The sequence below is a fragment of the Epinephelus lanceolatus genome, chromosome 5 (assembly GCF_041903045.1).
Source record: "Epinephelus lanceolatus isolate andai-2023 chromosome 5, ASM4190304v1, whole genome shotgun sequence".
Taxonomy (NCBI): Eukaryota; Metazoa; Chordata; class Actinopteri; order Perciformes; family Serranidae; genus Epinephelus; species Epinephelus lanceolatus.
In genome coordinates this window covers 48154542-48442899 of record NC_135738.1, presented here as the reverse complement: position 1 = coordinate 48442899, position 288358 = coordinate 48154542, and the positions used below count along the sequence as shown (strand labels likewise).

At 41.5% G+C, this 288358-nt stretch overlaps 7 protein-coding genes and 1 long non-coding RNA gene across 11 annotated transcripts in view; 3 read left to right on the top strand and 5 right to left on the bottom strand.

The window, feature by feature from the left end:
- Nucleotides 1–16888: 16888 nt before the first annotated feature.
- LOC144463594 (uncharacterized) lies at nt 16889–19760 on the top strand. The gene is made up of 4 exons (XM_078168358.1): nt 16889–16990; nt 17898–18053; nt 18407–18499; nt 18586–19760. The coding sequence occupies exons 1-4, from the start codon at nt 16889–16891 to the stop codon at nt 18901–18903; spliced, it is 669 nt and encodes a 222-aa protein (XP_078024484.1). The 3' UTR covers nt 18904–19760.
- Nucleotides 19761–62019: 42259 nt separating this feature from the next.
- Nucleotides 62020–62892, top strand: LOC144463631 (uncharacterized). Its single transcript, XM_078168394.1, has one exon. It carries the CDS (start codon nt 62020–62022, stop codon nt 62890–62892), a length of 873 nt encoding a protein of 290 aa, XP_078024520.1.
- Nucleotides 62893–67846: 4954 nt separating this feature from the next.
- LOC144463593 (uncharacterized) lies at nt 67847–105323 on the top strand. The gene is given in 14 exon segments (XM_078168357.1): nt 67847–68033; nt 93294–93349; nt 93522–93610; nt 93697–93824; nt 93920–93971; nt 94170–94267; nt 94392–94532; nt 94616–94677; nt 95957–96016; nt 96122–96257; nt 104422–104595; nt 104674–104753; nt 104839–104916; nt 105300–105323. Coding segments are annotated over 14 exon segments (1365 nt in total).
- A 10934-nt stretch (nt 105324–116257) lies between these two features.
- LOC117253096 (uncharacterized) lies at nt 116258–173013 on the bottom strand. 3 transcript variants are annotated; one of them, XM_078168295.1, is made up of 33 exons: nt 172963–173013; nt 159180–159225; nt 159039–159091; nt 157130–157175; nt 156976–157028; nt 156066–156111; nt 155895–155947; nt 149270–149741; nt 149096–149148; nt 147470–147515; nt 147313–147365; nt 146637–146682; nt 146474–146535; nt 145563–145608; nt 145390–145442; nt 142186–142345; nt 141993–142045; nt 137493–137538; nt 137332–137384; nt 136312–136357; nt 136158–136210; nt 135102–135153; nt 134910–134962; nt 130738–130974; nt 130536–130581; nt 130397–130449; nt 124475–124520; nt 124265–124317; nt 117754–117799; nt 117563–117615; nt 116977–117022; nt 116808–116860; nt 116258–116603 (listed from the first exon to the last, which is right to left on the bottom strand). In XM_078168295.1, the coding sequence occupies exons 1-33, from the start codon at nt 172992–172994 to the stop codon at nt 116570–116572; spliced, it is 2343 nt and encodes a 780-aa protein (XP_078024421.1). In that variant the 5' UTR covers nt 172995–173013; the 3' UTR covers nt 116258–116569. The 3 variants fall into 3 exon arrangements, with proteins under 3 accessions (XP_078024421.1, XP_078024419.1, XP_078024420.1); XM_078168293.1 differs by lacking the exon at nt 172963–173013 and having other exon boundaries at nt 141993–142039; nt 159180–159279; XM_078168294.1 differs by lacking the exon at nt 172963–173013 and having other exon boundaries at nt 146483–146535; nt 159180–159278.
- Nucleotides 173014–173519: 506 nt separating this feature from the next.
- On the bottom strand, nt 173520–176354 carry LOC144463557 (uncharacterized). The gene is made up of 2 exons (XM_078168296.1): nt 176243–176354; nt 173520–176061 (listed from the first exon to the last, which is right to left on the bottom strand). The coding sequence occupies exon 2, from the start codon at nt 174698–174700 to the stop codon at nt 174362–174364; it is 339 nt and encodes a 112-aa protein (XP_078024422.1). The 5' UTR covers nt 174701–176061; nt 176243–176354; the 3' UTR covers nt 173520–174361.
- A 2429-nt stretch (nt 176355–178783) lies between these two features.
- On the bottom strand, nt 178784–181276 carry LOC144463630 (uncharacterized). Its single transcript, XR_013491684.1, has 3 exons — nt 181226–181276; nt 181060–181112; nt 178784–178829 (listed from the first exon to the last, which is right to left on the bottom strand). It is a non-coding gene; the product is annotated as an uncharacterized LOC144463630 (long non-coding RNA).
- Nucleotides 181277–183220: 1944 nt separating this feature from the next.
- Nucleotides 183221–191533, bottom strand: LOC117253095 (uncharacterized). The gene is made up of 4 exons (XM_033620442.2): nt 191478–191533; nt 190604–190807; nt 183414–183459; nt 183221–183299 (listed from the first exon to the last, which is right to left on the bottom strand). Exons 1-4 carry the CDS (start codon nt 191507–191509, stop codon nt 183234–183236), a joined length of 348 nt encoding a protein of 115 aa, XP_033476333.2. The 5' UTR covers nt 191510–191533; the 3' UTR covers nt 183221–183233.
- A 73142-nt stretch (nt 191534–264675) lies between these two features.
- The window catches only part of agbl1 (AGBL carboxypeptidase 1), a 746393-nt gene continuing 722710 nt past the window's right edge, over nt 264676–288358 (bottom strand). For both annotated transcript variants that reach the window (XM_078168290.1, XM_078168291.1), the window contains exon 27: nt 264676–265918. In XM_078168290.1, the coding sequence (XP_078024416.1) occupies nt 265618–265918 (301 nt within the window). In that variant the 3' untranslated portion in view covers nt 264676–265617. The remainder of the gene's footprint in view (nt 265919–288358) is intronic.

The window sequence follows — 288358 nt, the reverse complement described above, 5'->3', positions numbered from 1 at the left end:
TTAAGCCACATATAGATGAAAAGGTTTGGCATAGTTAGGAGTCCCCAACGCTGGGGCTGATTGCATGTCTATTTTTAGGGCTTGAAATGCTCCTTCTGCTTCCTCTGTCCATACCAACTGTGCTGTGTTATTGGTTTGTCCTGCTGCCCTTATCAGAGCCCTGAGCGGAGCGGTTTTTATGACATAGTCACAAATCCACAGCCTGCTGTAGCCTGTCATGCCCAAAAAAGATAGCATCTGGCCCACCGTTTGCGGTTGAGGAGCCTTGATCACCACTTCTAATTGAGACGGCGCAATACATCTTTTGTCCCCACACAACCTTCTCCCCAAGTATTCTACCAACTGTTGGCAGAACTGCAGTTTGTTTTTACTAACCTTGTGCCTTCCTTCTGCTAAAGCTGTAAGCACAGCAATGGAGTCTTTTTCACATTGTGCTTGTGTTGGACTACAGATAAGCAGATCGTCTACATACTACGTGTGTGGGTCTGGAACGTATGGTACTTCTACCGCATTAACTGGTCTCAGATCGTGGACTAAACGGTTGTCTGTTGAATTTGGTTTTCTGATGGGAAAAATGGGTGTGTTGCAAGGGCTTTTAATTTTAACCAAGACCCCTGCTTCCACCAAACCCTTAATCGTTGGCCTGATACCATCAATCGCATGCTGTTTGAGGGGATACTGTTTCTGATATGGTAGATTAATGTGTGGTTGTAGCTTAATGTGAACTGGTTGGGCTGATTTTATCAATCCTACGTCAGTCCTATAAGCTGTACACAACTGGGGTGGAATTTGGTTTAGCATTTCATCATGCTCTGCAGTGACTACCATGTGTGTGGGTGTGCTTCCATCTACCATTACCTTACCTGCCACTGCCTCATCACCTACTTTGACTGAGACCCTGATAAACTGCCTATCTTTTGGGATGTGAATGTAATTATTCTTTGTGGGTATCCACTCTTGCACCTGCAGGGCACGCTTGACCATAGGACCAAGATGATGAGACTCATAACCTTCTGCCACTAACAGTGTGACGTGTGGCGTAGAATTTGGCACCTGAAACCACCCAGACAATTCTTCCGGAGGGTGGACAGCCGCTGCCATGCCTTCTGGTCCCAGAAACATGTCTTCATTCGTGATTAGACATGGTTTCTTGTTAATTACTGCATCCCAGCATTCTTGGTAATCTACATGACTCAGATCTTTGTCATACATGAGCGTGCAGTGCAGTGGCAGAGTGGGGGTATGTGCTTTGTCATAGTGAAGTCGAATCCACACCTCCCATTCAGTCCATGCCTGCTTGAGGTGTGACTCTTCTGGTGTCAGCTGGAGCCAATAGGCAAGTGTTTGTTGTTTTTCTGTCGTGTCCAGGGGAAGCTGTGACATCATGTTTTGTGGGGGATCGTCAGGGAAGTCCAAATATAGTCCATCTTGGGTGCACATGATCTTCGCCTTTAATGGGCATAAAATGTCTCTTCCTAACAGGTTTACTGGGGTATGAGCTGAATATAACAGGGGTGCACATATGGTTTTGCCTGCAGCGAGCATTGGAACGGGCTCCGTCAGTGGTATAACTTGTGATTTCCCAGAGAAGCCTATTGTTTTTATAGATGACATGGAGAGGGGGAACCTGGAACCTTCTTTTCCAGTGCATGAATATGTAGCTCCTGTGTCTACCATAAAAGGGTATTCACGTTCATGGATGAAAACAGTTATGACTGGTTCATCTTGTGACTGCAGTGATATTGCTGGTGACATTAGTTCCCCCTCAGGCTCCTCTGGGCACCCCTACCAGGGGTGTCCTTGCTCCGTGTTGGGCCAGTTTTGTGCTGGACCCTCCCATGGATTACTAGAACATTGACTCCGTATATGGCCTGGTTGACCACACCCCCAGCACAGGTTATGAGGTGGAGCCGGATTGGCTCCTGGATAACCTGTGCCCATGTCTGGTGGGCCTGGGTGCTGGTTGGGCACGGCTTGTTGGTACACGTGCTGGTTCCCTGATATGTAGTTTCGGCTTCGCTTCCATCATCCCCGAAACGTTGTATCTCCTCTGGGTCCACCTCGGCCCCGACCCCCACCGGTAGGTCACCTACTGTTTTCCCGTTCCTTAGTTTCATGTCAACTCAGTCTTGGCTTCTTCTATCTGTTATCTGTTCTTTGTCAGTGGCCTGTGCTTCTTCTGACCGTGCTCTATTGGTCTCCATAGTACCTTGGAGTGTCAGAGTAATATGCTCCGTTGTGGGGCTAGCTCGAGGTTCCCTCTGTCTCTGCTGAGAAGCCCTATGCTCCTCCAGCTGCTCTTCTAATTTCTCCAACTCCTGAGCCATGCGTAACACTCTATCTTCAGCTCTGTGGGCAACTCCTTCCAATTGCTGGAGTAGCTGTTGGGTCTTGGGTGCCGGCCGATGATGCTTCCCTTGGAGCACCTTCCCCAAGACTGTGGCCGCCCCTATCGGATGGTTCGTCTTTCATCTTCTGGCCTGGATAAGTTGTGGGGTCGATGGTGGCCGTCCCCTGACGCTCTTCCTCCTGGCGCCTTCGAAGGCGCTCCACCTCCCATTCCAGCCATTCTTGCAACTGTCGTTCATCCAGGGCACTCAGGGGTCTGGACTGTGATACCAGCCCCGCCTCCTTTTTCCTTCGTGATACTGCCGTGGGGGACCTGGACTCCTCCAAGGGGAAGCTGGAGCAGCTTAAATGGTGGGCAGACTTTTTCATAGGGAGGCTCGAGTAACTTGAATGGAGGTACTTGTATCCGTCTTCCCTTAATCGCCTTGGCTTCCCATTTCCTTTGTGTGCCAGGGGTGGGGCTCACCTTCCTTTAGGGGGAGTGCCCTCTGCACTGGCGAACCCTGCTGTCTCCGGGTCAGTTGGTTGCTCAGCATCCCTTCCCCTCTTGCCATTAAGTTCCTTTGTATATAATTCAAAGTCGGTGGTTTCTGTGTCCCCGTCGTCGTCCGATGATCCGTCAGTACTGTCTGTCTCTGAGGGAGGCGCCGTTTCCAGTGGTAGCTTTCTCCGTGGTCCCAGTTTCTTCTTCTTGGTCTCTTGCTTAGTATTCTTGGTCAAGGTCACTATGAATTTCCCCTGCAATTGCCCTCCATTTCCATGGCTTTTGAATCTCTTAGTAGATATTGTCCTATTATTGGCTGTGCTGGCTCCTGTAGGTATGGGGGTGGTGGTGGTGTGGGTAGGGGTGGTGCTGTAGGCATCACTTCTTCCTGATCCTGGTGTTCTTTTTTCTTTTCCTCCAGCTGCACCATCTGTTTTCTTCCCCCTGCTTGTCTGAACCATCCCAACACTTCCCTCTCCTTAGCTCTCTTGTTTTTTATCTTATAACTAGCTTTGGTGTCTCTGGCTTCAATGTGTCTTAATTCTGACTCTACCTCATCACAGCATGCAAGATTGAAAGTACCTTCCATAGGCTAGCAATTTTTCCTTGATGTTCTTTTTTGCCATTTGCTCACACATCGTTTAATGCATTTCACTCGATTTGGGTGTTGCCGCATTACTACCTCCACTGGGGTTAAGACCCCTTTTTCCATCTTTCCCTGTTTGGCTCCCATGAAGCCTTGTTTGGCTTCACTGGTTCTTGGGATCTCTGGCTGTTCGTCTGTTTCTTTTGTGCGTATCAGTACTATGATCTTCCCTACTGTTATGGCAGTTTTATATTTCTTTTCTCTATACGGGTTGTACTCTAATTTGTGTGACCCGTCCCCTTGGGAGACTTGGGTTAGACACCCAAATTTCCCTGTCTCCCACTCAACTTTTCTGGGCATGACACCAATTTGCAGCCGTGGAGCGTATCCTACCCCACCTGCTTGGCCTTGTATTCTTATCTGGTGCAGAGGAAGTGAAGCTACTGGTCCGTTCTTATAATTATCACACAAGCTCTGTAATAGTGGGTTTAGTGAATAAGGAACCCATAGTCTACGCAAAATCACTTCCCACGGGGCACCTGGAAACTCTTCTTTTACCTTTTTCAAATTAGTGAATTTAGTGATTTGCCAGAGTTTTTGTTTAATCTCTTGCTCGTCCTGCCAATGCTCTGCCCCCTCGTTATCTAAGTAGGTGCGCTCCAGCCAAAAGTGTGTGCGTATTCCCCTGTATTCTACAGGACCCTCTGTACTACAGTGTTCTTCTTCCCAAATTCCATCTCCACTGTCCTCTTCCTCTTCCATCTATTTTAGGTGTCGGTTATTTAGTCTCTGATTTTACCCCTCTAAATATTATTATGATGGTAAAATTTATGTACTTAATTTATTAGTCAGATCTTTCCTACTGTCTCTATTTCTCAGCCCCCTCCTTATGTCTGTTAGGTCAGTCGTCTAGTAGTTTATCAGTCTTTTTACACTCACATTTTCATTCAACATTTTACTGTATTTACAACAACTTTATATGTTACACTTAGATATGTTAACTCACTGTACAATTTTACACTTTGATCGATCTGCTGACTGTTCTCTTTTATCTCTTAACTCTTTGGCATTCTGTCCATGCAGTCCTGTCCTCCCGACGCAACACTCTCGCCCTTACAAGCTTAAAGCAATGTTGGCAAGGTAGACAGCGGTATCCACAGATATGCTTTTTATGTACTTAACTTTTATCTTCTCTTTTATCTTCTTGGCATTCCGCCTGTGCAGACCTGCCGTCCGACACAACACCCCGCCCCTACAGGCTTAAAGGGGTGCTGGTAAGATGGGCAGCGGTAACTACGGATATGCCTTTGTATATCTCTTCTCTTTTTCTTACTCTTTTTCTTTTTCTTTTACCGGTTATTTTTCTCTTCCCTGTATAACTCTTACAGGTTTCTTCTTCTCTTGTGCACTTCTTATTCTTATTTGTCTTCTTAACACTTTAAATACTTTAACTATCTCTTGTTACTTTTGTTACCATACATTCAACACACAGACATTCACTCTTTCCACTCCAAGATCACACTTATTGTACCAGACTCAACCGTCTCCAGTGATGTTAGTTGTATCTCAGTGACGTCCTTAATTATCAATCAGCACATCATAATTAGGTTCTTAGGGGAGGGAAATTTGCCAAATACCTTTGACCTGGGCGGCCCCAGCACTGCACCCCAGACACACCCGGTTTAGGCAGAAAAAAAGCTCTGCTTACCTTATTTGGTGGCCACCTGTATGTCTGGCGTGCAGCCCAGTGCTCCGGTCTCCGGCTCTGACTTCCCCTCCCTCCTGGCTCGGCTCGCCGAAGCGAAAATCGGTGCCTGGAATTGGGCCAGATGGCTCCCGACCTCGTCTTCACCTTCTCTTCAAGATCGTCTTCTGTGCCGATTTAGTACTCTAGGTTCAGTTGGCTGACACTTAGAGAAACACTGGAGACAAATAGAATCTGGTACAATCGAGTTTAATGTGTTCACAAGCTTCAACACATACAACTCATGAGTCAGGCTCCGGAGCAAGACTGAAGTTTTGCTTTCTGAGCTCTCCTTTTTATGCTGGTGAAGATTCGAGAGAATCTCCACCCTTTTCCTTTAGCCCTTCCTTCCTGAGTCCAAACCTATTGGTGGCAGGCCTTTTTGCTTTTGTCCAGATCATGCCTGGACATGTCTTAATGGCGTAATCTTTTAACCTCATCCTGGAAATCCCCAAACTCTCCCACCATTAGGTTTGAACTCAGTTTCACCTTATTTTTTAAAAAACATATGGAACTTGGGGACTGTTTCTATAAGGTCCCCTGTGCCTTCATGCTCATGCATGTGTGTGCATTATTACACTTCCAGACAGTATGGTGTGGTATGTGCGTGTGTTCTCAATATATATGAATACATAAACTTGTGTAACAGTGTTCTGACACACATGGATACATAAAAACATTATTATATGAACTTCAACCTTAATCAACTTATGTAATATGAGCATTTAACTGATTAATGATTAAATCTTACACTACACCCCCCATCCCAAGAACATGTTGGACACCAATCCAGTAAAAAATGATAATTGAATGTAATACAAAAATAAATGAATACAATAAAAAAATATGCATTTATATATATAACAAATAGAGCATATACCTAGGCTTGCCAACACTGAAGCTGTGCACTAAACAAGACATGGTTCACATGGATTCAATCACAGTCACAAATACAAATGCAAGATGGCTGCTAAGCGGTAATTAAGTGGGCATAGTTTTAAGTTTACCTAAGTGCATCAACACCGGATCCCAGACAGAGAAGAATTTGTCTCTGGACCCCCTGAGAGTATATTTTATTTTCTCTAATTGTATGAACTGTGTCAGGTCACTAAACCACAAAGACACTTTGGGTGGATTTTTTGATTTCCAATGCAATAATATTCTTCTGCGTGCAAGCAGCGTCGTAAATGCAATTATGTTTTTATAACTTTTCCTTAATGTTGTATGTCTGTGGTACCAAATATAGCCATGGCTATGCTGGGTTCAAGATCAATATTCAATGCTTCTGACAACGTTTTAAAGATGGTAGACCAATAGGTTGCCAGGGCTGGACATGACCAAAACATATGTGTTAAATCAGCAGGAGTATTTTGACACCTGTCGCAGCTTGCATCTGTGTTGGGATATATTTTAGCCAGTCTTGTTTTGGAGTAGTGGATGCGATGTAGGATCTTGAATTGTATAATGTTTAGTTTGGCACAAGAAGTGCTGTCGTTTACTCTTAGTAGAGCGCTCTCCCAAATGTCCTCTTCTACATTCTCCCCCAACTCATCCACCCAGTCTGCTCTGATCTTTGCCAGTGTTGTGTTTTTAAAAGAGGTTATACAATCACTGTTTCTTGAGACAAGTCTTTTAGAATTGAATGGAGATTTTAACAGATCATCTAAACCGGAATGTGATGTTATGTATGGAAAATTGGGATCATGATGTTTAAGGAAGTGGCGGACTTGGAAATATCAAAGTAAGCTAGACTGAGGGAGGCCAAATTTGATGTCCTCAAAGCTTGCAAAAGTACAGTTTATGTACATGTCCTTAAAATTATAAATTATAAATGCCTTGTCTCTGCCAGAGAGTAAATTCAGAGTCTAACCTAGCTGGGGGAAAAAGGTGATTATTGTGTATGGGACTTAGATGGAGAAGGTTTTTAAACCCAAAGTTCCGTCTAAGTTGAACCCATATTTTGAGGGTTTTTATGACTATAGGATTGTTAGTGTATTGTAAGAAAGAGAGGGGGAGGTTGGAAGTGACCAGGGCTCTAAGAGAGGTGGAGGTGCAAGATGCAGCTTCGAAGTGGCACCAGTCAGTGTTGGGAGTATGGAGCCAATACATGATTTTTCGAACATTTGAGGCCCAATAATAATGACAAAAATTTGGGAGAGTTAAGCCACCTTGGTTCTTAGGCCTCTGTAGCAGTTCTAACCATATTCTAGGCTTCTTCCCATCCCATATAAATGAAATTAAAGCCTTATCAATAGATTTAAAAAAGGATTTAGGGAGATGAAGTAGGATACATGTAGAAACAGGTAGAGAAACCTGGGGAGGACGTTCATTTTGATACAGTTCACTTTCCCTGCTAAGGATAGGTGAAGTAGTTTCCATTTCTTCAAGTCTAATTTGACTTTCTCAAATAGCAGACAGAAGTTTTCTTGGTAAAGATTCTACATGTCCCTTGTAATATTAATGCCCAAGTATTTAAAGCCATTTTTAGACATATGGAACGATAGAGCACTGTCCTGTATTTGAAGAGCCAAGTCATTAACAGGATAACATTCACTTTTACTGAAGTTCAATCTGTACCCAGAAAAAGCACCAAATCTCCTCAGGGTGTGGGTAATATGAGGAGCACAAGAAACAGGGTCAGATACATACATTAACAAATCATCTGCGTAAAGAGATACTCTATGCTCTCTCCGCCCCCCTATGAATCCCAGTAATTGTTGGTAATGTTTTGAGTGTAATAGACAAGGGCTCTATGGCCAAGGCAAACAGCAATGGACTGATTGGGCAGCCCTGACAGGTGCCCCTTGACAGCTGGAAATACCGTAAGCATTTACCATTTGTGATTACAGAGGCTTTGGGAGAGGTATACAAAAGTTTAATCCACGAAATAAAATTAGGGCCATATCCGAATTTCTTTAAACATGCAAATAAATATCCCCATTCTACCCTATCAAAAGCTTTCTCTGAGTCCAGCGCGATAACCACCTCAGGTACCGCGCTGGACACAGGAGAGTGGATAACATTTAGGAGCTGACGGATATTTGTGAATGAATGACGGCCTCAAATAAAACCAGTTTGGTCAGCAGATATCACATTGTGCATTGTGGTTTCGAGGCGTAGGGCAAGGGCTTTGGCCAAAATCTTCACATCACAGTTTAGGAGGGAGATGGTGCTCGACCTCACTCTTGACCGCACGGCTCATCAAGTTATGGAAGTTCTTTGCCTACTTTTTAGCAGTGGGGATCAAAGGCGAAGTTCCTCTTGGGGCCCCAGACTGTTGCTTCACAGCTCCCGGACTTTCCAGCAGTATGAAGTCGGCTGTCTCACAGCAGTGTGGGAGCGGTTTAGTCTGCAATGTCTCGTGGGTGCCCCAGGTTGGTTGCCTTACGCTGCAGAAAACCTTTGGGCTTGGCATGAAAACCACTGTGGCAAGTGGCTGGCAGCCGCTGGTTCTGATGAATCTGGGGCGAAGAGGTCTACTTCGTTCTGATTACTCGCTCATAATAATAGTGAAAACAATATCGTTGGCTGTTCGATACTGTTGTCAAAGTTATTATTAACACGCAAAAATGTTGAAAACACTGGAGATTAAAAAAAAATGGATCAGCAAAATTTAAAGTTTAAAATAACTTTGATAGTGAGCACAAAAGAGTTACACAGAAGCAATAAAGTAAAAACGAAGGAGCTTACGCAAACATAAAAGCAAGAGACTAAAAATGAAGAAGAGCACAACATGAGATTACAAAAGGACAAGAGAAAGAAGCAAGAGAGTAACAAAGGTAACAAGAGGAATTAAAGCTGCAAGCAGCGTTTGGCGGGACCTCACACTCGCGCCCGTTTCGGGCCCCAGCTTATGTCGTCACTGTGAATTATTTAGAAATATCAAACATGTTGCCACAAACATCAGAAAATCCTTACAGAGCTGAACGTTCTGATGTTTGAATGCTTTCTGTAGCTGTACGTATGGATAAGTGATGTCACGATATGCAAATTAGATGAGTGAATTTATTCCCATCAGATTCCTCGTCCTTTATTTTGAGGAAGAGACAACAAAAACAACACAAAACAAAATAAATTTACTGTGTAAATATGTTCAAAATGTTGTTTTACTGAGATGTATGAAATCCAATATGGCTGCCACCTAGTGACACCACAATATGCAAATTAGATAAGTTAATTTACTCCCATGACAAACTTTGGGTCATGATGAATAGTTTTCTCATTTACAGTATGCCTTTATCTCTCACCACTTTCAAGCCACAGCCTTTTGAAATGTTGAAATGAAAATGGAATATTTTCCTCAATAAACTCTGACACCTGAAGGGTTAAAATGGAGATTGTGCCCATGTCATGTCTGCATGTAAGATGTAGACACGCACAGACATCATGTTTCTGTGAGTTTGTGTGTGACAGCAGTTGCCATGGTAATCAAGTAGGTGCACCTGGCAGAAGAGCAGAGAGAGACAGACAGAACACAGAGAGACCTGTTTTAGTGGAGATTTAACTCCTCGAAGAAGTTCTTCCCATTCCCAAACCGCTCGTCCAATCATCAAAATAATGTGATCATGAGAGAGATAAAGTTATACAGAAGATCTGTTTAGCAGCAGTTGAACTGGTATGTGTGCGTCTTTAAAGCCGATACAATAAACGGTGTAGGAGGAGATGTGTTTTTTTTTAAGAGCACGTTTGAGGGGAAATCTTACTTTGAAAGGGCAAATAGCTCACTTCCTGTTGGATTTAGGTCATGGGTGTTAGCGTGTTATTTGCAGGTCGAACACTCCAGTTTTGGTTTGATCTTGATACGACATTCCTACGGGCTGCAGTGGCCAGTTTAGTGCACCTATGTGGCGCTAGAGAGCCCATTTTGGCACTGTAGGGGTTAATAATGCATGTGTTCTGTTTCAAATGAAGTTTCTGCTGCTGTAATCTGTCCTTTAAAGATTGTGAGACACACAGACCAGAGAGCCCTGTGGCTGTGTCTGTGTGTGCAGCCGTTGTCATGGCGATTAATGACTTGCCCGCACCTGTGGCAGACACAGACACGTCAGGAGAGCAGATCACCAAAGGCTGTTTATAAAGGGATTTAACTCCTCGAACAAATGCTTCGCATACCCAAACCGTTGGTCCAAGCAAGAAAATAAAGGGATTTTGAGAGACAGCCACATCTCGTGAACGCGCGTGTCACGTTTTATATTTCTCGAGTCAAAAATGTGGTCAGGAGAGCGAGTTTAAAATGTGTTGCACCCCAGCTGTTTCCAGAAATTTCTCCTCTGAGTTTACATGGGAGTGAATGAGAAAAAAATCAGCGCTCCCTTCGCTTTGGAGCCACTCAGCAAAAATGTGTATGTGTGAGAGATTCCATGTCAACATATCTGTGAGCTGGACAAATTTTCCTACATTTTGTGGTATAAATTGTGTGTGTACAGTGAAAATTGTGGCCATGGCAGCGAGTTAAAGACAAAAGTTTTAGATGATTTTTAGAGCCCTCTCCACTCTAGCTCACAGCTTTCCGTGCAATACACACCCATTGTAAACTGAGAATTTCTCCACTTTTGCTCATGGTATTTTGAGAGGCACAGATGAAAAATGGTAAAAGATATGAAAAAGATGAAAACATGAGTGAATAGATGAGACCTGTGGCAACATTTGAGAGTTGGAATGGAGTCTGTAGCACAAAGTATGGAGACACTGTAAATGCTAGAAAAAGCCCTAAGATTGGTCTCTTTCTCCCCCCTGCTGCCATTCATTTCCTATGGGACAGCTTTCGAGGATCGCCAGGACGTTTTTCTGACATCTCACCTTATGGAGCCCATAAAATCCAAACTAAGCGAGTAATGAAAAAGTTACGAATAGCTTTTGATTAGAACGAGTTGATCTGTCATCTGTGCAAGTTTGAAGCCGATTGGATAAGCGGTGTATGAGAAGAAGATTTTTTAGGAAAGGCAGTTTTAAGGCAAAATCTTACTTTGAAAGGGCAAATATCTCACTTCCTGTTGGATTTAGGTCAGGGGTGTCAGCACGTGATTTTTAGGCCTTCATGAGACGAACACGCCACTTTTGGTTTCATGTTTCTACGACATTCCTACAGGCCGTGGCGGCCATTTTTGTGTGCCTAGGTGGCACTAGAGAGCCCATTTTGGCACTTTAGGGGTTAATGTCATGATTTTCTAAAATTTTTCACCGGTTCTGATGTGCGTGCCAATTTTGGTGAGTTTTTGAGCATGTTTAGGGGGTCAAATTCCAGTTCAAAGAGGTGGCGGGAGAAAGAATAAAGAATAATAATAATAAACGGAGCAAAAACAATAGGGTCCTCGTCTTTGGCGAGGACTGCTCTGTGAGCAGTCCTCTGCCTTAGGGCTCGGTCCGTAATAATAATAATAATAATAAACGCAGCAAAAACAATAGTGTCCTCGCCTTTGGCGAGGACTGGTCTGTGAGAATAAACGCAGCAAAAAGTATAGGGGGGGTCCTCGCCTTTGGCGAGGACTGGTCTGTGAAAAGTCCACTACTGTTGGAGTCGGTCCACAATAAACGCATGCAGCAAAAACAAGAGGGTCCTCGCCTTCGGTGAGGACTGCTCCTTGAGCAGTCCTCTGCCTCTAGGCTCGGTCCCTAATAATAATAAACGCAGCAAAAACAATAGTGTCCTCGCCTTCGGCGAGGACTGGTCTGTGAGAATGAACGCAGCAAAAAGTATAGGGAGGGTCCTTGAGCAGTCCTCTGCCTCTAGGCTCGGTCCCTCAATAAATACAAGAGAACCAGTTCCACTGGCAGCCATACATGGCCATGACATAACAGTACCTCCACCATGCTTCACTGATGAGGTGGTGTGCTTTGGATCATGAGCAGTTCCTTCCCTTCTTCCTTCTCTTGTCTTCCCATCATTCTGGTAGTTGATCGTTGTTTTATCTGTCCATAGTATGCTGTTCCACAACTGTACAGGCTTTTTAGATGGTTTTTGACAAACTCTAATCTGGTCTTCCATTTTTAAGGCTAACCAATGGTTTGCATCTTGTGATAAACCCTCTGTATTTATTCTAGTGAAGTCTTGTCTTGCTTACAAGAGCAGCAGGATGAAAGCTGAGGTGTTTGGGGCTACATTATCGGCTCAGATTCAACCAAATGCTTCAAAACTCATTGGACGATGCTTCACAGTGCAGTTGGACAATTACCTGAAGCATACTCCAAAAGCAACCAAAGACATTTTTAAGGCAAAGAAGTGGAATGTTCTGCAATGGCCAAGTCATATTATCTGACCTGAATCCAATTGAGCATGCGTTTCTCTTGCTGAAGCCAAAACTGAGGGCAAAACACCCAAAACACAAGCAGGAAGTGCAGACGGCTGCAGTAAAGGGCTGGCAGAGCATCACCAGGGAAGAAACCCAGCATCTGATGATGCCTATGTGTCCAACACTTCAGGCAGTCATTGACTGTAAAGGATTTGCAAAGTATTAAAACTGACTGTTTAATTGATGATTATGTTAGTTTGTCCAAATACTTATGAGCCCTTAAAGTCGGGGGACTGTGTGAAGAAATGGTTGTCATTCCTACACGGTTCATACTACATTTTTGAAAAAAGCCTTAAATGAAAGCTGAGAGTCTGCACTTTAAGCAGGTATTCATTGTTTCATTTAAAACCCATTGTGGTGGTGTACAGAGCCAAAATGACAACAACTGTATCATTGTCCAAATAATTATGGACCTGACTGTATTTATTAATCATATTTTGTATTGATAATCTGAATCTGCAAAGTAACTTGAACTAAAGCAATACTTTCTACTAAGATACAGTAGAGTAGAAGTATAAAGTAGCAGACAGTAAGTATATAAATACATACAAGTACCTCAAATTTGTATTTAAGTACAATACTAGAGTAAATGTACTTCACTCGCTAGCTTGTTCTACAGCAGGCAAGCCGAACTATGTCCAGACTATGACGGCCTTAGAATATTTTTAATGTAGTAAATGTAAGAACTTAATGTTAACTTAAGATCATATTAAGACAGTTACACAAACACACACACACACATCCCTATTTCTCATCCTGGTTGGAAACTAACCTTGTAATATTTTTCCATTACTTCCAGGTACAACATCATAGGGCCAAATCAATAAAGTAGCTCATGTCTTGTATGGAGCAACCTCTCAATTTAGATGAGTACATGTCGTAGCATTGATTAGGTCTATATTGACTAAGCCATCGTTTCCTGCAAAGATATTAGGTACATTTTGACCATGTTCTTCTTTTTTTCTTTTCTAGGTGGAAAATATGAATGAGCGTTTGGGAATGTAAGGTGTGTGGAAAATCAGTATTAACTAGGTATGAATTGCTTAAACATTGCAAGCTAAAACATGGCCATTATGGGAACAGCTTCAGGCATCCATGCCCCTACACTAATTGTGCTTGCACATTTAGATTATGGAACAGTCTTTTGAGTCATATATACTGTACTCACAAAACCCAATCATCTTCAAAGTGATCTGAGATATCTACATTTTCATGTCAGTCGTGTACATGTCATGAGCTTTCAAATGAACGAGATTACTTCAGTCATGTTAACGAACATTTACGCCGACATAAAACTGTAACATGCATGTTTAAAAGTTGTGTGTTTAAAACCAACATCTACAATACATTTCATGGCCATAAAAACAGGAATCACATCCCCATACTTTAAATGATTTTAAAGATGAGATTGTCACTGTAGTTGCAGGATTACAAGAATCAGACAGCTCTGTTGGTGATGATATTGCTACTTGTGCTGCAGACACAGATGAAGAATCTGAAACTGATTTAGATGCACATAGTTATTCCAGTATTTAAGATCTTCCCAATGTTATTGAGCAGAACATCGCCTCAGTTATATTGAAATTGGAACATATTTTGTTTGTGCCGGCAACAGCTATTGATGAATTACTGCATGAATTACACTATTTGTTAAGCTCCCCATCTGTTCCAATCACCTTTAACAGCCTGTCTAACATTCTTAAAAACCATAGTGTTCAAGTTGATGAGTCAATTGTCAAAGAGCTTGCTAAAGTAGTGTGCAAGACCAATCCTTTGGCCAAAGCTTTCGCAAAAGATGCCCCCCTGGCTACAGCTTATAAAAGGAAACAGTATTATGAAGAACATTTCAATGTGGTGAACCCAGTTGAGTACATCCTTGATCCTAAGACCAATAGGACATTTCAGTATATTCCTATTTTGCATTCTCTGCAGCATCTGTTAAGTAACAGTGACATTTTAGAAAATGTAATCCATACCCACAAGACACAGAAAAATACCTCATGTGTAGTGCAGTACAAATCGATTAGAGATGGGATTTACGTTAAAGAAAATAGTTTTTTCACTGGGGATGATTTAAATTATCGATATCGCTGTATGTTGATGACTTTGAGGTTTGCAACCCCTTAGGCACGTCCAGAAAAGTGTACTGGAGTGTACTGGATTTTAAATAATTTACCACCACCTCATTCAACTCTTTCTTCCATTTATTTGGCTGTATTATGCAAGACTACTGATGTAAAGGTGTATGGGTATGAACAAATTTTGGAACCCCTTTTACAGGATTTGGTTATTTTAGAGAAGCACAGTGTTTTTATTTCAGGTCTTGGGGAGTTTGTGAAAGGCACAGTTCAGTCGGTCATTGCAGATAATTTAGGAGCCCACGGGATAGCAAGCTTTGTTGAAAGCTTTTCTGGTGTCTACTTCTGCAGGTTTTGTACAGGTAAGAGATCAGACATTCAGGCTAAGGCTGTTCAGTTAGGTCATTTTAACCTTTCGAACAAAAGACATTCATGAGACACACATTGTATTTGCAATAGAGAACTCAACCATCTGTTGTGGAGTGAAGAGAGAGTGTGTGTTCACTAAGAATTTATCTTTTTTTCATGTTACTCAGGGTTACCCTCCTGACATTGTTCATGACTTATTTGAGGGTGTTATTCCAGTTGAGATTGCCCTCTGCATTGGTGAATTCATTTCCAAAAAGTATCTGACTCTTAACACTCTTAACAAACAAATCCTGAAATTTCCATATAAGTTGGGGGATAGAACTAATAAACCACATATCATACCACGCACTTATGACTCTAACAGGACCATTGGAGGCAACGCCCATGAAAATTGGAATTTATTGAGGTTGCTTCCATTTATAATTGGAGACTTGATACCTGAAGCAGAGCCTGCTTGGCTTGTGTTGCTTGATTTAAAAGAAATAGTTGAACTCGCTGTTGCCCCTCTTCATAATAAAGAAACCATTGCCTACCTGGACTGCAAAATCACAGAACACAGAGATAGATTCTTGGAACTTTTTCCAGCACGACTCTTGCCAAAACATCACTATCTTGAACATTACCCTAAAATGATTGAATGTTTTGGGCCTTTAGTAGGGCAATGGACTATGAGGTTTGAGGCGAAGCATAGCTTCTTTCAGCAAGTTGCTCATCATACAAATTGTTTCAAGAATATACCACATTGCATTGTAAAAAATAGTTTGAGCTTTGTTATAAGAATATTGTGTGCGTGGTATCATGAGCACTTCAGAGCTTATGAGTTGACCATATCTCCTAATAGAGAGGTTGCCCTGGTTGATCTTGAGGACCTGGCCGATGCTTATCCACTCTGTGACTACACTGTAGGTGTGAGACAAATGGTTACCTTGAAAAGGCATATTATTGTTTAAGGTAGGTCTGTAATATGACTTCTTTCTCAGTTGTGAATCCTCAGATTAGCTAAAAATAACCGTTACAGTAGTTGAAGTTGTTTGAAGTTGAAGTGTCAAGTCCCGTCCATCTGAGAGTTGTTTTTGATGGAGATGATGCCAGAAAGCTTACCCTCATGCCAGGGATACCAGCATCTGTGGATCAACTTATCCTTGAGATAAAGACTGTTTTTGGACTTAAACAGCAGTTCAGGCTCCAATACAAGGATGCAGACTTTGGAAATGAATATATCAATCAACCAGTGAAATTAGAGACAGGGATACTCTGAAAGTGATATTTTTTCATGTGAAGAAACTAGCTCCAACATTCCAGGGATTCCACCACCTTGCAGCACCAACACACCAATAACTACACCCACAACATCCCACAGCTCTGTGACCCCTGGATGGAGACACTTTGTCTTCTGATCACTCATTTGGCAGTGCAGACACTCTAATTTTAGATCCAGTTCCAGAGTCAAGAACCTGTTCTTGGCCTCCAATCTTCTTGGTTCCGCGCTTTTCATATTTTGCTGAAATTCAGCTCCAAAGAGCAAACGCAGAATTCAAAGCAAATGGTACTCTTCTTACCCCCCCACCAAAGCTAAGAATGGATATCCTTGAAGGCATGGCTAAAGAAATCTTCAAATACACAGCATATCCTAGTGATTCCCAAACTGAAGAGGCCGCTGAGGTCTTGGTGCATGCCCATCCATGCTTGAGGGAAAGAGGAACTCGTGCCGGCCATGAGGGATGGAAACAGTATCTAAAGACAAAGGTTGCCAATTTTCGCACAAAACTTAACAAGATTGGACACCCTGAGGTCAGTGTAAACTCTCTCAAGAACAAGCGCAAAGGTCAAGAAAAAGCAGCTGCAAACATCAAAAAACCAAGAAAATCAGAGGTCAACTTCCTACCATCCCTCCCTATCAGTGAAACAAGAGAGAGTCTTGAAGATGAAAGGGTAGCTCTCTTGACAGAGGTGAAAAAGAGAAACAACGAGGCTGTAGTCAAGGAGAAAATGCAGAAGACCTTCTCCTACAGACGTCAGGAGGTTGTCCAGGACGCACCTGTGATATCTGAATTTGTAAACAGATGGCCTGCCTTGTTTACAGTAAGAGAAGTGAGTATTGATGATATTGATATTTTCCACACTGCTCTGCTGATGTAGAACGGCATGCCTCAATTACTGATCCTATTTACAGACTACCTTACATGTCTGTCCGTCTAAAAAGGGCTGTGCACTGTCACTCTTACAATGGAACATTTTGAAATACTAAAAGTGGTGGCACATCTGCACAACTTCGTTATTGATGAATTGTACAAGTAGGGGGCAACAGCCCAACGACAATGAAGACAAGTGTTGGCATGCTCAACACCGCAGAATTGATACAGGTAAAAATCAAGTCTATTTTGTGTTTTTAAAACAAGCTCCATAGCTCGACTATATACCTATATACATGTGTTCTATATACATGAACTGGAGTGGGCAGCCATGTGCCATGGAGGGCCAAGTCTGCAGGTTTTCTTTCCAACCAGAATGTGCACCTGGTGATTTCACTGATTCCTCCCTCTGAAAGCGAGGTAATCAATGAAATCAGCTGCTGTATTTAGTTGAAATGAAAACCTGTACACTATTGGCCCTCCATTATAGTTTCTCCAGTTTACATTTTCTATGGCAACAACGCAGACTGCTGCAAATTACAAAATTGTGCAATACTGGTGGCCCACATTTTATGACTCCATGTTGTCTATAGTTTGATAGAGTCCCTAATCATGGAAAGCAAATGATAATACATACATCAGAACATTCGATACCAACTTGCCATTCATGATGATAGGGCTCTACTTTGGCTGGTTGCGATTCAACTGCCCATGGGCGTTCTGAAAGATGGTGCCTGAGTGCCAAGTTTCCTTTTATAGTGTCTGTCATTTTTTTCAGCTCAGAAAATAATTCCTCTTCAAGCATTAAAGTTTTCATCACTTGTTTAGATCTCCCATATATATCTCTCTTTTGTTTTCTCTCATAGATAAATGAAGAATTCATGCGTATAACAACTTTGCCACTTCAAGCCAAGTTCCTGGCACAACTTGATAAATATACAGCTAACTTACTTAAGGTCTTCAGCAACAGAGGTGGAGCTGCTGGAAGGAAGATCAGATTACTCATGGCTCCGACAGCTAAGGCAGGTGCATTAAACTGTTGCATTATTTAGCCCAAGTAAAATCTTTTTTTCTATGTAACACTTTAACAGGCTTCTGACATTGCTGACAACTGAAACTAATCATTTTTTTTAGTTGCATGTCTTTTCACTATGTCTTTTGTTGCAATGCTTCCATTGGTATGACTGCGTAATACCAATTTCTGCTGCAGATTTCGCAAATCTGATAGCTCAAACAGAAGGATACCTTGTGCATCAACATGCTGTGTCTTTAGTGAAGTGTCAATAAAGTAACTACAGGGGTGAAAATAAGAGGGCAATGTCCTGGAAAATGTTTTGAGAAGTGGAGACTTGTAATATTATGCCTTCTTTTGCAGAGTGAGGACATTGACCTCAAGAGAGACTATATCCTTAGAGGTCTGTGTGTCTACCTCAATGAAGACAGCGACACTCTCATTAAAGAGTACTTGGTTAGTAATGGCATTTGACTGTGAGCTTTCAGTAATTAACTTGTAATGTTTTCAATTTCAAAATGGACTATGTTTTTCACCATTAGAATGCCAATCATGAGGAAGCTGAGAGAGGGATCGCACAGACCACCATGGGGCTTTATGTGATTCGCAAAAATGGTGCTGATGCAGTGGACAAGCCAGAGGATGTTGGAGTGGTCATCGAGGGTGTGGAACTGCTACACAACCTGCAAAGTGTCTCTTTTGGATGGGCCATGCTTTTTGGCCTGATCTACACACTCAATCTGTGCTATCCGCAGGAACTCAAATTCACATTTGAGTTCTTCCAGAAAGTGTTGATGAACATGGATAGCAAGAAACTGTCCCCAAAGGTCCAAACACTTAAAATTAGGATGCTTCAGTGAGCTCATCAGTACAGTGCCGGACAGTTGAGCACATTTTGGCTTGGTGTCCTTTACTATTCACTATTCATGTGGTTTGAGAAGAAAACCCAACACACAAACACTGGAAATGGATTTTCTATTTTTTGGCGTTGTCTATTGCCACTTTAGTTATGTGTGAACTTGCTGATTCTTCTTAAGATCTGCTGTTGGAGGGATGGAGCATTTGGTGGAGGAAACTGCTCTTGGACCTTGTGGCAATTTTTTTGCATTAAAATTGCATAACATTATCTTTGTTACATATGTCAGTGGAGAGAACTGAGCAAAACCATTCATATAACAGCTTTCATGAACTGAGTGGTAACAGATAAATCACTGTTTTGTTCCACAGTGACAGGAAGTAGCGACGGGGACTGTCATTTCTATGAAAATGTTTTTGCATTTAATGCTACTGACTATTCTGATACCTCAGCGAAAGTCTGTTTTGAAACTGAAGGATCTTACCTGATGATGCTATTAAGAGTGCCTCCTTGGAATTACGACTCATTAGTTAATTTACCCGAGAATAATTTCTAGGTTTACTACTGGCAAAAGGGCTAGTTTTCTTATTAGGTTTGACCTTTTTCCAATAAGTTTTGTGGAGGATAGAGCAACCCCTATAACTGATGATGGGATATATTTTTTGGTTGAATCCTTCATGTAATTATGCAGGTTTTTTTCTCATCTGTGGTATTAATACCCTGGGAAGCCTTGTCTTTACGTATGATGTTTTTGCTAGAGTACATAACTGAGCGTTGTGCCTTTTTAGGTATTGTCAGGTATATTGTACTAGAAAGCCTTTTGAATATTTCCCAATTGTAACTAATGTTCCTAAAAGTTGTAAGGTGTTTTTATTTTAGAGATTTGCATTTTTCATTGTTAAAATATTTCTCAGATAAAAATACAAATCCATTTTAAGTTACTGTATTGTGGAAAGCCTTACTACTTTTGTTCTACCTAAGTACTGTTAGTTTTACCGTACAGTGGAAAACCTCGTGCACTGTGTTTTAATTTTACCATTGAAGGAAAGAATCACCAAAAGATCCACACACTCTTAATAGCTCCGAGCAATATAAATTGAGCAATGTTTCGATCTAACAGATCTTCGTCAGGCATTGTGAAATTTGACTCTGGGTTTGACAATGCCTGACGAAGATCTGTTGGATGGAAACGTTACTCAGTTAAAATTGCATGGGAGCTATTAATGGCGTGTGAATCTTTGGCCTTGTCTTACCCTTTTCATTTATTTTTTGATGCAACAAGTGTTTTTTTTGGGATGTGTGCACCCTGTTGGAATTGTTAATGGAACAATTGCATTTAAAGTGTTCATAATTTTGGACTTACTGTTGGCATTTCATTGTTTGTGATGCATTTGAATGGAATCTGGCAATAAAGTTTTCAGAACTGTGCTTGTATGTGTAGAATAACCAATTTGGAATACATTACTTTTATGTAGAAGTTCCCCTTAACTTTAACTGAATAAACACATAAGGTTTATGTGTAAGTTTGCATTAATATAATTTAATCAAATCTCACTAAGTTATTTAATTTATTCACATTAACTCAATGTGATATAAAAACATTGCATTTAATGCAACCCTTTACACTGAACGTATGTAATAAAATTAGATGGAAAATTTACATGTAATTAAAATACATAAAGTCAGCGTTTTAGGCTTGATTATTTTTTTGAGTGTACGATGGCCCGAGAATGTGTGGCATTTGCTTCTCCAGAGTGTATTTACAGGTAAAGCTCAGGATGCATACGCATCTTTGTCAGATAAATGGAGCTTTGATTATGATAAAGTCAAAAGCGCTGTGCTGCGGGCATATGAGCTGGTGCCTGAGGCATATCAACAAAAATTTTTTGACTGTCAGACGTATGTTGAATTTGGTTGTGAAAAGGAAGCACTGTTTGATCGCTGGTGTCACTCTCAAGATGTAAAGGACTTTGACAAACTATGCGATTTAGTGTTACTACAGGAGTTCAGAAATTGTTTGCTGGATAAGATCGCTATTTACATAAATGAGCAGAAGGTATCCAAGGTGTCTGATGCGGCTCTTTCAGCTGACAAATATATCCTTACACACAGGGACAAATTTGAGAAATTTCAGTCCTCCTCAGAACTTAGTCCTCCAGTGAGAAATTTTGTGTTTCCGATTAGGCCATTTTCTGATGTTGAGCTGAAGCCTTCTGGTAGTGAGAGAGTTGGGAGCCAAAGAAAAGCCAGTTTGCTTTTATTGCAAGAAGTCTGGACATACAATTAATAACTGCTTTGCTTTGGATAAGAAAAACATGTCTCCCAAAGCAGTTAGTCTGTTGAAAACAGACCATTTGCCAAAGCAACAACCTGTGCACAGTCAGTCTATAACTGTTAAACCTAACCTCGACATGTTCACTCCTTTTATTATGAAAGGTTGTGTTTCTCTGACAGGTGACGATACGAGAGTTCCCATTGTCATTCTGAGGGACACCGCAGCCTCACAGTCAGGTATTTTGGAAGGTGTGCTACCGTTGTCAGAGAAGTCGTCTGTTAATTCTGATGTGCCTGTTTTGGGATTTGGTATAGGCTATGTGGGGGTACCTCTACATACAATATTCTTGGATACAGATCTGGTTAAGGAACAAGTGCTGGTGGGAGTTAGCTCGCAGATCCCCATTGATGGTGTTTCTTTCATCCTGGGGAATGATTTGGCAGGGCGGAAAGTGTTAGTAAATCCTGGGGTAACCACCGTAAATCCTCCTGAATACCCGGATGATTTGGCACAGAAACGTCCGGAGGTGTTGTCAGTTTGTGCCGTCACTCACGCAATGTCTGAGAAGCATGAGGAGCAGTTCTCTGCTGAAGAGGGAGGGGTTGATTTGGTTGACAGTTTCATGTCTAATGATGATTTTCTAATCCCTCCACCTGTTTCCCCCCCAGCTCCGACTGTTGGCTCCACTCCCATAAAAGAGTTAAATGCTGAGGTGTGTATGTCGCGGGAGCAGCTTATTGTCGAGCAAAAATGTGATGAGTCTTTAACGTCCTTTTTGGATGCTGTCGTTTCTGATGATGCGGTGGAGGAAATGTCTACTGGGTTTTTCCTGAAGGACTTGCTTTTCACATGTAAATGGAAGCCTCTGCAGGTCTCCGCGCTGGAGTGTAGTTGAACAGATTGTTGTTCCAAGAAAACACCACCATGAAATTCTCAAGTTGGCGCATGATAATCCACTTGCTGGTCATTTAGGGGTCAATAAAACTTATGACCGTATCTTGCGGTGTTTTTTCTGGTTGGGGCTTAAGGGGGATGTGCGGCAGCATTGTAAAACATGTCACGTCTGCCAGGTTTCTGGTAAACCAAATCAGACCATCTCTCCGTATCCACTTTATCCAATTCCTGTTGTCGGGGAACCGTTTAAGTGGGTAATTGTGGATTGTGTGGGCCCTCTTCCTCGTACGAAAAGTGGTAACAAGTTCCTGTTGATAATTATGTGCTCTGCCACTAGGTTTCCCGAAGCCATTCCCATGCGTAAAATCACAGCTCCTGCTGTTGTGAAGGCACTAGTGAAGTTTTTTTTTCATAGTTCGGGTTGCCGAGGGAACTACAGACCGATCAGGGGTCTAATTTCATGTCGAGAGTGTTTGCACAGGTTATGAAACAGCTTAACATCACTCATTTCTGCTCCAGTGCCTACCATCCAGAGAGTCAGGGTGCGAATGAACGTTTTCATTAAACTTTAAAATCCATGCTTCAAACTTATTGCCTGGAGTTCAATAAAGACTGGGATGAGGGTGTCGATCAGCTCCTCTTTGCCGCTCAGGAAGTAGTTCAGGAGTCTCTGGGGTTTAGCCCAGCAGAGCTGGTGTTTGCACATATATAGTGCAGGGCCTGCTGAAGTTGTTGCAGGAGAAGTGGCTGGGTGGCAGCAAACCACAAAACTCAATCATGTTTGTAAGTTTCGCTTTAAACTGCTTTGTGCTTGTGAGCTGGCAAAGCAAAACTTGTCTGTTGCTCAAGTAAAAATGAAGACGTGGTTCGATAAGGATCCAAAAAGCAGAAGTTTCAATCCAGGTGATAAGGTGCTGGTGTTGCTGCCTATTCCTGGCTCCGCTCTGCAGGCATGTTACAGCGGCCCCTACGTGATTCAGAAGAAAGTTAATGACCGAGTCTACATAGTTGCCACTCCAGAACGTAAGTGGCGAAGTAGATTATGTCATATTAACATGCTAAAACCTTACCTGGATAGGGAGTCTGGTCCGCTGTTTCCTGGTGAAGGGGAGGACGAGCCTGTGGTGGTGCTGTTCGGTGCTGAATCCGCTGGAGTGACCTCTGCAGTTTTGGCACTGTCCAGTGCTGAACCCACAGAGACACTGATTGAGTTGGCAGTGTCTGATGAACATGTTGATGACATTGTAGGTCCATCAAACGCTGTGGATCAGGGACGGTTAAAAAACTCGGAAATGTTGACTAAACTTGATGAATGTTTTCCACATTTGAATAAGGACCAGCATGAAGATGTGGTCATGTTAATTAAATCACACATGTCTCTGTTTTCAGACGTGCCGACACAAACCCATGTCCTGCAGCACGACATTGATGTGGGGGATTCCACACCGATCAAACAGCACCCATACAGAGTGAATCCTGATAAGCGTCTCCGGTTGCAAAAACAGGTGAGCTACATGATGGAAAACGGTATTGTGGAGCCAAGCTCAAGTTCAGGGGAGTTTTCCATGCCTGCTGGCAGATAAATCTGATGGCTCAGACCATTTTTGCACTGATTTCAGAAAGGTGAATGGGGCCACTAAACCAGACTGTTATCCTCTTCCTCGAGTTGAAGACTGTGTTGATCATGTTGACAGCGCTAACTTTGTAACAAAACTTGACCTGTTAAAAGGATATTGGCAGGTGCTGCTGACTGCTCGGGCAAAAGAGATCTCTACGTTTGTGACCCCTGACGCTTTTCTGCAATATACTGACATTGTGGTTTATTCAGAATCGTGGGAGGAACACATTAAAAACTCCACACAGCCTTCAGTAGGTTGAGCAATGCTAACCTCATGCTTGATTTATTTGGGTAAAGTTGTGGGCCGTGGCCAAGTTAAACCTGTGAGCTCCAAAGTTAAGGCCATCCTGTCCTTCCCTGCTCCTGGTTCTCAACGCGAGTTGTGCCGTTTCCTGGGGATGGCAGGATCTTACAGAAGCTTCTGTAAAAAACTTTTCGGCTATTGCGGCTCCACTCACTGACTTGATAAGTCCCAAATCACCTTTTCACTGGTCTCTGAGTTGCCAGCGCGCATTTGAGTGTATAAAATCTTTGTTAATGAGCGCTACGGTTCTTGCTGCACCCGTTTGATCAACCGTTTAAAATGTTTGTTGATACGAGTGATGCGGGGTCAGGTGCTGTCCTGCTGCAGGATGGAGATGATGGAATAAAGCATCCGGTCTCCTATTTCTGTAAGAAATTTACCCACCATCAACGAGTCTACTCCACGATTGAGAAGGAGGCACTGGCGCTGATTCTGGCTTTTTGAGACATTTTCAGGTCTATGTCGGGTCCGCTAGTACGCCTACAGTTGTTTGTACTGATCACAACCCGTTAGTGTTTATTAATCAGATGCAAAAAACTAACCAGAGACTCATGTGTTGGGCCCTGTTTTTACAGGGGTTCAGTGTAGAAATCAAGCATGTAAAAGGGCGAGAGGATGTTGTAGCTGACACCATGTCACGATGTTAGTGTGTGACTGTTGGTACTCCCGTTATTCAACATCTCAGGGTGGGGGTGTTACTTGTCAGTCTGTGTCTCTCTCTCTCTGTCTCTCTCTCCGTCTCTCTGTCTCTCTCTCTCTTCCTCCTGTGCTGTCATCCGACTTTCCTGACAGGTGGAGCCTATGAGACTGACGAGGATGGGAGGAGTTGATAAAAGCTCCCGAGAGAGTGAGAAGGGGTCTCTCACACACACACACACACACACACACACACACACACACACACACATTCGCCAGGCAGCTTGGAGAGCTGTCTTTTGTTGCCTTTCTTTTGGTTTAGCGGAGGTTGCATGGATTAGTATGCAACCTCCTTTCTTATTTTAGTTTGGGTTGGAGGTCTCCGGTAGCTCAGTTTTCATTGTTTGTGTTTTGCTTAGATTAGATGTTTAATTTAGGTAGTTAGTGTGGAAGCTGCTGGGTGCGACGACCCACTGCGTGGTTGGCCCAGCAGCCCCCACTTTTTGTGTGGAGCACATAGGGCTTCTACTTCTCCTCCTTGCCCTCCCTACCCCCTGCCTTCTCCTCTACCAATGATTTACTTGACAGTCCTAAACAACAATACTGTTCAAAATGATTGATTCAGTATCACCATTATATGTTGCTAAAATCAACACACTAGCTTTCAATTTAATATATATTTATATAATTATATAATATAAATGCTGCAAAAGTTACACGATAATCAGTAGACCACAAAGCTTGTCCATACTCTACAAGTCAGAAGTGTAGGGTATCTAGTACAAGCTTAAATTACATAATTTATGCTATGTATGTATATATATATATATATATATATATATATATATATATATATATATACATTTGTGTGTAAATAAATCCCAGAAATTTTTTTTTAATCCTTTACCATGTTCACAGAAAATATTATATTCACACATTTAGAGGTTATAGGTGGATTTGTCAACTCTCACAGCTTACATGTGGAGTTAACATGTGACAGAGTTGACAAAAGGGAATGTATTTTCCTGCCAAAACGTGTTGTACACTGCAGCTGGCTGGGTCTTCCTTGGTTGGTAGCTGCCTCAATAATCTCGCTAAAATGCCTAAATTTGAATAACTACTGTTTAGAAAAAATCATCATAATGGAGAGACGGTGTTGACATATTCCAGCCGTGAGCGTATTTTCCAGCCAAAACATGTGTTGTCTTCCTTGGTTGCTAGCTGCCTCAATAACCTCGCTAAAATGCCTAAATTCGATTAACAACTGTTTTGAAAAAATCATCATAACGGAGAGATGATGATAAAATATTGAAAAATGTAAAACTTACCAGAGCATATTTGGTAGTGCTGCATTCTGCACAGTCAGAAGGATGAAGATGAATAGGGGTCCTCAAAGATTTTGCTAACCATGCTATTGCCTGTGTAGTGTAAAAGTCAAAACCCTCATCAGATATTAGACCATATAAGTTGGATGAGATACAAATAGCTATATAACTATGTTAGTATGTAGACGTTTGCAAAAAACTAATCCTGCATTCATGTGTAATATGCAATATAACAGTGTGAACTCTTAGTGACATCTCAGCTGTGAACTCTTATTGACACACATAACCTATCACGCGCTGTGTAATGATATAATGCATTAACCTACACTCACATGATGTTGTGAACTTATAGTGACACTCATACAAGTTACCACGTGCTGTGTGAAGAAGATAGCACACTCACTTGATTGTACTGCTTAATGCACTTAGGAGTTTATATAAAGGTCACACATACATTCAAATGATTGTGTCACGAGGAGCTGTAGCATGTGAGTCACCAGGGATCACATGTTTTTCTAAAAATAAGAGCACGAGGGACTGTAGCATGTGAGTCCCCACAGATCACATGGGTTTTTAAAAAATAGAGTGAGGGTGGCCCCGGAAATACTGGTGGCAGATTCCAGCTTGAGCAGGAATAAAGGCAAAAGTCTGCTACCAGTAAAAACGGGTCAAAATGGGAAGGGCTACAGAAATGGGTGGAGATCTCCTCGACCTCCACCAGCATATAAGCCAGAGCGCTGAGAGCAGTTTTTCAGTCGTCCTCCGGAGGCTGACTCGTGAGTTTGTCTGTGTTGTTGCCTGTGAACACAATAAACTCGATTGCACCAGATTCTGCCTATCTCCAGTGTTTTTCTAAGTATCTGCCAGCCGAACCTAAGATACTGAATTGACAACAAAAGACATTTCAGAAGAAACAAGGAGGACGGGGTCGGGAGCCATCAGGCCCAATTCCAGGCACCGATTTCAGTCACCTCAAGTGGCGCAGCCAGCCAGGAGGCAAGGAAGGTTGAAGCCAGAGATCGGGAGCACTGGGCTGTACGTCAGACACACAGGTGGCGCCACCAAATAAGGTAAGCAGAGCCTTTTTCTGTTTAAAACCGGGTGTGTCTGGGGTGCAGTGCTGGGAACCGCCCAGGTCAAAGGTATTTGACAAATTCCTCTCCTAAAGAACCTAGTTATATAATATACTGATTAAAGAGATATCACTGGAAAAGCAACTAACATCACTGGAGACGGGTAACTCTGCTGCAATAAGGTGTGATCGTGGAGCGGAAAGAGTGAATGTGTGTGTTGGATGAATAATAACTAATGAGGTACAGGCAATAAGGTAGTAAGAGTATTTAAAGTATTTAAAGAGACAAAAGTGCACAATAAGAGAAGAAAAGAGTCAGAGATACTCAAAAGCATATACGTGGTTACCACTGCCGAAACTTGCCAACACTCCCTTTAGCCTGTAGGGGCGGGGGTGTTGAAGCCAGCCGGCAGGTTTGCGCGGGCAGAATGCTAAGCAAATCCGCGGATACTGCTGTTGGCTTGCCTAGCACACCTTTAAGCCTATAAAAGGAGGGTGTGTCTAGGGGAGACATCAGGACTGCATGGGCGGTTTGCTATAAAGAATAAATGAATAAAGGCCTAAAAAGCTTCTGTGGATACCGCTGTTTTGAGGAAAGTGACCTCCCAGCCAAGAAGGAGGGGAGGTCACCGTAGACAGAACGGGACTGAACGGGCAGAAAGCTAAAAAAGTGTTAAAAAGCTCCTGTGGATACCGCTGTTTAGGGGAGACCTCTTAGCCAAGAGGGCAGGGGAACTACCTCAGAAAACAGGTCTGAATGGGCAGGTAGCTAAGGAAAAGGAAAAAGAAAAAGAAAAAATTAACTGATCGATCTAAGTGTAAAAACTGTAAATACATCTAAAAGTAATCTGTAAAATAGTATAAACATAATCCTTGACGTCGTTATGCATGTCAAATACATAGTGTTGTAAATATAGTAAGCTATAGAGGAAATTGTAAAATTGTGGATGTAGAAAAGTGTTGACAACAGAGATCTAATTAAGTTGTCGAATAAACCAACTAAACAGGCTGCATGGTTGCAATATTGTGTTAAAGGGAAATTAATAGGGCAAACACATAGAGTTACTACTAATAGTCAAAAGGTGAGGGCAAACATAATTCACAGCTGCACCTAAAAATAGATGGAAGAAGGGGAAATCATTGAGGACGAAATTTGGGGAGAAGAACATTGTCTAACAGAGGGCCCTGCAGAATATAGCGGGGTGCGCACACACTTTTGGTTAGAACGAAGCTACATAGATAGTGAAGGGGCTGAGCATTGGCAAGACGAACAAGAAATCCAACAAAAACTCTGGCAAATCACTAAATTTGTTAATTTAAAGAGAGTAAAGGAAGAGTATCCAGGGGCCCCGTGGGAAGCGATTTTGCGAAGGCTGTGGGTTCCTTATTCACTAAATCCGCTACTACAGAGTCTGTGTGACAATTATCAGAACGCACCAGTAGCCACACTTCCTCTGCACCAAATACGCATACAAAGCCCAGCAGGAGGGGAAATATACAACCCGCGGCTGCAAATTGTCATCGTGCCCAGAAAAGTTGAGTGGGAAACAGGTAAATTTGGGTGTCTAAGTAAACGGAAACTCCAAGAAGACGGGTCCTGTGACTTAGAGTACAACCCTTATAGAGAAAAGAAATACAAAACTGCCATAACAGTAGGGAAGATAGTGGTGTTAATACGCACAACAGAAACAGACGAACAGCCAGAAATCCCAAGAGCTAGTGCAGTAAAACAAGGCTTCATGGGAGCCAACCAGGGAAAAATGAAAGAAGGGGTTCTGACCCCGATAGAAATGGTAATAAAACAACACCCAAGTCGAGCCAAGCACATTCAGCGCTGTGTGGCCAAATGGCACAAAAGAACCTCCGGGAAGAATCGCTGGCCTATGGATGGTACCTTCAATTTGGCATGCTGTGATGAAGTAGAGTCAGAATTAAGACATATTGAAGCTCGAGACACCAAGGCAAGCTACAAACTAAAAAACAAGAGAGCCAAAGAAAGAGAAGTGCTAGGATGGTTCAGACAAACTGGAACAAGAATAATGGTGCAGCTGGAGGAAAGAGACAAAGAACACCAGATATAGGAAGAAGTAACGCCCACAGCACCACCCCCACCCATACCGCCACCACCCCCATACCCACAGGAGCAAACACAGCCAGCAATGGGACAGTACGCACTAAGAGGCTCCAAAGTTACGGAAATGGAGGGCCAATTAGAAGGGAGATTCACAGTGACCCTGACAAAAAATAATGACAAGAAACCCAATAGGAGGGGACTACAGGGGCCGAGGAAGAAGTTAAAACTGGAAACAGAACCGTCCTCAGAAACGGAGAGCACCGATGGGTCAACAAGTGACGAGGAGGATGGAGAGTTCACTGAGAGTGAAACTGGACAGCCTCCAATGATATACAAACATCGTAGTATAAGGAGCAGTGACTGCACCGGAACTACTGCTAGAGAGACGACAAACAGCGCCAGTGATGAAGGCTCTCGCTCCACTGAAGGGCAAGTACCAACTGCGGGGCGCAAAGACAGAGGGAGACAGAAGCAGGTGAAAAACGGAAGCAAAGCTCACCATAAAAGTTGTTCGAGCCTCCCCACAGAGAGATCTGGCTCCCCTACAATAGAATTGCGTAAGAAAAAAGGAAAGATTGAGGCCTATGAGTACCTTTGGGTACGAGCACTGGCAACAGATGTTGGAATGGGAGGTAAAGAACCGCCAGATGCGCGAGGAAGAAGATCGCCAGAGGCCAGCTACCAGCCTCAAGCTAGCCCCACCACAGAGCACGTCACCTTGACTCTCCAAGGTACAATGAAATCGAACAAAACACAGCCCAAAGAGGTACGGGACACCAACAGACGACCAACAACAGACAACAGAGCTCAAAGTCAAGGAGGCATGAGATTGAAAGGAGGAAAAGTCCTCGGAGAGACTGAGGATCTCATATATCTGTATGATGAGGAAGGTAACAGAACCACCATGTGTCCCCTTATAACACAACCTAATGGACAAAGGCAGTACGAGCCCTGGCCTTTCATGGACATGATGGCCTAGCTGAGCGCCTACCGGCACTCACCGACGGCACAGATAAATGGATAATGGCTCTAGAAGAAACAACAGCTGGAATACAGCTAGCCTTGGGAGATGTCAAAGCTTTGCTCACCTATGTGGCTGGGAAGCAAACCACCCAGGAAATATTCACAGAAGCCAATGTGGGAGCGGCAATTGGAAACAATTACAGCGACGATGTGGACTTTGGGCATTACCGCTCCAAGGTGTGGCGCCAATTGAGAAAACACTACCCGGCAAAGAGAGACCCATCCAAGTTGGAAGGGGAAACGCTGGGAGAAGACGAATGTCCCTCTAAGTTCCTACACACCTTCCAAAAGAAATGGAAAGAAGAAACAGGAGAAGCATGGAATGCCAATAAAACCACTCAAAGCCTATTCAAAATGATGGTTAAGAAGGCCATGCCAGAGAGTGTACAGCGACGTTTGGAAGATGTGGTGGGACTAATGAAAATGGACTGGCCACTGTTCTCAGAACACATCGTCCACCATGTTGAGCTCTACAGAAAAGACAGAAAGAAAAAGGATGAAGAAGACAAACAACTAGTCAACAAATTGACCCAGCTGCAACTGGGAGAACTGAGCAAGCTGGTAAAAAAGGAAAAGGAGAAATCTAAAATCCAAGCTCCCGTGGTGGCAGCGACCCAAGCAGCTCCTCCAACCATCCAGCCCCAAGCACCTCTGCAGCCACCCCCCACTGACTCCAACGCAACAGGGAAAGACACCCCTACCAACGCCACACATCACCATTATTATTACCAGCAAATACCAAGAGGTGGTGGCAATCAGCGAACCCCCAGAGGGCGGGGCCGTGGGGGACCTGGAGGAAATGCTCAGTCTACAAACTTCAGGGAAGGATGGAAAGGAGGCAGAAATTACATACCAGGGAACCACCATGTCTTCCAGGATGCACCCAACCAGCCACCAGGCCCACCAAACGTAGGAGCAGGCTATCCAGCAGCTAACCCAGCTCCACCTGACAATCAATGCTGGGGGTGTGGTCAACCAGGCCATATACGGACCCAATGTCCTAGCAACCCATGGGAAGGTCCAGCACAGAACTGGCCCAGCATGGAACAGCCACAACCCTGGTAGGGGTGCCCAGAGTAGCCTGAGGGGGAACTAATGTTACCAGCTATATCGCTACAGTCACATGAGGAACCCATCGTACCTGTTGTCATCCATGACCGTGAATATCCTTTTATGGTTGACACAGGAGCCACATACTCATGCATTGGAAAAGAAGGCTCCGGGTTCCCCCTCTCTAAGTCATCCATAAAGACCATAGGCTTCTCTGGGAAATCACAGATCATACCGCTAATGGAGTCCGTTCCAATGCTCATTGCAGGCAAGGTCATATGTGCACCTTTGCTATACTCAGCCCATACCCCAGTAAACTTGCTAGGAAGAGATATTCTATGCCCATTAAAAGCAAAAATCATGTGTCCCCAAGATGGACTGTACCTGGACTTCCCAGATGAACCCCCACAAAGCATGATGTCACAACTACCCCAAGGTACCACAGACAAACAACAAGCCCTGGCCTACTGGCTTCAGCTGACACCAGAAGACTCACACCTTAAACAGAAATGGACTGAGTGGGAGAGGTGGATTCGCATGCACTATGACACCGCACATACCCCCACTCTGCCGCTGCATTGCACGCTCATGTATGACAGAGATCAGACTCATGTAGATTACCAGGAGTGTTGGGATGCAGGGATCAATAAAAAACCATATCTCATCACCAGTGAAGACATGTTTTTGGGATCGGAGGGCGTGGCAGCGGCTGTCCGCCTACCGGAAGGATTATCTGGATGGTTTCAAGTACCAAAGTCTACGCCGCACATCACGCTTTTAGTGGCCAAAGATTATGAGTCCCATCATCTCGGTCCTATGGTCAGGCGTGCCCTGCAGGTGCAAGAGTGGGTGCCCACAAACAACAGGTACATTCACATTTCTAAAGATAAGCAGTTCATCAGGATCTCAGTCAAAGTGGGTGATGAGGTTTAAGCAGACAAAGTGGTAGTAGATGGAGGCACACCCACACAAATGGCAGTCACCGCAGAACATGAGGAGATGCTAAGCAAAGTTCCATCTCAGTTATGGACAGCACACAAGACTGATGTAGGTTTGATAAAATCAGCGCAACCAGTTCACATTAAGCTAAAGCCACACGTTAACTTACCATATCAGCAACAGTACCCTCTCAAACAGCATGCAATTGACGGTATCAGACCAACAATCCAAGGCTTGATTGCAGCAGGAGTTTTGGTAAAAACTAGAAGCCCCTGTAACACCCATTTTTCCCATCAAGAAACCAAATTCACCAGACTACCGTTTAGTCCATGATCTGCGAGCTGTTAACGTGGTAGTAGAGGGAGAAGTACCACTTGTGCCAGACCCACACATGTTGCTTTCTTACATCCCACCAGACACCCAGTGGTACACAGTCATTGATTTGTGTTCAGCTTTCTTCAGCGTACCACTACATCCAGATTCTCAGTATTTGTTCGCCTTTACGTATGAGAATCAACAATATACCTATACCAGGTTGGCTCAAGGGTATTTGGATTCCCCATCCATCTTTAATCGGGTGTTGACACAAGACCTCACCAGTTTGAACGTGCAAAGCACAGTATTGCAATATGTAGATGATCTGCTCATTTGCAGTCCTACAAAAGAACAATGTGAAAAAGACTCTATTGCAGTGCTCACGGCCTTAGCAGAAGGCGGACACAAAGTCAGTAAAACTAAACTACAGTTCTGCCAACAGTCAGTAGAGTACTTGGGGAGAAGACTCTGTGGGGACAAAAGATGTATTGCACCATCCCAGTTAGAGGCAGTGATTAAGGCCCCTCAACCGCAAACGGTGGGCCAAATGTTATCTTTTCTGGGCATGACAGGCTACAGCAGACCTTGGATCTGTGACTATGCTATAAAAACTGCTCCCCTCAGGGCTCTGATAAGAGCAGCAGGACAAACAAATAACACAGCACAGTTAACATGGACAGAGGAAGCGGAAGGTGCGTTCCAAGCCCTGAAAATAGACATGCGGTCCGCTCCCGCTTTAGGGACGCCAAACTATGCTAAACCTTTTCATCTCTATGTTGCAGAAAAATCAGGCTTTGCCTGTGCCGTCCTGATGCAAGACACACCCACAGGTAAACAGCCATTGGCGTATTATAGTACTAAACTGGACAACATCGAGGCTGGCCTGCCACCCTGCTATCAGGGGCTGGCAGCCGCTGTCTTTGCCTTCCAGAAAGCTTCATCGCTGACCATGGGACATCCTGTGACGCTGTATACTTCCCACCAAATTCATGCACTACTGACTAGTCCACGATTCGTCTTGACACAAGCCAGACGCACGGGCTATGAGGTAATCCTGTCAGCCCCTGAACTCAATATTCAGTGCTGCACCGTCATTAACCCCGCCACTAAACTGATTTTGCCAACAGAAGGTACTCCACATGACTGCATTCACGATACAGACAAGTTTATGCGGGCTAGAGAGGACCTGCATAATCAGCCAATTCCTGCCGACCTCACATTGTTCATGGATGGCTCATGTTTTCGTGATGCCACTGGTAGCCATGCAGGCTACGGGATTATTCAGCTCAAAAATGACGACCAAACCTTCGCCACACTACAGGCACGTAAGCTTGCTCAGCCCTGCTCAGCCCAACTCGCAGAGATAAAAGCGTTGACAAAAGCATGTAAATTAGCTGCAGGAAAATCGCTAAACGTCTACACGGACTCTGCGTATGCCTATGGCGTGTGCCATGTTCACGCGAACATTTGGAAACAAAGGGGATTTCGCAGAGCTGATGGCACCCCTGTAACTCATGGAGCTGCCATCCTCGATCTGTTAGAAGCCATGTCGCTTCCCACAGCCCTAGCTGTCATTAAATGTCCACCCCACCAAAAGACCAACACACTGATAGCTACAGGCAATAATCTTGCAGATGAGGCAGCCAAACAAGCAGCAATAGGGGCAGTAATGGCGCCCATATTAACCATACAAGATTGCGAACCTCTCACATCCTTGCCCTCCCTTATAGCCGCTCAAGATAGAGTAGAAGAGGCTGAGAAATGCTTATGGGTAAAAAGGGGAGCTATTAAGAATACGCAAACGGGCCCAACACGGGGTCCACTGCATGGAGTTTGGCTGGATGCCCATGGCCGCTTTGTACTACCAACTTTACTACTAAGACATGCAATAATTTGAGCGCATGGTAGTGACCATTGCGCAAGGGGGGAGATCCTAAGGAAACTGCAAGCAGTATGGTGGTCGCCATTCATGGCAGCCACGGTGGACAGAGTACTAAATGAATGTGACGTTTGCGCAGAATACAACATCAGGAAAGTTTTTTCGGCCCCATTGGCACATATACCACCCCCAGACGGACCATTCAGACATCTCATGATGGACTATATAGACATGGGACCACAGTCAAGAGTAAGGGGACTGAGATACGTTTTAGTGGTCATATGTAGATATAGTAGGTGGGTGGAGGCAAAAGCCACTGCAAAATCAGATCACAAAACAGTCGCAAAATTTTTGTGTCAGGAAGTTTTCCCGAGATTTGGAATGCCAGACACCATATCATCAGACAACGGCAGCCACTTCGTGTCCAATGTCATACAAGAGACACTAAAGCAATTGGGAATCAAACAAAAATTTGGCTGCGTTTACCATCCCCAATCGCAGGGAGCGGTAGAAAGGGCAAATGGCATCTTGAAAACAAAAATAGCCAAGATAGTGGCAGACAGCAGAAATAAGCTTAACTGGGTGGATGCTTTACCACTTGCACTAATGTCTATGCGCTCACAAGCCAGCCGAGTCACGCATCTAAGACCGCATAAAATGCTTACGGGCCGGCCCATGCCGCTACCATACTTAAGAGGTCCCCATGAGGGACCGTCCCTGGAACAGTTGCAAGGTGAAATGTTTGAATACTTACGAAGTCTAACTCGTATCCACAGGGCTGTGTTCCAGCAGGTGAAAGGAGCCACAGAGGACAGAGGGGTCGACATCCCTGCAGACCTCCAGAGAATACGGCCAGGAGAACAGGTGTATGTCAAGGTGTTCAAAAGAAAGTGGGACCAACCACGAAGGGAAGGTCCATACAAGGTCATATTAGCCACACCAACTGCCTTGAAATTCAAAGGTAAGGACGTTTGGTTCCATCTTAACCACTGCTGCAGAGCTAACACCCCAGAGAGACCACCTGTTCCCCGACCTAGAGCCAGACAGAGAGCAGTAACTCCAGAGCCACAAGGGGACGGCGAAGCCGCCCCAAGGGCAATAAGGGACCAACCAGAAGGGGATGGCGACGCCTCCCCACAGGAACAGGGGACAAGAAGGTCTACGCGCGTGGCACAGAGACGCAGGGCACAGAGAGCCCAGAGTGACAGCAGCGGTTCAGCCCAGAGTGAGAGCAGTGGGTCCTTACCAGAGAGGGTATCAACAGGAGCAGAGAGCTCTTCAGAGGGAGGCTCCTCATCCCCCGGGACTGACAGCCAACCTCAGTCTCATGAGTCATCACCTGCTAGTGATAGGACAAATCATGAGGGGACAAGTGCAGAAAGAGAGGTGGCAGCAGAGGCAGAAGGATCGGAGGGAGTGGGAGCAGAGACAGAAGGAGAAGAAAGAGAGGAAAGCCTTAGCCCAGAAACAGGCGAAGCTAGAGACCCAGAGAGGTCAAACTCAAGCTCAGACTCAGACTCAAGCTCAAGCTCAGACTCAGACTCAAACTCAAGAGACACAGACACAAGAGACTCAGACCCCGGAGAGGGACCAGCCCCCCGGCAGACTTAAGGGTTCAGTTAGCATGCAACGAGGAGCTAAAGTAGGCACAGTAGCTGTAATAATACTAACCCTATTGCTCATCGCAACGAGAGTACACCAGAGTGAGGGAACAGCACAGGGTAAAGGAGACCAGAAAGAGAAAGGCGAGTGCTTGCTGGCGCTAGGAGCTTTGGCTGCAAAACAGGGAAAGCTACCTTACAGGGAAACAATACGACTAACCTACTATAAATCACATGCTTACAATGATGTATTGGTGGAGGGCCCAGGAGACATTAGACTGCATGGACGATCCACAGGATCGCGCTGTAGCGTGGAAGGAATGGTGACAGCAAGAGTTTGGTGTAGTATGAGAGGTTGTACTACTATGGAAGTAGGGTTCACTATATCCCTAAAAGTGGCACGACAATGGCTTCAATTAGGCCCCAGATCCCCAAGGAAGCCAAGAGATGTGCCAGTGCAACGGGTGGAATTAGTAAGAACTGCCACTTGGAAGTCCAATGCCTTCTATCAATGGCTGGAATACTCTGCTAAACAGGTAACCAATATTACGTGTGTAGCATGCCACAGAAGGAGGGGCCTACCTAGAGTGAGGCCTCTCCCTGACATAGATAATTGCTGGAAGCAGGATAAATGTTTTGCTGCATGTGTCATGTGGATGGCGGCGGGTAGAGAGAGATGGACCAACACAACGGCAATCTGTCCAGAAAATCTTAAAAATGCCTCTGATCAGTTCCAACAAGAATTCCAGGTACCTCCAGTAGTACATTTGACACCAGACCTCATATTCCCATTTTGCGTAGCACGAGGAAACAAGATAGAACATTGGCTGAGCAATGCCACCCACACTAACACTTCCCAGGAGGCGGAGAGGCTGATTCAATGTAGGTATGTAAAGATCAGAGGAAATGTGTCCTCGTCAGCAGATACACTGCAGCTCTCAGAGGCACAGAAGGTATGTAATACAACTCGGGAAGCCAAAATCCAATGCCACCAGGTGGTCAACGGGGGTGATGATTCTATAGTTCTAGGCCAAAATTATAATGATACCACCTGGATTTGGGTACTAAACTTGACCAATGGTACCACTCCGTTGGCGGACATATTTTGGATATGTGAAAATGACCTTCAGGTAAAAGCAGTGCTGCCAGCCAATTGGACGGGACTCTGCACCCCAGCAATGTTAACAGGACCAATTACGATACTCAGTTTAACTAACAGCACCCCAGCGAGACGCCGTAGGTCATCTGAACCTCAGGGACGTTCCTGGGAGGAGGATGCCAGTGTATACATTACATGGGACCAGATACCACAAGGAGTCCCTAGGGACCAACAGGCTATAGCAGATGAATGGATAGGGACAGGCAGGGTATTGGGCTCATGGCCAATTTGGGGAACTGTAGTGAACGCTCAATATATAGCCCGCAATAGCCGTTGGGTAAACTATTTGTGGTATAACCAACAAAGATTTGTGAATTGGACCATAAGGGCCCTTGAAGGAGTGAACGAGCAATTACATGCCACATCCCTAATGACGGTACAGAACACTTGTCATTGAGACTCTGCTAGCCCATGATCAAGGCGTCTGTGACATAATAGGGGAACACTGTTGTACTGTCATTCCAGTGCACACGGGGGAGGGTGGCAATTTGACCAAAGCTTTGGAAGGCATGCGCACCTTACGAGATCAGCATGTACAACACTCAAACTGGAACACCAGGATCCCCTCAATGTGGGACTGGTTATCAACATTATCCCCTGAGAAAATATTAAAAATGATGGGAATGTTATTGGGAATTGTTGTGTTGGCCCTTCTCACGATAGCCTGCTGTGTTCTTCCCCTGGTGCGGATTGTAATCAAGCGAACAATGACAAGTGTTACAGGACAATTTGTCGTAATAGACCAAGGGCTGCGGCCCACCGGCGCTGAGTCTTATGAAGACATGACTGGTTCCCAAGGACAGCTTATTAAAAATCAAGAGCAGGGCTCAGGCGGAAAATGTAGAAACCAGTATGAGATGATGCTACAAGACAGAGCATTGGGAACTGCTCAATATGGTCAGAGAACTAAGTCAGCAGAAGAAGTGTATGACGAAATTGCATAAGAAGACCCTGGTACCTTTGCTGTCACCAGACCAATACTATTACTCACAAATACTTAAGCTTCATTATCATTAACATACTAATCCTCCTTGCATGGCTTATGTGTAGCGTAAACCTAAGAGTAACTAGGGAGGAGTAAAAACTATTATAGGGAGAATGCACTAAAATGTCCTCTACACCCTTAAGATAAAGCAGAACATGGCTGGGTCTTGGAGAACACCACATCCAGACCAGCAGAACCAGGGAAACCAGTCTGTGTTCTGGTACCAGCAGCAGGGACCACGTGCGATGAGACCCCCTCACCCTCAAACCTACCCCGGGACCGGCCTTCCACCGCCAGCCCATCCCCCTGAGTTGCCACTGGATGAGCTCTACAGTCAACTCCACACCCCACAGCCAGCAATCCAGACACTGAAACACCCTCCATCGACCAACCTGATCCGCTATCTACTGTCCCGCCCTAACCCAGAACCAGTTGCAGGCCCCAGCTACATGGGAACCTGCCCAGAATCACTCAACCCAATTGCCAATACCTCCAGTCAGGGAGGTCAAACCCAGATGGGTCCAGGGCAAGGAGTAGATTGGCCTGTTCTTACTCCAGATTGGACTATTGCCACTCCAGGCCCGCGTTACCCCCCCCCCCCCCCCCCCCGTACCAGTCACCGGACCCAGTACAGCCCCAGGCACCCTCCACCTCACAAGCACCATCCCAAGATGGACCCCCTCAACCCGATGATCGTAAAGACATATTGCCAGCATGCTCCGCTGCCTCATCCGCCACAACAGAGGACAGTGCTGATTATTCATATAGCTATTCACCAACCACCCCACCACATGTTAAGCCACGTCGGGCAAGTCCACCACCTCGAAATACGGGTCACCTGAGCGTGCACAAGCTAACACCGACAACCTGCACCCTCCTAGAGAGGGAGTACAATGTGGATCCAGACGCAGTAGAAATCAGCCTCGATGTCTGCCAGATGGAACACCAGTAACAGCCCAACATCTGAGACTGACAGCCGAGCTGCGTAACCAGCTTCATCTTGTTCCCGCGTTGGCTTATCGCCAGCTGGTGCGCAGTCTTCCCCTAAACCTGCGAAAGAGGCTTCGCAGAGTCCGTCACGGTACCTACGCAATCAGGAAGGGAGAGAACAAGTAGATGCACAGGGCGCAATTGCGTCGACTCGAGCAGCAGGTGCTGGAGCTGCGTGGCCAAGTCTGCGAACTGACTCAGGCCAGGGATGCCTTACAGCAGCAACTTAATGCTTATGAGGCCACACAAGAAGAGGTCGACGCACTAAAGAGTCAGCTGGCAAACTACCGTCGTTTGCGAATGCCAGCCTACGGGTTCGAGGGACTGTAAAGGGACAATGTTAACAACCACGGTAGCTATAAATCTTGCCAAACTGTAACCACCATATGTGAAAACTATCAGGTATCCTTTGTAGCACATGTTAGTACTGACTGTAGTCACAATCACTGTATATGAATGTCATTCTACACCCTTATGCCACAAAGATGACATTATCAAGCTAGCGCTCACTCTCTGTGACTTATGTGTGATATATGTGTGATATCTACTACTGATTTACGGATATAATCACTGGAAAATGACATTATGTGTGGTGCTAACAGATCTTAAGCTAATGTTATGGGACTATATAGTCCCAAAGGGGGGATATATATATTTTCACCCCTTCTTCTGTGATTTAAAAGGTGTCGTGTGGGACTATGGAGCCCCAAAGGGGGGAATGTAGTGTAAAAGTCAAAACCCTCATCAGATATTAGACCATATAAGTTGGATGAGATACAAATAGCTATATAACTATGTTAGTATGTAGACGTTTGCAAAAAACTAATCCTGCATTCATGTGTAATATGCAATATAACAGTGTGACCTCTTAGTGACATCTCAGCTGTGAACTCTTATTGACACACATAACCTATCACGCGCTGTGTAATGATATAATGCATTAACCTACACTCACATGATGTTGTGAACTTATAGTGACACTCATACAAGTTACCACGTGCTGTGTGAAGAAGATAGCACACTCACTTGATTGTACTGCTTAATGCACTTAGGAGTTTATATAAAGGTCACACATACATTCAAATGATTGTGTCACGAGGAGCTGTAGCATGTGAGTCACCAGGGATCACATGTTTTTCTAAAAATAAGAGCACGAGGGACTGTAGCATGTGAGTCCCCACAGATCACATGGGTTTTTAAAAAATAGAGTGAGGGCGGCCCCCGGAAATACTGGTGGCAGATTCCAGCTTGAGCAGGAATAAAGGCAAAAGTCTGCTACCAGTAAAAATGGGTCGAAATGGGAAGGGCTACAGAAAATGGTGGAGATCTCCTCGACCTCCACCAGCATATAAGCCAGAGCGCTGAGAGCAGTTTTTCAGTCGTCCTCCGGAGGCTGACTCGTGAGTTTGTCTGTGTTGTTGCCTGCGAACACAATAAACTCGATTGCACCAGATTCTGCCTATCTCCAGTGTTTTTCTAAGTATCTGCCAGCCGAACCTAAGATACTGAATTGACAACAAAAGACATTTCAGAAGAAACAAGGAGGACGGGGTCGGGAGCCGTCAGGCCCAATTCCAGGCACCGATTTCAGTCACCTCACCTGATTTAGTAAGAATTATAACAAAAATCTGACGGAGTTGACAGAAACTGAGGACACAACTTTGATAGGCAGCTTTTTAAGGAAAATATTGTTTCATGTTTCCTTTAGGCATTGTTTTATAACTATAGAACCATTCTACTTTATTTAATATATATATTTGCACAATGGTATATTTTTTTTAAAGTTTTTTTGAGTCGGTCAATATTGTAACCTCTTGTTATTGATAAAGCCAGAAGAAATGGATCAATTAACTAAACTTCAAAAATGCCTTAAAGACATAAAAACCTGGATGAGCTCCAATTTCCTTATGTTAAATTCAGACAAAACTCAAGTTAATGTTCTTGGCCCCAAACACCTCAGAAATTCTTTATCTGATGATATAGTTTCTTTGGATGGCATTACCCTAGCCTCTAGCACTACCGTAAGAAACCTCGGAGTAATATTTGATCAAGATTTGTCTTTTAACTCCCATTTAAAACAAACCTCACAGACTGCATTTTTTCATCTGCGTAATATTGCAAAAAGTAGGTCTATCCTGCCCCAAAAAGTCCACGCTTTTCTTACCTCTAGGCTGGATTACTGTAATTCCCTATTATCAGGCAGCTCTAATAAGGCTTTAAAAACTCTCCAGCTAATTCAGAATGCAGCGGCACTTGTGCTGACAGGAACTAAGAAACCAGATCACATTTCTCCTGTTTTAGCTTCTTTGCACTGGCTCCCTGTAAAATCCAGAATTGAATTTAAAATCCTACTCCTAACTTACAAAGCTTTAAATGGTCTGGCTCCGTCATATCTTAGAGAGCTCATAGTGCCATATTGTCCCACCAGAACCCTGCGGTCTGAGAATGCAGGGTTACTCGTGGTCCCTAAGGTCTCCAAAAGTAGAATAGGAGCCAGAGCCTTCAGCTATCAGGCTCCTCTTCTGTGGAATCATCTACCTGTTTCGGTCCGGGAGGCAGACACCGTCTCCACATTTAAGACTTGACTTAAGACTTTCCTTTTTGATAAAGCTTATAGTTAGGGCTGGCTCAGGCTTGCCTTGGACCAGCCCCTAGTTAGGCTGACATCGGCCTAGTCTGCCGGGGGACCTCCTATAATACACTGGGCACCTTCTCTCCTTCTCTCTCTCTCTCCATTGCTAACACTCATGCCTTGTTACTGCATCTTGCTAACTCGGCTCTACTGCATGCCACTAACTTCCTCTCCGGAGCCTTTGTGCTCCACTATCTCGCAGGTTAACTCATATCGCAGCAGTGCCTTGATGGTGTGATGTGTGTGGTTGTGCTGCTGCTGTGGTCCTGCCTGATGTCTCCTACTGCTGCTGTTATCATTAGTCATATTTCTACTGTCATTATACACATATGATTATTGTCACATGCATATACTATCTTATACTGATATATAACTACAACATATTGTACCACAATAGCCGTAATTATTATTGTAAAATTATTACTTAAATTAATGCTTTTGTAAGCTATTATCATTACTGTCTGTCCTGCATATCTCTCTCTCTGTCTCTCATTTTGTCATACGGATTACTGTTGATTTATGTTGTTGATCTGTCCTGTACGACATCTACTGCACGTCTGTCTGTCCTGGAAGGGGGATCCCTCCTCAGTTGCTCTTCCTGAGGTTCCTACCATTTTTTTCCCCCAATAAAGGGTTTTGTTGGGGGGAGTTTTTCTTAATCCACTGTCACGGTCTAAACGACAGAGGGATGTCGTATGCTATAAAGCCCTCTGAGGCAAATTGTGATTTGTGATATTGGACTTTATAAATAAAATTGATTGATTGATTGATTGATTGATTGATTGCTGAGGAAAATACAATAACATGGACCCACAGACCAGACAAAAACAAATTCACCAAAAAACAGTTAAAAGTGGGTGATAAAATTGACATTGGTATACGCAGTTCCTTCAGATTTAACTTTTGAAAGCATGTAAATCATTATGAATTTATTTATTTTTCATTTAAATTAGACTTTTTTATGTGGGACATGTTTTGTCCCATCTCTCAAGAATCAGTGAATTAATTGCTCAAGGATCTTTAAGAGAAAGGCCAGATTGAATAAAGGTCCACAGTTAGCTAAATTTCCTGGATTAAGACAAGATTTAATTGCAGTTTATTCAATTACTAGCCTGTTAATAAAGACATATTGCTCATATCTGGTAATGAACTTGTAACTGTGGGTAAAACTGCTTTAAGTAGCCTTTTACCAGACAGGAGTGACAATTACCAACTCCGGTACCTCACAACTCGACTTCCAACTACTGTTACAACCAACAAACAGTTTAGAAGCTGTCAAACAGCCCAGTCCTTTAACTGTGAGTGAGCGTCGGTCTACTTAATCACCCAACACAACCTAAAGGAGTGGGGACAGCAGAACCTAGGGAGATAAACAGGGGAAAAAAGAAAAAAGGGGCACACATGCACTACTTCACCCGTGACGAATATAATCATAATCTTGTTATGAAAACACTCCTAATACATTTACAATAGTTGTTTAGCAACACCAAAATCCCAGTAGATATGTATGCTAAAGCACAGGTTACACATTCACTGTGTCAACTAGCAGATGACCTTTGATGCAGAAAATATCTTCTTTAACCGTTGCAGAAATGACTTCACACAAGAATACTATTGTATTTAGGAAGAAAAAAATGTTTGTTTGCACAGTACAAATGCATTTTGAACAAATGTCTGACACATGCAGTCAACAAAGTCTATTTTTTTCATGGCAGTGCAGTACCAATGTGCATGCACACTAAATTTTAGGTATAATAGACATATGGGAATATTTTTTGAAAGATGCCCCAGTTAGAGTGGCACCAAGTCTGAGTAGCTCCTGTTTTTGAGTCATTGTTTACGTGTGTTTTTTCCTTTTTTAATGATTGTTAATTTTTCCAATGTGATGAGTAAAGTTGTGTACACAAGGGACGATCTTCTGGCTCTGAGGAGAACCTGAGTGTGAACCTACCTGGCTTCTCTACTGTGCAAGCGGACAGGGACACGAAGGCGAGCGGCAAAAACAGAGGAAGGGGATTGATCCTGCTTGTGAACAATAAATGGTGTCATCCTGGACATGTCACGCTGAAGGACAAGATCTGCTGTCAGGATATTGAACTGCTGGCAGTCGGTCTTAAGGCCAATTTCCACTAGATGCGTGTTGGTTGCGTCTCCGCTCCGGCACGGCAGTGGAGCCAATAGGATTCCATTCTAGTCAATGTGTGTGTTTCCACCGGCTGCGGCTGTGCTGCGTTCCGGCTCCGTCTCAGATCCGGCACTCCGGAGCCCTGCGGAACAGATATGCAGGACTTCTATTTTTGCCGGACGCCGGAGCACAACGCAGCAATTCAGCACAGAGCAGCTCATGCGGGGCAGGAAGTTGTGCACAGAAACACGATAAAACATCCGGTTAATTTTCAAAATAAAATACACAGTGTTCACGGCGGATCATATTTCCCTGCACTACACCTTTAAAAACTACATAATGGGCAGAGGCAGGCCTGAAGTCAACAGGTCAGAGGTTTTCAGACGTCATTTCACCCCGTGAACACCATGGACGAGGAGATATTAATCATGGCAGTGCACTGAGATGTCTTCTGGCGGAGCTGCACCACACCGCACAGCAAACGCAGCCGGTGGGTATTGACGGACGGCGGAGCACGCAGCGGATAACCAGTGCTGCCGTTCCACAACGGACACGCATCCAGTGGAAATCCGGCGTTAGACTGTATTATGTAGCACAGGAGTTTTCACACATTGTCGCCATTATCATTTACATTCCAAGACGGGCAGCAACGGCATGTGATGTCATCCATGAAACTGCTAGAATTCAGACCCAGCACCCTAGTGCATTCATTGCAATATTGGGGAACCTTAACAACACTGCCCTCTCCTCCCATCTGACTGGGTTTGTTCAGTATGTGGACTGTCCCAGGGGGGACAATAAGACACTGGATTTGTTTTATGGAAATTTCAAGTTCAAATTTAGCTCCTAACTGGTCAAATGAGGGCAAACCTCTAGACGCAATGGAATTGTAAGCCCTAACTTTATGACTCCTAAGTTTTTGGAAATTCAAAAAAAAGAAAACTAAATTCAACCCTACCTCTGCTGCACTGATTTTACTGCTTTTGTTTGCTGTTTCTTAGACATAACAATGGCTAATAAAGACATTATAGCCATTCATTGACTTTTCAAAAGAAGCATTCAGTCCTCTACATAATTTTGCTTAGATTGGCAGCTGGCATATCACTTTCACAACTAAGCGTGAGTCCTATGAGCATGGCTTTACTACATCAAAATGAGAAAAGTGGATTGCACAAGTTACGTAGAAGGCATCTTTGAGTGGGTGGAACCTTTAAAGGAACAGTCATTATTTTTACATACACAGTTAAGTGGAGCTACAGTTATAGCTTGACTAGGCCATTTAATTGGACTACTGTCCTTGTCTCAGTATATAAGTACAGGAGGGGAATCGATATATTGATCAAGGTATGTCTGACTCCGCTACAATAAGTGGGGATATGCTCCCTTTCAGCTTGTTGGTATTGGGCCTTTTTCTGGTTGACCTATTACGTCACAGACCAAACAGTTGACAAACAAGTTAGCTACAGTTAGCTACGGGTCAGGAGCAAAAACTGGTGGGAGAGAGTTGTTTTAAAAGAATCTTCCAATGGCGAATGGAGGGAGAGTATTCAGTTGATGCACAGGTCATTCGATAAGTAGTGTGGATTAATTAATTACTTTTGAGCACCCAGGATGTGACTGTTCAAGCACCATGAAGAGGTTTGTGTATTCCTTCCTCAAGGGTGACAGGGTGAAAGGGTGAAAATTACATTTCAACTGTAATACCATTTCTTTCTTTCTTTCTTTATTTCTTTCTTACTTTCAACAACAGACCATCACCAGCTAACAAGCAGCACGACAAAGAACTCTTCCATTGATGGACTGGGAAAGTAACAACTGGGCATGATATAAGTACAATTCCACAGGCTAAGCTTTGATGTTATTCAATGAGTTTGTTGCTGTTATCTTAGTTGTAAGAATGTATTGGGTAGTTGGCTTTGCCAAAGCTAAGTTAATGTTATGAGTGTTCGTGCAGTTGAACATCCTTTTTACTTTAGCACCTTCATACAACATAGGTCACATACACATCCTCTAATGACTTTTATTATAACTACACTCAAAGAGGAAACTCAACGGTCCCACTTCATTAGTTTCTATTGTTGACTGCAGTTGCTCAGAAGACCTTTTCTGTGGCCATCTTTGATTTGGCCATCCTCTCTGTTGTTATCTCTGTTGCCAGCCATTGTTTTTCTAGATGTTGTTTTTTACTGTGCCACTCCAAACTACACTGAACAAAAATATAAACGCAACACTTTTGTTTTTGCTCCCATTTTTCATGAGCTGAACTCAAAGATCTAAAACATTTTCTATACACACAAAAGACCATTTCCCTCAAATATTGTTCACAAATCTGTCTAAATCTGTGTTAGTGAGCACTTCTCCTTTGCTGAGATAATCCATCCCACCTCACAGGTGTGGCATATCTTTTTTTTTTTCTCTCTCTTTTTTTTCCTACTTGTCTGCATTGGTCTTCATAGCTTAGCGCCACTAAAGGGTGTAAGCTTCTTGTGAAGATTGATGCACTGTTAATCTTGCAGTCAAGTATTTTATAACCATAATGCGTGGTTGTGACCGTCACCCACCCTCCCTGGAGACTAGCCTAACAGCCTTTATTGGAAAAACTTCCTAATATGAGTCAGAGAGGGCCGTGATACACCAAAGTGTGTCAAGGGGAAAGTAAGGAAACAAGCGAGGGGGAGGGGGCAGGTGCTTAAGTCCTGAGTTATATAGTGACAGTGCATGCGGAGAAGAAGGAGGAAAAACAAACAGACAAATAAACAAACAAACAAAAAAAAAAGGGGGAGAAACAGTGTTGGGAATAGAATGATTTTATGTGTTTTACTATAAGTTGTGTTTCACTATATAAGTTTTAGATGTGTGAACAATGAGAATACTGAGATGATTTCAGCTGATCTGAATGTGTTTGCTTTGCAGAAGTGGAGAAGTACAGGAGAGGAAGAGACATGAAGTCTGAGGAGCACATACCGCAATGCTTAGATAATTAGTTTCATATATGGTAAAAAGAATAGAAAGTGATGTACAGATAGTAAGGTACAGCACGTGTAGGGAGTTGTGTTGTTCTCTTGTCTTTCAAAACAGGAACCACGCCCCCACCGCCAACGGGAAGGGGTCAGATTAACACGAGGTAGGGGCATGTTGTGGTGAAGGAGGAAGTGGAACTGCCAATGAGAAGAGGACAACGCCTTGCGTGCACAATGACACTCTGTTACGATTAAATATACTGGGTCAGGGGAAGGACAGGAGGTCAGACTTCGTGAACTGACACACCTTTGTTGTTCGTCAGGGACGTGAAGTTGAGACCCAGAGCTCTGTAATGTTATTCCTTTACTGCTTAATAAACTACATTAACTGAGACCGAATATCTTCTCCTATTGCTTCATTAAAGAACACGCAGGACTGAGCTCACACATAGCACATTAGAGAGTAGGATGAGACTCTTAGTCCAACAACATGCAGTGTAGCTGATGTATTGTGGCCTTGAGGTGGTTGTGCTCCATGCAGATTATCAAAAATAAACATATACATGTCTACTATACTGTACTGAAAAACAAAAACAAAAGAGAAGTCTATACTGAACACCAAAAATGTGAGAGTCTTGGTGGAGGGGGAAAGCCCGATTGCAGAGAAGAGTTGCCAGCGCGGTGTGGTAGGTTTGAGAAGCAAGTGGGCCCCTTTGGAGTGATCCCATCGGTTCTTTGCGATGCGTCACGGAGCTGAAGTATCGAACATGCATGCGTTTATTTGAACCCTCCCAATGTGTTTATGAAAACCATCACCAGGGTCCAGGGCCAGCCCTGCGGGGGAAGGGGGGCGGTATGGCACCCCAAGACCGCAGGAGCGCCCAGACCCCAAGACCAGGGAGCCGCAGAGGCCGCAGGACACCACGCAGGCCCAAGGACCCAGGGCGGCAATGGCCGGCACCCCCAGAGAGCCAGAGACACACCCCAGACAGGCGGGGCAGGAGGGCCCGCCCACCCACCGCCCGATGCGGACCGCCCCCACCCCCCCCAACCACCACCCGCACCCGCAATGGTCCCGACCTGGGCCACACCGCCCGCAGCAAATCAACCCCCAGCAGAAGGACGAGGCGCGCCACCAGGGTGCACGGACAACGGGCCCCACCCAGCCCCCCCGAACCCTGACGCGCAGGAGCACAGGCCAACCCGCAACCCCGCCAGTACCCCCCCAGACCGCCACAGACCCAAAGCCGGACCCCCAGCCCATCTGACCCGCCCCCTACCGCCGGCCGGCCACCAACGGGCAGGCCCACACTGCGCAGCACCAGAACACCCCCGCGGGCAGCACCCAGCCCCCACACCAGGCCCCCCAACCCGGGGCCGGGAGAGAGGAGCAGGGAGGGATGGGAAGAGGGGGGAGGGAGGAGGGAGGGGGAAGGGCAGGAGCGGAGCGAAGGGGGGGGGGGGGGAGGAGCCCACCCACCCCGCACCACCAGGGGTGGAAAAAGCCCCCCAGGGGGGACCGGCCACGCCGCCCCAGGCCCAGGGAGCACGAGGAGACCCCGCCCCCCCCGGCACACAGGGCGAGCAGTCCAGACGCACCCACCCCCAGGGGAATCCGCCCGGCCCCGCGATCCCCCACAGAGCCAGGGAGCAGGCCCGGATTCAAGGGGAAGAAGGTGCACCTAACACATGCTTAAGACCTTGAGTTCTGATGAACCGCTGTGGTATATTGTGGTGAGAGAGATAGAGGGATTAGGGGTTACATCATTAACAGAAACACGTTACATATTACACAACAGACTTTCTTGAGTTGTAATATTTATATGTACAGGTGGCATATGCTCACAGGCTGAGTGGCACTATACAGACACGTTTAGTGAGTGAATAAATGGTGACCATTTTTCTGTAAAGTATGTTAATTGGTTTCTGTGGCCAGCAGATATTTTCTCCAGCGAAATATGTTCTACAAGGAGATTCAGCCAATGGTTGATGTTGAGGGTCTGTTTATCTTTCCTGTTGATTGTTTTCTTGGCGATGGCGAGAGCTACAAGAAGAGAGTTGCAGTGGCTGTTTGGGAGGTCAATTGTCATCAGGTCACCAATTAAGCACAGGTTGGGAGATAATGGGATCCTGCAGTCCAAAATGGAGGAGAGTTTTTGAGTGACTGTTGACCAGAAGTGCTGGACGGGTGAACATAACCAGAGTGCATGAAAGTAGGTGTCTGCAGTGTTCTGAGTACACTGAGTGCATGTGTCAGATTGACTAAAACCCATTCTATTCATCTTTTGTTGGGTGATGTGTGTTCTGTGGAGTACTTTAAATTGGATAAGTTGTATATTAGTGTGTCTTGTCATCTTAAATGTATTTTTGCATATCTGAGTCCAGAAGTCAGGGTCCGGTGATACACCCAGCTCTTTTTCCCATTTTAAAATTGGTAAATGTATAGAACTGGTCTTTGACAGTAATTTATAAATCTTAGAAAGATTCTTCTTATTACTCGGAAAAAGCTTTGTAATATGTTTGGCAAATTCTGGTGGCTGCAAAGTGTCCTGAGGCGCTAGAATTCTCCTCTTGATTGTTTTTATCAATTGTAAATATTGTAGAAAATTGCCATTTCTTATTTCAAAAGTTTGAAATGTTTGTGTATGTCATAAGTATATTGTCTTGGAAAAGGTGATGGAGATGAGTTACTCCCTTCATCTCCCATGTGCTAAAATGGAGAGGTCTTTTGTTAATTTCAAAATCCGGGTTGTGCCAAATTGGAGAGAGCAAGCAAGGTTCTATTGGAGAGTTTGTGATTTCTAGTGTTTTCCACCAGGCTGATAAGGTGGAAGCAATCATTGGGTTCTTAAAACAGTTATGACATCTGAGTGTAGTGGTGATAAACAGGAGGTCAGAGAGTTTTATATTGTTGCAGTCCGCCTGTTCTAGTTCGAGCCAGGAGTTGTAGTCTTCATTAGAATATAACCATTTCAATAGGTATTGTAGCTGGTTAGCTAAATAGTAATGTTTAAAGTTAGGAGCGTCCAATCCCCCTTCCAATTTGTTTTCTGAAGGGTGCTTAGGCTAATTTTTGCTGTTTTGTTCTTTGAGTAGAATTTTATAATTGCAGAATCTAATGACAGGAACCATTTCGATGTGGGTGTGAATGGAATCATGGAAAAAAAATAGTTAATTTGGGGTAGAATTTTCATTTTAACTGTGGCTATTCGTCCCAGGAGGGAGATGGGAAGATTATTCCAGCGCTTCAGGTCACCACAGATCTTATCTAGCAGCGGGCTAAAGTTCAGGTGGACCAGGTCTGATAGTTTGGGTGAAATATTTATGCCAAGATATCTTATGTTGCCCACAGGGAGAGAAAATTTTTGGTCTGCAGGATTCCAAGAGTTCTCCGTTATTGGCATTATTGTCGATTTAGACCAGTTGATGGAGTAGTCCGAAAGTTTAGAAAAATGTGTTATGAGATTAAATACTTCATGTAAAGACGATTTTGGTTCTTGTAGATAAAGTAAAATGTCGTCGGCATATAGATTAATTTTATGCTCTGAATTGGCGGAATGGATGCCTATGATCTTGCTGTTCTGACGGACTGCCATAGCCAATGGTTCGATGAATATTGCAAACAGTAGACGTGAGAGTGGGCACCCTTGTCTGGTTCCTCTCTGCAAAATGAAGCTTTTAGATGTGATCCCATTGGTGGTGACTGTGGCCTTAGGGGAATTGTATAAGGCTGATACCCACTGGATAAATGACTCTCCAAAGCCAAATCCACTCAGGGTGGCAAATAGGAAGGACCAATTGACCTTGTCGAAGGCTTTTTCTGCATCAAGTGACAAAATAATTGCTTTTGTATTAACACGTTGTACTTTACTTATCAGATTAATAACTCTTCTGACATTATTACTTGAGTGTCTGCCATTAATGAAGCCCGTTTGATCATTATGAATTATTGATGTGATTATTTTCTCCAGTCTAGAAGCAAGTGCCTTTGATATAATTTTGATATCACTGTTGATTAGTGATAGAGGACGGTAGCTAGAAGGAAGTGTGGGGTCTTTGTCTGGCTTTAGTAATAATTTGATTGCTGCTGTATTCATGTGAGGTCTTATACCTCCGTTCTTTTTGATCTCTGTCACTGTCCTGATGAAAAGTGGTGCTAATATTGTCCAGAAATGTTTTATAAATTCGGCAGGAAAGCCGTCTGGACCTGGAGCCTTACCTGTTGGCATTTTGTCTAATGCGCTCTGCAGATCATTAATAGTCAGGGGGGCGTCTAACATATTTCTGTGTTCTGTGGATAACTGAGGTAAATTTAGGTTATCGAGAAAAGCCTGAATATCTTCTGGGTTTGGATTGTTTACTGTTGAATATAAGTTATGGTAGAAAGAATAGAAAATCTGATTGATCTCCTGAGGAGATTGTGTGTAATTTCCGGACGGCCCCTGGATTGCTGGTATCAGAGATTTTTCTTTATTGCGTTGGAGCTGATTAGCCAAAAATTTTCCTGATTTGTTACTGTGTTCAAAATTATTATATCTTAGTTGCTGTATGATAAATTCAGTTTTCTTTGATAGAATATTGTCCAGTTGTGATTTTGTACACTGTAATTGGGTCCATACTTGATCACTTGGATTGTTTGCATATTCCTGTGTTAGTTGTTTAATTTTTTCCTCAATGTTTTTTTCTGCTTGCAATTCCTTTTTCTTCTTGTAGGAGGAGTATGATATAATTTTTCCTCTGATTACTGCCTTCCCAGTTTCCCATATTAAAGATGGAGATAAAGTTGGAGAGTCATTGTCTTCAAGAGAGTTTGCCCACTCCCGTCTCACCATTTTGTCAAAGTCTGGGTCTTTAAGTAAAGAGATATTAAAGCACCATGTTGGGGGCCGTTTATGGATGGTTTCTATTTGCAGATTGAGTGATATTGGTGCAAGGTCGTTGATAATGATCGGGTGTATTTTTGTGGTAATTTTTTGTGAGATGGAGTTATTTAAGAGAAAAAAAGTCAATTCTTGAGAATGAGCGATGCACAGGAGAGAAGAAAGTATATTCCCTCTTCGATGGGTATTTGAGTCTCCAGCCATCGCCAAGCCCAAAATCATCCATGTATTCCTGTATTACCTTAGCCGATTGTGATTGCTTTGTGTGTACTGAGTTACTAGATCGGTCTAATGAAGCATTTAGGACTGTGTTAAAGTCTCCTCCAATTATAGTTGTCGAGCTGTCTGATAGGTTAGATAGTAAAGAGAAGACTGTGTGAAAGAAGGCTGGATCATCATTATTAGGGGCATACAGATTAACGATTGTATATAATTTGTTAAAGATTGTTGCCTGAATAATGATGTAGCGGCCTTCTGGGTCTGTTACCGTGCTGTTCAAAGTAAATGGTAATCTCTTGTGGACCATGATAGAGACACCTCTTTGTCTGTTGTTATAGCAGGATGAAAAAATTTGATTAAAATTTGGATCTTTAAGAGATTTTTCTTCTGACTTTAGCAAGTGGGTTTCTTGTAGGAGAAAAATATCTGTTTTCAATTTTGTGACAAAGTCCATCACTTTAATTTTTTTCACCTGTGAGCAGATGCCATGTACATTCCAGGAAACCAAGTTTAGGTGTGACATTGACAAAGTGGGGGTTTTATCATACTGTGTGTGGGTATGGAGAATGATCTGTGTGTGTTTCTATGTGAGTTTCTATCTGCGTGGATTTTGCATGAGTATATGTAATTGTTAAGTGTATGTATTACAGTCAACCGATGTGTCATGGTGAAGCATCGCAGGGTTATGGAGCAGAGCATTAGAATATATACAAGCATGTTCAACAACCAGAAGCGCCTGTGCCTTGAGGTATTCACAAACCTGAAAAACAAAGGGGTTACATGGAGTGTATTTGTGTGTGAGGTGAGGGAGGGGGAGTGAGTGAGAGGGATGGGGGGGGGGACATGAAGGAGGGAAAAAAATAGAGAAGGAAAGGGAGAATACTGGGTGGAGTATGTGAAGTGTACATTCACACCCTGTGAGATTTTTTTTTCCTTTTTTTCCTTTTCAATAAGTCAGTGTTGTGTTCATTATATATACATACATATACATATAACCACATGTACATACATATACATCTGCATATATACATACATACATATATACCAGGGCCACATGATTAATTGCATTGCAATCGCAGGAATGCTTAATTATCTGTTGCAGGAGAAATGTGTCAGAGTACCATTTTGAATGAATATACATACATATATTTATTTATTTATCTCAAGAATAGTGCAGCCCCAATATATATATATACATGCATACACACATCTTTTGGTCTTTTTTTTTTAATTCCTTTTATGATACAATTAAGCTATGGTTCTACTTTGTTTTGTGGTTTTAGGGGCACTTATCTCACTTAGAAGAGCCATGGGGTGGTGGTAGAGTGGCGGAACGGCTGCCCATCTATGTATAATTTGTCAACCACAAGAGAGGTCCTATTTCCCTTCTGCCTGTGCTCTTTTAAAATGGGATATAACACTTTCCGCCTCTTGTTGATTTCCCTGGGGAACTGATCGTTCATACCGAACGAAGTGCCTTTTAGCTCTCGTCGTTTACTCTTAACGAGCATTTTCTGCTTATAATGTTCGAATTTGGCGATGATAGGACGAGGACGCTGACCTCCTCGGGGTCCGAGCCTGTGGACACGGTGAAAGGTCATGTTGTTGACAGTCTCCGTCGGGATCTTGAGGGCCGTCACCACGAACTTTTTTACCTGGACTTCTGGGTTGTCTGGTGTGCTCTCCGGGATGCCAGAAATGATTAAATTGTCTCTCATACTTCTGGACTGCACGTCGAGGACAGTTTCCTTCAGGAGTTTATTTTCCTTTTTGAGGAGATCTACATCTGACGTGACCGCCGCTAAGGTGGAGCGGAGTTCAGCGTTGTTTTGCTGCAGGTCGCTAATCTGCTGGTAAGTGAACTCCAAGCTTACCTTCAGGTCTTTTATCTCCTGGTGAAGCATACCGAGCACTTCTAGCTTCTTGTTGATGGATTCCAAGACGCTAAATTTGGAGGATAATAAGTCTTGTGTATCGGTGGCTGAGTCGGTCTTCTTCCTCTTATTGGGGTTGTCGGCAGGACCCTCCATGACACACTCATAGTAGTAGTGATCGATAAACTCTTCTAGGTCCTCCACTCTGGCTGATGGTGCAGGCTGGAGTTGTCACCCATTAGGTAATTATATTTGTTTGGCTAGTTTGTTGATATCTAATCTAGCAGCTAGGCGCTGCCATGTTGAATCTCAAAATCCCACAGTGGTCTCGCGGTCTCACGCTGCCATCCGGTTTCACATCCAGGTGTGGCATATCAAGATGCTGATTAGACAGCATGATTATTGCACAGGTGTGCCTTAGGCTGGCCACAATAAAAGGCCACTCTAAAATGTTCAGTTTTATCACACGGCACAATGCCACAGATGTCGCAAGTTTTGAGGGAGCGTGCAATTGGCATGCTGACTGCAGGAATGTCCACCAGAGCTGTTGCCCGTGAATTGAATGTTCATTTCTCTACCATAAGCCATCTCCAAAGGCGTTTCAGACAATTTGGCAGTACATCCAACCGGCCTCACAACCGCAGACGACGTGTAACCATACCAGCCCAGGACCTCCATATCCAGCATGTTCACCTCCAAGATCGTCTGAGACCAGCCACCCGGACAGCTGCTGCAACAATCGGTTTGCATAACCAAAGAATTTCTGCACAAACTGCATGCTCGTCGTCCTCATCGGGGTCTTGACCTGACTGCAGTTCGTCGTCGTAACCGACTTGAGTGGGCAAATGCTCACATTCGATGGCATCTGGCACGTTGGAGAGGTGTTCTCTTCACGGATGAATCCCGGTTTTCACTGTTCAGGGCAGATGGCAGACAGCGTGTGTGATGTCATGTGGTTGAGTGGTTTGCTGATGTCAACGTTGTGGATTGAGTGGCCCATGGTGGCGGTGGGGTTATGGTATGGGCAGGCATATGTTATGGACAACGAACACAGGTGCATTTTATTGATGGCATTTTGAATGCACAGAGATACCGTGACGAGATCCTGAGGCCCATTGTTGTGCCATTCATCCACGACCATCACCTCATATTGCAGCACGATAATGCATGGCCCCATGTTGCAAGGATCTGTACACAATTCCTGGAAGCTGAAAACATCCCAGTTCTTGCATGGCCAGCATACTCACCGCACATGTCACCCATTGAGCATGTTTGGGATGCTCTGGATCGGCGTATACAACAGCGTGTTCCAGTTCCTGCCAATATCCAGCAACTTCGCACAGCCATTGAAGAGGAGTGGACCAACATTCCACAGGCCACAATCAACAACCTGATCAACTCTATGCGAAGGAGATGTGTTGCACTGCGTGAGGCAAATGGTGGTCACACCAGATACTGACTGGTTTTCTGACCCCCCCAGACCCCCCCAGTAAAGCAAAACTGCAGATTTCAGAGTGGCCTTTTATTGTGGCCAGCCTAAGGCACACCTGTGCAATATTCATGCTGTCTAATCAGCATCTTAATATGCCACACCTGTAAGGTGACTTCACTTCCTGTCTTTGTCTGATTCCTTCCAAAACCTCACCTGGGTCCCCTCCCCCATGTGCTTCACCTGTGTCTCATTGTCTAATCATCCCTCTGTGTATATAAGCACCCTCCCTCATGTGTCCCCTTGCCAGATCGTGTTGTGTCCCCTGTGTCCAGTGTTTCCAGCATTCTTTCCTGTGATCAGATCGTCCGTGTAAGACCTTTTTTTTGCCTTCCCGTGTTTGCCTCTAGCCTAGCCCTTTTGTACCTCTGCCAGATATTATTGTCTTACATGTACCAACCTTGCTTACCTGTTTTTTGACAGTGGATTTTGGACTTTGGCTTTGAAGTTATTTTTTAATAACATGCAGTTATAAGAACTAGAATGTGAACGCGACATCTTTATTGTTAAGAAAATGAAATTTTGATAACTAAATCAAGCCATTTAAGGAATATAACATTATTTGTAACCGTGAATGCAAAAAAGAAAAGTCTGCGCTTCTGACTCAGGGCCAAATTCACAAAAGGATTGCGTGGCTTTTGCGGCTGCTAAACCGGTAAAAATGGAGCAAACAGATTCCGTCTAATTCACAAAGCATGCGCAGAGGGTGAACTGCTCCACTAACTGCGCTGCCAAGCAGATTGTGTCTCGGTGCTCCGGTGTAATCTGTACGTATTTAAATGAGGTAATATGCATACATTTGGCGGAAAAATTGCCCCTTTCTATGCAAATGAGCCTCATTAATAAACAACATCTAACTAACACCAGCGCTAATAGCCACACGCAGTTTGAGTGAAGTAAATAACGTTTTTAGAAAGCTGGTGCAAACTGGGCGCTCCTCTGTGGAAGCCTCTCGCCCAGACTTTTCAGTGATCGTGGCAGCAGTGATCGTCTGTTAAATCAGTCTGTAAATAATATTTTGACATCATTATTATAATCATTATTACTTTAATGATACTGATGCGTTGAACAGGTGACAGTCTGCGGTCGTTCTCAAAATGCACTTCTGTCACGCACTTCAAAAGCAACTTTCACTAATTTATTTTACGAAACGGGGGAAACAAACGTGAACAAAAACGGTTCCATAATTCATATTAAATTCAAAAGATAATGAAAAAACAGCTACAAGTGAGAGGGAATAATGATAAAGTGGTCAAACTTGGTCAAATCCACAGCCTCAACCCATCCGACACTGTTAGACTGACTCACCAGCAGACATCACTACATGAGGGTATACAGTATTCAGTACTTTGCAAACAAAGTCTAATTAATACCAGCGCTAATAGCCACATGCAGTTAAGTGAAAAAAATAACTTTGCTATGTGTGGCTTATTGCAATCAGGGGCAACTCAGGGGCAAACTGCACTCAGCTGCTAAACAGCATGTTTGTGCTGGTATATCATTAGCGCAATATCCTTTGTGAATAGGACGTTAAGACGGAGCAAACTGCGGGTGCAAGTGAAGTGCAATTCAAGGTGCTATCAGCGGCCGCAGTTCATTCTTTGTGAATTCGGCCCTCAAAGCTTTCATGCATTTCCAAAAGTGGACCTTCTCTCAGTTGACCTACTGATGAAGATTTTAAGCAAGGTCGAAACATCGCTTTCATCCATAAGGTCACTGTGAGCGTTCATAATGGCCAAATGTGTTAGTCTCTCCTGCGTCATGGTGTTGTGCAGCCAGGTTTTCAGCCTGCGCAAGGCTGAGAAAGAGCGTTCGGATGCCGCGACAGACATGGGCAGGGCCAGACAGAGCTTAATGAGCTTCTCCACCTCCAACAGCATGGAGCGGGTTTGGGGCTGCAAGGTTTGCAGGATGGACACAACATCCTGGATGCCAAGGCTACTACTACTGTATGTAGTCAGGCAGGTGGCATATCACATCAAAAGCATAGATCTATGCATTAATGATATGAAAGAGATAAATGTAAGTCAGACAAATTGAGTTTAAATTCAGATTCTTTGTTTCTCCCATCCACACCCCCGCACCCCAGACTCCCTACCCACTACCCCTGCACCCCTAGTTCCGACGTCTATGGGCTCAGTTCCTTGACAGAAGGATACCGCTCTGATTTTGACACATCTTTATTTTTTACTCAAGTATGACTTTTGGGTACTTCTAACAACATTGATTAAAACAACATTGTTCTATTTTGTGTGTGTGGATCTTTTGCTTTATGTTGTCTTATTGAAAGAGATGTTTATTAATGTGTACTTAAACTGGTATTGTATAGAGATTCGAAATTTGAATAAGTGTCTTTTCAGCGCAGACTTGAAAGTGTCCAGAGATGGAATATGGCAAATCTCCATTGGGAGAGAGTTCCAGAGGGTGGGGGCTGCCACACTGAAGGCTCTATACCCACGGGGCCGCCTACTGGTGCGGAGGATGGAGACGAGGCCTGAGTCAGAGGACCTCAGGTTCCGTGATAGGGTATGCTGGTGGAGAAGGTCCGATAGGTATGGTGGAGCGAGGTTGTGGAGCAATTTGTAGGCAAGCAGAAGTAGTTTGTAGGTTCTCCGGAGCTTATCCGGAAGCCAGTGCAGGTGAATGAGGGTGGGGGTGATGTGCTGCCAAGGCTTAGTGTAAGCACCCTGGCAGCTGAGTTTTGCACATACTGGCCTGTTGAGGGCTTTACTAGGGACCCCGAACAGAACTCTGTTGCAATAATCCAGCCGGGATGTGATGAAGACATGGATCAGGGTCTCAGCCACAGAATCTGAGAGCGAAAAGCGGTGTCTGGAAATGTTTTTAAGGTGAAAAAAGACAGATTTGGTGACAGATTTGATGTGTGACTATGATAGAGTAGAGTCCCGGATGATGTCCAGAGCAGCCGTCCACATGGAGGAGAAGATCTCCAACCTTCCGGGGTAGTGCCTTGGGAGTCATGATCATGAGCTCTGTTTTTTTGCTGTTAAGTTCAAGGAGGTTAGTGCTCATCCAGGTTTTTATTTCTTGGAGGCATTTGACAAGGTACTGTGGAGGGAGCTGGGTGGATGGTGATGTGCTAAGGTACAGTTGGTTGTTGTCGGCATAACAGTGGACCATGGTGGTGGATGATTGAACCAAGGTGGAGCATGTAGATGGAGATGGTTAACTGGGGCAGGTTGGGAAGTGGATCCATTGATTGTGATAAACTGTTGTCGGTTGGATAGATATTACTAGAACCAGGAGAGAGCTGTGCCGAAGAAGTTTAGGTGGGTGGAGAGGCGGTTGAGGAGGATGGTGTGGGAGACTGTATCGAAAGCAGCAGAGAGGTCCAACAAAACTAAGATGCTGATGCTGCCAGAGTCTGCAGCGATGAGGAGATCGTTGGGGATCTTCATCAAGGCAATCTCTGTGCTGTGATGGGTTCTGAAGCCAGATTGAAGGGGCTCAAAGAGCTCATGGTCGCACAGGTGTTGTAGCTGTGCGGCAACTTCTCTTTCCAAGATTTTAGATAGGAAAGGAGGGTTGGAGATCGGCCAGTAGCTGCTGAGGGTGATAATGGGTACAATCATAGATAAAATTTGCCAGTTGTCTTGTCCCACACTCTTCCACAGAAACACTAAAATAATAATAAGAAAACTGAAGCGGATATTGAAAAGTAAATCAAAGTTTACTTTTCCTAGTAACTTTTATATGCAATAAATGGTGAAGTAATTAAATTAATTTTGAGAAAAGTAAAACAGTCACTGTAGCTAATTTTCAGTAGCTTACATACTACTTCTGTTGATATAGTACATTAGAAAGCATTATCTGTATATTCATAAAGTATTATGGTGATAATGTGTAATGCATTATAGATATGGTCTTCATAGAAAGTGTTACCAAATCAGTTAGTAAGTAAGCAGTATTAAGATCCAATCCAGTCAGTGTCTCTGCATAAGTGTGTTACTTGACAAATATAGGCCCAAATATCCAGAGCTCTGTTGTGTTCTGAGAACTATGTTGGTGACAATGTACAGTCAGGCTAGCTGAGCCACAGAAAGTATTAGATCTTTTTTCCCCCCTGTATTTATAGTTTTACAGTCTTCCCTGAAGAAGCTTCTTCACAGTCTGCTTGAATGTCAGATAAGTGGTTTTGAGAATACTTTAAGCTGTATTGTTGAGAACCCACTGAACACAAAAGCTTATCACCTTTACATATCAAATGTTTAAACCCTTCTATCTTGTCTTAAAACACATGCCAGTGTTCTGGGCTGTTCATTTAACTGCACAGTAAACATGCCAAGAGCTGTTTCAGCTCTCTTGTTACAATAGCAGTTAATTATGTTGGTCAGGAGGGAGCTCCATTGATCGGCTCAGTTAATTGGTCGTTTAACTGTCAGATCCCGTGGGCCTATTTACCAACACAGCTATTGTTTCAAGTTGTGTGTCTGCAAATGTGTCAGAGAGTAAGGATATGCACAAAAACCGCAGGACCCACAGTGCACTGGCTGCTCAGTCTGAAACCTTCAAGCTATAAATATTCTGCTTCACTACGGTGGGTGAAATCACATATGTGTGCCCTCTTTACAACATCATGGAAACTTTTTTTTTAGAGAAGTAAGGGAATGTCAATGGGTTAAAAAAAACAATAAAGAAAACATCCTCCTCCTCTCCGGACCATGAATATCCACAACATATTTTAGGGAAATATTTTATCATCTCAGGAGTTTATACAGAGTACTCAGTATAGACCTAAAGTTAAATCAATCACAATATGTTACGTATATATTATATTAAGCTACAAGTGCCCCTTACTTTTAAACTCAGCTCTTTGTTTCTGCTTACTGTAAAACTTCAATTAATACCTAGCCCAGGCACATATTTGCTTAAATCACTGAAATCAACAGGCTTATATTTGGGACAGACATCTATATGGGACAGGCCTTTAATTCCTCTGACACAAAAACGTTGCTCAGCAAAGACGAGAAATTCTTATTATTTAAACCAGTATGAATATTAAAATTTGGCTTCAGATAATATATCAATTATGAATCATTAATTTGATCTAGCTCTGACAGACATAGCATCATAGAGAGAGTTACAGCACTTGAGGATTATGGCACCCGACATACCGACACAACACCACTTTATCCTGTTAAAACAATATTCACAACTTGGATAAATTTTTATCAAAAACCCTTTAGATTGTTTTGATCACACTTTTGATCCCGTACAAACAAAAGTAATATGAATAACTTACAGGGTAACTGAGGAATGAACACATAATTTGAGGTAGCCAGCAACCCACTTTTATACATCCGAAGACCCTCTATAAAAAATTAACTGCTTGGCAACCAGACCAGGCATCTAACTGAGTCTGATGATTATTTGTCAAAATGTGTAGCCCCGCTGGGCTGGTAAAAGGGACTGGGCTTTTAATTGGGACTAGGCGTTTCATTGAAATTTTACGGTATTGATTTATTTCTCTTTCTTAAAATCTGACTTTAATTCTAATTAATCTTTATTATTGTTTAGCATGAGGGGAGACTGGTGAATATGAATTCCATTGTATGGTGTAAACTGCTGTGTTTTTACTGTGCATGACAATAAACTTCTTGAATTGAATCCTGACTCTAACTCGTTCTCTCACCAAAATTAAATGACAGATACACACCAACTTCCTCAAACTAAAGTGACCTTCTGCCTCACCATCCACAGCTCCACTCTGTCTCCCTGACCACCCACCATCAAACTGAATCAGGGGCGGGCTGGCCATAGGGAGGTTCGGGAGTATTCCCGGGGTCCATGTCATTGGTCTGACAGCCCATTGGTCCGACATCCCATTAGTCCAACATCCCGTTGTTCCAATATGTAATTATACTAGGCTATACTGTATTTGTGTACTATAGAGAATCAGCAAACGCAACAAAAGTAGGCTACTGGTCAAGATACAAGTGCCATAGAGAGAAGAGAGTGAAACACCATAACCTCCTGTTGTTAACTCTGGGGTTCAGGTTGTGTGGGGAGCTCTCCGTGGTGCTGAACAGCTCCTGGCGGATGTATTTCTGCCTTGATGGTGCGCAGCGACCGGCTCTAGGTCAGCTGAGAAAGGCTTGAGGCAAAGCAGGCTCACGACTTATGTGTTTGCCACTTTCTTTTGTCATTTTAACCCACACCATGATCTTTTCCTAACCCTAACCAAGTGGTTTTTGTGCCTAAACCTAACCAGACCTTAAGCACAGGGCATCACGATGATTTCGGAACGGACTTCGGAACAATGGGTTTAATATGGTCGGAACAATGGGATGTCGGACCAATGGGCAGTTCCCCAAAAATGCACACTCAACATTTCCTATGTTATCTGACAAATTAGCACCCCATGCATGACATTAACACACTTAACTTTAAGATATGTACTTAAGGTGAAGTTACATAGGGTAGGCTTAGACAAATACAGTTACTTTCATTAGGCTTAAGAAAACAAATGGGTAAGCGTCTCTAGTTTTAGGAAAAGTGAAATTAGGTATTGTCAGATTGGGATCTGACGTGCTGACGTATTGCGGTAAGCGAGTTGTGTCATTTCCGGTGTTTCTGTGACAGCGTCTCTGTACTGCTCTGGTGAATTCTGCTAGCCTGCTTTCTCACTTCAGTTGCTTTAACGTCTACTTCAAGTCTTAACCCACAGTGGTTCTGTTTAAGCACTTATAGCTCTCCTCCTTTCTACGACTTTCTTGCTAATCTCTTAACTGTTGTTTGCACGTTACTAGCCTTGGTAGCTACATTAGCTTTACAGTTAGCGATGGCTTCTCCTTCTGCTCTTTCTTGCTCGGTGTGCCAAATGTTCAGTTATGCCTCTGCCTCCTTTAGCGACAGTGGTTATTGTAATAAGTGTAGCTTATTTGCTGCGTTGGAGGCGAAGCTTAGTGAATTAGAAGCACGGCTCCACACCATGGAAAACCATTCAGTAGCTGCGGTAGTTAGCCAGCCCCCTGTAGCCGGTGTGGAGCCACATAGCATAGCCTTAGCCTCTGCTAACTGTCCTCCGGCAACTTCCGTGCAGCCGGGAGGCTGGGTAACTGTTCGTGAGAGGCGCAGCTCCAAGCCGAAGCCCACGGCTCACCACCAGCCTGTTCACGTTTCCAACCGCTTTTCCCCACTCAGCGACACACCCGCTGAGGATAAAACTCTGGTTATTGGCAGCTCTATTCTGAGGAACGTGAAGTTAGCAACACCAGCGGCCATAGTCAAATGTATCCCTGGGGCCAGGGCGGGTGACATTGAGTCAAATTTAAAACTGCTGGCTAAAGCTAAACGTAGATTCAATAAGATTGTTATTCACGTCGGCGGCAATGACACCCGGTTACGCCAATCGGAGGTCACTAAAATTAATATTGCCTCAGTGTGTGAATATGCAAAAACGATGTCGGACTCCGTAGTTTTCTCTGGACCCCTCCCAAATCTGACCAGTGATGACATGTTTAGCCGCATGTCATCATTTAATCGCTGGCTGTCCAGGTGGTGTCCAGCAAACGATGTGGGTTTCGTTAATAATTGGCAAACTTTCTGGGGAAAACCTGGTCTTATTAGGAGAGACGGCATTCATCCCACTTTGGATGGAGCTGCTCTCATGTCTAGGAACCTGGCAGACTTTATTAGTAAATCAAATCCCTGACAACCCAGAGTTGAGACCAGGACTCGGAGACGCAGTCCTATACGCCTCTCTGAGCTTCTAGTTCAGTTACCCAGCCATAGTATCCATAGTTTTATACAAACGGTGTCTGTCCCCCGACCACCTAAATTATTTAAATCTAAAATTAAACAAAGAGGAGTTGTGCATAACAACCTCATAAAAATGAAAACCTCTTCTGTGACAGAAAGACAAAACAGGAGAATTAAATGCGGACTGTTAAATATCAGGTCTCTATCGTCTAAAGCAGTGTTAGTAAACAAATTAATATCAGATAATCATATTGATTTACTCAGTCTCACTGAAACCTGGCTGTGTCAAGATGAATATGTCAGTCTCAATGAATCCACTCCTCCCAGTCATAATAATACCCACATTCCTCGAGGCAGCGGCCGAGGAGGGGGAGTTGCAGCCATTTTTAACTCTAGTCTGTTAATCAGCCCTAAACCTAAACTAGATTATAATTCATTTGAAAGCCTCGTTCTTAGTCTTTTACATCCGACCTGGAAAACCTCGCAGCCACTTCTATTTGTTATAGAGTACCGCGCTCCTGGCCCGTATTCTGAATTTGTATCTGAATTCTCAGAGTTTTTATCCAGTTTAGTTCTTAAATCAGATAAAGTTATTATTGTAGGCGATTTTAACATTCATGTCGACGTTGATAATGACTCCCTGGCTACCGCGTTTATCTCATTATTAGACTCCATTGGCTTCAGTCAGGGTGTACATGAACCCACTCATTGTTTTAACCATACCCTCGATCTAGTTCTGACGTATGGAATTGAAATTGATAACCTAAAAGTCTTTCCACAGAATCCCTCACTATCGGATCATTATCTGATTACTTTTGATTTCTTTTTACCCGATTACACGCCACTCAGCAACAGTTACTATACTAGATGTTTATCAGATAGTGCTGTCGCAAAATTAAAGGAAAAGATTACTCCGTCGTTAAATTCAATACCAAGTCCCTCAGTAACAGAGGTTTCCTGTACCAACTTTGATCATTTTGTCGATAGCGCCGTAGGCTCGCTGCGAACAACACTTGACTCTGTAGCTCCTCTTAAAAAGAAGTTAAAAAAGCAAAGAAAGTTCGCTCCTTGGTATAACTCTCAAACCCGTAAGTTAAAACAAATATCGCGAAAATTTGAAAGGAATTGGCGATTAACCAAACTGGAAGAATCTCGTTTAATCTGGACAGACAGTCTCAAAACTTATAAGAGGGGCCTCTGCAATGCCAGAGCAAACTATTACTCAGCATTAATAGAAGAAAACAAGAACAACCCCAGGTATCTTTTCAGCACTGTAGCCAGGCTGACTGAGAGTCAAAGCTCTATTGAGCCTTGTATTCCTTTAGCCCTTAGCATTAATGATTTTATGAGCTTTTTAATGACAAAATTCTAACTATTAGAGGCAAAATTCATGACCTCCTGTCCTCAGATAGTACCTATCTAACCTCAAACACAGCTGTAAGACCTAATATATATTTAGATTGCTTCTCCCCAATTTCTCTTCAAGAATTGACAGCAGTGATTTCTTCATCTAAATCATCAACGTGTCTCTTAGACCCCATCCCAACTAGGCTACTTAAGGAGGTCTTTCCTTTAGTTAACACTCATATATTAGATATGATCAATCTATCCTTATTAACAGGCTATGTACCACAGTCTTTTAAGGTAGCTGTAATTAAACCTCTACTAAAAAAGCCCGCCCTGGATCCAGAGGTGTTAGCCAACTATAGACCAATATCTAATCTTCCCTTTATGTCAAAGATCCTTGAGAAAGTAGTCGCAGACCAGCTGTGTGATTTTCTCCATGATAATAATTTATTTGAGGAATTTCAGTCAGGATTTAGAGTGCATCATAGCACTGAGACAGCACTAGTTAAAATTACAAATGACCTTCTGATTGCTTCAGACAAAGGACTTGTCTCTGTACTTGTTTTATTAGATCTTAGTGCGGCGTTTGACACAATTGACCATCAAATTGTACTGCAGAGACTGGATCACTTAATTGGCCTAAAAGGTTCTGCACTAAGCTGGTTTAAATCTTATTTATCTCATCGTTTTCAGTTTGTTGACGTTCATAATGAATCATCCTTACGTACCAAAGTTTGTTTTGGAGTTCGGCAAGGTTCTGTGCTCGGACCAATCCTATTTACTCTATATATGCTTCCTTTAGGTAACATCATTAGAAATCACTCTATAAATTTCCATTGTTATGCGGATGATACTCAGTTGTATTTATCGATAAAGCCAGAAGAAAGTAATCAATTAACTAAACTCCATAACTGCCTTAAAGACATAAAAACTTGGATGAGCACCAATTTCCTGATGTTAAATTCAGACAAAACTGAAGTTATTGTTCTTGGCCCCAAACAACTCAGAGACTCTTTATGTGATGACATAGTTTCTCTAGATGGCATTGCTCTGGCCTCTAGCACTACCGTAAGAAACCTCGGAGTAATATTTGATCAAGATTTGTCTTTTAATTCTCATTTAAAACAAACCTCACGGACTGCATTTTTTCATCTGCGTAATATTGCGAAAATTAGGCCTATCCTGACCTGAAAAGATGCAGAAAAATTGGTCCACGCTTTTGTTACCTCTAGGCTGGATTACTGTAACTCTCTATTATCAGGTAGCTCTAGTAAGTCCTTAAAAACTCTCCAGCTAATTCAGAATGCAGCAGCGCGTGTACTAACAGGAACTAAGAAACGAGATCATATTTCTCCTGTTTTAGCTTCTCTGTACTGGCTCCCTGTAAAATCCAGAATTGAATTTAAAATCCTACTGTTAACTTATAAAGCTCTAAATGGTCAAGCTCCATCATATCTTAGAGAGCTCATAGTGCCATATTATCCCACCAGAACACTGCGCTCTGAGAATGCAGGGTTACTCGTGGTCCCTAAAGTCTCCAAAAGTAGATCAGGAGCTAGAGCCTTCAGCTATCAGGCTCCTCTCCTGTGGAATCATCTTCCTGTTACGGTCCAGGAGGCAGACACCGTCTCCACATTTAAGACTAGACTTAAGACCTTCCTCTTTGATAAAGCTTATAGTTAGGGCTGGCTCAGGCTTGCCCTGTACCAGCCCCTAGTTAGGCTGACTTAGGCCTAGTCTGCCGGAGGACCCCCCCCCAGAATACACCGGGCACCTTCTCTCCTTCTCTCTCTCTCTCTTGTATTCTATTACTGCATCTTGCTAACTCGGCCATTCTGGATGTCACTAACTCGGCTTCTTCTCCGGAGCCTTTGTGCTCCACTGTCTCTCAGATTAACTCATATCGCAGCGGTGCCTGGACAGTGTGACGTGTGTGGTTGTGCTGCTGCCGTGGTCCTGCCAGATGCCTCCTGCTGCTGCTGCCATCATTAGTCATTAGTCATACTTCTACTGTTATTATACACATATGACTATTGTCACACATGTATACTGCCAGATATTAATACATACTTTCAACATATTGTACCACAGTAGCCAGAACTATAACTATAATATTATTACTTTCAATAATGTTGTTGTAACCTACTGTCATTACCTGCATCTCTCTCTCTGTCTCTCTCTCTGTCTCATTGTGTCATTGTGCGGATTACTGTTAATTTATTGTGCTGATCTGTTCTGTACGACATCTATTGCACGTCTGTCCGTCCTGGAAGAGGGATCCCTCCTCAGTTGCTCTTCCTGAAGTTTCTACCCTTTTTTTTCCCCGTTGAAGGGGTTTTTTGGGGAGTTTTTCCTTATCCGCTGCAAGGGTCATAAGGACAGAGGGATGTCGTATGCTATAAAGCCCTGTGAGGCAAATTGTGATTTGTGATATTGGGCTTTATAAATAAAATTGATTGATTGATTGAATTGAGGTATGTCAGGTTTATAAACATGATGATGACGTACCTTAAAATGACTGAATGTTTACTTGTTTTCACATGATTGCGAACAGCCCAAGTCCTGTGTTTTGTTACATACTTCATGTAATGTTACCCAGGTTAAGTTTAGGCAAGTACGGTTACGCAATATACATATAGTGGACACCATGCAAAGGTTTTTTTTTAGCAGTTGTGTCTAATAACTGTAATCATATGATCTGAAAAACATTTTCTTCCTCCCCTCTACAGTACTTTAAGTGATTCGGTGAAATAAAAACAGTTGGTTCAGACGGGAATATTGGTGAAATTAAAAAACTGATTGGCCAGATTAAAATAAATGATTGAGAGTTACTTCGCCCTCTCAAAGACTCTGGTCTGCAGAACTTGTGAATATCGCCACTGTAGGCAATGGTCATTCGCATGCATTGGCTCATATGTGCCCTAACTGTTTTTCCTTTTCGTCCTTTGTTATATTGTAAGCAGATTCTAGATGACAGTAGTGTCTGAGTTCAAAATAAAGGTATTTCAAAAGTAAAACTGCAGGATGTTTATTGAACATTGAACAATGAAAAACAAAATAAACTTCTCTCCAATTATAAAGTATACATAATAGCATAGGAGAGGATAGGACAAGTTAGGATTTTGTGCGCATGCGCCCGTGCGTGCAACCTGTTGCAGTCGCTCCTGCTTGTTTTCTCGGTTTTCTTACTTTTTTTTGCTTTATTAAGTTTGGTATTTGTGCTGGCTTTTTGTGATTGTCATTTTGAAACTGCGCCCTCTCAAAACATGCTGATTGAGAGAGTTGTACTCGTTTTCCTCACCCTGGAATTACTTATTTCATTCGGACCCGGCACCATTGCGCAACAACTTCATGGCCGCATTGTTTACTCCAGAGATCAGCTGATCGCGCTGAGGCCGGCCGGCTTGGTGGCTGAAACATCGGAGATACCAGCTGAACTGTGGAGGAAAACACACAGAGGATGCAGGGGAGGAAGTAAACAGCGGTGGAAAAAAGCAGGGTTGAGACAACGGAGGCTTATGGAGAAGAAAAGATATAAGCCGTGTCTCCCCTCTCTCATCATGGGCAACGTGAGGTCACTGGCAAATAAGATGGACGAGCTGACAGCGGTCGCCAAAAGTCAGAAGGAGTACCGGGAATGTAGTCTTATGTGCTTCACTGAGACATGGCTTCACCAGGACATTCCCGACAACGTCTCCATCAGCGGCTTCCAGACTGTTCGGGCCGACCGGGACTGCACCGAGAGCGGTAAGCGCAAAGGAGGGGGGCTTGCTGTTCTAGTAAATAACCGCTGGTGCAGTCCTGACCATATTTCCATTAAGGAACGTATCTGTTGCCCGGACATTGAACTGTTTGCTGTTGGACTCAGGCCGTATTATTTGCCCAGGGAGTTTTCACATGCAATTATTGTAACTGTTTACATCCTCCCCTCTGCCAACCCGACATCAGCATGTGACGTTATTCACTCCGCCATAGCCCGCCTGCAGACTAAACACCCGAGTGCCTTCATAGCTATCTCGGGTGACTTCAACCATGTCACCATGGCAACAACATTGCCCACATTCACACAGTATGTGAGATGCCCTACCAGAGAGGAGAGGACACTGGACTTGCTGTATGCAAACGCCAAAGATGCATACAGCTGCTCCCCCCTCCCCCCTCTGGGTACGTCAAACCACAACCTGGTGCACCTCAACCCCTGCTATGTACCACTTGTCAAGAGCCAGCCTGCGACCATGAGGACAGTGAGGAGATGGTCGGAGGAGACTTATGAGACACTGCAGGGCTGTTTTGGTGCAACAGACTGGCAGGCACTCTGTGAGCCACATGGGGAGGACATCGACGAGCTCACAGAATGCATCACGGACTACATCAGTTTCTGTGTGGACTCCACTGTCCCAGCCAGGACTGTCCATTGTTACCCGAATAACAAACCGTGGGTAACAAAGGACATCAAAGCCATCCTCAATGCAAAGAAGGGGACCAGCTCTGAAGGCCTCAGGGAGGCTAAGGAGAGGTACAGGAGGAAGCTGGAGAGGAAACTCCAGCAGAACAACATGAGAGAGGTCTGGAGTGGAATGAGGACCATCACTGGCTTCAGGACCAACTACCACAGAGGAGTTGAAGGCAGCATGGACAGGGCCAATGAACTGAATCTGTTTTTTAACAGATTTGACACTGCTGGACCTGCCCATCCCCCCCCTGACTCTTCTGCTGTCTGTCTTGGTCAACCATCTCCCACTCCGCCCTCCTCCCCCACTCCTCCCTCTCACACCTCAACACCCTCCTGCTTGACCCCCCCTCCTCCTCCTCCTCACACCTCATCCCCCCATGGTCAGACTGAGTGCTCTCTCCATCATGAGGACTACACCCCTCCCCCACGTGTCGTCACCTCCACAATGTGCTTCACTGCTGACCATGTGAGAAGACAGCTGATGAGACTCCACTCAAATAAGGCTGCAGGCCCTGATGGTGTCAGCCCCAGGGTGCTCAAAGCCTGTGCCCCCCAGCTATGTGGAGTACTTCAGCATGTCTTCAGCATGAGTCTGAGTCTCCAGAGGGTCCCCTTGCTGTGGAAGACACCCTGCCTCATTCCTGCGCCAAAGACGTTGCGTCCCAGTGGCTCCAAGGACTACAGACCCGTGGCATTGACCTCCCACATCATGAAGACCCTGGAGAGACTCGTCTTGGAGCAGCTCCGGCCCATGGCCAAGCCACTTTTGGACCCCCTCCAGTTCGTCTATCAGCCCCGACTTGGAGTTGAGGACGCCATCATCTACCTGCTCAACCGTGTCTACGCCCATTTGGATAAGCCGGCGAGCACTGTGAGGGTCATGTTTTTTGACTTCTCTAGTGCGTTCAACATCATCCGTCCAGCTCTACTGGGTGACAAGCTGACAGCAATGCAGGTGGATGCCCCCCTGGTGTCCTGGATTGTAGACTACTTGACTGGCAGACCACAGTATGTGCGCTTGCAACGCTGTGTGTCAGACAGAGTAGTCAGCAATACCGGGGCCCCAGGGGACTGTCCTCTCTCCCTTCCTCTTCACCCTCTACACCACGGACTTCAGCTATTGCACTGAGACCTGCCATCTTCACAAGTTTTCTGATGACTCTGCTATAGTTGGATGTATCAGCAAGGGTGATGAGGATGAGTACAGGGCAGTTGTGGAAAACTTTGTCACATGGTGTGAGCAGAACCATCTGCAGCTCAACGTGGCAAAGACAAAGGAACTGGCTGTGGATCTGAGGAGGACCAAGACACCGGTGACCCCTGTTTCCATCCAAGGGGTCAGTGTGGACATTGTAGAGGACTATAAGTACCTGGGGGTACACATTGACAATAAACTGGACTGGGTTAAGAACACTAACACTCTCTACAGGAAGGGCCAGAGCCGTCTCTATTTTCTTAGTCCGGCAGATGTTGAAGGACCTCAGTTGCCTATGCTCAGAATTTTCTATGAGTCTGTGGTGGCCAGTGCTATCCTCTATGCTGTTGTGTGCTGGGGCAGCAGGCTGAGGGTGGCAGACGCCAACAGACTCAACAAACTGATCCGCAAGGCCAGTGACGTTGTGGGAATGGAGTGTGACTCTCTGATGGTGGTGTCAGAGAGGAGGATGCTGTCTAAGCTACGAACTATCTTGGACAATGTCTCACACCCACTCCACCACATGCTGGTCAGGCACAAGAGTACTTTCAGTGGGAGACTCATACCACCAAGATGTACCACTGAGCGCCATAGGAAATCATTCCTGCCTGTGGCCATCAAACTGTACAACTCCTCCCTCTGAGTGGCCCTGAGACTTTTTCACACACTGCAATAATTTAATTTAACTTGTGCAATAACCCCATTCACCCTGACTGTATATATTCTGTTTGTGTAAATAATCTTGTTCAGTTTACAATATATATATATGTATATATATACAGTACAGGCCAAGAGTTTGGACACACCTTCTCATTCAATACGTTTTCTTTATTTTCATGACTATTTACATTGTAGATTCTCACTGAAGGCATCAAAACTATGAATGAACACATGTGGAGTTATGTACTTAACAAAAAAAGGTGAAATAACTGAAAACATGTTTTATATTCTAGTTTCTTCAAAATAGCCACCCTTTGCTCTGATTACTGCTTTGCACACTCTTGGCATTCTCTCGATGGGCTTCAAGAGGTAGTCACCTGAAATGGTTTTCCAACAGTCTTGAAAGAGTTCCCAGAGGTGTTTAGCACCTGTTGGCCCCTTTGCCTTCACTCTGCGGTCCAGCTCACCCCAAACCATCTCGATTGGGTTCAGGTCCGGTGACTGTGGAGGCCAGGTCATCTGCCGCAGCACTCCATCACTCTCCTTCTTGGTCAAATAGCCCTTACACAGCCTGGAGGTGTGTTTGGAGTCATTGTCCTGTTGAAAAATAAATGATCGTCCAACTAAACACAAACCGGATGGGATGGCATGTCGCTGCAGGATGCTGTGGTAGCCATGCTGGTTCAGTGTGCCTTCAATTTTGAATAAATCCCCAACAGTGTCACCAGCAAAACACCCCCACACCATCACAGCTCCTCCTCCATGCTTCACAGTGGGAACCAGGCATGTGGAATCCATCCGTTCACCTTTTCTGCGTCTCACAAAGACACAGCGGTTGGAACCAAAGATCTCAAATTTGGACTCATCAGACCAAAGCACAGATTTCCACTGGTCTAATGTCCATTCCTTGTGTTTCTTGGCCCAAACAAATCTCTTCTGCTTGTTGCCTCTCCTTAACAGTGGTTTCCTAGCAGCTATTTGACCATGAAGGCCTGATTCGCGCAGTCTCCTCTTAACAGTTGCTCTAGAGATGGGTCTGCTGCTAGAACTCTGTGTGGCATTCATCTGGTCTCTGATCTGAGCTGCTGTTAACTTGCGATTTCTGAGGCTGGTGACTCGGATGAACTTATCCTCAGAAGCAGAGGTGACTCTTGGTCTTCCTTTCCTGGGTCGGTCCTCATGTGTGCCAGTTTTGTTGTAGCGCTTGATGGTTTTTGCGACTCCACTTGACTCAAATGACTCAGGCCGGGTCGGGCCTCAGCCTTACTTTTTTCGGGCAGACAATTAGGCTAATGCTGGTGTGTCGGCTGCGTCGGGTCTGGGCTTAAATACCCGCAGGCCAGGTCGAAATGGGTTGTAATTTTCAGGCCCATTGAGAACTCTAGTTTGTGTTGTTGGATGTGTTCAGGGCACACAGAACATTAAAGGTAGCCTATCTGCAATGTTACACCATACATGCATAAATCATTAATCTACTTTATCAATTAAAAATAAAATCCATACTGGCTGACCAGAAAAACCCACAAATTTCTTTATTGCAAAAGAAAACATAGCCTATTTCAGGAGAGAATCTGTATTCAAAGTTAAAAAGATAATATTTGAATAGATAGGCTATACATCGTGTTCTCCTGTTCTGTTTCTAAATTAAAATATAGCCATTTTTACCAGCTCAAGAAAAATACATTAAAGTGAGTAATTCATTTACAGTGTGTGTGTGTGTGTGTGTGTGTGTGTGTGGGGGGGGGGGGGGGGTGGGGGGGCACTTTTGTTATGTTGATTTTTTTCAGGATTTGTCAAACCTGACAGCAATTTTGCAAATAGAAACTGCATCTATATATAACACGTGTCAAAGGGAGGTGCAAACGGTTTGTATGGGTAATTGCGCACACATGGCTGCGGTTATTCACTGGAAAAAGTATAACCTTGCTCAAATTAAAAAAAATGATGTCCAGATATCACATCTAAAATATTTGACTTCACAGAATCTAAATTGAGTCACTTGTTATGACCTGATTATTTTATGTTGATGTAAACAATAATACTGCACTTTACCCAACCTTAATCTTTGCCTTGATCCAAATGATTTTCTTAACATTTCAGTTGTTGAACCAAACTAATATATTGAAATTGAACCAACCTAATGTATGTACTTTTAACTACATTAACATGAATGCACTGACACCAGTTAATTCATTTACATATAACCAAACTATAATTTTCACATTTCATTTGACTTTACTTCAAAAATAATTTGCATTTCCCATTTTATAAACTCTATAAAAACAAAAAACACTTTGCCAACAGATTACTTTAAATGTATTTATTCGTCTTTAACATATGAACTATATGTAACATATTTAACATTAAAACAAATGAAGGCCAATTGCCTAATCTAAAAGAGGGCAGATATTGTCCAGTCAATATGTGAGTAACCCTGGACTATGAGATGCTGACTAAACTGATACACTGTATATCATCCCTACAGGCACTGCAAGGTGGCAAGGTGAGGAGAGAGGTGAGAATGGAGAGGAGGAGAATGGAAAGGAGGAGAAGGAGCAGATGAGAGGGGAGGAGATGGTGGAGAGAAGAGGAGAAAGGCTGGAGAGGGGGGGGAGAAGGGAGGGGAAAGGGTTGAGAGAAGATGAGAGGATGGAAAACAGACGTGGACAGGGGAGAAGATAGGGTGACTAACCAGAATCAGAAGGCCCTGGAGGTTTTCTGCCATTTTTCTCTGGAGTGTTTTCCCTCAAAGAACAGGGAAAGGAGCTCTGTTTCCCCACACACTCACAGAGGTTTGATATCAATGCCATTTTTAAGACTGTGGCCACAGGCAAGCAGCTGCACAGTCATTGTGACAGTGTGCTGCAGTAACAATGCTGCAGTATTTAGAGAGAAAGGTATTTTTGCTAAGGTTTAATTATAAATCCACCTAAGCACATTTTAACACTTTGATCACAAGGTTTCATTTTATTCATTTTTTTTCATTCATCATTTTATTCTGTTCTGATGGAATGTACCAGAAACTTATTTCATCTTCTAACCACTTCTTTTATCTGGAACTTCTTGATAAATGTTGCTAACCTCATGCTAATAAAAGTGGCTTCGTATCTCAGTAACATGACAGCGTGGGCATTCTCACTCTACAATGCTGACCAACAACATAAATAAGCTCCACCCTTTTTTTTTAGATTCCAGTGTGAGTCAAATGTTTACTCAGTGTGTAATGGCAGATAATGATGCTTTGTGTTTGTTTGGAAAGTCCTATCCCTTTGAAAGGATCATGTTCTCATGTTAATCAGCCAATTGCAACAGAGTTTCCCGTTTAAATAGATTCTAATCGTCCTCTGTAAGAACATGTGCTGCTGTGTGGATTCATGTGGAGCCAATTGAAACTAAAATAAAAAGAAAACACAGATGCTTCAAGAAAGGATGAGATCCCTGTTGATATTGTTATCGTTTCCCTGTAATGCCTGGGATCAAACATCCAGATGCAAAGGTTAGTCAGGTCAGGAGAAGATAGGATGGAGAGGGCAGTAGAGTGGAGAGGGGAACAAAGGAAAGGATGGAGAGGATGAGAGGTGGGAGAGGAGGATAGAGAGAGCAGGACATGGCCATGAGGGCAGGGGAGGATACTGTTGCGCACAAGAATAATAACAGTGAATTGTTTTTGAAAAATCAACATACCGATATACTGCTTTATCACCCTCTGGCGACTGGAATCTCCCTTTTAAATGGGCAGTCTTTATCAAGATGGCATCTGAACTTAGAATCTGCTGCAATATTTTCAGCACGGATACATACTGTAATGATTTTTTGTTCCTTTTATCAAGAATATATTCCACTGGTGACACTACACCAAATTCTCTTCTATAATATGATTTGCGCTTCCAAGAAGTAGACAATGGGCCTTGTTTTACTATTGCTTTTTGAATTGGATGTGAAGAACAAAGAACAGTGGCTAGCTCTTCAACAACAGATGCTTCCACATGACAATCGTTATCTCCCAAAACCTGATTAATTGTTTTTAGACTAAGTGGCACAGAGACAGTTCCAGTAAGATGTTGTAGTTCCTCAAGCAATTTGTTGACAGCTGTACTGGAGACTAAGTATGTATGTTCCAATTTTAGTAAAAGTGATGCAAATTTCAGTTCAAATTCCTTTTCAAAATCTCTGGACTCTTCAGTGGTTGGCTCATCCAGCTGTACTTCTTCATTCAGGTCAGAGTTCAATGAGTCAGAAGGATTGGAACTGAGTGATGATGTCACAATTATTCCACTTTTAAAGTCATTAACGGTGCATGACTGATGTTTTCTCCATTTATGGGTCCGGAAACTACTGTATATGTTTGTTTTGTATGAACAACCATCAAACATACAGGAGACTTGTTCATTTTTTTTCAAATGTTGATTGATATGAAGAAAAAAATCATATTCTGTGGAAAGCTGATTATTGTCACAAATGTAGCACTTGAATGAAGAGACGTTTTGTGTGGACTCCTGAGAAGGATGATTCCTAGTAAGATGTTTTTGTAGACCATTCCATGTCTTGGACGAACAGGGGCAATTTGCATGGATGCATGGGTAAGGACGGCGCCTACCGTGAAACCGATGGTCAATGCGGTAATGTTTTAGTAGCTCAGATCGTTCTGAAAATGACAGGCTACAGTCTTTGCATTTCCACATCCGATACCTGAGAAAACAAAGGAAGCAATAGTAAATTCCCTTACAGGTGATACACTGATCTGTGTTGGTTCAGTCAACAGAACTAAAAAAATAAAGTAGTCCATCTGCTGCTATGAAAATGTATAGATGAGGGAGGGTCTAATATTCAAGGGTGATTTGTGAAATGGTTAAAAAAGGCAATGTGCAGTGTAGATGCAAGATGTTACCTGTTCAGGTTGGATGAAGATATAGGCTACAGCCAGGGAACTGGTTCTGAAAGCATACAAAATAAAACAAACAATTACTAGTCTCTGAAGACCACATAATACAACACCAAGAAATAAACGTTTCTGGGTGGAGAGCGAGAGAGTCGGTGTTTTCTCTCCACCCAATGACAGAGTTCAGGTGAAGCTACGTGCAGCAGAGTACGTGGGTTACTAGCCCCACTAGCTGTCCCGGATGTTAGCGAGTGCTGGCATGTCTCTCTCTGTTTCTCTCTCTCTCTCAACAGCAGCACCGCAAAGAAAAAGAAATACAGTCCGAGCGAAGCTCCGGAGCCGCGGACCGATACCCGGCCATCACCGACAACTAAAGCCTCGACTGGTAACAAGTATGAGGGCCGTTGTGGTGAGCTAGCTCGATGCTAACTTCGACTAGCAGTAGCGGTTAGCATCCGCCGCTAACACCGGCTTCCCAGCTCACCACAACGGCTCTCCTGCTCGTTAAAACATAACACTGGAGGCTCCCGTTGCCGGTGACGGCCAGGTATCGGCCCACGGCTCCAGCGCTTCACTCGAACAAAACTTCAGACTGTACCTTCAAGCAATATTTGTTCAGCCCTGGATGTAGCCCAGTTGGACTAGCGAGGGCTTTTGGCTACCTTACGTTACCGATTCATTGTCATAACGTTACCGGTAAATGCGTTAACCAACTCAAACGTCAGCTAGCTAATATTAGCTTGCTAACTAGCCAGCTACGTTCCAGGCAACCCGTAACTCGAGTAGGAAGTTACGAGTTTGACTGCAGTTCCAGTGCACTTTCACGGGTAACGGAAAAACACGAGTTACAGGTTTCCTGGAACGCTACAAAGTCGTTAGTCGCGACTTGAAGTCGTAACTTATGGGTTGAAGAGTCTGCCTGGAACGCGGTATAGCCAGCTACCAGTAGCAATTTTGACAACACAAAATACTAAAACTTTGATTATCTGCAACTGCTTTGCTACTTACGTTTATTTTTGGACGAAATCCACCCAGGAAATAAAGACCGAAAGACAGCTCTCACGTTCAGGAACTTGGACTTGAACATGTGCTCCAACTGTGCAGTGTGCAATGCGCGTTCTTCTTCTTCTTCTTTTAGTTTGATTGGCGGCTGGCAACCAACTTAAAGGTGCAATACCCCCACCTACCAGACTGGAAGCAATGCGCATTCACATTCGACTCAAACGAAAAATATTACCTGCAGGTCATGAAAAAAATATATATATTTTGAGAGAAATCAAAAACTTTGTTTTGGGTCCTTTGGACGTCTATTTAGTTCAGTTTAAATCAAACTTGATGTGTCAAAATGCAAAAAGAATGAGTTACACAATCAAATCAATAATTTTATCCTGTTTCCAATGACAGTTATGAGTTTGAATGAACAACTGCATGTTACACTTTTTTCAGTGTTGTTGCAAGAAGGAGACATCGAAATGATGATAGAAAATGCAAAGAACGCATTTTTAACCCTCGTGTGAAGCAAGCAACACGGGCTGGAGCATAATGCCATGCCGGAGGAGAACATTGGAAGCGGTTCAGCCGCAGTCCCGCCGGCTGGCGCAGTCACTGTTGAGATTACATATGTTTTTTTTATTTTTAACAAAATGTTTTTTTATTGACCGTATGAATGGATTTGTTTTCAAATACATATTTGGAAATGAAAATGTATGCTTTGGTGTACTTTAGCAGAGTTTTGCAATATGTACAGCCTATCTGTATGTATCAAAATGTATAATTTCCAGCAGCGGTCTGTGTGACCGGTGCTGCGGTCGGAGGTATAAATGCTCAGAAGTCTAGTGTGTTTCATTTTTGTAACTTAAAGGCTTCAGAAAACATACAAGACACATTTTTAGGAAAAGTCATAGGACGAGAGGCTTATAGGTTTTATCTAAACAGAGTTATTTGCATTATAAAAACCCAAACGGTATGTCAGACCGTCGTGGCGGTCCTAGTGTTAAACATAATGCTGTAGATTAGAATACGAGTGCTATTGTGACCCAATAAACTGCAGAGCATTGCAAAGTTAAGCAAATCAACATTTACTGAAAAAACTTTCCACTTTCTAGATTCCAAACATTATTATCAAACAAAATACACAGTCTCATTAACGTCTAATTATGTTAAGCCACGCAAAATCATATTAAAAGACACATTGATTCAGTCACAAAATATATTATGTTATAGCTCTAACATTTATAGTGGCAAAAAAACAAAACTAAACAATTCTTTATTGTATAGCCTATTTTTCACAAAATGAATATTCATAGCCAATGTAAGATAACTTAAACGTGACAGTTGAGTATTATTTGTATTATTTGTGTTTCCTTTTACGTAGGTGGAACTTGCCCGCCATGCTCACCTCTCCTCCCTCTCCGGTCTCTGGCTGTTGGTCAGAGGCATCTCATCTACTGTGCCCCTACCTGTTTTATTTGCAGACGTTTTATTATACTCCAATTTTTCTTTTCTTCTGATGCCTTGATATCTTCTTTTCACTTCATCCAGTCTTCACATCGTTTTACCAACAGCATTTACTTTTTCACAAATTTCTTCCCATATAGCGTTACTTTGTGAGACAGTCAGGTTTCTTTGCTGTAGCTCATTTACGTGTTTATTGGCCTCATCTACCAACACCTCTAATTCCATGGGGTCGAATTTCACTTTGTGCTTTCTCTCCAAACTCACCATGCTGCAAACACGCAAAACCCTCATTTAAATAGGGTGTCACCAACACGTTTGCACCTCTTGTTATTTACGTAATCACTCTTAGTAAAACACCCGCAAACCGCGGTTCAGCCCCACATGAAAAATTCTAGATTGCGCATGCAAATTAGAACACGCAAATTGGGATCTTAGTAGATACAGCCCTAAGTGTATTCAACCATGTGGCTACAACTCTGGTCACTGATCACTTGTTAGCAAGCTAGTCAAAAACTACTTAAAAACTACTTGATGACTGTTTGATTAACACATATTCATCCATTCATTATCCTTAATTTCTGATTCTTTTCAGGGGTGCAGGGATGAACTCTTTTATCAAGTAAAAATACCTATCACGTGCTGTAATGTGTGGATTTACTGCTTTTTGTTTAATAGTTTGTCTTTGAAGTGATTCGCCCTGGATTTCAATTTAAACATATTCCTTTGAGCTCAGTTTATAAAGAAAATAATTAATTAATATTTGAAAGTTACTTCGTTGCAGCCCTCATCACATGTAAGATACAGCTTTGCAATGAAAATTGTGCAAACTATTATCTGTGTACACTGACAAATTACTCAGCAGTTCAACACAAAGCTTTCAACTGCAACATCATCACAATAAAGTGTCTGAACATTTGACCTTAATCTGGAGGAAGCATTTATCATGCGGTCAAAGTGTCAAGAGATCAGAGAAGTATCATACAGCATAGGAGGAGATGCTTCAGGGCAATTTATTCAGTATGACACAAAACCTGCAGGACAACATGCTGTACTACTCTGGGCATCACATTACCATGGCCAAAGAGTCTGCTGGGACAATGGAAAGGTGGGACAGGAGAACGACAGACAACAGAGAGAGGGATGGGGCAGACAGGGGGTGGGATGCAGCTCCTCAGAGGCCCAATATCACCTATATCAGGTTTTAACAAAACAGAATATGAAACTGGAGCATGTGGTATGAAATCTGTGTCTTGATTTGTGATTAGTGAATTATTAAGTAGTCAGAAAGCTCTTCTACCTACGGTAAGGCCTATTGCCCAGGGACATAGTGAGTCATGTACATGTAATACTGCCTAACCCCAGTGACAGAGACACCAACATGAAGGGGGCTATGAAGTCATACTAAGCGTGGTTATCGAGTCAATGCTTAGAATGACATTGAGATGCTCTGAGTTTTATTTGATTTTTTCTTCAGACCTGTCAACTTTTTGTGTTAATACAGGGGGACCAGATTAGTTAAAATGTGTATGTGTCTCAGTTGTGATCAGATTCATTCATTTCTCATGTAAGCACATCCTAATGAAGGCAAAGAACCTTCAAGCTTTACTGGAAGCATAACAGTAAGCAGCAACTGTGGCTGATCCGTGTATCAGTAAATTTGAAGTCACAGTGAAGAGATTATTTACTCTTCCACAAATATAACACAGTTCTTCACTGCAGGTGCACAAATCATACATTACGAAGTACAAATTATGAAATTAATACACTCACATATTTGCTACAGCTGCTGTAGTGAATATGGTGCAAAACACACACCCATATAAGAAAAATGTGAAGCCACTGACAAAATTTGCACATTAACATACTGTGAGAGGAACCAACCTGGTCCCACTCCGAAGTCATCAAACACCAGCACTTAGTCTGTGGTTTCTGGCGTTAGACATCAACAACAAAAGCTGTCCTTTCACGTCTCACGTTGTAGGGATTTAGATTCGGGCTTCACACGGAGGCATCAAATATGTAGTGATCAAAATATTTTAGGGCATCACACAGAGGCACCAGTTATGTTGGGATCAATTGGCTATTGAAAATAATAATTAATGTAATTAATAATTAATTAATAATTATTAATACATATTCTTAATTAATTAATAATAATTATTATTAATTAATTAATAATTATTAATAATAATTAATAATTGTTAAATAATGTGACTTAATTAACATTAAATCACCTTGTGGGGCACCATTCCCGTAAAGGGAAAAATGATAGCCAGCTTAAGATATCAGTCTCATAAAATACACTGAATTTGGAGTTTTGATTAATAATCAAATTAATGGCAAAAACCAAAATTAACAGTAAAGCCTGAAGGATTTCAGAGTTCTTGACGCAGCAGAGGTTGACTAGTCATTCACCCCTTGTGCAACATTATCCAACATTATTCCAACATGTGTGTGTGTGTGTGTGTGTGTGTGTGTGTGCGCGCGCGCGCGAGAGAGAGAGAGAGAGAGAGAGAGAGAGAGAGAGAGAGAGAGAGAGAGAGAGAGAAAGACAAAGGCGGGTGTGGTGATCAAAGAACCGTTTGGCCTACAAAACAAAATGGCTGACAACAGGGAACTACAAGATAGCAGAATCAAAGCTGGCCTCAGATTGGGGGAGGTGTTTGTCTGACCATGTGGTCAGGACAAAGATGAAGGAAAAGAAGTAGGAACTTTGAGATGCCTGTTTGGGTGTAGGTCTGTTGAAAGCCTATTTGTCAACCCTATGGGCCCGAATGACCCATAGTACATCCAAATTCACACCTGTTCTTCTCTATTGATTTTCTCCGCGACTGTGCGTCATAGCGAGAAACCATGCATATCACGTGAAACAGCGGAATTGTAGCTTTCCGACAAGACCAAGCACTAGTCCAGTGTTTTCACAGCGAAAAAAAATGATAAAGTTACACTAAAATGATGTATAACAGAGCTTTCATACAGTTCTGCACACACATTACTCTTGGATGGATTACTCGCGAATGCAGGGTCGCACAGAAATGCCACGCATATCACATGAAAGCGCAGGAGCAGACCTTCCCAATGATACCACACACATTGTGCTGTCATCCCATCATGCTATATATCCAGATTAATTGTCTACAAAGTAAAAACCTGACGAATTTCTTTACAACCCATTATACAGATCTTATTATCAGTCACTTCATATAGTGAGGAATATCGTATCTTACCACGTGTTAGGCTTGCATGTGTTTCTCCCTGTCTATCCATATTTGTAGTCCAGCTTTCAAGATGCAAATATCTCCATATTGTCCAGTTGACACTCGTCAAACTTTGTATGACAAGACCAGCGTACTTCACCTTTGCGCACCCAGACAACTGAGGCCTAATTATGCATGCCTGACAGGGCCGTAGTCACCATATACATTGAGGGGGACATGCCCCCCCCAATGCTCAAAATGCCCCCCCAGTATATAACTGAAACTGAAAAACAACAACAAACTTTGTTTACTGCAAACAAAGTGGCAAATATTGGAGGGATGTCTTGGAGGACATCATTGCACTTGGTTGACTATTTTTCTGTTATCTTAGATGTAAATATTGCATCTTTCTTTCAGATAAAACACATTTTTGACTTGTGAATGAGTCAATGGAATTTCTTGCAATAATGAAAAAATACTGGTAATCATGTCCGCCTGGCACAAACCACATGTTTTGGACAGCTGTGAAGTGACAGAATGTCCCACCATCATGGTTCATATGAATATATGAATATATGAATATATAATTTTCCAACTTGTTGTGGTGAGATACATGTAAAAATGTAAAAATTTAGTCACACAGATTTGTTTTTTTCATTGATATAAAACTTAATATAAAATACAGGCACATAGAAGGACATGGGATGATGGCAAATCTGGTTAGCCCACATTGTCCTGAAAAAAAACAAGACATTGCATGTCGATGTAGCCTTTATAATGACTGTGATATGAGCTTAAAAGTAAAGGCAGTAAAAATACCCCAAAAACGCCTAAGGCCCATAGGGTTAATGAGTCTATGTCAATGTGATTTGTGTTGCAAATAGTCTGGATTAGTGCAGAGATTGTTTAGTTGTGTGCAAAAATCTGTTTGTGAACAGTATTAGCAAATTAAACACTTAGCTTTGGCGAAGCCAACCAATGACCTAACTGCAAACAATCACAGCACTAACTCAATGACAGCATTAAATCACATACAAGTTAAACAGTCTTGCTTAGCCTGTAAAGCTGTGATAAAGCTATGCCCAGTTGTTATGTTAGCGATCCTGGATGAAAGAAAGAGTCACTTGGTGGTGTGCTGCTTTGTTAGCCGGCAGAGGAAGGTCGAAAAGAGCTGTGGTTCCAGATGCAGTCTTTGTTGTGTCCTTGTTCCAAAGGTTCTGATCCGATAAAGACAGTCACTCGGGGTCCATGCAGAGTTAGACGCTGGGTGCTAACTTGTTGCTGGAAAACTAGCTGCAAACCTTGTGCTTGCACCTCTAACTTTCTGGTTCAGGTTAGAGAGTCTGTGATCAATTGCCCCACCTTTGATGGTTCAGGGCAAGGAGCAAAGGTCTGAGCATCTGGGCTGTTCCAGGCCCAGCAGGAAAGAGGTGTGGGCTGCTCTGCAGATCCTGAATAAGAGAGAGATTTGTCTGAAGGGAGCAGACCTTCTACCGATGCCTGTGACATCAGAGTCACATGTCACTGTAAAAGTCCTGTCCAATCAAGTTTTGAGACTTGAATCTCACTGAGGTGTGAGATGACCTCCTGTCAAGATGAGTGACAAATTGCTCTCTTTGTTCGTAGACAAAGAGCATGCAGAGAGGAAAAGACTGTCCAGTTTAGATTTTAACAAATGACAAATCATCTGTGGTCCTGTGAATCCCAACGACGTCATTATCATTTAATGCCACCCTGTGACATCAAAGGAAAACGCGTCAGGACAACAACTAAAGGAGGCGGAAGTCCAACTACAGTAGCTGTGAGGGGTGGTGCATGTGTCCAACCACTACTGACATTCACCGGTGTTCACCTCCCATAAGATTGTAAGGTCAAACCCTGTTTTTTTTCCTAAGCCCAACCACATGCATGTCTAGGCCAAATGTAACCACGCTCATTTGTTGTTGAAGGAAAAAAACAATCAATTTGCAGTATAACACAATTTACGTATAAACAGAGATGGGCAAAAATACATCAAAATGTATTTTGAAAATACCCCTCAAATAAATGTATCAAAATAAAATACAAAATACTGGTGCCAGAAAATGCATCAGAATAAAATACATGTATTTTGTATTTTCAAATCAAGAAAATTCTCTTTCTCTTTTTCTTTTTAGCAGCGACCCGCAGCTCTATTGGTCACTCTGTCAGTCGGTTGGTTGGTTGGTCGGTCGGTCAGTCCACAAAGCTTTTTGTGAATAACTCAAAAAGTCCTTCACCAAAAATGCTCAAAATTTACATACTGCAACTAGAGACCATGAGTAACTATACCAGAGAGAATGCCCATGATTTGTCTATAGGTGGTGTTATACTAACTGATTCAAATCTTTTTGTGAATAACTCAAAATGTCCTTCACCAAAAATGCTCAGAATTTACATGCTGCAATTAGAGATCACAAGTAACTATGCCAGAAAGAACAACCATGATTCATCCATTAATAGATATTAGCAAATTTGGTGGCAGCTATTGCAAATTTGTGCTTGTTTTCTCACAATGTAGTATGACAATCTCCATCCACGTGAGCAGCATACCTGGCAAGTCTAGTCTAGCTGTGCTGTGAACTGTCCACCAACGGTATAGCTAAACAGCAGCAAGATACTGTAGCTACTGTAGCTAGTTAACTTTTTTGCTGTCTAACTTTGAACCTCCTGCTGCTGCTGTTATCATTAGTCATACTTCTACTGTCATTATACACATATGATTATTGTCACATATGTATACTATCAGATATTAATATATACTTTCAACATATTGTACCACAGTAGCCAGAACTATAATTATAATATTATTACTTTCATTAATGTTGTTGTAAGCTACTGTCATTACCGTCGGTCCTGCATCTCTCTCTGTCTCTGTCTCTCTGTCTCTCTCTCTCTCCCACAGTAACAATATAACCCGGTCAGCCTACTTTTATCTCCGCAACATCAACCGCCGATGCCCCTCCCTCACACCTCACACCGCTGCCATACTGGTTCAGTCTTGTCACTTCCTGGCTTGACTACTGCAACTCCCTCCTGTTTGGTCTTGCCCAGAAAATCCTCCATAAACTGCAGATGGTTCAGAATTCCACCGCCTGTATCATCACTAGGACCCCATCCACCTGTCATATCACATCCATCTTACAGCAGCTCCATTGGCTCCCCATCACCTACTGCATCCACTATAAGATTATACTTCTGAGCTACAAGGCCATCCACAACCTTGTTGTAAACTACTGTCATTACCGTCTGTCCTGCATCTCTCTCTGTCTCTCTCTCTTTCTGTCTCATTGTGTCATACGGATTACTGTTAATTTATTATGTTGATCCGTTCTGTAGGACATCTATTGCACATCTGTCCGTCCTGGAAGAGGGATCCCTCCTCAGTTGCTCTTCCTGAGGTTTCTACCGTTTTTTTTCCCCCGTTAAAGGTTTTTTTTTTGGGGGGTGGGGGGGGGGGTTCCTTATCCACTGTGAGGGTCCTAAGAACAGAGGGATGTCATGCTGTAAAGCCCTGTGAGGCAAATTGTGATTTGTGATATTGGGCTTTATAAATAAAATTGATTGACAACCTCGCCCTTCTGTACCTCTCTGACCTTCTTCCCATCACCATACCTGCTCGCACCCTCAGATCCTCCTCTTCTACTTACCTCACTGTCCCCTCCGTTTGCCTCACTACCATGGGGGGTAGAGTATTCAGCCTCTCTGCTACCCAACTCTGGAATGCACTCCCCCCCCCGACCTTCGAAATATAGATTCACTACCACACTTTAAATCCAGCCTGAAAACTCACCTGTTCAGGCTCTCCTTCTCTCTTTGAGTGGGTAGAGGTTTTGTTTATGTTTGTTTTGTTTGCTTTTTAAACTGATGTTTGTTTGTTTGTTGTAAAATTTTTAATTATCTTGTACTTGGTATTTTATTGTATTTTACTTTGTATTTTACACTGTAAGGTGACCTTGAGTGTCATGAAAGGTGCCCAGAAATAAAATGTATTGTATTTATTATTATTATAAGAATGTGTAGCCTATTATTTTTGTTCTTTGACTCGTGGAGAAAGTACTTTAAGTATTTTAAATACAAAATTACTCCACTCAAAAGTATTTTGTTACAAATTACATTTGCTTTTCGGCCTCATCAAATACAAATTACAAAATACTCAAATGTATTTTATATACAAGTTATAGAAATACTGCCCATCCCTGCGTATAAACATAGTGCGCTTATTTTTAAAGAGACTGTATGCAAACGGTAGGGACCGAGCCAAAGGCGAGGACGCTATTGTTTTTGCTCCGTTTATTATTATTATTCTTTATTAGGGACCAAGGCTACAGGCAGAGGACTGCTCACAGAGCAGTCCTCGCCAAAGGCGAGGACCCTATTGTTTTTGGTGCGTTTATTATTAGGGACCGAGCCTAGAGGCAAAGGACTGCTCATACACCGCTTATCCAATCGGCTTCAAACTTGCACAGATGACAGATCAACTCGTTCTAATCAAAAGTTATTCGTAACTTTTTCATTACTCGCTTAGTTTGGATTTTATGGGCTCCATAAGGTGAGATGTCAGAAAAACGTCCTGGCGATCTTCGAAAGCTGTCCCATAGGAAATGAATGGCAGCAGGGGGGAGAAAGACACCAATCTTAGGGCTTTTTCTAGCATTTACAGCGTTTCCATACTTTGTGCTACAGATTCCATTCCAACTCTCAAATGTTGCCACAGGTCTCATCTATTCACTCATGTTTTCATCTTTTTCATATCTTTTACCGTTTTTCATCTGTGCCTCTCAAAGTACCATGAGCAAAAGTGGAGAAATTCTCAGTTTACAATGGGTGTGTATTGCACGGAATGCTGTGAGCTAGAGTGGAGAGGGCTCTAAAAATCGTCTAAAACTTTTGTCTTTAACTCGCTGCCATGGCCACAATTTTCACTGTACAGACACAATTTATACCACAAAACGTAGGAAAATTTGTCCTGCTCACAGATATGTTGACATGGAATCTCTCACACGTACACATTTTTGCTGAGTGGCTCCAAAGCGAAGGGAGCGCTGATTTTTTTCTCATTCACTCCCATGTAAACTCTGAGGAGAAATTTCTGGAAACAGCTGGGGTGCAACACATTTTAAACTCGCTCCCCTGACCACATTTTTGACTCGAGAAATATAAAACGCGACACGTGCGTTCACGAGACGTGGCTGTCTCTCAAAATCACTTTATTTTCTTGCTCGGACCAACGGTTTGGGTATGCGAAGCATTTGTTCGAGGAGTTGAATCCCTTTATAAACAACCTTTGGTGATCTGCTTTCCTGACGTGTCTGTGTCTGCCACAGGTGCGGGCAAGTCATTAATCGCCATGACAACGGCTGCACACACAGACACAGCCACAGGGTTCTCTGGTCTGTGTGTCTCACAATCTTTAAAGGACAGATTACAGCAGCAGAAACTTCATTTGAAACAGAACACACACATTATTAACTCCTACAGTGCCAAAATGGGCTCTCTAGCGCCACATAGGTGCACTAAACTGGCCACTGCAGCCCGTAGGAATGTCGTATCAAGATCAAACCAAAACTGGAGTGTTCGACCTACAAATAACACGCTAACACCCATGACCTAAATCCAACAGGAAGTGAGCTATTTGCCCTTTCAAAGTAAGATTTCCCCTAAAACGTGCTCTTAAAAAAAAACACATCTCCTCCTACACCGTTTATTGTGTCGGCTTTAAAGACGCACACATACCAGTTCAACTGCTGCTAAACAGATCTTCTGTATAACTTTATCTCTCTCATGATCACATTATTTTGATGATTGGACCAGCGGTTTGGGAATGGGAAGAACTTCTTCAAGGAGTTAAATCTCCACTAAAACAGGTCTCTCTGTGTTCTGTCACTCTCTCTCTCTGCTCTTCTGCCAGGTGCACTTACTTGATCACCATGGCAACCGCTGTCACACACAAACTCACAGAAACATGATGTGTGTGTGTGTCTAAATCTTACATGCAGACATGACATGGGCACAATCTCCATTTTAACCCTTTAGGTGCCAGACTTTATTGAGGAAAATATTCCATTTTCATTTCAACATTTCAAAAGGCTGTGGCTTGAAGGTGGTGAGAGATAAAGGCATACTGTAAATGAGAAAAATATTCATCATGACCCAAAGTTTGTCATGGGATTAAATTAACTCATCTAATTTGCATATTGTGACGTCACTAGACGGTGGCCATATTGGATTTCATACATCTCAGTAAAACAACATTTTGAACATCAAAATAAAGGACGAGGAATCTGATGGGAATAAATTCACTCATCTAATTTGCATATCATGACATCACTTATCCATACCTACAGCTACAGAAAGCATTCAAACATCAAAACGTTCAGCTCTGTAAGGATTTTCTGATGTTTGTGGCAACATGTTTGATATTTCTAAATAATTCACAGTGACGACATAAGCTGGGCGCCGAAACGGGCGCGAGTGCGAGGTCCCACCAAACGCTGCTTGCAGCTTTAATTTGCATTACTATTTGTTTTTTCTTCAGATAAATCTGATAATTGTTGCTTGGTCTATTTACTCATTTATTTAGTATAGTGTCCACACACCTTCTAATTATACATATACATAGAGGTATGCTGGTGGCTTTACAGCCTACATTTTATTTTATCTCTGACCCCCACAGTCAGTTTGGTCGTTGCGACAGTGCAAGCAACACCGCTGACGCTAGATGGCACCAAGCTAAAAAAAACAAACAAAAACGAATCCTATCTGTTGCCTCTTTAAATTAACATCTGCATTAAACAGTGTTAGTGGATTATCCCCCACTACATTAGTAGATTTATGGAATGCTAACATAAGATAACAGGATTGGGCTAGAACACTGCAGATACTGTACATACATACACATAATGTTAACCTTGAGCAGCCTGTTAGTTTTAAATTGTCTTCTCTAAAACCATTTTATATAGCCTTGGGAAATTAGAGGAAAAAGTGCTTCCAGTCCTGATTTTTTGCGAGCCAACGTTAAACATTAAATCAGTTAAATATAACATTGCTGCCTGATTGTTAAATGGAGATGGTGAAATGAAACAAAAACACAGTTTATGGGTGTGTGTTATTTAGGCTTTTTGATTTTGTTGACTATAACTGTCTATAATATGTTACAGCTCAGCTGTTTTTACATTGATAGCAAAGGGAGAGGGACGTTTTAGGACTTGAATGAGATTTAAAAAAAAAAAGTAATTTTGATAAAGAAAACTTACCAGGCTAAATGGGGAAATATTCTAAGTACCAAACACACTATATTACTGTATTATACAAGTAATCATGCTAAACATATATTCTTTTACAGTATTAGATATGTAATCTCGTATATTTGTAACCTACTAAAGGAGGACTGGGGGGTGGAAGAGCAGTGATACTGTTGGACGACTGTGTGATAGAGGACACTGTAGATCAGTACTTAGTGGACCTTGGTGAAACTGAAAACTTTACAAGGTATGTTTCAAATAGTTCCAGAGATATGGAATCCTATTTAATATATATTAAACTGCATTTACATTAATTATATAATTGATTATATTGAACATGTAATCTATAATATACAGTGTTTGGCAAGTTATTTTCAAAATGTAATACATTGCATATTACTAGTTACTGGCATTACATTACAATATCAATAGGCATTATATAATGGAAGAGGGTCATCTTGTTTCATAGCACCTAATCAAAGCACAGATAGCTCAAGTTTATTACAGTTCATTAACTTACAAATTTAATAGTTGGTGATATTGTACAGGCTCTCCTTCAGAGTGCAGATCTGGCCAATTCACGCATTCACAGACAGTGGTTACCACTGTATTAAAATCCTCATCTTATATTAATAGTAGAGTGATGATATAAAACAATTAAATAGCCTAGACCTTTTTGAATTATACAAGATAGGGATAGATATTTGAGGGCCTATCATATGAAACACAGTAGGCAAATGCTGAAGTTAGCATAACAAAAGTGTATTGGCATGCCAGTCAGTCACTATGATAAGCCCAAATTAATACACCAGAGCTGGGAGACCCATTTGCTGGTTCCCAGTGTGCTGATCAGTTACAACAGCACCCAACACTGAAATATAAGTAAACATTTTAAGGAATTATACTGCAGTGATGCTACATGCCTCATGTCAGGAGTGTTGCAGGATGAGGACCATTAATGTTACAGTTAAACAATGGCAATAACAATTATGCTACAGGTCCAGGGGTGCATTGTGGTGCAGGGGCACTCTTCTTTTTGACCACAGTGTGATGCACAAAGACGGTTGGAATTGCATTCACTCTGAGCCTAGTCTTGCTGTTTTGGTCTTGGCAAACTGATCTGCATCAAAATGTGCCTGCAGTGACTGAGTTTACTTCCCACACACAACAACTCACTTTTGTCTACCCACATATCCCATAGTGGCTGAATTCATACAGTATTAGGGAACACTTTATACTTGCTGGACATATACACTCATTACATATCAAGAAGGGTCCATGTCATTGGTCCGACAGCCCATTGGTCCGACATCCCATTAGTCCAATGTCCCGTTGTTCCGATAGGTGATTATACTAGGCTATACTGTATTTGTGTACTATTGAGGATCAGTAAACACAACAAAAGTAGGCTACTGGTCAAGATACAAGTGTCATAGAGAGAAGAGAATGAAACACCATAACCTCCTGTTAGTAACTCTGGGGTCAGGGTTGTGTGGGGAGCTCTCTGTGGTGCTGAACGGCTCCCGGCAGGCGTATTTCTGCCTTGATTGTGCGCGTGACTGGCTCTGGGTCAGCTGGGAAAGGCTTGAGGCGAAGCAGGCTCACGGCTTATGTGTTTGCCACTTTCTTTTTCATTTTAACCCACACCATGATCTTTTCCTGACCCTAACCAAGTGGTTTTTGTGCCTAAACCTAACCAGACTTTAACCACAGGGCATGATGATGATTTCGGAACAACAGGACTTCAGAACAATGGGTTTAATATGGAAGGAACAATGGGATGTCGGACCAATGGGCAGTTCCCATCAAGAAGACAACCAAATACATGAGACAATTTCAAACAAATTTGATTCAAACTGATGCCACTTGTCATACTTTGTTAAACATTCACAACTAATGAAGTTCCTTAAGTTGGGGAACAAAGATCACATCTTGTCTCCCAAGGCAATTTCAGACCGAGGCCTTTATAGGTGTGCTTAACCCTTTTTCCTCTGTCTTTTTTCCCTCTCTCTTTCAGCACAAGAATGACAATGGAACAATAGGGGATGCAATGGACTGTGAACTCTCCCCGCAGTGAGACAGCACCCACACCCTGAGGCTAAACTCTGTGGGTATTGCAAGCATCTCCCTGTTCCTTATTTTTAATAAACCAAACTCTGAGTTTCCCAATGGTGTGATTTTTGTTAGTGGAAAGATTTGGCAATTTTTTTCATGGGCGCAACCCACATACTCAGCTCTGCTGCTCATCCCACAAATGCATGTTCCTTACAAATGTGGCAAAAGTGGAAAAACAACACGCACATCTTACCCTGTATGAGGGTGGGTGCTAGACCAAAAAAGTTAACATGTAAAAAACAAGTAAAAAAGCTCCAATCAAGTATGATTTATTTAAAGCATGACGTTTTGAGCCATGTTGGTTCTTCCTCAGATGCTTACATGAATGAATGTGTAGAGAGACGCCATCTTTAAAGGTCCCAAACCCTGGTCATGTGACCTGGCACACCAGACGTGCATTATCACCAATAAAACATATCAAAAATAGTTATCAGCCATAATAGTTATCACAGAAAATACACATGTATACATGTATACATACATCTAAACACGATTTTTTATATTCCCCAGAAGGACTCAGGCTGTAAAGGCCGTCATGTTCCATAAAAAACTATTAGAGGTGCCTCTTTTTAGTACTAAATAACAGTTACAGAGACAGTAATACTTGTGGAGAATACTCAAAATTATCAAAAGACCTAGAGATAACCAGATCTCCAATACCACAACGGAGATATATAATATTGATATACATACCATGACAAGATACATTGAAAAAAAACACAATGATAAACAAGTCATGACATGTGTGGCACCATTTAAAAGGGACATAAACAGGCTTTCCAATGGTATAACATTTATTGCCAAGAAGCATTGTTACAACAAAGAAATAATCTACCAAACAAATTTCCTTACTTTTTGTGTTTAGTTTACATGAGAGATAAGTGAAAATCGAAAAGAAGAGAAGTTGTTTCTAAACTTTGTTGCTATTTGGAGACCTGAAGGTTTGTACCCAAAGGTCTGTCTTATGCAAATAGCTTTATATCTGAGTGCACACAATCATGTTCATCCCATATCTGAGATTGGACTGAGTCTTATCTTGTATATAGTTCCACAGGCTTCATAAGGATTTTCTGGAATAAAACAAACAAAGATTTGTTTGGCCACAGTTAATAGGAATTACTTGAATTTGATTTTTACATATTGCATTATGAATATGCAAAGTGACTGCCCACTACGACCTGAAACCTGGCTACAGCAACTGAATTTTGGTATTGGCTGATCTGGGGGGTATTCCATCAAGGTAGCTAAGAATATCCAAACTAAGGCGTAATCTTGAAGTTTTACTAAACGCCAACTCCCAATCTAGCACCAACCCGTTCCTACGGCATACATTTTAGGACATCAGCGTCAGACCTTAGATGAAAAGACATAAGGTCTCAGGAAAACCTCTGTCAGACGTCACACTAAACGGCCTCAGAAACAAAGACGTCAGACTAAACGGCCTCAGAAAAAAAAGTCATCGGAACAAAAGGCATCAGAAAAAAAGACATCAGACTAAATGGGATCAGAAAAAAAGTCGTCAGACTAAACGGCATCAGAAAAAAAGTCATCAGACTAAACGGCCTCAGAAAAATCAGTCTCATATAACAACGGACTATTTTTATGTCTGCACACTATGGGTGCAGACTAGTAATTTATTTATCTATCTATCGCGGTAATAAATGACGTCATCAAAACAAGACAGCAGTAACGACCGCAACAACCGCTCCAAACAGCTACAGGACATGAATGTAAGTTTTATTAATTCTTTTTCTTTCTCTCACGACTCAAAACTGTCTATGAACATTAGCTATTTGATGTGAACCAAAGGGGAACTATGCAAGTCCGGTCGCTTTTGGCCTCGTCCTGGCCATGTGCATTTGTTTACAACAAAGCCGGCGAGAAATCAATCAATAGAGCGGTAGATAATGTTATATGTTGTTTTATACGTGAGTTGTGGTATCTATGAGCTAACGTTACAACATGAGGTAGTAATACCTTGTATGAAAGTGCACCATTTTATCTGTGGGGAGTAATAAAGTCAATATGGTAGCTTTGGGGTAAGTTGAGCCACCTGCCCCATACACTTAATGAGTGTATTTTGTCTGTAACGTTATGTGTCCTAATTATTAAATTATGATTCTGTATGTTTATGATTACAATAAGTATGTTCCCGAAAACAGGCAATGCTGGTTATGGTCAGCCAAGCTTTACTTTCAAAGAGAAAGATGAGGGATTCCTCCGAAGATGCAATGTAATCAAAAAATGATATGTTAGTTAGCAACAAAACTATAATTTTCTTGATGTAGTGATCCTGAATATGAAAAGTGGCTCATCTTACCCAACTCTCCCCTAACTGGCATGCAGTCCGTTTTATTTCAAAATGTAGCACTGGTTGAGCAATAACATTTTGCTTATTGTACATCTTTTTCAGACATTGATTCAAGATGTCAGCGAAGAACAAGAGAGAAAGAAGTTATCCACAATAATTAATTTATTCCAACTATAGCTGTATGAAGCTATCAATTATGCAGCTTAATTCATGTTAACAGTGTTGGTAAGCATTGCATAAAATGAAATAGCCTAAAGAATAATGGCAAAGCTTACTAATTACTAATAATGGCAAACTTGTTAAGTTCACTGTGCATGAGTATATTTTAGTTTTAGCAGAATACAGCTATATCTTCTGTTTTAAACTTTTAACAAACAAAATGTCCATAACTTCCCTGGTAAGCTATTAAGGATCAGTACAAGAGGTAGATGATGAGTAAGCCTATGGTTGTCACACTTAACTGTTAACTGTCTCCTAGGGTTGAGGCGGAGAGCCTGCCAGCAACCTCTCACTGAAATCCACAGAGCTGTGGAGGTAAGATTTAAAACCGGTACTGACAATAAAATAAATCTATTATATATTTTAGGCAGCAACTGTAATGCGGGCTACTTGCTTAAATAATAACACTTGTTAGTTGTGTAGGCAATGTTTGCTCTTATGATAATTAAAAGTGTGAAATATGCCACATAATGTCTGTGATTTCCAGAGTGAGATGAGACTGTGGTCACCTGACCAAGGCATCAGAGCCATGCTAAAACGGGTTCGGGATGTCAGAGGAGTGCAGCCTTGCTACAGGTTGGTTTCTATACTATGCTGTTAATGTCACCAAGTACTGTCTCATTTTAGTTCAGAGTTTAATTCATAACCACTTGTTATTGTAGAGATGATGTTGCTAGAATAATGAGGGAGCTGGATGCAAGTGGTCTTCAGAGAAGATCTCCTGGCAAGAAAAAAATCGTCCGTAAGAAGTATATCAGCCGTGGCCCAAATGACACCTGGCACATTGATGGTACTAATTTCATCTTTTTAACTGAAGAGATTCCCCTCTGAGATGGTAACGCTAGTAATACTCATTGCAAACACATACTCATTTTCCCCATTTAGGTAATGACAAAATTAAGTTCTTCAGTATGTGGATACATTTGGGGATTGATGGGTATGTATGATGAAAAAGACTTTAAAAAGCTTTTACCATATCATGATGTTAAACTAATCAATAATTTAATGTTATATGAAGAACAGTGTTTTGATATAGACTCCCTGTTGAAGTAAGGATATAACTACATATGTGCAACCAGAATGATTCAGTCATATATTTGTGTGGACTGTGCACCTTCTCCTTCTGGTGATTCAGATTTTCAAGAAAGGTTGTTTGGCTGAAGGTGGGCACCTCAAACCGCAAGCAGAGAGTTGTGGCTAGATACTTCTATGATGCTGTTCAGGAACAGGGTGGTATGCACTGCATTATTTGTAATTGGTTGGAATTCCTATTAAATAGGGAGAAAAAGGTTACATTTTGATAACAGATGTTTTTTGATGTAGTCACATACAAAAGATTTTCAATTTATTTTCTTAGGCTGTCCTTTGTTGATTCGAAGTGACAAAGGAAAGGAGAACCTTGTTGTTGGTCAAATGCAGATTGCATTTCACATGCGAGAGCTGGGAAACCAGGCACGGCAGTGCTTCAGAATGGGGACATCTGTCCACAACCAGGCAAGTTTTTAAACAAATATTTCTAGACCAGCACTGATGACATTCAAAAAAGTTATGCCTTTTTTTGGGTGTGTGTGGTTTAGACAGCTGAAAGCTTCAACAGCATTTTAAAGCGGACATGGATCAAGAAGTGGCTGACAACATTTGAGGTATCAAAGCTAATTAATTTGCAATTGAACATAAATAATACCCTTCAAAATTTTACAAAGTTCCTCAAAAAATTGTGCTTATGCTTTGTAAAGTGTAAATACCAAAATCCAATGCTTCTTATGTCCTTTCATGACCTTCATATTCACTTTAAAACGATACAAAAACAAGACATTTTATGTTCAAAGTAATGAACTCATCCAATCTGAATTTGATGACTGGAGCACATTTCAGAACAGTTGGGAAAGGGGCTAACCCTTGTTTAAGTAGTCGTGTACAGAGTCGTTCTGTGAGGAGTATTTTGTTAAACAGTAGTGAGTATTAGGAGTAAGTATCCCTCTTTTCTTTGAAACCCTGCTTTTTCTCTTGTTTCTAAGTCTGAATCTAGGTAAGCCGTCTGTCTTTTGTTTGCTTTGCTTTTCTGCGAAAATTTTTTGTTTGTTAGTTATGCAAGGGTAATTCTCTGTACTTCAGTTTTAAGTTGCTAATTCTCTGAAGAATTACAGACTATGTGATGAATCCGATCTCTTGAATTCATGCAGCATGGAGGGAAGACTCAGGCAGTGTTCTCTAAAGACTGTTAGAATGCCTTGACTTTTATACTCTTATACTCACATCTGGTGTTTTGCATCCAACAGTAATGATTATTTAAGATATTTACAATGACTTGTAAGATTCTACCCACTGCTATAAATCCTTTCTAGGCACAACCCTGATTCACCCTGTATCACCTCTTTATCTCATCGGATGTCCTCCTTTCCCTCTTGACCTCAGGGAACGGGCCACAGACACTTAGGCCAGTCAAAGATGTAGAAAAACTAAATAAGATATAATATAATAATCTAATTCCCACAGTTATTTTGGGACTTACTCTGAAGATTAATAAAAACTGTTTAACTGTTGTTTTCTGAAATTTGTGGTGCTGATATTGTCTGTGAGAACGATGAAGAGCTCATTTTATGTTGAATCTAAGTTTTGCCCTAGACCCTGGGTGTAGGAGACCTGGTGCTCCAATTGCTACTTGATTTGCAGGAATCCCCACCTGTTGCTTTTAGGAACATCCATGAATCACAGAGGAAGACCAGTTGTGGGACTTAACCTCTATGAAATATGACCTGCTTTGTATCCATGCTATGTATGAACTTGCACCGTTACGTTTCTCAAAGCAGTTGGTTACATTGTAATGCTTTAAATTAAAGTTCAATGATCATTTAGAATTAACATCTTACTGTTTTTATGCCATTACAAACAATTTGTCTTTTTCCAAAATCACATGTTTAGGCCATGATGGAGTCTGGCATCCTAGAACTGGACAACCCTATACACATCTAAGTTCTTTGAGTAATAGTTTAGGTAGCAGCATCAAAATAATGCTCAGATTGATTACATGCCACTAATATATTTAAATATAACATTAATTTATTTGTGTATAGAAACTGCTTGCAGTACACACACCTTCCACTGCTTCAGGAAGACCTGAAAACCGAGCAAACTCTCTGGAATACACACGACATCTGCAAGCAGCGCCATGCTCCAGGTCCTTTTGGGAAACCTGACATTCTCTACACCTCGCCACCTCGTGGTATGTCATTTGCAGTGCAGGTTAATTACATACATTTCCCTTAGCTTGAGAAAATGAAGAAGAGAAAATGTCATTTGGTAATGTCAAGAGAACACCATTGCTTCAAATTGGCATCTTAAGAAAAAAAGCGAATTATTCAATTGTTTGTTTGTTAGATGTTTTAGGTTCATGTTACTACATCCGTATACCACTTTAAAATATAAAACTACAATTAGATCTGCAGGCAGAAAAGACCTTATATCTTCACTTAAAGCATTGTAGGTCATAGAAGAGCTGCTTTATATGCACACTTGGGGAAAAAGCTTTGCAATTACTGGATTCCTTTTATCATTCTGAGGGAAAATGTTACAACTTTTTCTCCCACAATTCCAGGCTATGCTGACATGCTGTGCCCAGTTGATGCAGACCTCTTGGACCATGCAAAAAAACTCATCAGTGACAGAGAGGAAGCATTACAAGTGGCAAACCAGGAGTTTAGAGACATATGCCACACCATTTTGCTAAAAAGTTGCTTTCCAGGCACAGCAGATGGTTGTCTTGCTGCTTACCTCATGCTGGTCCGGGAATTCACCGCTGCCATGAACAGCAATGAAACTCCAACACCCCCAACATTTGAGGAAGCAAATGAAATATACAAAATATTACACAGAGAAGGGATGGAGGGGAATCAGTACGGTGTCTGACAAAGCCGCCATTTCAAAACGCGAAGGAGCCACAGAAGCTGCTGGAAATTTTGTACATTTTTTTTTTTTTATTTTTCTAAGCAAATTGGGAAATTACATTAGTTTTTGAATCTACCTCCCCTGCATCACCAACAGAAATGGACACAGAAGAAAAGATGACAGAAACTTTGAAAACTTCCATGTTCATGCTGCCCCCTGAAACTCCACACCACTTCCACCCCTGCGGCCCGAGAGGCTACCACAATGGACTTCTTTTAACAATGTAAAGGCATCCTTGCATTCTGTTAACTATGTTAAAGTTACTGTTGGTACTATAGGAGCCATTTTGAGACATTGTTGAGAAAAAATGCCGCTGTTCCCAAAAGGGGGAGCGGGAGTCTTTTCATTAAATGTCCTGTGGTTCTTGTTACAGTCACCCTGTGAGCCTTAACAAATGTTCCTGATTTTTAAGAATGAATTAAAAAAAAATGAGTTAAGAACTACAAATACATTTTAACATTGAACAATGTAACCTAAATGCACATACGACAACAACTTTCCAACCAACAATTTCATACTGTTTTTTTGCTTACACTGTAAATGTTTGAAACAAACACACAACGAAATCCTAAAAAACAACAAGGTAATGCACTTTTATGAGGGCAAGACAAGACAACATTGTAGGCCAACTACCACTTGTAGCCATATCGGCTTGCAAGATCAAAGATGGATTTCAGGATAGTTACCACCTCAGATGCGGTAGCCCTTGAGGAGGCATCATAACTTAAAAGGCCACCAAGAAAAGCAAACTTCGGCTCGAGCTGAGCAAGGGCATGTGGTGGGGTTTGGGCAGTCAGCAGCATTGCCAGCTCCCGCTGCTTACTGACTGACCATGGAGCAGACCCTATCAACACCTCCAGATATGTGGCTCCCAGGGACCACATGTCTGTCTGTCCAGAGGCTTCCATAAAGTGCAGAATGCATTCAGAGGCCATGTAAAGAGCAGTGCCACTAGCTGGCCCTACTGCTTGCGTTGATAGACGACTGCCTTGGCGGATACTGACAGTGTCCCTTATGTTAGCCATGCCCCAGTCTGTCAAGACTGCCCTCTTGGACAGCTGGTGAACCTGTAAGACAAAGTTCCCATGTTCAGGTTATCCAAAATATCATTAGATTTTATACAGTAAATTGTTAAAACCATGTGGCTGCACAGGATGATTCGTATTACTTTCATGATAATTAGAGCCCTCTATCATCCACAGTGCCCACTGATTAGACAAATTCCTCCAGAAAGATATCCCCCAGCCATGATTGCCAACTAAACAGCAAACTTAAATATATGGGCAACTTATTGTTGTTGTCTGTAGTCTTTTGACCCAGTTAATCTACTCTGGACACAACAGGCAAGCTAATGGAAATTTATAGAAAGTATGCTTGACAGATTGTATGATGACATGTTCATCTCTTGCATGTTATGATTTATACAAGAAAATAACATGTTTTGGGTGAGACTTTAACAGAGCCAATGTAAGACATTTGATCAACATGATAAAGCAATTCATATTTTAGGAGTAGCAAACAGTTGTACATAATCCCTTGCATGAATAAGTGAAAGCATTTTGAACTTGACAATTGGTTTATGATGTGGACAAATGACTTGATGAGGTTGAACTAAAACTAAAGAATTTAAAAACCATTCTGAGAAAATTACCAAAGAGAATGACAAAAAGTAAAAGACATGACAAATATGTTACCATGACATTTGCTGGCTTTATATCTTGGTGAATGATCCTTTGTGCATGGATGTACTCGACAGCCATTGCCAAGTCCAGAGATATGAAAGTAATTTTCCACGCTCCAACTTTTGCCTGCAGAGTGGAAATTGCTTCTTTTTCACATGAGCCCCTATGGCCTTTTTGGCTTGGCTGAAAGCCTCTGCAGCACCTGTAATATAGATGTACCTTTCAGCTGACCATCGCGCAAAGTGGTCCTGGGGACCCACTGCCCTGCATGTTTGAGATGTTTCCCTCTTCCAGCACATCTGATTCAAATTTAGTGGAGATCAGACTCAGCTGATCATTTGAATCAGGTGTGCTGGAAGAGGGAAACATCTAAAAAAATGCAGGGCCGTGGGTCCCCATGATCAGGATTGAGAAACACAGATCCAAACTTTCACAATCACATTGTTATCTTAAACATGATATAATTTTGGTGTTCCTTACTTAAAAATGCATTTGGTCTCCCAGAGTCATCTGCAACATAAACAGGGTAGAAATGTGATGGTAGATGGTAGAATTCCAATACTACCACAGACTGCTGTAAAATAAATCTGTCATGTCAAATGTCAAAATGTGTTTTCCCAGAATGGTAACCAGATCATTATATCAGAAGTGACAGTGTCGTACTTGTTTTGCAAAACTTTTAATAGTCAAGCCTACCTTGTTTGTCTGCAGCTAGGAGACTTTTTATACTAGCGTCGAAGCCTTTCTGAGTTATCAACCCTTGAAATGAAATCACAAGAGGTAGAGAATTCCATAAATCAAATCAAATTTTATTTATATAGCCTAAAATTACAAACTACATTTGTGTCAGGGGGCTTTACAATCTGTACATCACTCTCGCCAGGAGGACAGACATGACTTGTGGGATGCACCGAGAGCGGGCGGGATTTAAGCAATATTACCCGAGAGGGTGTGCTTGAACGTCATTTGAGCACGACAGTGACAGTGCTTGCGGACAGAAAGGATTTTCTAGTCCCAGATGAGTGAACTCTGAGCTGACGTTAATGTTTTATCGAGGTCTGCATAAGTTTTAAGTTAAAGTGCCGTGTCACCGACAGAGCTGATGTAGAAAGCCAAACATTTCAGTTACTCCAGAATATTTAAAGCCCAAACGTTGCAAAAAAGTCTCACCAACTTTGTACACACATATATACTAAAAAAAATGTTGATTTAATTGTTCTATAAATGTGACTTGGGCAGCTGACAGGAACACCCTACAGGAGGTCAATGTGGTTTGTGATTTATTTTCATGAGTAATAAATAACTTTTCTAAAAAAAAAAAAAATGTTGTGTACAATGGTTGCCATGGAGATGGATACAATGTTGCTTGGCGGAGTAATATTTTTAGTGATGAGTAAGCCCTGTTGTCATGCTCAACAATCCAGCAGGAGCGGGAAATCAAACACTGCCAAACAGGGCTCCAATGACATGCAATTTGACAATATCCCCGGTAAGTGGCTTTACAGCTCTGTAACAGCACGGTTTTGCTCTCGCTCAAATTCTCACGCTACAGCAAAAATGCACAAGTTAAATATTACAAATATCAGCATAAGCGACCTTAGCATGATAAAACAGTCCTTACCATTTTCAAGATCTTTTTTTAGCTTGTCGTACTCCTTGACTTTGTCCATTTCCTGAAATAATTTATGTTAAGAATCGATTATATGATTAACACATTTATATATATATATAAAAAACTCATTACTACAATTGAATTCTATGTATTGACTTAGCATTACGTTAAGCTAAGTTAACGTTACATCAACCTGAAGCTAACGTTACCATTTCAAAAATACACAATACAGCTAGCTCTCTTCCTACAGTTTAACATTATGTGCTTACAAATTCAACATGAAAGAATACATCCTGAAAGACGCAGAAGTAAGAGAAAAGAAAAAGAATGAATAAAACTTACGTTTGTGTCTTCTGCTTGTTGTGACGCGTCTTCTAGCTCGTTCATGACTCAGCCATAGACATATATACATAGATGCCGCATTGACTGCCACTGCATATTGGAGCCAACATCCTAGCCGGCCGCCATCTTGGATGGGTCTCGCTTTACCTCCACAGTGCATTCACTTCCATTGAGGAAGGAGCTGTAAATGCACAAGTAAAATAGAATAACTCACTGAATTTTCAACTGATTTTCACGCGGTTTGGTTTGTTACAAACGGCACACATGTAGTTATGATACAGGATGCTTTCGTACATTAAAAATGCGGGATTTCATGCTTTAATACTTTCTGCAGATAGCAAGAGCATGTTATTTAGGTCACAACACAGTTCTTTTATTCACCTCAACCCCAGTGGGATATACAGTACAGGCCAAAAGTTTGGACACACCTTCTCATTCAATGCGTTTTCTTTATTTTCATGACTATTTACATTGTAGATTCTCACTGAAGGCATCAAAACTATGAATGAACACATGTGGAGTTATGTACTTAACAAAAAAAGGTGAAATAACTGAAAACATGTTTTATATTCTAGTTTCTTCAAAATAGCCACCCTTTGCTCTGATTACTGCTTTGCACACTCTTGGCATTCTTTCGATGAGCTTCAAGAGGTAGTCACCTGAAATGGTTTTCCAACAGTCTTGAAGGAGTTCCCAGAGGTGTTTAGCACTTGTTGGCCCCTGCTCACCCCAAACCATCTCGACTGGGTTCAGGTCCGGTGACTGTGGAGGCCAGGTCATCTGCCGCAGCACTCTATCACTCTCCTTCTTGGTCAAATAGCCCTTACACAGCCTGGAGGTGTGTTTGGAGTCATTGTCCTGTTGAAAAATAAACGATCGTCCAACTAAACGCAAACCGGATGGGATGGCATGTCGCTGCAGGATGCTGTGGTACCCATGCTGGTTCAGTGTGCCTTCAATTTTGAATAAATCCCCAACAGTGTCACCAGCAAAACACCCCCACACCATCACACCTCCTCCTCCATGCTTCACAGTGGGAACCAGGCATGTGGAATCCATCCGTTCACCCTTTTCTGCGTCTCACAAAGACACGGCGGTTGGAACCAAAGATCTCAAATTTGGACTCATCAGACCAAAGCACAGATTTCCACTGGTCTTATGTCCATTCCTTGTGTTTCTTGGCCCAAACAAATCTCTTCTGCTTGTTGCCTCTCCTTAGCAGTGGTTTCCTAGCAGCTATTTGACCATGAAGGCCTGATTCGCGCAGTCTCCTCTTAACAGTTGTTCTAGAGATGGGTCTGCTGCTAGAACTCTGTGTGGCATTCATCTGGTCTCTGATCTGAGCTGCTGTTAACTTGTGATTTCTGAGGCTGGTGACTCGGATGAACTTAACCTCAGAAGCAGAGGTAACTCTTGGTCTTCCTTTCCTGGGTCGGTCCTCATGTGTGCCAGTTTCGTTGTAGCGCTTGATGGTTTTTGCGACTCCACTTGGGGACACATTTAAAGTTTTTGCAATTTTCCGGACTGACTGACCTTCATTTCTTAAAGTAATGATGGCCACTCGTTTTTCTTTAGTTAGCTGATTGGTTCTTGCCATAATATGAATTTTAACAGTTGTCCAATAGGGCTGTCGGCTGTGTATTAACCTGACTTCTGCACAACACAACTGATGGTCCCAACCCCATTGATAAAGCAAGAAATTCCACTAATTAACCCTGATAAGGCACACCTGTGAAGTGGAAACCATTTCAGGTGACTACCTCTTGAAGCTCATGGAGAGAATGCCAAGAGTGTGCAAAGCAGTAATCAGAGCAAGGGGTGGCTATTTTGAAGAAACTAGAATATAAAACATGTTTTCAGTTATTTCACCTTTTTTTTGTTAAGTACATAACTCCACATGTGTTCATTCATAGTTTTGATGCCTTCAGTGAGAATCTACAATGTAAATAGTCATGAAAATAAAGAAAACGCATTGAATGAGAAGGTGTGTCCAAACTTTTGGCCTGTACTGTATATATATATATATATATATATATATATATATATATATATATATATATATATACACACACACAGTATATATATACTGTATATACTGTATAAACATACTGTATAAACACAATATACACAAAACTCAGACACTGTTAGAAATGTAGCCTAGTATTTAGCCTAATAACATCATGCTACAGCAGTAATAACATCGGCTTTAGTCCAATGGCTCTAGCTCTCCTGGTAAATGTCATAAACTCTGGACACATTTTCCCTGTATGTTGACATGATAATGGTCGCGTTTCCCAGATCGCTCTTAGCTTAAGAAGATCTTTCACTAAGAAGGAGTTGTAAGATCGAGCTGACCCACTTTTAACACTCTTCTTAGCGCTCAAACGCTTACAGATCCAGCTGGGCTGGCACATTAATATTACACTAAGCAAGGAGATGTTACAACAGTGCGCACTGTATATGGAAGAAAAATGATAATAAGTATGTGCGTGACTTATGCGCTGAGGAAGCCTGAGGTCCGACCCGGCCCGAGTCATTTGCATATTTTTTCGGTCTGAACCGGGTTTGTTGGGCCGGCCCGACCCGTCTTGGATGATAGGACCATGTAGGCAGTGCTTGCTAACCGCTCGTATCCCCCCTTAATATGCAAAATATTAGACTGACCCAGTCTGATGTTCCACTCTGTGCCACTGCCACCTGCGGCTGTGAGGGCAGGCTGCTGCGGTCAACCGCGGCTGCGTTTTATGGGGTAAAAAACGTTCCAACCACCGGCCGGTTCGGCCTGGAACAGACCGGCCGGAATACTCCCGAACCTCCCTATGGCCAGCCCGCCCCTGACACCACCTGAGTGGCAGCTGGTTACAGTAGTTCCGACCCCCCTTCGTGGATGTGCAGTATGTGGTTCTGTGTGAAGCAGTGGCTAATGTGGCAACTTTCCTGATCTCATAATTACGAGGCATTTTCAGCAGCGGAGCAAACACTCCTTATGGAACTGTATGACAATTACAAAGATATAATTACAAAAAAAGGCAGTATGGCAACGACCAATAAAGCAAGGGAGGTGGCGTGGCAGAATATTGCCGGCAGACTAAATGCGTAAGTGACAAAGAAAATTCAGCATTTCAGCATAATATCATGTTATATAAATCCCGCATCAAAGGGACAAAATATATGTAGGTAAGAACACCAATTAAATATAACAATTTAAGTGTGCCTAATGAAATTCACTAAATGAGTAAATTAATTTTAGTGATAGACTATTTATCACATTTATCTACTGATTGCTATGTAAATTTCAGATGCTGCATTTAATCAAACTATTTTATGTGAATCATCGCATTTATCACATAATTGAGTGTAGATTATGACATTTCCGAAATGATCAGTTTATAGGAAATAATCACATGACATTTATCTATTGATTGTAGAAAATGACATTTAGCAAATCCATCAATTCAGTGGAGATGAGGAAATCTGTTAAGTGAATGCAAGTAATAGTGAATCAATTATCTATTTCTCATCGTCAGGTGTAAGTTCTATCCCTTATTATATCAAAATAAGGAAAACCCCCTTAAATGTATGGAATGTGCTATAGGATGAGGAACAGACAGACCACAATGGTGTGTGTCCCATCTTCATCCCTCACTGTTATGTCTCAACAGAAGCAATCTCAGTAGCCAGAGGAGGACTTGGCAGCAGGTGAAGATCAAATATAAGAATATCCTGTTGAATGGTAAGTGCTCCAAAATGAAATGTGAAATGTATCAGTCAATATAGGTGTAAAGCTGTGACTCTGTACCTTGCAGCTACCAGGAAAAAAACTGCTATGATGGCTACTGGTGGGGGACCCCCACCTGAGGAGTTTACTTCAGCAGAGACCCTGGCCCTCAGTCTCAATAAGGGGCCCAAGATCGATGGGATCCAGGGGCGGAGCTCCTCCAACCCTGTGGCCCCAGAGATCCGGGTCCCATATGTTGAAGGTATTGTCCATCAATGCCCCTCGGCTGGTGACAGCCCCTCAGTTGTTATAACTAACTCTACAGCTGTCTTTCTGTCAGTGGTAGGGGATCAAAGAAATCTTCTGGATCCTCCAGTCCTACCTGGGCCTGAGGAGGCAGTCGGGCCGGAAGACGATTCAGTAGGTCCCAACCTGTTGAAACACTGCACTACATGCAGTCAAACCCCTACCTCTGCTCCGATAACTGCTGTTCCTCTATTTGCAGGGAGAAGGCCCCAGCCATTCAAATGATGATGATGATGATGAGGAGACTGTTTCTGCCAGAGACAGCGAACTCCAAGATGTAAGCCTGATTATTAAATGTACATGTACTAGTTGTGTTTGCAATGACAAAATCACCTTAATAAGGAACCACACACCCTGCTGCAGGAGACTACCCCAGCTGGAAGGACTGCTACCACATCTGGCAGGAGTGAAGTGAGTAGCCGTTCCCTTTTACCCACCTTAACAACTGCATATTTGGCTGCACTGACACATTTCCTCATCATAGGACATCCGCACCATTTATAAGCAGTACTTAAGTTATGCCACAGAATACAAGACATTTAAAATAAAGAAGATTAAACTTGAAATCAAGAAGATGGAAAAAGATGTAAGTGTGAATTCAAATGCACAGTAAAAGGTAATTGTCTTTACTATATGTAATTGTCCATTCTGTCTCCACAGGCTGACCAGCGTGACCCATCATAAATTAAATGTTTTTTTCAGTCAACTTAGTCTACTGTGTCCTGTCTCTACAGTGTGAAAAAAAGATTAATTAGTTTAGAAACATAATTGCATGGCTCTATATAGAACCCAAAGCCCCTCAGTTCATGCCTAAAATTAATGGAAATTGGCACCCGCCACCAGCCAAATGCTGGTGGAAAATGGAAGAGACCGGTTGCTTTCAGACACAAACTATCAAACATTTACTATTGTTGAAGGTGAAACATTTATCTGTCAGTGACTTGTGATATATCCATTTTTTTTAACAATATCTACCCTAAAATTCTCTACATTCATAGGTTTCAGGTGTCATTCAAACAACCTAGGCACACATGTTCTAAATGGCACATTTATTTTTTCACAATTTAGAAATACATAAAATTATATTTGAACAGAAAGTAATTGGGGATTAGTTGAAATGTGTGTCCCTATACAGGTCCCTCACGATCCTCCCGTCTAGGGGTCCTGGGACCGGGTCGGGGTCCTCCCATCTCTCCTCTGGGACAACCTCAGGTGGCCTCTCCTTCCGGATTGTGGCAATATTGTGGAGGATGGCACAGGCAACTGTAATATCGCACGCCTGGTCAGGAGCAACCCTGAGGTATTTCAGGCACTGGAACCTGCAGGGATTGAAGTAAGAAGACATGCAAAACTGTAGGGCTGTCTGGGCAGTATTGTCTTGAAGGCTATAATATTGAATTTGAGGCTGCGCAATGTGGCCTGAGAACTGTTGAGTTCTGAACCTGTATTTTAGCTGGCCAAAAACCATTTCAATCCGTGCCCTGGTGGTGTTGAGGGTACGGTTGAAGGCCTCCTCTGGATCAGTCCCTGGCTCAGTGTAGGGGGTCAGCAGGTATGGGAGACATGGGTAGCTTCTGTTCCCAAGTAGGACTCCCTCAAATTCCCCTGCAGGGTGCAAAAGGAGTGAATGTGATGTACGTGACATTCTTTTGAGTTAGGTAAATCACAGACCCTCTCCACATTAGTGTTGAGACATAATGAAGGCTGATTTCTTAACATTCTCTTACTTTGTGCAAGCCTCTGTGCCAAAGGGGATGCCCTGAAGATTCTGGCATCATGGGCACCTCCAGGGCATTTTGCCTCAGTGCTGGTGATGAGGTAGTTTGCATCACAGGTCATCTGTCAGCATGTGGGGTGACAATCAATGACACTTGACACTACCAGTGTTGGGACATCTGGCTCCACTAGTAGGCTACATACCTGCACATTCAGGCTGTGGAGATTCCTCCGGTCCACATAGTCCCTCTCCACAGGTCTGGGTGGGGCCTGGATGCGGACATGGGTGCAATCAGTGCACCCAAGGACACTGGGGAAGCCTATGTGAGAGGATGAAAGTGTGACATACTGTATCAACCTGTCGGCCACTTTCTATTTTCCATCACATGCAATTGAATGTCACATACCTGCAATTGCATAGAATGCCTCCTTGATCCTCTGGGTATCATGATGTCCAGGGAAGTTGATAAAGATGTTAAGAAACTGTTTCAAGGCGAGGTAGACTGCTCTTACCTGTAATGTGTTTGCTTTGTGTCATGGTTAATTCATAAATATAAAAGATAACCATATGTTAATGTCATCATCTCAAAATCAAATCAAATCAAATCAAACTTTATTTGTATAGCACTTTTCATACATTAAAAATGCAGCACAAAGTGCTTCACAGAATAAAAACAAACAAAAATAATACATACATACATATTGAAAACCCGCCCCTCCCACCCCCACATATAAACATACACACACACACACAGTCAATATAGTCAATAATATGGCTGGGCACTGAGGAACCAGGTGAGGAAAGAACCACCTATGGGGAGCCATCCACACTGAGAGGCGCCAGAGCCGACAGCCACAGGGAACGCCGCTATAGAGACCACCCCGACCCAGACAGACTGGGGTGGACTCCACACATGGTGCAGAGCCCCCCAGTCCTCTGGGCCTGAGGGATCTCCAGGGCGACGTCCCCGCGGGCAGACCAGACACACCTCTCAGTGACTGTGTTTACAAGGTTTTTAGTATCCCAGTTTGAGGCTTATCCCGGCTTTGAGCTTATCTGGGATATGATGTTTACATGGAACACAGAGAAACCCGGTTATTCATATCCCTGTATACATGATAAATACCAGTAACGCGTTTTAAATAGTTTTGGGTACTTCAATCTAGAGTAAAGCTTGGATTTGTATAGTACAGTATTGTTGTCATGAGAGAATCATGTGTATCAAATAGTTCTTTTGAGCTTAAAAGGTAGGAAGATTCATTCAAGATAAGAAGATAAATGATTGTCACTAGACCTGAAGTGAATGAATAAGTGTAATCTTATCAGTGCTGCCTTATAGCTGTGAAGTAAAAAAGCATTTCTCTCTGAGATGAGCAGGGAAAGTATAAATTAACATTATGTTAAGTGCTAACATTAGCTAAATAACTCACCTGGGTATAAAGCACCTCCCTGTTGAGGCTCTGCTGCATTTGAGAAGCCGATGTCAACACCACTGCTGGCTGCTTTTGCCAGAGGACGGTGACCTAACATCTCGTCCAGTGTTTTGAAAAATTTGAAGGTTGCTGGATCAGAGCCACTTTTCTGGTTCTGACGCTTGGCTAAGTAGTAGTGCTTCTTCAAAATTTTCCACCTCAACCTAACTTGTTCAGCGGTGCGAGGTGGAAAACCAGCGTCACGTAGCTTGTCTGCAACAGACTTGAATAGGTCGGCATTTCTGTGTCTTCTGCCGTCTAAACATGTAGTTATGTTGAGTTCTTTCATCGTTTTCAGCCAAAATTCAGTCTCTTCGTCGCTCCAAAAATGGGAAGCTCTTGTTGCCGCCATGTTGCTTGTATATGTGGTGCGTCACTCTGGTGCCTGCGCACACGGCGGGCAGCCATCAGTGACCGGGATAAGGCGTATACATGCTCCAGTATCCCGGCTTCTATTGGAGTACTCCAGGTGGCAAAACCGGGTTTCTTGAAACCGGGAAAATAACCCAGTTTCTGAATTCGGGATATGGTGTTTACATGCACAAACACAAAAACGGGATACTTAAAAAACCCAATCAAAACCGGGATACTAAAGACCTCGTAAACACAGTCAGTGTGGAGGCCCCCCATGAGGAAACACTGGAGCTAAAAACTAAAAGACTAAAAGACTAAAAGGCAATATGATAAGATAAAACAAGTATGAGATAAAATAATGATAAAATGCATAAAAATGTAAGATTAGGAAAAATTAAAGACTAAAATAATATTAATAATAATAATAAATCAATAAATGAAGATTTAGAAACTAAAATGCATAAAGAATAAAAATAAATCATTTAAAAGCATTAGAAAGTAAAAATAACATATAATAGAAGAATTAAGAGTAAAAGAAATCAGTTAAAAGCTAAATTAAAAAGGTGAGTCTTGAGCCTCCTTTTAAAAACATCAACAGTCTCTGCAGTCCTGATGTTCTCTGGCAGGCTGTTCCATAAGTGAGGGCCATAATGGCTGAATGCAGCCTCCCCATGGATTTTTGTTCTAACTCTTGGAATGATTCAAAGGCTGGTGCCGGAGGACCTCAGGATCCTGTACTGTGGTTCATCCTAAAACCAGATTGATATTTTTCTAAAATACTGTTTCTTTTTAAAAAATCATTTACTTGGTTAAAAACCAGATTTTCTAAAATCTTACTTAAAAACAGTAAGTTGAATACAGGTTGGTAATTATTAAAAATGTTGGGATCTAAATTACTCTTCTTCAGAAGGGGATTCGCCACCGCTGTTTTGAAGGCAGCGGGGAAGACACCCGTCTGAAGAGAGTAATTTACTATGTTTAAAATCTGTTCCTCAAAGAATCCATAAAATGTTTTTAAAAGTGATGTGGGAATCGGATCTAAAAGGCAGGTTGTGGGCTTTACTTGGGAGAAAACTTGACCAAGTGTCCTTGCATCAACCAGGACAAAACTCTCCAGTGTTTCCTTAGGTAAAAGCAATGATCCAGGTGTGTTAAAAATTACATTCTGTTGGGATAAAAGACTAGACCTGATATCATTGATTTTACTTCTGAAGTGGTCTGCAAAGTCCTCACAGACGGCATCTGTTGATATGTTGGATGATTTATTAAAATTGGTGCTGGTTAAAAGATCGAAAGTGGAGAAAAGAAATTTGGGGTTGTTTTTATGATCGGAAATGAGTTTTGAAAAGTGGGATATTCTTGCCTGTTTGAGTGTTTTATTGTAGGATTTGAGTTGTTCACGTAATATTTCAAAATGAACTGTCAATTTGGTTTTTCTCCACCTCCTCTCTGCACTCCTGCATTTTCTTTTCAGTCTTTTGATATAATCATTTCTCCACAGGGGTGTAGGTTTTGTTTTTATGGTTTTGGTTAAAAGTGGAGCCACTGAGTCAAGTGTTGACTTTAATTTACTGTTAAAATTGTCCACAATAAAATCACAGGGTGCAGGTAAAATTTCAGCAGGAGTGCTCTGTAAAATCTGGATAAAATTTGCAGCCACTTCAGAAGTTAGGTAGCATTTCCTCACCGTTCTCACCGGGGCCTCCTGATGGCTGAAACTGGTGATGTTAAAATACACACAGTAGTGGTCAGACACAGCCAGGTCAACAACAGAGGACACACCAGTGGACAGGCCATAGGTTATGACCAGGTCCAGGATGTGTCCTCTGTTGTGAGTTGGCTGTGTGACGTGCTGTTTAAAATCCATGCAGCTTAAAAGGTTTAAAAATTCTCTGGACATTGTATCCGAGGTATTATCAACATGTAAATTAAAATCACCAGTTATTAAAATTCTGTTATAGGTGGTGTGTATGATTGTTAATAGTTCTGAAAAATCAGTGATAAAAGAGGTGGAATGGTGGGCTGGTCTGTAAACTGTGATGCAAAGAATAGGAGGACTGCTAAAAACAAAGGCATGATACTCAAATGATGAGTAGCTGTTAAAAGAAACTTCAGTAGAGTGCAGTGAATTTTTAGTGACTGAAGCAGTTCTGCCTCCTTTTTTACCCCCCCTAGTAGAAAATAAAAAATTAAAATTTGGTGGGCAGGCCTCGGTGAGAACAACAGGTGCGTCAGTGCCAAGCCATGTCTCTGTTAAAAGAATACTGTCCAACTTGTTATCTAAAATCAGGTCATTTATGATAAAAGTTTTATTTAAAAGAGAGCGCACGTTCAGCACGGCCAGGTTAATGTCTGTGCCGAACGTGCGCTCGTCATCACAATGTGGTGAGTGTGGAGCAGGTGTGAGGGGAACTATGTTTTTGGGGTTGCTATTGATCCATGGTGAAGTTGGTTTGTTAAATCTGTTTGAAATTCTGACTGGGATGGATATGGATGTGGGAGTGGGTTGGGGATGAACCAGAGAGGAAAGCAGGGGGGTGTGTGCTTCCAATGTACGTCAGTCACATGGGGCACACTGAACAGCGTGCTGAATGTTAGCCGCTAACATGCGGCTGCCCAGCCTGCTCGGGTGAAGCCCGTCAGCCCTGTAAAAAGAGGACCAGTTCCAAAATAGGTTTTTAATAGGTTCAATAAAAGTGAAACCGTAAGTGCTACAGGTAGCCTGGACCCATGAATTGAGGGAGAGGAGCCGACTGAAGTGTTCTGCCCCACGGGGCAGTGTTGGCAGGGGACAGCTGATAAAAACTGACATACCACAGTTTTTTAAAAGGTTAAAAAGAGCAACAACAACCATTTTGGAGGAAGGGAGTGAATGAAGCAGTTCTGGAAGTTTGTCAAGGATGACCGGACCTGTGGCTCCAGGAAAGCAGTGAGTTGTGGCCTTGAAAAAACAAATATTCCTGATGATGCTGTCTCCAAACAACACGGTGGAAGGAGGGAAAAGAGGACGAAGAGGAACACGATGGGGTTTGGGGGACCCACATGAGGCAGGTGGACGGTCCATGCTGCGTGACCGGGGAGGCAGGAGCTGCGGCGACTCAGCGGTCCCAGCCCCGGCAGGAGCAGCGCCATCACGGCTGTGGGAGAGGAGTCCCCCGGAGCATCTCCGTACAGCCTCCTTTAGGAGCTTCTGACGCGCCATGGAAGCTGATGCCTGCGATGGGAGTCGATGGTCGGTGTGCACTCCAGTCCACAACAGGTGCCAGCAAGGAAGACGCGGATCCATCCGTGCAGGGCACCGCAGGAGTACCACCGGCCGGTGGAGAGGGAGCCACAGCACGGTTAGACGCCGAGGCCGACTGATGAAATCTTTTTGTCTGCTTTTACAAGCTAGGGGTCCACATCGGCGTGCATAGATGTAGCCATAGATATCGGCTATCGGTGTGCTGTCAGCTGGCGGAAGTTTTCCCGCCTGTCAAGGAGGCCATGTCTGGCTGTTAAAACCCCTAATGCTTGGACATCCAGTGATTAAAATAATGTCCGATTAAAAGACATAAATAAAAACAAAAATAGAAACAACTGATGCCCAAGCAGATAGCTTAAAAGTCACTCCAAAGCTAAAATAAATCAGTTTAAAATCGCGGGTTAGGGAGAGCACAAACAGGCAACTACAGACGCCGACACATGTGCACATCCATCTCAAGCCCTATGCATGATGTATGGTGATGCTAGAAATAATCAAAATGAATAGAAAATACACCCTTTGTAGCTCTCTGCAAACAGTTGCCTTACTTAGCCTCTCAGCATCACCAACACTATACAATACAGACTGACTGCACAGTGGTCAGAGACTGGCTGTGGCGTGTGACCTTTATAATGTGTGGTTCCAACAAACTGCATAGATACACTATGCTTTGCCTGCTGAACCGGTACCTCTCCCACAGATAGGAGTCTGTCTGTATCAATGGGTTGGTCCTGTCCTGGAAGACCCTTCGGGCTGGTGGTTGGAAGGCCCTCTGGACAATTTGAGCCTCCTCATCCACAGGATCCTCAATGAAGAGGCATGCCATTATTTACTAATTTACTCTGAGATTTGCTTTCTGTCTGACTCTGTCTCTGTGTCTCTCTGGGTGTGTCCCTCTCCTTCTCTTGGATCCACTCCTTATATGGCTGGTGTCAGTTGACCTTAGTTGGCTGTAGATTTGCTAGCCAATTGGAAACAGAGTGGGGTGGGGATAGGAGGGCAATCACATATTCATGTGGTTTGGTGTACATATACAATTTTTTTTAATGCCTCAGTTTCATTTTATTATAGTTTTTTTTTATTAGTTTGATTTTGGCTTTATTGTTGTAAAAAAAGATCTTATTTTTATTACATTTTAATTTGTTTTTTAATAGTTAATGTTTTTTTTTATTAATTATATGATCTACATATTATTTTAGCATTACATGACAGTTGTGAGTGTGTAAAAGCACTGGCAGAACTGTCTTTTAGGTGTCTGTTATTGTCTATTGAACCTTTTTTGATCATAGATGGAGCTAATCCTCGACTTGACTGTCATGACATGTCAGCTTCATTAAAAGTATAGCTGCAAATTAAAAGCAACAATAGATGTAAAAACACACAGAGAAAATATAGTGTGCCAGTAAAACCGGAACTCCGTTAGCGCTTTTAGCACTTCTGGTTCTCTTGTCTAAAAGTCAATATGTTTTTTGAATGGGATTTTGGTAAAATGCCTCAAATAAGGTCTGTGGTTAACAAAAGCTTAAGCGAGTTTCAGGTTTTGTTCTGCGACATAAAACACATCAGTAAATACCCTATTTGTGAATTTTGAAGCTTTTATGTGTCGTAAAAAAGGCGGTTGCTAACAAGTTGCTCAATACGACTACAAACCCTGTTGGGGACATTAAACGTCGTCACCCCTGAACAGGCGAGAGTGCTGGCAGTCTGCCATTACAGCTTCTTATTTAGCTTAAACAATCCGATTTCCCCATTATACAATGTTTTTAAAATAAAGCTTAGTGGCGGTGACGTCAAGAATCAAGAATCATGACCGTGGAGTAGTCATGTAGTCTGTTAAAGCCTAACATTAGCTTTTTACTTCTGGCGATCGCATTTAAGCTTCAAATGCGGTATGAAAGGTATATGTGAAGATTATCTCGCTGAACAAAACCTGTAAGTATCATAAACTTGTGTTAGCCACAGAGTTTATTTTCTGACATAATCCAAAATGCAATGCAAAATCACATTCACTTTCTCTTCCGGGAACCAGCGCGATGCTAAACTTCCGGGTTTTGACGTCAGCCCTGGCACACTCTATACATCTGTGATCAGTCCCCTAATTTTTTTTTTTTTCAATCTTCTCCAATTTCTCGTTTTATTTTATGGAAGTGATCAATGTAAGTGCACCTGTCCTAGAGCCGCCACAATGGTTTTTATAATGCAAATAACTCTGTTTAGGTAAAACCTACAAGCTTCTCTTCCTATGACTTTTCCTAAAAATGTGTCTTGTATGTTTTCTGAAGCCTTTAAGTTACAAAAATGAAACACACTACACTGAGCATTTATACCTCCGACCGTGGCGAACGCTGCTGAAAGTTATACATTTTGATACATACAGGTAGGCTATATACATATTGCAAAACTCTGTAAAAGTACACCAAAGCATACATTTTCGAGTTATTTGCATTATAAAAACCGTCGTGGTGGCGCTAGGACAAGTGCACTTACATTGATCACTTCCATAAAATAAAACGAGAAAGATTGAGAAAAATTGTTGAAATTAAATTAGGGGACTGATCACAGATGTATTGTCTCTGTGTGTTTTTACATCTATTGTTGCTTTTAATTTGCAGCTATACTTTTAATGAAGCTGACATGTCATGACAGTCAAACACCCCCCCGGGATTCCGGGATTACGGCAGCCAATCAGCGTTGAGCTGCAAGCGACAGGACCCAGCGAAATACCGCTCCAGATGAGATTTCTCATCTCAAGCGACGAGCGAAAAATCGTTTTGTTGCTGTCGCTCGGAGCCCGAGCGATTTTTCTCCCGGGCGAATATACGCTCAATCGCCCGTTTGCATTGACTTTGTATGTAAACTCGTCACTAGCGAAAAAAAAAAACAGGTCCGGTGTGAACACACCTTAAGAAGTCACAAGCTGCAAGCCTGCACTGGTAGAGGTCTAATGAGATTCACTTTGCAACAAAACAATTGAAGAAGCAGAATGTGTTGGACCTCAGAGTAGTATAGAAGTGAAGATTTCTGCAGCATCTCATGCTCAAGGTGTCAAACGGGGAGGTCAGCGTGTGCATTGCAGGCATCTTATGCAGACACTGTAAGGAGGGGGATATCCCAGTGATGGTGCTTCATCTTTGGCAGGGCCTTTTTATGCTTACCAGGTGAACAACAGAGGTCAAAGTGATATGCATTGCATACCACAGTAATCATATGCAAACACTATAATCATATGCAAACACTGTAAGGGGGGGCATCCCAGTGGTGGTGCTTCAGCTGTGGCAAGATCTTCTCATGCTTACCAGGTAAACAACATAGGTCAAAGTGATACGCAATGTGTATTACAGGAATCTTATGCAGACATTGTAAGGAGAGACGTCCCAGTTATTGTGCTTCATCTTCATCTGTAGGAGGGCCCTCTCATGCTTATCAGGTATGTCACAGAGGTCAAATTGATGTGACGTGTACCACTGCTGTCTTATGCTTATATTGTAAAGAGGGGACACAGTGATGGTGCATATGTAGCATCTGCATATGTGTGCATAAACCTGTAAGATCTTCTATCAGTAATCAGTAAGACATGCCTGTGCATCCCACAGCCTGGCTTCTATTAGATACAGCAGATCCAGAAAGCAGTGTACAACAACATTTCTTGCATTCTTCATGAGAATGAAAACATTACCAAAACAGATCTTGACCTTGTGGGTCCAAAGGACAGAGGGATGTTGTATGCTGTAAAGCCCTGTGAGGCAAATTGTGATTTGTGATATTGGGCTTTCTAAATAAAATTGATTGATTGATTGATTGATATTTGTCTCAACGACCAGTAATCAATTTGGCTTTAAAAGAGACCATGCCACAGATATGTGTATTTATGCATTGAAAGAAATTATTGCAAGTTATGTGAGCAGAAATTCCTCTGTATTTCTTTGCTTTATTGACGCATCAAAAGCATTTGATAGAATTACCCATAGCAAAGCAAAACTGAAGATGAGATCTCCTTTATGTCACATTTACATCTCCTAGATATAAATGAGCACTAATCAAGACCAAATTGTTTTTCTCATTCTTCTCAAATGTCTCTCCTGAGAAATAAGTCTCACAGTGAGCACTGCACGAGCTCTCTCAATTCTCTCACAGCTGTCTCTTTTTGAATTGAATTGATTGATTGTTTTGGATAAGGGTAACGCTATAGAGGTCAGGAAGAGGGTCATTAATCACATATGTTTGACTACTGGTGAGCTCCCTGATGAAGTTCAGTGTTCTTATATTTGCAGGGAGATGGTGCCAGCATGTCTAAGGCTGTTGAGGAGACTATGTCTGCAGTCACAGAAATGCCAGGGGTAAGGCTAAGACCCAGTGTGAAATGTTTTGGATGTGACTGCATTCTACGAAAATGATTTATAAACATGCACCTCTTTTATGCATTCTCTCTGTCTCATGCTTCCTTCAGCCAATGGCTGTTTCTCATCAGCTTTGGCCTTTTATGTAAAGTGTAGTCTTTGTTAATTGACACTCAGGCCAACTTCTCGCGGGTTGTCCACCAACCAGGAGATCAGCAGTTTGATACCTGGCTCCTCCAGTCCGCATGTAGAGGTACAGAACCCCAAATTGCTCCCAATGGCTGTTCCATCAGTGTGTGAGAGCAGAGTGCTGATCAGCAGATGGCACCATGTACAGTAGCCTCATCCACCAGTGTGTAAAAGCTCTTTGATTGGTCAGAAGACTAGAAATGTGCTATACAAGTGCAGTCCATTTATCATTCAGAGACATCCTTCTTGAATACTGCTACTTATGCTTTGATAAATGAATAAGAAACTAGAACTTGTCCAGAGTCTGTAGATTTTTTCATGGCATTTATTACCAGAGAAAAAGACAGTAGAACAAAAGAGTAGAACTTCATCCATCCAGCAGTCAAACAGAGAAATGAACATCAGTCTAGTAACTACAGACTTTTTGGAACACAATTATTATTATTATCAGCTTGTAGAGGAGTAGAAGCAACCCGTCACCAAAACCATACTACATATATACATATATATATATATATATATATATATATATATATATATATATATATATTCAAGGTTGACACTTGATTGATTGGTCCATGTGTGATGATTGAACACGTGATTCGAAATCCTGGACATTAATTTTCTGCTGCTTCTTTGAGTTTCTCCATGCTGGACAGATGATTAGAGTGAAAAGAGAAAAGAAAACTCAAATTTAGTTTCTTTTTTTCTTTCAATATTAACATTTTTATCTCCTGGTATTGATTTCATTTTTTATTAGTTATATTCATATGTTTAAATTCAGAATACACAATATGTTTGGCTACTCAGAAATGCAATAAACTTTCATTAAGTTAATGCAATAAAGTTTCATACCTTCCTATAGAGTTTGTCAGTTTCTTGAACATGGCGTGGATGGACATCTGAAGCTGTAACCACATTTTTATTTTATATGACAAATTAATTTTGTTTGGATTTTTAGACAGTGTTGACAGAAATGATAAAGATGATGATGGTTAAAAACAAAACAAACAGCACTGATTACCTTTTCCAGTGTCTCCTTTGTCAAGTTCATCTTGGGTAAATTCAACCTATGACAGAAGACAGGTATAGGAAAAAGTTCAACTTCTGCAGCGTCTTTTTCACGATTTTGAAGTGAATTTTTGAAGATTTTATCTGGATAGCCATCAAAAATAATGACTTTCTTTGTTAAGTGTGTTGGTCACACTGCATGATATCAATATGTGTATCATGTCAGTGGGTTTACATTTTACTGAGTTATGAAGAACAGCAGAAGGGAGTGTGACTCAGACTAGTGCAAATACTCAGAAATGAATGTGCAACCTGAACCAATGTAAAGATCTGATCCAAGTTTGACACAGCAGGGTGATCCAAATCAGTCAGTAAACCTGAAACCTGTCTACTGTTAGTATGTGAGTGACAGCAGGAGCTTCCAATCATATGTTTGGATTTTTGGTGATGGGCAGGGTCATATTAACTACATAGAAATAAAGAGCAGTAACAGAATCAATATTTGCACTGTTAATAGACTTTGTCCCTCTCCTTCTTAAATCTGTGATGATCTTAAACATTCTCCTCCTCCTTCTCTTCCTCCTCTTCACATGTCATACCGTCCCAGATCCTTCAGCAGTTTCTTAAACGTCTTGTTGACTGACATCTGAAGCTGTAACCACATTTTTATTTAAAAAAAAAAAAATATATATATTATATAATATATTTTGTTTGGAAGTTCAGAGTGTTGACAGAAATTATGATAATGATGATGATGATGATGTTAAAAAAATCAAACAGTGTACATTACCTTTTCCATTCTCCCCTGTATCAACTTCATCTTATGTAAATTCAAACTACAGCAAAAGACACAGGATAATTTTCATATGTATAAGGTTGTATAAGGTTATTAGCAATTGTATGATACTATAACACCATTAAGAGGACTTATGAGCAGCATTTGATGAGCAGTATAAATAAAATCACAATAATTATCCAAGCAACACCAGTCATTATTTTTCAAAACATAACATTTGAATTCAAATTGGCACTCTCACACTGGCACTTTAGTACAAAACACAGTGGCCAGTGGTACAAGACGGGATAGTATTGAGCAAATTCCCAGGACGGGTACAAATGTGTAACAGAGAGTAAAGCAGGATGTTGCTGTAAGTGAGCATTTGACCTCAGCGAACCTACAGTGGGTGAATAAAGTTCAGATAAAATGAGCTGAAAAAATGTGTAATCCTAGTTAGGGCTTTTAGCCACTGGTGAGGAATCATTGCATTTAGGTACCAGGCTATCATCATATTTCCGAATGTTATTCAAACAGATGATCTATAAAATGAAATAATGTTTCCTGTCTGGCCCGTATTCCATCACAATCAGCCTTTCCATGTTTATACTATTTCACCTATCTTAGGCCTAGTTCACATGTAAAATGTGTTTTAAGGCCCCTGAAAATATATATTTTTGTTTACACATAAATGTACAGGTGCTCTTTCAAAATATTCAGTAATAGCTTTTGTTTGCATTCTAATTGGCCAGCATCTTCTTCTTTGTAAGGCTTTAATGTTAAGGCTATATCACTGCCTTTTGGTATTGCATGCTTTTGACAACGCTTCAGTTATGTTTTGCATTTTCATTTAGACAATTTGTTGAGATAAATTGTCTAAAAGGGCTGAAAGAAACAAACAAAAGCTTTGCAGTAATATCACTGCCATTATAGAAAATGATTAAAGTATGGAAGCTAAATCAGCATTCACACTATAACTAGAAAATGCTATTCTTGAAGAAAATGAATTGCAGCGGAATGAATTGCAATGCATAGGTGGAAATGCAGAAATTTGAAATGAAGTGCTTGAAAAATCATGGGGCCTAAATGCACTGCAGTAGGCTGGAATTGAACCACTGATATTGCAAGGTGTGTGGACATGTGCTCTAACCAATCTGTCTGTGTGCAGCACAGTCTGAGGTTATGAATGCTCCATTCTGTTGTGGAGTAACATCTGCTGCTGCCTTATTACGTTTATCTTTCTTGATCTTACTTATTTTTTGAAAGACAAATTGGACAATATTGGAACCTCCAATCATCAGTCCCACAGAGACTTATAACTCGCATGAGCTGCACCATGGGGTGGTCTCATATTTGATGAGAGAGATCCAAACTACTTGTAGTGGTACTGGTAGCAACAGTAGTAGTTGCATTAGAAGCAGCAGTAATATTTATAGGAGCAGCAGCAGATGGACTAAAGCTGAATAGAAGCACACGTCCTTGGAGAGCCGAACATTGTGATATTTGAAAAGGTTTCTGTAGCAGCTTTAGAAACCAGCTACAGTGTAGCTCAAAGCATGCAGGAGGAGAAACTGAGTGAAAATTGTATGGGAGAATGATAATAATAATAATAATAATAATAATAATAATAATAATTGGGCGGCACAGTGGTGTGGTGGTTAGCACTGTCGCCTCACAGCAAGAGGGTTCCCAGTTCGATCCCAGGTGTGGGAGCCCTTCTGTGCGGAGTTTGCATGTTCTCCCCATGTCAACGTGGGACTCCGGCTTCCTCCCAGAGTCCAAAGACATGCAGATTGGGGATTAGGTTAATTGATAACTCTAAATTGTCCGTAGGTGTGAATGTGAGTGTGAATGGTTGTCTGTCTCCATGTGTCAGTCCTGCGATAGTCTGGTGACCTGTCCAGGGTGGACCCTGCCTCTCGTCCAATGTCAGCTGGGACAGGCTCCAGCCCCCCCGCGACCCTCAAGAGGATGAAGTGGTTAGAAGATGGATGGATGGATGGATGGATGGATGGATAATAATAATTGAATAACAACAGTGTGAATGCTGGGTCAGCTTCCACACTAATAGAAAAGAATGGATCACAATAATGATATTAGAATTATTGATATTATTATTTGAAACAGGGTCATTCAAAAATACCACCAAATACAGTGATAATAACCTTTTTTATTTAGACAGTTTTTTTTATTACTGTGCTCATGTAGATGGGATTTTTTTTGAGAAAGAACGAGGGAAAAACCCTGTTTTCAAAAATACCCACATCCATGTGGACTGGGACTTAAATGAGGGCTCCCTATAGTCTAAAAAAACAACAAAGCTCTCCAAAGCCTATCATGTTAGGTAAACGTCCGTACAGGTTGTTGGTTTTTTTCCCAAAGTAAGTTAGGCAGTGTGACATTGCTGTCTGTGTAAAGTTGTCATCATAAATGTACTGAATCTGGGATTGAGCCAGAAAAATCCACTTTTGACCTTTAACCTTTCAACTTCAAAAACAAGCACGTAATAAATTAAAGACTGCACAAATGCACCAAAAATCTTTCAATTACACGTAGGCTGATTGATTTGGAATACTGACTGGGCAGGAAACATAGATTTTGTGTTATTGGTCGTCTGTTGAATGATAATCGGGAAATATGCTGTGGTAATCAGCTGTAGTGGTAGTAGTAGTAGTAGCAGTAGTAGTAGCGGTGGTGGCAACAGTTGTAATAGTATGAGAAGCAGCAGTAGCAGTTGCAGTTGTAGTAGCTGCATACGGGAAAGCAGGAGGTGACCATCAATTCCCCAACATACTTACTGACTTTGCATTGTAAAATTGCTTGAAAAGACCTCTGTACTTTTAAAAGTATTAACACTGGACATAAGCTGAATACAAGCACACATGTATGGAAGCAAATCGTGACTATTATTTAAATTAAAATGTATTTGCAGAAATGCTTTTTCATTTTAAGAATGTGGCTGCATTATTTGACTCATAAATAAAATTAATCATCAATCATCCTTTTTGCATTTTAATTTTCTTCTTCAAGACTGCTCACTCTTTTACTTAATTAAAATGAAAAGAAAAAGTCATTTGAGATTTAATTTTCAAAATATGCCCCAGCAAATAGATACCAAAATTCAATTTGAAATGTAAAAAGTGAAAATTAAAATGCATTTGCAGAAATGCTTTTTCATTTTAAGAATGTGGCTGCATTATTTCACTCATAAATACAATGAATAATCAATCAACCTATTTGCATTTGCATTTTCTTCTTCAAGACTGCACATTTTATGCCATAATCAAAAAGAAAACAAAGAAGATATTGCTATTTCATTTTCGTGGTCTGCCCTGCAAAATAGTGCCCATAATTTGAAAATGATTTGGCAATCTGAGCGGCTCAGGAGAGTGACGTCAGTAGCCACTCTTCTTCAGCTCCATGCTGACCATGGTGCTATCCATCTAATACGGTAGGGGGCGGTGTGCACATTTGATATATGGATGCATCACAGATCATGGCGCTCCCTGAGATTGTGCTTTCTAAACATTGTAATTTCCCAAAACTGAATAAAAACCACACATAGCAACACAAAACTGCTTTGCTAGCTCAATCATGTTGTAACTAAGATATCTGCTGGAAAAAAATCATTTTTTCATGGACTGTCCATTGAGTTACGGAGTTAATACGTCTGCTGACTTGACAGTCATTTAAGCTAGTAGCAGGTGCCATGTCTCTCAGTGTTGCAGCCAATTTAGATTTGTGTAAGTTTGTGTGTGTGAATGTGGGTGTGTTTATGGTAGGCACTATGGTTGCTATGGGTTACCTGCACAGCTGTGGGTGTAGGTGGTGATCAGTCACATGTAGGTTAGATAGGGGAGTCACAGCTGATCAGTGTCAGGGAATGAGAATCAGGGGAGGCCACACAGTTTTTCAACCATGTCGGCTTTTTGTAGGTGTTTTTAACGTTTTTGTAAGTCAATAAAGTGTTCAAAGCATACCATGGAGGACCTCGTTTTCGCACACCAACATGAGTTAAAAATGGCTTCGGATTCCCTCAACTGGCATTTTTTGTAGTTGGATTGCTGATACACTCAGCTTGAGCTTATACTTTGTAGACATCGTGATTTCCCAAAACTAAATAAATACCACACAGTCCAGCAACTTTTCCGGGGGAAACCCTGTGACATTGACACGTTAAATAATTTTCATACATACAAAGCTGCCTTGGTTTGATTCTAACCCATAAAATATGGTTGTCAAATACTGAATCTGCTGCATCGTGAAGTTAGTAAATTATGCACAGCTAAGATTAACCGATATGATATGGAGTACCTATTGACATCAGTGTGCAATAAGCCTGGAGGCCATAGCTAACAAGCTGCAGTCAACAAAGACCCTTGTAAACTTGTATACGTTTCGTAGATATATTTACACTACTGTTAATTCAGCATGATCTTGATCATGATAGAAATTAAATTGCATCATGCCATCTTGCTGTTCTGCATTAAATTTTTAAGCAAAAATATATCCATTGATCAAAGGAATTGTTGGACTGTATGTTTATCTATATTATCTATATATTTATCTTAATATTAGCACAATTTAATATCAAGTAATCTTAAATATTTAGTCTGATATAATTTAGAAATGTCCTGTAAAAGTGTGTGTATAGCACACTGAATGAGTGTTTTGTGCGAAGATGTTATTACCGCTTATCATAAGAAAACACAATGCGCTCACTTGTAAGGTCCTCTTCGCACCAAACACTCATTCAGTGCGCTATACACACTTTTATAGGGCAGATCTAAATTATATTAGGCAGCTTTGTATGTATGAAAATTATTTAACGTGTCAATACACAGGGTTTCCCCCGGAAAAGTTGCTGGACTGTGTGGTATTTATTCAGTTTTGGGAAATCACGATGTCTACAAAATATAAGCTATAAGTACAAGTATAAGCTGCTACTAGCTTAAATGACTGTCAAGTCAGCAGACGTATTAACTCTGTAACTCAATGGACAGTCCATGAAAAAATGATTTTTTTCCAGCAGATATCTTAGTTACAACATGATTGAACTAGCAAAGCAGTTTTGTGTTGCTACGTGTGGTTTTTATTCAGTTTTGGGAAATTACGATGTTTAGAAAGCACAATCTCAGGGAGCGCCATGATCTGTGATGCATCCATATATCAAATGTGCACACCGCCCCCTACCGTATTAGATGGGTAGCACCATGGTCAGCACGGAGCTGAAGAAGAGCGGCTACTGACGTCACTCTCCTGCGCCGCTCAGATTGCCAAATCATTTTCGAATTATGGGCACTATTTTGCAGGGCAGACCACGAAAATGAAATAGCAATATCTTCTTTGCTTTCTTTTTGATTATGGCATAAAATGTGCAGTCTTGAAGAAGAAAATGCAAATGCAAATAGGTTGGTTGATTATTCATTGTATTTATGAGTGAAATAATACAGCCACATTCTTAAAATGAAAAAGCATTTCTGCAAATGCATTTTAATTTCCAAATTTTACTTTTCAAATTGAATTTTGGTATCTATTTGCTGGGGCATATTTTGAAAATTAAATCTCAAATGACTTTTTCTTTTCATTTTAATTAAGTAAAAGAATGAGCAGTCTTGAAGAAGAAAATTAAAATGCTAATAGGATGATTGATTATTAATTTTATTAATGAGTCAAATACTGCAGCCACATTCTTAAAATGAAAAAGCATTTCCTCAAATGCATTTTAATTTTCAAATTTTACATTTGAAATTGAATTTTGGTATCTATTTGCTGGGGCATGTTTTGAAAATTAAATCTCAAATGACTTTTTTTTTTCATTTTAATTAAGTAAAAGAATGAGCAGTCTTGAAGAAGAAAACTAAAATGCAAATAGGATGATTGCATTGACATGACAGCATTTCTACAAATACATTTTAATTTAAATATTAGTCACGATTTGCTTCCATACACATGGCCCTGAAGAGCTGAACAACATGAAATTTAAAGTGGTTTCTGTAGTCCAAAGCATGCAGGAGGAAAAGCAAACCAAAAAAAGTATAGAACAGTAAAAATAAAGATTTCAATAACAATACTGTGTTATTCATACCGATTATTAAAAACCATTAGTATAACAAATAGAAAGAGAATAAAGGACTGACTGATATTTTTATGTGTCTGATGTCAGTGACAGTTACATTTGACTGAGTTATGAGGAACAGAAGGAGATAAAGTTTTGACTCAAACTGCAGCAGTCAGAAACAAACCTGGTCTGATGTAAAAAGACCTAATCCAGGTTAAATTCAGAAGGGCCATTCATATCACTTAGTAAACCTGAAACCTTTCCACTGTTAATGTGTGAGTGTTAAGCAGCAGCAACCAATCATGTGTTTGGATTTTTGGTGGTGGACAGAGCCCCATTAAATACCTATAAATAAAGCACAATAACAGAATCAATATTTTAACTGGTAATAGACTTAATCCTCTGCTTCCGCCTCATAGTCTTTATCATCCCAAACCTCCGACTCGTCCTTATCAAGGTTCATACCTGCTCAGATTCTTTGGCAGCTTCTGAAACATCTTGTCAATGAACCTCTGAAGCTGTAAACAGAATTTAATAAAATAATAAAATATAAAATTCTTTGGATGTTCAGAGTTAGCAAAGATCTTTATCATCATCACCATCCGGTGATGATGATAAAGATGATGATGATGATGATGTTGATATAAAAAAAAAAATACAAACATTATAGATTACCTTTTTCAGGTCCACCTTTATCAAGTTTATCCCAGGTAACTTTAACCTACAGCAGAAGAGGATTTTCAACAAACTGCACAGGTTTACTGACTTCACATAAATTCAGACTCAAAATTATCTGACTCAAGTCAAATCACTAGAAGTATTAATGAATCAAAAAATATATTTTCAAGAATAAAAATGAAATAGAAAAAAAACAAAGACATAAACAAAATGAAAAACCTTAATAGACAAAAAAGAATAAAGGTAAGACCAAATAATAAATTATTTAATTATATTCATATATATATATATATATATATATATATATGCATATACACTCAGCTTGTTGTTTTTTAGCTAGTTCTAGTACTTTGCCATAGCTAACACCATAGACATATATACATAGACGCCGCGTTGACTGCTGCTGCCGATTGGAGCGAAATGCCTACTCGGTGGCCATCTTGGTACAGTGCCGCTCGCACCTACAGCGCATTATGTCTATAGAGGAATGACGCGTTTGCACTATTAAAGTGATCATAAATTGTTCAATTGTCAACATATATTCACGCGGGTTGTTGGTTACAAACGTCAGACATGGAGGACAGACAGACAGACAGACAGATACAGACATAAACTTATCTTTATTTAGAAAATTGCTTGTAGGGTATATATTGCATTTGATTATTATCATTATCATTGTATTATTATTATTATTATTATTGTTATTGTTATTATTATCATCACTATCATTATAATTATATTGCTATTATCATTATCGTTTTAGTATTATTATCGTTATTATTATTATTATTATCATCACGCTCATTATAATTAATATTGCTATTATCATTACAATTAGGGACCTCGGCCGAAGGAGGAAGTGCTTTGGCCGGTGCGACCCGTACGAATGTCGTGGAGAAACAAAACCAAAACTGGCTTGTTCGTCTCATCAAGACCTACAAAGCATGCACTGATACCCCTGACCTAAATCCAACAGGAAGTGAGCTGTTTGCCCTTTCAAAGTTAGATGTCATTTTTCAAAAATTTCTCTTATTAAAAACATATTTCCTCCTACACCATTTATCGTATCGACTTCAAACATGCACACATGACAGACCAAGCCCTGCTAAACAATTCCTCTGAACAACTTTGTCATTACTCAAACGGTTTGGATTTTATGCCCTGTTAAAGGTGACATGTCACAAAACCTCTTGACAATTTTTGCACCATTTAGACACACTAAAATGGCTGCTGCACCCTGTAGGAATGATATAGAAAGATCAAACCAAAACTGGATTCTTTGTCTCCTCGAGACCTAAAAATCACTCATTTACACTACTGACCTAAATCCAGCAGGAAATGAGCTAGTGCGCTGAAATTAACTAGTGTCTGCCTGCTGTTACATCAGGAAAGTATACACATCTTTGAGGAAATGTTACCCTCCAAAATTACAAGCTCCTTTGTTTAATCACCACTTTAGTCTTTGTAAAAATTGTTTTCTTTTATGATTTACTCTCCTTTATAATTCATGTTTTGTCCATGTTAATATTTGTTATCCTGTTAAAATGTATATTATGTATTTACACATTCATGTACTTACATCACAATGTGTTACACAACAAAGCAGGAGTACTGTCACCACAGACCTTTGTTTTTTGCAGTACATGGGGAACACTTCAATTCTTAACAGTATGACAGACACACATGTTGCTGTTAACATTATATAATTACTTAATCATGACAGTGTATTTCATTTCAATGTGGATGTTTTGGACAAGACATTTTGTTTCCATAGCTGACATATCACAGTTACATTTTAGTTAATACATTGGTTGAAAATTAAATACATATTGTAATGTACTGTAATATAAAGTCCCTCTATTTCCCAAAAATGACCTTGCGTTCTCTTGACATTGCTTGTTTTATCGACATTTTGACTCTTACTAATAATTCGCACTGTCTATGTGAGCTGGAGGCCGAAAGTGAGAGCCCGAGGTCCCGTTCATCACTGCTTGCAGCTTTAATTTTATTATTATTATCGTTATTATTATTATTTTTATTATCACTCTCATTATTGTCATTATTATGGTGGCAATCTAGCTACAATTTCCAACTCGTGATGGTGTGTAAAAATGAGGTCTGCCATGGATGTGCGTTTAACACTTTATTAACATGCGAGTCTTAAAAACACCTACAAAAGGCTGGGTGCCGAATGACTTAAAACGAGCTTGTATACAATAGGACAAAAATATTAGATGGTTTAGACGGTCACACACACAGGCACGCTTGAAAAACTGTGTGGCTTCCCCAGATCCTAATCACCTGTGTCTCCCTTATCTAACCTCTGCCTGGCTGATTACTACCTATGCCCAGATGTGCAGGTAACCATAGCAACCATAGTGCCTCACCAAAGACACACACCCACATTCACACATAGAAACACATACACGCCGTACAAATCTAAATTGGCTTCAACAATTGTCAGTATTATTATTATTATTATTATTGTAGGTATAAAATATACACATCCAATATCTATCATTAATCTCCTAACTGGTCAATCACTGCAGTCTAAGGTCTGTTTCTTTTTTCAGACCAGAGGCAGTTTATAGATGAAATAACACTGCATTTTTTTTTTTTAAAGATATTTTTTGGGCATTTTTAACCTTTATTTGACAGGACAGACAAGCGGGAAGGGGGGAGAGAGAGAGGGAGTGACATGCAGCAAAGGGCCACAGGCTGGAGTCGAACCCGGGCCACTGTGGCAACAACCTTGTACATGGGGCGCCTGCTCTACCACTAAGCCACCGATGCCCCAATAATAACATTGCATTTTAACCAAAATTATGTCTCATATTAGTTATTTCACTAGTAAGCAGCTGTGTAATACGTGGGATAAACGTAAAGTGAGCTGGTTATATTATGGATAGAACCCGGATGCGGAGGGGAGGGCTTCTATCCATCCTGTCAGGGTTTATTTCACTATTTAACAACCTGCTTACTCGATATTTTCCCTTACGTACACCTTACCTGTGAAAAGTGATTCCACAGGATCTGGTTTGTAAATTCCGCTCATTTGAACATCCATAAGCGGCACAAAAGTCAGTCTTCTGACTGAAAAAGATGCCGGTCTGCTGAAAACATTAAGTAGAATTTGTATTTGGGTAGTAAAACCGGCATTTTTAAAATGTCCAAGCATCCTGTGTCATAGCTACACGTGACGTTTTTAACAAATCAAACCATTTGGAAATCGGTCGAAAATTCAGTGAATAATTCTACTTTCCGATTGTGGAGTACCTCTTTCCTTCATAGATGTACATGCACTACCGCCTCTGCTAGCCCTGTACCAAGATGGCGGTGCTTTAGGCACGCCCCTCCACAGTCAATGCAGCGTCTATGTATATATGTCTATAGCTAACACTAGCAACTCAGCTAATCATGTACATGATGGCCTTACAAAGTTATAAAATGTGACTGTGTGTTCTAAATTTTGATGTTTATGATAATGACGGTAACATTACAGTTAATCAGAAGAGGTGTACTTGGTTCATTCAGTCAGTAATAATTAGGCTAGCAACTTTAGCTACAGAGATGAAGGTCATACTTGAACTAGCAGCCAGTCATGTTTCTAAATTTCCTACAGGTAAGCTGAGTATAATGAACACCCAGATAACAGTAGTATGTGTTAGCAGAACCTTAGTGTGTAACTGTGACACTCAGAGACATTGACTTTGACTGTGATTAAGAGGGTGTGTGTGTGTGTGTGTGTGTGTGTGTGTGTCGTAGCTCGTGGAGGGTGCCCCTAGAAATAGCTTTGGTAGCTAACTGCGTCGCTAATGACATTCTGTGTGAGTTAAAGTGAGCGAAATGTGTGTGACGATGCATATGGTTGAGATACAAGAGTGACAGTAAATGTGTGAAGCAAGATGGGCAGAGTGAATGTGTTAGGAGCATCATGAGCTGTGTGTTATGTTGAGCAGGCAAATGGATATAGGCTGTGTCATGTTCATGCTACTGCTGATTTGCTAACGCCATAGCCTGACTTCATTCCTCTCCGTCAGTAAGGTTAAAGGAGCATTTCATACATTTTGGCAATTGAAGTTTGTATCAGGCTCAGTGTGTAAGTGTTTTGTTATCACTCTTGTAAAACAATTGTGAAAGTAATTCAGTACTAGGCTGTGGATTAAAAACAAGGGAAGTTAGATAAAATGTGTCTAGCTATGGGTTTAATTCTGAGCCTTTTCTTTCAGAGGGATGGGCTGACATTGCAGATGGTGTCAGATGGACTGCAGAAGACGACCCTGGCTCGTGTAGCCATGCAGGTAAATAAAATAAACTCCCTAGAGAGGAATTAACATGCTACAGTGTACGTTTAGCAATCGTGACAGTAAAAGTTTTTTTCTTCTGTATTTCAGACAGTTCCAGGTCAGCATCTGAAGCAGTTCCTGGATGAAGTGGGACCTTTTCCTGGAAACACTTTCTCTGGTGTAAAACTCTTCTTCTGAGACAACCTTACCACGCGGTTTGGCAGTCTTGATATGGGTGTCTTGAAGGCCGCTGCCACCATGTTTGACCTAAGCAACTGGCCTGAAGACATCACTGACCTGGCCACCATTGGCCGATGTTGAGACTTTTGTCACTCACTTTCAGAAAACTGATGGGTTACAGGGAGCTTTCACCACAGTTCACCGCCTCTCAGACAGTACCAATCTGCCATTAAATACAGGGACCTTAAACACAGCTGTAAGACCTGATATATATTTGGAGTGCTTCTCTGCGATTACCCTTCAACAACTAACCTCAGTTATTTCTTCATCTAAATCAGGCCTATTCAATTAGCGTCCCGCGGGCCAAATGCGGCCCAGAAGCAATGTCTGAGTGGCCCGGGCAGGAATGGGTACCGAGACTTGGTATTAAACAGTCCGAGGCAAATTTAATCAAGACCGTAATAACATAAGCTTCCACATTAATGGCTCATATCGTTACTTTTTAAAGTTTTGGTTTCATGTATCATCATGCTGCAGCCTCTCTCCTGCATGTCAGGGCTAACCTCCTCCTCACAACACACACACACACACACACACACACGCACACACACACACACACACACACACACACACACACACACAAACATAACAGAGTGAAGTCAGACAACAGCAGAGGGGGAGTATAACATAAAGATTACTCTAGTTGGCGACAACTATGCTTGTTACTATAAGTAAGTGCAATAAAACCTCTGCCAGTAAAAAGCCAATACTTTATCAGTACATGTGTTCAGCATGTAGAAAGTCATATTTCAATCTGTTCCGTACGCAGTCTCTTATTCACTGCTATTATGGTTTACAATTGCGGTTCACACAAGCACATCGCGCTAGTGGGGCTGACTAAAATGAAAGCTGTCTGTATGTAGTGTAACACTTTATCTGAAAATGTAGCTATTAATCAGTTGGGTATTGCCATTGTATGTGTAGTGTTTTTTTGTGTGTGTCACTGTAGAGTTCTCTTTTAATAGTGATAATAATAAATGTTTTTAATACAAAGTCATTGCCCTGGTTTTCTGTAACTTACTTTCAGCAACTCTATGTTTTTTTTGTTTGTTTTTTTAACTTGAGTATAAAATTAATCCTTGACCAAACAATGTAGCATTACCAATACTCTTGATTGATCACCAAGAGAAATGGTTCACTAGTGTTATTGTGTAATGACATCATTATAAGTTGATATTGTTGGGCAAATACAGTTTTACATATTGATTTTGATTAATGCTACATTTCCCCAGATTAAGCTAATTTTGCCTACGACAGAATCAATAGATGTACTTATATTAGATTTAGTCCCCTCCTCTTCATAATCTTCATCACCTTACTTGTTACCACTCAAACCTGCTCCTATTATTCTTCAGCATCTAAAACCTCCTCCACCTCCTACTATGTTTCATACCTTCCCAGATCCTTAGTCAGTTTCTTCAACACCTCGTCAATGGACATCTGAAACTGTAACCACAATTTTATTATTTTTGTTAGGGTGTTCAGAGAGTGTTGACAGAAATGATGATGAAAAATCAAACAGTGTAGATTACCTTTCCAAAATCCACATTTGTCACACGCATCACAGGTACATCCGAACTACAGCAGAAGACACAGGAAGAATTTGTCAGTTCAGCTGTAGACAATCACAAATCAGATGAAATCTCCGTCCAAAACAAGTAATCTCATCTAGTGCCAACTCCTCTGCTCCCTGCTAACCACTTCAGACCTACCATCAACTTCATTGTTACATACCTTACCAGACGCTCCCTTCTCCAATCAACTGGGATTTCTGTAATCTTCTCATGCTCAGATACCTCAGCCGAGTTATGTGGATGATGTGGATAATGGGGATGAGGGTGAGGATGAGTAGGATGGAGGTGAGGATGAGGATGAGGATGAGGATGATGAGGACGGTGATGTAAAATCAAATCCTGCTGACTGCCTCTTCCTTCTTCAGCTTCTGTTGAGTCCATCTCAGGTAAATTCAACCTATAACAGAAGAAACATCATCAGTTCAACAGGAGACAAACAGCTACACAAGTTTACTGACTTCACACAAACTCTGACTGAAAATGATCTGACTGAAATCAAGTCACTAAAAATATCAATAAAATATGACAAACTAAAGAGATAAAGACAATGAAAAACACATAAAGTGACAAAAATAAATAAATATGCGATAAAATAATTTATAAAAATAATGATTAGGGCTGTCAGTGTTAATGTGTTAATCGCATGCTGCCATTTTCGCCACTGACTGTTTTTTGAAGGCTACAGTTGGCTCAGTTTTAAAGCTAGAGTGATGATACTGGTATCACATTAAATTAAAAGAGCTAAGGAATCCAGTGGTACCAGTGGAAATCATGAAATCATGCTAGCCTCTCTGAAATTTTCACAGCAATCCCTTAATCTCTCAGCTTAAGATATCTCAATGAAAAAGGGTTCTGTGGGTACCCACGAGTCTCCCCTTTACAGTCATGTCCAATTTATGTTAGACCCATACTAGGGCCGTAATGGTACATGTATTTGTGTCGAACCGTTCGGTACGCGACTTTCGGTTCGGCATGACCCTGTACCGAATTATTGGGCGCAGGATAATATTTTATTTTATTTTGTTTTATTTGAATTCTGTTTTTGCGAGCCGAACCATTTAAAACATCTAGTTCCCTGACAGACATAATTGAGTGACGGACCGAGTCCCGTAAATCTCCACTTTCACTTTGTGCAGCACATTCTCGCATTTTGACAACATGGCAAGTGAGCCTGACGAACCTGAAGACCCACCCGCAAACTTTAAGTCCTCCGATCGGGAACACTTTGGTCTCAGGGTAAAATACGAAGATGGAAATAAACAAGTTGACAAGACAAAAGCAGTGTGCCGACACTGCAGAACAGCGGTCAGGTATGTACTTGGAAACATGTCTAACATGCTAATCGCATCTAAAGCGACACCACCCGAGTTTGAACGTTAACCGGCACGACAAGAAAAAGCAATCTGGTGCAAACTACGATATCGTCGTCGATTAAAAAGAGAGAGCGTTTCCCTGACCATCGCGTTAAAGAAATAACCAACGCCATTGGAGTTGAGTAAAATTGTTTAAGCTGCACTTTAGATATAAGCATGTTTTATTTACTGCACTTTAAAAGCTAAGTAAGTTCCTAGTAAAACTGAATCTGAGCAGGCTTTAAAGCTGACCAGCTGCACTATACTTTTTATTTTAATTGAGTAAAACTGTTTAAGCAGAAATTTATATTTATATTTTCATTCAAACAATGTGAAAAAGCAGGATTTTATATATATTTGTTTCATTCAAAAATTGTGTAAAAAGAGTTAACTGCTGTGGTGGTATGTTTTAATAAGGTTACTAATAAGTAAAAGATATTTAATAGTTGTCTATTTTTTTCATTACTGTACCGAAAAAAAACGAACCGTGACTTGTGTACCGAGGTACGTACTGAACCGAGATTTTTGTGTACCATTACACCCCTAACCCATACAGATTTGGGCACAAACTATGCACTTTTTGCATGCAATATTTAGTATTAAAAGATCCTGACAACAGCATAGACACAAAATGGAGAAACAATTTATTACTGGCGATACAAAAAAAGCATTGGCCAGGCTCAATATAGTGATGGGCAGAGAAGCTAGAAAATAATTCTGCCTACTCATTTAGTTACTAGGGCTGGGTAGCAGTGCTCGATGACTTTGAGGCATCAAACTAAATAACCCAGTGCCAAGTAGTACCACAAATAACTCCAGTCAAATGGCATCCGATCCCTTTTTCTCCAGGGGTCTGATCCAGGACCATCAGCAGACTTTCTGTTATAGCCATCTGCAGAGCCGCTATCCTCTTGGCAAACAGTCTGTTCAATGCCTGCCCAGTAACCTTAGGCACAAGCTACACAACTGCAGCAGCATCTAACATCTAATACCATGCTGTTAAATGGTCCCAGCAAATTCACACAGACACTGAAACGGCTCGACTATCTTTAAACCCATTGATGAAAAACTATGTTATGCTAACAGTTAGCCCTGTCACTGAATGTATGTAGCCGGGCAGACTCACACCTTTTTCCGGTGTGAAACTCATACTCAGCAGTAGCAGCAGCTTCAGCAGCAGTGACTAAAGCAAATAATTGAAGTTTTATGGTATATGTGCCGCTCCATTCACACTATAGGTATTAAATGAAGTACTCTACTGGCATCAGTATCACTCTAAAGGTATTGGTAGTGCTATTGTAATTTTTTAAAAGATACCCAGCCCTACTGATTACACTCTCCTTTGCCAATAAGCTACACCAGTTTTACAGTAGATTTTGAGACACTCATTTGGACACACTTGACAGTATGTAGCTTAGTCTAGGATCCTATCACACTTACTGAAAAACATAAGGTCACACAAAGCTCCAGGCCCAGATGGTCTCAAAGGGGGAGCCACTGTAGAGTACACTTCTCAATTCAAAGGTGTTTTTACAAGATTATTCTGGGATCTGCTTGATGAAAACTTTCATAGAAGACATCCACAATTATTCCAGTGCCTCACCTAATAAGCTCACACCCATTGCTCTTACCAGCAAGTGCATGGAAAGAGTTATGCTGGGGCGACTAACATCTCCCCATGGTCAGCTAGACAACCTCCAATTTACCTTAAAGCACAGAGAGGTACTGAAGATGATACATTAACACTACTGCACATGGTTACTAAACACACCCAGCACCCTGAGGCTCATGCTGGAGATTTATATTTTTTATAGATTTTTAGATTTTAGTTTAACTTGTAACACAATCAGGACAGACATTTTGTTAAATCTACGGACACCTTGCACAGTGAATTGGAAGTTCAAAGAATCTGACTGTCCCCAAATAGTATTTGTACAATTTTGATGAAGTATTTGATGAAGTAATTTTTAATTATTTGGTGTCCTAGTGCTGCGTTTTATCTCCTCCACTTTTTTCAATGTACATACGTGAAATGCAGATCTATGACAGCAACTTTTTTCTTTCTAAGAATGCAGATGCAAGGCAATATTGAGTTTAACATGTAAGGGCAATGATGAATTAGAGAGTCTTTACATTAATCATATCAACAATCTATTAACATTACGTCAATCAATCAATCAGTTTTTTTTACAAAGCCCAATATCACAAATCACAATTTGCCTCACAGGGCTTTATAGCATACAACATCCCTCTGTCCTTAGGACCCTCACAGCGGATAAGGAAAAACTCCCCCCAAAAAACCCTTTAATGGGGGGGGGGGGGCTTTATCCAGAATATTCTGGATAAAGCCACTGCCATCGTGCACTGGTAACATCCCTCCCACACACCTGTCTGACCAATCCTGAGCAGTGCCATTGATTGTAAGCACACCAACTAGCACACATAGTTGTCAATCATGACATTGTATCCCCTTTGTATAACATTAAATAACTAATTAAAAGCAATGTTATCAGAAAAAAACAAATATCAAATTGAACAAATATCAGCGTGATAAGAACTATCCAAAATTGCAGGAACTATCTTTGAGAAAAATGTATTTTGTGTGCACTTTGAGTTTTTTAGTGTATGAATGTCTGTGAAATGTTTTAGTGTATGCATATACTTGAAGCTTTTAGTTATGTGAAGCTGAAGACACATTGCCATGAGTGGACAATAAAGATCTCTATTCTATCCACTCAAGACAGAATTACCAAGCTTGAGATTTGTTGGTGTTTAGTTTAGTTTACCCAGCTAAAACAATGGCTGTAAGAAGAGACCTGGACACAGTGTTGGAGTTGGGGCTCCACTCATTCCTATAAAAATTGCTCAGTGGGGCATGAACCCAAAAAGTTCAACTGCCGCACATAAATTGATGAATTGAATTGACTCATGTGATTCATCATCATCTTAAAACCCTCCTTCTCCTCTTCACAGTCCATACCTTCTCAGAGCATTCATCAGTTCCATGAACATCTCATCAATGGACATCTGAATCTGTAACCACATTTTTTGTTTTAAAATAAATGAATTTAGTTTGGATGATCAGGGAGTCTTGACATAAATGACGATGATGATGATGATAATGATAAAATTAAAGAGAAATTTATTCAAATAAATCAAACAGTAAGATTACCTTTTCCACTTCCACCACTATCATGTCAATCTTGAATCCATGTGAATCCAAACTACAGCAGAAAACACAGGAAAGTTTTCATCAGTTCAGCAGGAGACAAACAGCTACACAGGTTTACTGATACAAACTCTGAATATAAAACTGAAAATGATTCTACTCATGTCAAATGACTAAAAATATGAATACAGAAAAACAACTAAAGAAAAAATAAAATGAAATATGACAAACTTGAAGAAATAAAAAAGAAACATAAACATAAAACAAATGAACATTAGACTACAAAAATATTACTTAATAACATCAATGAATAAATAACTAGAATTAAAAAATTAAAAAAGGGTTATTTCTATTATCTCAAAATCGATTTAGGGACGTTTATTCTGGATGGACATCAGACACACTGATACTCTGGGGGAAGTGCAAGTTACACTAAATGATATCAATATGTGTTTCATATCATAACAGGCTGGAAAACAGGTTAGTGAACAGTAGAAAGCATCATGAAGGCCAGTGAAAATGCTGTGGTGGTTACTATGTTTTTTTATATATTTATTATTATTTATGTTATTTATTTAGTGTCTCTTTCAAACTAAGTGCAGACTAGATTTCGAATGGTGTTCGAGTGCAGCTCAGATGGAGGCGGATGGTGTTTTGTGGTGGTGCTGGTAAAAGATTTAGCGTGTCCAGGTGGGTGTCATATTTTCATCACTGCTGATTAGAGCTGATCGAAGCTGAAACTGATATACCAGTGACTACTGCAGAATGATGTGTCCCTGGAGTGAATGTTGATTGTAACCTTTTTCATAAAATAAAAAAGTCAGATGTTAAGAGGTGTTAGTGGGTTTTTTTGTGGGTTTAATAAACCTGAAAGCTGTTAAGGTGTGGGTGACTGCAGCAGTGTCCAATCATGTGTTTGCTTTTTTGTAGCTGCAAGAGCCACATTAAATTCCTACTGATATTGCCTTTAAAGGGAAATAACAAAATCAATATTTTTGGCCTTCTCCTCATTTTCTTCATCATCTCAAACCTCCTCTTCCTCCTCCTCGCATTTCATACCTTTGCAGAACCTTCATCAGTTTCATGAATGTCATGTCAATGGACATTTGAAGCTGTAACCACATTTAAAAACAGAAATAACAATTTCATTTAGATGTTCAGAAATGAGGATGAAGATGATGATGAATTGAAAACATCAGACAGCTTAGATGACCTTTTCCAGCTCTGTCTGTGTCAAGTTCATTGTGGAAAATTTCACCCTACAGCAGAAGACATAGCAGGATTTTCATCAGTTAAAAAGGAGACAAACAGCAGCACAGGTTAACTGACTTCACACAAATTCAGACTGAAAATGGCCTGACTGAAGCAAAAATATGAATAAATCAAACATGTTTAAAAATAAAATATTGAAATTTAAAGAAATAAACAAAATGGAAAACACTGTTACATAAAAAGCAATAAAACTAGAATGAAATAAATGATTTAATAAAATAAAAATGAATATTACAAAAAAATGAAAGTAAAAAGGGAGGACAAAACTATGTAAAAATAAATAAAATACTAACATAATATATACCAAATTTAAAAAAAAAAAAAAAGAGAAATGTAGGTCACACTTATATCAAAGGTTGTTTCATATGTGTTTTCACATGTTACGTGTTATGAAGAACAGAAGGAGGGAAAATTTTGAATTTAAACTTTGGGAATCAGTCATAAATGAATATGAACGGGGTGTCCGTGCCTTAGTGGATAGAGCAGGCGCCCCATGTCCAAGGCTGTTGCTGCAGTGGCACAGGTTCAACTCCAGCCTGTGGCCCTTTGCTGCATGTCATTTCCTCTCTCTATCCCCCTTTCATGCTCAGCTTTCATATCGATTAAAGGCAAAAACGCCCCCAAAAATATCACAGCGGTGAGCAGTAACTGCCTGCAGGCCAGGTAACCGATTCAGCCAACATATTCTCATAGAACAGTTTGTATGACATCCCTGTGAATGTGCACCCTATGAAAAACGTTACCTTAACATACAGTTACATAATTAACATATGGTTACAGAGTCTAGGTGTAGGAAAGTTAAGTTTCTGTGGTTAGGTTTAGAAAAAAGGCATGTTGAAAACTTATGGATAAAGAACCATATAGGATCAATATTTGTACTGATAGTGGACTTAACCCTCCACCTCCGAACAGTTTTTATCATCTCAAACCTCCATGTTCTCCTCTTTCTCACACTTCATACCTTCCCATAGCCAATGTAAGCTTCTTAAACATCCCGTTGAGGGACATCTGAAGCTGTAACCACAAGTTATAAAAAGTTATGTTTGTTTGTGTTGAAATAGGTGATTATGATGATGACAATGATGATGATGATTAAAAAAAAAATCAGACAGAGTAGATTACCTTTTTCAGCTCCACCTTTATCAGTTTCGTCTCAGGTAAATTCAAACTACAGCAGAAGACACAGGAGGATTTTCATTAGTTCAACAGCAAACAGCTGCAGGTTTACTGACTTCACACACACTTATGAATGTCAAGAAAGTTAAAAACAATATTTAAAAATGAATTAGGACTAACACAAGAAATAAATAAATTAAAAAAAAACTTGATAGAAAATAGAAAAACTAAAGGCAGGATCAACTAATAAATTATCTAATAACATAAACAAATATAAATATTTATTAAATAAATAAAATATGAATAGAAAGAAAAAAATAAAATTCCAAACAATCTACATTAACTGTCCAATACTGTCCAAGTAAAGATTAAAACAGATCAAATCAAAGTAAAACTTCAACTTAAGACATGATTTTCGGGTAGATTCTGCAACCTCATTTTTCTATGATTTCTAAGTGAATTTATGGATGTTAATTCTGGGTGCACATCATGCATTCTCAGGATGTGTAAGTCAGACTGAATAATATTAATATGTATTGTACAGTTATTGTGTGAGTGTACTTAGCAGCGTCCAGTCATGTGTTTGGATTTTTTGTAGCGGGCAGGGCACACTTTAAAGGAAGCTATTGAGTAGTGGAAGACCAGACCTAAACCATGCCACCCCAAGCATTTCTAGCAATACCTACCTTACTCTCCTCCTTATTTGCTCTTGCATTTTGGGGCATATTATTGCCTTGAGCACACACAGAAAAGTGAGCTATTACGTGATCTAATGAGCAACATCATCCTTCCACTCACCATATCTTGAGTATGGACATTGTCTCATTATCCCCGTCTGACAACAATCTATTCAGACAAAATCAGGCTGACCATGTCCAAAGTTTTTATCAGCCCACATCAGCAGACCAAGCAACAGAAGCAGAAAACTGCTCTGCTGCCTCTGTGTCTGAGACTCTGCTTTCTGTAACCTAGAAAAAGTTGTCCAGGAAGCAAGAGAGTCCAGCGAGCTTCAAAACAGGCTCTTCCATGGTCCATATCCTGCTCGTTTGTTCTTTCCCAAACATACAAGACTACCATAATTCACCTCTTCCAGCTCATCTCCCTCATCAGAAAAGAGAGAACGTGGAAATTCATGGACAATGACTTTTCAGTTGCTGCAGTTCTTAAACTCCATTGTCTTGGAGGACAACTCCAACCTCCTGCTATCATCCAGACCACTCTGGCTTCACAACATGTAGCATTGTCAGCACTCATACCATCAAAACCTGCATCATCAGCCCCATCTGCCATTACCCCTGCATCCAACAGCATAAATAAAAAAGGCAGGTTTATGATGCACCAAATAGCCTGCACCATATGCAGTAACTGCAACAATGCTGGATGCATCATGTCTCAGTGACACTTCCTCCGCATCTGCTCCTTTGGCACTGGAGCCCAGGGCCTCACTGCGTGCCCTGACAACCTCACTTTCCTAACCTTGAGATTTAAAGAAGGATTTCCCCTCAACCACCCATCTCTGTTCAGTGCAAAAAAAATAAATAAAAATAATAATAAATCAGCCAGTCTTAAATCAACCAAAGTCAATGGATAGCATTAATAACTTGATTTGGAGTAGAAAGTTCTTCCTTTACTATGCCACCATCAGCCATGCAATTATCCTCATTAAACTCACAGAGAAATGACTGTGGCTTTTGAAAGTGGACATCACCAGAGCTTTTAAAGTTCTCCATATCCAGCCTGACTCTTGGCAACTTGGTCCCAAGAGCTCCCAAGTGATTGCTAGAAGTGGAGAAGTGTGGCCCTCTTGCAGACACCTACTCAACACTGGTTCCCACACACTTTGCACTGATGTTCAGTCTATAAATCGTGCCACAATATCCCTGATCACAGAGAAATGGTTGTGGCCTTTGAAAGCAGGCATTATCAGTGCTTCACAGTTTTCCATATGCAGCCTGACTTCTGACAACTGGGGTCTCCCAGCAAGATGCACATTATATGCTGCACCGAATGCATGTCTCTTTTCCCTCCTGGGCCACCTCAACTGCACCCTTTGCATCACTCTCCTAGAACAAGCCTTTATCTCTCACTGACGATCACTCACTTCTCCTGTGCCACCACTCTTGAATTCCATTTCCCAGGACAGTTCAAGCTATGCCAAAACCTGTCTTTTGCCAATCCGTGCCACCAACTGGAACAGGATCACCGCCCTCTATGACAAACAAATGACTTACCAACAGGACATCCATTTGTAAACCGATGTCATTCCTTCTGTGGGATTGTGGAGCTTCTACTACAGAAAATGGTTCAGAGCAGATGGGTCCTAAGAGCTCCTAAGTGATTGCTAAGGAGTGGAGAAGCATGGCCCTCTTGCAGACATCTACTCAACACTGGTTCTGTCATACTCTGCACTGATGTTTAACCTGTTAACCCTGCCACAGCACCCCTGATCGTTGACTCCCAGAACTCCATCACCAATAACCTACCACCCTCAACCCTATTGTCTTACTTGTCAGCTTGGAAGAGTTTCCGCTACTTTCACGACCAGTAAAACATAATTACCCCATGGACTGGAACCTGTTTTGTTACCTATGCCTATTCAGCAATGGTCATAAAAACACATAACATTAAAGTTTAGCTTAGTGGCATTGGCTTACTCTCCTAATGCAGAGCTAGGACATGGCCTTCAGACATCAGCCAGACTCAAAACCTTTCTAGATTTGAGTCTGGATTTCCAGGCTAACAGATAACTTCACTTCTCAGAGAACGTCTACACCAATAGCCACCCTCAACCCTCTTGTCTTACTTGTCAGCTTGGAAGAGTTTCCGCTACTTTCACAACCAGTAAAACATAATTACCCCATGGACTGGAACCTGTTTTGTTACCTATGCCTATTCAGCAATGGTCATAAAAACACATACCATTAAAGTTTAGCTTAGTGGCATTGGCTTACTCTCCTGATGCGGAGCTAGGACATGGCCTTCAGACATCAGCCAGACTCAAAACCTTTCTAGATTTGAGTCTGGATTTCCAGGCTAGTTGATAACTTCACTTCTCAGAGAACGTCTACACCAATAGCCAACAAAAAACTCTCACTTTATTACTTTTACCACAGACTTGCCATCGATCTGCATTCACACTTCATACAGAATTGTTATGTTGTGCCATGTTTTTGCTTGCTGTTTGAATTTCTCAGATTTTCCAAATTTACTCCCATAACCCATCACTTTGACTGAGCCAAAACACAGACTGTATCAGATCGTATTACTCTATTTTTTTAAAGTCAAATCTCTAATACATTCTTCAAGAGCCTTGCAAAGTACTTCCGATTTTGAAAATCCCAGAGCATGACACTGACAGATTCTCTCTATATCTCTGAGTCTGGATGTGTAACTTCTAGCTCCACCACCACTTCAGCCAAGTATCCTCCTTGTCTGGCATTAATGGTGTTCATTATTCTGGACTCTTCTTTAGGATCAGAGCCACTAGAGTGGCCTCCTGCAATGGCATCCTAGAACACTTAATATCAAACACCTAATATAAATCATTGGCCATTGATCCTCCTGTGCTTATAACTGTTACAATCAGTTAGGTCACACGATCTTAGATCCTTCCAATCTTGTCTTATGAACCTGGAGGTTTTGGGGGTCTGTCATTCCCAGGTGCTATGACCAGTTCTCGACCTAAGCCCCAGAACACAGACGGCAAGCAAAAGAACTATAAACGAGATTCAAGTATTGCACACCAGTCATTTTTATTTAGTAAATCCTTTAAATGTATCTTGCTAATGGTGTGGTTGTTGCTCATGAATTGCAGCTATCTGACAGAATTTTAGGAGCAGGACAACAGCTCTACCTGGCCACTTCCAGCACTACTATAAATGCCCACGTAACCCTCTCCAGCGCATTTGCCCTCATATTCTGCGCCTCTCCCTCCAACGCTATATCTCTTTTCCTGTATTTGTGATTCCTTCCTCTACTCTACTACTATGCCTGGCTGCTACATTAGAATCACTATTGAAGCCTCCCCACAAGGCAGACAGCCAGTGTAAGAACTAGAAGTGAGTTTTATGTCTTACACACCAATCTTTTTTCAGTAATATATTTTTTACATGCATCTTCTTTATGGTTTTTCCACTACCAATTACCACACCATCAATAGTGCCTTTAAAGAGCAATAACATCTATCCATCCATCCATCCATCCATCCTCTATAATTGTTTATCCTTTACAGTGTCAGGGGCATCTGGAATCAATCCCAGCTGTCATTGAGTGAGGGACGGGGTACACCCTGAAGGAGGTCGCCGACTATCACAGGACTTATGCATAGAAAGACAACAATCGGTGCAATTTTAAAGTAATGAGAAATAACACAAGATTAATATGTGCACTCATAATAGACTCAGTGCAACAGACTCATTATAATCTTAATCACCTCACTTGTTACCACTCAAGCCTCCTCCTCATATTCCTCATCATCTCAAACCTCCTTCTCCTCACATTTCATACCTTTGCAGATCATTCGTCAGTTTCCTCAACATCTTGTCAATGGATATCTGAAACTTAAACCACATTTTTTTTTAAACTACTTATTTTTATTTGGATGTTCAGAGAGTGTTGATAAAAATAATGATGATGATCATCTCATCATAATGATGATGGTGATGATGGTGATGTTGAAAAACCAAACAGCAGAAGTTACCTGTGTAAAGTCCATCTCAGGTATTTCCAGTGTATAGTCATGAGGATGATGTTGATGACCATGAGGATGATGAGGATGATGATGATGATGATGAGGACGAGGATGGTGGTGTCCTTTTCCTATTCCAGTTTCTGTTGAGTTCATCTCATGTAATCTTAAACTATAGCAGAAGACACAGGAATATTTTCATCAGTTCAACAGTCGACCAACAGCTGCACAGGTAACTGAAGTCAAATCACATAGACATAGTAAAATAAATAAAAAATCAATGAAAATAAAATACAAGAAAACATTTCAGAATTACAACAGAATTTAAGGGTGCCGTATCTAACATTCTGAAAATCTTTGCTGTTAATACACTGAACAAAAATATAAATGCAACACTTTTGTTTTTGCTCCCATTTTTCATGAGCTAAACTCAAAGATCTAAAACATTTTCTATACACACAAAAGACCATTTCTCACAAATATTGTTCACAAATCTGTCTAAATCTGTGTTAGTGAGCACTTCTTCTTTGCCAAGATAATCCATCCCACCTCACAGGTGTGGCATATCAAGATGCTGATTAGACATCATGATTATTGCACAGGTGTGCCTTAGGCTGGCCACAATAAAAGGCCACTCTAAAATGTTCAGTTTTATCACACAGCACAATGCCACAGATGTCGCAAGTTTTGAGGGAGCGTGCAATTGGCATGCTGACTGCAGGAATGTCCACCAGAGCTGTTGCCCGTGAACTGAATGTTCATTTCTCTACCATAAGCTGTCTCCAAAGGCATTTCAGACAATTTGGCAGTACACCCAACCGGCCTCACAACCGCAGACCATATGTAACCACACCAGCCCAGGACCTCCACATCCAGCATGTTCACCTCCAAGATCATCTGAGACCAGCCATCCGGACAGCTGCTGCAACAATCGGTTTGCATAACCAAAGAATTTCTGCACAAACTGTCAGAAACCGTCTCATGCTTGTCGTCCTCATCGGGGTCTCGACCTGACTGCAGTTTGTCGTCGTAACCGACTTGAGTGGGCAAATGCTCTAATTCCACGGCGTCTGGCACATTGGAGAGGTGTTCTCTTCACGGATGAATCACGGTTTTCACTGTTCAGGGCAGATGGCAGACAGCGTGTGGCATCGTGTGGGTGAGCGGTTTGCTGATCTCAACGTTGTGGATCGAGTGGCCCATGGTGGCGATGGGGTTATGGTATAGGCAGGCGTATGTTATGGACAACGAACACAGGGGCATTTTATTGATGGCATTTTGAATGCACAGAGATACCGTGATGAGATCCTGAGGCCCATTGTTGTGCCATTCATCCACGACCATCACCTCATGTTGCAGCATGATAATGCACGGCCCCATGTTGCAAGGATCTGTACACAATTCCTGGAAGCTGAAAACATCCCAGTTCTTGCATGGCCAGCATACTCACCGGACATGTCACCCATTGAGCATGTTTGGGATGCTCTGGATCAGTGTATACAACAGCGTGTTCCAGTTCCTACCAATATCCAGCAACTTCGCACAGCCATTGAAGAGGAGTGGACCAACATTCCACAGGCCACAATCAACCTGATCAACTCTATGCGAAGGAGATGTGCTGCACTGTGTGAGGCAAATGGTGGTCACACCAGATACTGACTGGTTTTCTGACCCCCCCCAGACCCCCCAATAAAGCAAAACTGCACATTTCAGAGTGGCCTTTCATTGTGGCCAGCCCAAGGCACACCTGTGCAATATTCATGCTGTCTAATCAGCATCTTGATATGCCACACTTGTGAGGTGGGATGGATTATTCTCAGCAAAGGAGAAGTGCTCACTAACAGATTTGTGAACAATATTTGTGAGAAATGGTCTTTTGTGTGTATAGAAAATGTTCTAGATCTTTGAGTTTAGCTCATGAAAAATGGGAGCAAAAACAAAAGTGTTGCGTTTATATTTTTGTTCAGTGTAATACAGGTAGTCCTTAACTAAACTACAATCAGCATCCTGTTGCCCACACCTGTATTCTGTAGCCACGAGTAAGCAACTGATGATGTGAAATACACGAGACTAAAGCGATTGGCTGGCATCGTGATGATAGAATGCGGAAAATAATAATAACATTACTATTTGTACTGTTCTTGTATGTCACTTGAACCACTGAGTGCTCCAGGGATGATGTTTTTCAGTAGTCTGGTGTGGATGTTAGCATCGCCATGGTTCCCTTGTCAAAAAGCCTATGGAATTTTTCCACTGAGTTCTGGATTATTGCAGAAAATAAAATCTGTGGCAAACAAACATGTATGTTATTTACAGTTTTTAGGAAGGATAACTGAAAGAACTGAACAACACTTCAATGATTTTTGAATCCTCAATACAATTGCCAGAAGTAAAAGGTTAACATTAGGCTATAAACTAACTACACCGAGCTGATGTTATCCACTCAAGACAGTATTCTGTTACATTAACTAGCTAGCAATTTGTTAACCTTAGCAAACACCCTGACATTAGCTAACTTTACCCATATAAAATTACAATATCACAATTTTTTTCATGTGTGTGTATTTCGGGCCTGTGTGGATATGTATATGACAACGGAGTGAAAAGATTGAATTTCCCCCTTGGGTATTAAGAAAGTATATAAAATTGAAATTTAAAATTAAAATTAAAATTTCACATCACAGCCTTTTCTCTGATGAAACAAAAAACAAATTAACATGAAGGGGGACTCAATTTGATATCAGGCAGTGACTTTTGATGAACTGTTTTTCAGACCGCAATGAGAAAAAACTTGAATGGATAACAGCGAAAACAAAATCTTCAAGGAGTGTAAGTCACTCTGAATGATATCACTTTGTATTTTATCACAAAGTGTGTCTGTGTGTTCACAATTCACTAAGTTATGAAGAACAGAAGGAGGGAGAACGCTGACTCAAAATGTGGCAATGGGTCAGAAATCAATAAACCTGGCCTGATGTTAAGACCTGATACAGGTTGGACTCAACAGCCTGAAACTTGTCAGCTGTTAATGTGTGACTAACAACAGCAGTGTCCATTTCTGTTGGGAGTTTTGAAGTTCTTGGGGCAGGCCCACACAAGAGTTGGTGCCTTCAAAGGGTAAAAACAGAATCTTTGTTTGCACTGATAACAGATTTTGCCATCATTCTCCTCATATTTCTTCATCAGCTCAAATCTCCTCTTTATCATGTTTCATACCTTCCCAGATTCATTGTCAGTTTCTTGAACATCTTGTTGATGGATATCTGAAGCTGTAAACACATTTTTAAGTTTTATAACAAATTAATGTTGTTTGGATGTTCAGGGAGTCTTGACAGAAATAGCGATGATGATGATGATGATGATGATAAAAAAATCTAATTGTAGATCACCTTTTCCAGCTCGACCTCTTTCAGGTTTACTTCAGGTAAGTTGAAACTGCAGCCGGAGACACAGAAGGGTTTTTTTAATAAGTTCAACAGGGGACAAGCAACGGCACAGGTATACTGGCTTCACAAAAACTCAGACTGAAATATATATATCGGTGATTTTGGGGTTCAAGCCAGCTTGGGCCATTTGACGTTGAGAGCTGTGACAGTTTATGACACCTGCAAAAAAGATAACTAACAAACAGTTATTCATTTAAAACAACTTTTGCACATGGCAGTTTTAAGGTAAATTTACACACGTGGTTCAACAGTTATGAAACAGATCCTGCAGGTTTTGTAATGACTGGACATACAATTTCTGATTTATAATATGAATTGTTGTATACTGCACTTTAAGTATGACTACAATAATACATAGATATGATATGGATAAAAGAAGATACAATGATAGAAAAATTTAACCTTACAAACATGATTCTCGGGCAAATTCTGCAGTGTTTTTTCGGTCTGATTTATAAATTGAGATATGGATTTGTATTCTGGATGGAGATCAGCAATAATGATATCCTTGAGATGTCTAAGTCACACTGAATGATATCAATATATGTTTCATGTCAGTCTGTTCACATTTCACTGAGTTTTGAAAAACAGAAGGAGGGAGAATTTTGACACAGAATGTGGCAATAGCTCAAAATAGATGTGGAACCTGGGCTAATGTAAAGACCTGATCCAAGTTTGACACAGCAGGGTGATCCAGATCACTCCGTAAATCTGAACAGGATACCAGCAGTGTCCCAACTATTTGGATTTTCTGGTGTTGCTAGGGCAACATTAAATCCCAGTGATAGTGCTTTTTAAGGGAAATAAAAGAGTCAGTTATTTTCACTGATAACAGATGTCCTCATCTTTCTTACATTTCATACCTTCCAAGATCCTTTCTCAGTTTCTTAAACATCACGTCAGTGGATATCTGAAGCTGTAACCACATATAAAAAAATAACAATAATCCATTTGGATGTTCAGAAAGTGTTGACAGAAATGATGATCATAAAAAGAAAATCAAACAGTAAAGATTACCTTTTCCAGCTCCACTAGTGTCAGCTTTATCTCAGGTAAACTCAAACTACAGTAGAAGACACAGGAGGATTTTTAGCAGTTCAACAGGAGACAACCAGCGGAAGAGGTTAACTGACTTCACACAAACTCAGACTGAAAATGATCCGACTCAAGTCAAATCACTACAAAGTATAATAAATTAAAAATATATATATTTAAAAATGAAAATATGAAAAACTTCAAGAAAAAAATGAAATGGCAAACAATAAATAAATACACAAAGAAGAAATAAAAAGATAGAATTAAGTCAGTTTTCAATTACATATAAATTAATATAATACATATACGGAAAGGTAAAAGAAAGGTCTGAGTTATGAAGAACAGAAGGAGGGAGAATTTTGACTCAAACTGCAGCAATGGGTCAATATTTATGTTGACTCTTCCCTAATGGAAAGGGTGATTCAAAGCAGGGTGATTCAGATCACTCAGTAAACCTAAAACCTGTCCACTGTTAAGCAGCAGCGTCCAATCAAGTGTTTGGATTTTTAGTGGCGGGCCAAGTCATATTAAAAAGTTACAGCTAAAGAGCGATAACATTTACACTGACAATAGACTCTCCTTCACCTTCTCCTCATGTTCTGCATTATCTCAATTCTCCCTCTCTCCTCCTTCTCCTTTTCCTCCTCTCGTTTAATACCTTCCCAGATCCTTCGGCAGTTTCTGGAACATCTCTTTTATTGCCATCTGAAGCTGTTAAGACATTAAAAACATGTTCATACTGTAGACAGCAATCATGATGATGATTGTGATAAAAAAAAAATAAAAAAATAAAAAAATTAAACAGTGTAGATTACCTTCTCCAGCTCCTCCAGTGTCAACTTTATCTCAGGTAAATTCAACCTATAACAGAATACACCGGAGGAATTTCATTAGTTCAGCAGAAGGCTGCCAGCTGCACAGGTTTACTGACTGAGTTTGTGTCTACTGACTTAACTTGCTTGTTGGATTTATTAAAAAAGAACGAATGAAAACTAAACATCTGGTGGAAAGACAACCAAACAATTGACCCACGCCACAAAAAATGGCAGAGGGAAAGGTAGTAAAACAGCTCATCTACCCGTTAAAGGGTTTTTTTTGGGGGAGTTTTTCTTATCTGCTGTGAGGGTCCTAAGGACAGAGGGATGCCGTATGCTGTAAAGCCCTGTGAGGCAAACTGTGATTTGTGATATTGGGATTTATAAATAAAATTGATTGATTGAAATTGAGTTAAAAGACACTATCACGATGGAGATTAAAGACTTCCGATCTGAGTTTAAAGCTTATTGTGTGGAGACTGACAGAGACATCAAGAAAATAATAGAACAAACTACAGAGCTAAGGCAAAAACTGGAAAGAATGGACAAAAGAGTGTATGAAATTGAACACAGAGTTGGAGAAATGCAAAACCAACAAATATCCCGACAGAAGACAAACGAGAACTTGACGACTAGGACAAAAGAAATGACAGATGGACTACTTTGAAAGTAAGTCCAGACAAAATAATATCCCCATGTACAATGTCCCAGAGAAGACTGAGAAAACAGAGGCTGATGACATGACAAGCTTTCTCGCCAACTTTTTCAGAGACTATAGAATGGACGGGGGATTTTAATATTCTCCGGGCACATTGTATCTACAGAGATAACACAGAACAAGCCAGGCCGATCATTTCAAACTTTATGAACTATGATACGAAGAAAAAATACTACAAGCAGCATGGGCAAAGAAAGTGACCCTGAAGGGAATGCGGATTTTCTTTGACCATGACTTTACAACAAAAGTGAAACAACAGAGAGCCATGTATAAACCCATGAGAGACCAGCTGAAGAAAAAATATTAAATCACATATCATTGCCCCAGCAAAGCTGAAAATCTTCAATGACGATGGATCTTCAACAATATATGATAACCCGGAGACAGCAGCTAAGGCCCTACAAGAACTGGGTAGCCTATTGCATACAACGGACCAAGACCTCACACAAGTCCACAAAAGGTTAACGAATGGAATACTGTACATACAAGGCAGACAGAGGAGATCAAACAAACTGTAGCCTACGCAGGTCCGGGTGATGAGTCACCCCCCGACACTAAGTAAAGGCTGAATGTAGAGACACGTGAGTGACACATTTAATCCCAATGGACTGAAACATGAACTATATGAAATCAAATAATGTGATAATTTAGACCAGTCTCTCTCTCTCTCACACTCTCATTCTCTCTACATATATATATATCTTACTATCTTACTATATAATAATGAACTCTGTCTGTGGGTGTGTCTGTGTGTCTGTTCCGCGTTTTTAACACAAAATTAGTATTTGCACTCATAATAGACTCAGTGCCCTCCTGCTTATAATCTTTATCACCTCACTTGTTGCCACTCAAACCTTCTCCTCATATTGTTCATCATCTCAAAACCTCCTTCGCCTCACATTTCATACCTTTGCAGATCATCTGTCAGAGTCCTCAACAGCTTGTCAATGGATATCTGAAACTGTAACCACATGTTTTATTTTTAAAACAACTTGTTTTTGTTTGGATGTTCAGAGAGTGTTTAGAAAAATAAAGATGATGATAATGATGGTGATGTTGAAAAATCAAACAGCATAAGTTACCTGTGTAAAGTCCATCTCAGGTATTTCCAATCCATAGTAGTGAGGATAATGTTGATGACCATGAGAGTGATGAGGATTATGATGATGAGGATTATGGTGATTGGGATGAGGTTGATGACCATGAGGATGGTGAGGATTATAATGATAGGGATGACTATGGTGCCTAGGATGATGTTTATGATCATGAAGTTGATGAGGGTTATGATGAGAAGGATGATGCTGAGTGGGATGAAGTTGATGACCATGAGGGTGATGAGGATTATGATGATGAGGATGATTATGATGATTCGGATGAGGTTGATGACCATGAGTATGATGACGATTATGATGATGAGGATGAGGATGATTATGGTGACTAGGATGATGTTTATGATCATGAGGATGATGTGGATTATGATGAGGAGGAGGATAATGAGGGTGGTGACCTTTTCTTACTCCAGTTTCTGTTGAGTTCATCTCATGTAACCTCAAACTACAGCAGAAGACACAGGAATATTTTCGTCACTTCAACAGTCGAGGAACAGCTGCACAGATAACTGAAGTCAAATCACTAACGATATCATCAAATAAAAAAAAAAAAAATAAATAAAACACAAGAAAACATGATAACCTTAAAGAAATTATCAAAAAATGAAAAGAATCTTAAGGTTCTCTATCTAACTTTGTTAAAATCCTTTTTATTAATAACACACGTGGCCCTCAGGTGAGCTGCAGTCAGCATCCTGTTGCTTGCACTTGCATTCTGTAGGCACGAGCAAGCAACTGGCCATCGGCCAAAACAGTGATGTGACATACACAAGACTGAATGTGATTAACTGGCACCATGATGATAGAACGCTGAAAATAAACTTAAATCATATTCCATAATTTGTTACTATTTGTTATAATGTTACTGTTCCTATATGTCATTTGAACTATAGAGTGTTCCAGGGAGCATGTTTTTCTGTAGGCTAGCATGGAAGTTAGTATCCCCTTGGTTCCCTCATCAAAAAGCCTTTGGGACTTTTCCACTGGATTTTGGATTATTGTAGAAAATAAGATCTATTTCGACCTCACTCAGACCATCACCACGGTCTTTACCGTGAATGATGCCCTCATCTCCCTATCCTCAATCCTATCAACAATGTCATGTGACTGACCTTAGGAGGCTTGGCTCGCCGCCCATAAAAGCACCCCGGTGAGCACGCCTCCTGCTCTTTGCTTCACTCGCCTCCTCCAAGACCTACGTTTTTGCCGCAGTTACACACTGAAAAAAGGAGACTGGCCATTTCATGGATTTATGTAAGCATCTTGGGTGTATTTAACACAGTTGCCTCATGTTCTAAAGTTAAGTGTAACTGTATAGTGTAGAAACTACATGATATGCAGAGAGGGTTCATGAATATGTTCAGATCATGTTGGGATCAAGTGAGTCAATAATGTAGCAATGCTAATTATCGCAATATCGCGCGCAATCTCGTTTTGCACGCTTTGCATTGTTGGTAGAAGAAGTCAACTGTCTCAGTCACGTCCAAGGGCTCGCAGTACGGTATGCCACTATTTCGGTCAGTAAGTCTGGATTTTCACATTGAATGTTGTCAAAATGTCAGCCAAATGTAGTTTAATGTCTTGAGAGTCACCATGTAACGTTAATGTTAAAAAAGTGCTGTGAGCTTATTTGCTCGCACTGTTTTATCACCATGTTTCATTTGAATTTGTTTTTTGAGCGGGAGCCGTTAATGTTACATTTAACTTAACTCTGTGGCGCTCCTAACATACTTTGGTCTTCTGTTTGAATTGGTTTGCTAACTGACTGTTCAGTTACATTGTGTGTTAACTGCACCGTAGCGTTAGTGAGATTTGGCCATTGAGCAGCCACTAACTCCTCCAATCCCCCCCCCCATCACCTAACGATGGCTGGTTTATGCAGTGTACCTAAATAAAGTTACCGGTGAGTGTTCATCATCAACATATATGTTTATTGAAATACAGTTTTGCAATGCCTAGAATTTTTTTTCTTTTTTGCTGCAGATTGACAGACAAACTCAAGTCTGTGTATCACCTGGAGTCAGCGGATGGATCGTGGGCTCAAGTTTTTGTGTCGAGAACAGGACGTTGTATTTGCTCTTATAGTTACTGTAATTATAATGCATTACAAATTTTAATGGATCGCTCAGCACATGCATACACGCACTGGCCACCTCATTAATACATCTGTGCAATTTAATACAACAACTCTGCCATAGGTTCAACTTTTATCTGTATATTTTGTCAGACAGGTGATTAATGTAATTAGTTTAGCTGGTGTGGTGTACTTGAGTGGACTATTTTGTGTTTCTGAGTGTTTCCGATATTTTGCCCCAGTCATGTATGGGAACAGATTGGACAGAATATTAGAAACATGTTCAATACAGTACTCTCCATCACTCCAGCACTATTCAATATATTAACTCTAAGTATAGCTATCATTTATCTAACCTTTTGCAATCAGTAATTGGTTTAACCAGTTACTGAAAATATTCAGAAGGAGCTGAACAATATGCTGATTGCGCCGGCACATGTGTTTCACCCTGACTCCCAGGGTGTACTGGATAAGGCTGAACAATCCCGGCGAACAAAGGATTCTGCCTGACGCACATTCAGAATCAGCAGGGCTGCAGCTGCCAGATGGAAACCTAGGGGCTCCCAGCCTGCCCTGCAGTCATCCTGGACTCGCCAGGAGCCATGGGCTTATGGCAGAAGACAGGGGATGGGGTTCCAGGCAACCTTTGCAGCGCCAGCAAGGGTCCCAGCCTTACTCCTCAGCTAGGGATGTGCCCCAGAGGAAGCGCCCACCCAAAGGTCCAGGACCTCAGGGGGGTGTCGCCTAGGGATGTGCGGGGGTCAGTCACCGAAACTTGTTCCCAGCTATGCCTGGAAAGCAAAGTTCCTAGATTGTAAAAAAAAAAAAAAAACTCACGTGCATTTCCATTAGAGTGTGGCACGGGCCGCATATTTCTGTCCGAACCCGACCGAGCCCAGCATTATTTAATTACTAAAGCACTGAGTTTGTGTCACACAGTTGTTATGATTACAGGCTATTTAACAGGCCGGGCATGCGCCATGGGTGCTCTGTGGAGAGGGAGACCTCCGTGTTTGAGACGGGAGCGGGCAGCGAGAGGCCCGAGGCTTCCAGCGCGGGGAGAGGGAGAAATATAACAAAATAAGATAAAATAGGAGAAACCTGTCTCCCTCTTTTATTTTATTTTCAGCGTTTAATCAAGGCGGAGCTGGCGGCGGGAGGTCCGAGACTTCCAGCGAGGGGAGCGGTAGAAACAAACAGCCAATGTGTGTGTTCTGTTCAGGTGTTGTCACGTAAATAACAGTGCCCAAGCATGAATGCATATAAGTATTTTTTATTACATTGCTGTGATTAATTTGAGGTAATAGTGTTACTGTAGAAATCAGAGAATCACTTTTTGTTGTTATATATTCTCAGGGAGATGATACAAGCTCTAAATCTGAAATACACACCACACACAAATGTGTATTTTCATCTAATTGTACTGTGCAACAGTTAGAATAAAGTTTTTGTATTTGTATGATTGCATTTGTGTTTATACTTGTTTAAGCAAGTATAATGAATATAATGTAGGAATCGGTAAGAGGAATCGGTAAGGAATCAGAATCGTTAAAATCCTAACGAGTCCCAACCCTAGTTGTCAGAGACCCGGCCCAGGCACAGGTGTTGGCAGAGGAAATCTTGGCCCTTCTCCAGAAGGATGCAATTATGAAAGTAGCTACAGCAAACAGTGCTTGTCCCACTGGATTGTTGAAATTATTGTTGAGACCTATTCTGGTCAAGATATCCCCATCCCAGGCCATGTGGTAGCTCACCAGAAGTGTGGCCACTTTCTGGGCTGTTTTGAAGGGGGTTCCTCTTTCAGAAATATGTGCAACTGCAACATGGAGTACTTCCTGTACCTTTTCCAGGTTCTACAGAGTCAACGTGGCATCCACTGCTCCACTGTGTTCGGCCGTGTGTTACTCTCAGCTGCTGGGCGAGGTTGTGAGGCGGTGGAGTCCTCTGTTCTTCGCGACACTGCCAGTACTAGTTATCCAAGGTAAAGACTGTGGTGACAGTCTGAGTGAGGTCAAACTAGATTGTAAGTTATGACTATAACTATGGATCTATGAGACCAAACAATGACCATCACCATCTCTTGTCACTCAGAACGGGCTGAGGCGTTCCAGCAAGAGGAGGAGGTGTGCTCACTGGGGTGCTTTTACGGGCAGCGAGCCAAGCCTCCTAAGGTCAGTCACATGACATTGTTGATATAGGATAAGGAGATGAAGGCATCATTCAAGGTAAAGACCATGGTGACGGTCATCGTTCGGTCTCATAGAGCCATAGATATAGTCATAATTTACGTTTTGTGGCAAACAAACATTTATGATACTTCCATGTTTTGTTAAAGCTCTAGTAGGCAACATTATTTTGGTATAATTGAGTAAAAATGTTATAATATCCTCTAAGCATAATTTAAATCAAGTGGTCTGAGACAAACAATAGGTTTCTGCACCTCACCATGGCTCTGTGTTCAGCCTCTAAAGAATCAGTATTGTGCTGATGTGCATCAACCAATCAAAGGTCAGCTCAGACCACTGCGTTCCTATTGGCTGTTCTACTGCATATGCACGTTCCCGTGCCGCCAGCAGAAGGGGAGAGCAAGCGGCAATGGTGAACAGTGCACCAGGTAAAATAGCTATTCCAGCACTGGCTACAACTGCCTACATGGCTAAACAAGCCAAAAAAAGGAAGACAGAACTCGGTTCCCCAGAGCCCCGGAGGGAGGGGAAGGGTGAGGTGGGGCCGGGCCCGGCCGGAGGGCGCTAGGGTTGGCCATGGGAGCGGAGCCGAGGGCTCTCCGCGGAGAGGGAGAGCCTAGCCTCGGGGGTATGTGCAGGGCGGGCTACTGGGTGGTGAGGGAGAGCTGAGGCTCGGGAGTATGTGCGGGGCCGCGAGGGAGGGATGGGGCAGGCTGTTGCGCGGTGAGGGAGAGCCGAGGCTCGGGAGTATGTGCGGGGCCACGAGGGAGAGGCTCAGGGTGGAGACGAACGAAACCTAACTCAGATGAGACTCAAAAATCAACCGTTTTCAGGCTTTCTACCTACTGCAGCTTTAAGCAGGATAATTGACAAAAATGAACAACACTTTTATATTTTTTTTTATCCTCAATACAATCCCCAGAAGTAAAAAGTTAGGCTATAAACTAACTATACCACAGTGACGTGACTCATCATCGCCACAACAGTGAGGCTGTACAGCCGTGGTTTGTGTGACGATGTTCTGTAGTCTCGTTATGCAACTTCTTAGCAACCGATTTTTAAAGACACATAAAAGCTTCAAAATTCAAGAGTGGGCTATTTACAAATGTATTTCATGTCATAGAACAAAAGCTGAAAGACTCTAAAGCTTTATTAACCACAGACCTTATCTCAGGCATCTAACCAATAAACCCATTCAAAAAACCCATTGACCTTGAGATGAGGGAACCAGGAATGGTAAAATATAACCTATTTCCTGGGTTTTGGGACTCATTCCTGGGGTGGTCTCCAGGAATCCATAATATAAACTAGCTTGCAGTTTGGAAATGACCTCATCAGCTAACGTTTCAGAGCACACAGCAGATCCATGCCTTGCAGCTAAGTTATAACTAGCTGGCTAACTGTAGCTTAGCTTAGGTTACAGGTAGTTGGGTGCCATCATTGTGCATTACTCTGGGCTATTAGAGAGCAAGTGATCGTTATACACCTCTGTATGTTACATTATTTAATGTTGGCTAAGTTAACATCATTTGTCATAATGAGTCATTAAGTATCATGGATCCCATTAAGTAGTAAAGTAATTTCAAGCTACCCAAGTGATAATGTTAGCTAGCAAGCAGGCTAAGGTTAGTCAGGTTTGATTTAGCTATGCTGCATGGATTGAGCATTGGTTGCTTCATCAAGCAACCAAACCCAGGATGGGTTTCCACTCAAGACAGTATTCTGTTACATTAGCTAGCTAGCAATTTGTTAACCTTAGCAAGCATCCTGACATTAGCTAACATTACCAGGCTAAAATTATAATATTACAATTTATTTCACATATCAGTTTTTTCTCTGAAAAAAAAAAACAAAAATCAGCACAAAGGGGGACTCAATTTATGATATCAGGCAGTGAATTTTGATAAAGTGTTTTTCAGACTGTAAATGAGAAAAAACTTGAATGGATAACGGTGATAACAATATCTTTGAGGAGTGTAAGTCACTCTGAATGATATCACTTTGTGGGTTTTTTTATGTTTGTGTGTTCACATTTCACATTTCTCATATGAAGGACAGAAGGAGGGAAAATGCTGTCTCAAAATGTGGCAATGGGTCAGAAATCAATAAACCTGGCCTGATGTTAAGACCTGATACAGGTTGGACTCAGCAGCCTGAAACCTGTCAGCTGTTAATGTGTGACTAACAGCAGCAGTGTCCACTTGTGTTGAGAGTTTTGAAGTGGTCGGGGCAGGCCCACATTAAAGAGTTGGTGCCTTCAAAGCGTAAAAACAGAATCTTTGTTTGCACTTATATTCTTCATCATCTCAAACCTCCTCCTCTTCATCACGTTTCATACCTTCCCAGATTCATAGTCAGCTTCTTGAACATCTCATCGATGGACATCTGAAGCTGTAAACATATTTTTAAGTGTTATAGCAAATTAATGTTGTTCATGGAGTCTTGACAGAAATAATGATGATGATGATGATGATGATGATGATGAAAAAAATCAAACAGTGTAGATTACCTTTTCCAGCTCCACCTGTTTCAAGTTCATTTTAGGTAAGTTGAAACTGCAGCAAAAGACATAGAAGGATTTTCATCAATTTAACAGGAGAGAAGCAGCTGCACAGGTATACTGGCTTCACAAAAACTGACTGAAATATATATATAGGCGATTTCGGGGTTCAAGCCAGCTTGGGCCATTTGAAGTTGAGAGCTGTGACAGTTTTTTGATGATTGGACAAACACTTATTAATTTCCAATAACTTTTGCACATGGCAATTTTGAAATAACTTTACACACGTGGTTCAGCAGTTATGAAACAGATCCTGCGAGTTTTGTAATGATTGGACAAATAATTTCTGATTTATAATATGAATTGTTGTATACTGCACTTTAAGTATAACTAAAAAATAAAATACATAGATATTACATTAATAAACGAAGATCCAATGATAGAGAGATTTAACCTTACGAACATGATTCTCAGCCAAATTCTGCAGTGTTTTTTCGGTCTGATTTATAAATTGAGATATGGATTTGTATTCTGGATGGACATCAGCGATAATGATATCCTTGAGATGTCTAAGTCACACTGAATGATATCAGTTTGTTTCATGTCAGTCTGTTCACATTTCACTGAGTTTTGAAAAACAAGGAGGGAGAATTTTGACAGAATGTCGCAATGGCTCAAAATAGATGTGGAACCTGGGCTGATGTAAAGGTCTGATCCAGGTTTGACACAGCAGGGTGATCCAGATCACTCAGTAAATCTGAAACCTGTCTACAGGACACCAGCAGTGTCCCAATGTGTTTGGATTTTCTGGCGTGGCTAGGGCAACATTGAATCCCAGTGATAGTGCTTTTTAAGGGAAATAAAAGAGTCAATTATTTTCACTGATAACAGATGTCCTCATCTTTCCCATGTTTCATACCTTCCAAGATCCTTTCTCAGTTTCTTAAACATCACGCCAATGGACATCTGAAGCTGTAACCACATATAAAAAATAACAATAATTCCATTTGGATGTTCAGTAAGTGTTGACAGAAATGATGATCATAAAAAGAAAATCAAACAGTACAGATTACCTTTTCCAGCTCCACTAGTGTCAACTTTATCTCAGGTAAATTCAAACTACAGTAGAAGACATAGGAGGATTTTTATCAGTTCAACAGGAGACAACCAGCTGAAGAGGTTAACTGACTTCACACAAACTCAGACTGAAAATGATCCGACTCAAGTCAAATCACTAAAAACTATAAATAACTTTAAAAACAATATTTAAAAATGAAAATATTTTAAAAAAAATTGAGAAATAAATTAAATGGAAAACATAAATAAGTACACAAATAAGAAATTAAAAAAAGAGTTAAGTCAGTTTTTAATAACATATAAATCAGGTGTGATGGGAATCCGGCACCGAGCCAGATTTCCAGTGTGTGGCGATGGGCGAGGGAAAAAAAAAAAAGTTGATGCGGGATACATGCATGCGACAGTAAATGGACTCTGGTAGAAGCACTTTAAACGGAGACCTCTCGCTCTCAACCTATGGCTTTTGCTCCCAACCAGACCAAAGTTAGGCTACTAGCCAATCAGAAGTAGAGCGGGGCAGGTCTTGGGGGGAGGGACAAATTTGGTTCAGAGCCAACTTCAGATTCTGGTGGAGCCCATGCCGTAAGCACTCTCATCAAGATGGAAAGTAAGTTAATAAAACCCGGGGAAAATGTAGTCGATAAAAGACTCACAAATAAATGGCACTGGGCATGGATAGAAGAGATAAGCATAGATGGAAAGCCTTTTGGGAGCTGGTGCTAAACACTAAGGGAACTGGGTGCGTGTTTCTGCACATTGTGCTCACATAAATTGATGTATGCAACCAGCGGCAAGAAAGTCCTATCACGGCATGAATTAGACCCCGGTCATAAAGCTGCTGTGCATGCAATAAAGCACGTAACGCATTTACCGGGAGCTGCAGTCACCGCTGACATACCAGTGCAGGATGTGTGCTCTGTATGAGTGTATTGCCATCAACAGGCTTATTCGAGATGAACTGCGCCTCGCCTGGAAAGTAGACGAGAGCAGGCGGCTGCAGCAGGAGGAGGTGACAAAAAAACTGCTGTCAGGTGTGTCCGATACGATGTCGGTTTATTAAAATATCATCAGACTTATACAGGCTACAAGTTTGTTCTCAGTCTCCAATTGTTTTAATTATGAAAGATTAATTTATTATAATGCTTTACAGATGATCTGTAATTCATGTTCATGGTTTAAATTCCATTTTACATTAATTCTCATGTTAATCAGCATCATATCAGTTTGCTGCTGCAGAGCAGACCTCTCCCCTCAAATACACAGGCTAAATAAATTGTGTCTGACTCTAAGCTTCATATTTTCAGAGGAAAAAAAATACATGACAACAGCTTTTATTAAAGATCAGTGAGATATAGTCAGGGCCTCACATCTGTACAGATGCTATTTTAAGAATCCTCACATCCCACTGACCACCAGTCTCTGTGATGCTAAATACTTAAATAATAATAACCTTGTGATGATCCATTCCTCATGCCTCAACCTGAAAAAAAATTTCAGGCTTAGGATTTTTTTTTCTATCACCCCTGCATATAAATGAATATAATACATACAGAGTTATGAAGAACAAAAGGAGGGAGAATTTCAACTCATACTGCAGCAATGGGTCAAAATTTATGTGGAATCTGGCCTGATGGAAAGACCCGATCCAAGTTTGACACAGCAGGGTGATTCAGATCACTCAGTAAACCTGAAACCTGCCAACTGTTAATGTGTGAGTGTGAAGCAGCAGCGTCCAATCAAGCGTTTGGATTTTTAGTGGTGGGCAGGTCATATTAAAAAGTTATGGATAAAGAGCAACAACAGATTCAATATGTACACTGACAGACTCTCCTTTACCTTCTCCTCAATTTCTGCATTATCTCAACTCCCCCTCCCCCTCCTTCTCCTCCTTCTCTAGATTCATACCTTCCCAGATCCTTCGGCAGTTTCAGGAACATCTCTTTGATTGCCATCTGAAGCTGTTAAGACATTAAAAATTAAAAAAAAAAACATGATGATGATGATGATAAAAGAAAATAAAAAAAAATATTAAACAGTGTAGATCACCTTCTCCAGCTCCACCAGTGTCAACTTCATGTCAGGTAAATTCAACCTATAATGGACGACACGGTTTAACAAGAGACATTCAGCTGCACAGGTTTACTGACTTTACACAGACTGACTGAAAACGACCTGACTCAAGTCAAATCACTATAAACTACATACATACATAAATACATTTAAAAACCATATTTAAAAATGAAAATCAAATGAGACAAATAAATAAACAAAATGAAAAACCTCACGAAATTAAAAACAACAAATAAAACTGAAAGATTAAAACTCTAAAATAATGGATACTTAAGATTAAAATAGATCAAATCTAAGTAAAATTTTAAAAGACGATGTTTTGGAAAATCTGCAACCTAATTTTTCTATGACTTCAAAGTGAATTTATCGATGTTAATTCTGGATGGATTCAGACATAATAACATTTTTGGGAAGTTTAAGTCACAGTATAAGATATTAATATGTGTTTCACATCAGTGTGTCATCAGTGTGTTTATATTTTACTGAATTGTAAAGAAGGCAAGGAGGAAGTGTTTTGAGTCAGATCAATCAGCCAGAAATAAATGTGGCACCTGGGGTGATTGAAAGGTGGGATCTGGGTTTTACTCAGCAGGGTGATCTAGATTGTACAGTGAATCTGAAACCAAACTACTGTTACTGTGTGAGTGCAAGAAGCAGCGTCCAATCATGTGTTTGGAGTTTTGATAGTGGGCAGGGCATACATTAAATGAAGCTTACTAGTAAAGGATGATCGCACCTAACCTGCACCAATCCCAGCATTTCTATAATTACCCACCTCACCCTCTTCCTCGTTCGCTCTTGCGTTTTGTGTCAGAACTGAAATCACTGCCTCAAACACACACAAGTGAGCTACTACTTCATCCAATGAACAACATCTGTTCAATCATATCAAATCAAATCAAGTTTATTCATATAGCAACCCCCCCTCTATAGAATGTACACAAATGTATAACAGAATAAAACTGGTAAGAACAATTACAAACATAAAAATATTATAAAATAATAATAAAATAAATACTAAAATATTAAAATCACCACAGACAACTAAAGGCCATTGAAAAAATGTACATTTTAAGATTTAAGATTAAGTGTCGATGGAGGGGGAGCATTTGATTAAGAGCGGAAGGCTCTCGAGCTCTGGAGCAGTGACTGCAAAATAAAAGCACGATCTCCATTACCCACCAGCCAGGTTAATAGACAACGTTCAAGGGTTCGATAGACACGTAGTGCTGTGTTTATTTTAACAGAAACAAACATGAATTTCCTCAGGTCTCGTCTTTCCATCGGAAACTTCATAGGTCAGAGGTGCAGACGGGTGACTGAAACATGGAGCCATAGAGGGATGTGCAGTAAACCACAGGAGGCCAAAGCAGAGCCTCCACCACCTGCAGTCCCAGCACAAGCACCTCGCGCCGGGTTCAAAATCCCAGGCTACAAACCCTCAAATATGGACAAGAAGATCCTTCTCTGGTCGGGACGCTTCAAGACAGCAGACCAGATACCAGAGTTTGTGTCGTTTGAGATGATTGATGCTGCCAGAAACAAAGTCAGAGTGAAAGTCTGCTATATCATGATGGCGGCCACAATAGGGGCCTGTATGGTGATGGTGCTCCTGGGCAAACGGGCTGTGGGCAGACACGAGTCCCTGATTGGTCAAAACATGGAGAAGAAAGCAAGATGGAGGGAGGAGCAAAGACAAGAGAAGGAAGCTGCTATTGCTCTGCCTGAGAAGGCTCAGTAACGGAAGACGACTATTCCCTGTACAGCTCCCACATCTTCAGCGCTCCCCACTCCCATCCTGCAGCCACTGAAAGATATCAGAGCAACTGATGCGTAATATGGAGAGTGACTTTGACGCAGAGTAATGGATTATTTAATAATTTCCAAAATCCAATGTAAGGTGTGATCTTTTAATTGAATAAATAGAGGTACCTGTTTTTAGAGGAGGGCAAGGAACACGAGCATGACTTACTTTGTACTGTGATGGAGGTTTAAGGACTTTATAATGAATTCTTGGCATTACACAGACGCATGATTTTCTCAGGAGAATCAGTTGAATGGGTGCACCAATCAAGTTTTTTTTCCAGTGCTTCTAGTAAACTTTTAATATATACCTCTCAAACTCTCCAACAATATGCCTTAGGTGTCCTGTTTTTAAATTTGCCTGAGTCTGCCTTGTGAAGACAGCTCAGCCCTCAAGGGTTTCAAACACTCTTTAGTTTTCTGAAGAGACCGTCAGTAAGTGGATCAGGTGTAATTCATCATGCTCATGGGTCTGTTGTGTCCGCAGATTAATGTAATAAGGCTGGTTTTTAATGACTGATGTCACATTGATGTTTGTATATAGTCAGCACCAAAAAAAAAAAAAAAAAAATTCAATAAAGTACTGCTTCTTGGGAAAAAAAAAAAAAAAAAAGACAACGTTCAAAGGATCTGAGAGGTCGGGAGTTGGAATAGGGGCAGAGAAGTTCAGCAATATCCTGGGGTGCCAGCCTGCGTATTAATTTAAAAACAAATAAAAGAAACTTAAAATCAATCCAGTATTTGATGGGTGGCCAGTGCAGAGATGCTAGCACTGGTGTAATTTAATGTTGTCTCTTTTTCTGGCACCGGTGAGGAGTCTCGCTGCAGTGTTCTGCACCAGCTGCAAACAAGACAAAGATGACTGGCCGACACCCAGGTTCAGAGAATTGCAATAGTCCAGCCTTGAGGTGATTAGTGCAGTGGTTACAGATTTCATGTCATTGTGAGAGATGATGGACTTGAGTTTTGCAATGTTTCTACGTTTGAAATAACAGCCTTTCACCAAATGACACCAAGATACCTGGCTTGGGTATGAATGTAGGATGTGAGTGGTCCTAAGTGGCTGACTATGCTGGTTTCGGTGTTGGGGGGACTAAAAACAATAACCTCTGTTTTGTTATTGTTTAACTGAGGACAGTTTTTTGCCATTCAGGATTTCACATCCTGGAGGCAGTTAAGGAGGGATGTGATTGAGCTGGAATCCCCTGGGATTAACGGAAGATAAATTTGTGTGTCGTCGGCATAACAGTGAAAAGAGACTTTGTGCTGGCGGAAAGTGGAGCCTAATGGAAGCCCTGTACAGTGCAAATAAAATGGACCCTAAGATGGCACCTTGAGGTACACCACAAGTGATATGGGCAGATGAGGAGGAGAGGCCACCAATCTTATCAGAAAAAGACCTGCCCAATAAATAGGAGGCAAACCACTTGAGGGCAGTTCCCTGGATGCCAACCAGTTCTTGAAGATGTTTTAATAATAAATACTGATCAACAGTGTCAAAGGCCACACTGAGGTCTAATATTATTAAAATTGCACATTTACCACTATCTAAAGACAGCAGTAGGTCATTTGACACTTTGAGAAGGACAGATTCTGTGCTGTATCAAGCCCTAAAACCTGACTGAAATGTCTCCATGATGTTGTTGTTAGCTAGATGAGATAGAAGCTGTGAGTAGACAGTTTTCTCCAGTACTTTGGACAGGAATGGAAGCTTGGAGATGGGACAGAAATTGTTTAGTACAGAGTTGTCAAGGTTTGGCTTTTTAAAGAGGGAATGCACTATGGCATGTTTAAAACAGGATGGCACAGTTCCATTTGTGAGACTACTATTATAAAAAGGGAGATTGTGGGACCTACAGTCTTAGTTTGTGAGATGATATCAAAAATGTTGGACAAAGACACAGGCTGAAAGTCAGTAAAGCTGGCAGAGCCAGTAGACACCAGAGAGGGATCACTGGCAGGCGATGAAACATTAGATTGAATGTGATTACTTTTTGAAAGAAAAAGTTTCAAAATTCCTCAAAAATGGCTGTGATTGAGACAGGACAGGTAGCAACAACAGGATTAAGGACCAGATTTATTGTGTGAAACAAAGCTTTGGGACTGTGAGAGTTTCTGGAAATGATGGTGGCGAAATATTTTGCTCTTGCAGCTTTAACAGATTGCTAATAGTTTGCCAGGATGCCTTTCAAAATGTCAAGTGAGACTTGAAGTCTGTCTTTTTTCCATTTGCGTTCTGCCTGTCGACAAAGTTGCCTGAGAGCACTGGTCTGACTATTCAGCCATGGCTGACTTTTAGTGTGAGGTTTTTTGGGTGTCAGAGGGGCAAAATGATTCCAAAATGTCTCCACAGATTAAATTGAACTCTGTGATTAGCTGTTTTGTGCTCAAGTGATATGGATGGCCAAGTACGGTATTAAAAAGAGAGATGGCAGTGTAAGCCTCTGTGCTATTACTAGCAGTGGATTTATTTACAGACCGAGAGTAATGGACAGGTAATTTAGGGTTAGGGACAGTGTGAAACAGGGTTGAGAACATGATGCATCTGTGGTCAGAGACACCCAAATCATCCACATTCTGAGAGGTAAAATCACTTCCTTTTGAGTATGGACTTTGTCTCACTATCCCCCACTATCTGACAACGATCTATTCAGACAAAATTAGGCCAACCATGTCCAAAGTGTCTGTCAGCCCACATCAGCAGACCCAGCAACTGAAGTGGAATATTGCTCTGCCACCTCTATGTCTGGGCCCCTGCTTTCTATAAACTAAAAGCCATCCAGAAAGCAAGAGAGTCCAGCAAGCTTCAAAACAGTCTATTCCATGGTCCGTATCCTGTTTGTTTGTTCTCTATTAAACATAGAAGACTACCTTATTCACATGATTAATCCACCTTGTCTTCCAGCTCATCTCCCTCATCAGAAAACAGAGGACATGGAAATTCAAGGACAATCAATTGCCAGTTGCTGCAGTTCTCCATCTCCATTGTCTTGGAGGACAACTCCAGCCTCCTGCTATCATCCGGACCATTCTGGCTTTGCAACATGTAGCGTTGTCAGTGCCCATACCATCAAAACCAGCATCATCAGTCCCATCTGACAACTTTCCTGCATCCAACAGCATAAATAAAAAAAGGCAGATTCATCATGCACCAAAGGGCCTTTACCATATATGCAGTAACTGCAACAATGTTGGATGCATCATGTCCCAGTGCCACTTCCTCCACATCTGCTCCTTGGTGGTGGGGGCCATGTCCTCCCTGTCTGCCCTGACAACCTTACTTTCCTAACCTTAAGGTTTAAAGAAGGACTTCCTTTCAACTATCCACCTCTGTTCAATGCAAATAAATAAATAAATAAATCAGCCAACCAGAGTTAATCGACCTGAGTCAACTGACCACCTGCTCACTTAGAAGGTCATAGATGACTCCATGTTTGGCCCATTTGCTCATCTTCCATGTCATAACTTCCACATCAGCCCTTTTATTTCACAAGAAAAATATAAAAGCATCACCACTGATCTTCTGGCACCCCACATTTGTACCAATTCCAGCATTAACTTGATTTAGAGTGGAGTTGGTGGTGGAGCCCAGGTTTTCCCTACATGCCCTGATAACCTCACTTTCCTAACCTTGAAGCTTAAAGAAGGATTTCCCCTCAACTATCCATCTCTGTTTGATGCAAAAAAAATAAATAAAAAATAATAATAAATCAGCCAGCCTTAAATCAACCAATCAGTCAGTCAATGACTCTGGCATTATCAATGATCTTCTGGCATCCCGCAACTGCACCATTCCCTGCATTAATAACTTGATTTAGAGTTGTAGAGGAACAGCCTCTCTGGACTTCCCTTGAACCAGTGTTATCAATTAACAAGACCAACGAGACCACCGGGGGTCAAATGCTTAGGACTCACCCCTGTATTACCCCCGACTGGACAAAAACTTCTTTCAGCCATCCTTAGGCCAAAAGGAGGTAAAAAGTCACTCGGGATCCCTCAAGTTTCAGATGCCATCTTAAAGTATCCAGCCTTGGGGCAAAACGCGGTGATGAACGACCCACTAGTTGTCCTGAGACAATGCTTCTTTTCTCGGCCACATCTTGACCATTCGCATTGCCCAGGGGAAGTCGCGCCCTCCACTCTTTTACCAAATGTTTCTGTGTGACAAAATTGAAATGTCTGTTGGAAGTGAGATTATACATTTTATCGATATTATATATTTGGAGTTAAAATATAGTTCAGTTTTTAATCAACTTGTTTTCATGCATATGTGTTTCCTCATTTTGTTTTTCATTATATGTTGCAACTATAGTTAGTCTAGAGTGTGTGTATTTGAATTAGGCTGTACTGTACTTTGCTGATACACGTGGTATAATAATTGTATTCATTTTAATTGGATGTTAAGAACCGATTTTGACCAAAATGAGAAGAGTATGTGGCCATAGTGCGTAACATGTCAAAGTATATGATCTCGTATAATAGAAAGCATTAAGTTTCGTTTTGAAATAAGGTAATAAGCCTGTTTCACAACTAAGAAGACTGCCTTGTCAGATTCGCCCACTTTGGCCCGTTAAAACATGTGCGCTCTGGTGCGCTCTCGCTCTTGTTTCCTCTCTCTTGTTTCCTTTCATATCTCAGCCTCTTCCGTATTTATGTCTTAGTTATGCTTTTATACTCTCACGATCAAAGTAATTTTAAACTTTTAAGTTTTGCTTATCTAGTTTTCTTTTATCTCCAGTGTTTTCCACTTTTTTGTGCGCCTTAATAATAACTTTGATAACAATATCGAACGGCCAACGATATTGTTTTCACCGTTATTATAAGCGAGTAATTATAACAAAGTAGACAAGTGCCCTTTTCAACCTGCCTCTTCAACCAAAGATTCATCAAACCCAGCGGCTGCCAGCCACCCTGCCACAGTGGTTCTTGTGCCAAACCCAAAGGCTTTTTGCAGCGTAAGGGAACCAACGTTGGGGTACCCACAGGACATCACAGGCTCAACCGCTCCCCCGCCTTATTATTAAGGCGCACAACTTTTTTGTGCGCCTTAATAATAACTTTGATAACAATATCGAACGGCCAACGATATTGTTTTCACCATTATTATAAGCGAGTAATTATAACAAAGTAGACAAGTGCCCTTTTCAACCTGCCTCTTCAACCAAAGATTCATCAAACCCAGCGGCTGCCAGCCACCCTGCTACAGTGGTTCTTGTGCCAAACCCAAAGGCTTTTTGCAGCGTAAGGGAACCAACTTTGGGGTACCCACAGGACATCACAGGCTCAACCGCTCCCCCTCCACAGTGCGCCAGCCGATGTCATTCTGCTGGGAAGTTTGGGAGTTGCAAAGTGAAAGTGGCTGGGGCCCCAGGAGAAAGTGAAAGTGCCTGGGGCCCCAGGAGAAACGTCTGCATGATTTGCTGCTAAAAAGGGAGGCAACCCTCACAGGTGAGGGCTGATGTTGAATAGGAGATTTAATTATCTTAACCTTAATTTAGGATTCATTAGATAAATATTTTGCGCATCCCTGCATTCCCAATTTACCTTAACCTACTCTCTCACTATTCTCCTCATTCGTTTATTCAGTTGTTACCCATTTAGCTTAAATACATTTTCATTTATCGCCAAGTTGTTGTCTGTGGACATTTCCTTTGAGCAGGAATTAAGATCACTGTATGGAGAATTCATAACCCATATATTGAGATTGATTCATTATTGATAAGCGTGCTGACAAATTAATAATTAGCTATTAGCTATTAGCTATTAATTTGATTAGTCGCTTCCCTCATTATGAGGGTGGTGCCCCAAATTTTATTACAAGTGCAAACATTCTCAAATAGGTATTTCCCCTACAGAGTGGAGTTGATGGTGGAGCCCAGGTTTTCCTTGCATGCCCTGACAACTTTACTTTCCTAACCTTGAAGCTTAAAGAAAGATTTTCCCTCAACTATCCATCTCTGTTCAATGCAAAAAAAAGAAATAAAAAATCAGCCAGCCTTAAATCAACCAACCAGTCAATCAATGACTCCGGCATTATCACTGATCTTATGGCATCCCGCAACTGCACCATTCCCAGCATTAATAACTTGATTTAGAGTGGAGACTCCTTCCTTCACTATGCCACCATCAACCATGCAATGACCCTCATGAATCTCACAGAGAAAGGGTTGTGGCTTTTGAAAGCGGCCATCACAAGCGCTTTTGAAGTTGTTTATATCCAGCCTGACTCCTAGCAACTTGGTCCCAAGAGCTCCGGAGTAATTGCTAGGAGTGGAGAAGCATGGCCATGGCTGATTCAGCGATGGCCATAAAAAACATATGCCATCAAAGTTTAGCTTAGTGGCATTGGTTTCTTCTTTACTCTCCTCACTTGGAGCTCGGGCATAGCCTTCAGACATCAGCAGATAACTTCACTTCTCAGAGAATGTCTACGTCAACGGCCAGTACAAAACTCTCACCCTATTACTTTTACCACAGACTTGCCATTAGTCTGTATCCACACTTCATGCTGAGTTTTCATGTTGTGCCATCTTCAGAAACCATGTTCCCACTTGCTTTTTGGCTGCCTCAGATTCTCCTAATTAACTGCCACAACCCTTCACTTTGACAAAGCCAAAATACTTGTATTTCAGACCTTATCAGATCTCATATCTCAATTTTTGAAAGTGAAATCATTTATAAATTCTTCAAGAGCCTTGCAAAATCCCAGAGCATTACACCAACAGATTCTCTCTACATCTCTGAATAAGGATGAGTAACTAGTTTTAGTTCTGTAGTTCCATCAACACTTCTTCCTAGTCTGGCATTTATGGTGTTCATTATTCTGGACTCTTCTTTAGGATCAGAACCCACTACCTTGCCCTCTTGCAATGGCATCCTAGAACACTTAATATCAAACACCTAAAATAAATCACTGGCCACTGACCCACCCATGTGTATAACTGTTGCAGTCATTCAGGTCTCAAGATCTCAGATCCTTCCAATCTTGTCTTAAAAACCTGGAGGTTTTGGGGTCTGTCATTCCCAGGTTGTATGGACAATTCTCGACCTAAGCTCCTCCACGACACAGAGAGCAAGCATAAGAACTATAAACAATTTTCAAGTCTTGCACACCAAGCATTTTTAATTAATAAATCCTTTAAATGTATCTTGCTAATGGTGTGGTTCTTGCTCATGAATTGAAGCTATTGTTGGGATTCACTGGACCACAGATGATTTCTCATTTGTTAAGATCTAAACTGGACATGTGAGAGCTTGTCCTTTAGGTCTTGCCACCTGAAATGGTGGCCAAGACTGCATGTTGATCCATTTGTTCATCAAACAAATGACAGTTCTCTCTCTCTCTCCTTGCTAACACTCATGTCCTGTTACTGCATCTCGCTAACTTGGCTGTACTGCATGTCACTAACTCGGCTTCTTCTCCGGAGCCTTTTTGCTCCACTGTCTCGCAGGTTAACTTATATTGCAGCGGTGCCTGGATAGTGTGACGTGTGTTTGTGCTGCTGCAGTGGTCCTGCCTAATGCCTCCTGCTGCTGTTACACATATGATTATTGTTACATATGTATACTATCAGATATTAATATATACTTTCAACATACTGTACCACAATAGCTGTAATTATTATTATTATAATATTATTACTTTAATTAATGTTTTTGTAAGCTATTATCATTACCATCTGTCCTGGATCTCTCTCTATCTCTGTCTCTCTCTATCTCTGTCTCTCTTTCTGTCTCATTGTGTCATACGGATTACTGTTAATTTATCATGTTGATCTGTTCTGTATGACATCTATTGCACGTCTGTCCATCCTGGAAGAGGGATCCCTCTTCAGTTGCTCTTCCTGAGGTTTGTACCATTTTTTTCCCATGTTAAAGGGTTTTTTTGGGGGAGTTTTTCCTTATCCGCTATGAGGGTCCTAAGGACAGAGGGATGTCGTATGCTGTAAAGCCCTCTGAGGCAAATTGTGATTTGTGACATTGGGAAGATAAATATATATACAGATATATATATATACACATACATATATGTATATATAAATATATATTATTTAGAAATAAAATTGATTGATTGATTGATTGATTGATTGATTGATATGGTCAGGCAAAACCTCCTCTGATCTGAAGCCAGCTTTACCCTAACCCAGTTAGGGCTAATTCTGTCAAGACTATACAAAAGCGGTACTTGCCTGCAAACTCAGCTGATATCTTTGCCACTAAATACAAAAATACTGTATCGAATGATATGTCAATCTGTGATGACATGGTTATTGCTTTTAATCAAGGCTCAAAGCTGGTCTTAGATCATATTGCTCCTCTTAAAACTAAAGTCTTACCTGATAAACGTAAGAGTCCCTGGTTAGAAAATGAACTGATAAGGAAGAAGAAAAGGGACTACAGAAGGGCAGAGCGCAAATGGCGTAAAACTAAGCTCCCAGTGCATTTTAATATTTACAAAAATTTCTTGTATAATTACAACTATGAAATTAGAAAAGCAAGGCAAGCATATTTTAAAAACTTAATTGACAATAATATGCACAACTCAAAGGTTCTTTTTTCTACTATAGATAAGCTTTTAAATAAGTCAAAAACTTCAATTCCAGGTGATTTTATTTCCTTTGATAAGTGTGAGGAGTTTGCAGTCTCCTTTCACAATAAAATAATGAATATTAGAGCAAAAATTCCCACAATTATTTCTGCACCCCTGATACTGCCTCCTTCTCAGTTCATTTCTATTTTAACTAATTTTACCCCAGTCAGTGCTGATGATCTTTGAAAAGTGGTTCAGAGTCTCAGCTGTTGAACTTCTTCCGTCGATCCCGTTGCCACCTGCTTTTTTAAAAGTGTTTTTAACTGTTTTAAAGATGTTCTAAAGATATTTCAACTATTGTAAATACTTCTTTACAATCCGGGATTTTCCCCAGTTCACTAAAATCATCAATAGTTAAAGCACCTTTAAAGAAACCCATTTTAGATCCCTCCATTATCAACAACTACAGACCAATTTCAAACCTGCTGTTTTTAAGTAAAATTATTGAAAAAATCGTAAACAAGCAGTTGAACGATCACCTAGCAGCCAACAATATTTATGATCTATACCAATCAGGTTTTCGCTTCAACCACAGTACAGAAACAGCCTTGGTCAAAGTTGTTAATGATTTAAGAAAGAATAGTGACAATGGTAGGGTCTTTTAGTTTTATTGGATCTTAGTGCAGCATTTGACACTATTGATCACGATATTTTAATTGAGAGGCTTGAAAGATGGGTTGGCCTATCTGGGCCAGCACTGGACTGGTTTTTATCCTACCTTAAAGGACGTGATTTTAGTGTTTCTCTTGGGAATTTTAGCTCCAATAACTTTTTAATTTCATGTGGTGTTCCCCAGGGGTCAATTTTAGGTCCATTATTATTCAATCTGTACATGTTGCCCCTGGGTCAATTAATCAAGAAACACAATGTATGCTACCACAGTTATGCTGACGACACTCAATTATATATTTCCCTGTCTCCCGATAACCTGAGCCTTCTTGATACTCTTAATGAATGCATCAAGGATGTCGATTGCTGGATGTCCAGCAATTTTTTACAGTTAAACAGTGACAAAACAGAAATAATGGTTATTGGGGCAAAGGCACACAGTGAGGAAATATCTTTTAAACTGTCACTGGAAAGTGTCACACAGGTTAGAAACCTTGGCGTCATTCTGGACGCTGACTTAACTTTCCAGAGCCATATTAGCAACATAATTAAAATAGGTTTTTATCATTTGAGAAATATTAAAAAGATAAGGAGCTTTTTATCCCAGAGTGACACTGAAAAACTTGTCCACGCTTTTATCTCCAGTCGACTAGACTACTCCAACGCACTGCTCACAGGAATACCTCAAAAGCATCTTCATCGACTGCAGCTGCTCCAAAATGCTGCTGCTAGAGTTTTAATGAAAAAAAGGAAGTATGAGCATATAACACCTGTTTTAAGGTCTTTACATTGGCTCCCAGAAAATTTAGGATTGATTTTAAAATTTTAGCACTTGTTTTTAAGGCCCTGCATTGTCTGGCACCTCAATATCTGTCTGACATGCTTTTATTTTATGAGCCAGGTAGACCCCTCAGGTCAACTGGGACAGGCCGTCTGGTTACTCCCAGGGTCTCCACAAAAATTGGTGAGGCTGCGTTTAGCTCCTACGCTCCTAGACTATGGAACAGCCTACCCAGTCATATTAAGTGTGCTCCAACATTTCTATCTTTTAAATCAAAACTCAAAACATTCCTTTTTAGCCATGCCTTTCAGTAGTCTGGTTTTACTGGTTTTTATTATTTTTATGTGTATTTCATGGTTTTTACTTATGTCTTAATAATATTTGTTTTTTTATTATTTTTATTTTGACTTTTATGGTTTTAATGTTTTAAACTTATTTATAATATAATAAACTTTATTTATTTATTTCATTTTATCTCCACTTTTGGTGGGTTTTTTAAATCACATTTATTGTTACTATCATTATCATTATTATTATTATTATTATTATTATTATTATTATTATTATTATTTTTAACTGTGCTTACTTATGTGCTCATGTACATTGTACACTTTTTAACGGCAACCTCTATGGTGGCATATGCTCTGTGAAGCACATTGTGTTTCCACCTGGAATGAATTGTGCTATACAAATAAAGTTTTGCTTGCTTGCTTAGCTTTGATTCAGCCATCGTGTAGTTTTCTGTCGCCAGCCATTTTGTTTTGTTTGGCCTTTGTGTCACACACACACACACACACACACACACACACACGAACACTCACACACAGACATAATTTGTGTGTTTTGTTTGCTTTACTTGCTTTATAAATAAAAATATTTGGAATCATACCTGCTGTCTGTTTAATATTGCACAAGAGTGAATGAACAGTCATCATCTGCTGTGTCAAGAACTCCAAAATCCTTCAACCTTTATGATGATTGTGGCAACTTTGGTTATGGTTATTAATTTAAATATTAATCAGAGTTCCACATTAATAGTGTATTTTACGAGACTAATATCATAAACTGGCTATTATTTTTCCCTTTTCAGGAATGGTGCCCCAGGAGATGATTTACTGTAAATTAAGTCACACTGTTTAACATAATTATTAACTATTATTAATACTTACTGATTGTTTCTGATAGCCATTTGATATTTTGATATTGGAGATCTGTTATGAGGTCAGGTCACTATCTAATGGAATTTTAGGAGCAGGACTACACCTCTACCCGACCACTTCCAGCACTGCTATAATTCCTACCTAACTCTCTCCAGTGCATTTTCCCTCACATTCTGTGCCCCTCTCTAAACGCTTTTTCTCTCCTCCTGTATCTTCAGCTCCTTCATTTACTGTGTAGGTTCCAGAAGGGGGTCAGGGATGCCTGAATGCTTTTATGGATTTCCTATTGAAGCCTCCCCACAATGCAGACAGCCAGCATAAGAACTAGAAGTGAGTTTCAAGCCTTACACATCAATCTCTTTTCAGTAATAAATCATTCAAATGCATCTTCTTGATGGTGTGGACATTGCTAGTGGAATGCCTACAAATAGTGCCCTTAAAGGGCAACAACATCCATCCATTCATCCATTCATCCATCCATCCATCCATTGATTTTCTATGACTTTTTTTTTCATAGGGTGAAGTGCAGCTGGAACCAATCCTAGCTGTCAGTGTGCCAGACACAGGGTATACTCTGAAGGAGGTCTCGAGACTATCACAAGACTTATACATAGAGACAGACAAACATTTACACTTACACTTACACAGAGGGGCAATTTTAAAGTCATGAGCAATAACACAAAACTAATATTTGCACTCATAATAGACTCAGTGCCTTCCTCCTTATAATGTTTATTACCTCATTTGACCTTACCACTCAAACCTTCTCCCCATATCCATTATTATCTCAAACCACCTTCTCCTCACATTTCATACCTTTGCAGATAGTCCATCAGTTTCCTCAACATCTTGTCAATGGATATCTGAAACTGTATCCACAATTTTATTTTTAAAACAACTTATTTTTGTTTGGATGTTCAGAAGGTGTTGACAAAAATAATGATGATGATGATGGTGCTGAAAAATCAAACATAACTTACCTGTGCGAAGTCCATCTCAGGTATTTCCAATGTATAGTAGAAAGGATGATGTTGATGACCATGAGGGTGATGAGGATTATGATGATGATGATGATGAGGATGATGATGTTGATTGGGATGATGTTGATTGGGATGATGTTGATGACCATGAGGGTGATGGGAATTATGATGGTGAGGATGCTGATGATGATTGGGATGATGTTGATGACCATGAGGGTGATGGGGATTATGATGATGAGGATGATGATGTTGATTGGGATAATGATGTGGATGATGTTCATGACCATGAGCTTGATGAGGATTATGATGATGAGGATAATGATGGTGATTGGGATGATGTTGATGACCATGAGGGTGATGAGGATTATGATGATGAAGATGATGATGATGTTGATTGGGATGAAGTTGATGACCATGAGGGTGATGGGAATTATGATGGTGAGGATAATGGTGGTGATTGGGATGATGATTATGATGATGAGGATGAAGATGGTGATTTGTATAATGTTCATGACCATAAGGATGATGAGGATTATGATGATGAGGATGACGATGATGATGATTGTAATGAGGATGAGGATGACGGTGATGATGGGGATGGTGATGAGAATGGTGGGGATGGCGATGATGATGAGAATGCCTGTGGTGATGCAAAATCAAACCGTTTTGATGACCATGGGTATTATGATGATGAGGATGCTGATGATGATTGGGATGATGTTGATGATGTTGATTGGGATGATGATGTGGATGATGTTCATGACCAGGAGGCTGATGAGGATTATGATGATGTGGATGCTTATGGTGATTGGGATGATGTTTATGACCATTGGGGTGATGAGGATTATGCTGATGAGGATGAGGATGATGGGGGTGATGATGACGATGATTGCGATGAGGATGATGATGACGTTGATCATGGGGATGGGGATGTGGATAGTGAGGATGGCGATGATGATGAGGATGCTCATGGTGATGGAAAATCAAACTGTGTTGATGACCATGAGGGTGATGGGGATTATGATGATTAGGATGTTGATGGTGATTTGGATTATGTTTATGACCATGAGGGTGATGAAGATTATGAGGATGATGATGTTGATTAGGATGATGTTGATGATGTTCAAGACCATGAGTGTGATGAATATTATGATGATGAGGATGCCGATGATGATGATGGGGACGCTGATGGGGATAATGAGGATGGTGATGATGATGCTGATGGTGATGCAAATTCAAACCTTGTTGATTGCCATGAGGGTGATGATGGGGACGTTGATGAGGATGATGATGATGATTGGGGTGATGTTTATGAACATGAAGTTGTTTAGGATTATGATGGTGAGGATAATGATGGTGATTGGGATAATGTTTATGACCATGAGGGTGATGAGGATGATGATGGTAATTGGGATGATGTTGAAGACCATGAGGGTGATGAGGATTATGCTGATGAGGATGACGATGATGATGGGGGTGATGATGACGACGATTGCGATGAGGATGACGATGACGTTGATCGTGGGGACGATGATGTGGATAGTGAGAATGGCGATGATGATGAGGATGCTCATGGTGATGCAAAATCAAACTGTGATGATGACCATGAGGGTGATGGGGATTACGATGATGAGGATGTTGATGGTGATTTGGATTATGTTTATGACCATGAGGGTGATGAAGATTATGAGGATGATGATGTTGATTAGGATGATGTTGATGATGTTCATGACCATGACGGTGATGCAGATTACGATGATGAGGATGATGATGATGATGATGATGATGATGGTGATTTGGATGATGTACATGACCATGAGGTTGATGATGATTATGATGATGATGGTGATTGGGATGATGTTCATGACCATGAGGGTGATGAATATTATGATGATGAGGATGCCTATGATGATGATGGGGACGCTGATGGGGATGATGAGGATGGTGATGATGATGCTGATGGTGATGCAAATTCAAACCTTGTTGATTGCCATGAGGGTGATGATGGGGACGTTGATGAGAATGATGATGATGATGATGATGATGATGATTGGGGTGATGTTTATGAACATGAAGTTGTTTAGGATTATGATGGTGAGGATAATGATGGTGACTGGGAAGATGTTGAAGGTGAAGATGGTGATGATTATGGGGGTGATGTTTATGAACATGAAGTCGGTTAGGATTATGATGATGAGTGTGATGATGAGGATGTTTGTGATGAGGATGAGGATGATGATGGGCACGGTGATGAGGATGAGGATACTGATGATGATGGGGACGTTGATGGGGATGATGGGGATGATGAGGATGCCAATGGTGATGCAAAATCAAACCTTGTTGATGACCATGAGGGTGATGAGGATTATAATAATAAGAATGATGATGGTGATTGGGATGATATTTATGACCATGAGGGTGATGAGGATTATGATGATGCCGATTATGATGAGGATGATGATGGTGATGATGATGATGAGGATGACGATGATGATGGGGATGGTGATGAGGATGATGAGGATGGCGATAATGAAGAGGATGCAAAATCAAACCATGTTGTTGACCATGAGGGTGATGACGATTATGATGATGTGGATGAGGATGACGATGATGATGGTGACTGGGATTATGTTTATGATCGTGAAGGTTATGAGGATTCCTATGATAAGGATTATGGTGATGAGGATGAACATAATGATGGGGATGATGATGAGGATGACGATGGCGATGGTGATGATGGGGACGATGATGCAAAATCAAACCATGTTGATGGCCATGGGGATGATGGTGATAATGATGACGACGAGGATGATGATGATGACGGTGGTGATGAGGATTGCGATGATGATGAGGATGCTGATGGTAATGCAAAATCAAACCGTGCTGATCTTTTCCTACTCTAGTTTCTGTCGAGTCCATCACAGGTAACTCTGAACTACAGTAGAAGACACAAGAGGACTTTCATGAGTTCAACAGGAGACAAACAGTCACAATCTGCATCAAATGAAAGCTCCAACCACAACAGTTAATCTTATTTAGTGCCAACTCTGTTCCTTGCTCTCCTTCAGGTGAGGCTGCAACCCTTCTGCTCTATGATCAACTTCAGCATCACATACCTTTCCAGATGCTCTGTCGTCCACTCCATCGAGAATTCTTTGAGCATCTCCTCCTCAGATGCCTCAGCCAAATGATGGTGAGGATGACAATGATGAGGATGGCGGCAAAGATGCTGTAATTCCAAACTACAGCAAAAGACAGGAAAATGTTCATCACTTCACAGGTTTACACAGGTATACTGAAGTTAAATCACTTACAATATTTTTGTTTAATTTAAAAAAAAGCAGAAGACAGGAATATTTTCATCATTTCAACAATCGACCAATGGCTGCACAGGTAACTGAAGTCAAACCATTAGCAATATAATTAAATTTAAAAAAAAATCAATAAAAAACACAATAAAACATGAAAACCTTAAAGAAATGATCAAAATGAAAAACACCTAAATAGACTCAAAATGAATAAACATAAGCTTACTATAAATTAAGAATTTAAAGGTTGACTATCCAACTTTCTAAAAAAGCCTTGTTATTGATAAGACACTTGGCCCTCACGTGAACTGCAGTCAGCATCTTGTTGCTCACACTCGCATTCTGTATGTGTGAGTACCCAACTGGGCACTGGTCAAAACAGTTATGTGACACACAAAAGACTGAACACAATTGACTGGCACAATTATGATAGAATGCTGAAAATAAACTTCAACCATATTCAATAACGTCACTGTCTGTAGTGTTCCTACGTCATTTGATCCATTGGCTCAATTATACTAACTAGCTTGCTGTTAACAAATTAATCAGCTAACATTACAAAGCACTGAATTTGATCTGACCACAGATTAGAAAATAATTAGCCAGCGGGTCACAGTGGGCAGGTGGCCAGTGGCAGTACTCTGTCTAACTTGTGTAACAGCAGCTACATAAAGTTTATTGATGGGGAGTCAGGGCAGTCTGGGATCATACCCCTGTTGCTGGGTCTTGCACAGGCTGAATTCCAGTTGCTAAAGTTACAACTGCTAAATGAAGGTCTGAGATGATTCTTGGGAAAGTTCTGCATCTTTTTTCTTCAATTCTGCAATGTCTTTCCTCTATGACCTCCTACTGGATTTATGGACATCAGCAGGTTGAAGCAGATCACTCAGTAAACCTGAAACCTGTCAGCAGTTAATGTGGGACTAACAGCAGCAGTGTCCACTTGTGTTGGGAATTTTGAAGTGGTCGGGGCAGGCAGTAAAAACGGAATCTTTGTTTGCCCTGACAATAGACTTGGGCATCCTCCCCCTCATATTCTTCATCAGCTCAAATCTCCCCCTCCTCCTCCTCCTCCTCCTCCTCCTTCTCCTCACATTTCATACCTTCGCAGATACATTGTCAGTTTCTTGAACATCTCGTTGATGGACATCTGAAGCTGTAAACACATTTTTATGTTTTATAACAAATAAATGCTGTTTGGGTGCTCAGGGAGACAGAAATAATGATGATCATTATGATGATGATAATGCTTTTTTTTTTAAAAAAAAAAAAAAAAAAAATAGTGCAGATTACCTTTTCCAGCTCTACCTGTTTCAAGTTTATTTCATGTAAATTCAACCTACAGCAGCAGACAGAGGGATTATCATCAGTTCAACAGAAGACAAACAGCTGCACAGGTTTACCATTAATATTTGAAAGCTGTAGAGGATCAAGACATTTGACAGTTCATGACATCTGCATTAAAGGTATCTAAGAGGTTTTATGATGTGCAGATGGACACAGGTTTTTTTGTAATAACACAATGTTGTATGGTTTAGTGAAAATATCTTGTTATAATATGAAAATATCCTTTAAAAAAGTGAAAAACATCTTGTTTTAACAAAAAATGTTCACATTATCACATGATATTGATGTTTGTTTTTCCTGGTGTGGCAGCAATGTGCTTCTGTAAGAACCCTATTTTTTGTGTCATTTTATATATGTTTTTTTTTTTCAGATATGTTTTTGAAAATTCCTGTGAGATGATACATTGTTAACATATGACATTCACCAATGACTGGAATTTGTGTGAAAATGCTGCTTCACAAAATATGATGCATAAAGCTTAGATGGTAGCACTATAATCAGGGTCCAAAAATTCATTTTTGGAAAGACATAAGGAGGCAGCAACTCAAACTGGGACAATGGATCAGAAATAAATGGTGAACCTGGCCTGATGTAAAGGCCTGATCCAGGTTTAACTCAGCAGGGTGATCCAGATCACTCAGTAAATCTGCAACCTGTCAACTTTTAATGTGTGAGTATGAAGCAGCAGTGTCCAATCATGTGTTGGGATTTTTTTTTAGTAAGGGTCACATTAAATACCTATAGCTATTGGCTTTAAAGTGGAGCAACCAAATCAATATTTGCACTTATAAAAGACTTTCTCCTCCTCTTGATCATGTTTCATACCTTCCTAGATCCTTCGTCAGTTTCCTAAACTTCTTGTTGATGAACATCTGAACCTATAACCACATTCATAAAGAACAATAACTGTAATTTTTCTTTTGATATTTAGAAAGTGTTTACAGAGGTGATGATGGTGTTGTTGATGATGATGATGAAAAAAAATCAAACAGTGTACATTACCTTCTCCATTTTCACCTGTATTAACTTCGTCTTACGTAAATTCAACCTATAATACAGGAGAATTTCCATCAGTTCAGTAGGTGACAAAGAAATGCAGAGGTTTACTGACTCCACACAAAGTCAGTCAACCAAGCAAAATTATGAACAAAAAAAGAAATAAAATATGACAAAATTAATAACAGCAGAAATAAACAAAATGGGGCACATAATTGAATGCATAAATAACATGAGAAACCGGAAAAGGGTTCAATCATTTAATAACATAGAATTTAATAAAATAAATTACCTGAGAAACCAAAAAAAAAAGAAGAAAGAAAGAAAGAAAGAAATGTAAAAACTAATAAAACATACAGGTGCAGCCAGTCATATTTCCATTTGGCCTGTGGTAGAACCCTGACCAATTCGTGACAGGTCCCTGTCATCACCTGGCCGGGCTCGTAGCTCTAATGAGATCCCCCGCAATGACGTATAGAATACAGGGCGACTGGGAATTAAGTTTTATCTGTAGAAACCAGTTGCAATGGTCTGTCTATTCACCAGGGGGAGCAGTGAGTGTGGAAGCTGAAGCGGTTTACTGCTCCTCTTATTACTGAGAGCTTCTCACACAGAGCATATTTAATGATTATCAGGCTACCATATCATAGGTTATAAATATTATGCTTCAGCGTTTTGTTATTTAAAAGAATTGCATGAAAATTAAAGTGATATCTGCAATGGCAATGATAATGATGTCATATAGTAATAAATAAAGTATATATATATATATATATATATATATATATATATACATATTTATATGTGTGTGTGTGTGCCCTTATTATGGCTATATAAATGTAATATATGGTGCTGTTTTTTTTTAAACTCAGCGAAAATGTTTTTCAAAGACTAGACTAGACCCCAAAAAATATGGACCGAAGCAGACTCTTTCGTTAAATAAAAACAGCTTGTGAATATTGGAAATGATTACATAGATCTTTTCTTTTTTAATTATTATTTTGATTTTATGATTTTATTATTTTTGATCTGTCACTGTCTGTCTAAACAGATTCATGGAAGCGATATTTCACAAAGCGCCGCTCATTCAGCTGTTTTGCATAGTGTGAAAACGACTCCTCGGCTCTTCTATTTATCACATGATTAGCATTACGATGAACCTTGTATTCCTACTGAATGGGTGAGTGTTTCCATCTGAATAGGTTTCCCAGTCACTCACATCATCACACTGAGTGGGCTATACGAACTTTTGATGCAAACATTTAACAACACATTGTCACTGTTGAAGTTTAAAATATGAAGAATTGTAAAATGTCACTTCGATGAGGCTGTCAGTCAGTTAGTGAGAGATCACAGGCTGAAATTTGCAATTCATCCTCACATGCAGCCGCAACGAAGGTCAAGCTGCACGTAGCCTGCAGAGTTCTTTTTAAGTTGAAAAGGAGTGTGGTACTTTCACTGCACATGACATAATGTGGTCCTGTTTATGTTGGAAGATGACAGAGCCCAAACGCATAATTAGCATTACCATGAACCTTTTTATTCCATCTTAATAGGTTTCCCAGACACTCAGATCATCACAGTGGGTGGGCTTTATGAACTTTTGATGTAAACATTCAACAACACATCGTCACTGTCGATGTCTGTACCTCGTAAAAGTGACATTTTACAATTCTTTACATTATAAACCAAAAAAAAGATCTTGTCTCTTAATTAATGTTAATTCTATTTTAAAATGTAAGTCTCTTAATGAGCAACTTTTTCAAAATGATTTAATGATGATTTATAATTATTTTCAGGCACTTTCAGAACTTCTCTCATTATTCTGAGAGACTAACTCAATATTTTCAGTTAGGGGAGACCTGGGCCAATTGTAACAACATTTTAGATTTTCCTTAATAACTAATGTGTTTATAACACTGATGCTGCAGCAGATAACGGTGGTCATTTTAATAACTTATATACTGTGGGGTGGCTTATTATAACCTATAATAATATAACCTAGCAACAAATTTAAATTATTGTACACAAGTACTGTAACTAATAGGCCAAATTAAATCTTTAAAATAAAAGTAGTGCAATAAAAGTGTAATATTTGCACATCTTTGTTAGTTTTTGTGTTTCTGTGATGATTAATGTGTGAGTATGAACAGCAGCATCCAATTATGTGTTTGGATTTTTGGTGGCGGGTGGGGCCATATCAAATACTAGAATCAACGTTTGCACTGATAAAAGACTTAATTCTCCATCTCCTCAAACCTCTCTCTCCTCAGGTTTCATACCTTCCAGGATCCTTTGTCAGTTTCTTAAAAATCTTGTTGATGAATATCTGAAGCTGTGAACACAATTTATTAAAATATATATAGATGAACTGACAGATAAGATGGTGAAGATGATGATGATGGTGATGTTGATGATGATGGAAAACAATCAGACAGCACAGATTACCTTTTTCATCTTCACCTGTATCAACTTAATCTCAGGTAAATTCAACCTACAGCAGAAGACACAGGACGACTTTTATTGGTTCAACAGGAGACAACCACCTGCACAGGTTTACTGATTTCACACAAACTCAAGAAAAGAAAAAAACTCAGACAAAATAAATTATATCAACAAACAGCAACTCTGGGTTCAAACCCTTCATCGGTCAACAGAAAAAAACAGCTCAACTGCCAAATGTCAGCATTTCATTAACTGCACCACCAGAGTCACACCATTTCGACCCCTTTTTTGAATGTGAACAAAACTTGTTGGGTATGCTAAGGACTGAGTGCTGTCCACTGAGCTTAATCGGGATTGCTCAAAGAAGACAACTTAAGTTATGGCCTGTTTTTTTTTTTTTTGTAAGCCCATAATTAGCGTTATATTGCTGACTGAGAAGAAGGAGGTTGATTCTAAGCAGGAGAGTGTCCTCTGACGCTGACTTTGTTTCTGGCTATGGTGGCTCAAACATGTTTTGCTGTACAAGTTGATGAAGCATCCATTGTCGTGCTACAATGAAGGGAGACTGCAGCCTTCCCACGAGTGGGTGTAACTTCAGCGCATTTGGCAGACACACCCCCAGTGTCTCAGAGCAGAGAATACTGCCTTTTTTCATGATTTGAAGCATAACTTTATATACTTTGCAACCTTATTAATTATTCAGATTTGGCTGGGTACTTTACCTGGACTTTAAGAAATCATTCACACATTTTGTTAAAGGATAACTTCGGTATTTTTCAACCTATTTCCTCATGTGTATGTGTGCGTATGATTCATAGGTACAACTCGTTTTGAAATTGGTTCAGTATTGAGGGAGGCAGATGCAGCCGGCAGCCGCAAAACGAGCTAAAACGGTAACGGGGGCAAATGCGTCCCGTATAAGTTTGCGCATTTAAAGTGCTTTTTTTCACCACTGACCGGTTCAGATCGCCAGTGCTATCTCTGAAAATAGCATTCTAAGCGTTTCCCTTACCTCTAGGTTGTGTTGTTGTCTCGCGAGAGCTTTGCTTGTTCCCGGAAGAAAACAGAGCCATGCTGAGCGCCGCTCACAGTGGCGCTGGTTGTCCCGGAGTACAGTTGAGAGTTTCACTGCATCGATTGAAAACAATGGTTCGTGTTTGTGCTCATCCTAATTTCAAGAACAGGATGTCGCGCAACACCCTGTACAGCTTTCATAGGCTGCCTTTGTCAGACAGCGAGATGCTGAAGTTGTGGCTAGTTGTGCAACAAATGGATGCTAACACTTCTGTCCAGACACTGCACCTTGCAGACCACCGGGTCTGCAGTGCTCACTTCTCCCAAGATGACTACTGCCAGACGAAGAAGAGAAGACATCCAATCCCGAAACACCTCTTCCTCAAGAAAACGGCTGTCCCACGAGTAGAGACAGCTACAGACACAGTGGAGCAAAGCTCTTGCGAGATGACGTCACACACAGCCCAGAGGTAAGGGAAACGCTTAGTATGCTATTTACAGAGATAGTACTGGCAATCTGAACCGGTCAGTGGCGAAAAAAATCACTTTTAATGCGCAAACTACGCATTTGCCCCCATTACTGTTTTAGCTCGTTTCATGGCTCCCTCAATATGGAACCAGTTTTAAAACAAGTTGTACCTATGAATCATACACACACATGCACATGGGGAAATAGGGCCCAGGTTGAAAAATACCTAAGTTATCCTTTAATATGTGATTTTTGCTTGTTGAAGCTAGCTAACAGAGTTGCAGGAGCCGGACTGCACCTCTACTGGGCCACTTACAGTACTTCTATGAATACCCATCTAACCGTGTGCAGCTCTGCGGCCTGAAATACTTATTGATAGTCTCTTTGAAGAGCAATAACAAAGAATCCGTATCTGCAGTCATAATAGATTGACCCCCCATCATCAGCATAATCTTCATCACCTCAGTTGTTACCACTCAAACCTCCTCCTGATATTCTTCATCATCTCAAACCTCCTCCTCCTCCTCATCATGTTTCATACCTTCCTAGATCCGTTGTCAGTTTCTTGAACATCTCGTTGATAGACATCTCAAGCTGTAACCACATTCTTACTTTAAAAACAGCTTCTTTTTGTCTGGATGTTCAGACGTTGTTGACAGAAATGATGATGATGATGGTGGTGATGAAAAAATAAAAAAGTGAGATTACCTTTTCCAGCTCCACCCCTGTCAAGTCCATCTCAGGCAAACCCACACTACAGTGGAAGACACAGGAGGACTTTCATCAGTTTAGCAGGAAACAATCAAATGATGTGTCTCAAATCACACACTTCAATTCAATCAATCAATCAATTTTATTTATAAAGCCCAATATCACAAATCACAATTTGCCTCACAGGGCTTTACAGCATACGACATCCCTCTGTCCTTATGACCCTCGCAGCGGATAAGGAAAAACTCCCCAAAAAACCCCTTTAATGGGGAAAAAAAACAGTAGAAACCTCAGGAAGAGCAACTGAGGAGGGATCCCTCTTCCAGGATGGACAGACGTGCAATAGATGTCATACAGAACAGATCAGCATAATAAATTAACAGTAATCCGCATGACACAATGAGACAGAGACAGAGAGAGAGAGAGAGAGAGAGAGATGCAGGTAATGACAGTAGCTTACAACATTATTGAAAGTAATAATATTATAGTTATAGTTCTGGCTACTGTGGTACAATATGTTGAAAGTACGTATTAATATCTGGCAGTATACATGTGTGACAATAGTCATATGTGTATAATAACAGTAGAAGTATGACTAATGACTAATGATGGCAGCAGCAGCAGGAGGCATCTGGCAGGACCACAGCAGCAGCACAACCACACACGTCACGCTGTCCAGGCACCGCTGCGATATGAGTTAATCTGAGAGACAGTGGAGCACAAAGGCTCCGGAGAAGAAGCCGAGTTAGTGACATCCAGAATGGCCGAGTTAGCAAGATGCAGTAATAGAATACGAGAGAGAGAGAGAGAGAGAGAGAGAGAGAGAGAGAGAAGGAGAGAAGGTGCCCAGTGTATTATAGGGGGGTCCTCCGGCAGACTAGGCCTAAATCAGCCTAACTAGGGGCTGGTACAGGGCAAGCCTGAGCCAGCCCTAACTATAAGCTTTATCAAAGAGGAAAGTCTTAAGTTTAGTCTTAAATGTGGAGACGGTGTCTGCCTCCTGGACCATAACAGGAAGATGATTCCACAGAAGAGGAGCCTGATAGCTGAAGGCTCTAGCTCCTGATCTACTTTTGGAGACTTTAGGGACCACGAGTAACCCTGCGTTCTCAGAGCGCAGTGTTCTGGTAGGTTAATATGGCACTATGAGCTCTCTAAGATATGACGGAGCTTGACCATTTAGAGCTTTACAAGTTAACAGTAGGATTTTAAATTCAATTCTGGATTTTACAGGGAGCCAGTGCAGAGAAGCTAAAACAGGAGAAATATGATCTCGTTTCTTAGTTCCTGTTAGTACACGTGCTGCTGCATTCTGAATTAGCTGGAGAGTTTTTAAGGACTTACTAGAGCTACCTGATAATAGAGAGTTACAGTAATCCAGCCTTGAGGTAACAAAAGCGTGGACCAATTTTTCTGCATCTTTTCGGGTCAGGATGGGCCTAATTTTCGCAATATTACGCAGATGAAAAAATGCAGTCCGTGAGGTTTGCTTTAAATGAGAATTAAAAGACAAATCTTGATCAAATATTACTCCGAGGTTTCTTACGGTAGTGCTAGAGGCCAGAGCAATGCCATCTAGAGAAACTATGTCATCAGATAAAGAGTCTCTGAGTTGTTTGGGGCCAAGAATAATAACTTCAGTTTTGTCTGAATTTAACATCAGGAAATTGGTGCTGGTTAGTACACGTGCTGCTGCATTCTGAATTAGCTGGAGAGTTTTTAAGGACTTACTAGAGCTACCTGATAATAGAGAGTTACAGTAATCCGTACAGTAAATGTTTTATTAGATCTTAGTGCGGCGTTTGACACAATTGACCATCAAATTCTACTGCAGAGACTGGATCACTTAATTGGCCTAAAAGGTTCTGCACTAAGCTGGTTTAAATCTTATTTATCCGATCGTTTTCAGTTTGTTGACGTTCATAATGAATCATCCTTATGTACCAAAGTTTGTTTTGGAATTCCGCAAGGTTCTGTGCTCGGACCAATCCTATTTACTCTATATATGCTTCCTTTAGGTAACATCATTAGAAATCACTCTATATATTTCCATTGTTATGCGGATGATACTCAGTTGTATTTATCGATGAAGCCAGAAGAAAGTAATCAATTAACTAAACTCCATAACTGCCTTAAAGACATAAAAACTTGGATGAGCACCAATTTCCTGATGTTAAATTCAGACAAAACTGAAGTTATTGTTCTTGGCCCCAAACAACTCAGAGACTCTTTATCTGATGACGTAGTTTCTCTAGATGGCATTGCTCTGGCCTCTAGCGCTACCGTAAGAAACCTCGGAGTAATATTTGATCAAGATTTGTCTTTTAATTCTCATTTAAAACAAACCTCACGGACTGCATGTTTTCATCTGCGTAATATTGCAAAAATTAGGCCCATCCTGACCCGAAAAGATGCAGAAAAATTGGTCCACGCTTTTGTTACCTCAAGGCTGGATTACTGTAACTCTCTATTATCAGGTAGCTCTAGTAAGTCCTTAAAAACTCTCCAGCTAATTCAGAATGCAGCAGCACGTGTACTAACAGGAACTAAGAAACGAGATCATATTTCTCCTGTTTTAGCTTCTCTGCACTGGCTCCCTGTAAAATCCATGTAGGAGCCATATGTGTGTGTGTCATGTTGATAAGTCTGAATGTCTATGTGATGTGGGTGAGTACACACTATTGGTGCTTGGGTGGTGGGCGTGTCACTGTGTGGTGCCCTCTGTGATTGCAGATGATTATGCTCACCTGTTGTCAGTTCTGTGTTTGTCCACGAAGGAGGGTGAATCGGGAGGGAAACTTTCTGCTGACCGCTAAAGCTAGCACTAACGCTAAAACCATCATGTTATTAATCCTGTTACTTGTATCATGATCAAACCTTGCACTAGCGCGTGTGTCAAATGCATGGCTTTGTGATATGGCATTAAAGAGAAATGAACCGAGTAAAGGACAGAGTGTGAATCAGTTTGTGGGCGCGTCAAAGTTATCTCCTGTGCTTAGCCTCCTGCGGCGTGCCGATTTTATAGTGATCGTCAGTCAGCCGCAAAAATCCAGAATTGAATTTAAAATCCTACTGTTAACTTAGAAAGCTCTAAATGGTCAAGCTCCGTCATATCTTAGTGAGCTCATAGTGCCATATTATCCCACCAGAACACTGCGCTCTGAGAACGCAGGGTTACTCGTGGTCCCTAAAGTCTCCAAAAGTAGATCAGGAGCTAGAGCCTTCACCTATCAGGCTCCTCTTCTGTGGAATCATCTTCCTGTTACGGTCCGGGAGGCAGACACCGTCTCCACATTTAAGACTAGACTTAAGACTTTCCTCTTTGATAAATTTTATTAGTTAGGCTTATAAGCTTATAAGCTAGTTAGGGCTGGCTCAGGCTTGCCCTGTACCAGCCCCTAGTTAGGCTGACTTAGGCCTAGTCTGCTGGAGGACCCCCCTATAATACACCGGGCACCTTCTCTCCTTCTCTCTCTCTCTCTCTCTCTCTCTCTCTCTCGTATTCTATTACTGCATCTTGCTAACTCGGCCATTCTGGATGTCACTAACTCGGCTTCTTCTCCGGAGCATTTGTGCTCCACTGTCTCTCAGATTAACTCATATCGCAGTGGTGCCTGGACAGCGTGACGTGTGTGGTTGTGCTGCTGCCGTGGTCCTGCCAGATGCCTCCTGCTGCTGCTGCCATCATTAGACATTAGTCATACTTCTACTGTAATTATACACATATGATTATTGTCACACATGTATACTGCCAGATATTAATACATACTTTCAACATATTGTACCACAGTAGCCAGAACTATAATATTATTACTTTCGATAATGTTGTAAGCTACTGTCATTACCTGCATCTCTCTCTCTCTCTCTCTCTCTCTCTCTCTCTGTCTCTGTCTCATTGTGTCATGCGGATTACTGTTAATTTATTATGCTGATCTGTTCTGTACGACATCTATTGCACGTCTGTCCGTCCTGGAAGAGGGATCCCTCCTCAGTTGCTCTTCCTGAGGTTTCTACCGTTTTTTTTCCCCGTTAAAGGGTTTTTTTTGGGGAGTTTTTCCTTATCCGCTGCGAGGGTCATAAGGACAGAGGGATGTCGTATGCTGTAAAGCCCTGTGAGGCAAATTGTGATTTGTGATATTGGGCTTTATAAATAAAATTGATTGATTGATTGATTGATAAATATATATTAGGTTTTACAGCTGTGTTTGAGGTTAGATAGGTACTATCTGAGGACAGGAGGTCATGAATTTTGCCTCTAATAGTTAGAATTTTGTCATTAAAAAAGCTCATAAAATCATTACTGCTAAGGGCTAAAGGAATACAAGGCTCAATAGAGCTTTGACTCTCAGTCAGCCTGGCTACAGTGCTGAAAAAGAAACCTGGGGTTGTTCTTATTGTCTTCTATTAATGCTGAGTAATAGTTTGCTCAGGCATTGCGGAGGCCCCTCTTATAAGTTTTGAGACTGTCTGTCCAGATTGAACGAGATTCTTCCAGTTTGGTTAGTCCCCAATTCCTTTCAAATTTTCGCGATATTTGTTTTAACTTACGGGTTTGAGAGTTATACCAAGGAGCGAACTTTCTTTGCTTTTTTAACTTCTTTTTAAGAGGAGCTACAGAGTCAAGTGTTCGCAGCGAGCCTACGGCGCTATCAACAAAATGATCAAAGTTGGTATTGAATTTAATGACGGAGTAATCTTTTCCTTAAATTTTGCGACAGCACTATCTGATAAACATCTAGTATAGTAACTGTTGCTGAGTGGCGTGTAATCGAGTAAAAAGAAATCAAAAGTAATCAGATAATGATCCGATAGCGAGGGATTCTGTGGAAAGACTTTTAGCTTATCAATTTCAATTCCATACGTCAGAACTAGATCGAGGGTATGGTTAAAACAATGAGTGGGTTCATGTACACCCTGACTGAAGCCAATGGAGTCTAATAATGAGATAAACGCGGTAGCCAGGGAGTCATTATCAATGTCGACATGAATGTTAAAATCGCCTACAATAATAACTTTATCTGATTTAAGAACTAAACTGGATAAAAACTCTAAGAATTCAGATACAAATTCAGAACACAGGCCAGGAGCACGGTACACTATAACAAATAAAAGTGGCTGCGAGGTTTTCCAGGTCGGATGTAAAAGACTAAGAACGAGGCTTTCAAATGAATTATAATCTAGTTTAGGTTTAGGGCTGATTAACAGACTAGAGTTAAAAATGGCTGCAACTCCCCCTCCTCGGCCGCTGCCTCGAGGAATGTGGGTATTATTATGACTGGGAGGAGTGGACTCATTAAGACTAACATATTCATCTTGACACAGCCAGGTTTCAGTGAGACTGAGTAAATCAATATGATGATCTGATATTAATTCGTTTACTAACACTGCTTTAGACAATAGAGACCTGATATTTAACAGTCCGCATTTAATTCTCCTGTTTTGTCTTTCTGTCACAGAAGAGGTTGTAATTTTTATGAGGTTGTTATGCACAACTCCTCTTTGTTTAATTTTAGATTTAAATAATTTAGGTGGTGGTGGACAGACACCGTTTGTATAAAACTATGAAAACTATGGCTGGGTAACTGAACTAGAAGCTCAGAGAGGCGTATAGGACTGCGTCTCCAAGTCCTGGTCTCAACTCTGGGTTGTCAGGGATTTAAATTACTAATAAAGTTTGCCAGGTTCCTAGAAATGAGAGCAGCTCCATCCAAAGTGGGATGAATGCCGTCTCTCCTAATAAGACCAGGTTTTCCCCAGAAAGTTTGCCAATTATTAACAAAACCCACATCGTTTGCTGGACACCACCTGGACAGCCAGCGATTAAATGATGACATGCGGCTAAACATGTCATCACTGGTCAGATTTGGGAGGGGTCCAGAGAAAACCACGGAGTCCGACATCGTTTTTGCATATCCACACACCGAGGCAATATTAATTTTAGTGACCGCCGATTGGCGTAACCGGGTGTCATTGCTGCCGACGTGAATAACAATCTTACTGAATCTACGTTTAGCTTTAGCCAGCAGTTTTAAATTTGATTCAATGTCGCCCGCTCTGGCCCCAGGGATACATTTGACTATGGTTTTCCATGGTGCGGAGCCGCGCTTCTAATTCACTAAGCCTCGCCTCCAACGCAGCAAATAAGCTACACTTACTACAATTACCACTGTCGCTAAAGGAGGCAGAGGCATAACTGAACATTTGGCACACCGAGCAAGAAAGAGCAGAGGTAGAAGCCATCGCTAACTGTAAAGCTAATGTAGCTACCAAGGCTAGTAACATGCAAACAACAGCTAAGAGATTAGTGAGAAAGTCGTAGAAAGGAGGAGAGGTATAAGTGCTTAAACAGAACCAGTGTGGTTTAAGACTTGAAGTAGACGTTAAAGCAAAGTTAAAGCAACTGAAGCGAGAAAGCAGGCTAGTAGAATTCACCAGAGCAGTACAGAGACGCTGTCACAGAAACACCAGAAATGACACAACTCGCTTACCGCAGGTGACTGTTCTGATCTGACAGTCCGTTAGTATACTTCCATGTATGTACTAATTGGCGTAGTGCGCAAATTTCAACAGGGTAGTGTTGTCTCAAACCAAACACAGCCATTGTGCACTCACCGGAATTGACGACCGCAAATTAGCTATTTAGCAAACTAGCATTAGCATTTGCGTTATTGTTCGCAGTACCAAATCATTACAGACTGCTAAATTAACCCAACAGTCATACTGCTGGCTTATACCTGACAACAATATAGTTGTGCTTAGTGCAAAAAACACATGAATTTGAACAATGCAGCGACGTTCATGGTCGCACAGTCCTCGGCCGCTATTTCCAGTTTGGAAAGTGGTCCCTCCCCTTCTGCTACGTAGCCAAGATGGCAACCATTGGGTGTGAGAAGTGTCCATAGTTCCACACTTAACTTTTTGACCGTTTTGAGTGCATCATCTGGGTACTCATCGTGTACTGCATTTTTCCATACTTCTCAGTGTGAACGCACTTATGCACTCAAAATAGTAAGTGTAAGTACAGAAGTACGCAATTTGAGATACAGCAAAAATCCCCATCGGACTAAACCTCCTATCAAAACAGGTCATCTTATTTAGCACCAACTCCTCTGATCCCTGCTCACAGTCCTCTCCTTCAGATTAGGTTGCATCACTTCTGCACTTTGATCAACTTCAACATTTCATACCTTTCAAGACGCTCCATCACACAATCCATCAGGAACTCTGGGATATTTTTATCCTTGGACATCTCAGCAGCATGATGATGAGGATGACGATAATGAAGAAGGAGATGATGATGATGATGATGATGATGATGATGAGAAATCAAACAGCGTAGATGACCTAATCCTGCTTCAGTTTGTTTCAAGTTCATCTCAGGTGATTCCAAACTTAAATAGAAGACACAGGGGGACTTTCATCAGTTCAACAGGAGACCAACAGCTTTACTGATTTCACACAAACTCAGACTGAAAATGACACAAGCCAAATCACCAAGAATATCAGTAAAAATATTTAAAAACAACAGAAAAGACAAAGTTAAAGAAAATGCTGCTCCTCCCCCCATGATAGCTAGCAATGCTTGTCTATCTTTTTAGGGGCCCTTTGACAAAATCTTGTTTTCCCCTCTATCACTCATGAATAGGCTACAAACCAAATTTGCGTCATATATCTGCATATATATCAGATCAGTGTTTCTCCTACCATTATACCATTAAACGAACTGAAGTGGGCCAACCTGAGAAACATTTTGATTTGTTACCCCTTTTCAATTCATTAATCCTCATCAAAAGGGTTAGGATTATTAATTATTTTTAAAAAACTTCTTCAGCAAGTGCTGTTTTTTCATTTTGCACTGCCTTGCACTCCCAGAATATATTCAAATGGAAAGTAACTTGAAAGTAACTTTTTTCTTTTTTTTTTACTTTTACGAGTAGGTTTCTCAAATGGTAATTTTCACTTTTACTCGAGTCATTTTTTGTGAGAGTAAATATACTTCTACTTGAGTATAGCTGTTAAGCACTCTACCCACCACCTCCTCCTTCTCCACACATTTCATACCTTCCCAGATCCGTCGTCACGTTCTTCAACATCTCATCGATGGCAATCTGAAGCTGTAACAGCATTTTATTAAAAAAATAGATAAATATTTATACACACACACACACACACACATATACATATATATATATATATATATATATATATATACATATACATATATATATATTTATTTTTCATTTCAGGGTGTTGAAAGAAATGATGATGATAAACTCCTCACTTAATTCTGGCATATTTCCCACAGCGTTCAAGACATCAGTGGTAAAACCTCTTCTCAAAAAATCCAATTACTCAGACAGAAACAATTACAGACTGAATTCTAATCTACCTTTTTATCGCAACATTTTAGAGTGAATTGTTTTTAATCAACTACTAGTTCATTTTAACAACAGTGGCATTTTAGAAAGGTTCCAGTCTCGTTATCAAGCAAAACACAGAACAGAGACTGCCCTTCTCAAGGTTGTAAATGCTCTGAGCATTCTTGTGGGTGCAAACAATCTGGCTGTTCTTCTGTTGGACTTAAGTGCAGCATTTGATACTACTATTTTAATAGACAGACTTAAAAAATGGGTTAGTCTTTCCTACACTGTTTTAGCTTGGTTTAGGTCCTATTTAACCGTTTTTTGTCAGCCTGGGTGCTCATGTATCAGAGACTCACAGCATTACATGTGGTATTCCTCAAGGAAGCATTATTGGACCAATCCTGTTTTTGCTTCCACTTGGAAACATTATTAGCCATCACCATATTGATTACCATTTTTATGCTGATGACACACAATTATACATCTCTGTAACACCAAATGCCCCTAATGCACTGGATGCTCTCATTGCCTGTCTCACTGACATTAAACTATGGATGGGTAAAAACTTTTTAAAGCTGAGAAAAACTGAGATTCTTTTAATTGGACCAAAAGCAGCAAGAGAAAAGCTGCACTAGCACACTGTTTGGTGGCCTTAGCAAGCACATTAAAACTGATGTTACTAACCTGGGAGTGATTTTAGACGCTAATTCAAATTTTAATTCTCATTTAAACAGGGTCATCAAAACATCCTTTTATCATCTACCGAACACTGCTAAGTCAGACCTCTTTCACCCAGAAAGATGCTGAAACACTCACTCACGCTTTTATTACCAGCTGTTAAGACTACCTTTTCACTGGACTACCCAAACAATCAATAAGAAAACTACAGCTTGTCCAGAATGCTGCAGCCAGAGTGTTGACTAAACAAGGAAAATGAATCACATTACCCCACTGCTGAAGTCACTGCATTGGCTACCTGTATCTTTTAGAATTGATTTTAAAGTCCTTTTACTTGTTTATAAAGCTTTAAATGGCCCTGTCCCTCCATACATCAGTGCTTTTCTATTATTTCATGTTCTAGCCAAATCACTGAGGTCCTCCACTGCTTTACTTTTAAATGTTCCTAATGTTAACCATAAAGGTACTGGTGAGAGCACTTCCTGTTTTTATGCCCCTAAACTGTGGAATTTGTTACCTCTGGATATTAGAAGAGCTTTGTTGGTATTTTTAAATTTAAATCAAAGACCTACCTTTTTAACCTGGCTTTTAATGTAAAGTGACATTACAGTCTTGATTTTTAAGTTTTAAACATTTGTTTTTACCTTCTTTTATCCCTCCTGTTCATTTTTTATTCTATTTTATTTATTTATTAACTCTATTGCATTTTAATTATCTTTTTTGTTAGTTTGTTCTGTTTTGGTTGGTTTCCTTTTTTAATATTTTATTGTTTTGTGTCTGTGTCATTCCAATTTTGCCATGTGAAGCACTTTGGGCTGCATGTTTGTATGAAAGGTGCTATATAAATAAAGTTGAGTTGAGTTTGGTTTGGTTGAGTTGATGATGATAAACAATTTAAATGTGTAGATTACCTTTTTCAGCTGCACCTGTGTCAAGTCCAGCTCAGGTAAATTCAAACTACAGTAGAAGACACAGGAGGAATTTCATCAGTTCAGCAGGAGACAAACAATCAAAATCCCCATCAGACAAAACCTCTGACCAGTCCAGGTCATCTTATTTAGCACTCCTCTGTTCCCTGCTCTGAGTCCTGTCCTTCGAGTGAGGCTGCATTGATTCTGACCTACAGTTCACTTTAACATCTCATACCATGCTAGGCGCTCCATTGCACGTGTCATCAGCAATTCTGTGATCATCTCATCCTCAAAAACCTCAGCCGCACCATGCTGATGATGATGATGATGATGACGATGATGATGACGAAGGTTAGGATGATGATAATGAGGAGAACTGGAACAGCGTAGACTACACTTTACTGCTCCAGTTTCTTTGGAGTCCACTTCAGGTGAATCCACACTACAGCATAAGAGACAGCAGAATTTTCATCAGTTCAACAGGAGTGACAAACAGTTGCACAGCTTTACTGACTAGAACCAAACTCAGACTGAAAATATTACAACTTAATTCAAATCATTAAAAGTACACCCATTAAAGCACAAATCCCCGATCGCAGTCACCCTAGACAATTCTCATTATTTCAGCAGACACACAGCAGTACATCTCAGAAGCTAATAAAAATAGACACTTAAAAATCAAGCTGCAGTGTGTTGCACAGAGCAGATTGAGTTCTCCTACTAACAGGCACTGTATGGAAAATATAGATAAAATATAATCATGTGAATTAATGTATTTTTAATCATTTCAACACAGCCAGAAATGATAACTAGAATTTTAATGGTATTAACTAGACTACAGCACGGCAAAATGTTAAATAACAACAATGAACACAATTAAACAGACAGAAAAAGGTAACTGTTTAGCCTACACTTAGTTACCTTTGGTAGAAACACAAATGTGTTACTTTTGGTTTACCAGACAAGTCCATCCATAAACTGCAACTGGTTCAAAGCTCTGCCGCCAGCATTATTTCCAGAACCCCCTCTTCTAGTTATATTACACCTGTCCTGCAGCAACTCCATTGGCTTCCAATCAAATCCCGCATCACTTATAAAATCCTACTTCTCACCTTCGGGTCCATGTCATTGGTTCGACAGCCCATTGGTTCGACATCCCATTAGTCCGACTGTCCGCGGTGCTGAACGGCTCGCGGCGGCCGTATGGTGCGCTGCGACCGGCTTGAGGCAGAGCAGGCTCACGGCTTATGTGTTTGTCACTTTATTTTTCATTTTAACCCACACCATGATCTTTTCCTTACCCCAAACAAGTGGTTTTTGTGCCTAAACCTAACCAGACCTTAACCACAGGGCATCATGATTTTTTTTTATTTTTTTTTTATTTAACCTTTATTTACCCAGGCAAGCAATTAAGAACAAATTCTTATTTACAAATGCAGCCTGAACCAAAGAGCAAAGGCTCTCTGGAGGGAGAGGGGATGATTTCGGAACGGACTTCGGAACAATGAGTTTAATATGGTCAGAACAATGGGCTGTCGAACCAATGGGCAGTTCCCTCACCTTCAAGGCCATCAACAACATTGCCCCTCAGTATCTTGCTGAGCTCCTTCACATTAACATACCCAGCCGTACTCTCAGGTCCTCCTCCTCCATTCAACTCACCGTCCCACCTGCTCGCTTATCCACCATGGGGTCGAGAGCCTTCAGCCGCTCGGCCCCTCGCCTCTGAAACTCTCTACCGCAGGACATAAAACACTCAGACTCTGTCACCTCCTTCAAATCCCGACTCAAAACTCACCCTTTCACCCTTAAGTGATTTCATTCTTTTGGTCACCAAAGCTCATGGCCATAGGTGAGGGTCGGAGTGTAGATGGACTGGCTCACCTCGTGCTTCATCACAATGGACAAGCATGTTAGAGACTACTCTTTTGATTCTGGGTGTATAACTCCTTCTCTAGGATAGATTACATTTTGATGTCTTCAAACTTGTTTCAACATGTCCTTGAGATCAAGATGAATGGCACTGTTGTAAGGGACCATGCTGTATACTCTGTTACATTTTTCCCATTACCCAACCCCTGAAATCTAAATGGTGGCAACGTAATACACGTATTTCTTAAAAAATGAAGAAAAACAAACAAACAAAGAAAAAAAACTCCCTCATAAGAAATTAAGTTTTGGATTATGTTTTTTTTCTACTAAATTTAAATTGTCCACAGTTTGGGAGGTATTTAAAGCTCCCTAAATGGGCTTGTTCATCAGCTTCTTCTTAGTGGAGAATAGAAAGCGTGGTGAGGTTAAATCCCAATTTAACATTAAACTCAAGAGATTAGAGGAGCAGAACATGCTGGATCCATCCAACTTGGATCTGAGGAATTCTCTCCTCACCACCAGGACAGACTTGCAAAGGCTTACACATGAGGAAGCAACATTTGCTCTTTCCTGTTTGCAGATTGTGTGTGGAAAAAGGAGATAAGGAAGGGAGGATGATAGCTCATGGATTAACAGAAATAGAAAATAGACAAATAGAAAGTAGACATCAATTGTTGAGAGTTTTAACAACAAACTCAAGTCAACGCTGGACTCAGTGGCTCCACTTTTAAGCAAAACAATTAGATTTGACTTTCTCCATCTCCTCTCAGCACTCCTGCAGTATCTTTTCAGTTGTTTGATTTCCTGATTTCTCCACGGAGTGTAGGTTTTGTTCTAACAGTCCACTACGAAATATTACGTCAACATCTCAAAACCTACAATAACGCAGTCAAACAGGCAAGAATTTCCCACTTCAAAAAACTAATCTCTGACAATAAAAACAATCCCAAATTCCTCTTCTCCACAATTGATTTTTTAACAAACAGTAACAGTAAAGCCCACAACCTGCCTTTTAGACCCAATTCCCACACCGTTTTTTAAAACATTTTATGGATTCTTTGAGGAACAGCTACTGTACACGGTGAATTGCTCTCTTCAGACAGGTGCCTTCCTGACCTCCTTGAAAACGGCGGTGGTGAAGCCCCTTCTGAAGAAGAGCAATTTAAACCCCAACATTTTTAATAATTATCAGCCTGTATCCAACTTACCATTTTTCAACAAAATTTTAGAAAAACTGTTTTTTACCCAAGTAATTGATGTTTTTAAATACAAATAACACTTTAGAGAAGTATCAGTCTGGTTTTAGGATGAACCACAATACCGAGACAGCCCTTTTAAAGATTTTAAACGACATCAGGTGCAATTTAGATCTAACCATAATCTCATAGTCTTGGTTTTACTGGATCTAACCGCTGCCTTCGATACAGTAGACCATCACATTTTATTAAATAGACTGAGGCATCTGGCTGGCCTCTCTGGTACTGTTTTTAACTGGTTCGTCTCTTACCTTACTGATCGACACTTCTTTGTAAGTATGGATGCATGTTCCTCAGGAACCCATGAGATAAAGTGTGGGGTCCCCCAGGGGTCAATTTTAGGTCCAACTCTTTTTTAATCTCTACATGCTTCCCCTGGGGGACGTCATCAGGAGGCACGGCATCAGCTTTCATAGTTATGCTGATGATACGCAACTGTACATTGCCGTGTCTCCTGATGACGCAGGGCCAATTGATGCCCTTTTTAACTGCATTTTAGATATCAAGTCATGGATGGCAGTGAATTTCCTACAGCTCAACCAGGACAAAACAGAGGTTTTAGTCATTGGTCCTGAAGGCCAGAGAGAGAAACTTTTACCAAAACTACAGGATTTCAAACCGACACAATCTGTAAAAAATCTGGGTGTGATTTTTGACTCTGAGCTCTGTTTTATTCCACATATTAAAAACATAACAAAGGTAGGTTTCTACCACCTTAAGAATATAGCCAGAGACCACCTGTTTCTCTCTCAGGCCAGCACGGGGGTGCTGATGCATGCTTTTATCTCCTGTAGGTTAGATTATTGCAATGCCCTGCTCTCTGGTCTTCCCAAAAAGAGTATCTCAAATCTACAATTATTACAGAATTCAGCTGCATGAGTGCTGACGAGGACCAGAGGGCGGGAGCACATTACACCAGTTTTAAAATCACTGCATTGCCTCCCCGTGCGCTTCAGGATCAATTTTAAGGTTATTTTATTAGTTTTTAAATGTCTTAACGGTCTTGGGCCTTCTTATTTATCTGACCTGCTTTTACCATATCAACCCTCGCGGACCCTGACGTCCTCCGGCACAGGCCTTTTAACCATACCACAAGTTAGGACTAAAACACATGGGGAGGCAGCATTTAGTTGTCATGGCCCCCAATTGTGGAACAGCCTGCCAGAGAACCTCAGGGCTGCAGAGACTGTTGATGTTTTTAAAAAGAGGCTCAAGACTCATCTTTTTAATCAGGCTTATCTATTTTAAATTCCTTTTATCAGGCTTTTAACCAATTTATCTATTTGTTTTTTTTGTTTGTTTTTTTTAAATGCTCTTACCCTTCCTTTTTTTACATTCTTATCTCATTTAATCTTTATCTTTTGTTATTTTAGTTATAGGTTTTAGTTTTGATGCATTTTATGTGTCTGTTTTAGATCATTCTTACCTAGCTATTAACTTAATTTTATGAGCTAAATAGCTTTTTATTTATTTGGTTCATTTTATACCTTTTATCCTATCCTACTGTTTTAGTCCCTCAGTTTTTAGCTCCAGTGTTTCCTCATGGGGGCCTACCACACTGAGAGTTGTTCCTGGTTTACAGATGGGGGTGCCATCCCATGGACAGCTCTGACCTGGGTGGCTGAAGGGCACTGCACCTCGGTGTGGAGGCTCCTGTCTGCCCGGGTCGGGGTGGTCTCTACGGCAGCAGTGGTTGTTTTCTGTTTTGGTTCTTTGTTGTTTTTAACCTCTGTGAGGCACTTTGTGTTACTGTTGTATGAAAAGTGCCATATAAATAAAGTTGATTTGATTTGATCAATTAGCCTAGCAATTGACAGCAATTAGGGACGAGAATGGGATGTTACAATGCGATGCAGTTAGAATTGAATTTTTAACTTTTGAAACTTAACACTTTACACAATTTCTGTGTCTCTGTGTGCAGGGCCATTATCTCTTTGTTACCAAACCCAGGTAAAGACTGTTGGGACCACTGGACTCATTTTTTCTCCAAGGATAGTCAGATGAACCCCATTTCCCATAGTCTTCTGTTATTCAACCAGTTCAGCCAATCTTATTTGCCTTTGGTTACTGTGGCATGTGACCCTGTGATGTTGTCAGGTCAATCAAAGGGACTCAGCCCTTAATTTATTCCTCTTTGTCCTGGGACATCCAGCAAGAAGGATCACTGCTGCTGGAAGACCTGCCTGCCCCAGCTCACTTTTTCTCACCTTTCTGCGTGCTCACAGCAGATAAGGGTCTTGCATGCAACTTAATAAATCTTTTACTAACCCGGTACCTTTATCCCCCACTGATCACACACATATAGTACTGTAATTTGTCTTTTACACATTTCTACAAGAGGGAACCTAAAGCCTTCACTCTCAAACACTGTATTGTTCCACTGACTAATATTTAAAATGAAAGCTTTAATTACTGATAAATGAGATGTTAACCTCAAATACTGTCATTTTCTTCCCAGAAAATGGTGGAAAATACTGTGGATCGTGAGTTAAAAACATTAGTAGCTGTTAGTAATTAGTATAAGTTTTCAGTAGAAAAAGAATAACAACTGCTGTCATTAAACTAGAGTTTAATGCTATAGCATGATGGCGCCCCCAGTGCGGACGCCTGTTACAGCAGCTCCTGCTCACCGCCGAGCTTTTCTCTATTTTTTTCTTTTTAACTTTCTTACTTTGAGTTTTTTTCAGTTTAGCTAGCTAGCACTTATGTTTTGCTTTGGTATGGAGACAAAGACCGCTCTCTTTATAGCGGTCTTTCTCCCATTTTTCTATGGATATGATCGTGTGCGGGGACCCGGCGCCCAGCCGTGGCTCCATTGTTTACACCCAGGACCAGCTGTTAGTGCTATGACACACCGTGGTGTGGCCCGAGGAGAGGCATGATATTCCCCACGAGCTGCGGAGAAGGAGACGGGGATGTCACGCTGACACCGGAGGAGACGGTACAAACCCGTCCTCCCGTCCGTCGTTTTGGGGAATGTAAGGTCGCTCCCCAACAAGATGGACGAGCTGTCGGCACTGACTCGCCATCAGAGAGAGTACCGGCAGAGCAGCATGCTGGTGTTGACAGAGACATGGCTGAACGCGTAAGTACTGGACACGATTGCCACGCTGGACAGATTCCAGCTCATCAGGCATGACAGGACAGCAGACAGCGGTCAGCGGAAAGAAGAAGGGATGGCTGTGTATGTGAATGATAGATGGTTTAACTCTGGGCACATCACTATCAAGGAACAGCATTGCTGCAGGGACATTGAGCTGCTGGCTGTTGACATGAGACCATATTATCTACCCAGGGAGTTTTCTCAAGTCATCATGGTAGCAGTGTATGTCCCCCCATCTGCAAAGGCTGAGTCTGCTTGTGACATTCTCCACTCTGTTACAAGTAGGCTGCAGACACAGCACCCTCAGGCCCTCCTTCTGATCTCTGGGGACTGTGCCTGTCCATCCACCACCCTGCCCACCTTCACCCAGTATGTTTCCTGCCACACCAGAGACAATAAAACACTGGATTTATTTTATGCCAACACCAACGAGGCATACCACTCATCCCACCTGCCCCCCCTGGGAAAAGCTGATCACAACCTGGTTCATCTTCTGTCTGTCTACAAACCTCTGGTGCAGAGGGAACCAGCAACCACCCGCACTGGGTTAGAGGTGGTCTGATGAGGCTGAGGAGGCCCTGAAAGACTGCTTCGAGACCACTGTGTGGGAGGTACTTAGCGATTCCCATGGGGAGGACATTGACAGACTGACATCATGCATTACGGATTATATTAACTTCTGTGTGGAAAACACCGTACCCACCAGGACTGTACGCTGCTTCTCCAACACCAAACCCTGGATTACTCCAGATATAAAAGCTCTCCTGAAGGAGAAGTGGACAGCTCCCCCCAACACCGATGAACATCCGGGGAAAGGACATTGAGATGGTGACATCTTATAAGTAGCTGAGTGTTTATCTTATCAATAAAGTGGACTGGACTAATCACATAACAGCATTATACAGAAAAGGCCAAAGCAGACTCTACCTGCTGAGGCAGCTCAGGTCTTTTGGAGTGCAGGGGGTGCTCTTGAAGACCTTCTTTGACACTGTGGTGGCATCAGTCATCTTTTACGGAGTGGTCTGCTGGGGCAGCAGCGTCTCCGCTGCAGATAGGAAGAGACTGGACAAGCTGATCAAGAAGGCCAGCTCTGTCCTGGGATGCTCTCTGGACTCTGTGCAGGTGGTGGGAGAAAGGTGGATGACAGCCAAGCTGTCATCTCTGAGGACTAATGACTCCCACTCCTTGCAGTAGGAGATAAAAGCTCTGGAGAGCTCCTTCAGCGATAGACTGCTTCACCCAAAGTGTGTGAAGGAACACTATCGCAGGTCCTTCCTGCCTGCTGCTGTCAGACTACATAACCAGCACTGCTCACAGTAAACTGCACCATGGGCACTTTAGGGACACTATGGACACTTTATAAACACCACTATAAGCATTGCTGTCCCCCCTTGTTGTTGTTTATTTGCACATACAATATTCACTTTGCACTAAATATATTCACTTTAATCCATTTCATCACTTTTTATCTACTGCTCATTATTATTATTATTATTATGATTTATTGCTGTTTCTTGTATGTTTTGTACTTTTTTTTGCATGCCTAGTTTTTTAAGTTTTTAAATACTGAAATCTTTAATCTGACTCTTTCCCCTTGATTGCTGTAATACTGGAATTTCTCAATTGTGGGATCAATAAAGGTGTATCTTATCTCTTATCTTATTAACAGTGGCGATATGTAACTAAGTACATTTACTCAAGTACTGTACTTAGTACAGTTTTGAGTTAGGCATACTCATAACCTACTTGAGTATTTCCCTTTCACATTTCTTCTTCTACTACTCTTTCAGGAGCAAATATTGTAGTCTTTACTCCACTACCTTTATCTGACAGCTTTAGTTACTTTGAAGAATTCTATTATGTATTATTACAGCTAAAAAACAATTTGTGCAACATATAAGTAAGAACATATAGTGCAATAGTAAGATGAAAAGGGTCGACATTTCACAGTCAAAAACTCCACATCCTGAGAGCAGAACTGGGAGATCCCCTTCACATCACAGCACCATGAATTGTTTGTGTATATTTCCAGAGCGCGACCACGGAGCTTACCAGATGATGAAGCCTCCCTGTCTGCTCGATGTAGTGTTAGCCCTGTTAGCTCAACACCGGAGTCTGATATGTAGCCATTCATCCATGTCTCAGTGAACACGTGAACACAAGGACGCAGCAGTCCCTCACTCCTCGGTGAGTGGATCTCCACAGTCGGATGTAATCCATTTTCGTGTCCAGCGAGCGGACGTCCGCCAGAAGGATGCTGGTAACAGCTGGTTTGATGGGGTTAGTTCTTAGCCTAGAGCTTTCCCCTCGTCGTTTCCCCTGCCTCCACGTCCTGTCACAGCGCTGCTGGCGTCTCCCCGTCGAGACAGCTCAAAGCGAAACCACGGTCATCTCAGGGCTAGCTCGACATAGCAGGCCAAGCTTGCTACTGAGCTCTCTCCGTTGTAGCGTTAGATCGCTGCAGCAGTTTCTAATGTCTGTTAAAAACTTGTGACTGTATTGCATTGAAGAATTTACTTCCTGTTGCACCGTGTTTACTTTGCCAGTGTATGCAGAGGCTGCCGTCATGTTGATTCAAACTTAGAGGCAAACTAAAAATACCTGTCCAGCAGAAACTCTGCGACCATCTTGTCCGTTATTAGCTCAGGATGAAGCTGCATCAGTCTTCACCATTGCTCAAAAGCAGAGCCGATGTTGACCCGAGTTTTGGTTCTTGCAGCATCAAGTTCTCTCTTAGTGTTAGCTTTTTCTGCAATATTCTTTATTTTGCCAACTGATGTCCCTGTTGGAGCGGCTGGAGGTGGAAGCGGTGGTCCGCATTTGTCTGCCATTGTTACGGAGAAAAGTTTATATCCACAAGCATCCGGATTACTAGTTTATACCCACAAGCATCCCTGTTACTAGTTTATATCCACAAGCGTCCCTGTTACTAGCCTATTTGCTGTCTCACAGTCTCAGGGACAGGGGTGGGGGGGATGTTACGCGAGCAGTTACGTCAGTCAGAGGCTTCCACGTGGGGAAGACAGACCAGGAGAAAACTCTGACCAATCATTGCATAGAACCATATGAGAATGGTATAATTATGAGTTTTTATCTCTGGTGGAATTCACCTACATTTCAGTGTGCCATCACCTTATTATTAGCATTTTAACCTAAACAAAGGTCTAAAATTTCAAGAAAGGTAAGTGTTGCTTTAAGTAAAAAATCTGAGTAATCTACTTCTGCCACTACTGTAGTTTATTATAATACTACATGGATTTTCTTTTACAGCTTGTGCACAGAGTTTTCCCCTATAATACGATAAATAAGTCGTTTACCATTTTAGTTTTTTCTGGATCCACACCATAATGTTATGCAACCTGACTTCTGACAGACAACATTGGTTCATTTGATGTGTTTTTGCCACAATGGAAAGAGTACAGCATTTCCGTGCCTGACTGGCTGCTTCGCAGGCATTTGACACAGCAAGACGAGTTCAGGACACTCCCAAAGAACAGTTCTTTTACTGTGAGCCATTATGCAGGAATGATTTTTTTTATTTGCTACGGCCTGCGGACCATTTAGCGGACCTGACTACAGGGAAAACTTACTATATTTCCGACAGCCAGTCCGGGCCTGCTAACAACGTTATCAATTTAAAGTACGTTATCACCTAACAGTTTAGAATGTTTTTAGCCTACCTTTACCTACCTTTAGGGATAACATTCTGGGAACTAAAAGAAAACTTCCAGCTGAAAACATTACTAGAACATTACTTTGTGTCAGAATGTTTTTTGAACCAAAAATTTCTAACTGGGAAGTAAGAATCATGTATATGTTAGCTTGTGAAGAATTGTGGCCTGCTAGCCAACTAATACATTGCAATAACTTAGCTACACTCAGATAAACTTAGCTGCGCCACACTGACCTGACATAGGTTGCTTCCTACCGTTAGCTGATAAAGTAATTTGCAAACCAGTCCTGGGAGTCTGAATGAATGAACTGAAGTTATCCACACTGTACTTTGCTGCATTAGCAAACTAACATTAGCTAACATTAGCAGGGCAATAACACAGAATCATCATACCTTTGACACTCTAATGCACACTCTGTCAGCAATTCTGTGATCCTCTGGTCTCCACGCGCCTTTGCCAAATCATGATGATGATGATGAGGATAACGATGAAGATGATGGCAAATCAAACTGTGTGGAACAGTTACATTATACATATTTTTTTAAAAAATAGTATATTTTAATATTTCAATTGTAATTTTTTTTTCTTCTGTTCTTTATTTATGTTTCTTATCTATGCACCAAAATACCAGGGCAAATTCCTTGTATGTTTAAAAACCTACTTGTCAGTCAACTGGATTCTTATGTTAAATCTAAATCTGAAAAAGAAAAAAAAAAAGAAATTAATCTAAATTCAGTTAAAATACATAATTGAAAATACAGATAGTCAACAGGAATGAAACAAAATCAAATGATTAACAACTGAAAAAAACTGAGTTAGAAGTTAAAAAGTTACAAAAGAGCAAAATGAACAAAATTGAATAAAATACTGATATATAAAATAACATTATTACAGAAATAACAATAAAATAATGTATGGCAAAACGTATGGCTGAAGAAATAAACACAATGAAACACATAAACAGACAAAAGAATTAAAAAAGATAGAATAAAACAATAAACATTTCAATACAAATACTACATACATAAAAGATATAACTTAATATATTAAAACTGAATGCATACATAAAAAGCAGTAGCTACATTACATGTAAGAATGCAAGAAGTTATATTTTTAAAATAATCCCACAATAACCTAAAATAAAAAAGTTTAAAAATATAAATTACATGTTTGTTTTTCAGTTAGCTGTTAATTATTTGAAATTTAAATTTTTTATTTATTTCCCCACATGAAGCTCTTCATGCTCTGACAAAGCACTTCCACACTAGTAGGAGCACTGAAGCATTTATAGACCAAATCACTGAATCACTGTGACGTCGCGCTAACAAAAACTGCCATTTACTGACACACAGCTGGTAGATGATTAAAATTGTGGAGATGCATAAAAATCGACAAACTTGTTGATTTCTGTTGTCATTTTCAGCCATACATTTACATTTAAATATTTTTAGTTAAACATGGTGGTCCAACCCATCTGACTTTATTGCTTTGTTATCATCTTTGATAAACATGATTTACCAGCATGGAAGCAATGTACTGCTGTGAATGGGACTGCAGGAAAACGTATTTTAGCCACCTATAAAGTCGATATCAGTGTTAAGTGTAAGTTATATTTGAATATTTTCTATATATATTCAGATATAGTAATAACAGTATCACCATATGAACAAGTATAAAACAACATTTTGACTGTATGTTACAATTGACACAGAAAGCTGGTGGTGTGGTTTTTCATCTATAGGTGGTTCTATTGTGAAAATGACACTTTAATGCTCTTTTTTCTATATAAATCGCTATAAATCTACCAGCAGCAATCATACAATTTTCTCCTGAAAATTCACATTTTGGTTTATAATGTTGTTGGCATTTAAGTATCAATATTAAATCAACAAACTGAGCCTAGAAATACTGGAATCAACTAAGAATAACCATAATGTCTAAGATTTGAACCCCCCCCCCCCCCCCATGTACTAAAACCCCCAAATTCACACACAAAAATAAAATAAAATACAGAAGTAATACCTAGATGAATCAGGCAAAATGTCAGATGGTAATCTGAGTTTTCAGATCCACAATGGATATGCAAGATGCTCATTAAGGGTATGATTTTCATTTTGTCCAGAAACAGAAAATGCAAGCTGTTATTGAGAAGAGAGGGAGAGAATGAGACAGAAGGAGATATATGAGGAAGAGATGATGGTTTTCTCACAGGTTGCTGTCGTCCTGCTGGGCGGATCGGCCATCTAAACACACAAATCAGTTGTTTTTATCCACACACACTGCAAACATCTCACTGCAAAGCACCATCATCTTCTTAATTTACAGTCACCACATGTATAATCGCTTTCTGGAAAAAAAATCAGGCTACTTAGAAATTCCATCAAGTTGTATACATGTAAACTACATGTGTTTTAGGACAGTTTTTATGGACATATGTCTATATATGAATGGATGGATGAGATTGTGAGTATTGACAAGACATTTAGAGTCTCAGTGATGGAAAAAAAAATATTTTGATGAACTTTTAATTGATTTCAAATAAATCCCTTAAGAAGAGATTATGTGGTAGCTGACCCTGATGTGTGGAAAATATTCCATTTATCCATAACAACCTATGCTACACTTGGGTCAAGGCGATTTTCCTTCTGACATTCTACATGTGGTTCTTTAAAACCTGATGAAACTATATAAAGCTACTACATTCAATGCATGAATAATTGTTTTGTGTATAAATCAAGGACAGTGAAAGGTGAGTGCTTGCTGGTGGAGGTTCAGTCAGTGTGTTTTACTTCTCACCAGTGACAGTAAGCAGGAGGAGTACAGCTGCCAGGGATTAAAGACAAACAAAGAGTTTGGTTAAGACCTTTAGGTACATTGGATTTTCTGTTTGTGCAGGTTTGTTCTTTAACAGGCAGATAATAAACCTCAGGTAGCTGATCAGCTGTACTATTTGCAATCTACATAAATACGGCTACTACTAGTACTACTACAACTACAACTACTACTACTACCACTACTAATGATAATAATAATAACTTTATTTGTATAGCACAGTTCATAGAGCAAGTGCTCAAAGTGCTTGACATAATAAAATGAGAAACAAATATTAAAAAATATGAATTAGGTTTGATACCATTTACATAAATAAAAGGTACATTAATGCGAGTCTGAAAAAATTGGTTTTAAGATTTTGTTTGAAGCTGTCTACTAAATCAGAAAGTCTGTCATCCCCTGGAAGGTTATTCCAGAGATGAGGGCCAATGACACAGAATGTAGCATCACAGTACTTCTTAGTTCTATGCTGGGGGACATTTAAAGGGAAATTTCGGTTTATTTCAACCTGTCTCCTATCGTCCTAAATTTGTTTCAAGTGACTAGTGACGAAAAATAACAGTTAGCATGTTAGCCGTTAGCCTAGATAGCATAGCATGCAAGCAGCAACAGCTGGAAGGATACACTGACGAAGAGCTTCGTGAAATTGAAGAACGGAGGAGGAGAGAGAGAGAGGCGCAACAGGTAGAGGACGAATGGCTGCTGCAAGGCTGAGTAACTCTGGAGATTGGTGGTGTACCTGTGAGTGCCCCAGTGCCCACAGAAGAGGAATGCCTCTGTTGCAAGGAATGGGACCGGTTGCAGCCTTATTTTCAAGGTCTGGATGTGACCGAGGATGAGACACCTCCACCTGGAGTAACATTAGTATCCAGCTGGGCTTTATCTAGAGCTGGCGAGACATATTTCAGCCACGCTTTGGAAAGCAGAGCGAGAGGGATAAACAAACATGGCAGCACACCGGTAAGGTAAGACAACACATTTACATGTCGTTTTCTATATGTTCTCTGACATTTATCCTAACGATATGAGGCGGTCTTTGTGGAAAAAAGCTTGCTTAGTGGACTAACTTTGTACTTGAAGGGATGCCCTTTCACTTACGTTTTAACAGGTCTGACGCTACTAATGCGCCCCGGCTGTATCTAGGCTAACAGCTAACATGCTAACTATTATTTTTCATCACTAGTCACTTGAAACAAATTTAGGACGACAGGAGACAGGTTGAAATAAACCGAAATTTCCCTTTAATACACCAGAGGAAGAGGATCTTAGGGATCTAGATGGAATGTATCTGACCGACATGTCAGCTAAATAGGTAGGAGCCAGTCCATTAAGATATTTAAAAACTAAAAGCAGAGTTCTAAAATTAATTCTAAAATGAACGGAAGGCCAATGAAGAACCTTCAAAACCCGACTAATGTGTTCTCGATGTTTAGTCTTGGTAAGTAGACATGCTGCTGCATTTTGGATCATCTGAAGTTTATTCAAAGATTTCTCTGAGAGGTCTGAGAACAAGGCATTATGGTAGTCAAGACTGCTTGAGATAAAAGCATAAACAAGTTATTCAGTGTCTTCTTTAGGTAAAAGTGGTTGCACACATGGTCAATGTTTCTAAGATGGAAAAATTGATTTTTGGTACTGTTTCTCACTTGAGATTCAAAACACAGGTCATAGTCAAAGATAACAACCAAGGTTCTTTACTAAACAGCATTATCTCTCAGGAATAGGCTTATTATATCCATTTCTATGCAGACAGCACTGCCTTTAAAGCTACAGAATGTCAAGCTTGTACTGAATGCTGCCAAGACAAAGCGTGTTGTTTTTTTCTGAAGGACCCATGAATCCAGTTGACATCTTTCTGCTATCAAGACACTTCATGGTCCTGAAACAGATCAGGATCAGTCAGATCATATTAACAACTGTTGATCTGTCACAGCAGTGTGACTTTTAAACAGCAAGAGGAGCAACTGGCTGAGAAACTACAGATACAAACTGGTTTCTTCTTTCAGAATTAAGCTTGTGTATTGAGGAGAATGATTATACAGTCGACTATTATGTCTGTCTGTGGAAGTATCTGGAAGGTTTTGTGAGTATAATTTAAGAACTCTTTTTTAAGGAATTTAACTTTCCAATTACATCTCCTCCTGAGTCCCTGAATCCTTTTAATTGTAAATTCTTCTCTTTTTTGCTGAAAACAGTAAAAACTTTCAATTGTGATATTCAGACTAAAAAAGGACCAAAATTTGTCTCCAAACCCCAAAAGAACTACTAGCAACCTTGTTGGCTCTTCAGTAATACTGAACACAATGGTGAACAAAATGTCAGCGGAAAGTAAGAGCTGCACTGTGTGATTGCGGCATTACAGACATTGTTGGATGCAACCAGTTCTAGAAAGCCTCATTTATCAGCATGCCTGATGACGTAGGGGAGAGTTGCCTTAAATGTAAGGCATTATATTTGTAGCAAGGAATGCCCAGACTTGTACATTGGTGAAACAAAACAACCACTAAACAAACGCATGGTCCAACACAGAATGGCTAACTCGTCAGGGCAAGACTCAGCTGTCTATTTACACCTCAAGGAGAAAGTACACTCCTTTGAAGACAGCAATGTGCACAATTTGAACAGGGAAGACAGATGGTTTGAAAGAAGTGTAAAAGAAGCCATCTATGTGAAATTGGAAAAACCATCTCTCAATAGAGGAGGAGGTCTGCGACACCACCTATCCCCCACCTATAATAGTGTCCTTTCATCCTTGTCCAGGAGATTTAACAGCTTTACCTCTAAAAACAATGGTCGTTCACAAATGGCCTCATGTGACTCTAACGACTCCAATGACCACCATTGCAGCAGGAGTTTCAACGACCGTCGTTGACACACCATTGGAGCATGAACAAACCAATGACATCATTGGCCTTGTGAAGACCTCCTCAGAGGTTAAATACCTGGGTTTTTCCACACCAGTTCAGACTAGTTCCAGCCTAGTCAGACAAGCATGAACTGATGAAGCCTCTTGGATAAGAGGTGAAACATCTTCTAAGACAAAACTAAGACCAGTTGCATTCGATTCAATTGCCTTGAGATAAATGTCATCATGACATCATCATGCCAACCAGACCAGTACAGAAGTAAACATCTCTGAGAAATATAAACAGGATTGGTCCACTCCACAGGGAGCAGAAGCTGGAAAACCAGTTTAGCACAAACTAAGTAAAAATGAAGATCCAGGGGTATTTTTCAAAATTAAATTTGTGTTTAAATGTTGTGGAACTAAAGTGCACAAGGCTGTCTGGATGTATCTGTGCTTCATCTTTTATCACATGTGATGCATGCTGGCTGTGGGCTGTAAGGAATGCTATAGCACCGAAGCATCCAGCAGCTCATTTGTAACACATGTTACATTTGTAACTGCCTACAGCCAGCACAGCTTGACTACTTTACTTGTGTGTGTGTATGTGTCTGTGTGTATATATATATATATACATATATATATATTGTCTTCATATAAACATCTGCTTTTTATCAATAAAACGTGCACATATAAATGGACTGTGTGGGTTTACCATACACTGTAAAGCTAGTGGTTTGGGGTCTTGCTACAGTGACCCTCCAGGGATCAGTGCGCATTTACACACAGGCCTCCCCAAACTGCACTCTGTGTTCAGTCAGATACCATTCATTATATTTCGGATCAGATAAGGTTTTATAGTACTTTACTTCCATTAATCAAATTTGCTAACTTTGTAGGTGTAATCTATGTATTTGCCAATGAGAAAGGATACCAGTGTGCCAGCTGCTGCATCTGCTAAGTTTTAATACAATCATTAAGTTTAATCCATTATCTGATCACATACATGGTATGAAAGCAACATAAAAACAGTTGACTGACTGAAATTTTGTTGATTTGCCATGAAACCTGTTTAATGAAGTTTTTTTAAGCCATGTTACAACCGTAACTGGCATTGTTACAATTAAGACTCACATCTGCTTCATCTGTAACATGGGACAGTGTGCACTTTTGGTTTAATCCCTCATGATTTGTTTTTACTATGAAAAAACTTAAAGTGTTTTTTGATAGTAGACACATGCAGATTGTCTGAAAACTTCACACATGTAGGTAAAAAAAATATCTCCCCCCACACTAAAAGAAGAAGAAAAAGAAGGGACTCACCGACTGTCAGGAAAATCTTTGGATTTATCATGTCTGCAGTGAGGTGTTACTTCACCTCATCCCACCTCACCTAACACCTGTGTAACACCTATATATACTGTGCTCTCTGCCCCAGAGCTGTTTTTTTGTTGTTTTTTTTATTTTTTTTTGCTTTGTCTTTCAGGGTCTTGACATGTCTTTTCTGTGTTGTATGTTTACTAAATCCTGGAAGCTGTTTGTTCACCATTTCCTTCACAAACTCCTCCCTCAGGTGATTAACACACTGATGACAAATCAGCACAAATATGACCAATTTTCACACTCATTCTTATTTTTATATGGATTTTCTCATTATCTTTGTGCTGAGTGATAAATGACTATCAAAACAAAGGAATACTTCGCAAATCTATTTCCAAACAGGTGTGTAGGACAGGGTCGGGCAAAACACAACTTGTAGAAAAACTCCTGTACACTGTCTAACTTTAAAAAGTAATGATTTTAATGCTGCAACATTTTGGTAACTAGACCTTCATCATGCAGTTTGGTAGTAAAGAGAAGCCCTCTTAAGTAGGAGTGGCTGTGAGTTTGCAATCAGTCACATTCCCTGCATGCAGTGGAAAGGCACAAATACTAAGACTTCATTAAAATCTTTTTACCTGCTGACGGACATATCTGTGTGCGATCCTCAAACTGTTTTTGTTCTTGCCCAAGGCACAAATACCAAACATCAACTTGTGTGACAATCTATAATATTATATACACAGCGATAAAGAAATAAAGAAGTGAAAATTAAAAATTGCATTGTGACAATCTTAAACATAATAATATTTACATTAGATAGATAAATTCTTGACAACAAATGCTTAAGTTCTTTTTGTTAAATTGCTTTCTAAAAAAACATATACATTTCCAAATCTTGCAGGTTACATTAGAAAATGAACCTGTTGGGATATGTTTACATGGAAAACAGGGGCGATTCTAGGATCAGAGGTTTAGGGGTGCTGAGCACCCAGAGAGCTGCCCAGCCAGGCAAGATAAATTTCACTGTTTTGTACATTTTAACGCAATTTCATTCCCACGTTTGTGAAAGAAAAGCACAACACTTTTTGTGAAAGTCTGTGACTAAACCATCAAATCTGACAAAGGTTATTTAAATGCTGAGCCACAGCATTGTGGCTGGATTGGAATCATAAAATAAACATATTGTAACCCTAATTTCTGGGGGAAGACAACTCATTTTGATACAACAGCTCCTCAACATACACATAAACAGTATTTATGTTTCTGGAGTAAACTAGCCCCCTATAGTGAGTACCAAAAATACTAATAAGAATACTAATAAATAAAGTCCTCTCTCTGCTCCTCTCTCTCTCTTTGTACTGTCAACCAAAAGACAAATAACCAAACAATGCGTTCCATGATGAGGCTGTCTGTCTGTACACACACACACACACACACACACACACACAGTAGGAGTTATAATGTTAATGGGCATTCAGTCAGTTAGCTAGTCAGTAGCACCTTGGCTTTAATATTAACACATGCACATGACACAACTGCTAGCTTCTCTCATTCCAATTCAAACAGAGGACAGTGTTACCTGTAACGTTTCCTAGCTAGAAAAAACGTCAGCTAACTCCTACCTAACAACATAAACAGTGACCTACGATTAAATGCAGCAAAAATGAGGACTGGTAATAATAATAATGTGTTGGTATTGAGTGGTAGAAGTTAGGAAATGTGCCACATATCCTGGTTTCAGCCAGGTACTTACACTACTACTACTGCATATCACCCACTCTGGAAGGCAGCGCATTGCTCGGAGCCCGGGTCAGGGAACGGTGGGAGGGATGGGGTGGATCAAACCATTTTTGAGGCAAGGTGGGGGGGGGTGCTGTATTTTTGTTGTTAAAATATTATGTTTCAACCAAGTACTGTATGGTTTTGACACTTTTCTAGCTTGTTAAAAAAGGACATACAGTAAAAAAAATAATATGTATATTACATTATGTGTGTACAGACACAAACTCCATTAAAACTTTCTATAGCTGTTAATAAAGCCTCCTGACAGGTTATCCAGCTGTAATCTGCTGCTGCCGTCATTAGAAATGGATGTCGCTTCACGTGACGCTTCAGAGGAAAGGACATCTCATTTCTCTTAAGTCATATTTCCTCGTTTCTTTTCTCCTCGCGTCTCATCCTTGCATCTCATCCCTGTGTCCTACGAGGGCGGAGCTAAGACACAAGTGAGGGAAACGTGGATGCGAAATTTGGTTTTGGGATGAACCCATGGTGGTGACTGTAGTGTGTATGGCCCCCACACCTGGGCATGCTCCTGATGTGTCAGCAGATGGTATCCTGGGGAATCTCCTCCACAGACCTGTATCAGGGCATCAGTGAGCTCCTGGACAGTCTGTGGTGGTACTTGGCGGCGTTGGATGCAGCGATACACAATGTCCCATGGGGGCTCAATTGGATTTTGGTCATGGGAACCAGAGAGCCAGTCAATGGCATCAATGCCTTCATAATCCAGGAACTGCCTATAAAGTCTGGCCACATGAGGCCGGGCATCGTTGTGCACCAAGAGTAACTCTGGTCCCACTGCACCAGCATAAGGTCTGATAATTAAGATAAGATAAGATAAACTTTATTGTCCAAAGCGGGAAATTTGTTTTGGGCACATAGTGTGACATAGCTGCACAGCAGTTAAATTGCTCTAAGGATTTCATCCCAGTACCTAACAGAGTCAGGGTACCATTAGCTATGACTTGGAGATCTGTGCGACCCTCCAAGGATATGCCTTCCCTGACCATCACTGCCAAACTAGTCATGCTGGATGATGTTACAGGCAGCATAACATTGTCTTCAGACTTTCACTACTGTCACATGTGCTCAGTGTGGTCCTGTTCCCATCTGTGAAGAGAACGTGGGTGCCAGTGGTGGACCAGGCTGTTCTGGTCTCTGGCGTATGGTAATCGAGCTGCACAGTGTTGGGCTGTGAGTACAGCTCCCCCTCAATAACGTTGGGCCTGGATGCCACCCTCATGGAGTCTGTTTCTGACAGTTTGGTAAGAAACATGCACACCATGCTTTTGATACCTCAAGGCTGGATTACTGTAACTCTCTATTATCAGGTAGCTCTAGTAAGTCCTTAAAAACTCTCCAGCTAATTCAGAATGCAGCAGCACGTGTACTAACAGGAACTAAGAAACGAGATCATATTTCTCCTGTTTTAGCTTCTCTGCACTGGCTCCCTGTAGCTCCCTCCAGAATTGAATTTAAAATCCTACTGTTAACTTATAAAGCTCTAAATGGTCAGGCTCTGTCATATCTTAGAGAGCTCATAGTGCCTTATTATCCCACCAGAACACTGCGCTCTGAGAACGCAGGGTTGCTCGTGGTCCCTTAAGTCTCCAAAAGTAGATCAGGAGCCAGAGCCTTCAGCTATCAGGCTCCTCTCCTGTGGAATCATCCTCCTGTTACAGTCCGGGAGGCAGACACCATCTCCACATTTAAGAATAGACTTAAGACTTTCCTCTTTGATAAAGCTCATAGTTAGGGCTGGCTCAGGCTTGCCTTGTACCAGCCCCTAGTTAGGCTGACTTAGGCCTAGTCTGCCGGAGGACCCCCTATAATACACCGGGCACCTTCTCTCCTTCTCTCTCTCTCCCTCTCCCTCTCTCTCTCTCTCTCTCTCTCTCTCTCATATCCTATTACTGCATCTTGCTAACTCAGCCATTCTGGATGTCACTAACTCGGCATCTTCTCTGGAGCCTTTGTGCTCCACTGTCTCTCAGGTTAACTCATATTGCAGCGGTGCCTGGATAGTGTGACGTGTGTGGTTGTGCTGCTGCCGTGGTCCTGCCAGATGCCTCCTGCTGCTGCTGTCACCATAAGTCATACTTCTACTGTTATTATACACATATGATTATTGTCACATATGTATACTGCCAGATATTAATATATACTTTCAACATATTGTATCACAGTAGCCAGAATTAGAATTAGAATATTATTACTTTCATTAATGTTGTTGTAAGCTACTGTCATTACCGTCTGTCCTGCATCTCTCTCTCTCTCTGTCTCTCTCTCTCTTTTTCTGTCTCATTGTGTCATACGCATTACTGTTAATTTATTATGCTGATCTGTTCTGTACAACATCTATTGCACGTCTGTCCATCCTGGAAGAGGGATCCCTCCTCAGTTACTCTTCCTGAGGTTTCTACCTTTTTTTTCCCCGTTAAAGGGTTTTTTTGGGGGGAGTTTTTCCTTATCCGCTGTGAGGGTCCAAAGGACAGAGGGATGTCGTATGCTGTAAAGCCCTGTGAGGCAAATTGTGATTTGTGATATTGGGCTTTATAAATAAAATTGATTGATTGATTGATTGATTGAAACCAGTAGCCTGCTGTAGGTCATTTTGTAGGGCTATTTTGTAGTGTTTCTGCTGTTCCTCCTTACACAAAGGAAGAGATACCGGTCCTGCTGCTGGATTGATGCTCTTCTATGGCCCTGTCCAGCTCTCCTTGTGTAACGGCTAGTCTCTTGGTATCTCCTCCCTGCTCTTGAGACTGTGCTAGGAGACACAGCAAACCTTCTTGCGACTGCACATATGGATAGGCCATCCTGGAGGAGCTGGACTACCTGTGGAACCTGATTGGGCTGCAGGTACCACCTCATGCTACCCCTTTTTCTTCTTTATTTCTCTATCTTTGTGTATAATATTGGAGATGGTCACACAAATTGATGTTTGGTATTTATGCCTTTCCACTGCACGTGGGGAATGTGACTGATTGCAAATTTACAGCCACTCCTAATTAAGAGGGCTTTTCTTTGTTACAAAACTGTTTGCCTGATGAAGGTCTATTAACAGAAACGTTGAAGCATTATAGTCATTATTTTTGCAAGTTACACAGTGTATGAGAGTTTTTGGAGAAGTGATAAATGAAAATAACATTAGCATGAGAAATAGGGATTTCAAAACATTGTGATAAAGACTGGGTAGTTGGAAAGCTTGCATTTACATTCTGTGATAGAATTTTTTTTTCCTGATTCTGAGTTAAATGAACAGTAAGTAGCCTGTTTGGTTATTTGCATTATTAATGACTTAATGTGTCAGGTCTGCTTCATGAAACATTATTGGGCTTTTCACTTTGTTCATTCATAATTAGGCCTTTGACTCATTGTGTCCGGGGAGCATTAAATGGTCTTTCAGTGTCTTCAATTTGTGTAGATATGTTGTTCCTAATTTTTACATTGGAACCTTTGTGGCTCCTGACACTTATTTTTATTTCTAGTTTTTAATTATTAATTTCTCATATATATATACAGTACAGGCCAAAAGTTTGGACACACCTTCTCATTCAATGCGTTTTCTTTAATTTCATGACTATTTACATTGTAGATTCTCACTGAAGGCATCAAAACTATGAATGAACACATGTGGAGTTATGTACTTAACAAAAAAAGGTGAAATAACTGAAAACATGTTTTATATTCTAGTTTCTTCAAAATAGCCACCCTTTGCTCTGATTACTGCTTTGCACGCTCTTGGCATTCTCTCGATGAGCTTCAAGAGGTAGTCACCTGAAATGGTTTCCACTTCACAGGTGTGCCTTATCAGGGTTAATTAGTGGAATTTCTTGCTTTATCAATGGGGTTGGGATCATCAGTTGTGTTGTGCAGAAGTCAGGTTAATACACAGCCGACAGCCCTATTGGACAACTGTTAAAATTCATATTATGGCAAGAACCAATCAGCTAACTAAAGAAAAACCAGTGGCCATCATTACTTTAAGAAATGAAGGTCAGTCAGTCCAGAAAATTGCAAAAACTTTAAATGTGTCCCCAAGTGGAGTCGCAAAAACCATCAAGCGCTACAACGAAACTGGCACACATGAGGACCGACCCAGGAAAGTAAGACCAAGAGTCACTTCTGCTTCTGAGGATAAGTTCATCCGAGTCACCAGCCTCAGAAATCGCAAGTTAACAGCAGCTCAGATCAGAGACCAGATGAATGCCACACAGAGTTCTAGCAGCAGACCCATCTCTAGAACAACTGTTAAGAGGAGACTGCGCAAATCAGGCCTTCATGGTCAAATAGCTGCTAGGAAACCACTGCTAAGGAGAGGCAACAAGCAGAAGAGATTTGTTTGGGCCAAGAAACACAAGGAATGGACATTAGACCAGTGGAAATCTGTGCTTTGGTCTGATGAGTCCAAATTTGAGATCTTTGGTTCCAACCGCCGTGTCCTTGTGAGACGCAGAAAAGGTGAACGGATGGATTCCACATGCCTGATTCCCACTGTGAAGCATGGAGGAGGAGGTATGATGGTGTGGGGGTGTTTTGCTGGTGACACTGTTGGGGATTTATTCAAAATTGAAGGCACACTGAACCAGCATGGTTACCACAGCATCCTGCAGCGACATGCCATCCCATCCGGTTTGCGTTTAGTTGGACGATCATTTATTTTTCAACAGGACAATGACCCCAAACACACCTCCAGGCTGTGTAAGGGCTATTTGACCAAGAAGGAGAGTGATGGAGTGCTGCAGCAGATGACCTGGCCTCCACAGTCACCGGACCTGAACCCAACTGACATGGTTTGGGGTGAGCTGGACCGCAGAGTGAAGGCAAAGGGGCCAACAAGTGCTGAACACCTCTGGGAACTCCTTCAAGACTGTTGGAAAACCATTTCAGGTGACTACCTCTTGAAGCTCATCGAGAGAATGCCAAGAGTGTGCAAAGCAGTAATCAGAGCAAAGGGTGGCTATTTTGAAGAAACTAGAATATAAAACATGTTTTCAGTTATTTCACCTTTTTTTGTTAAGTACATAACTCCACATGTGTTCATTCATAGTTTTGATGCCTTCAGTGAGAATCTACAATGTAAATAGTCATGAAAATAAAGAAAACGCATTGAATGAGAAGGTGTGTCCAAACTTTTGGCCTGTACTGTATATCTTAGTGTCAGACAATGGGTGTCTCAATGTCTCTCTTTGATTAACCCTGAACAACATAAACAATGATGGGAAGAATTACAGAACTTAATTACTCTGTACCTGACAAAGTTTGTCAGGTGCAGTCAGACTGTCATGCAGCACTGCTTTATTTATCAGCAAGTTCACAGTTCTGATAACACTAGCTATCAGGGATGGAAAGATCAGTTTTCTAATTACCTGACAGGTGAGTTAGTGAGCCACATGGTGAAAAAGTTCAAACAGCCTCTAGCTGTTAGTCAGTTGACTACAACTTCCGCTACTGGAATAAATCAAACAGAGCATATTTGCATTGTTAACATAACTAGTAAAAGTACAACTTTAAACAGCCTCCAGGGAGGTACATCAAAAATTACGTAAGTAAAGAACAAAAGAACAAAGATCAAAAGTCACATGAAAAAACCCTGATGAGTGGACTGGGCAGTGTGATAGACTAGTTATAATATGGATACATTATTCAATCAGGAGGTCACATTAAAATTAAAATCTCATGTACAAGTGACACCTGAGTAGAGTAACATAAGATACAACAAGAGAATAAGATAATGATAATAATGGTGGCTGACAGAAATATAGTGATGAAAAGCAAGGATAAAATATACATTCTAATGTATGAAAGGAATAAAAAGAAATAGAAAACAGGAATTTTCTATTGCATATAATGTAAAAATATACACTGATGTAGACCACTACATGACAAATTATAAATTAATGCATAAATCAAATAGAAATTAAAGCTGCAGGCTGTCGGCCTCCAGCTCACGTAGACAGTGTGAGGTAGCCTATTCGTAAGAGTTGAAATGTCTTTAAAACAAGCAAACAACCTTGCATTCAATAGAATGCAAGGTCATTTTTGGCAATGAACCCATGACTTTGGAGTAGAACTTTGATGGCTTCTGAAAACCAAACTACTGACGACGACATCAATGAATCAATGAATCAATCAATTTTATGTATAAAGCCCAATATCAAAAATCACAATTTGCCTCACAGGGCTTTACAGCATACAACATCCCTCTGTCCTTCAGACCCTCGCAGCAGATAAGGAAAAACTCCCTTTAAAGCTATAGTGCATAACTTCTACATGTCCGTAAATGTCCGTTTCACCCAAGCCACTACCAGAGGAGATGACACAATGCTGATTAAGCCGATCAGCTCCTCTAACATTTCACGGTATTTTTCAATATATATCATTTTTAGTTTGCGTGTTGACCAGCGACATTCCCGCGCACAGGAAATGTCGCTTTTTACCTCACAACAAGAAGGGAGGGGGAGGAAGAGCGGAGAGTCTCATAGCAAGAGGTAGAGCGCAGGTAGAGAGAGACAGCAACATGGCAGAGAACCCAAAGAAGTGGCCGAGACACGGTTCGGAAGTGGATCCTACCACAAAGAAAAAGCCTGTACATTCGGCTGAAGGTCTATTAGCAAAGAAGGAAAGTGACTGACGGAGAAGGCAAACAAGGATTTGTATTGGTGTCGTTTTTCCTCGGTGGAGAGCCCTGAAGGAAGAAATTGGGCTGAGGGCAGACACGGATGTTGCCTTGCTGCTGCTGGATGAGTAAGTGACTTGGTTTATAATTATATTATGAGTAGTATGTGTTTCTGTTACATGTACTGGACCTAGTACTTTATTATTTTCTTGGAAATGGTGCTATGAACGTAATGTAATGTTAGCAGCCTGGTGTTCGCCATGTTGTGTAGCGTTGTGTACACGGTCTGTGTACACGGTGTGTGGCGAGTGTTACTCTGTGTACATGGAAGTGCCGGCTTATTTGTTGTAATAACACATTATCCGCTGGGGGGTGACAGAAGTTATGCACTATAGCTTTAACAGGGGAAAAAAATGGTAGAAACCTCAGGAAGAGCAACTGAGAAGGGATCCCTCTTCCAGGACGACAGACATGCAATAGATGACGTACAGAACAGATCAACATAAAACATTAACGGTACTCCGTATGACACAATGAGACAGAAGGGGAGACAGAGACAGAGAAAGAAAGAGACAGAGATACAGATGCAGGACAGATGGTAATGTTAATAGCTTACAACAACATTAATGAAAGTAATAATATTCTAATTAGAATTCTGGCTATTGTGGTACAATATGTTGAAAGTATATATTAATATCTGATAATATACATATGTGACAATAATCATATGACTATAATAACAGTAGAAGTATGACTAATAACAGCAGCAGCAAGAGGCATTTGGCAGGACCACAGCAGCAGCACAACCTCACATGTCACACTAGGCACCACTGTGATAGAAGTTAACCTGTGAGACGGTGGAGCACAAAGGCTCTGGGGAAGAGGCCGAGTTACTGACGTGCAGTGCAGCCGAGTTAGTGACATGCAGTAACAGGCTCTACATGTGCTAGAATTACTGAGCGCTATGTGTCTATAAGATTACAGTACGTTACAATATGTATTTAACAGTCATAATCACAAAAGTAGCAACAGTATTATCAGTAATAAAGGCTGTAGTAGTACATGGGAGATGGAAAAGACTGATATATAATGTGCAGAGGCTGTTTCAAATGGAAATTCTGCTGCTGTAATCTGTCCTTTAAAGATTGTAACCACACACACACACACACACACACACACAGGCTTGTGTCTGTCAGAGTGAAGCCATTCTTACGCTAATTAATGTAGCTAGGTGCATGTAGTTAGGTGACAGCCCAAGCACTTCAAGATCAGTTTGACTAATGACTAATTATTACAGCAGCAGCAGGAGGCATTTGACAGGACCACAGCAGCAGCACAACCTCACACGTCACACTAGGCACCGCTGTGATAGAAGTTAACCTGCGAGACAGTGGAGCACAAAGGCTCCGGAGAAGAGGCAGAGTTACTGACATGCAGTACGGCCGAGTTAGTGACATGCAGTAACAGGACGAGAGAGAGAGAGAGAGAGAGAGAGAGAGAGAGAGAGAGAGAGAGAGAGAGAGAGAATGTTTGTGTGTGGTTATGTGACTGTTGACCAAAGAAATACTCTGATAAGTAAGTCACTTGTCATGCTGCATAATACATGAGCTACAATTACAGAGCACTTAGCATGAGTTGATCTGTCATGTGTGCGAGTTTGAAGCCAATACAATAAATGGAGTAGGAGAAGAAGATTTTTGAAGAAAGAGCGTGATTTGTAGGTCTCGATGAGAAAAACAAGCCAGTTTTGGTTTGATCTTTCTACCATATTCCTACAGGTGGCAGCGGCCATTTTAGTGTGTCTAGGTGGTACTAGAGAGCCCATTTTGGCACTTTTGGGGTTAATTTTTTTCATTGTATCAAATTTTTCGCCAGTCCTGACATGCGTGCTGATTTTGGTGAGTTTTTGAGCATGTTTAGGGGGTCAACTGAGTTTTTTCCACATCAATGGGCACCCATGTCATGTAGTAGATGCCCTTTTTTCCTTTTCACCCCTGCCCTACAAACATCCTACATCCACCACTGACAGAGAGAGACAAGTTGAAGAACAGGCAGATCGAGGTGGCTTTCAACTCCTCCCTCTGATTCCCAAACCGTAGGTCCAATCGTCAATCTGAACATACCACAAGAAAGATACACTCGTTCCGAATGCATAGATATAGGTTTCATGTTTGTTGAGTCAAAAATGCGATCTTCGTTGCAAGTTTACAATGTCTAGCTCACAGCTGACACATTTGCTCATGTTACTTCAGAGGCACTAGCTCATTTCCTGTTGGATTTAGGTCAGTAGTGTCAATGAGTGATTTGTAGGTCTCGAGAAGACAAAGAAGCCAGTTTTGGTTTGATCTTTCTACGTAATTCCTACAGGCGGCAGCAGCCATTTTAGTGTGTGTAGGTGGCGCAAAAATTCTCAAGAGTTTTTGTGATGTTACCTTAAAGAGGGCATAAAATCCAAACCGTTCGAGTAATGACAAAGTTGTTCAGAGGAATTGTTTAGCAGGACTTGGCCTATCGTGTGTGCAATTTTGAAGTCGTTATGATAAACAGTCAGCACTGAGCAGCTGCACTGAGGAGCGCTGAGCAGCAGCACTGAGCAGTGTGAATCTGTCTGAAACCTTTACAATCCTAAGCATTTCTTCCATCAAAGTCACATCACTTGAGATTAAGCGTGGCCCTATATTACAAAAGAGTGGAATTTGCAGCTGTAAGTGACTACTGGATACCATCACGCCCAGCAGCAGCTACCACCAGGCCTAGCAGCAGCCACACCAGGCCAGCAGCAGCTACCACCAGGCCCAGCAGCAGCCTCACCAGGCCAGCAGCTGCGAAAATCAGGCCTAGCAGCAGCCTCACCAGGCCAGCAGCAGCCTCACCAGGCCAGCAGCTGCGACAATCAGGCCTAGCAGCAGCCTCACCAGGCCAGCAGCAGCTACCACCAGGCCCAGCAGCAGTGACCATCAGGCCCAGCAGCAGCTACCACCAGGCCCAGCAGCAGTGACCATCAGGCCCAGCAGCAGCCTCACCAGGCCAGCAGCAGCTACCACCAGGCCTAGCAGCAGCCTCACCAGGCCAGCAGCAGCTACCATCAGGCCGAGCAGCAGCCTCACCAGGCCAGCAGCAGCTAGCACCAGGCCTAGCAGCAGCCTCACCAGGCCCAGCAGCAGCTACCATCAGACCCAGGTTGATTTTCTGATTTTCTATCTAACAGAAATCTGAAGAATCCTGCCTAGAACTCTAAATTCCTGTGTCTGATTTAATTTACAAGAGTTCAAGCAACTCCTCACAGCAAAATTTGTGGACATTGCTGGTATCTTGTGGAGGTTTTTGGCTTTACCCTGCTGAATTTCAGGCCATGTGGGCCTTGAGGGCTGAAGATCAAACCATGCCACCCAAACCTTCAAACAACTCCACTGAGGAATATGTCACCATGACTCAAGTCTGTGAATTGTTGGATCAGCAAAAAGACTTCTACACAACTTTGCTAGAGCAACAGCAAAAAAGATTCAAAACTTGTGTACAGATCATAATTGATTCTTCAAACAAGAAGACTGATGATCTGTCAAAGCAAGTCTACGATCTCAAGGTGTGTCTAGAAATGACTCAAAAGGAGTTTGATGATTTTAAAAACTCATCTAAAATTTGGTCCAAGAACTGTAATGAAACCAGGACAGATTTAGACACAATTTGTAAAAGTTTGATCTCAATCTCAGACAAGACAGACTATCTGGATGGTCAGTCAAGGTGTCGTAATATTGTCGTTGATGGCATCAAAGAGTCTGAGAAAGAAAAGGTGTCTGAATCTGAAGAAAAGGTGAGAAAGCTATTCAGTGAAAAACTACATCTGGATCATTTGAAAATTGAGATGGACTGGGCTCATAGGACTGGGAAGCCAATGGCATCATTGGAAAAGCCCCGACCCATTGTGGTCAGATTTTTGTGGTTGCAGGACAAACTTGCTGTTCTGGGTAAAGCTAAAAACTTGAAAGGCTCAGGCATCTTCATCAGAGGGATGTTGTATGCTGTAAAGCCCTGTGAGGCAAATTGTGATTTGTGATATTGGGCTTTATAAATAAAATTGATTAATTGATTGAATTGATCAATGAGGACTTCCCTGAAGCTGTCCGGCAAAGAAGGAAAGAACTACTCCCAGCTATGAAGGCAGCCTGTGAGAGAGGTGACATTGCATATTTGAGATAGGACAAACTTATTGTTCATCCACCCACCCAAAACCCATCAAAACAAAGCAAGGCCAATGCTCAGAGTTTGGCTCATTAGTCTTCATCATTTGGCATTTGTATTGTATTTTGATGACATAATCACACATTTACAGCACATTATTCTCTACACACACACTATGGACTACAACAAATCTGATTTTGAAGGCCAGACCTTTGAGCCTTTTGATCCTTCAACAACGGATAATTACAATTTTGATGTTGACCCTGACCTGAATTTTTTTCATCATTTGATGTTTCTAACTTTTGTAGTTTTTATAATAAAACTAAGTTTTATGACTTATGTGTTTCTTTGCCTCCTAATATATTTTCTACTTTTCATCTGAATATTAGAAGTCTTTCCAGCAACTATGACAAATTCATTCATTATTTATTATTTATTCATTATTTTCTGTTATTGCTTTATCAGAAACATGGCTTACAGACAGCTCCAGAGAAATGTTTAAATTACCTAAATACAATTCAGCTCATCACATAAGGGAGAATCGACCTGGTGGTGGAGTATCCCTGTTTATTCATGGTGACTATGAATTTAAAATTAGGGATGATCTCTCTGAAATCCGATAGGGCTGAGGTGGAATCTGTTTTTGTAGAGCTCTCTGGTGTCTCTGGTGGAAAGAACGTTATTGTTGGTGTTGTTTATCGCCCACCTAACTCTGTCATCAAAGAGTTTAATTAAAGTCTGTCCAGTTCTCTTGACTGGATAAACAATGAGGATACAATCTGTTACATCTTAGGGGATCTTAATATAAACCTTTTTAACCCTATGGGCCCGAACGACGCATTGTGCATCCAAATTCACACCTGTTCTCTATTGATTTTCTCTGCGACCATGCGTCATAGCGAGAAGCCATGCATATCACGTGAAACAGTGAAATTGTAGCTTTCCGACAAAACCAAAAAAATGATAGATTTATACTAAAATCATGAATAACAGAGCTTTCATACAGCTCTGCACACACATTACTCTTAGATGGATTACTGCAGGCTTGCACAGAAATGCCACGCATATCACATGAAAGCGCAGGAGCAGAGCTTTACAGTGATGCCACACACATCATTGTGCTGTCATCTTATCATGCTATAAATCCAGATTTATTGTCTACAAAATAAAAACCTGACGAATTTCTTTATAATCCATTATACAGATCTTGTTATCAGTCACTTCATATAGTGAGGAATATCGTATCTTACCACATCTTAGGCTTGCGTGTGTTTCTCCCTGTGTATCCACATTTGTAGTCCGGCTTTCAAGATCCAAATATCTCCATATTGTCCAGTTGACACTCCATCAAACTTTGTATGACAAGACCAGCCACTTCACCTTTGCGCACCCAGACAACTGCAGCCTAATTATGTATGCCTGACAGGGCCGTAGTCACCATATACATTGATGGGGACATGTGCCCCCCCCAATGCCCAAAATGCCCCCCAGTATATAACTGAAACTGAAAAACAACAACAAACTTTGTTAACTGCAAACAAAGTGGCAAATATTATCTTGGAGGACATCATTGCACTTGGTTGACTATTTTTCTATGATCTTAGATGTAAATATTGCATGTTTCCTTCAGATAAAACACATTTTTGACTTGTGAATGAGTCAATGGAATTTCTTGCAATAATGAAAAAATACTGGCAATCATCTTCCGCCTGGCACAAACCACATATTTTGGACAGCTGTGAAGTGACAGAATGTCCCACCATCATGGTTCTTATATTGCCAGATTTCAGAGCATCTCCCCTCTTCATATATGGCAGAATATGTCTTCTTCCAACTTGCTATGGTGAGATACATGTAAAAATGTAAGAATTTAGTCACACGGATTTGTTTGTTTCATTGATATAAAAATTAATATAAAATACAGGCACATAGAAGGACATGAAATGATGGCAAATCTGGTTAGCCCTGATTGACCTGAAAAAAACAAGATATAGCATGTGTATGTAGCCTTTATAATGACTGTGATATGAGCTTAAAAGTAAAGGCAGTAAAAATACCTCAAAAACGCCTAGGGCCCATAGGGTTAAAAATAAATCAGATAGCCATACTGGGGATTTTCTCAATATTCTTTATTCTAGTTATTTTTCCCTATTATCTACAAATCCACGAAATCCAAGAAAATTCTGCAACTTTGATTGATAACATCTTAACAAACTCTTTGAGTGAAGGAATGAAATCAGGGGTTTTGTATTCAGACTTGTCAGATAATTTTCCCATATTCCAGTACTCCGTACGGTGTCACATGATTTGTAGGTCTTGATGAGACAAATAAACCAGTTTTGGTTTTGTCTTTCTACGAAATTCATACAGGTCACAGTGGGCATTTTAGTGTGTGTAGGTGGTGCGACAATCGTCGGGAGGTTTTGTACGACATCACCTGTTAATGGCCATAAAATCCAAACCATTCCAGTAATGACAAAGTTATACAGAAGATCTGATTACGACGAGATGATCTGTCGTGTGTGCGAGTATGAAGCCGATACGATAAACGGTCTAGGAGGAGATGATATGTTTTAACCATACCCTCGATCTAGTTCTGACATATGGAATTGAAATTGATAACCTAAAAGTCTTTCCACAGAATCCCTTGCTATCAGATCATTATCTGACTACTTTTGATTTCTTTTTACTCGATTACACGCCACTCAGCAACAGTTACTATACTAGATGTTTATCAGATAGTGCTGTCGCAAAATTTAAGGAAAAGATTACTCCGTCGTTAAATTCAATACCAATACCTTCAGTAACAGAGGTTTCCCATGCCGACTTTAACCTCTCCCAAATTGATCATTTTGTTGATAGCGCCGTAGGCTCGCTGCGAACAACACTTGACTCTGTAGCTCCTCTTAAAAAGAAGTTAACAAAGCAAAGAAAGTTTGCTCCTTGGTATAACTCTCAAACCCGTAGGTTAAAACAAATATCGCGAAAATTTGAAAGGAATTGGCGATTGACCAAACTGGAAGAATCTCGTTTAATCTGGACAGACAGTCTCAAAACTTATAAGAGGGGCCTCCGCAATGCCAGAGCAAACTATTACTCAGCATTAATAGAAGAAAACAAGAACAACCCCAGGTTTCTTTTCAGCACTGTAGCCAGGCTGACTGAGAGTCAAAGCTCTATTGAGCCTTGTATTCCTTTAGCCCTTAGCAGTAATGATTTTATGAGCTTTTTTAATGACAAAATTCTAACTATTAGAGGCAAAATTCATGACCTCCTGCCCTCAGATTGTAGGCCTACCTATCTAACCTCAAACACAGCTGTAGAACCTAATATATATTTAGATTGCTTCTCCCCAATTTCTCTTCAAGAATTGACCGCAGTGATTTCTTCATCTAAATCATCAACGTGTCTCTTAGACCCCATCCCAACTAGGCTACTTAAGGAGGTCTTTCCTTTAGTTAACACTCATATATTAGATATGATCAATATATCCTTATTAACAGGCTATGTACCACAGTCTTTTAAGGTAGCTGTAATTAAACCTCTCCTAAAAAAGCCCACCCTGGATCCAGAGGTGTTAGCCAACTATAGACCAATATCTAATCTTTGAGAAAGTAGTCGCAGGCCAGCTGTGTGATTTTCTCCAGGATAATAATTTATTTGAGGAATTTCAGTCAGGATTTAGAGTGCATCATAGCACTGAGACAGCTCTAGTTAAAATCACAAATGACCTTCTGATTGCTTCAGGCAAAGGACTCGTCTCTGTTCTTGTTTTATTAGATCTTAGTGCGGCATTTGACACAATTGACCATCAAATTCTACTGCAGAGACTGGATCACTTAATTGGCCTAAAAGGTTCAGCACTAAGCTGGTTTAAATCTCATTTATCTGATCGTTTTCAATTTGTTGACGTTCGTAATGAATCATCCTTATGTACCAAAGTTTGTTTTGGAGTTCCGCAAGGTTCTGTGCTCGGACCAATCCTATTTACTCTATATATGCTTCCTTTAGGTAACATCATTAGAAATCACTCTATAAATTTCAATTGTTATGCGGATGATACTCAGTTGTATTTATCAATGAAGCCAGAAGAAAGTAATCAATTAACTAAACTCCATAACTGCCTTAAAGACATAAAAAATTGGATGAGCACCAATTTCCTGATGTTAAATTCAGACAAAACTGAAGTTATTATTCTTGGCCCCAAACTCAGAGACTCTTTATCTGATGACATAGTTTCTCTAGATGGCATTGCTCTGGCCTCTAGCACTACCGTAAGAAACCTCGGAGTAATATTTGATCAAGATTTGTCTTTTAATTCTCATTTAAAGCAAACCTCATGGACTGCATGTTTTCATCTGCGTAATATTGCGAAAATTAGGCCTATCCTGACCCGAAAAGATGCAGAAAAATTGGTCCACGCTTTTGTTACCTCAAGGCTGGATTACTGTAACTCTCTATTATCAGGTAGCTCTAGTAAGTCCTTAAAAACTCTCCAGCTAATTCAGAATGCAGCAGCACGTGTACTAACAGGAACTAAGAAACGAGATCATATTTCTCCTGTTTTAGCTTCTCTGCACTGGCTCCCTGTAAAATCCAGAATTGAATTTAAAATCCTACTGTTAACTTCTAAAGCTCTAAATGGTCAAGCTCCATCATATCTTAGTGAGCTCATAGTGCCATATTATCCCACCAGAACACTGCGCTCTGAGAACGCAGGGTTACTCGTGGTCCCTAAAGTCTCCAAAAGCAGATCAGGAGCCAGAGCCTTCAGCTATCAGGCTCCTCTCCTGTGGAATCATCTTCCTGTTACGGTCCGGGAGGCAGACACCGTCTCCACATTTAAGACTAGACTTAAGACTTTCCTCTTTGATAAAGCTTATAGTTAGGGCTGGCTCAGGCTTGCCCTGTACCAGCCCCTAGTTAGGCTGACTTAGGCCTAGTCTGCTGGAGGACCCCCTATAATACACCGGGCTCCCTCTCTCTCCCTATCTCTCTCTCTCTCTCTCTCTCTCTCATCCTATTACTGCATCTTGCTAACTCGGCCATTCTGGATGTCACTAACTCGGCTTCTTCTCCGGAGCCTTTGTGCTCCACTGTCTCTCAGATTAACTCATACCGCAGCGGTGCCTGGACAGCGTGACGTGTGTGGTTGTGCTGCTGTCGTGGTCCTGCCAGATGCCTCCTGCTGCTGCTGCCATCATTAGTCATTAGTCATACTTCTACTGTTATTATACACATATGACTATTGTCACACAAGTATACTGTCAGATATTAATACATACTTTCAACATATTGTACCACAGTAGCCAGAACTATAACTATATTATTACTTTCATTAATGTTGTTGTAAGCTACTGTCATTACCTGCATCTCTCTCTCTCTCTCTCTCTCTCTCTCTCTCTCTCTCTCTCTTTCTGTCTCATTGTGTCACATGGATTACTGTTAATTTATTATGCTGATCTGTTCTGTACGACATCTATTGCACGTCTGTCCGTCCTGGAAGAGGGATCCCTCCTCAGTTGCTCTTCCTGAGGTTTCTACCGTTTTTTTTCCCCGTTAAAGGGGTTTTTTTGGGGGGAGTTTTTCCTTATCCGCTGTGAGGGTCTTAAGGACAGAGGGATGTCGTATGCTGTAAAGCCCTGTGAGGCAAATTGTGATTTGTGATATTGGGCTTTATAAATAAAATTGAATTGAAATTGATGATTCTTTAAGAAAGACCAATTTTGAGGCAAAGTCTTACTTTGAAAAAGCAAATATCTCACTTCCTGTTGAATTTAGGTCAGGAGTGTCAGTACGTAATTTGTATGTCTCGATGAGACGAACAAACTAGTTTTGGTTTGATCTTTCTACCACATTCCTACAGGCAGCAATGGGATTTTAGTGTGTGTAGGTGGCGCTAGAGAGGCCATTTTGGCACTTTGAGGGTTAATTACTACATTTAATAAAATTTTTCACCAGTCCTGACATGCATGCCATTTTTGGTGAGTTTTTGAGCATGTTTAGGGGGTCAAATTCCAGCTCTAAGAGAAAGAAAGAAAGAAAGAATAATAATAATTAAAGCTGCAAGCAGCGTTTGGCGGGACCTCGCACTCGCGCCCGTTTCGGCCCCCAGCTTATGTCATCACTGTGAATTATTTAGAAATATCAAACATGTTGCCACAAACATCAGAAAATCCTTACAGAGCTGAACGTTCTGATGTTTGAATGCTTTCTGTAGCTGTAGGTATGGATAAGTGATGTCACGATATGCAAATTAGATGAGTTAATTTATTCCCATCAGATTCCTCGTCCTTTATTTTAAGGAAGAGACAACAAAAACAACACAAAACAAAATAAATTTACTATGTAAATATGTTCAAAATGTTGTTTTACTGAGATGTATGAAATCCAATATGGCCGTCGCCTAGTGACGTTACAATATGCAAATTAGATGAGTTAATTTACTCCCATGACAAACTTTGGGTCATGATGAATAGTTTTCTCATTTACAGTATGCCTTTATCTCTCACCACTTTCAAGCCACAGCCTTTTGAAATGTTGAAATGAAAATGGAATATTTTCCTCAATAAACTCTGGCACCTAAAGGGTTAAAATGGAGATTGTGCCTCTGTCATGTCTGCATGTAAGATGTAGACACGCACAGACATCATGTTTCTGTGAGTTTGTGTGTGACAGCGGTTGCCATGGTAATCAAGTAGGTGCACCTGGCAGAAGAGCAGAGAGAGACAGACAGAACACAGCGAGACCTGTTTTAGTGGAGATTTAACTCCTCGAACAAGTTCTTCCCATTCCCAAACCGCTGGTCCAATCATCAAAATAATGTGATCATGAGAGAGATAAAGTTATACAGAAGATCTGTTTAGCAGCAGTTGAACTGGTATGTGTGCGTCTTTAAAGCCAATACAATAAACGGTGTAGGAGGAGATGTGTTTTTTTTTAAGAGCACGTTTGAGGGGAAATCTTACTTTGAAAGGGCAAATAGCTCACTTCCTGTTGGATTTAGGTCATGGGTGTTAGCGTGTTATTTGTAGGTCGAACACTCCAGTTTTGGTTTGATCTTGATACGACATTCCTACGGGCTGCAGTGGCCAGTTTGGTGCACCTATGTGGCTCTAGAAAGCCCATTTTGGCACTGTAGGGGTTAATAATATGTGTGTTCTCTTTCAAATGAAGTTTCTGCTGCTGTAATCTGTCCTTTAAAGATTGTGAGACACACAGACCAGAGAACCCTGTGGCTGTGTCTGTGTGTGCAGCCGTTGTCATGGCGATTAATGACTTGCCCGCACCTGTGGCAGACACAGACACGTCAGGAGAGCAGATCACCAAAGGCTGTTTATAAAGGGATTTAACTCCTCGAACAAATGCTTCGCATACCCAAACCGTTGGTCCAAGCAAGAAAATAAAGGGATTTTGAGAGACAGCCACGTCTCGTGAACGCGCGTGTCGCGTTTTATATTTCTCGAGTCAAAAATGTGGTCAGGAGAGCGAGTTTAAAATGTGTTGCACCCCAGCTGTTTCCAGAAATTTCTCCTCTGAGTTTACATGGGAGTGAATGAGAAAAAAATCAGCGCTCCCTTCGCTTTGGAGCCACTCAGCAAAAATGTGTATGTGTGAGAGATTCCATGTCAACATATCTGTGAGCTGGACAAATTTTCCTACGTTTTGTGGTATAAATTGTGTGTGTACAGTGAAAATTGTGGCCATGGCAGCGAGTTAAAGACAAAAGTTTTAGACAATTTTTAGAGCCCTCTCCACTCTAGCTCACAGCATTCCATGCAATACACACCCATTGTAAACTGAGAATTTCTCCACTTTTGCTCATGGTACTTTGAGAGGCACAGATGAAAAACGGTAAAAGATATGAAAAAGATGAAAACATGAGTGAATAGATGAGACCTGTGGCAACATTTGAGAGTTGGAATGGAGTCTGTAGCACAAAGTATGGAGACACTGTAAATGCTAGAAAAAGCCCTAAGATTGGTGTCTTTCTCCCCCCTGCTGCCATTCATTTCCTATGGGACAGCTTTCGAGGGTCGCCATGACGTTTTTCTGACATCTCACCTTATGGAGCCCATAAAATCCAAACTAAGCGAGAAATGAAAAAGTTACGAATAACTTTTGATTAGAACGAGTTGATCTGTCATCTGTGCAAGTTTGAAGCCGATTGGATAAGCGGTGTATGAGAAGAAGATTTTTTAGGAAAGGCAGTTTTAAGGCAAAATCTTACTTTGAAAGGGCAAATAGCTCACTTCCTGTTGGATTTAGGTCAGGGCTGTCAGCGCGTGATTTTTAGGTCTTCATGAGACGAACACGCCACTTTTGGTTTCATGTTTCTACGACATTCCTACAGGCCGTGGCGGCCATTTTTGTGTGCCTAGGTGGCGCTAGAGAGTCCATTTTGGCACTTTAGGGGTTAATGTCATGATTTTCTAAAATTTTTCACCGGTTCTGATGTGCGTGCCAATTTTGGTGAGTTTTTGAGCATGTTTAGGGGGTCAAATTCCAGTTCAAAGAGGCGGCGGGAGAAAGAATAAAGAATAATTAAAGCTGCAAGCAGCGTTTGGCGGGACCTCGCACTCGCGCCCGTTTCGGCCCCCAGCTTATGTCGTCACTGTGAATTATTTAGAAATATCAAACATATTGCCACAAACATCAGAAAATCCTTACAGAGCTGAACGTTTTGATGTTTGAATGCTTTCTGTAGCTGTAGGTATGGATAAGTGATGTCACGATATGCAAATTAGATGAGTTAATTTATTCCCATCAGATTCCTCGTCCTTTATTTTGAGGAAGAGACAACAAAAACAACACAAAACAAAATAAATTTACTATGTAAATATGTTCAAAATGTTGTTTTACTGAGATGTATGAAATCCAATATGGCTGCTGCCTAGTGACGTCACAATATGCAAATTAGATAAGTTAATTTACTCCCATGACAAACTTTGGGTCATGATGAATAGTTTTCTCATTTACAGTATGCCTTTATCTCTCACCACTTTCAAGCCACAGCCTTTTGAAATGTTGAAATAAAAATGGAATATTTTCCTCAATAAAGTCTGGCACCTAAAGGGTTAAAATGGAGATTGTGCCCATGTCATGTCTGCATGTAAGATTTAGACACACACACACACACACATCATGTTTCTGTGAGTTTGTGTGTGACAGCGGTTGCCATGGTGATGAAGTAGGTGCACCTGGGAGAAGAGCAGAGAGAGACAGACAGAACACAGAGAGAGATCTGTTGTAGTGGAGATTTAACTCCTCGAACAAGTTCTTCCCATTCCCAAACTGCTGGTCCAATCATGAAAAAAATGTGATGATGAGAGAGATAAAGTTATACAGAAGATCTGTTTAGCAGCAGTTGAGCTGTCATGTGTGCGTCTTTAAAGCCGATAAAATAAACGGTGTAGGAGGAGATGTGTTTTTTTAAGAGCACGTTTGAGGTGAAATCTTACTTTGAAAGATCAAGTAGCTCACTTCCTGTTGGAATTAGGTCATGGGTGTCAACGCATGATTTGTAAGTCAAACACACCAGTTTTGGTTTGATCTTGATACGACATTCCTACGGGCTGCAGTGGCCAGTTTAGTGCACCTATGTGGCGCTAGAGAGCCCATTTTGGCACTGTAGGGGTTAATAATGTGTGTGTTCTGTTTCAAATGAAGTTTCTGCTGCTGTAATCTGTCCTTTAAAGATTGTGAGACACACAGACCAGAGAACCCTGTGGCTGTGTCTGTGTGTGCAGCCGTTGTCATGGCGATCAATGACTTGCCCGCACCTGTGGCCGACACAGACACGTCAGGAAAGCAGATCACCAAAGGCTGTTTATAAAGGGATTTAACTCCTCGAACAAATGCTTCGCATACCCAAACCGTTGGTCCAAGCAAGAAAATAAAGTGATTTTGAGAGACAGCCACGTCTCGTGAACGCGCGTGTCGCGTTTCATATTTCTCGAATCAAAAATGTGGTCAGGGGAGCGAGTTTAAAATGTGTTGCACCCCAGCTGTTTCCAGAAATTTCTCCTCTGAGTTTACATGGGAGTGAATGAGAAAAAAATCAGCACTCCCTTTGCTTTGGAGCCACTCAGCAAAAATGTGTACGTGTGAGAGATTCCATGTCAACATATCTGTGAGCTGGACAGATTTTCCTACGTTTTGTGGTATAAATTGTGTGTGTACAGTGAAAATTGTGGCCATGGCAGCGAGTTAAAGACAAAAGGTTTAGACGATTTTTAGAGCCCTCTCCACTCTAGCTCACAGCATTCCGTGCAATACACACCCATTGTAAACTGAGAATTTCTCCACTTTTGCTCATGGTACTTTGAGAGGCACAGATGAAAAACGGTAAAAGATATGAAAAAGATGAAAACATGAGTGAATAGATGAGACCTGTGGCAACATTTGAGAGTTGGAATGGAGTCTGTAGCACAAAGTATGGAGACACTGTAAATGCTAGAAAAAGCCCTAAGATTGGTGTCTTTCTCCCCCCTGCTGCCATTCATTTCCTATGGGACAGCTTTCGAGGATCGCCAGGACGTTTTTCTGACATCTCACCTTATGGAGCCCATAAAATCCAAACTAAGCGAGTAATGAAAAAGTTACGAATAACTTTTGATTAGAACGAGTTGATCTGTCATCTGTGCAAGTTTGAAGCCGATTGGATAAGCGGTGTATAAGAAGAAGATTTTTTAGGAAAGGCAGTTTTAAGGCAAAATCTTACTTTGAAAGGGCAAATAGCTCACTTCCTGTTGGATTTAGGTCAGGGGTGTCAGCGCGTGATTTTTAGGTCTTCATGAGACGAACACGCCACTTTTGGTTTCATGTTTCTACGACGTTCCTACAGGCCGTGGCGGCCATTTTTGTGTGCCTAGGTGGCGCTAGAGAGCCCATTTTGGCACTTTAGGGGTTAATGTCATGATTTTCTAAAATTTTTCACCAGTTCTGATGTGCGTGCCAATTTTGGTGAGTTTTTGAGCATGTTTAGGGGGTCAAATTCCAGTTCAAAGAGGCGGCGGGAGAAAGAATAATAATAATAAACGGAGCAAAAACAATAGGGTCCTCGCCTTTGGCGAGGACTGCTCTGTGAGCAGTCCTCTGCCTTAGGGCTCGGTCCCTAATAATAAACGCAGCAAAAACAATAGTGTCCTCGCCTTTGGCGAGGACTGGTCTGTGAGAATGAACGCAGCAAAAAGTATAGGGAGGGTCCTCGCCTTTGGCGAGGACTGCTTTGTGAGTAGTCCACTGCTGTTGGGTCCGGTCACTAATAAACGCACGCAGCAAAAACAAGAGGGTCCTCGCCTTTGGCGAGGACTGCTCCTTGAGCAGTCCTCTGCCTCTAGGCTCGGTCCCTAATAATAATAAACGGAGCAAAAACAATAGGGTCCTCGCCTTTGGCGAGGACTGTTCTGTGAGCAGTCCTCTGCCTGTAGGCTCGGTCCCTAATAAGTGATTAACATAGGGGGGATCAAAATAAAATAAATAAATAAAAATCAAGCAAAAATCAACCAGCCACCCTCCTCCCCTGACAAGTTAAGAACAGTCCCTAAAGTGCGGTGAGGTTTGTGGACCGTTAGCTATCACAAAGAGAGAAATGTGAATGACTCGTTTCTCCTCTGACACGTCACATACCTGTGTGCCGCCACGGCTCGGCTGTTCAGGTACACAATTTCCAAGAGGAAATTATTGGATCTGGAGCCGGGCTTCTCGGTCGCCGGTAAGCCGTTATCTTGCGGTGGCCATATTGCTCCGTCGTATTCCTGTCTGTGACCCCCTTTCAACCCACAACCGGCAGGATTCACCTCGTTTCTGCTGCTGCTTGAAATCTGTACTCGCACAGCGTGCTCCTGAATGATTTCTATTGCTCGCACAAAACTATTTTTAGTCGCAAATGCGAGTAAAGTGCTCACACCGTAGAGCTCTGTGGAAAACAAATCACTATAGCATATATAAACAAATCTAGCCTACAAGTAAAAAGAAATAATAACTTTAACCGCTCAGTTCCAACCACTGGTTTCGCCCAGCAACAGCCAGCGCCCCTGTGCCCATGATTTTTCAGCTGAAGGCAAGTACAGCTCTATTGTGCATGTCTGCATCTTATGTGTGAGCATGTACATGAGATCGTGTGTGAGCGTGTGTGTGTGAGCTCATGATATTGCTCAAGTTATTTTCACTTGTCCTTTTACCAAGTATTACTGCATTTCCGGCTTGACGGACATTTCTAGTATTTTTTTTTTTTCTTTTGTGGCAACAACTTGGCAGAAATTATCATTTAACGAATTTTCTTCTGATTTTCAGCGAAGCACATGGGTAGTTCCACCAATAGTATTATCAAACTCAGCTGGCCAAAAAGAGCTGAGTAGTGAGGGGTCTAAAAACAGTTGTTGCTGTTGCATTTCTGTTGCACATGTTGTTTAGGTGTCCGTTACAGCCTGATATCCAAATGAGTGTGAGTGAATGTGCAACAGAAATGGACAATTGAACTGCATTTGAATGATTAGCTTGTGTTAGCTTGACTGCCAGCTATCGGACACTGAGAGTAAACAGCATGCCGTGCAGTGTTTCCCCTATATGCAACTCGCAGCCGCTGCTGAAATATGACCACTGCTGCTGATTTAACCGTTATCCAGGTCAATTCACACACTTGCAAGTAAAGTATATAAGAGGAGAGGAGAGGGCTCCGTCTTACCTCTTCATAAACTAAAGTTATATTATTTTGTGTGACGGACGCTTCATATAATAACAGAACAATATACTATTTGTCATGTTATGTCATTATGTCATTTCTGTCTCTACATGGTCACGCGTTAATTCTGCTCTGCTCTCTGTATCGCGCACGGCAGGGTTCCGCCACACACACAGGTGAGCACGCTAGAGCGGCTCGGCCGCATTTTCCTGACATAATCTGACCCGAGCCTGGCACAGTTTGTCAGCTGACAAAGTTATTGTTATGGACACTGTGTAAATAACCATCAACAGACTGCTGTTCCGCACAGACAAACACACCGCTCGCACAGCAGCGCGGTACTCATTTGGTGTGGAGCTTGTGTTGCGTTCAGGCATTGTCATGTAAATAACAACTTCCAGCACTTAAATAGGTCATAGCACAAAACAGCAGCATGTCTAGTGACTTTTTACTTTTATTACATTCAATAAAATTGTATGTTCCTAAATCTTGAGACACCTCATATGTAAGCTAGACAGACATTTCACCTGCTCATTACTGTGCACACATGTACTGTATGTACTTAGTCCTAAAGAGCCCTTGTGGTGCCAGTAGATACATAGAAACATCCCAGAAGACTGTGCTTTGCAAGCTTCAAAAAAAGTTTAACGCATGTGAAATTCAGGCTCAGGAAATTTTTTTACTTTAAGCCCTGTTACTGTATTCTTATGTCAACACGGTTAACTTTTCTCCTCTCTTCTTTTCTTTCAGCCCTGAACACTGGTGTCGCCCGGCAACAGCCAACGCCCCCAAGCCCATGATTATGCACAAGAGGACTAAAGACTGTACCGAATTTCAGTTGAATTGTTTTTGTCTCACTGTGCTGCCCTCCTGTAGAGGTGTTGGCTGCATGTTCATAATGATTAAAAAAGATTTAATTAAAAAGATTTATTTATCTTAAAGAAGAGTGCCTTGGTCCTACGATGTTTTTCACATGTATGATCCTAAGTTGCTGTAGGCTAAGTACTGTTCATGCTCAGCGGTGAGGTAATGTTGATTTGATACAGAGAAATAATTTCCTCTTAAGATGTGGATTGATGTTCATTAGCATATATACTAGAATGGCAGTGCCTAATGGCCATTTATTTCTTTATTTTCAGAACACTAACTGTACTGCTATCTGAATCACAATACAGTTCAGAGTTTCTGACCTCTTCGGTCCTTTGTCCTGACACCATCCTGTCTTCTTTCTACATAAGATATAGCCACCAATTTCCTCCCTAACAGTTATTAGGGTAAATGTCTGGTTATTAGGGGGTTGTATAAAGAAGCAAGCCATAAGCCTTGGCCTAGGGGCCTAGGATAGACTATAAAATACTGGTGGAATGGTGGTGGAGCAATAGTGGGAGCATTTCGGATTACAAGTGTACTGCTGTGTCTGAAGTTACTAATCCACCAGAGGTCCGCTTGGAATCCACTAGCAGAATCATTTCGGATTACTGGCGGACTGCTGTCTTCTACGCTACTAATCACTACAGAAGTCCGCTTGCTCCTCAATGTGCATATATCGAGGCACCCGCCAGCGGATTCCACCGAAGGACCGCCAAATCGTCCGTTGGGGACCAGCCGTAGGTCCGCCAGCCTTGTGCTATCTGGGGTTAAACACAGTTTAAGAATTTTGAAACCTTTATTTTGCTTATGAAAAAAGGGTGATTTCACTGATATTTATGAATCAAAAACCACTAATGTTATTAGACTTGTCAAATCTAGACTAAATAACTAAGGACACTTACTGAGACTCACTAAAATACAGTTTAAAATTTGTGAAACCTTTAATCTTTTGGGGAAAACTGAAAAAAGGCGATTTCACTGCTTTTTTCACACCCACACCACATTAAACAGATTTGACAATGTATTCTTAAGAGATATTGTGTGATCGTATTTCAAAAGGTAAAAATATGTCTAAGTATAATAAGCATAGTGTTATTTGATCTGGACCTGGTCTAATGTGGTTGATGGAGAAATATCAGTGAAATCGCCCTTTTTCTGTTTTCATAAGCAAAGTAAAGGTTTCACGATTCCGAAACTGTGTTTTAAGGCTTTTGCTATGATGCGTAACACTCTTTAATAAGTGTAAGTGGTGCAAAACAGGAGAATGAACCATTAATAATGTTTCCCAGAACTTTCACTTAACTGGGAATCAGAAGCTACAAATCAGAAACTAACTTTCGTGTTGTTACTGCACTGGCTAAACTTTCCTCCTTTGAACTTATATACACTTATTATTGCTTTGCTGCCGATTAGTAGCATATCAAACATGTCCTATGCTGCATTTAGGTTTTGTCAGTAAAATAAAATAAAAGGGAAAGTCACTCATGCTTCTGGTTTCATGGCTTATTGCTAGATGACTACTGTTGTTGCAAACTTGTTCCACACGGTAATTGGAAATTAACTGCAACTTTTCCATTATTAATGTGCTACATATTTGTAATGGTCTGTTGACAAACTAGAAATTAGGCGCTGATTTTAGTTAGCTATACAGTATTTCTTGTATAGCCTGTAGACCATTAATATTGTATTTATTCACATCTAGAGTGCCAGCGATGATGGCTTTGCGGCTGTGGGGCCAACAGTTTGATGGCTTCTCACCAACTGGGAGACATCATGGCTGTCAGAAATCCAAATATCTCAGACTATATATTATGGCTAAGAGACTGAAACTAACAGTTTTTCTCTATAGGTTCAACATATGGACAAGGTGCACCAGCTTCTTTCCCCTCATCTCAGCCTCAACCCTGTCATCTTCATCAGGAGTGGAAAGGAAGGTGAAAAAGGACAAAATGAAGCAATGCAAGAAAAACTAAGAAATAAAGAATTAAATGCTATCAGTTTACTTATTTTGAAATTTTGTTGAGTAAAGGCTCTAAGTTAAGGATGTAATATTTTGTTTTTTTTATATGATATACAATGTACAATTTACATTTAGTATTATAGCCCGCATACCCTGTACTTACCCTGTAACTAAATGTTACTACGGGGGAACTATTAGCGCTTTAGAATACAGCCCGCATATCCTGTACTTACCCTGTAATTAGCGCTTTTATAGCTGTATTTACCCTGTAACTAAATGTAACGAGGAAAACTACCACTGCATAGCCTATATCACTTGTTCTGTAAATACAGAGAACAATGTGAGATGTTTGTTTTGATTTTACTTGCCTCAAAACATAGAAGAACAAACTGTAAAATAACTGCACAGTAAGCTGTCAGTAAAGCATATCAAGCATATGTGTTGTGTTTTATCTTGCTATATTTGTATTTATTTCCTGGGATGAAAGGAGAGCGAGCACAAAGCTGGAAAAAGGTGCATGTTGAGGAGCCGTAATGCCGGACAAACACAATTGCCAGGGAGAAGACCTTCAACATTTTAATGACAAAATTGTCAGCGTATTTACACCAAAACACAAGTGAGTCACATCTAGGGTGGGTGAATTCTGTCTGCCGATGGCAAGCAGAGTCATGAAGTCATAAACGAGCGTCCAGTAATGTAAAGCTGGTGAGGTGAGCGACAGCTGAGACGGTCATCAGACGCCAACAGTATCCATGACAACATACTGTCACCTGGACCTTTGTTCCAAAGTAAACGCACAGATGTACCCTGTAGTTTTATAGGCTACCCGCCGAAAACATAAAGGAACAATGTAGATTGACTGTTTGTTTGTAAGTAGGTCATTTTGAAATAAAATCACATCTGATTTATTACTTGCTGCAGAAGTCTTCCCTCCATCTTCCCTCCGATTTTTCAGTTTTATTGTCATACTGTACCCTGTAATAATAAAGTAGACTACCCTGTAATTAAAAATACCTATTGTATAAGTTCTCTGTAAATTCCCCCCAAACGTCCATATTATTGATCAATATAGGTCGCACATACCCTGTTATAATAGAGTAGGTACCCAGTAGTCAAAATACCTACTGTATAAGTTCTCTGTAAATTCCCCCCAAACATCCATATTATTGATCAGCAAGGTTGCACAGACCCTGTTATAATAGAATAGGTACCCAGTAGTTAAAAATACGTACTGTATAAGTTCTCTGTAAATTGACGAGTTGTTAGCCCCTTATTCCATAACTTAACATCTTGTTCCCCTGTACCTACAAATATGTATTGGTACGTACTACACTGGTACACCGTTAGTACAACAGATTACTCCATAACTACCTGATAGTTACGGTGTAAATTGCGGGCTGTAATCTAAAGTGTTACCGACTTTTTTCACAGAACAGGAATGCTCACATTTTACTCTGCAGCTGTCTACAACATGCATGTTATGTCTTGGGTGCACGTCACAGGTATAAAATGTGCATACAAGATGGAAACAGTAGACAGACACTTTAGGGTGACATGAAATCTGTTATGCAAGCGTGATGCTGATGTGACATTTCATGCTTGTACCCACTTTAGGACACAAAAGCTCTAAATGTCTGACTTCCCCCTGTCTTTTTTATTTTATTTTTATAGGACCTGTCTTGCAGCAGAGTCCAACAGCTGTTGATTAGATGGAATCACAGACATCAAGGTAATAGAGTATGCCACAAAGATATTTCACATTTAGGGTAGATTTTGTCTGTATATGATTCCAGCCCTGAAGCTGTATTGTGCCACAACGGCTAATAAAGTGACACCCTTAGAAAAATGTGAATTCTTACTGTGTAATTTAGTCCATACAAAACTATGGCTGTAGCTGACACTGAATTACGTCATTGCATATCAAGCTGTGACGATTCATCTTTTTATTTCAGTTTTGAGTGACCTCACTAAAGTCCTATACTGGTCTCCATAATTGTGTTTCACCAGTTTTAATGTCTGTCTTCATCATCTGTAAGAACTGTCAGATTTTCACACAGTCAGGATGTAAAAGTCTGTGTCCTCCTCCTGATATTTGAGGTCACCTGTCCTGCATGTTATACAGTGTGCTAGGTGGCTCACACTTAGTTTATATCAAAGTTTTGTGTTGATTTAGGGGCTCAATTTGTAATGTTTACAGTGGTTTCATGTGTTTTTATCTGTGTACAATTACACAGCTAAAAACAAGACTTTAAACTTACAGTATCCATGTTACAGTATGAGGCCATATAGAACAGTCAAATAGTAACAGGGGATATGTCTTGTGGATATTTTAACAATGCCCCAGGTAATACAAGCATTTGATTCCCCTCATTCTTGATTCTGCTGTAAATTGTATTCGCTATGAATTTTAGGTAGTTTATAACTTTTTTATCCTGTTATTGTAATGCACACTGACAAATAATAATAATGATAATAATAATAATATAAGTTGACAGAATGGTCTGCAAGTGATTAGAATATTTGACTTTATGGGTATCAAATAGACCAAATCAGCTGTCAAATAAAAATGTTTGTCCAAATGCATTTAGATAAGACTTTTGATACTGCATTGATAACCAGAACAACAATTCATGGGACAAACCTAGAAATGTTTGCCAAATCACCACTTATACAAAAGCATAGTGAAAGCACTAGTTGTGACCTTTTGTATCTGTCTTTATAGGTGTTGCAGAGAGGGCCCAGCTGTGAGAACACACCACACCACAAAGATGCCTGTACAATCTCTCAGGGTTACTCCTTTTTAGACAGTCTCCCAATTTGTTATTACATGCCCTTCATTAATTACAACTACAGCATACTTGTGTGAATTGTAATTATTTGTATATGACTACTGTTCTGTAATAAAAAAGTTTCACATGGATTGTTTGATTTCCTGTTTGCACAACAGATTGGTCATGCATGAATTTGTTAATTATCACATCAATCAATCAATCAATTTTATTTATAAAGCCCAATATCACAAATCACAATTTGCCTCACAGGGCTTTACAGCATACGTCATCCCTCTGTCCTTAAGACCCTCACAGCGGATACGGAAAAACTTCCCCTTTAACGGGGAAAAAAAACGGTAGAAACCTCAGGAAGAGCAACTGAGGAGGGATCCCTCTTCCAGGACGGACAGACGTGCAATAGATGTCGTACAGAACAGATCAGCATAATAAATTAACAGTAATCCATGTCCTGATAATTAATTCAAATAAGTTATTTATTACAATAACATGGAAAACAATATAAATTTACAATCTGTGCAAATAGAAATAACAAATATGAACTGTACATAAACTGAACAAATTTCAGGTAAAAAAAATATAAAATTTCTACAATAGAACAAGAAAAATACTTTGGAAATATAAAAAACAAATATGTAGAGCTATTCAAATATTGAATAATAATGTGCCAGCCTGAAAACACTTAATGGCCAGGAATAAAACCAGTGTATTGGCCATGGGGGTCAGGGTAACGGTCCCTGATGGACCAAACACAGCAAGAAGGGATGACGAGCCGCACTCCCAGACCAAGAGCACCATGCTGCCAAAATACGTACTGTCTGTACGCGGCATAACGGTACTTGCGGTTGTCATCCCCTGGCTCCCTTACATTTTCTGCTACCAGCACATCATCCCTGTATTGCCTTCATCAAGGCAGTAAATGGATAAGTGTGGTAGCAGAGAAATGCAGTTTGCAGGGTCCTGGCCACAGCACAGCTTCTCTCGGTCTGTTGGCATGTCCCTGCATTTGCCACACGTGCACCATGGTATGTCAGGTAGGCCAGCAGGCGGTGGAGCACTATTTCGACGTTGACGCATCATCAAAGCATCAAAAACTAAGCCTGGCTCCCTTGCAAACAGCTCCCTGCCCAAGTCTCTCCACTCCTCTAGGTCCATCTCTTGAAGAAGTTGCTATGGGAACCGAAAACATAGGTGGGGACAACATAAATCTCCATCATAATGTGCATCCAGTGTCCTCAGAAGTAGCTGTATAATTGCAAACAGTTTCAATACGTGTTCTTTAGAAATAAATGAGAAATGTACAACAATTACACTATATGTTAGAATAATAATAATAATTATTATTATTATTATTATAATAATAATAATAATAATAATAATACATTTTATTTGTAATGCTCTTTACATTATAAAATAATCTGAAAGTGCTAAACCAACCTCTGTATGCAGCCTTCTCTGCTGCTGGAGAGCTTCCACTCTTTCCTGTTCACCAGGCCCCACTCCTAGTCTCTCTCTGCCTGCTCCACGACCTTGTCCCCGCGCTCGGCCTCTGCCTCCTCTCCCCGACCTCTTGCTCCTCGTCCTCTCCCTCGGGGCTGTGATCCTCAGAAATCCTTGTCATCTGCGTCAGAGGCTCGGGAAGCTCCACTAAATTCTCCTGTCTGGGCATAATGACAGTTAGCTAATGCTGCTGTTTGTTGATGGTTATATGTAACTACATAGATAACAAGGCATTGTAATGACATTATTATCAGAGCACAAATATTGCCTGTTAGCAAGCTAACGTAAATAAACACGGCTAAACTTGCTACCTAATTAGAGTCAATAATCCAGCTATTAGCATAGCTGTTTATTCTAATACACAAACAATGCCATTTGGACACGATAACACATTTGATACAATATTTGCAAAATACTTCATCACTCATTTTCCACGTCAGGTACAGTCCTGTGAGATACAGGGCTCCTGAGTCACTGCCATCTAGATGTGACGCTGCAGGAGGTGCACTCAGCTGCAGGCGAGTGCACGGCTGAGTGGGCGTGTTCTGGCAACTGCCGAGAGGGGTAGGGGCAGCGTGCAGTTGAGGCTGATAGGAGGGGCCAAATTTGAATGTGTGTTTACAAACAGTGTTAAGAGGCATTCTTTTGTATTGTGTACTCAATTTTCTATGTGACTGTTGTGTGACTGCTGTTTACTGAGGGGCAGTATTTTGTGTTCACCACAGTGAGGCGCAAGTCTACAAGTATGCTGCGTCACCACATTTTTTGTTTAGGCCATGCCCAGTCATGTTCTGTCAGAGGTCGGAGTTCATTCCTTCCGTGACTGAAGAAAATGTGAGGTCTTCAATTAATATGCCGTACAGGCTAAAGATTATTATTGCCTCCGTCAGATTATTCGCCGAGTTCAACGCTGGTGAGACTGCGGACCTCAACAGGTTATGGGCCCAGGAGCAACTCGGAGAAGAGTTTTTGATGTTTTATCGCCGGTAGAAAGTCGCGACGGACAGCGTGCTAACGGCTAACAGATAGCATCATGGATCAGCGAGGGACAAGCAGGTTGCCTCGACTCATGTTCGACGGAGATGAAACCAAGTATGAACTGTGGGAGACCAAAGTGCTGGGACATTTGCATTTATTAGGCTTAAAGAATACGGTTCTGAGAGAACCTAACGGCAAAGCTAAGGTAGCAGCAGACAGTAAGAAGAACGCTGATGCGTATGCTGAGTTGATTCAACTTTTGGACGATAAGAGCCTCTCATTAATTATGAGAGATGCACCCGATAATGCAAGAAAGGCACTTAAGATATTGAGAGAGTACTATGCCGGGAAGGGGAAACCCCGCATTATCAACCTGTATACCATGCTAACGTCGCTTCAGAAGGCCAGCAGCGAGACGGTTACAGACTACATCATCAGAGCAGAGACCGCCATTACGGCGCTGCGGAACGCGTGTGAAACATTGGGGGATGGTCTACTGATTGCTATGGTCTTAAAAGGACTGCCTGAAAGCTTTAAGCCATTTGCAATACATGTGGCACACAATGAGGACAAATATAATGTTTGCAGAATTTAAAACAAAGCTGCGTAGTTTTGAAGACACGGAGAGGTTAACCGCAGCTGAGTCCAGTGACAATGTAATGAAGACTGCGGCGAGAGCCAGACGGAGGCCCGCCAAGTCAAGTGCACGAGACAGGAACAATGAAGATGCAGACATTGTATGTTTCAAGTGTGGCATAAAGGGCCACCGAGCGAAAGCATGTCGGCGAAAGACATGGTGCAGTCATTGTAAGAGTGACACCCACAGTGATGCCACTTGTAGACGTAAAGATAAACAAGATGGGGTGAGGAAAGTCGCAGATGAGAGCGGCAACGGATCTGAAGCAGCAGTGACAGATTATGCCTTCAGGATTAAGGATGCAGACAACGGAGTTAAGCAGCAACCAGCATGCAGTATCAAGGAGAAGGGCTTGATGGTCGACACCGGAGCTACTTCCCACATCGTTACTGATGTAGCCAAGTTTAAGAGCTTCGACAACACATTCAAGTCGGAGTCACACTGTGTAGAGCTGGCGGACGGCACCCTATGCAGAGGCGTCACCCAACGCAAGGGGAATGCAGAGGTGTTACTGATTGACAGCACGGGACAGAGCAACGCTGAGAGACGCGTTGTTTATACCGTCATACCCCCAAGACATTTTCTCGGTGAAGTCGGCCACCGCATCTGGAGCAACAGTCACCTTTAAACAAGGACAAGACATGTTGACACATAAAGATGGTACCAGGTTTAACATTCATGTGTATGACAAGTTGTATTATTTGCCCACTGAGGTTAAGGATAGTGATAAGTGTAATACCTGTCACGACATGCAGACATGGCATGAAATATTAGGCCATTGCAACTATGAGGATGTACTAAGATTGCAAAATGTGGTTGATGGTATGCACATTAAGGGCAAGACAATTAGGCCTGATCAAGAGTGTGAAGTGTGTATTCAGGGAAAGTTTGCACAAACCCGAAATAGAGATCCTGACACAACAGCAGATGCTCCTTTGCAGATGGTGCACACAGACCTAGCAGGTCCAGTAGCTACTGAGACTATTGATGGATACAAATATGTGCAGTCATTCACGGATGATTATTCAAATGCAGTTTTTGTATACTTTCTTAAGACAAAGAGTGACATGGTACAGGCAACGGAAAAGTTCCTGGCAGATACAGCCCCTTATGGGAAAGTAAAATGTATCAGGTCTGACAACGGCAAGGAGTTTATGTGCAGGGATTTCCAGGCCCTGTTAAGGAAGAATGGTATTAAGCACGAGACATTGGCCCCGTATTCCCCTCACCAAAATGGAGAGGGGCTGGCGTACTCTTTTTGAGATGGGCAGGTGTATGCTAATTGAAAGTTAGCTACCCAAATGTCTATGGAACTATGCTGTCCAAACAGCGGCCACAGTATGAAACAGATGCTTTAATAAGCGAACAGGGAAGACCCCTTACCAAATGCTGACACATAAAAAGCCAAATTTGTCCAAAATGCAGAAGTTTGGGTCTATATGTTACACATACAAACAGGACAAGGGAAAGCTTGATTCCAGATGTGACCAGGGACTTTTTGTCGGTTATGATAAGAACAGTCCCGCCTATTTGGTGTATCACCCTGAGACCGAAAAGGTTCAAAAACACAGACTTGTCAAATTTGTGAACAAGGTAAACGTGGAAAAGCAAACACAGACAGTTGAGACAGAACCAAATGATTATGACAGAGAGAGACAGCCTAGAGCTGACAGACAGGAGGTTTATGAGAGCACTGAGAACTCTCAAGAGCCAAGGGTGAGAAACAAAAATCCACAAGGTGGTACATCTGAAGAGTGTAACCAAAATGAGACAAGTGATGAATCTGCCAGTGGGAGGTATCCTACTAGAGAAAGGAGAAAGCCAAGTCATTTAAAGGATTTTGTAACTGACAACATTGATAGTGATGAGATTCATACTACCATTGATTATTGTTACAGAGCAGTGTGTGGCGTCCCACATACATTTAAGGAAGCTATGGAGTCAGCTAACTCAAAACAGTGGGTTAAAGCAATGGATGAAGAAATCTAGTCATTAAAAGAAAACAACACATTTACTCTGACTACTTTGCCAAAGGGCAAGAAAACAGTGGGGGGTAAGTGGGTTTATTCTGTGAAGAGTGACATTGAAGGAAAAGACGAGTACAAGGCAAGGTTTGTAGCAAAAGCATACAGCCAGAAGATGGGAATTGATTATGGTGAAACCTTTTCCCCAACAGCCAATTTGACAAGTGTGAGGGTATTGCTCCAAAAAGCAGCACAGGAGAACCTGGTACTCCACCAAATGGATGTAAAAACAGCTTATTTACACGCTCCTATTGATTATGAGATCAACACTGATCAACCAGAAGGTTATGAAGAAGGAGAAGGTCTGGTGTGTAAGCTGGAAAAATCTTTATATGGTCTGAAACAATCTGGCCGAAATTGGAATAGGATGTTGCATAATTGTCTAACAGAAAATGATTTCACACAAAACCCAGCAGATCACTGTGTCTATGCCAAAGAGACAAAACACGGAAAGGTGATAATGATAATCTGGGTTGATGACCTGATAATTGTAGCTAGCAATGAAAAAGTAATGAATGATGTAAAAGAGATGCTTTCTGCAAAATTTAAGATGAAATATTTAGGTGTACTTAAGCATTTTCTTGGTATCGATTTCACTCAGTCTGATGGATGTGTAAAGATGTCACAGGAAACATATGTCAACAGGATATTGGAGAGGTTTAACATGCAAAACTGTAAACCCAGAGAAACTCCCTGTGATCAAAAACTGCTACACAGAAGATGCTGTTAAAATGTGTGATGTTAAGATGTACAGAGAGGCTGTAAGCAGCCTTATATATCTAACAACATGTACACGTCCAGACTTAAGTTTTGTGGTAAGCAAGCTTTCACAATATTTTTGTGAACCAACAGAGGAACAGTGGGTAACTGTGAAGCATGTATTAAGGTACCTCAGAGACACTACAAACAAGGAGTTGTGTTTCAGAAGAAATGACAATGAGGCGTTAGGCCTAGTAGCCTATAGTGATGCTGACTGGGCAGCTGACACCACAGACATGCCCAGCACCACAAGTTACTGTGTAAGCCTAAGTAAGAACAGTTCCTTAGTTTCATGGAAAACTAAGAAACAGCCTACAGTAGCGCTCTCAACCTGTGAGGCAGAATATATGGCTCTGGCCTCTACTATGCAAGAGTGTATATACCTAGAGCAGCTATTGGAAGGTATTGATGATTACAAATACAACCAAACAGTAGTGTATGAGGACAACCAGGGAACAATCGCCTTAGCCAAAAACCCTGTAAGCAGGCAGAGGTGCAAACATGTGGATATTAAGTATCATTTTGTAAGGTCCATTGTAAACGAGGGGAAAGTGTCTCTGGTATATTGCGCTACTGAAGAGATGGTGGCAGATGCCATGACTAAACCTTGTGTACTCAATTTGCTATGTGACTGTTGTGTGACTGCTGTTTACTGAGGGGCAGTATTTTGTGTTCACCACAGTGAGGCGCAAGTCTACAAGTATGCTGCGTCATCACATTTTTTGTTTAGGCCATGCCCAGTCATGTTCTGTCAGAGGTCAGAGTTCATTCCCTCCATGACTGAAGAAAATGTGAGGTCTTCAATAAATATGCCGTACAGGCTAAAGATTATTATTGCCTCCGTCAGATTATTCCCCGAGTTCAACACTGGTGAGGCTGTGGACCTCAACAAACAGCAACTGGAAAATCCTCCAGCTACCCTACCTTTAAAAACATAGCAAGAATAAAAGATTTTCTGTCTAAACAAGATACAGAAAAACTTGTTCATGCTTTCATTTTCAGCAGGCTGGACTATTGTAACGGTGTCTTCACAGGCCTGAGTAAAAAATCAATCAGACAACTGCAGCTCGTCCAGAACGCTGCTGCCAGAGTCCTCACCAACACCAAGAGAGTGGAGCACATTACACCAGTGCTTAAGTCACTGCACTGGCTTCCTGTGTGTCAAAGGATAGACTTTAAAATCATGTTACTTGTCTATAAAGCACTAAATGGTCTCAGGCCTAAATACATCTCTGATATACTTGTACGTTATGAAGCATCCAGACCCCTCAGATCATCTGGAACAGGTTTACTCAGTGTTCCCAGGATCAAAACCAAACAAGGTGAAGCAGCCTTTAGTTTCTATGCTCCCTGCCTGTGGAACAAACTTCCAGAATATCTGAGGTCGGCTGAAACTGTCAACTCATTTAAATCAGGGCTTAAAACATTACTATTTACTGCAGCTTACCAGTGAACTAGATATGTAACTTATTGTTAGGATAATATATAGCTATTGTTTTTATATTTGTCTGCTGTTGCTTTTGCTTTATGTTTGCTTTTTAAATGCATTTTCTGCACTGTTTTTAACTATTTATTGTCTTGCTTTTAGCTTTTGTTTTTAATGATCTATTGTTCCTTTAATGTTTTATTTTAATGTATTTCTCTTGTAAAGCACATTGAATTGCCTTGTGTATGAATGGTGCTATATAAATAAAATTGCCTTGCCTTGCCTGTTGAAATTAACCTCAGGATTACTGCATATACCCTGATATACTGGGAAAAGTTGTTTTCCTTGACTTGACATCTATGCCTGGCATTGTGTTTGCAGCTCATTTCCCAAACACACTTGAAAAGTTTTAACCCATTAACCCTCCTGTTGTCCTCAGGTCAAGGAAGGAAGGAAAGTAGGGAGGAAGGAAAGGAGGAAAGGAGGGAGGAAAGAAGGTAGGAAGAACAAAGAAAGGAAAGGAAGAAGGAAGGAAGGGAGGAAAGAAGGGAAGAAGGAAGCAAGGAAGGAAAGAAGGGAGGAAGGAAGGAAAGGAGGGAAGAAGGGAGGAAGAAGGAAAGGAGGGAGGAAAGAAGGACGGAGGAAGGGAGGAAGGATAAGAGGAAGGAAAGGAGTAGGGAAGGAAGGGATTAAAGGAAGAAGGGAGGGAGAAAGGAGGGAAGAAGGAAGAAAGGAAGGAGGAACGAAGCAAGGAAGGAAGGAAGGAGAGAAGGAAGGAGGAAAGAAGGGAGGAAGGAAGGAAAGGAGGGAGGGAGGAAAGAAGGAAGGAGGAAAGAGGGAAGGAAGGAAAGGAGAGAGGAAAGAAGGAAAGAAGGATGGAGGGAGTAAAGGAAGGAGGGAGGGAGGGAGAAAGGAAAAGTGGAAGGAGGGAGGAAGGGAGGAAGGAAAGGAAGAAGGAAGGAAAGAAGGGAGGAAGGAAGGAAGGAAGAAAGGAAGGGAAAGAAGGAAGGAGGAAAGAAGGGAGGAAGAGGGAAGGAAGGAAAGGAGAGAGGAAAGAGAGATTGAGGGAGGGAGTAAAGGAAGGAGGGAGGGAGAAAGGAAAGAAGGAAAGGAGGGAGGGAGGAAGGAAGGAAGGAAGGAAATAAGGATGGAGGAAGGGAGGAAGGAAAGGAGTAGGGAAGGAAGAGAGTAATGGAGGGAGGGAGGAAAGAAGGAATGAAGGAAAGGAGAGAGGAAAGAATGAAGGAAAGAAGGATGGAGGAAGGGAGGAAAGAAAGGAGTAGGGAAGGAAGAGAGTAAAGGAGGGAGGGAGAAAGGAAAAGTGGAAGGAGGAAGGAAGGGAGGAAGGAAAGGAAGAAGGAAGGAAAGGAGGGAGGGAGGAAGGGAGGAAGAAGGAAGGAAAGGAAGGAGGAAAGGAGGAAGGAAGGAAGGAAAGAAGGATGGAGGAAGGAAGGAAGGAAGGAAGGAAGGAAGGAAGGAAGGAAGGAAGGAAAGGAGTAGGGAAGGAAGGAAGGAGGGAGAAAGGAAAAGTGGAAGGAAGGAGGGAGGAAGGAAGGAAGGAAAGAGGAAGGAAGGGAGTCTTAAGTCTCAAAAAGGTGTCTTTTGAGCACATCATGGCTGTTTGTGTTAATGGGTTAAGTTTTGGAACTCAAAATTGTAATTAATGAGTTATATGACTTGTGTAAGAAATCAACAAATTTTGTAAGTTGAACATTATGTAAATAAACCATATATCTCATAAATTATTTGCCTGAATTGATTACTTATTTTCTCAAATTTTGGCATGAGATAAACTGAGATGTGACTGAGGTATAATATTAAATCATGTATCATATTGAGACTCATTTGAGAGCTTGCACTACTCTCATTTTTCTTTTTGCTGAGACGCTAGAAAAGAGACTGTAAGAGAATCTGAGAATTCAAATAGTAAGCAGTGAGAGACAGAACCATGTATATTTCTCACTGAGATATAACTGAGATAGTGCTTCCAAGTAAAGATATCAAATTGAGACATATTTGAAAGCGGCACAATATGTCTCATTTTTCTCTTAGCTAAGATCAGGAAAAGAGACAGCTGTGAGAGAATTGAGAGAGCTCGCACAGTGCTCACTGTGAGACTTATTTCTCAGGAGAGACATTTGAGAAGAATGAGAAAACCAATTTGGTCTTGATTAGTGCTCATTTATATCTAGGAGATGTAAATGTGACATAAAGGAGATCTCATCTTCAATTTTGCTTTTCTATGGGTAATTCTATCAAATGCTTTTGATGTGTCAATAAAGCAAATAAATACAGAGGAATTTCTGCTCACATAACTTGCAATAATTTCTTTCAGTGCATAAATATACATATCTGTGACATGGTCTCTTTTAAAGCCAAATTGATTACCAGTCGTTGAGACAAATATCAATCTATCAATCAATCAATCAGTTTTATTTATAAAGCCCAATATCACAAATCACTATTTGCCTCACAGGGCTTTACAGCATACGACATCCCTCTGTCCTTTGGACCCTCACAGCGGATAAGGAGAAACTCCCCCAAAAAAAACCCTTTAACAGGGAAAAAAAACGGTAGAAACCTCAGGAAGAGCAACTGAGGAGGGATCCCTCTTCTAGGACAGACAGACGTGCAATAGATGTCATACAGAACAGATCAACATAATAAATTAACAGTAATCCGTATGACACAATGAGACAGAAAGAGAGACAACTTCCAACCAGTTAAGCAAAACCCTCTCGAATACTTTAGAGAGAATGCTTGCAAGAGCAATAGGTCGATAGTTATCCATACTGTTTAACTTAGCAGCCTTGTCCTTTATAACTGATACCAATATAACATGTGTTAGGGAGTCAGGTAAGACACCATGTATTAGAAAACCAGTTAGACACATAGACAGCAGCACATATAACCTACTATTGGCATATTTGAGATGCTCAGCTGTGATATTATCTAATCCACAAGCCTTGTTACTTACCAGTTCTGTGATGGCCTCACATATTTCAGATGCACTTACCAGTGTAATTTCAGTTGGTTCAATTTGACCCATATTAAATCTATCACTCTTGACACAATTGAATAAATTAAAATAATGCTCATGCCACAACTCAGCTATTTTGTCTGGACCACATACACCCTCTATGTTGGAGGATAGAAGAAATTTGAAAATATTCATTACTTTAATCTCTCTGCAGAATTCATTATTATTGCAGCTTTGCAGCTTCTTAGCCAGAGAGTCAGCCCGCATTGTATTTTCATTTTGCTTAACAATGCCAGGTTTAAATACGCTTTACGTAATGTAAAGCGTATTTAAACCTGGCATTGGCAAGCTTTTTGTTTTCAAACACTTTGCCCTGTCTAGGCTTTCCAGTTGCTACCCAGTTTAAGAAAGCCTGTCTGGCTTCAGCATGTTTTTCAGCCACAAATTCTTTCCACCCAGGTATAGTATGATGTCCTCTATATCTCTGTTTCTGGAGCGGGATAACTCGGCTTCTTCTCCGGAGCCTTTGTACTCCACTGTCTCACAGGTTAACTTATATCACAGCGGTGCCTGGATAGTGTGACGTGTGTGATTGTGCTGCTGCCGTGGTCCTGCCTGATGCCTCCTGCTGCTGCTGTTATCATTAGTCATACTTCTACTGTTATTATACACATATTATTGTCACATATGTATACTATCAGATATTAATATATACTTTCACCATATTGCACCACAATAGCCGGAATTATAATTATAATATTATTACTTTCATTATTGTTGTCGTAAGTTACTGTCATTACTGTCTGTCCTGCATCTCTCTCTGTTTCTGTCTCCCTCTTTGTCTGTCTCCCTGTCTCTCTTTCTGTCTCATTGTGTCATACGGATTACTGTTAATTTATCATGTTGATCTGTTCTGTACGACATCTATTGCACGTCTGTCCGTCCTGGAAGAGGGATCCCTCCTCAGTTGCTCTTCCTGAGGATTCTACCGTCCCCCCCCCTTATCCACTGCGAGGGGTCCTAAGGACAGAGGGATGTAGTATGCTGTAAATTGTGATTTGTGATATCGGGCTTTATAAATAAAATTGATTAACTGATTGATTGAACAAGTCGTGCAATAGCACAAAGAAATTAATCCACCAAAGGAGTGGTAGACCAGCAGCTTTTGTATTCTGTGAGGTAAAAATGTTTCTGTCAAAGAAGTGTGGTGCTTTTGAAGAGAGCATAGATAACGGGACAGCAGCAAAATGTATTGTAGCCACCTGAAATAAAAGACCAACCTAAAAAAAATTAAGTCCAATTAACCGCTATTTCTCATAGGTAGAATCGCTACAATTAAAATGACTGTACTGCCTATGATAAATTACCTATTCTCAATTACCCCAATTAAGCCCACACCTTCCTGGTTCAAATCTCTTCATCCAGCTATTTTGAAATTTTACTGGAAAAACAAAACACCCAGAATCAATCAAATCTTAATGAGGTCTGGAAGCACCAAACTTTCTCCATTACTTCACGGCCCACCAACTGCAGTACATTCACATATAGTTCAATCCTAATCAGGTCGATGACTCCTGTACAGACATAGAAGACATCCATATCTCAGACTTACATTTTATATGCTGCTCTATCAACACACCATCCATGCTTCAAAAGCCTGACCATAGCTACAGCTCTGACAGCCTGGCAGAAATTTTGCAATATAACTAAGAGCACAATCCCACCTATCAAACACACTATCTTCTAGAACAACCCTGACTTGTAAATGAACAGAAATTCACTCTAGTTCTCAACATGGATCAGTAAAGGTGTCACACACCTTAATATATCTTCCAAAACACTGGTCTCATTTTCTCATTTGATCCAGAAGTACATCATCAGGTAGAATCACTTCCTAGAATTTCTCCAGCTTAAATCCTCAATTCATTAAAAAAAATCAAAATTTAATCATCTAATGTAGATATTATAAATAAAATTGAATTGAACTACACAGGGGAAAGGATGATTAAAATGGGTTTTGTAGACACAGACACCTGTCCACACTACACACAAAACACCACAGACAACTATATGCATGCCACATGGAACTGTACACAGATGAAACAATTCTGGCAGCAACCTCACTAACAACCTCTCACATCTTATGGGCTGCCACATCCTACTTTCCCCTTCACTCTGCTTACTTGGAGACATATCCAACATAAACCTAAACAACACATCCATTAGAATACTCTACATAACCCTAACCATCACCAAGAAAAGTATCTTGATGAACTGGAAATCAAGGAACATAATAACCATCACACTCAAAATCAAAATCAACCGATCAAATACATATCAATGGAAAATTGATTTGCCTTTCATTTTGACATAACCTGGAATCCATTCATCAATATTCTTAATTCTTAATACTCACACTGACTTACCTCATCTCTTTTTGGCTGTATTTCTTTCAAATTATTAATTCGGCATACACCTGCACACATACACCTAGCCATCATTTCAGAAGTGAGGGGGACAGATTGTTTAGGTGTAAGAATATGTTTTGTTTTGTTTTGGTTTTTTTTGAATGAAATATTCTCCCCCATTCAATTGTGCTTCTCCTTAGCAGCTAAGGAACCAAACCAAATACCTGAAAACATCTGGGGCCTCATGTACAAAGACTTGCGTGGATTTCCTACTGGAACATGGTGTACGCTGAAATCCCGAAAACGTCATATGCACAAAAACATCCAGATGTATGAACCTGTGCTTACGCATGAATCCAAGCACATTTCCTTTGTACATCCCAATCAACGTGGAATTGAGCGCACATTTTGGAGTACCCGACCCCTCCCTGTCCACTCCCCCATTAAATATGCAAATCATATTTAAATAGACCCTGCACCTGAGATTCCCCTGTCTGCACGATCAGAAAACTAAAACAAAAGAATGAGTAAGACGGGAAAAAGGAAAAACTTCACAGAATGCGAATTGGAGACGCTACTCACTCAAGTGGAGGCACGCAAAAATGTACTTTTTGGCAGGCTGTCCTCTGGCATCAATATTAAACGCAAGAGGAGTGAGTGGGAGAGTGTGTGTGAGGCTGCCAATGCTGCGGGGTCAGAAAAGCGTACACAAGCAGAATTTAAAAAAGAAGTGGTCCGACATTAAGGTGGCAATCCACCACCAAAGTGTGGCTAAAACAGGCGGGGGGACAGGAGAGGAGGAGCTCATCCCGTTTGAACAGAGTCGCTGCGATTGTGGGTGATGCTGCTCTCCCAGGAGTGATGTGAGCACATGTGGGTGACTTGGATTACCGCCAAGGTAAATACCTATAAATTTGTGTAACTTACAACAAATGTGTTCATACGGGGCATACAATAGCCTGCTCACAGCCCTATAAGAAAGCGGTTCATGCATAAATGTTCATGAATGAATGCAGAAGTGCGCCGGGGAAAAGGTGAGGCTGATTAAGAAAGTTCATACTTTACGCATGGGTTTATTGACATGAGTACTTTACACACAGAGACAATCAAGGGCTTGTTAGAAAGCTCTGAAGCTGTAGTTTAACCAGCAATAAACAGCAAGTCACTAACTTTAACCACTGACTAGTACTGATGCTGTGAAGACAGGATAATATTTGGGTGCGCACATGCTCAATGCGCATCAGGGGGATTAATATTAGGACAATTAAACAAATAAATTCTTTACTCACCAAGAAGCCACCCATCACGCACAAATGCCAGCTTGTAGTCTGTTCCCAACCATGCTGTTACTCAGAATGTATAAATCATGCGTTGAACCAGGCCACCTCGCCACAATGTTGGTTAGTCGATAGCTCCGATTACATTAGGAAAACCGGTTCTTGTTGCAAATTGCGCTTTAATGTTGGCCTGTTCAGCTGCATTGTATGGGAATTTGATATACCTGGCTGACATGCGGATAATTCCGTCCCACACAGCTGGCTTGGCTCAGCTCAGGGTTGACTGGCACAGTCCCGATCGGTCGGCCAGCTCCCTCTGGAATGCCCCTGTTGCTAGGAACCCCAGTGTGGTCAGCACCTGTATGGATACAGACAGCGCATGGCTCCTCGCTGTGTCGTGCTCCAAGGCCAGCTGCAGCTCTGCACACAGTTCCAGGAGGATTGCCCTCAGGAACCTAAAGCGGCTGATGAGCCAGTTGTCATCATGTGCCAGTAAATCCTCTCTGTCTCTGAACACACACTCTCTTCGTATTGCACCATTTACAATGTCTTCTAATACTGCTAAAGCAGCCATTGGTATTTTCTGCACTACTTTTAGCATGCTTTTTTTATATCCACTCATCTAATTGCAGACACGTGGGTGTGTTAATTGTTCATCAGTGTTAACAGTTCATGTGTCTCTGATGTGCACATCACTCTAAGAACTAACTGTTTTCACATTTATTTATTATAACAGTTTCCCATCATCACCTCTAAGTGTTGCTAAAGGATCAACAGTTGTAGAAATGTGCGTACGCCAGCCATGAAGTTGGCATGAGGCACCGCACATTTCCACAGCCATTTCACACTTGATACATTTGAACTTTGCCTTGGAAAAGGACGTACGCGACGTTTTTGTGGGTACGCAGCCTTGTGTCGTGTGCACTACAATAGGCCCTCTATATCATCATGCTTATATCCCGCTGATAAATAATGTATGATTGGCTGGGCAAGCATACTCTTTAAATGTGACATGTGGAAGGGTTTATTTAACACAGTGATCCCCGCAGCAGCAGAAATGAGTGTCTCCTCATTAAGAGTGCCAATGTGCGCCTTTACGCACGGAGTAACGGTGCCATTTTATTGATTATTTTAATGTCAGTCAGCTGACGGGATCGGTCAGGATCTAATCTTTCCTGATAATATAAACATGCGGGTGCAGGTGGATGCGGGTCTGTAATTACAGAAAATTAATTTGCTCGGATGGGTGGTGGATGGATGATTGATGGATAGATGCGGATTCGGGTGCCGTCAGAGCCCATCCGCGCATCACTAGTAGACACTAATTTGACAATGCCAGGTAAAGCATGGGATCTCTGGGTGGCAGGCTCAATGTCATTCTTGATGTCATCTAGTAGCGCAAGGATCATGCGGCCTGGCAACCGGTATCTACAAATGATTTCATTGTCACTTAAATCAAAAAGTGATACTCTCTTCCGATAAATCCTTTCTGGTGGGCGCCTGCCATTACGGTGCCTTCGCCTGGCTACAATCACTGCTGCCATGATTACTGGAGTCCTGGCATGACAGCCCTTATATAGGCTATGCTCCACAGTTACCACCAACTGAGTGAAATTTGCAATCATTTTGCGTGAGAGAGAGAGTGAGAGAGGGAGAAATTGCGCGGATTTAATACACGGGTCTCACTGGCGTTAAATAGCACCGCTTTACTGCCTGTGGCAATTAGCGCTGGTCTTTGTGGATTAGGTGGTATTTGCAATGAGACTTATTTGCATAAGAAGGGGGCAATTTTGCGCAGAATTTATGAATATTCCCTAATTTACATGCATGCAAACTGGACCGGTGCAGCTAGGAGTGGCAGTGCAGTTTGTGTCCAGTTTGCGTGCATTTCACCCTTTGCGTGTGCTTTGTGGATTGCACGCTATTTTTTTCTCTCATTTGCACAGGTTTAGCGGTCGCAAAAGCAGTGCAATCCTTTTGAGGATCTGGCCCTTAGTGTTTATAGTAATGGTAAGATTTCCTAGTGTCAGGTATTTCCACTAGTCAGTGCTGTTCAGACAGTTGGGAGTTCTTGTGGTAGGGAAAAAGAGGACGAGGAGAGAGAGTGGAGCTGGCGGGGGATGGAGCAGGTGTACTGGCTGGACTGATCTGTGTTTGGGCTTGACTAAAGTTAAGAGGAGAACCCAGAGCATGCTGGTCTGTTTTATTCCATCTCACACACCCACTTCACTTGTAATAATTTGTTAACTAATTTTTCACTCACAATTTAAGTTTAAGAGTTTTTGAGTTTTGTCTTGTCAATATCTAATCTTCCTCAGGAAAAACAAAAAAGAACAAACAAAACAAAACATTGTCAAATAAACTTCAAAATGAACAAAACTTCCTTTTCTGAAAACAAACTTTATATCTGATAAAACAAACACATTTATTCTAATGGCTGCACATCTTACATATGTCACTGCAAATTACAAAATTAAAATCTTGTTCATAACACACACACACTTACTGTAGCTGTTACACAAACCTTTCATACTGAATGTTAAAAATGATATCACAGATCACAGCACCACCCTAAACTGTCGAATACATGTATTTCATGCAGCTATTGAACCATCTTATTGTTGAAGTACCAGCTTGTACACTTACAGTATGTTTCAATAAGCCCCCTTATTGTTACTGTGTAAAACTCTCATACAGTGAGAGAACATTCTTTTTAGGTATTAAGATGAGAATGCTTATTTACCTCCACTGGTTACATAGGCTTTCAAAATCATGCATTTAATTTTGAACAGCTTGTCTCTGCTAAAAAGCTTATAGGTTGAGTAAAATACATGCTTGCATATGATCCAAGATACATTTACACAAAGGCCTCTTCATCTCTTCACATTAACAAAACAAACAAAAAACAAGTGCAGGACTGTGACAATGTGGAGTGGCTGGGCTTTCTTCAGTTCCTTACAGCAGCCTGACTGGCCACCAGAGCAGTGACAGCAGCCTTCCAGTCAGCAGATAACATAACATTCATTATTACTGTTAGCTTAAAGACTTATTAAGGATAAGGATGATAAGGGAAGAACTGTAAACAATCTTTTGTTTTTAAGGGTTTTTGTCTTGGTTTTAAGGGAGTAACAGCTTCATAACATAACAGAAATAAGGAGGGCCTGAGGACTTCCCTTAAACATTTTGTTAGGATAATTGGGTGTGGAGTTGGGTGTAGAGTGCTTTCTCTACAGCATATTTAATGTGTACCAAATCAGAAATACAATACGACAAGAATACAGTTCTACTGTTCGCTACCAGCCCAGTCACCAGAGTAATATATTGGGTTTGTATGATATGTTACATTTGTTAAGCCTAATTCAGACCAAATATTCACAATGATACAAAATCATTTTAGAACATTGCAGAGAGGTTTTAGAAAATAAAGCATGTCACCTGTTTCAACAGCCAATCAGCATGTAGTAAAGTAAAAAAAAAAACGCAGATGGCTTGTTAACTTGCTGCAGCAGGTGCTCTGTCTCTGTTGAGCGAGTTTCTATCCTCACGGTGGGCTGTGTCGGACGGTTGGTCACTGCTGCTGATAGCTGTATGTGCTTATGCCCCGACCACACACACATTCTCAGTGACTGATTAGTTGGCACTGGTTATTTATATCATTGTGGCATATTTATTATGAGTTCTATGTGATGCTAATTTCAAGCACTACTACAAATGCAGCTGTAGCCAGTATCTCACATCACTACCCTCATTCATGTTTTAAGGAGCTACAAATTATACTCAGCCATAAAATAGACCTGAAATGCTGGAAATCAGAACAGAAGTACATAGAGATGATACACAATCTCATCTGGTTGCATTGGTGTGAACTGGCAGGTTTTTAGAACGTTGCAGAATGGTGAATTGCAGGTAGTTTCCTGTTTCAACTCCTCTCGTCACGAAACTTTGGTCTGAATTGGGCTTAAGTTTCATCACATTATATCAACATCTCTTAAATGACAGGGTTCAGATTACATAACATAATCACGTAACATATCTGTGGTTTGCATTGATCCACAAACCAGTCTGGGGACCTCAGAATTGCATCTCTGCTTTTTGCAGATGATGCACAGGGGCAGTTTGCAGCCGAGTGTGAAGTGGTCGTGATGAGAGTCAGGACCTCCAAGTCTGAGTGTTAGGGTCTGCAGTGTCTATTCCTTTGTTACTCCCATATTGCCCCTCCCCTCTTGTTCTGTGTTTGTGTTGTCTGTTTTTTCCCCTGTCCTTGTTAGTGTGGGCTGGGCGCTTCCCCTCATCATCTCACCTGCGCCATCTACACACCTGTCAGTCATTAGCTTATCAGCCACCACCCTCCTCTCCAGCTTGAAAACCCAGTCACAACCTTCACACGTCGCCAGTTTGTCAGCTACCCTGTTGGTAACAGTCTAAACTAGCCTTCAAGAATTTTTGACCTGTTTGCTTGTTCTAACTTTTCCTGTGTTTCTGTTTGCCTCCAGCCCTGCCATCATCACTGCCACTCTGCCACCTTGCCCAGCTCTCCTGCGTTCCTTGGTTTTTTCCATCATTGTTTTTGGTTTTCTGGCCCCACTGCTTGTTTTCTGGGGGTTTTTTTTGGATTGTTAAATAAACTGTTCATTCACTCAGCCTGAGTCTGGTGTGGTCTGCTTGTGGGTCCTGTTTAGGCTCTGAGCGTTGGAGTTCAAATATCTGGGGTCTTGTTCAAGAGTGAGGGTAAAATGGAGTGTGAGATTGATCTGCAGTTTGGTGTAGCATATGCAGTGATACCGACGCTGTGCCAGACTTTCATGGTGAAGAGCGAGCTGAGCAGGAAAGCAAGGCTTTTGATTTACTGCTCCATCTACATCCCAACCCTCACCTATGAACATGAGCTTTGTGTAGTGACCTGAGGAAAGAGACAGTAGATAAGGAGATGGCTGAAATGAGTTTCCTCCTTGGGGTGGCTGGGCTCAAGGTTAGAGATAGGGTGAGGAGCTCAGACATCCGAAGAGAGCTTGGAGTAGAGCTGCTGCTCCTTCGCATCGAAAGGGGCCAGTTGAGGTGGTTCAGGCACCTGATTAGGATGCCTCCTGGGTGCCTCCTGTTAGAAGTGTCCTGGGAACGTCCCACTGGTAGGAGGCCCCAGGGCAAATCCAGAACATGCTGTAGGGATTGTATATCTCATCGGCCTATGAACACCTCAGGGTCCCCCATGAGGAGCTGGAAAGTGTCGCTGGAGAGAGGGACATCTGGAATACTTTGCTCAGCCTGCTGCCCCTGCAACCCAGCCCCACATAAGTGGATGAAAAAAGATGGATGGGTGGATGGCTCTGTTTTGGAGAAACATACTATGCCAACATTTATTTTGGCAATTTGGGTTGCTGCTACTAAAAGGCCGAAGTTTGGCCAGAGAGTGAAGCTTGTGAAAAAGATACGGAGCAAGAGATTTTTTTTTTTTTTAAAAAAAAAGAGTTTATCCATTGGGGAGCATGATTGTGCTCAGCACATTTCATACAATCTACCTCACACTATATATCTTGTGATACATTCTGGGCAAAGTTGAAATTTTATCCTGAGAGTGGCACAGAAGGAAAGCTAATTGAGTGTCCATAATGAGAAGAAAGGATGTAATGAGTTTCTTTGTGCAAATTTATGGTGAAATATTTAATAATGCTGAGAATATTAATGTGCATGTAAAAGTGGTGTATAAAGGATTACGCCCTCAACCATCTGGGTGTTGGACATTGTGACAAAGTCTCTACCTTGTGCCCTGATGGAAATATACTCAATCTTTTATCCTAAATAATGCAAGAAATTAAGTCTGGTTAAGTTTAGGAAGTTGAATACTTAGATACTACTTATGAATACTAAGTTAAGGGAAGAATGTGATCAAGGTTATGTAGGAACACCACACCACTTCCTGCTCTGGTGCCGACTGTTAACAGATCATTTCAACTTCTTTGAAGAAACAACCAATGGTGGTGTTTTTTCTGAAGTTTCCAACACTCATATGAATTAATACAAGCAAGTAGATTGCATAGCATAACATTTTAAGTGTTAGTTGGTAATTAATAAGGATTTTTCCTGTTAATATTTAGAATGTACCACCAGTTGGTTGTATATATGTCACATGGTACCACCAGAACATGTTCATTCCCTCTACTCCCCTGCCCAAGGCCACTCAAGGCTGCTCGACTCAAAACACCCACTGCTTACTCCAAAAAAGGAAAAAAGCTACTAGCCAGACTAATTCACAAATAAAACATGAGCGAGGGAGATGATTCGTCTGGTTCCTTCAGGCATTCTGGCCGGACATGCTTTGACCTCATGGTTGTTGGGGTCAACACATTAGGCTTCACACGGAGGAACCAAAAATTTTGGGAACGTAAATTCTGGTTTCACACGGCGGCACCAAATATGTTGGGATTTAATTGGCTATTGGAAATAATAATAATTATTAATTATTATAAACAATAATTAATAATTATGTTAAATAATGTGACTTCATTTATTCACAAACTAGCAAAGCAAACCAAAACACACAAATTCTAACTATAAACAAGCTAAGTATATGTGTGTTGTGTGTGTGTGTGAGAGAGAGAGAAAAGAAAGAAAGCCAAAGGCGGGTGTAGTGATCAAAAAGCCGTTTGTCCTACAAAACAAAATGGCTGACAGCAGAGAACTACCAAAATGGCCGAATCAAGGCTTGCTTCAGTTTCAGGGGAGGTGTTTGTCTGACCGTGTGGTCATGACAAAGACAAAGGAAAAGAAGCGGGAACTTTGAGATGCCTGTTTGGGTGTAGCTCTGTTGAAAGCCTATTTGTTAATGAGTCTATGTCAATGTGACATGTGTTGCAAACTGGATTAGTGCAGAGATTGTTTAGTTGTGTGCAAGAATCTGTTTGTGAACAGTATTAGCAAACTAAACATTTAGCTTTGGCGAAGCCAACTAATCAATGACATAACTGCAATCTATCACAACAATACTCAGTAAACAGCATCAAATCACATACAACAAGTTAAACAGTCTTGCTTAGCCTGTAAAGCTGTGATAAGCTATGCCCAGTTGTTACATTACTGATCCTTGAATGGATGGGAGAAAGAGTCACTTGGTGGTGTGCTGCTTTGTTAGCCGGCAGAAGAAGGCTGGGAAGATGGTTCCAGGTGCAGTCTTTGATGGGTCCTTTGTTCCAAAGGTGAAACTCCTGGAAAGCTAGCTGCAAACCTTGTGTTTGCAAGAGAGTCTGTGATCAATTGCCCTCCCTTTAGTGGTTTGGGGCTATGGAGCAAGGGTCTGGGCCTCTGCTGTTCCAGGCCCAGCCGGAAAGAGGTGTGCAGCTGTTGAACAGCTGGAGCAAGAGAGAGATCTGTTGGAAGGGAGCAGATCTTTGCAGGCCTGTGACATCACAGAGTCACATGTCACTGTAAAAGTACTGTCCAATCAAGATGTGAGACTTGTGTCTCACTGAGGTGTGAGGTGAGACCTTCTGTGGAGATGGGTGTCACCTAGCTGTCTTTGTTTGAAGACAAAGAGCATGCAGAGGAAAAAGCCTTTAAATGCCCAGTGATGATTTTACCAAATGATAAATCATGTGTGGTACTGTGAATCCCAACATGGTGGAAGCAGTACCAGAAAAAAAACTGAAGCAGGATGGAGGGGAAGATAAGGTGATGCTCCAAATTAAAAAAAAAAAAAAATCTGCTTTGGGCTCCATCCAAAATCCATCTGTTCGCACTTGCCGTGCTATGACATGATACTGATCAGTTTTTCTTCATCTGATGTGAAAGCAACACACTGCCTTGTCGTGCATATGTCACTGGAGAGTATGGGTTTATTCTGCTCATGTTAATTTACTGGTTACTGCAGACTAGAGCTTAGAAGGGCCCAAAACATCCAGCCCGAACCAACCCGAGCCCGTGCATGTTCTGTCTGAGCCTGGCCCGGCCCGTCCCTTTAACTGTAATTATGAGCCTGAGCCCAGTTTAAACCGACATTTTTGTCAGGATTGGGCCATTACAGCTGACGTTTTGAACTAGAGTTGTTTGAATGACTGAAATCTGTTCAGAATGATCTTAATGGATAATGCAACAATGAGGAAGGATTATGACAGAACGGGGTGTTTATTTATAATGGTGCACTCAACAAAGCCAACACACACCTTGTCACCGTCGACAACTAATTTAAAGCTGTCCCAAACCTCAGACTTCCCTTGAGATTGGGCCAATTTAAACTCTCCTGCGGCTACTTTTTTCTTGACATCCAAAGACGTTCGTTAGGCCTATGCGTAGCAGGTCAAGTGTGATGCTTGCGAAGGGAGGAACTCACATGTGGGTGGCCAGTGGCACCATCAAGGGGGCCCATGGGTCGGGTCGGGGCGGGTCTGGGTCGGGCTCAGGCAGAGAATCTAAGCTCTACTGCAGATCAATAAGCACCATTAATACCATTCTGACCTCCAATAAAATACTGCTAGGGTGATTAGTTGCCAATAAATAACTGAGAAGCTGTTTTCCATCATGGACCTTTTGAAACTGTAGCCTGTTGTTCAGCTTTGAAAACAAAAAGGACATGCTAATGTTGTTAGCTTTCCCTACTCACAGTACCTGAGTAAATGTGTTTAGTTGGTGGTGGTGCAGTTTATATTATATTATCTTTATGAGTTTGTATGTATGACTTGACTTGTGACTTGCTTGACTTACAGCAACGACTAAAGTTGACTTGCTTGATTTTCACCACAGTGACTTGGAACTTGCTAACCACTTGAAGGTTATGACCTGGGACTGGCTGAAGACTTGCACAAGTGTGACTTAGGGTAAATTTATACTTGAGTGTCATCTCTATGCAGAGCCTACGCCAAAGCTAGGGAATATTTTTACAGCACTTTTACTTGTAATACTTTAAGTAAATTTTCCTGATTATACTTGCATACTTTTACTGAAGTATCATTTTAACTGCAGGAATTTGACTTGTAACAGAGTAAAAGATTTAAATACTTCTTCTCCTGCTCCAAGCCCTCTGGTCAGGGTGAAAGACTCCACACACACAAGATAGCTGCAATAATAATGTTAAATAATAAGTAATAATAATAATAATATGTTAAAATCCCCAAACAGGAGCTGAGCAGGAACCGAAGGATAAAAAAAAAAGTCACTGGGGAAACTATCTCATGGTGTGCGGATGCCCACATACACACACTCACAGATAGCAAACTTATGTTGGGACAGCAGGCAGGAACAGTCGTTAAGCACTGTGGCAGTATCAAAACCTCATTCAAAGAAGAGAAGAACATGAGCAGTGGTGACTGTGTGCGTAACAGCACGGAACTGACAGTGTGTCACTGGTTGCAAAGCACATTCAATACTGGATGAGTTATTGAAAACTTAACTCACATGTTCACCAATCAGCCAAAACATTAAAACCAGTGACAGGTGAAGTGAATAACTATGATTATTTTGTTCCAGTTCAATGTTCTGCTGGGAAACCTTTGGTTCTGACATTCATGTGGGTACCACCTGACATGTACCACCCACACAAACACTGTTGCAGACCAAGTACCTCCCCTCATGGCAACAGTACTCCCCAGTGGCAGTGGCCTCCATGCAGAAAAAAGCAGCATGCTACACCACAAGAACTGTTTAGAAATGGCCTGTGGAGCATGACAAAAAGCTCAAGGTGTCGAAGTGGCTTCTAAATTTCCCAGGTCCCAATCTGCTCAAGGATTCTTGTGATGTGCTGGTACCGCAGATGTACCCCTAATCCAAGGTAGGGCCTCCTTGGATCAGACTTGGCTCTGATCTATCGAGGGATGGACACAGGACCTCTGGGAGTGTCTTGCCGTGTCTGGCACCAGTGCATTGGTGGCAGATCCATTTAGTCCAGTGGGTTGTGAGGTGGGTTAATGGCACGTTCCACAGATGCGCACTCAGATTGGGATCTGGGGAATTTGGAGGCCAGGTTGACATTTTGAGGTCTTTGTAACATTCTTGGTCTGCAACAGTGTTTGAGTGGGTGGAACATATCAGATGGTATCCACGTGAATGCCAGAACCAAAGGTTTCCCAGCAGAACAATGCATTGGAACAAAATAATCAAAGTTATTCACTTCACCTGTCAGTGGTTTTTATGTTTTGTCTGATCAGTGTATAACGCAGATAGAACTGAATAAAAGCACTAGGTGAAGCTCATGCTGTCGCTGTACATGCTGCCCTTTCTCTAAGGAGAGCTGTGGGCAGGAGGACAGAGCTGTGGTAGCGTGGGCACCAATATCTGCTGGTAGGTCCTCCCCCGCTGTGACATATGCGTCATCATATTTTAAAAACTAAACATAACTCAAGACGGACTTGAGTCAAGTCAGATGACTATGTTTATCCAGATGTTTCTTTGCATTCAGATACACCTATTATGTTTCAAGGAGGAAAATATACAATGCTTAGAGGACCTTTTAGAGGAAAACTGTAGAGAAATATATAAATATTTATTAACTCATCATTTGTCCATTGATGTTCACACCATAACATGTATTTCTTTTCTCATCGAGTGTCTCAATGGAGGCCTGTCTGATCAGGTGGGGAAATGGGCGGCTCTTCATACTTGACTGCTGTGATTTGCGACTGCTAGGCTGATGATTTGCTTCCCTGAGTCTTCCATCATCCTCCTCCTCATCAGAACTGGTCATGTTGCTGTTGACATCTGAATCCAAATCAGTTCCATTAAGTGTTTGACAATCTGTGGAATACTCAATCTCCTCGACACATGGAGGTTCATCGTCTTCAAAACAGCTACGAGAGAAAAGGAGAGTTATGTAATGTTAATCACAATGGGTCTCATTCATGAAAAGTGAGTAAATCTGTGTGTAGATTTGCACATAAAAGCCTACTCTACTAAAAACCTACTCCAGATTCAGGAACGCCGCGGGAAACTCAGATTTGATCGTAAACACGTGTGTATGATCATGAATGCCAATCCATCGTAAAGTGACAGCGCGCTCCCGGTAATCAGCAATTAGCATAAATCCCCGCCCATGAATAGCCAATGAGCACCATATAAGGAGGTGTAGGTGCATCCTGTCGACCTGTCAGTCGCAAACAAAGAAAGAGAGAAAGAAAAAAGAATTTTTCTGAAGCGGAGATCGAATTCATTTTGGGTGAAGTGGACTTAAGAAAAAACATTTTATTTTATTTAGTTAGTAGTGGTGTGACAGGGACAAGCAAAGGCCTGGAGGGAGGTAACAGATGCTGTTAATGTTGTCTCCGTAGTAAAAAGAACCATGTCAGAGGTGAAGCGTAAATGGTTTGATATAAAACTGAAGGCAAAGAAACGCATAAGCACACACAAAAAAAATACAGCAGTTTTGTATGCATCGTCTTCAAATTATTTGAATCTTAATAGCCTAAAGCTGTGTTTTATACAACGTAAATTAAACATTTTTCAAATCAGATTTATTCATTCAAATGATCAAAAAGCCACAAAAAAAAAAAAACGTGTTGTCTCAAATAATTCTTTCAGCTGGCGCGTGCTCCTTCGTGGCTCCACCACCTGCTGCTCCTGTTTTGTTATCATCATTCAGCATGTAGAAAGAACGTGTAATCTAATGAGTCGATTTAAATAGATAATTCACAATCATGAACCTAATCTGGATCTTAAACCTGCTAATTGCCAACTAATTTAACTAACTGTTATATTTTTAATATTTTGTCATGTTTAGATTACGTGTTTCAAAGGCATTTGTGTATTGTGTACATAACAGCGCAATACGAATTAAAATTGTAAAGCAGTATTTATGTGACTTACTAAATTTACACACTTTTTTTTCTGTATGATGCTTGCAGTTTTAAAATTTGAGAGTGAAAATGGTCTTTTGATAATCATATTGAAAATAGATAACCTTTCAGTACAGTTTCAATATCTATATCAGTCACACACATAAAAAAAATACATTTCTCTTTAACTCAACCTTTCCTGTTGCCATTTCAAAATAAAGGCCCTCTGTCAATGTATCTGTGGACAGAATCCCTTCATTTGTTAATGCAAAACTTTTTATTGTGAATATTGTCACAACCGTGTTGTTGATGTTGCAGTGTCTTGTATGGCTCCATAAATGAGGAGTGTATTGGCCTTGTACTGCCCTCTACTCCTTAGCACCTTGCCAGTTAGTTAACTCCTCTCCAACAAACCACACAGACGACATTGTCCAGTTCACTCTTTATGGTGTGATGAAGTAGGGTAAAAGTGAGAAATGAAAATACAGCGGCATTCAGAATAGTATTCAACAGAACGCTAGGTAAAGTTAGCTTAGCTGCTAAGTTAGCTCGCTAATGTGGAACATGGATAAGGTGATGTGCTGATTCATTCACAACTTAAACAGAGTTAACATTACTCTCATTACATTCATAACCATCTCATAAACATATAATTTCATATTCACGTACCAACTTGAGGCGAAAAGAACATAAACAAGGAGATGGGTGAAGGACCTTGCTTTCTGATTTCAGAGTAATGATAGCTTTGAGTCTACAGGATATGACATCACCGAAAGATACTAACAGAAGGCAGTATCGATTCTCGCCAGTAGATGGCATCGAAGGTCTATTGAAACGCTGCTCTACATTTACACAGATTTACAAAATACATGCAACAGAACAGACCTTTAATTGGGAAAATACAGTCCTTACAGCAGCAGGCAGCTCTGCAGCAGCACTGCTGTGTGATCACCACATGTGTGCGAGCCACAGACATTCGCCAGGCACAGTTACACAGTAATGGCGACTGGCCACGTACCATGCCAACGTAAAAGAACATATTTTTTCGGTGTCTGATGCTGGAAGTCACTACCCAAGCGCCAGTATTCGACAATTTCGGAGTGAGACCAGGTTACAGGTTCCCAGTAAACATAGATTGTAAACATAGATAGCCATGACAAAAGTCTGGATGTACTGTAGTCACTGAGAAATTAAAAAAAAAGGAAAACAACAACAATAAAAAGACAGGCCTACCTATGACAGTACTTACACGGCCGACAAACACATGCCCACATGGGCACTATAAGTAACAAGTCAAAAGGTGAAATTTTGTGGTTGATTCAGGGGCAACAGTGTCTGTAATATAGAAATGAGATTTAAATCCAACTCCAAATAATAATAATAATAATAAGCAGGAAAACTATGTCATCTATGGGCAGAATTGGGGACTAATGGAATACAGGTCACTAAGTTAAATATTTGAAAAACAAAATCTGAGTAATTGTGTTCTGTTTCAGTTTACATTGGTGGTATTCTGAATACTGTCTTTAAAATAGATTACTTTAAAAGATTACTTTACATGTTCTGTTTTATTTGCTGAAACACCATGTCCTATGTCATGGCACACATTCTGTGTTCTCCTTAAATTCATTGTTTTTAGCACCACCTCGTGGCAGTTTGAGTTCAGTTCAGACCATGTGACGTAGAGGATAGAAGTCAGCCAGGAAAAGTGCAGTGTGCAAAAAATTTCTCCATGCGGTGAGACAGAGAGCTCCTCTCCCTTTTTTTCTTCTCGTTTGTGCCTTGGAGAGCCTTTGCTTGTAAGTTTCATTACTTTCTCTGTGTTTTATGCAAATGTGCATATATATAATTTAGAATTCATATATTTGAGTTAAAAAACGAACTACTTTGTGATAATTTCATTTAAGGGTAAAAATGCTAGAAGCTAAAAATGTTAAGCTAAGCTAAATGTAGCTTCTTGTCATGTGTACATAAGGAATGACAATTCATTTGTGTTATATCTTTGAGAATTGTTTGTAACCAAATCCTTGTAACTTGTGTTTATTTCATTTTATTATTTTATTATTTTTTTTTTTACAAAAAGAATGGAAAGAAGGGAAAAATTACTCAGTAAAACACCTTAACTCTACTTCTGTGTTGGACTTGCCTGTCCTGTCTGTTAGCTATCTGTCAGTGGTGCATAGACAGCACACGTATCAGGGACAGAATAGTAAAAAAGCAGCCTCACAGCGGGCATAACAGTTCAAGGAAAGCAAGCTTCTCCTCAAGCATTCCTCACACATCATCAGCAATACATGATGGAGGAAAAAACGCTTAAGAGTGAAGATGCAACGGAGCAAAGCCAAGAATTGGAGACGAGATCCATAGCCTCCATTTCAACACGTAGATCACGGAGCTCATCAGCTAGCACTGCCGCTGCCAAGGCACGTGCCAAACTGGAGGCAGCCTAAGCCAAGGCTGAATTCATCAAGAAGGAGTCTGAAGTTATGATTGAAAAGGCTAAACTGAAAGTGACAGAGGCTCGTATGGATGCAACTCTTGCAACTATAAAGCATGAAAGTGAGGTAGCCGCAGCCATCACTGAGACAAAGGTGTTGGAGGCAGCAGCAGAAAGTGAGCGTGGGGAGAAGAACTCAGATGTAGGTGAGGTCTCTGAACACATTCGTGACTACATCCAGTGCCAGTCCCAGCTGGGATCGAAAACTCTTGTAGGGGTTGAGCCATATCAACCAGCTGTAGAACCCATCATCCATGTACTCAGACCTGAAACACCATTGCAGCAGCGTCGTTCTACAGCTCGAAATGTTACTGCTCCTAGTGGAAAGCTTGAGGATGATAAAACACAGCAACCTCAGTAGTCAACATCGGCAGTTCATCACAACTCCCCAGCACCGCCATTCACTTCCTCACCTATCACAGCACAGCCACCGCTCAAAAGAGACACCAACATGGGTGATGTTGCGATGTACTGATGATGTGAGCTTATCCGTCTCCTGTCACAGATTAACGTTACTGCCCTGCTCTGTCCGACATTCTCTGGCTGTCTGCTGGCTGCTGTTCTCCCTCTGTTTCAGCGGACCCGCGTCGTGCCATGCTTCCGCTCACCTCTCCATCCAGCTGTGACAGCTGCGCCTGCCTGGTCCGGAAGATCCAGGAGTTGGAAGGAAGGATTTCCACTCCCTACAAGATCCAGGAAGCCAAGAAGCTCATGGACACCATCATTTTCGGACCAGCCCAAACCAATACAAACAGTACCCTGCAGCCTGACACTACTGTCCCCCACAATGCCACCCCGACCCCGCCCACCTCTCCTTCAGAACCTGTCACCGCTCACTGTCCTGCAACTGCTGCTCCCTCTCCCCTCACTGTTTCTGAGGCCTTCTGGCTACGGCTTGGGGCTAAACCTAAGGTCCTGGTCAGCTCCACTCTATCCCATCCCACCATGATAACTGGACCCAGGTCAGTGCCTGCAACAGGAAAGGCAGGAAAGGCAAAAAAGGGAGGTTGTCACCCCATGCACCTCCTCACTACAATATCCACCTGGAGAACAAATATGATATCCTCAGCCAACAGGACTTTCCTCTTCTGACTGCAGCCTCCCAGCTCACACCTCCATCCCCCCAGTCATCCGAAGGATCTTCCTGCTCTCCGCCACCTCCGTCCCCCCCCACATACTGTCCCAAAGCACTCCTGCACCAGGCCCCGCCTCTCCATAGGCCTACCATGTTTCACCCCAGCGCCCCGCTCAGCCCCTATCGTCCCTGCCCCACCTACTCGCCCCCTGGAGAAGTCACCCTCATCAACCTCATCACCCTCCCCAGCCTCACTTGTCACATCTCCCCGCCCTCTCTTTCCTCCGACTTTAATAGTCGGTGTTATCAAACACATTTGCTTTTTTAATGCTGTTACATGCTGCTACAATCCCTGCCAACCTCCATCTGGAGAATTATAATCCATGTGGGCACAAATGACACATCCCTGCATCAGTACGAGATCACCAAGACCCACATCAACCGACTTTTTAACTTCCTAACTAGCTGTGGAAAGTCTGTTTTCATCAGCGGCCCAATCCCGATGGTTGGCTGTGGATCAGAGTCATTTAGTAGAATCCTCTGCCTCTACACCTGGCTTCAGTCTGCCTGTAGGGCACAGGGAGTAACCTTCATTGGCAATTACAACCTGTTCTGGAACCGCTTCTCATTTTTCAAACCCGACGACATCCATCCCAACAAGCTAGGAAGCCTCCTAGTGGCTAACCCGCAGCACACTGTGCAATCCCACCCACGCGACTGACTACTCACTCCCCCCCCCGCCCCCAGACCTCCCTCTCCATCCCCGTAGTGACACCACAGACCACGGCTCCACATGAGAGCTCCCTCTGCTGGCCAACGATCCCCTCAACGGCTGACCTCCCCACGAAAAATATAAATAACATTGGGGCTGTTGTTGGGACTATTGATAGTGCCCTCTGCTGTCCATCTCCAATACAAGTTAAAGTGTATAAAATTGAAACTGTTATCTCCAACAGAGATGTCATTAAAGCAAAGAAAGCTTTGAGGAGACAGTCTTTCTTGGTCAGAATCCCTCTTAAAGGGCCAGTGTGTAATATTTGGCATGGTTTATTGTCAATCTGAATCTGAATCTGAATATTTTACCCATTAATATGTTTATACGTGTATGATCGCTATAAAATAAAATTCGTTTGGTTTTCATAGCCTTATAATTATGCTTTTATATATATATATATATATATATAGCAAGGGTCTTGCTTTAGAGAGGTCGTCATCTTGCGCCGCCATGTATGTAAGGCAGCCCGAGCAGACAATCCAGCCAGCCAGAGAATGCGTTTCGCGTGTATAAATAAACCAACGAAGACAGCGGAAGGAAGGAAGAAGGAGGAGGAAACAGCAGAGAGTGTTAGTAGTACGTAGATAGAGAGTAGTGAAAAGTTTTTTTAGTTATAAAGTTTGCGAATGGACCACACTTACCACGCAACAGGAGAGAATGAACCCGAACCGTCATCTGCGAGGAAAAGAAGACGCAACTTCACTCCTTGTGATGCACTCTCTGCGGCGCTTTTCCTCCTGATGATATATTTCCCCAACGATGGTAGCAGTAGCACCGAATCCCATTCTGTGCATTCAGCCTCTCTTCTCGCCCACTCAGCATCAAACACATGGAGTTCCTCATCTGTATGCTCCAGCTCAAACAGGTATGGCTCTGGGTCTGTGTCCGCTACAAGAAACTCTTCAAAATCATGTTCAAAGTTGTGCATTGCAGCTACTATAGTCCGGAGATATTGCTAGGCTAAATAAACAGCTGAGCTCTGTTTACCGGCTACGCTGTCAGTCAGTGTGCGGGCTGGAGATTGGTGAAGCAGAGAGGGAAGGGGGGTCCCCACTCGGTTTGGTAAACGAGTATGTGTGTAAAGTTATGAAGTGTGTCTGTTACGCTAGAAGAGTCAGAGTTTGGGACGGAGTGGAGTGTTACCGGAGTTTTTGGAGTGCTCAAATAAACAGGCCTTTTTCCCAAACGCTCCTCTGGTCTCCTGCTCGTGAGGGATTCATTACAATATAGTAACATGGCTTAGATTTCTAAATAAACATTCACCTCATCGCTAGATAGACCTACTCCTGAAAAAGTCGTGCGCAAGGTTTTTTGTCCCTACGAGGCCACCGTCATTTACCCAATGGGAGGGGTGAGCGAGTGAGCCCTGCAATCTAGAATTTGACCACTGATGTCACTGTTTTCAACCCATTTTACACACTGGCCTTTTAAATGTCACGATATGGCAGGTCCTAGCCACAGTAAGAACCTAAATTTAGCTCTGCTAAATGTCAGGGCTCTTACAAATAAGATCTTTTCTATCAACGATCTCATTTGTGATGAAAAACTAGATTTTATGTTCCTGACTGAAACTTGGCTCAACGCCTATGGTGTTGCACTCCTCGCTGAAGCCTCATCTCCAAGTTATAGCTTTATCCACACCTCTCGTGAGGGAAAGAGAGATAGTGGACTGGCAGCTATTTTTTCAAATGACTTTAAATGTAGTCGCAGACACCTTGGCAGTTTCTCAACCTTTGAATATCAGGCCATCCTACTAGAAAGTCATCTCCCAGTGTTACTGATCACTATTTACCGGCCTCCTAAGTACGCAGCCTCTTTTTCATGTGAAATATCAGAATTAATGTCACTTTGCCTTACAGATTATGACAGAATTCTAATATCTGGTGACTTCAACCTGCGTATTGATAACACCTCAGACACTAAAGCTAGAGAATTCCTTAATCTTCTACCTTCCTTTGACTTCATGCAACATGCCTGGGAGCCAACCCACACTGGTGGCCACATCTTAGATTTAGTGATCGCCAAAGGCTTGGATATTAACGTCAACAAGGTTGTGGATACTAGGTTGTCTGATCACTTCTGCTTACTATTTACCATGTCCACCCCAGGTTTAATAAGTAGTCATACAAAGGACATTACAAAGAGATGTATTTTTACTCCATCCACAGCCACCGATTTCCCCCTTTTTCTGCATAGTTTACCTCATCTAACAGACTACTCCTTCGTCCACGACAAAGTTAACCACTTCAACCTCAAACTACAGTCAGCCCTTGACATAGTAGGTCCTCTAAAAATCAAGAAGTCACAGAGACTATCAATACCCTGGAAGAATGAGCAAATACAACTTCTCAAGAGAGAGTGTTGTAGGGCTGAGTGAATGTGGAGAAAAAGCAAGCTTACTATTCATGGTGACATCCTAAACAATTCTATACTTGTATGTAACAAATCATTACATCATGCAATACACGCATATTTCTCTGGCATCATAAACTAAAACAGGCATAACCCCAAAGTTTTGTTCCCACCAGTTGACCGCCTTATAAATCCTTCCCAGTATACTGAGCAGCTATGTTTGGCATCAGATTCAAAGTGCAAAGAGTTTGCAACTTTCTTTGACCTGGAGCTCGCATGTACGGAGCCTGGGTTTGGTTGAAGGTGGCAGTGCTGTTTGGGCTGAGAAAGCCATGTGTAAGTAAGGTAAAGGAGGTTATTGGGTTGGTGTGGAGAGCAGTGAGACCTGGCATTAGGGGAGTGTCTCTGGGATGCCAGAGATCACTGTCTGCCCTCCTGGAGATGTCGTGGGACCAACTAGACAAAACACCGGTGAAAGGAGGTTCCCACCTGATGACCCCAAAGACATGTTAGTTATCACTGCTCACTGGTCTGTATAGTTAAGCCTTGCCATAATAGCTTATCATAGGGCTTAGGAGGTTATTCACTGAGTGCTGATTCTTTTCTAGAGCACAAACTTCTTGTGTTTATTTGAATTGACTGTAAACTACTCAGTATTTGGGCTGTTATCTTGAATAGTGCTGTTAATCTCAGCAGTCATTCCTCTGTTAATCCTCCTCCAAGTATTCTAACCTCTTTCCACAAAATTAGTAAAGGAGAACTCCGTAAAACTATATTACAGATGAGGACAACTACCTGCTCCTTGGATGCTATCCCTACTGCTTTTTTCAAGGGGGTCTTAGACTATCTGCTTGAAGATGTATTGATTATTGTAAACAGTTCCCTGGAATCTGGCATTTTTCCCGACTCTCTAAAAATGGCTATAGTCAAACCATTAATAAAGAAGAACGACCTTGATCCTTCAATCCTCAGTAATTACAGGCCAATCTCTAATCTACCTTTTTTGGGTAAAAAGGTTCTTAAAAAGTAATATATAAACAGCTGGATGCCTTCTTAAATGAGAATAAGATCCATGACAAATTTCAATCTGGTTTTAAGGACATAGCACTGAGACTGCACTTGTTAAAGTGGTCAATGATCTCAGGGTAAGCCGTGACAATAAAAATACCTCCATTCTTATGCTTCTCGATATGTCAGCTGCTTTCGACACGGTTGATCACAACATTATTCTTTACCGGCTTGAAAGCTGGATTGGTAGAAGAAGTTATCAGATAAAACTTTCTGATTATGCCTCAACAAAACGTCCGATCTTCTCTGGTGTTCTGCAGGGCTCCATCCTTGGGCCTCTGCTATTCAGTTTGTATATGCTGCCGCTTGGAAAAATAATTGGTGACTATGGAGTCAATTTCCATTTTCATGCTGACGACACTCAGCTTTACCTGTCTGTGGCGCCAGATGATCCAAAGGCGCTCGATCCCTTAATAGAGTGTCTGTCTACCATTAGACTGTGGATGAGCAAAAGTTTTCTTATATTAAATGAAGACAAGACAGAAATCCTCATAGTCGACACTAGCACAGAGAGGCAAATGATTTCAAGTAGACTTGGTAGTCTGGTCATGCAAAATAAGGCTAAGGTGAAAAATCTAGGTGTCATTATCGACTCTGAGCTGGACTGAGCTGAAAGTCATATCAACAGTGTTACTAAGGCAACCTATTTTCACCTCAGAAACATTGCTAGGGTTAGGCCTTCTCTATCCATGGATGACGTTAAAAAACTGATGCATGCATTTGTGTCCTCTCGCCTTGATTATTGTAATGCACTCTTTACTGGTCTCCCGAAGAAAAGTATCAACAAGCTCCAACTTGTACAAAATGCGGCAGCCAGAGTTTTAACAAAAACCAGGATGAGAGATCATATTACCCCAGTCCTAGCATCTCTCCATCGGCTGCCTGTAGCTTTTAGGATTGATTTTAAAATTCTCTTGCTGGTTTTTAAAACACTACATGGCCTCGCCCCCTCCTATCTCTCCGACTACTTATCTGAATACCAGGCATGGGGAGTAACGGATTACATGTAATGGCGTTACGTAATTAGGATACAAAAAAAAGGTAACTGTAATCCGTTAAAGCACAGAAAAAAATATGTAATTAGATTACCGGTATATTTGATAAAAACGTTGATTACTTAGAAGGATTAAAAATCAAATGGGATGCAGCAGATTTTTTATACAGTCTGTGCAGCAGATACATCACAACATCACAACAAAACAACACGTGAAACGACCACCAGCGGAAGGACGAAAAGCGCAAATGACTGTTAAACGTATGGTCACTGCTGGGGAGAAAAATGCCTTCACTCCATGGAAACTCCGGCATCATTTTGCCTTTAAATCAGAAAAGGGTAACAACATCACAGTACAGTGCAAGGCTGTCAAAATACTGTCAACATCCAGGGACTCGACGTCCAACTTAAAGAAACATCTACAGGTAAGATGACAAAGTGCTAACCCTGAAATACGCAGAAATCCAATAAGTTAAAGTTACAGTTTGTTAGCTTGCCAACCTATCAATAACCTGTCGTGCTACTACTGTACTATATAACTACTACTGTAAAACATTTTGGGACTGTAACTTAGGCGCTGATGCTGACTTGTGTCGTGCCAAAAAGTGATAATGTTAGGTAATGTTAGTAACAAGACATGCTTTCCGGCCACCAGATGGCGCTATTTTCACCATCTTAATTGAGGCTGTCAGACCATAAACTTTATTATTTTATCCACTTTGCTTCAGCCGATCACCACCAAACTTTTAGTTTTGAGTTATTTTGCAGACAAACAAACAAACAAACAGACAGAAAAACAGACAAACAAACAAACCAATGCCGGCGAAAACATAACCTCCTTGGCGGAGGTAATAATTGTTACTATTATTGTTGATGTGTAGGTAACTTTTAGGTAACTCTGAAGCATGTTAATATCTGACACACCTCTTTTAGGTGGTAATTTTTTTTTCATCTAATAATAAGTATAACAATAATAGTAATAATAATAATAATAATAATAATAATTATTATTATTATTATTATTATTGCTATTATTATTATTATTATTGTTATTACAGTTATTGTCATTATAACCTGTGATCTAATTCACAATTACAGCTGAATAGTTCATAATAAATAAATTAATTGATTGTTAATTTTGCACTGTGTATTTTCCAGAGGAAACATCAAAGTCACTTACATCTGACAAATGAAGCCACTGGCCGGTTCGAGATGAGTGAGCAGCCTGAGCCCAGTATACCTGAACATGGACAAGGACAAGAGGCCCTGCATCCTCCCATCAAACAAATGAAACTTGACCTTGGATGCAGCACATCCCAGAGTATAGTCAGTAGACTATACTCAGTAGTAGATATTTAGGGACCTCGGCCGAAGGACGAAGTCCCTCTTCTTTTTGCTGTGTTTATTATTATTAGGGACCTCGGCCGAAGGACGAAGTCCCTATTGTTTTTGCTGTGTTTATTAGGGACCTCAGCCGAAGACTGAAGTCCCTCTTGTTCCTGGTACGTTTATTATTATTATTATTATTATTATTATTAGGGACCTCGGCCAAAGGACGAAGTCCCTCTTGTTCCTGGTACGTTTATTATTATCGTCATCGTTATCGTCGTCGTCGTCGTCGTCGTCGTCATCGTCGCCCTCCGCTTATCCGGGTACGGGTCACGGGGGCAGCAGCCTCAGCAAAGAAGCCCAGATAGTCCTCTCCCCAGCCACTTCCATCAGCTCTTCCGCGGGAACCCCGAAGCGTTCCCAGGCCAGCCGGGTGATGTAGTCCCTCCAGTGTGTTCTGGGGTGGCCCCGAGGTCTCCTCCCGGTTGGACACGCCCGAAACACTTCCCAAGGGAGGCGTCCGGAAGGCATCCTTACCAGATGCCCGAACCACCTCAACTGGCTCCTCTCGATGTGGAGGAGCAGCGGCTCTACTCCAAGTCCCTCCCGGATGTCTGAGCTCCTCACCCTATCCCTAAGGCTGAGCCCAGCCACCCTGCGGAGGAAACTCATTTCGGCCGCTTGTACTCGCAATCTCATTCTTTCTGTCACTACCCAGAGCTCGTGACCATAGGTGAGGGTTGGAACGTAGATCGACCGGTAAATCGAGGCTAAGCTCCCTCTTCACCATAACGGACCGGTTAAGCACCTGCAATGCTGATGCCGCCCCAATCCGCCTGTCAATCTCCCGCTCCATCCTACCCTCACTCGTAAACAAGATAGATCCCGAGATACTTAAACTCCTCCACCTGAGGAAGGACCTCCCCCCCACCTGGAGTGGGCAATCCACCCTTTTCCGGCTGAGGACCATTGCCTCAGACTTGGAGGTGCTGATTCTCATCCCAGCCGCTTCACACTCGGCTGCGAACCGTCCCAGTGAGAGCTGGAGGTCACTGTTCGATGGAGCTAGGAGGACCACGTCATCCGCAAAAAGCAGGAACGAGATCCTCCCATCACCGAACCTGACACCCTCCACCACTCGGCTGCGCCTAGAAATTCTGTCCATAAAAGTTATGAACAGAACCAGTGACAAAGGGCAGCCCTGGCGGAGTCCAACCCTCACCGGGAACAGGTCCGACTTACTGCCAGCCATGCGAACCAGACTCATGCTCCTTCGGTACAGGGACTGGATGGCCCTTAGCACCCCCCACAGGATGCCCCTGGGGACACGGTCATAAGCCTTCTCCAAATCCACAAAACACATGTGGACTGGTTGGGCAAACTCCCATGCCCCCTCCAGCACCCTGGCGAGGGTAAAGAGCTGGTCCACGGTTCCGCGTCTGGGACGAAAATCACATTGCTCCTCCTCAATCTGAGGTTCAACTATCGACCGGACCCTCTTCTCCAGCACCCTGGAGTAGACCTTACCGGGTAGGCTGAGGAGTGTGATCCCCTGTAGTTGGAACACACTCTCTGGTCCCCTTTCTTGAAAATGGGGACCACCACCCCGGTCTGCCACTCCAGAGGCACTGCCCCTGATGTCCACGCAATGTTGCAGAGGCGTGTCAGCCAGGACAGCCCTACAACCCTCTAGAGCCTTGAGATATCCAGGGCGAATCTCATCCACCCCCGGGGCTCCGCTGCCGCGTAGTTCCTTCACTAACTCGACGACTTCTGCCCCCGAAATTGGACGACCTGCCCCCGAGACCCCCGGCTCTGTTTCCTCACTGGAATACGTGTTGGTGGGACTGAGGAGCTCCTCAAAGTATTCCTTCCACCGCCCAACAATGTCCCCAGTTGATGTCAGCAGCTCCCCACCCCCACTGTAAACAGTGTGAGCAAGTTGCCGCCTTCCCCCCGAGGTGCCGGACGGTTTGCCAGAACCTCTTTGGAGCCGATCGATAGTCTTCCTCCATGGCCTCACCGAACTCCTCCCATGCCCGAGTTTTTGCCTCCACGACTGCCACCGCTGCGCTCCCCTTGGCCCGCCGGTACCCGTCAGCTGCTTCCAGAGACCCACAGACCATGCCCAACCATGCCCTGTAGGCCTCCTTCTGCAGCCTGACGGCTCCCCTCACCTCTGGTGTCCACCAGTGGGTTTGGGGATTACCGCCGCGACTGGCCCCAGCGGCCTTGTGGCCGCAGCTCGCAACCACCGCCTTGACAATGGCAGAGCGGAACAAGGCCCATTCGGACTCAATGTCCCCCTCTGCCCTCGGGACGCGGTCGAAGCTCTCCGGGAGGTGGGAGTTGAAGATCATCTGGACAGGTTCTTCCGCCAGGCATTCCCAGCAGACCCTCACTGTTCGTTTGGGCCTGCCAGGTCTGCGCAGCATCTTCCCCCACCATCTGATCCAACTCACCACCAGGTGGTGATCAGTTGACAGCTCTGCTCCTCTCTTCACCCAAGTGTCCAGAACATATGGCCGCAGGTCAAATGATACGACTACAAAGTCGATCATTGACCTGCGACCTAGGCTGTCCTGGTGCCATGTGCACCGATGGACATCCTTATGTTTGAACATGGTGTTAGTTATGGCCAAACTGCGACCCGCACAGAAGTCCAATAACTGAACTCGGGTTCAGATCGGGCAGGCCGTTCCTCCCAATCACGCCCCTCCAGGGCCCGCTGTCATTGCCCACGTGAGCATTGAAGTCCCCCAGCAGAACAATGGAGTCCCCGGTCGGGGCACTGTCCAGCACCCATCCCAGGGACTCCAAAAAGGGCGGGTACTCTGAATTGTTGTTCGGCGCATAAGCACAGACAACAGTCAGGACCCGTTCCCCGACCTGAAGGCGCAGGGAAGCAACCCTTTTGTCTACCGGGGTAAACCCCAACGTACAGGCAGAGAGTCTGGGGGCTATCAGAAAGCCCACCCCGGCCCTCCGCCTCTCACCCAGAGCTACTCCAGCGAAGGAGAGAGTCCAACCCCTCTCAAGGACTAGGGTTCCAGAGCCGGAACTATGTGTCGAGATGAGGCCGACTATATCTAGCCGGTAGCGCTCAACCTCTTCCACAAGCTCCAGCTCCTTCCCCGCCAGAGAGGTGACATTCCATGTCCCAGGAGCCAACTTCTGTAACCGAGGATCGGACCGCCAAGGCCCCCGCCTTGGTCTGCTGCCCAATCCACATTGCACCGAACCCTTCTGGATCCCTCTGCAGGTGGTGGGCCTGTAGGGGGACGAGCCCATGTAGCCAGTTCGGGCTGGGCCCGGCCGGACCCCATGGGCGAAGGCCTGACCACCAGGCGCTCGCCCTTCGCCCAGAATCAATCTGCCATGGGAAATCCTACCAGGGGCAAAATGCCCCCGACAGCATAGCTCCTAGGGTCATTAGGGCACTCAAACTCCTCCACCACGATAAGGTGACGGTTCTCGGAGGAGCCATTATTATTATTATTGTTATTATTAGGGACCTCGGCCGAAGGACGAAGTCTCTCTTGTTTTTGGTGCGTTTATTATTATTATTAGGGACCTCGGCCGAAGGACGAAGTCCCTCTTGTTCCTGGTACGTTTATTATTATTATTATTATTATTATTATTGTTATTATTATTATTAGGGACCTCGGCCGAAGGACGAAGTCCCTCTTGTTCCTGGTACGTTTATTAGGGACCTCGGCCGAAGGACGGAGAAGGGTGAAGGACAGAGATGGACGCTGGGATGTGCGAGACTTTCCCTGTCCCACACCAATCGTGGCCTACAACCAGAGTATGGGTGGGGTTGATCTGTCAGATCACCTCATACAGTATTACTCCACCCACAGAAAAACTGGTCACTGTTACAGGACCATGTTGCTGCACTTCTTGAACATTGCAACAACAAATGCCTTCATCTTGCACCGTGAGATGAGCAATGCCAAGCAGGTGCAGCCCATGACACATAAAGATTTCATGGTGGAGCTGGTGAGTCAGCTTTGTGGCATGGACAAGGAAGGTGTTCCTCAGAGCAGGAGAGCTGATTATGTTCCTGTGCCCATTGTCACAGCCACAGATGCAAGCCAAAAAGCCACAAAAGGCAGACAGAGGTGCAAACATTGCCTCCAGGTGGACAACAGGAGGAGTGACACACCCTGGAAGTGTCAGGCCTGTGATGTGCCCCTCTGTGTTGTGGTGGACAGGAACTGCTTTTCAGAGTGGCACAAATAAGTTGTGTGGCATCTGATTGTTTTGTAAATAGTTGTAAATAGTTGTTCAAAAAATGCCTGAGGCGTTGCCTGCATTTTCATGTAAATAGTTATATATAACTTTGTTGGTTGCTAAATTTGTTCATAAGTTTTTGAGTTCACAATTTATATTTCCATTCTAAGTTACAAAAATGGTTCGTTAGACATGTTTGTGGTTTTCACAGTCAAAAATCAAACTTTTTTCTACTCGGATTTTATGTTTTATGTGTGATTTTAGGTCCAGGGTGTTAATACAGTATGTCAAAATGCAAAAATAATTGTAAAGTCATACAGGTGAGGTTGTGCTGAAAAGAATGATACCAAACAAGGCAAGGTAAACAGTTTTTTAAGGTGAAATTTAAAGGTAAAATGAAAAGTAGTCAAAAACGGCCAATTATCCCCTAGACCTAATGTACTTACATCACAATGTGTTACACAACAAAGCAGGAGTACTGTCACCACAGACCTTTGTTTTTTACAGTACATGGGGAACATTTCAATTCTTCACAGTATGACAGACACCATTTTGCTGTTAACATTATATAATTACTTAATATTTATGAATGGATATTTTGGACAAGACATTTTGTTTCCATAGCTGACATATCACAGGTACATTTTAGTTAATACATTGGTTGAAAATCAAATACATATTCAGGGTTCAACATTAACGGTTGCTCGAATGCCCGGGGCAAGGAAAAATAGCTGGCAAGCCAGCATACACTGTGCAGACATGCCTGATCGGGCAAGCAGCACCGAATCGGATTTTGTTTTTGTTTTTTTCTAATCGCAGGGCAGGAATTATACCACGGCCAAACGGCCAGTGCCGTAATACCTCTCCTACCCATACGGCCAGTGTAGCATGTCCTGTTTTTTTTTTTTAACATTAACATGACAATCAGCAAGGCTACTGCTACAAGTTAATGTACTGACACTCCTCAGATAGACACACACACACACACACACACACACACACACATACCGGACAGCCTCTCAGTCCTTAGCCGCTAAATTAGCTCATGTACAACACAGGCACCACACAGAAACTTTTACAAAGGGTCATAATGTGCTTCTAGTGACTGTCAAATTGCCAGCGAAAGTTGTTTACACTGACTGCTCTCATGGGACAAAGGTCCTCTGTGACGAAGACGGTTTACTCTGCTCTGCCGCCAGGAACAAACTGGGAGGCAAAGATCCTCTCTGGGAAAGAGGGTTCACTTTGCTGCAGTGTTCACCAAAACGTTTTTTTTTTCTTTTTTTTTCTTTTAATAAATTGAACACACATTAAAGAACATACAAGATCCTTTAGAGAATTAATACATGTAATACAATACAATAAGCATTGTCAAATTAAATGAAGGAATATGATTTTTTTAAAAGTCAAAATATTGGGGATTTATGTAAAAATATACATAGAGACATATCAATAATTATATAATTAAAGATATGTAGGCTTTGTTAGGTGAATACTCCTGTCATTGACCCTGGCAAAAGAACTGGAGTTGGTCACCGGACGCTGCTCTGCGGCTGCCCACTGCTCGTAGTGTATACAGTAGGATGGGTCAAATGCAGAGGTCAAATGTATGTAATGTGCTGAGAAAGGACAATAAAGAATCTTCTTCTAATAATAATTTCTTAATAACTAGAAGATAACAAAAGAATAAAGAGATTTCAAAGACTTAAAAAATAAGGGACATGAATCAAAACAACAAGAGAGATATATCCCCAGTCATGCACACCCAGTTTTAATAAACTCAGTACTGTTTTTCAACATATATTGTTTTGTCTTCATTCAATGTAGTTAGCACATATTGTTATTGCGCCATTGGTTTTGGCCTTGGTGCCCCACATTTTGGCCGTGATGCCCCAATAAATTTGTATTTATCAAAGGCCAAAGTGGCCTTGCCCTAAAAATGACTTAATTCCAGGCCTGTAATCGTGTATTTCCTCTCCTGTTTCTGTTCTCGGAGGGGCCAGTTGCAGTGTGCTGCTTTTTTATGTGCTGCTGCTTCCATTGGCGAAGTCCACATACTTCATCCAAACTGCTTCAGAATTTCTGTACATGATAAGAGCCTCGCCCTCAATGCCTCTATATGCTCGTAGGCAATCTTGCTCATGCCGCCCCCTTGTGGAAACAGGAAATGCCCTATTAAACATTGACATTGTCCGATTTGCTCTAAACTTCACGTGTGATGAGGGTCAGCCCCTGGACACACCTGCACACATTTAGACTCCCAGTGCCCCTGGTGGATGAACAACACATTGCGTTTTTTTCACTCCTGCCAGGTTTTTTCTCCCTTCTCGCTAAGCACTAAAGCCCCCATGTGCCTCAGGCCTCTGCGGTTGCATGGGGGAGCGAGGGCCCATTCATCGCTGCTTGCAGCTTTAATTATTAGGGCCCGAGCAACAACGAAGTCATCCGAGGACCCTATTGAAATCGCGCTGTTTATTATTATTAGGGCGTGAGCGACAACGAAATCGTCCGTAGGACCCTATTGTAATCGCGCTGTTTATTATTATTAGGGCCTGAGCGACGACGAAGTCGTCTGTGAGGACCCTATTGTAATGGGGCTGTTTGTTATTATTATTGTTACCATTATTATTATTATTCCGACATTTCGTGTCCCAATTTCGCCCCTTTCCCAAATTTCAAAATGCTTTCCACATTCGTCCGGCCGGATCCGAAATTCTATATTTTTGGGCGGTTGCACATGGTTGACGCGAAATGCCGAAATAGCGCCCCCTACAAATTTTCAAAAACCCCTCCCCTTGGGGTTAGTTTGTCGTAGGCAAACGAAATTTGGTACGCACATGTATCATACCGAGACTCACAAAAAAGTCTCTTGACATCATGGTAAAATCCCAACAGGAAGTCGGCCATTTTGTTTTGAATTTTTTCGTTATGGCGATTTCCACAACTTAAATTTGAACGAACTCCTCCTAGGGATTTTGTCTGATCAACTTCAAATTGGCTGCAGATCATTCTGAGAACATGCTGATCAAAAGTTATTAAACGCTTTTCTCTATGTCAAGGGGCGTGGCCGCTAGGGCGTGACAAATTTTGGCGACTTTTCATTTTCTTGCCATCAAATTTCGAACGGCTCTCCCGCCCACATACTTGATCTCAGCAGCTTCAAACTTGCTGGACATGATGATGGCTCTGCCCCGAACGCCCCAATATGTTAATATCCCACCTTACTCATAGCGCCCCCCGGTGGTAACAGGAAGTGACCAGTTTTTACTTTAACATGTACTAAGGCCACAAACTTGACCACATCAACTTCATTCCACTTCTAATGCATGCAGAACAAGTTGGTGAAGCTACCTAATGAACGCTGTGAAGCTACGTCTAATGGTGTCCATGTGGTGGCCTGGTGACTATCGATCCCTCGCCACTGGCTTTTTGATGGCTTCAACGACCTCATATCCTCATGAAAATTGATACACAGGTTAAAAAATGGTGAGCTCTTACATCTGATAGGGGCGTCACCCATGGGGGGGGGGGGGACAAAATGCTTCTATAGCGCACCCTTGTAATTTTCAAAAAACCCTCCCCATAGGGGATTTTGATTTTGACTTGTCATTTTGGCATGATTTCCACATGTTGTATTTTAACGAACTAGTCCTAGGGATTTCATGCAATCGACTTAAAATTTTTTACACATCAGCCAGAGACCATGCTGATCAAAAGTTGTGCTCTGCATGTCTGTAGGTCAAAGGGCGTGGCTGCTATGGCCCTGCCATTTTTGATCCATCGCCATGCATATTCAAGCAGCTCTCTCTCCCACATAATTCATCCAAACTGCTTCAAAATTTCTGTACATGATAAGAGCCTCGCCCTCAACGCCTCCATATGCTCGTAGACAATGTTGCTCATGGTGCCCCCTTGTGGAAACAGGAAATGCCATCTTTTACATTGACAAACACCAACCTCAAGCTCCTGACCTGATCAACTACATTTTGTGGCCACATGACAATCAAGTGGATGAATGTCCACAGTGACACACGTGGCCTGTCATGTTGCAGGCTGCCGCAACGGCAGTGGCGACTTTTCATCCTTCGCCACCGAACATCAACATCATGCATTGTCTGATTTGCTTGAAATTTCACGTGTGATGAGGGTCCACCCCTGAACGCACCTGGCCACATCTGGTTACGCTCGTAGCGTCACCTGGTGGATGAACGAAACATTGCGTTTTTTCGCTCCTGCCAGGTTTTTTGTCCCTTCTCGCTTCATGCGACAGCTCCCATGTGCCTTAGGCCCCAATGGTTGCATGGGGGAGCGAAGGCCCGATCACAGCTGCTTGCAGCTTTAATTAGGGCCCGAGCAGGAGACCTGCGAGGTCCCTATTGTTTTTCTCCCGATTATTTATATATATATATATATATATATATATATATATACAGTACAGGCCAAAAGTTTGGACACACCTTCTCATTCAATGCGTTTTCTTTATTTTCATGACTATTTACATTGTAGATTCTCACTGAAGGCATCAAAACTATGAATGAACACATGTGGAGTTATGTACTTAACAAAAAAAGGTGAAATAACTGAAAACATGTTTTATATTCTAGTTTCTTCAAAATAGCCACCCTTTGCTCTGATTACTGCTTTGCACACTCTTGGCATTCTCTCCATGAGCTTCAAGAGGTAGTCACCTGAAATGGTTTCCACTTTACAGGTGTGCCTTATCAGGGTTAATTAGTGGAATTTCTTGCTTTATCAATGGGGTTGGGACCATCAGTTGTGCTGTGTAGAAGTCAGGTTAATACACAGCCGACAGCCCTATTGGACAACTGTTAAAATTCATATTATGGCAAGAACCAATCAGCTAACTAAAGAAAAACCAGTGGCCATCATTATTTTAAGAAATGAAGGTCAGTCAGTCCGGAAAATTGCAAAAACTTTAAATGTGTCCCCAAGTGGAGTCGCAAAAACCATCAAGCGCTACAACGAAACTGGCACACATGAGGACCGACCCAGGAAAGGAAGACCAAGAGTCACCTCTGCTTCTGAGGATAAGGTCATCCGAGTCACCAGCCTCAGAAATCGCAAGTTAACAGCAGCTCAGATCAGAGACCAGATGAATGCCACACAGAGTTCTAGCAGCAGACCCATCTCTAGAACAACTGTTAAGAGGAGACTGCGTGAATCAGGCCTTCATGGTCAAATAGCTGCTAGGAAACCACTGCTAAGGAGAGGCAACAAGCAGAAGAGATTTGTTTGGGCCAAGAAACACAAGGAATGGACATTAGACCAGTGGAAATCTGTGCTTTGGTCTGATGAGTCCAAATTTGAGATCTTTGGTTCCAACCGCCGTGTCTTTGTGAGATGCAGAAAAGGTGAACGGATGGATTCCACATGCCTGGTTCCCACTGTGAAGCATGGAGGAGGAGGTGTGATGGTGTGGGGGTGTTTTGCTGGTGACACTGTTGGGGATTTATTCAAAATTGAAGGCACACTGAACCAGCATGGCTACCACAGCATCCTGCAGCGACATGCCATCCCATCCGGTTTGCGTTTAGTTGGACGATCATTTATTTTTCAACAGGACAATGACCCCAAACACACCTCCAGGCTGTGTAAGGGCTATTTGACCAAGAAGGAGAGTGATGGAGTGCTGCGGCAGACGACCTGGCCTCCACAGTCACCGGACCTGAACCCAATCGAGATGGTTTGGGGTGAGCTGGACCGCAGAGTGAAGGCAAAGGGGCCAACAAGTGCTGAACACCTCTGGGAACTCCTTCAAGACTGTTGGAAAACCATTTCAGGTGACTACCTCTTGAAGCTCATCGAGAGAATGCCAAGAGTGTGCAAAGCAGTAATCAGAGCAAAGGGTGGCTATTTTGAAGAAACTAGAATATAAAACATGTTTTCAGTTATTTCACCTTTTTTGTTAAGTACATAACTCCACATGTGTTCATTCATAGTTTTGATGCCTTCAGTGAGAATCTACAATGTAAATAGTCATGAAAATAAAGAAAACGCATTGAATGAGAAGGTGTGTCCAAACTTTTGGCCTGTACTGTATATATTTATATTATATATGTATATACATATATATATATTTTTTTTTTCTTCCGCCCATATGATCACATTTTTCACTGCCTGAACAAACCCCAAAACTCAGCAAACTTGAAATGTAAGTCACACCTGGCAAAAAATTTTATAATCTATTGTCTTCCTGAATTTCCACCACTAGGTGGCGCTATTATTAAGGAAAGTGCGTTTTGGCTCATAACTCCCATATACTTTGTCGCACATTCAAAAACCTTATATCCATGCGTTCAGTGAATTGTGCTGAAACTTGTGGTATAGGCCACGCCCATTTCCGCTTACTGTTTTGTTTTTCGCTAATTCGCAAAATGTCGCAAACCTACTTTTTCGAACTCTCCCAGGCAATTTCACTGATTGGCATGAAACTTTGCACACAGCATCTGTGGACCCTCCCGACGAAAAGTTCTTAAAAGAATTTCGATATTCCAAACAGTACTCAAGTTATTAAATAGCAACTTCCTGCAGATTTTGTTCTAAACAGGAAGTGCTGCATATCTCCACATTGGTGTATCTGAATGACATGAAACTCAGGTTAACACTTCCCCATGAGCCCCTGAGGCTCTGTGCAAAATTTCAGGTGATGACCACAAGGTGGCACTCTTTAAATTTAAGTATTTTATATCTCAAAATCGGTTGGGCGGATTAACACGAAACTTGGCACAATTATTGTCAATGCCCTCCTGAGGATATCTGACGAAGGACTTACCTATCCGCCACTAGGTGGCACTCTGGTGGCCGTCTAATTTAATATTTGGCACTGTGCAAACACCATAACACTCATGGAAATAAAATTGATAGGGGTGGTATAGACTGGCCCCTGTAACTCACACACCAAAAATGACCAGCAGGTGGCGCTATTTTCAATGCAAAAGCGTTTTTGGCTAATAACTCCCACATAAAATGTTGCACATTGTTAAACCTTCTATTTACGTGTTCTCTGAATTTCGCTGAATTGTGGGGTGTAAGCCACGCCCACTTTCGCAGTAACTTTCCATTCGCTAAATCGCGACAAATGAAAAACATACTTTTTTGATCTCCTCCTAGGC

What these genes read in the sequence shown, in the direction of transcription:
- LOC144463594 (XM_078168358.1), top strand. Translation starts at nt 16,889, where the DNA reads ATGCAGAAGACCTTCTCCTACAGACGTCAGGAGGTTGTCCAGGACGCA. An exon ending in CCTTGTTTACAGTAAGAGAA is followed by an intron (nt 16,991 to 17,897) that starts GTGAGTATTGAT and finishes TTTCTCTCATAG; the next exon opens with ATAAATGAAGAATTCATGCG. An exon ending in TCATGGCTCCGACAGCTAAG is followed by an intron (nt 18,054 to 18,406) that starts GCAGGTGCATTA and finishes CTTCTTTTGCAG; the next exon opens with AGTGAGGACATTGACCTCAA.
- LOC144463631 (XM_078168394.1), top strand. Translation starts at nt 62,020, where the DNA reads ATGGCTTCTCCTTCTGCTCTTTCTTGCTCGGTGTGCCAAATGTTCAGT.
- LOC117253096 (XM_078168295.1), bottom strand. Translation starts at nt 172,994, where the DNA reads ATGTTGAGGAAACTGATGGACTATCTGCAAAG. An exon ending in CAAATGTGGATTTTGGAAAG is followed by an intron (nt 130,450 to 130,535) that starts GTAATCTACACT and finishes TTGTGGTTACAG; the next exon opens with TTTCAGATGTCCATTGACGA. An exon ending in CAAAGGAGACACTGGAAAAG is followed by an intron (nt 116,861 to 116,976) that starts GTAATCAGTGCT and finishes ATGTGGTTACAG; the next exon opens with CTTCAGATGTCCATCCACGC.
- LOC144463557 (XM_078168296.1), bottom strand. Translation starts at nt 174,700, where the DNA reads ATGAGCATCCTCATCATCATCGCCATTCTCACTATCCACATCATCGTC.
- LOC117253095 (XM_033620442.2), bottom strand. Translation starts at nt 191,509, where the DNA reads ATGTTGAAGAACGTGACGACGGATCTGGGAAG. An exon ending in GTGATGGAGCGTCTTGAAAG is followed by an intron (nt 183,460 to 190,603) that starts GTATGAAATGTT and finishes CTTCCACTGTAG; the next exon opens with TGTGGGTTTGCCTGAGATGG. An exon ending in CAGGGGTGGAGCTGGAAAAG is followed by an intron (nt 183,300 to 183,413) that starts GTAATCTCACTT and finishes ATGTGGTTACAG; the next exon opens with CTTGAGATGTCTATCAACGA.